A 257,709-nucleotide genomic window follows, 5' to 3' on the forward strand; every position below is an offset into this window, starting at 1 on the left:
CTCTCCAGAATAACAATGCTTATAAGTAAAGAAGACCTTCAGGGCATGTCCATACTAGATTATAAGGCCCATGGTCTGCATTATTCCCTGTAACACCCCTCTTTTACCCGTGAGAAAACCCAAGGCTGAGGATGGAGGTTTGTCTAGGAACTCTGAATAATAAATAACATTGTTATCTCTTGGTACCCCATTGTTCCTAACCCCCATACACTACTGGTATTCATTACCACTGAAAGCAGATTTCTCACTGTAATCAACTTATGCACTGCATTATTAGTATTCCAGTTGATTAAGGGTAGCTGATTTCATTTTTTGATTTCACTTGGGAAGAATGGAAATATACCTGGGCAGTAATGCTCCAGGGTTTCACAGAGAGTCCTTCTTACTTTTCACAAACATTACAAACTGATTTAAATGATAATAAAATTTTCTGTAGGCTCTACTTTGTTACAATATGCAGATAATTTGCTTCTCTGCTCCCCCCTTCTCAAACCTCTTCACAGGAAGATAGCATTCACCTCGTTAACTTTTGGCCTTAAAGGACATAAGTTCTCTAGAGAACAATTGCAGTTTACTTGCCTCAGGTTAGATACTGAAAGCATCAGATCTCAAAACAAGGACTACATTTGGATCCAGATGAAAATCATCACACCTGCTTAATACTGATGGGTTAACTTTCGACTCCCCATGACAATTTAGAAATAACTCCTCTAACCAATGCAGATTTTTCATGGTTTATTGGTAGTTCTAATTTAAAGAATAAAATAAATATTGTATTGGGCATACCATTATATCTACTTTTGAAGTGATTAAGATGGCACCTTTACAGTTTGGCTACTTCAGTCTAACAGGCTGAATTATACACACTTACTCAAGCTTCTTTTACTTTAGCCAAGGGCAAAAGTACAAACATTTATACCAATAGATGGTATGCCTTTGGGGTAGCCCATGACTAATAAAATATTATACAATGAGATGTCCTTGCCTTCAACAGAAACAATATTAAAAATGGTTCCTATGTCCAAACATTTATTTGATGCCATAGTTTTGTCACCTTCTTTAGCTATTAAGGTTCCTGGACATTCCAGACTCCACATCTTGGAGACCAAAGTAATCCACCTCACTGATACTCCCAACAAAAAATGTTGCTCTCAAGGATACCCATAGCCAGACCCCTGTCATTTTCCAAGGGGATGTTCTCCCAAATTATAAGTTTTAGAAAACTTGACTAGAGATACCCAGCAATTGGCCCCAGAAAGGGGAAAAATGGAAATCTAATAATTTCTGGCTCAATAAAAAGAGAACTCTGGTCTGAACCAAATAATAATCCAGCTTACCAGGCATTCTGAAATTCCCACTATTTGCAACTGTATATGCATTAAACCATTGATCTACTGACAAAATGATAGAATTTATGAACAAGTATTGGTGAGCAAAAGTTAATAAGCTTGCAAGAGGTGCCTACTTTGCTTGTCCCACCTGTCCAAACCACAATCTAGGGAAACCTGTTTGTACAAATGGACTTCACACAGCTTCTCCACCTCGTGGATGTTCTTATGTTTTAGTCATGGTTTGTATGTTTTCTCATTGGAACTAAACTTTTCTTGTAGATAAGCCAATGTCTCTTCTCTTAGAAATGATTATCCCTACCTGGGGAACCCATCTTGAACTTTATGGTGATTGGGGAACATATTTTACTGGTCAGGTGCTTCAACAATTCTGTGTTTTGCCTGTGTTACAATACTTTCATTGTGCATACAATCCTCAATCTTCAGAGTCAGTCACACTCACTAATGGCACTATTAAGACTTAATTGACCAAATTTGTAGAGACTCTCCAAAAACTGGTATAAAGCATAATTGCTGGTCCTTCTAAATCTTGGATCCACACCCTTAGGAATTCATACACTCATAAATCTTTTAAGAAACTCAGAAGATGTACCCTGCATTTGGCCCCTGCCTCCTCTGACCCACAGTTGATATGAAGAGATATACTTCAATACTATAAAGACTTAATTGTTTCTATTAAAAATAACCATGCTTTGGTATTGAAGTCTTTTCACAGTGCACTCCTGGGAGATGATGACTTTAGGCATCACATCTTGCAACCTGGAGAATTTTCTGTTGGAAAAGACACCTCCATAAAGACTCTTCAGCCTCACTGGAAAGGCTTTCATCAGGAACTGCTAACCAACCTATGTGCCACCAAACCCCAGAGAATAGATTCTTGGATTTATGTGACACATCTAAAAAAGAAAAGCCCCAAAACCCTGGCTGAACCTGCATACTGTTTAGTGAACTTAAAGTAAAAACTTTCAGGTTGATATCCAGCATCTATAAAGAACTCCTCAAACTCAACACACACAAAACAGACAATCATATCAAAAAATGGGCAGAAGATATGAAAAGACACTTCTCCAATGAAGACATACAAATGGCTATCAGACACATGAAAAAATGTTCATCATCACTAGCCATCAGGGAGATTCAAATTAAAATGACATTGAGATATCACCTTACACCAGTTAGAATGGCCAAAATTAGCAAGACAGGAAACAACATGTGTTGGAGAGGATGTGGAGAAAGGGGAACCCTCTTCCACTGTTGGTGGGAATGCAAGTTGGTGCAGCCTCTTTGGAGAACAGTGTGGAGACTCCCCAAGAAATTAAAAATAGAGCTTCCCTATGACCCTGCCATTGCACTCCTGGGTATCTACCCCAAAGATACAGATGTCGTGAAAAGAAGGGCCATCTGTACCCCAATGTTTATAGCAGCAATGGCCATGGTCGCCAAACTGTGGAAAGAACCAAGATGCCCTTCAGTGGACAAATGGATAAGGAAGATGTGGTCCATATACACTATGGAGTATTATTCCTCCATCAGAAAGGATGAATACCCAACTTTTGTAGCAACATGGATGGGACTCGAAGAGATTATGCTGAGTGAAATAAGTCAAGCAGAGAGAGTCAATTATCTTATGGTTTCACTTATTTGTGGAGCATAACAAATAGCATGGAGGACAAGGGGAGTTAGAGAGGAGAAGGGAGTTTGGGGAAATTGGAAGGGGAGGTGAACCATGAGAGACTATGGACTCTGAAAAACAATCTGAGGGGTTTGAAGTGGTCGGGGGGGGGTGGGAGGTTGGGGTACCAGGTGGTCGGTATTAGAGGGCATGGATTGCATGGAGCACTGGGTGTGGTGCAAAAATAATGAATACTGTTATGCTGAAAATAAATAAAAAATAAATTTAAAAAATCAGGAATTAAAACAGATGACATCTGATGAGGCAGCTTTCCCAAGATATCTGGACTAGGTTTGTATACATTTTTCTCATGGTCACATCTTCTAGCTCTTTTGTGGAGTTTCCCAAACTTTTACAAAAGGGGGAAACTTCTATGATTTTGGCCTTTTGGAAACAGCCTCATTATGATCCTGTGAAAAATAAATTTTTCACTTGTCTTCTCTGAAGAGTTAGAAGGTTCAGAATTCACAAAAGTCTTTCTTTCATCTAAACTGTTAACTAACTTTGGATTCTTATCCAAATTCATGGTCTCTGAATTTACAGCCTTACAGATTATATTATCAATAACACATATGCTTCTAAATAGTTCTTTTAAGATAAAAAAATACTGTTTTAAACTGTTTTTGAGGTTTTGCTGTTTTATAAAAAGTTCATCAGCTATTGCTTCATGTATATACCTGTACTGAATCTTCCCATACTCACTCAGTTAATTCTTTCAGTGTGTTCCTGCAGTATTCACAATTTTGCTTTCATTGTTGCTTTAAGCAGAGACTTCCAGACTCCAGGTTCACCTTTATAGGGAGAGACTTTCTCCCCGAAGTTGTAATAAGTGCCAATCAATATTTCAGTTGGCTACTTTCAGTCCTAGAATCCTGGTTTAGAACCATCATATATAACTTGGAATTATTATGTTACTTATGTTTTGTATAATTAAGTTTTGCACTTTGTTGACTATTAATCCTTTTTTTTGTACAAAAGATGTACCCAGTAAACTGATAATGGGTTAGTACATCAAGATCATCTCCAACACTTATGACTTTGAAAAGATGTAGACTTTAGGTGGGAAGTGCCTGAGAGTTTCTTCCTCCTAGTCTTCCTTGTTACTCAAATGTGGCTTTAAGTGGTTTCCAAATACCATGGACTTTTCCTCCAATGTAAGACATTACAGCCATAAAAGGTTCTTCCTGGCACTGTGGGAGAAAAAACTAAATATAAAGAACCTGACTATTGATCAGTGATCTTTTCAAAGAAAGATCTTGATCAAAAAGGGGAAAGGTGGGGGGGACAAGAAGGCGGGGGAGTAGAAGGAGGTGCCTTTTCAGCCTCTACCCCAAAGTGAGCAGATTACCTACCATAGAACTCCATTCACCCATGAAATCAGCCTGAATTATACACGTCTGGATCTCTACAGGGGCAGAAGACGCCAGTGGGCAGGTAAAGCGGGGTGGGAACGGCGGACTGATATCGGAAGATAAACAAAAGGGGGAGGGGGCCACCAGAGGCGACCTGTTGGAAAGTAATACCCCAATATGAGTGAGAGTGCCCTGAATCTGGGGATCAGCATTAACTTGGAGACTGGTTGAAAGCACTCCAAAAGAGCAAAGGATCGCGGGGGGAAATTGTGGGAATCGGGGCGGCAAGGGACAGGGGCTTAAGTCCCCGGGCCCAGGACAGCCTCCCCAGCCCTGAGGCAGAGAGAGTGCGGCAGAGAAACCAGGTCTTGGTCCCTAAGCCGCCAGTGCGCCTGAGAATGCATGGGTTCTAGTTCCTGTGAGGGGATGGGAGCGCGCGAGCCCTACTACAAAGCCTGAGATACGCGCACACGTCCCTCATGCTCCCCTGAGTTACAAAGGCCCGGCCTGCGCTCTTTGACCCACGCCATTGTTTCAAAGCCTAAGCCGCACGCTGCAAACTCTGCCCTGACAGAGGTGCGCGAAATCCCAGCCTGGGCTTTCTGACCTGCGCCCTGTTCTCAGTGCCTGAGACGTGCGCAAGACCCATAGCCGCCCCTGAAAGAGGGGCACGTAAGCCGGGCACTCTTAGATCCAGCAAGACCAGGCACTCCCAGCCCGGGCCAGCGGCAAAATCTCAGTGTGCGATTGCTGCTTGGAACCTCTCTGGTGGTCTGGAGCTCCCAAACAGCTGACGCTGCCTTGGCTTTGGGTACAAGCAAAAGATCCTGCACCCCCACGGTCTGCAACTTGGAACCTGCTCTGCCAGCGGCCAAGGGGGAACTTATTTCGGCTTTGCACCCAGACTGAGGCCTCTCTCTGAGAGGGAGATCAGGGTGCGGTTTGTTTTCCTCTAAAACTACAAAAACCATCAAAGGCGGTCAAGGTGAGAAAAAAAAAAGTGAACAAACATAAAAACCGCCAGAGAACAAACCCTGAAAAAAACCAGTTTCCTTAGAGCCCACCCCCTTGAGGGGGGCGGGAGAACTTAATTCGGGAAACATCATTGACTGACAACCCACGTGGCAGGCCCCTCCCCCAGAAAACAAACCAAGAAAGGAAAAAAAAAAAAGAGAGAGAGAGAGAGAGAAAGGACTACAAGAGAACAACCACTACTTCATAGGAAAACTTGTATTGTTCACTCGTTCCCACTATTCCGGTTCATTTTTTTTTTTATTTTTTAAATTTTTACACATAGGTAATTTTTTTAACCTATTTACCATCACAGCGAGCTGTACAGTACATCAAATTCCATAATACCTTTCTAACCTGAACTTTTTGATACATATACCTATGTTTTTCTTTTGCATTTTTATTTTTTGTATTCCTTTTTTTAAATTTTAGTCTAGTTTAGTTTATTCCTTTTTATTTTTATCCTCTAATATTCATATAGAGTTGAACTTCAAAGTAATACCCTTTCCCCAATCAATACTACCCCTATAGGTAGACCAATTTTTAATCCCCTTTATCTTAGGAAAGTTGAGTCCTTTAACAAAGATATCAAGATACATCCAGGAAGAATCAAAACAACCTTCCTCGCACACACTGAGAATTTATAAGAACTCTCCCATCTTCATCCACCAGTGTTTCTGTGTTTTTGTGTTTGTCCTGATAGCATATAAATTTTACACTTGGGGTTCTTTTTGACGAGGTTCTTTGCATATATATTTTTTTCTCTTGTCATATACTTGTATCAGTCTTTTTATCTCTTTTTGTTTGTCTACTTCATAAATCTTACCTTGGGGCCCATCTGGGCTGAACCTTCTCTTTCCTCTTCCCTTTCTTTCCTGTCTCTCTCTCTCTCTCTTTTTTCTTTTTCTTTTTCTTTTCTTTTGTCTCTCGTTTGGGTGAGGAATCCTGATTGCTCAGAAGTGTTCCAGGGTGCACCTTGACTGCACCACAGTTGATACACACAGCTACATCTGTTCAGTCATCTCCCACCAAAATGACTAGGAGAGGAATGCCCAACAGAAGAAAAACACAGAGGATGGACCTTCTGCAACAGAGCTAACAGCTATCAACATAGACAATATGTTGGAAAGAGAATTGAGGCTAACAATTATCCAGGCAATAGCTAGGTTGGAGAAAGCCATGGCTGACCAAACAGAATTGCTTAGGGCCAAACTGAAAGCGACCAGACAGGATGTTCACAATGTTAGGGCAGAGCTTAAAGCCACCAGGGAGGAGGTTCACAATGCTCTCAATGAGTTCCAATCTAATCTAAACTCTCTGAAAGCTAGGGTAACTGAGACAGCAGATAGAATTAGTGATCTGGAAGACAAACAGATAGAGAGAAAGGATCAGGAGGAAGCCTGGAACAAACAGCTTAGAAACCACGAAAACAGAATCAGGGAAATAAATGATGCCATGAAGCATTCCAACATCAGAATTATTGGAATCGCTGAAGGGAAGGAGAAAGAAAGAAGTCTAGAAGATATAGTGGAACAAGTCCTTCTTGAAAATTTTCCCAATCTCGCGAATGGAACCAGCGTTCATGTACTAGAGGCTGAACGGTCTCCACCCAAGATTATACATTCCAAAAAAACATCATGATACCTGATAGTCAAATTGAGGAATTATAATTGTAAGTATAATCTCTTGAAAGCCGCCAGGGCAAAGAGGCTCCTTACTTACAGAGGGAAGCCCATCAGAATAACGTCAGACCTGTCCACAGAGACCTGGCAAGCCAGAAGAGGCTGGAAAGATATATTCAGGGCACTAAATGAGAAGAACATGCAGCCAAGAATACTTTATCCAGCAAGACTGACATTCAAAATGGATGGAGAGATAAAGAGTTTCCAAGACTGGCAAGGCTTAAAAGACTATGCAACCACCAAGCCAACACTGCAGGAAATATTAAGGGGGGTTCTATAAAAGAGGAAAAATCCCAAGAATAGCATTGAACAGAAATATAGAGACAGTCTACAGAAAGAAAGACTTCAAAGGTAACTCGATGTCAATAAAAACGTATCTATCAATAATCACTCTCAATGTGAACGGCCTAAATGCGCCCATAAAATGGCACAGGGTTGCAGATTGGATAAAACGACAGGACCCATCCATATGTTGTCTACAGGAGACCCATTTTGAACCTAAAGATACACGCAGACTGAAAGTGAAGGGATGGAGAAGCATCTTTCATGCCAATGGGCCTCAAAAGAAGGCTGGGGTAGCGATTCTCATATCAGATAAATTAGATTTTAAACTAAAGACTGTAGTCAGAGATACAGAAGGACACTACATAATCCTTAAAGGGACTATCCACCAAGATGATCTAACAATTGTAAATATCTATGCTCCCAATATGGGAGCAGCCAATTACTTAAGAAAACTGTTAATCAAGATAAAGAGTCATATTGATATGAATATACTAATCGTAGGAGATCTTAACACGCCTCTCTCAGAAACAGACAGATCATCGAAGCAGAAAATCAGTAAAGAAACAAGAGCATTGAATGACACATTGGACCAGATGGACCTCATAAATATATACAGAACAGTCCACCCTAAAACAACAAAATGCTCATTCTTCTCAAGTGTACATGGAACCTTCTCCAGAATAGACCACATCCTGGGTCACAAATCAGGACTCAACCGATACCAAAAGACTGATATTATTCCCTGCATATTCTCAGATCACAATGCTTTGAAACTGGAGCTCAATCACAAGGAAAAGTTCAGAAGGAACTCAAACACCTGGAAGCTAAAGACCACCTTGCTTAAGAATGTTTGGATCAACCAGGAGATCAAAGAAGAACTGAAACAATTCACGGAAACCAATGAGAATGAAGACACTTTGGTCCAAAACCTATGGGATACAGCAAAGGCAGTTTTAAGGGGGAAATACATAGCCATCCAAGCCTCCGTCAAAAAAATTGAAAAATCCAGAATACACCAGCTGTCTCTACACCTTAAAGAACTGGAGAATCAACAAAAAAAATCAAACCAACTCCACACATAAGAAGGGAAATCATCAAGATTAGAGCTGAGATCAGTGAGGTAGAAACCAGAGATAGAGTAGAATGTATCAATGAAACTAGAAGCTGGTTTTTTGAAATAATCAATAATATCGATAAACCATTGGCCACACTAATCCAAAAGAAAAGAGAGAAAGCCCAAATTCATAAAATTATGAATGAAAAGGGGGAGATCACAACGAACACCAAGGAAGTAGAAACAATCATCAGAAGTTATTATCAACAGTTATATGCCAATAAGCTTAGCAACCTAGAAGAAATGGATGCATTCCTGGAAAACTATAAACTACCAAAATTGAACCAGGAAGAGATCAACAACCTGAACAGACCAATATCTAATAATGAGATTGAAGCAGTGATCAAAAACCTCCCAAAAAACAAGAGCCCAGGACCTGACGGATTCCCTGGGGAATTCTACCAAACTTTCAAAGAAGAAATAACACCTATTCTCCTGAAGCTGTTTCAAAAAATTGAAGCAGAAGGAAAACATCCAGACTCTTTCTATGAAGCCAGCATTACCCTGATCCCCAAACCAGGCAAGGACCCTACCAAAAAGGAGAATTTTAGACCAATATCACTGATGAATATGGATGCTAAGATTCTCAACAAGATCCTAGCCAACAGGATCCAACAGCACATTAAAAAGATTATCCACCATGACCAGGTGGATTCATCCCTGGGCTACAGGGATGGTTCAACATTCGCAAATCAATCAATGTGATACAACAAATTAATATGAGAAGAGAGAAGAACCACATGGTTCTCTCAATCAATGCAGAAAAAACATTTGACAAAATCCAGCATCCGTTCCTGATTAAAATGCTTCAAAGTATAGGGATAGAGGGAACATTCCTGAACCTCATCAAATCTATCTATGAAAGACCCACAGCAAATATCACCCTCAATGGGAAAAAGCTTGCAGCCTTCCCGTTGAGATCAGGAACAAGACACGGATGCCCACTTTCACCACTCTTGTTCAACATAGTATTAGAAGTCCTAGCAACAGCAATCAGACAACAAAGAGAAATAAAAGGTGTCCAAATTGGTAATGAAGAAGTCAAACTCTCTCTTCGCAGATGACATGATTCTTTATATAGAAAACCCAAAAGACTCCACCCCCAAACTACTAGAACTCATACAGCAATTCAGCAACGTGGCAGGATACAAAGTCAATGTGCAGAAATCAGTGGCTTTCTTATACACTAACAATGAAAATACAGAAAGGGAAAGTAGAGAATCGATTCCATTTACTATAGCACCAAGAACCATAAGATACCTGGGAATAAACCTAACCAAAGAGCTAAAGGAACTGTACTCGAGGAACTACAGAACACTCATGAAAGAAATTGAAGAAGACACAAATAGATGGAAGACCATTCCATGCTCTTGGATTGGAAGAATAAACATTGTTAAAATGTCTATACTGCCTAGAGTAATCTATACTTTTAATGCCATTCCGATCAAAATTCCACCAGTATTCTTCAAAGAGCTGGAGCAAATAATCCAAAAATTTGTATGGAATCAGAAAAGACCCTGAATCGCTAAGGAAATGTTGAAAAACAAAAATAAAGCTGGGGCATCACGTTACCTGATTTCAAGCTTTATTACAAAGCTGTGATCACCAAGACAGCATGGTACTGGCATAAAAACAGACATATAGACCAGTGGAACAGAGTAGAGAGCCCAGATATGGACCCTCAATTCTATGGTCAATTAATCTTCGACAAAACAGGAAAAAATATACAGTGGAAAAAAGACAGTCTCTTCAATAACTGGTGCTGGGAAAACTGGACAGCTATATGTAGAAGAATGAAACTCGACCATTCTCTTACACTGTACACAAAGATAAACTCAAAATGGATAAAAGACCTCAATGGTGAGACAGGAATCCATCAGAATCCTAGAGGAGAACATAGGCAGTAATCTCTTCAATATCAGCCACAGCAACTTCTTTCAAGATACGTCTCCAAAGGCAAAGGAAACAAAAGCAAATATAAACTTTTGGGACTTCATCAAAATCAAAAGTTTCTGCACAGCAAAGGAAACAGTCAAAAAAACAAAGAGGCAACCCACGGAATGGGAGAAGATATTTACAAATGACAGTTCAGACAAAAGGTTGATATCCAGGTCTATAAAGAACTCCTCAAACTCAACACACACAAAACAGACAATCATATCAAAAAATGGGCAGAAGATATAAATAGACACTTCTCCAATGAAGGCATACAAATGGCTATCAGACATATGAAAAAATGTTCATCATCATCACTAGCCCTCAGGGAGATTCAAATTAAAACCACATTGAGATATCACCTTACACCAGTTAGAATGGCCAAAATTAACAAAACAGGAAACAACATGTGTTGGAGAGGATGTGGAGAAAGGGGAACCCTCTTCCACTGTTGGTGGGAATGCAAATTGGTGCAGCTTCTTTGGAGAACAGTGTGGAGATTCCTCAAGAAATTAAAAATAGAACTTCTGTATGACCCTGCAATTGCACTCCTGGGTATCTACCTCAAAGATACAGATGTAGTGAAAAGATAGGCCATCTGTTTATAGCAGCAATGGCCACGGTCACCAAACTATGGAAAGAACCAAGATGCCCTTCAACGGACGAATGGTTAAGGAAGATGTGGTCCATATACACTATGGAATATTATGCCTCCATCAGAAAGGATGAATACCCAACTTTTGTAACAACATGGACGGGACTGGAAGAGATTATGCTGAGTGAAATAAGTCAAGCTGAGAGAGCCAATTATCATATGGTTTCACTTATTTGTGGAGCATAACAAATATTATGGAGGACAAGGTGTGTTAGAGAGGAGAAGGGAGTTGGGGTAAATTGGAAGGGGAGGTGAATCATAAGAGACTATGGACTCTGAAAAACAATCTGAGGGGTTTGAAGTGGTGGGGGTTTGGGAGGTTGGGGTACCAGGTGGTGGGTATTATAGAGGGCACAGATTGCATGGAGCACTGGGTGTGGTGAAAAAATAATGAATACCGTTTTTCTTAAAATAAATAAATTTAATTAAAAAAGGGGGGGAAAGGTGAAAATTAATAAAAGGAAATGGAATTGGGAGGTTCAACATGGGGAGCTATCACACTCTACCACTCATAGTCATTGCAGACTATAGGAATAGACCCTGAAAGAGACCTTGCCCCATGGACAGTACCTTACTACCCCAGCAGGAGGAAGGAAAGCCTCCTCCTCCCCCAGCAACATCTCAGCCACTATACCTGGAACTCCCAATTTTCTCCAATAAACTTTTTTTTTTACAAACAGCCTTCCCAACTTCTCACTTTCCTCTATAAAAGAGCATTCTTCTCCTTTGGTGGATTTTCCCAAGGTTTTGTCATAGCTTGCTTTCCTTAGATTGGAATTCTCTGCTATTTCTGAATAAATACATCTTTTACTGATAGAATAATGGACAGTTTTATTTTTTAAGGTTAACACAGCATATGTACAAAAGACATATTTTGTCATGAGCCTCAGGACAACACAGGCTATAGTCAATATTCTTAACCTTGTGCCCATTAACAGTAACTTTTCATTCCTCCAAAACACAGTCCTATCCCTAGGCAGCTTATTCTACCTTCTGTCTCTATAGATTTGCATGTTGTAAAGTGGAAGCACACAATATGGGATCCATATGTAACACATATGTAACATGGATTAGTACTTCATTCTTCATTTTTATTGCCATGATATTCCATGATATATCCAGGATATAAAATATTTTATTTGTCCATTCATCAGTTGTTGGGCATTTAGGTTGTTTACATATTTGGGCTATTATGAATGGGCTCCTATCTAGGAGTGGTGCTTTGAGGAACTATCAGACTGTTTTCCAAATAACTGCACCATTTTACATTCCTACTAGCACTGTAGGAAGGTTCAAATTTCTCCACATCCTTGCAAACAATCCTATTTTGTCTTATTAATTATACTCATCTGGTGAGTGTGAAGTGGTATCTCCCTCTAGTTTTGATTTGCATGTCCCTAATGGCAAATGATGTTGAGCAACTTTTCATGTGCTTATTGGATATTTGTACATCTTCTCTGGAAAATTTTATTCAGATCTTCCACCCATTTTTAATTGGGTTATTAGGATTTTTGTTATTGAGTTGTAATTTTATTTATATATTCTGGATACAGTTTCTTATCAGATATATTTTTGGAAAATATTTTCTCACACTCCAAGTGTCTTTTCACTTTTTAAAAAAATTTACTTTATTATTTATTTACTTATATGTTTATTTATTATTCTATTCAATTAACCAACATACAGTACATCATTAGTTTTTCATGTAGTGTTCAATGATCCATTACGTGTGTTTAACACCCAGTGCACATCACAACACATGCCATCTTCATATCCATCACCCAGTTACACATCCCCTCACCCCTCTCTCTTCCATAACCCTCAGTCTGTTTCCTGGAGTCATGAGTTTCATGTGGCTTGTCTCCCTCTCTGATTTCTTCCCATTCAGTTTTCCTGACCTTCCCCTGTGGTCCTCCATACTATTCCTTATGTTCCACATATGAGTGAAACCATATGATAAGTGTCTTTCTCTGCTTGACTTAATTCACTTAGCATAATCCCTTCTAGTTCCATCCATGTCAATGTAAATTTTAGATATTTATCCTTTCTGATGGCTAATATTCCATTGTACATATGTACCACATCTTCTTTATCCATTCATCTGTTGAAGGATGTCTCAGCTCCTTCCAGTTTGGCTATTGCAGGCATTGGTGCTATGAACATTGGGGTGCAGGTGCTGCTTCTTTTCACTACATCTGTATCTTTGGGGTAAATACCTAGTAGTTCAGTTCCTGAGTCATAGGATAGCTCTATTCTTAACTTCTTGAGGAACCTCCATACTGTTTTCCAGAGTGGTTGTACCAGCTTGCATGCCCACCAACAGTGTACGAGGGTTCCCCTTTTTCCACATCCTCATCAATATTTGCTGTTTCATGTCTTGTTAATTTTAGCTATTCTAACTGGTATAAGGCAGTATCTCATTGTGGTTTTTATATGTATTTCCCTGATGGCTAGTGATGTTGAACATTTTTTCATGTATCTGTTAACCATTTGTATGTCTTCTTTGGAGAAGTGTCTGTTTATGTCTTCAGGTCATTTCTTGACTGGATTATTTTTTTGGGGGGTGGTTGAGTTTGAGAATTTCTTTATAGATCTTGGATATAAGCTCTTTATTGGTTATATCATCTTCAGCTATCTTCTCCCATTCCACAGGTTGCCTTTTAATTTTGTAGACTGTTTCTTTTGCTGTGAAGAAGCTTTTTATCTTGAAGTCCCAGTAGTTCACTTTTGCTTTTGTTTCCCTTGTCATTGGAAAGGTATCTAACAAGAAGTTGCTGTGGCTGAGGTTGCTGCCTGTGTTCTCCTCTGGGATTTTGATAGATTCCTGTCTCACATTGAGGTCTGTCATCTATTTTGAGCTTATCTTTGTGTATGGTGTAAGAAAATGGTACACTTTCATTCTTCTACATGTGGCTATTCAAATTTCCCAGCACAATATATTGAAGAGACTGTCTTTTTCCATTGGATTTTCTTTCCAGCTTTGTTGAAGATTAGTTGCCCCTAGAGTTGAGGATCCATTTCTAGGTTCTCTATTCTGTTCTATTGATCTCTGTGTCCACAATTGTACCCATACCATAATGTCTTGATGATTATAGCTTTGTAATATACTTTGAATTCTGGCATTGTGATGTCACCAGGTTTGGTTTTTCAACCTTACTCTGGCTATTCAGTGTCTTTTCTGGTTCCATACAAATTTTGGGATTATTTGTTCCAGCTTTGTGGAAAATATCAATGATATTTTGATAGATATTGTCTTGAATGTGTAGATTGCTTCTGTAGCATAGAGATTTTAACAATATTTATTCTTCCAATCCGTGAGCATGGAATGTTTTTCCATTCCTTTGTGTCTTGCTCAATTCCTTTCATAAGTGTTCTATAGTTTTCAGAGTACACATCCTTTGTGTCCTTGGTTAGGTTTATTCCTAGGAATCTTATGGGTTTGGGTGCAACTGTAAATGGGATCAATGCCTTAATTTCTCTTTCTTCTTTCTCTTTGTTAGTGTATAGAAATGCAACTGATTTCTGTGCATTGATTTTATATCCTGCCATGATGCTGAATGTATCAGATCTAGCAATTAGAATATCATAGAATATCATAGAATATTGAATATAGAATAGCATAGAATATCATGACATCTATAAAGAATGAGAATTTGACTTCTTCTTTGCCATTTTGAATGACTTTATTTCTTTTTGTTGTCTGATTGCTGAGGCTAGGGCTTCTAATACTATGTTGAACAACAGTGGTGGCAATCGGCACTGCTGTTGTGTTCCTGACCTTAGGGGAAAAGCTCTCAGTTTTTCCCCATTAAGAATCATATTCACTGTGGATTTTTTATAGATGGCTTTTATGATATTGAGGTATTTCCCTACACTGTGGAGAGTTTTAATCAAGAAAGATGTTGTATTTTGTCAAATGCTTTTTCTACATCAGTTGAGAGGATCATATGGCTCTTGTCCTTTCTTTTATTAATGTACTGTATCACATTTAGTAATTTGCAAATGTTGACTCACCCTTGCAGCCCAGCAATAAATCCCACTTGGTCATGGTGAATAGTTTTTTTCAAGGTACCGTTGGATCCTTTGGCTAGTATCTTGGTGATAATTTTGGTATCCATGTTCAGCAGTGATACTGGTCTGTAATTCTCCTTTTTGATGGGGTCTTTGTCCAGTTTGGGGATCAAGGTAACACTGGCCTCACAGAGTAATTTTGAAAGTTTTCCTTCCATTTTGACTTTTTGAAATAGGTTCAGTAGAATAGGCATTATTTCTTCTTTAAACATTTCATAGAATTCCTCTTGGAAGCCATGTGGCCTGGCCTGAACTCTTGGGGGTTTTGAGGGGGAAGTTTTTGATTACTGTTTCAATTTCCTTGCTGGTTCTGTTCATATTTTCTATTTCTTCCTGTTTCAGTCTTGGTACTTTATAATTTACAGGAAATGCATCCATTTGTTCCAGATTGCCTAGTTTTTGGCATTTAGTTGCTTATAAAATGTTCTTTAAATTGTATTTCTTTGGCGGTGGTTGTGATCTCTTTCATTCATGCTTTTATTCTCTCTCTTTTCTTTTTGATAAGTCTGGCCAGGGGTTTATCAATCTTATTAATTCTTTCAAGGAAACTGATTCTTTTTTTTTTTTTTAAGGAAACTGATTCTAATTTCATTTATCTGTCCTACTGTTCTTCTCATTTCTATTTCATTGATTTATGCTCTAATCTTGGTTATTTCTCTTCTTTGTGGTTTAGACTCTACTTCCTGTTCCTTCTCCAGGTCCTTTAGGTATGAGGTTAGCTTGTGCATTTGGGATTTTTCTAATTATTTGAGAGGCTGGTATTGCAATATCCTTCCCTCTTAGGATCACCTTTGCTGTGTCCCAAAGGTTTTGAACAGTTGTGTTCTTATTTTAATTAGTTTCCATGAAGTTTTAAATTTTTGTTTTTAATCTTTAAAACTTAAACAAAGTTTTTAATCTGTGTTAATTTCCTGCTTAACTCATTCATTCTTTAATAGTATGCTCTTTAATTTCCAAGTGTTTGAGTACCTTCCAGATTTCCTCTTGTGATTGAGTTCAAGTTTCAAAGCATTGTGGTCTGAAAATATGCAGGGAATAATCCTAATCTTTTGGTGTTGGTTGAGACTTTATTTGTAATATATTGTGGTCTATTCTAGGGAAAGTTCCATGTGCACTCGAGAATGTGCATTCTGTTGCTTTAGAATAGAATGCTCTGTAAACATCTGTGAAGTCCATCTGGTCCAGTGTCTCATTCAATGCCCTCATTTCCTTGTTGATCTTCTGTTTAGATGATCTGTCCATTGCTGTTTGTGTGGTATTGAACTTCCCTAATATTACTGTATTATTATCAATGTGTTTAATATGATTATTAATTGGTTTATATAATTGGCTGTTCCCAAATTAGAAGCAGAAGTATTTATAATTGTTTGATCTTCTTGCTGGATAGACCCTTTAAGTATGACATTGTGTCCCTCTTCAACTCATACTATAGTCTTTGGTTTAAAATCTAGTTTGTCTGATATGAGGATTGCTACCTCAGCTTTCTTTTGAAGTCCATTAGCATGAAAAATGGTTTTCCACCCCATCAGTTTTAGTGTGGAGGTGTCTTTAAATCTAACATGAGTCTCTTGTACACAGCATAGAGGTGGGCCTTGCTTTTTTTTTTTTAATCAAATCTGATATTCTGTGTCTTTTTATCGGAGCATGTAGCCCATTTACATTCAGAGTAACTATAGAAAGAAATTAATTTAGTGCCATTATATTACCTGTAAAGTCTCATTCCTGTAGATTGTCTCTGTTCCTTTCTGGTTTATCTTACTCTTGGGCTTTCTCTTTGCTTACAGGATCCCCTTTAATATTTCTTGCAGGACTGGCTTGGCGGTCACATAGTCTTTTAGTTTCTGTCTGTCCTGGAAGCTCTTTATCTCTCTTTCTATTCTGAATAAGAGCTTTGCTGGTTAAAGTATTCTTGGCTGCATGTTTTTCTCATTTAGTACCCCGAATATATTATGCCAGCATTTTCTGGACTTCCAGGTTCTGTGGATAGGTCTGATGCCAGTCTAACATTCCTATCCCTGTAGGTTAGGAACTTACTGTTTGAAGCTGCTTTCAGAATTTTCTCTTTATCTCTGAAATTTGCAGGCTTCACTATTACATGTTTGGTTGTTGATCTATTTTTTATTGATTTGGGGAAGGGTCTTCTCTGTCTCTGGGCCATGAATGCCTATTTCCCGCCCCAGATTAAGGAAGATTTCAGCTACAATTTGCTCAAATATACCTTCTGGCCCTGTCTCTTTTTCTTCTCCTTTGACATCCCAACAATTCTGATATAATTCGTTTTACGGCATCACTGATTTCTTGAAGCCTCCCCTCATGGTCCACTACTTGTTTTTTCTCTCTTCTCCTCAGCCTCCTTACTTTCCTTTAACTTGTCTTCTATGTCACTGACTCTTTTCAGCCTCATTTACCCTAGCTGTTAGAGAATCCAATTTAGACTGCATCTCAGTTGGAGCATTTTTTATTTTGGCCTGATTAGACCACATTTTTGCATGAAGTGATTCTCTAATGTTTTTTATGCTTTTTTCAAGTCCAGCTAGTAACTTGATAATTGTTATCCTGAATTCTAGTTCTGACATTTTATATTCATATTGATTAGCTCTGTGGCAGAGTATTACCTCTGGTTCTTTCTTTTGTTGTGAATTTCTCCTTCTAGTCATTCTGCCCAGAGAAGAATGGATGAAGAAGTGAGCACTATCAAAAAAAATCAATTACAACCCAAGCAAAATATACACTAGACAAATCCAAAGAGGTCAGAAATCAGAAAAGAAAAAGAAAAAGGGGAAAAAATGTGGGGGGAGAGAATATAATCTTACAGGGTGGAAAAAACAGGATTATCAACTTGGTCCTGAATGTATTTTGGTCTGTGTTTTAGAAGACAATAAATCCCAAAAACAAAGAAAGCAAATCACACACACATACACACACACACACACACACACACACACACACAGCGAGAGAGAGAGAGAGAGAGAGAGAGAGAGAATTCAATATAGTGAAAGGAAGACAAAAGTGAAGAATATATCTATAAAATGTAAATTTAAAAAATAAAAGCTAAAAAAGGACTTAAAAACAAAGAGTTGATAAAATAAGAACCTAGTTGGAAAGGGAAAAAAGAAAAAAAGAAATGGGAAATTTTTAACTGAAGGATAAGGAAATCATGAGAAAAAAAAAAAAACCTTAAATTCTACATAATATTTTTCCCTAGCACTGGAGTTTTACAGTCCTGTATGGTCTGTAAACTTGCTATTTACCTGTTCTTCCAGTTGGTCTTCTGAGGGAGGGGCCTGCAGCACTGATTCTCAGGTGTCTTTGCCTGGGCAGAGTTGCACCACCCCTTGCCGGAGGACTGGGCTCAGTGTAAGCTGTTTTAAGTTGCTCGGTGTGTCTTCTGATCCCTGAAGGTTTTCTGCGCCTCTTTAGAGGATCAAAATAAAAATGGCCATGCCCAATCTCCAGGACCAGAGTAGAAAGATCTCACTCCCCTCTCTTTAGTAAATCATCAGGGATAAATGGTCTTCACTTCTGCATGTGCCAAACTCTGCAGACTCCTGTGGTGTGCACGCACCCCTATCCTCCCAGGGGAAGGATGTGCTTCTGCACTTTGTATGGTCCTGGCATGGAGAGCAGCTGCCCAATCATGGTGCACCAAATTCCTCCGCCCATTTATCTTCTGATATATCTCCTCAAAAACACTCCTCTGCATGTCCTACCTTGCAAAAAGTGGTCCCTTTTCTACTTGTAGAGTTCCAAATATTCTTTTCTTTCATCTCTAGTTGAATTCATGGGTGTTCAGATTTGATAACTATGTGGTTAAATCCAGTTGAAACAAGGTCCCCTACTCTTCCACCATTATACCTCCCCTCCCTGTTCATATTTTTAGTTTGTTTTTACCTGTAAAATTGGCAGTGATATCCTTTCATTCTTTTTTTCCCACCAATTTGAGTCTTCAGTATTTTGTTACTCGTCAACCTAGTTTAAAAAATTTAGTTTTGGGGGCGCCTGGGTGGCTCAGTGGGTTAAATCCTCTGCCTTCAGCTCAGGTCATGATCTCAGGGTCCTGGGATCAAGCCCCACATCAGGCTCTCTGCTCAGCAGGGAGCCTGCTTCCTCCCCTCTCTCTCTGCCTGCTTCTCTGCCTACTTTTGATCAGTCTGTCAAATAAATAAATAAAATCTTTTTAAAAAATTCAGTTTTTTTAATCTTTCCAAAGAACCAACTTGTGGCTTTGTTAATTTTTTTCTACTGATTTTGTATTCTCTATTTCACTGACTTATGCTCTAAATTTTCTTTCTGCTAGCTTTTGGTTCAGTTTGCACTTTTTTATTTCCCTAAGGCAGAAGTTTAGGTTAGCGATTTGAGATATTCCTTGCCTTGAAATATAAGCATTTATAGTTACAAAATTCCCTTGAATGACAGCTTTAACTGCATCCCATACATTTCTGTTTTTCCATCTTCATTCATCTCCATAGTTTCTTTCCCCTTGTGATTTCTTCTTTGATCCATATTTAAAGTGACTTAATTTCCTTCTGAAGTACTCATATTTTGTTCCCCTATTATTGACTTTTAATATTTTTATTATGGCCAGAGAACATGTTTTATATGATTTCAATCTTTTAAAATTTATCAACACACTTTTTTTTGGCCTAGCATTTAATCTATCCTGAAGAATGTTCCATGTGCACTTTGGCAAAAAGTGTATTCTGTTTAAGTCTTCTATTCCCTTGATCTTCTGGCTAGTTGTTCTAACCATTATTGAAAGAGGCCTTGAGATTTTCCACTATTGTTGTTAAATTGTCTATTTCTCCCTTCAATTCTGTCAGTTTTTGTTTCATGTATTTAGATAGGTTCTTAGGTGTATATATGTTTAAAATTGTCATATCTTCCTCATAGATTAAATTTCTAATCATTATGAAATATCCATTTTTATCTCTAGTGGCATTTATTTGTTTTAAAGTTTATTTTCTGTAATATTAGTACAAGTACTTCAACTCTCTTACAGTTCTTTCTTGGAGAATATACATATATGTACATATAGATATACATATACACACATATATATATTTCTCATTCTTTTTTAAAAATTTTTAAATTTTTTATTTATTTTCAGCAGAACAGTATTCATTGTTTTTGTACCACACCCAGTGCTCCATGCAATCCATGCCCTCTCTAATACCCACCACCTGGTTCCCCCAACCTTCCACCCCCCCACCACTTAAAACCCCTCAGATTGATTTTCAGAGTCCATAGTCTCTCATGGTTCACCTCCCCTTTATTTTTAAAAGATTTTTTTTATTTGACAGAGATCACAAGTAGGCAGAGAGGCAGGCATAGAGAGAGAGAAGAGGAAGCAGGCTCGCTGTGGAGAAGAGAGCATGATGCGGGGCTCAATCCCAGGACCCTGGGATCATGACCTGAGCTGAAGGCAGAGGCTTCACCCACTGAGTCACCCAGGTCCCTATTTCTCATTCATTAAAAAAAGATTTATTTATTTATTTGAGAAAGTGAGGAGAGGGGCAAAGGGAAATAATCTTTAAGCAGACTCCACGCTGAACATGGAGACCAATATGGGGCTCAATCTCACAACCCATGAGATCATGACCTAAGCTAAAACCAAGAGTTAGACGCTAACCAATTGAGCCACTCAGGCACCCTTCCCATCTTTTATTTTCAACCTATTTATATCTTTGAATATGAAGTGGTTCACCTATAGACACAATACCTGTTGGATCAAGTTGGATCTGAATTTTTAAAATATATTTTCATTAATTATTTTTATTAACATATAATGTATTATTTGCCCCAGGGGTACAGGTCTGTAAATCGTTAGGCTTACAAACTTCACAGCACTCACCATATAATATACCCTCCCCAATGTCCATAACCCAACCACCCTCTCCACACACCCACTCCCCCACAGCAACCCTCAGTTTTGTGAGATTAAGAGTCTCCTATAGTTTGTCTCCTTCCTGATTCCATCTTGTTTCATTTTTTTCCCCCACTCTGCCTCTCAAATTCCTCATATCAGGGAGATCATATAATTGTCTTTCTCTGATTGACTTATTTCGCTAAGCATAATACCCTCTATTTCCATCCACATTGTTGCAAATGGCAAGATTTCATTTCTTTTGATGGCTGCATAGTATTCCATTGTATATACCACATCTTCTTTATCCATTCATCTGTTGATGAACATCTAGGTTCTTTCCATAGTTTGGCTATTGTGGACACTGCTGCTATAAACTTTCAGGTGCATATGCCCCTTCGGATCACTACAATTGTATCTTTTGGGTAAATAACCAGCAGTGTGATTGCTGGGTCATAGGGTAGCTCTGTTTTCAACTTTTTGAGGAACCTCCATGCTGTTTTCCAGAGTGGCTGCACCAGCTTGCCTTCCCACCAACAGCGTAGGAGGGTTCCCCTATCTCTGCATCCTCTCTAACATCTGTCATTTCCTGACTTGTTAATTTCAGCCATTCTGGCTGGTGTGAGTTGGTATCTCATTGTGGTTTTGATTTGTATTTCCCTGATGCCAGGTGACATTGAGCAATTTTTATGTGTCTGTTGGCCATTTAGATGTCGTTGCAGAAATGTCTGTTCATATCTTCTGCTCCTTTCTTGATTGGACTATTTGTTCTTTGGGTGTTGAGTTTGTTAAGTTCTTTATAGATTTTGGATACTAGCCCTTTATCTGATATGTCGTTTGCAAATATCTTCTCCCATTCTGTCAGTTGTCTTTTGGTTTTGTTCACTGTTTCCTTTGATGTGCAAAAAAGCTTTTGATTGGATGAAGTCCCAAGAGTTCATTTTGCACTTGCTTCCCTTGCCTTTGGTGATGTTTCTAGGAAGAAGTTGCTGTGGCTGAGGTCGAAGAGGTTGCTGCCTGTGTTCTCCTCAAAAATTTTGATGGATGAGGTCTTTCATCCATTTTCAATCTCTTTTTACCTGGTGTAAGGATGTGGTCCAGTTTCATTCTTCTGCATGTGGCTGTCCAATTTTCCCACCATTTGTGGAGGAGACTGTCTTTTTTCCATTGGACAGTGTTTCCTGCTTTGTCAAAAATTATTTGACCATAGAGTTGAGGGTCTATTTCTGGGCTCTCTATTGTGTTCCACTGATCTATGTGTCTGTTTTTGTGCTAGGACCTTACAGTCTTGATGATTACAGCTTTGTAATAGAGCTTGAAGTCTGGAGTTGTGATGCTACCAACTTTGGCTTTCTTTTTCAACATTCTTCTAGCTATTTGGGGTCTTTTCCAGTTCCATACAAATTTTAGGATTATTTGTTCCATTTCTTTGAAGAAAATTGATGGTATTTGGATAGGGATTGCATTAAATGTGTAGATTGCTTTAGGTAGCATAGACATTTTCACAGTACTTGTTCTTGCAATCCATGACCATGGTATGTTTTTCCATTTCTTTGTGTCTTCCTCAGTTTCTTTCATGAGTACTTTATAGTTTTCTGAGTACAGATTCTTTGCCTCTTTGGTTAGGTTTATTCCTAGGTATCTTATAGTTTTGGGTGCAATTGTAAATGGGATTGACTCCTTAATTTCTCTTTCTTCTGTCTCTTTTCTGTCTTTTCTTGGTGTATTGAAATGCAACTAATTTTTGTGCACTGATTTTATATCCTGCCACTTTACTGGATTCCTGTTATGAGTTCTAGCACTCCAAATCTAGCAGATTTGGAGTGGAGTCTTTTCGGTTTTCCACATAAAGTATCGTAGAAGGAGATATAAAAAGCTTTCAGGACAAACAAAAATTAAAAGAACCAGCCCTACAGGAAATATTGAAAGGGGTCCTCTAAGCAAAGAGAGAGCCTAAATGTAGTAGACCAGAAAGAAACAGGGACAATATACAGTAACAGTCACCTTACAGGCAATACAGTGGCATTAAATTCATATCTTTCAATAGTTACCCTGAATGTAAATGGGTTCAATGCCCCGATCAAAAGACACAAGGTATAAGAATGGATTAAAAAAAAATCAATATGCTGTCTACAAGAAACTCATTTTAGACCCAAAGACACCTCCAGACTTAGTGAGGGGGTGGAAAACAATTTACCATGCTAATGGACATCAAAAGAAAGCTGTGGTGGCAATCCTTATAGCAGATAAATTTGATTTTAAGCCAAAATTATAATAAGAGATGAGGAAGGACACTATATCATACTTTAAAGGCCTGTCCAACAAGAAGATCTAACAATTTTAAATATCTATGCCCCACATGAAAAGAGCCAACTATATAAACCAACTAATAACAAAATCAAGGAAACACATTGACAATAACACAATAATAGCAGGGGACTTTAACACATCCCTCACTGAAACGGACAGATCATCCAAGCAAAAGATCAAGAAGGAAATAAAGGCCTTAAATAACACACTGGACCAGATGGACATCACAGATCTGTTCAGAACATTCCACTCCAAAACAACAAAATACACATTCTGCTCTAGTGCACATGGAACATTCTCCAGAATAGGTCACATCCTGGGTCACACATCAGGTCTCAATCAGTACCAAAAGATTGGGATCATTCCCTACATATTTTCAGACCACAATGCTCTGAAACTAGACCTCAATCACAAGTGGAAAGTTGGAAAGAACTCAAATACATGGAGGCTAAAGAGCATCCTACCAAGGAATGAATGGGTCAACAAGGAAATTAAAGAAGAATTGAAAAAATTCATGGAAACAAACGAAAATGAAAACACAATGGTTCAAAATCTGTGGGACACAGAAAAGTCACTCCTGAGGGGAAAGTATATAGTGATACCAGCCTTTCTCAAGAAACAAGAAAGGTCTCAAGTACAAAACCTAACCCTACAACTACAGGAGCTGGAGAGCAAAGAGCAAAGAAAGCCTAAACCCAGCAAGAGAAGAGAAATAATAAAGATCAGAGCAGAAATCAATGAAAAAGAAACCAAAAGAACAAGAAATCAATGAAATAGAAACCAAAAGATCAGAGCAGAAATCAATGAAAAAGAAACCAAAAGAAAAGATCAATGAAACGAGGATCTGGTTCTTTTAAAGAATAAGATTGATAAACCCCTGGCCAGACTTACAAAAAGAAAAGAAAAAGGACCCAAATAAATAAAAGGATAAGGAAACATTCATGGGACTACTTATGAAAGAACAAACTGGAAGAAGCAGCTGCTTAATGTCAGGAGCAGCTTGCACAACTGCTGGGATTTCAATAAACATTATCTTCCAGGGGAGAAACAAATTCTTCTAAAAGAAAGAAGAAACATGCAATTATACTGTCTTTTACTAATTATCTACATGAGTGACTTGGATGTATCTATACTGGTGCTCTGGGGTGTGTGTGTGTGTGTGTGTGGATTTGAATTACTATCTGGTGTCACCTGATCTTTGCCTGGATAATTTCCTTTGTATTTCTTGTAATACAGATTTATTAGCCATGTGTTTTCTTTTTACTTAAATGATAACATCTTTATTTCACCTTCAGTTTCGAGTGATAGTTTTGGATATAATATTCTTGAGTGACACTTATTTAAGATTTTTTTAATTTACTTTATTTTCAGACAGAGATCGTAAGTAGGCAGAGAGGCAGGGAGAGAGGAGGAAGCAGGCTCCCTGCTGAGCAGAGAGCCCGATGCAGGGCTCAATCCCAGGACCCTGGGATCATGACCTGAGCTGAAGGCAGAGGCTTTAACCCACTGAGCCACCCAGGCACCCTGAGTGATACTTATTTTTAAATATTTTTTAAAGGTTTCACTTATTTGTCAGAGAGTGCACAAACACAACGATGGGGAGTGGCAGGCAAGGAGCCCGTTGTGGGAGCCGATCCTAACACCCTGGGATCATGAACTGAGCCAAAGGAAGACGCTCAACCCACTGAACTACCCAGGTGTCCCTTGATTTTTAATTTCAGCAATTTGAATATGCAATCCCTCTGTCTTCTGGCTTCCACTGTTTATGAGAAACCTTACCTGTTAATCATATGGGAGTTTCCTGGTATGTGAGGAGTCATTTATCTCTTACAGCTTTTACAATTTTCGCCTTATCTTTAGCTTTGAACATCTGTGTTTTTCTTAATTGGCGTTAAGCTTTTTTGATGTGTAGTATTTCCTGTCAAATTTAGATGCTCCCGTTCATCTCTTTGAATATTTTTTCTGCTCCTTTCCTCTCCTTGGCTACTTACATTTTGAATATGTTGAATTTTTAATGGTGCCCCACATTTCTCTTGAAGACATTTTTCATTTTTTATCTCTGTTCTTCAGATTTAATAATCTCTACTGATACATCTTCAACTTAGTGGATTTTCTTTGGCCAGCTCAAATATACTATTGAGTTTCTCTAGTAGATTTCTCATTTCAGTTACTGTACTTCTCAACTTCAGAATTTCCATTTGGGTCTTTAAAAGTAATTTCTATTTCCTTATTAATAAATCTTTATATGCTATAGCTACCACCTGGGCCCCTTAAAGCAGTATTTACTGCCTGTTTTTCCTGTGTGTGCATGGCACATTCCTGTTTCTTTGCATTTCTTATAATCTTTTATTATAAAGCAGACTTTTTATTATAGTATCTTATAGCAACTCTGGATAATGATCCTCCTCCTATAAGGGATCAGCATTTACTTGGTTATTTCCCCCGCAGTATGCAGCCTGATATTATCTCTTTTAGTCTAGCCACCTAAGGGTTATCTCTGGGTGGGCATAATGCACTTATTGCTAAGATTTTTACATTTTACCATTGGATGTGAATGTAGTACTTGGAGGCTGTTGTCAGGCAGTTTTCTTTTGACCCACGTTCAGCCAGGGACTGGTAACTGGGAGGATCCTTCTCTTTTCTGGGAGGGCACAGTTTTAGACATATAACACAGTCTTCTAGACTGCCAAGGAGGAGTGTGATTTTGTTTTTAAGCCTGTGTTCCTACTAGTCACCTCTAGATGAGAACAACTTATTGTTCAGTGTTTGGTCAAGTTCCTTTTGCCAACGAAGTGTTTGCTCTGTATTTATGGGTCTACATATACTGGGAAATGCTTTTCGGTCTGTCCCATGTTCTGCTCTAATTGTCCTGATCAGGTGCAGCCTAGCACACGCAAATCTCTTCAATCCTGAGTTGACTTTGCTCCCAGGAAGGCTCTTTCTGGTTCCCTCCTCTTGGTTTCTCTTTACTAAAATTCTGGCTGCTCTGCTGCTTTGCTAGCACCAGCTCCTCCTAATTGCTCTCCACCAAGATCCCCATTGTTTTTGACAATGTCCTTAGGGATAGAGTTCTCCATGCTGTTTCAAATGAAGTCAGTCCCCCAGGCAGAGAGGTGGAATTCTTTGTTCTCATTGCATACCTTCGCACTAAGAAAGGACCTGTGCACCACTGAACCAAAGCTGGGGGTGTGGGGGCAAGGGGCGAAGAGTGAAAACACCACTCCCTAAGTGGACACTGGGCCAAGGTGTCAGTCCCTGGATTCTGAGTTATCCTCTCCTTGAGTGAAACATCCAAACTTTGAGTAAGCTAGTGTGGAAAAATCAGGGCCTCAGTATTCTCACCCTGCACACAGAATAGTTTGCTTCCACTCAAAGAATGGAGGCTGGGTGGTGAAGGTATCATCAGTCCTCTTGGCTGTGCCTGTGAGGAATAAATTTCTTCAACACAGAGTTGGGGGGTAAAAAATGCAGGCAGCTACCCCTTCCAGGGTGAAATCACAGCCCTGGAGTGGGAGCTGGGGGGAGGAGCCCTAGCTCCTCCCAGCATCTTTACCACACCTGCCTAAATAGAATACCCAAGGTCAAGCTTCTGTAACACAGACCTGGTATGGTAGAGGTTATGCAGGTGATTCTTCAGATGCCAGACTCTTGCTATTCTTACTGATATTTAATAGGTTTTCTTGAATCAATGTTTTTCCAATTGACATATGACCTTTGCATAATTTCTAGAGATTTTTAAATTATTTTTAAAAATAATTTCCAATAGTTAAGTTGTTTTGCTGCAGAGGTCTACTGAGCTGCTCATTTCAACATTCTGGAAATCTCAGCCTTCAATACATTTCTAAACTTAGCTTCTTAGTGGAAATGTCCAGCAAAAAGAGAAATGGAGTAGGTGTCAAGAGCCAGGGTTTTCATTCCAACTTGGTCTCTCGCAAAACCAGTGATTTCTCCTGAAATTCGGTTTCCGAATGAGGAAATTACATTAAAGGCCTCTATATTGCAACTCTAAATACCCTATGCTTTTATAAAGTAGAAATGAGAATAGAAGGTAATCAGTGAAAAATGCTCTGCAGCTGTGTGTGAACAAGAAATAAGAAAACAATCCACTGCCTTTTTAAGCCAAAACTGTTCCAACTTGTTTTTAATTAGAACAATTAATTCTAATTCTACTTAATCAAAATACTAGTTTTGCATGCTTTGCAGTAAAAAAAATTTCTCACCCCAAAGGTTTCCTTCCTAATCATTAGAACTGAAAAACTTGGGGCAACGGAAAGTTGCCTTTCACTGACTGGTCATCAAAAATATAACAGCTTAATGCTAAGTTAAAGCACTATAATTTACTACCATTTTACTTATATTATGAAATCTGCAAATAATTACTTTCTCTCTGTGACAATTCCAAGTTTTTACCTTCAGCATAAGGCTCTAAGGCCACACCCCAGGGTGTCTATTAATTATTCATACTTACTCTGAGTGTGTGAATGACAAAATATCAGTTCTCCCTATGCATTGCAGAAAAAAAGTTGCTTCAATGGGCCGCCCATTTCTAGTCACAAAGATATATTGTTTATTTAGTAATGATTATCTATACAAATTGCTATAACAATAAAACTAATAAAGAAACTCCATTGCTGAGCTGTTTTTGTCTTAACTAAATAGTTTTAACTAGTGTATTTGATTTAATATGTCCTTTACTATATAGTTTACATTCAAAATCTATATACTCAAAGCAGGGGGAAAAGGGACTTTTTATAATTTAAGAAAGCTGCCAATGCAAATATATTTAAAAGCTTTCAATTATTACTCTACAACAGAACATCCTATGATAAAGGTAGAAGGTATATATGAATTATAAATATGCACTGGCAAAAGCTGCTACTCACTGATACATCCAGCAGTTAGGAAGGATGACAGCAAGATGACAACATGGACAAAGTGACCCAGAAACAAAAATTCATATAATCTTTAAATACCTTATCCTTAAAGCAAAATTATCTATCTATCTATCTATCTATCTATCTATCTATCTATGTGGGGGGCACAGTGGGAGAGAGAGAATCTTAAGCAGTTCAATGCCCAACTCAGTGCCCAACGCAGGGCTTGATCCCATGACCCTGAGATCATGACCTGAAAGCAAGAGTTGAACGCTTAACAGACTGTGCCATGGAGGTGCCCCTTAAAACTTATTTTTATACTAACCGTTTGTACAAACTGATCTTCGTCAACATCTAAGGGAAAAGGCAAAATACTTATCATAAGGTATATAAAAGGTGCACATCCCTTCAGAGTTAAAGTAAATGTATACTTCGAGTTTGTCCACATGCCTAGGCCTCTTTTTGATTCTCATAGTTAACCCTCACATGTGAACTGCTGAAAAAAACTTCCAAATGAACCTATCCATTCACCAAGATATTTTTATGTTAAAAACCCTAAGGAAGGCATCAGTTTTTCTGATCCCAAATTACTTGTTTCAATTTTTGCAAATTGGGATTCCCTTTAGGAAGGAAATATGCAATTTTAAAAATACAGGGATATAAGAAATAAAACCCCATCATCTTACTCCATTTTTAGAGCCCATATTCTAAAACTGTAGCTTATTCATCCCAATCCATTAAAAAATTACGTTTCAATATTGATTTAAAAAATTTATACTTTATACACCTTTATGTGAATATGTAATATTGTAATATAAAATTATTGTTATAATAAATGCCACTTTTCTTGACATTTTCTTCTGAGTGAGTCATCCTAGGAAGCTTTCCTTTTGTTCATTATTTCACTGTATGGAACCATCTTAATATGATGAAGTTAAGAGAAAATATTTAAGACTTACTTAATGGCCCTAACAATAACTGTCTTTTAGGTTATTCAAGTTTTTAGTAGCTGAAAATACTGGCTAATGACCACGTGATCCAATGGTCTTGAGACCATCTCTAATCATATGAAAAGAAAATAGCTTTTTCAGAAAGAAAAGAAGCTATTTAAATTGGAAAAGAGAGGAGCTTCTAAGTGAACATATACCAACATTTTATTAACAAGTAAAACTTGATCATTTTGTTTGGGCTCTTCCTTGTTAAGTCACATTTAAAGGAACTCATTAAATTACTGAAGAAGGAAGGGAAGATCTTGTAATAAATTCTGACGTGTCACTGATTAAAGTCCCAATCATCTAGAGTATATATACTTAACTTTCTCCTATTTACCTCAAGGTCATTAATAATCTTTAAGTGGTTGTTGCTCTATATACAATTGTGAGCATGTGCACACACACATAACTGTGTATGCATACATTCCATTTAGTTTTTTCTTCATATAGCTTCAGACAGCAAAAGCACTCTAGTTAAGATGGAAATAGAAGGGTAATTAACTTTCTAAGCTTTTTAGATCATTCCCAGTACAACTGTCAAATTACATCAGGGTTTTAAGTGTTAAAGAGAAAGGCATAAATTTTGGTCCCAAACAAGAGCAATAACTCATTCTGATGAAAAAATAAAATTCCCACTGCTAGAGATGCTGGTTAATGATGAAGAACATTCTACATACATACATGAGAATTAAGGTTTTTCCTCCAAAAACTATACAGTGGCAGACTTTAAAAAATGAAGGTGTAGGTATCTATCTTTGAAGTATGTCAGCGGGGAGGGAAGAGGAGAAACAATGAACCTACACTGTCCTCTTTTAAAAAGAAAAAAAAAGTAATGGATATTTTTCATCTAAACTGTAAGCATAAAGGAGACTTAAAATAAAAAAACTATTAAAATTTGGAATCCAATGTAATTCATCTGATTATGGATATCAAATGGCTATCAGGCCCCCCAAAACGGAAATGGGGCAAAGTGAAATAGTAACAAAAAACATGCTTTAGGCATAACTAAGGCAGTAACAAGAAGGTAATTTGGAGCTAAATGCATATGTCACATTAAATATTGTGAAAGATGTAAAACTCAAATTTCTTTTCAAACAAATCTTATCTAAAAAGGATTATAGAAAATGGGAATGTATGATTTTTTTTTAATAAAACAATTCTGCTTCAGTGCAAATGTGTCAAAAAAAAATGTCTCATGCAACTTAGCAGGAACAGTTTCCACAGCCTTTCACACTGTTGACAATTTCTTCTTGTAGTTTCTTCCTTTCCTCCTCTTTGGACATATTTTCTTTCTTTGCATCCCATGTGGGGTTATTATGGTTCTGCACACGGCTACTTTGTGTATGCCACATTTCTGAATAGATACTGCCAGGGTTTGCAAGCAAACCATGGTGGGTACCACGTTCAGCTATCTTACCCTAAAAAGCAAAAGCAAGAGAAACATAGAAAAAGGTCATATAACTAGCATAGTAACTGAAAATACATAATAATTTCTAACTAAGGATTTTGAAGGATTTCCGTTCATTAAAATACCTCTCCCAATTCTTTATCCATAGCACAAGTAGGAAAAATTGAGGTAAGGATGCTTTCTTCACTATTAAGGTATTACTGTAGTGAACAAACAAAAATCTATGAAATCCCATATACTGTAAACCATTTAACTTAAAAGAAATGAAATTTTAATGTTTTATTTTTAATTTTGAAGGGCAGAAAAGGAAGGTGAAAAATTTTAAAGGTGATTATAATTGGTAAATATTTAATCAAAAGCACTGTAATTTGTAACAGGGACTTAAATACCCTGAAATCCTTATGTATACTTTAAAATAAAAGATTTCTCCATGAAAAGCTTATCTCTTCCAGTAGCTATTTTTGTTAACAATGGATATTAAACTTAACATTACAGATTTGGTATAGATTCCAAGCTCCTATCTACAATTAATTTGCCTCTGACAGCTACTGTTAAACATGGTGGGAGACAAAAGGAGTTTTGTCACTTTTACTGGTACTCCCAGTTATAGGACCTTTACAAATATACCCTTAAGCAAAACAACTAAAATTTGTTCCACATCTGAGTGGTTAATTTAAGACTCCTCTTTCATTCTAGCTAGGCAGTTTAAAAAAGAACTATTTTGCTCAGCTATTTAAATTCCTCTGGATTATGAAGAACATAGTTCTCAACCTAGGTATGTGTGGATCACTTCATTGGCACAAAACTCCCCTTGGATTACATGGTTTATATTTTTCTATTTACCATTGTCAAAAACAAAATCCTCAGTGAAAACTTCATCAAAAGTTTCTAGAAAAAATAAAATTATTTTTGTGGAAACACCAATGAAATAAATCACAAATAATTATCCTATAGTAAAAATGTATAAAATATATTTTAAATTACTTTATATTAAAGCACAAATGTATGTATCTTAAAAAGTAAGATTAAAAGCTTATAGCAAAAAAGTCTTTTGTCTCCTCCTTCATACCTATCTCCTTCCTATCCACAAATTCATAGCTATTTCTTCTGGTATTTAAAAATACATATATGAATATATACATGTATTATGAAATTCAGCACTCTTTTATTACCCCACCACTGTTTAATTTTTACACTCTTCTAATGAAATTGGTTATAGCACAAGTGTTGTTTAAGTTAATATTCAGTGTTTACCTTATTATGACCATGTAAAGCATTACCTGCTGAGTCAAGTAAGATACTAGAATTTTATATATTTTTTCTTGTAAAATTTTTGTTCTTCCTGGACTTAGTAACTGCCACATTTTTTTTGTTTTCTTAGTTTTCTATGTCACTATTGGTAATTCTCTCAAAACTTTCTTCCAGAATTATAAAGACTGTTTAAATACTATTTTTCTCATAATCAATTGTATTAGGGGATCTATTAGTTCAATCCCCCATGACGATCACCGCTTTGAGACAATCCTCTCACAACTTTTAAGGCTGTTTTATTTATCCTCAATTCTAAAATTTTATGGTATGTGTTCTGGTGTGTGTGTGTTTTCTTTTCCATTCATTGTGCTGGGTACTTGGCAGGCCCTTTTAATATGGAAACTCATGCTTCTCCCAGTTTAGCAACTGCCACATTTGCTTTTTCTCACTTCATCATCTAAATTTACACTATTTTTTGCTAATTCATTTGAGAATGAGTTACAAACATCATTACATTTCACTCCTAAATATTTCATTAGCATGTATCTCCTAAAAACAAGAATATTTTCCTCCCTGATATGAGGAAGTGGTGATGCAACATGGGGGCTTAAGTGGGTAGGAGAAGAATCAATGAAACAAGATGGGATTGGGAGGGAGACAAACCATAAGTGACTCTTAATCTCACAAAACAAACTGAGGGTTGCTGGGGGGAGGGGGTTTGGGAGAAGGGGGTGGGATTATGGACATTGGGGAGGGTATGTGCTTTGGTGAGTGCTGTGAAGTGTGTAAACCTGGTGATTCACAGACCTGTACCCCTGGGGATAAAAATATATGTTTATAAAAAATAAAAAATTAAAAAAAATAAGAATATTTTCATATTGACTAGAATATAAATATTTATAGAATAGAATACAAGTATTTATAGAAATTTATCTAACATATAGTCCATAGTCAAATTTCACCTGCTGTCCCAATAATATATCCTTTATTTACATATTTTTCCACCAGAATCCAATTAGGATCAATACATTGAATTTATAAGTTTTCGAGTATGTGGGGTGTGTATGACACTGACATTTCTAAAATACCCAGGTGTGTTTTTTAAAGAATGCCATTTAAGTTGTTTTTGTTTAGTGCTCCTGATTATTAGATCCAGGATAAACCTTTTTGGTGGAAATACAATACAGGTGATGATGTGCCCCCCTGTATCAGTTCAGGAAGTACAAAACGTCAATTTATTCCACAATTAACAATATTAAGTTTGATCCTTTGGTTAAGGGAGTGTACCAGATTTCTCAATTTTTTTAAATTCTTACTTAATTTTTATTAAGCACCAGCTTAATACTACAGAAAGTTCCAATCACCCTTCAACAACCCATTCTTCCCTCCCCCAACCAAATTCTTGATAAAGAGCTCTTTGAGTGAAGATATTTCTCTTTACTTCGCTCTCTTCTCTCTTCTGTATAAAACTTTATCAAATAAAAGCAAATAACTGTGTACATCTTGCTGTAAAATGCTGCTCATGGCTATGGAAAATGTCTGCCCAGGCTCTTTTCACTGTCCAGGTCCTGAAAGACTCTTGTTCATGAACTATCTCTTCTTCACAAAGCAAGTCCACCACTTGCTAGGTTTATCATTCTGAAGGTCAAAAACTTTCCCACAAAGTCTCAGTCCAGTCTCTTGTCTCAACCGCTGTAAGTAGGCCCTCATCACCTCATCTTCCTGTTTGCCGGTTTGGCATAAATTGCATGGAAATAAATAAATAAATAAAATAAATCATGGAAAACCAGGCTCTCCAGGAATGGGAAAATTAGTGATGCCCAGCGTATACATTTCTTTTTCACCTTGGCTTTTGGAACTGCACTTTTGGAGTTTCTTTAGGTACTCAGAAATGTAGAGAGTTATATATATCAAGGTTCTATCAGCTTCATTCTTAATCTCATCGTTTTTGAAGAAGACATTGGCCTTGAAGTAATAGATGGCTTCACCCACAATATCTGTATCTTTTGTCTCTCTAGAGGCAGGTCCTTTGAACTGACTTCTGATAGGCAACAGTGCCACGTTTCCAATGAGTTTGGTGTCCAGATCCATAAGAGATTAAGTGGTAAGCCGGCATCCTGGCAGCGCCCCGGTTTCAAGCAAGACGAGGAGAAATTTCTCTATTTTAAAGGTACTTTTTCTCTTTGAAATTAATCTATGGGTTACATTTTCAAACTGTATAAATAATCCATTCCCCAATATATTTTTTTCACCATAGGGTTTTAGCAATCAATGATGATGCTTAGCTGTAGTCATTATTACAATGGTAGCTGCAAAATGTGATTTTCTAAATTTATCATTCCTTCTACAAGTGATAGTTGGCATGCTTCTTAAAGAAGACCTTTCCCCATACTTCTGTATTGTTGTGAAATTATAGGTTAGTTGTTTTTACTGAACATGCGTTAATTCATAAGTATCATTTTTTTTTTTTTGATGTTCGAATTATCCCACATTGGGCCAGTGGGAGCCCACACAAAATGGTTTTTGTGTCTTTGTGATAGGTATTCATTAGTTTTCTCACTCCAGATACTGCAACAGTCATTTATTCAAAGAATTTTGGTTCCTTTTAGTGAGGAACAGTATTTAGTGCTCAAGATCTATGTGCTAGTTATACTTATTACCGCTGGGATTTCACTGCTTCTAGGTCTTTTCAGTGAAAAGTTAGGAACTTCTTTATCATCTTCTGATAATTCTGTTCCAGTATAACATCACAAGGTTGCCCCTCTTCTTCCCACATTCCATTTTTATCTTTCTTCTCCCAAGAGTACTGTTTTACAACAACATTAATATGTTTACTCATATGCGCACTCTTAAAATATACAAAAAAGAATTTTGAATAGGCTCCTTCCATACTACTAATTATAACAAAATTAGTTTCAAATTTTTATTTACTTTTGACCTTATATTCCACTAATGGTAATAATCAGAGTAATGTGTTCAACAGTCACTTGGATTGCTTTTCTTTTGCATGTTTGTTATCAATTTGTTATGCAGTTAGTTCCACTTCTATTTGTAATCACTTTTTGCTTTTCTCTGTCCTTGCTGAGGTTCAAAAATTTAAATATATAAAAACATTACCATGGTTCAAAAGTAAAAATAATACAAAAAAAGGAGCTAAGATGGTAGAGTAAGAGACCGCAGACTTGCTACATCCCTCAAACACAGCTGGATAAATATCAACTCATTCTGAATAGCCAAGAAATCAATTTGAGGACTGACAGAACAAACCGCACAATTAGAGGGAGAAGAGGCTACATTGTGGAAAATAAGAGATGCAGAGACCTGGTTTGGGAGAGAAATAGATAATTGGTGCTGCAGAGAGGAAGGAGCCCAGGTTGCAGAGGGAGGTGAGAGAGAAAGGAATGCAGAGGGGATCACACAATGAAAATACTTCCCAAACTCATTAACTGAGAAAATAAGGGGATGAGTTCTATGGGTTTTTTCCTGGCACAGCTGACAGAGAATCCTGAGGGTGCTGCAGTTCTCCTGAAGAAGGCAGGAAGGTAAACCGAGGTCGGAAGGCATGAACTGAGGATTTCCTGACATTCACTGGGAGAGGTGGATCCCCTTTCCTGGAGTGCTTTTGAGGGAGATGTCATTGCCTCTCTGGGGACAAAGGAGTCAGTGGGCAGCATTTCTGTCCCCCAACCCTAAGAATAGGTACAGAGACACCTGGTGAGGACAGCAAAGTCAGACAATGGCTGCTTAGTGAGCTCTGCTCCAAACTGCACACTTCTGGGCTCTGGTGAGATTGCCCTTCTGGGTCAAACCTACACCACCCTCAGACCAGAACAGGTCCCCAGTACATCAGGTCTCTCAAGATTAGAATTTTTAAACTCAGCCAGCCTGACTGGGGAAGAGCTAAAGTTCACACTGTTCTGCAACAGGAAGGCAAGCAACCCAGACACCGACATTGAGAAAACAATGATCTAATAAACACTTAGGGTGTATGAAGGGAGTTTATTCATTCCTCTGGGAGTGCTTCCCTGACATTAAGTGAGCACGAACTCCCCTCTCAAGGGAAAAAAGAACTGGCTGGTGCCACTTCCCTCCGCTAGCCTTCAGCATAAACTAACTTCAGTAAATAGAAGAGTATCAACACAGGCTGCTTAAATGCTTACATCAACCCTGCTCCTCTGCACTCTACTGGTATTGCTCATCTCAGGCAAGTGTGCCTGAGAACCAGTACAGCAGGCTCCTCCCCCAGGAGACCAGCACAAACCCCCACAGGCATCATGTCTACTGACCACAGACTTCTGCAAAGCTTCAGCTCTAGTGGAAATGGCACCAGGTCTTTTTAAACAAGCAGACAAGAACATAACTAGTTAAGACTTGCCATACTCTGGCCAAGGTCCAGACACTACTCACTGCAGGCAAGGAGAAACTCTGCAGAGCACTGATCTGAGGGGTACAGCAGCCATATCACAGCAGCAGAGTGCACATAGCAGACATCAGAGACACTTCCTGAAGTGACAGGCCCTAGACATTATATGACCTCTTCTTCATAACACCATTACATCTCAAGAGCAGGAAACACCACAACAGGCTTTCCTAACACAGAGAAGAATACAGATACCTAGACAAAATGCCAAGACAGGAATTCATCACAAAAGAAAGAACAAGGTCATGGCCAGGGATCTAAACAAAATACATATAAATAACAGGCCTAACTGAGAAATTAAAGCAACAGTCATTAAGGATATTATCTGGGCTTGAGAAAAGCATATACGACATCAGGAAGATCCATACCACAGAGATACAAGAGCTTAAAAACAATCGTGACAAAATGAAAAATGCAGTAACAGATTAAAAACTGACTGGGTGCAATGACCACATGGAAGAAGAAAAGAAATGAATAAGTGATAATGAAGATACAATTACAGAAAATAAGGAAGCTGATAAAAAGGGGGAACATCTAGGACCTCGCGAGCAGACGTATAAGAACTCAGTGACTCCTCGAAAAGTAATGACATTTGTATCACAGGAGTCCCAGAAGAAGAGGAAAAAGGGGAGAGAAGGTTAATTCGAGGAAACCAGAGCTGAAAAATTACCTAATCTGGGGAAAGAAACAGACTTCCAAGTCCAGAAGACACAGAGAACTCCCATCAAAATCAACAAAAAAGCATGCCAACATCAGAGCATACTGTAGTTAAAGTTAAAAAACAAAACAAACAGAGACACAGAAAAAATCCTAAAAGTAGCCAGACAAAAGGAATACGTCACTTAAGAGGGAAGACAAACTATATTAGCAGCAGACCTGTCCATAAAAACTTAGCGGCCCCGAAGAGAGAGGCATGATATATTCAATGTGCTGAATAGGAAAAATACCCAGGCAAGAATACTCTATCCAGCAAGGCTGCCATTCAGAATAGAAAGAGAGAGAGTTTCCCAGACAGTAAAGGATTTCGTGACCACTAAACCAGCCCTACAAGAAATATTAAAGGGGACTCTTTGAGTGGGAAAGACCAAAACTGACAAAGACTTGAAAGTAACAGAAAACTGTCAGGAACAATGACAAAACAAGTAATAAAATGGTACTAAATTCATATCTAACAATAATTACTGTAATGTAAATGGACTAAATGCTCCAATCAGAAGATGTATGGTGTCAGATGGGATTAAAACAAAACAAAACAAGACCCACCTATATGCTGCCTACAAGAGACTCATTTTAGACCTAAAGAGACCTGCAGATTCAAAGTGAGGGGATGGAGAAATATTTACCATGCAAACGGACATCAAAAAAAGCCAGAATAGCAATACTTATAACAGACAAACTAGACTTTGAAACAAAGACTGTAAGAAAAGATGGAGAAGGGCATTATATAATAAAAAGGGAGTCTACCCAATTAAGAAGATCTCCCCCACCTTGGGAGAATTCAAATAAATAAAAAATTTAATAAAAAAATAAAAGAACTCATTGATAATAATACAAAAAACAGTAGGGCACGCTTATATCAAGTGAAGATCATCTAAACAGAAAATCAGTAAGAAAACAATGGCTTTGGGGCGCCTGGGTGGCTCAGTGGGTTAAAGCCTCTGCCTTTGGCTCAGGTCATGATCCCAGGGTCCTGGGATCGAGCCCTGCATCGGGCTCTCTGCTCGGCAGGGGGCCTGCTTCCTCCTCTCTCTCTCTCTGCCTGCCTCTCTACCTACTTGTGATCTCTGTCAAATAAATAAACAAAATCTTAAAAAAAAAACTGGCTTTGAATGATATACTAGATTAGATGGATTTAAGAGAGATCCATATGGTTTCACTTACTTGTGGAACATAAGGAATAACATGGAGGACATCAGGCAAAGGAAAGGAAAAGTGAATTGGGGCAAATCAGAGGGAGATGAACCATGAGGAGCTGTGGACTCGGTGAAACAATCTGAGGCTTTTTGAGGGGAGTGGGGTGGGGGGAACCTGGTGGTGGGTATTAAGAAGGGCACATATTGCATGGAGCACTGGGTGTTGCACATAAACAATGAATCTTGGAACACTGCATCAAAAACTACTGATGTATTTTATGGTGACCAACATAACACAATAACATATATATATATATATATATATATATATATATATATATATATATGGATAGAGAGAGAGAGATTGATTCAGAAAAGAATTTCATCTTAAGCAGAATACATATTCTTTTCAAATACACATGGGACAGTCTCCAGAACAGATCACATACTAGTCAAAAATCAAGCCTCAACAAGTACAAAAAGAATGAAATCATACCATGCATACTTTCTGACCACAATGCTATGACCCTGAAATCAACCACAAGATAAAATTTGAGAAAAACCACAAATACATAGAAGGTAAATAAAATGCTACTAAATAATAAATCAATCAGAAAATAAATTAGGAAAAAACACAGAAACAAATGAAAATGAAAACATGACAGCCCTTAATATTTGGGATGTTTCAAAAACAGTCATAAGAGGGAGTATACAGAAATACAGGCCTAACTCAAATAGAAAAATCTCGAATACGCAACATAACCTTACACATAAAGGAGCTAGAAAAAGAACAACGATGAGCACTGGGTGTTATATGCAACTAATGAATCATTGAACATTACATCAAAAACTAATGATTTTGGCTAATTGAATTTAAATTAAAAAAATGAAACAAAGGAAAAAGAACAACAAATGAAGGCTAACACTAGCAGAAGTGAAATAAGATTAGACTAGAAATAAATAATATAGAAATCAAAAACACAGGAGAATAGAACAATGAAACCAGGAGCTGGTTCTCTGAAAAAATTAATAAAATTGATAACCCCCTGGCCAGACTTATAAAAAAGAAGGCGGCTCCAAAAAATTAAAATAGAGGAGAGCTCAAATAATAATACAAAAATAAAATATATGTCAACAAATTGAGTAATCTGGAAGAAATGGATAAATTGCTAGAAACATATAAACTACCAAAACTGAAACAGGAAGAAACAAAAACCTTGAACAGACATAACCAGTGAAGAAACTGAATCAGTAATAAAAAAATCTACCAACAAACAAAAGTCCAGGGCCATATGGCTTCACATGGGAATTCTATTAAATCTTTAAAGAAGAGTTAATACCTATTTTTCTTAATAGAAATGGAAGGAAAACTTCCAAACTCATTCAATGAGGCCCACATTATTCTGATTCCCAAAATCAAAGACTCCACTAAGAAAGAGAACTACAGGCGAATATCTCTGATGGACATGGATGCAAAAATTCTCAACAAAATACTATCAAATTGAATATAACAGTACAGAAAAAGAATCAATCACCACGATCAATTGGGATTTATTCCTGCGCTACAGGAGTGGTTCAATATTTTCAAATAAATCAATGCGATACACCACATTAATAAAAGAGGGTAAGAACCATATGATCCTCTCGATAGATGCAGAAAAAAAACATTTGAAAACATACAGCATCCATTCTTGATTAAAAACCCTCAAAAACCGAGGGACAGAGGGAACATACCTTGATACTATAAAGGCCATATATGAAAGACCACAGCTATTATCATCCTCAATGGGGAAAACTGAGTGCTTTTCATCTAGCATCAGGAAAAAGGGATGTTTACTCTCACCACTTTCATTTAACACAGTATTAGAAGTCCTCGCCTCAGCAAACAGATAACAAAAACAAAATGTATCCAAATCAGCAAAGAAGAAGTCAAACTTTCACTATTTGCAGATGACAGGATACTCTATATAGAAAATCCGAAAGAGGGGCGCCTGGGTGGCTCAGTGGGATAAAGCCTCTGCCTTGGGCTCGGGTCATGATCCCAGGGTCCTGGGATCGAGCCCCGCGTCGGGCTCTCTGCTTGGCGGGGAGCCTGCTTTCCCCTCTCTCTCTGCCTGCCTCTCTGCCTACTTGTGACCCCACCCCCCTCTGTCAAATAAATAAAAACTTATCTTAAAAAAAAAATCCGAAAGACTCCACCAAAAAATTGCTGGAACTCATACATGCATTCTGTCCAGTTGCAGGATACAGAATCAACATACAGAAATCTGTTGCATTTCTATAAACCTATAATGAAGCAGCAGAAAGAAAAACCAAGAAATCAATCCCATTTACAACTGTACAAAAACTGTAAGACACCTAGGAAGAAACCTAACCAAAGAGGTAAAAGATCTGTATTATGAAAACTTAGAAAACACTGATGAAAGAAACCGGAGATGACACAAAGAAAGGGGAAAACATTCCATGCACATGAATTGGAAGAATGACTATTCCTGTCATTCTTGTTGTTCAAATGACTATACTACTGAAAGCAATCTATACATTTAACGCAATCTTTATCAAAATACAAACAGCATTTTTCACAGAGCTAGAACAAGGAATCTTAAAATTTGTATGGGACAAAAGCTAGAGGCATCACAATTCTGGACTTCAAGTTATCTGTAGTAATCTGGATGGTATAGTACTGGTACAAAAACAGACACACAGATGAATGGAAGAGAACAGAGAACCCAGAAATGGACCCAAAAATACATGGTCAACTAATGTTCAACAGTACAGGAAAAAATATCCAAAGGAACAGACAGTCTCTTCAAGAGATGGTGTTGGAAAAACTGGACAGAAACATACAAAAGAATGAAACTGGACCACTTTCTTACATCATAAACAAAAATAAACTCAAAATGGATGAAATGCCTAACTGTGAGACAGGAAACCATCAAAATCCCAGAGAAGAAAACAGGCAATAGCCTCTATGACATCAGACATAGCAGCTTCTTACTTGGTATGTCTTCTTAAAGCAAGGCAAACAAAAGCAATAATGAACTTATCAGGACTTTTCCTGCCACTTTACTGAATTCCCATATGAGTTCTAGCAATTTGGGGGTGGAGTCTTTTGGGTTTTTCACATAAAGTATCAGGTCATCTGTGGAGAGTGAGAGTTTGACTTCTTTGCCAATTCAGATGCCTTTTATCTCTTTGTGTTGTCTGACTGCTGAGGCTAGGACTTCTAGTACTATGCTAACCAGCAGTGGTGATAGTGGATATCCCTGCTGTGTTCCTGACCTTAGGAGAAAAACTCTCAGCTTTTCCCCACTGAGAATGATATTTGCTGTGGATTTTTCATAGATGGCTTTTATGATACTGAGGTATGTTCTCTCTATCCCTACACTGTGGATAGTTTTAATCAAGAAAGGATGCTGTACTTTGTCAAATGCTTTTCAATATCTATTGAGAGTATCATAAAGTTCTTTTATTTATGTAGTATATCACACTGATTGATTTGTGGATGCGGAAGTACCCTTGAAGTCCAGAAACAAATCCCACTTCATCCTGGTGAATAATCCTTTTAATGTACTGTTAGATCTTACTGGCTATTATTCTGGTGAAAATTTTTGCATCCATGACCATCAGGGACATCGGTCTGTAATTCTCCTTTTTGGTGGAGTCTTTGTCTCGTTTTGGGATCAAGGTAATGCTGGCCTCATAAAATGAATTTGTAAAGTTTTCCTTCCATTTCTATTCTGTCAGTTTCAGGAGAATAGGTATTAATTCTTCTTTAAATGTTTGGTAGAATTCCCCTGGGAAGCCTTCTGGCACTGGGCTCTTGTTTGTTGGAAGATTTTTTTTTTTTTTTTTTGGTTGGGAGATTTTTGATTACTGCTTCAATTTCTTTCCTGGTTATGGGTCTATTCAGGTTTTCTATTTCTTCCTGGTTCAGTTTTAGTAGTTTATATGTCTCTAGGAACGCATCCATTTCTTCCAGATTGCCTAATTTGTTGGCATATTCAGTAAAGTGGCAGGATATAAAAGCAACGCACAGAAATCAGCTGCATTTCTATACACTAACAATGTGATTAAAGAAAAAGAAATTAAGGAATTGATGCTATTTATAGTTGCACCCAGAACCATAAGATACCTAGGAATAAATCTAATCAAAGAGGCAAAGGATCTGTACTCAGAAAACTACAGAGTACTCAAGAAAGAAATTGAGGAAAACATAAAGAAATGGAAAACCATTCATGCTCATGAATTGGAAGAACAAATATTGTTAAAATGTCTATACTACCTAGAGCAATACACAAATTCAATGCAATCCCTATTAAAATACCATCAACTTTTTTCACAGAACTAGAACTAATAATCCTAAAATCTGTATGAAACAGAAGACCCTGAAGCACCAAAGAAATATTGAAAAAGAAAACCAAAGCTGGTAGCATCACAATTCTGGAATTCAAGCTCTATTACAAAGCTGTAATCATCAAGACAGTATGGTACTAGCACAGAAACAGATGTATAGATCAATGGAACAGAACAAGAACTCAGAAATGGACCCTCAACTCTGTGGTCAACTTATCTTCAACAAAGCAGGAAAGAACATCCAACGGAAAAAAGGCAGTCTCTTCCACAAATGGTGTTGGGAAAACTGGACAGCCAGATGCAAAAGAATGAAACTGGACCCTTTCTTTACACCATACACAAACATTGACTCAAAATGGATGAAAGACCTAAACATGAGACAGGAATCCATCAAAATCCTAGAGAAGAACACAGGCAGCAACTTCTGTGATGTTGGTCACAGCAACTTCTTTCTAGACACACCTCCAAAAGCACAGGAAACAAAGGCAAAAATGAACTATTGGGATTTCATCAAGACAAAAAGTTTCTCCACAGCAAAGCAAACAGTTGACAAAACCAAAAGACAACGAAGAGAATGGGAGAAGATGTTCGCAAATGACATATCATATAAAGGGCTAGTATCCAAAATCTCTAAAGACTGTATGAAACTCAACACATAAAAAACAAATAATCCAGTCCAAAAATGGGCAGAAGACATGAATAGACATTTTTCCAAAGACACCCAAATGGCCAAAAGACCCATGAAAGAGTGCTCAACATCACTTGGCATCAGGGAAATACAAACCAAAACCATGAATACCACCTCACACCAGCCAGAATGGCTAAAATTAACAAGTCAGGAAATGACAGATATTGGGGAGGATGCAGAGAAAGGAGAACCCTCCTACACTGTTGGGAATGCAAGCTGGTGCAGCCACTTTGGAAAACGGTATGGAAGTTCCTCAAAAGTTGAAAGCAGAGCTACCCTACAACCCAGGAATTGCATGGCCAGGTATTTATCCAAAGGATACAAACACAGTGATTTGAAGGGGCATCAGCACCCCAATGTTTATAGCAGCAATGTCCACAATAGCCAAACTAGGGAAAGAGCCCAGATGTCCATCAATATATTAATGGATAAATATATCCACTGCGTGTACACACACACACACACACACACACACACACAGGAACATTACTCAGCCATCAAAAAAAATGAAGTCTTGCCATTTGCAATGACATAGTTGGAACTAGAAGGTATTATGCTAAGCAAAACAGGTCAATCAGAGAAAGACAATTATTGTATGATCTCACTGGTACGTGGACTTTAGAAAACAAAACAGAGGATCATAGGGGAAGAGAAGAAAAAATAAAACAAGATACAACCAAAGAGGGAGACAGACCATTAATCTTAGGAGACAAACTGAGATTTGCTGGAGGGGTGCGGGGGTAGGGGAATAACGTAACTGGGTAATGGACATTGGGGGGTATGTGTTGTAATAAGCACTGTGTATTTTAAGACTGATGAATCATAGACCTGTACCCCTGAAACAAATAATACATTATATGTTAAAAAATAAATAAATAAACTATCGGGACTTTTCAAGATAAAAAGTTTCTGCACAGTGAAGGAAAACAACTGGCAAGACTAAAAGGCAACCTCCAAAATGGGAGAAGGTATTTGCAGATGACATATCCGATAAAGGGTTAGTATCAAAAATCTATAAAGAATTTATTAAACTCAACACCCAGAAAACCAAATAATCCAGTTAAAAAATGGGCAGAAGACGTGAATAGACATTTTTCCAAAGAAGATACCCACACGGCTACCAGGAACATGAAAAGGTGCTCAACATCTCTCATCATCAGGGAAATACAAATCAAAACCATGACGATATACCATCTCACACATATTAGGATTGCTAAAATCAACACAAGAAACAATAGGCGTTGGAAAGGATGTGGAGAAAGGGGAACCCTCTTACACCATTGGTGGGAATGCAAACTGGTTCAGTCATTCTCAAAAACAGTAGGAAGGTTCCTCAAAAAGTTGAAAAGAGAACTACCTTACAATCCAGCAATTCTGGATTGTAAGTACTTGTAGGTACTTACTGAAAGGATACAAAAATACAGATTCAAAGGCATACATGCACCCTAATGTTTAAAGCTGTTTTATCACCAATAGCCAAACTAGGAAAAGAGCCCAAATGCCCACTGACTAATGAATGGATTATGAAGATGTAGTATACATATGTGCATATGCATGCACACATAAGCACACACACCGGAATATTACTCAGCCATCAAAAATAAATCCTTCCATTTGCAAGGATGTGGATGGAGCTAGAGAGTATTATGCTAAGTGAGATAAATCAAAGAAAGATAAATACCATATGATTTCACTCATATGTAGAATTTAAGACAGAAAATAGATGAACATGGGGGGAGAAGAGAAATCATAAAACAGACTCTTAACTACAGAGAACAAACTGAGAGATGCTGGAGGGGATGTGGGTGGGGAGATAGGTTAAATGGGTGATGAGTATTAAGGAGGGCACTTGTGATAAGCACTGGGTGCTGTGATGAATCACTAAATTCTACCCCTGAAACTAATATCACACTCGATGTTAACTGGAATTTAAAAACTTGAAAGACTGAAAAAATATATTAAAAAGTATAATCAGGAAAATCATGCTCCCTTTCCTATCCCTTTTACCTCTTTCTATCTCCACTCCATAAACAGTCAATTTCTTTAGTTTCTAGTTTATGCTTCCTGAGTTTGTTGTTGTTGCTTTCTCTTTTACTAAGAGTTCTTTTTATTTGGCATTGAAACCCAAAAAAGAAAGGGTTTAGTCTATTTTATGTTAATCAAACTATTAAACACTGTTCTGTATTGCCTTAGTATAGTAATAATTAATATCCACGATCATACCTCTGAGCCAAAGACTGTGAATCATCAAATATTAAATTCTTTCCAGCTCAACTTAGGCTATTTCTTTTTTTATAATTTTTTATTGAAATATAATTGACATAGAATGTTTTAATACTTCCAGGTGTATGACACAGTGATTAGACAACTGTATACATTATTCAGTGCTGGCCTCGGTAATGTAGTCACCATCTGTCACCATAAGGCATTATTATAATATTATTGACTATATTACTTACGCTGTACTTTCAATATCCACGACTTATTTAAAAGTGGAGGTTGGGGTACCAGGTGGTGGGTATTATAGAGGGCACGGATTGCATGGAGCACGGGGTGTGGTGCAGAAATAATGAATACTGTTATGCTGGAAATTAAAAAAAAAAAAAAAAGATAACTCCTTAAAAAAAAAAAAAAAAAAGGTGGAAGTCTGTACCTCTTAATTAAAGAACAAAATGTTATTTGCCAAAGGAAAGGTGAATGAGAGAATGGGCAAAGTAAAGTGGATTAAGAGGTACAAACTCTGAGGGTTTTTTTCCACAGAAATAAGTAAATATCACATATTCCTTCCCCCCCCCCATCCTCCTTGCAAATAGCAGCATACAACAGATTCTGAACTGTTCTTTCTTTCATTTAACAACACATCTAGAAATCATGCCATATAAAGCTCCCTTTACTTTTTTCTCTTAACAGCATCTGTCCTTATTTTAGAAATACTTTATTTTCCATGACCTGTGGCGATATTATTTAAGTTGCTTTATGCTCTTTTCATTGTCTATATTTTCTACAGAATTCCTTTTTTTCTGCTTGTTTAAGAGGTCTTCCTTTATTATCCATTGATACTTAATAATGGAGCATTAGAAAACTGACTAGAAACTATGTGCATGGGAATGGTATTTTCAACTGTGGGATTTCACTGAAGAATGATCATATGGATACATGGTCATCTTGCTGGGGTCTCCAAATACAAATAGCTTTTTTTCCCCCCCTGGGGCTACATGTGTCTTCTGCAGAGACTTCTTCAATTATCTCCTGATGAAGGAAGGAGTAGTGATATTAGAAATAAAGAAATGGTTATGGAGCCAGTGGCAGAAGAGGGTCTATGGTCTTTTTTTGGTGTGCTTTGATTTCCAGTTAACCTTCCCCATCTTTGTTCACGTGCTAGACAATTTTCTGTCTAGAGCCTCTATGACTCAATTTCCTGACAAGTCAACCTGCCGCCTCTTGCCAAGGCTGGGAAGCAGTAATTACCAGGCTGTGGGGTTAAGGAGGGGCCTTGAGAATTCTATTTCTTATGTAGATGTAACATTATACTACAAGGCACTGTTGACAGAATACATGAGGTTATATACATTTCACTAGAAAATAAAAGTCTCTGATTTTCATAATCAAGCAAATACAGAATGATCAAATTGTAAATACTAAGATATTTTAGATACATGTGCTATAATAATTAATATATTAATTATAGTTCCAATTATAATCCAAACTTCAACTGGCAATGTTGTAATATAACTGTAGATACTGTCAACCTCAAAGTATGAGACAAGAAAGCTCAAGCTTGTTCAAGTACCTTTACCACTTTATAAGAAAAGACTATCTGCATGCCTGCATACAATGGAAAGGTTAGTAAAAAAGCACCAACAGCAAATTTTATTTCAGATTCTTTCTTTTTAATTTCTTTCCTCCAAGTTTTTATTTAAATTCCAGTTAGTTAACAGATAGTATAATGTTAGTTTCGGGAGCAGAATTTAGTGACTCAACCCATACATACAACACCCAACTGCCCTCTTTTGAATATCAATTGGATAATAAAGTGTATTTACAACATTTCACATTTAAGGCATTCTGGTATATAAGCATACTGAAAAAATTAGTTTGTTTTCTACTGAATGTAAGCACTTGCAAAAAAAAAAAAAACAACAAAAAACCTAGGGTTACTCAAGTACACACGGGTAAGACTATGTAACGATATATATGTACATATCTAAAAATATATATATACATACACACCACAGAAAAATCAACAGCTTATATGAAATTTTAGTGGTGTGAAAAATTCTCTCGATAACTCAATATAGAAAGTACATGAGAATGCTTTTCCTCTCTCAACATCTAGTATTCAGGCTTTCAAAATGATAAAGAATTGAAGGTTTATTTATTAGAAGGGAAACATAATAATAGAAAAGGCTGAATGGAAGGTGAAAAACTGAACAGTGTGAGAAATAACCAAGTACTAGGATGTGGGAAAATACATTCTTATAAAGAGTAGAGAAAAGGAAAATTACCAATCACTAGTGGTATTCTAAGTTGATCAGAACATTTAGAAAGTAGTACGCTCTTAATAGTAAAGCCCTCAGAAGGGATAAAGCAGGCTATCCATTTTCTTACTTTCCCCAGGAGGAAAAAAATAAAAGTAATCATGTTTGCAAGTGACTATTTTATGGTAATTTTCTTTTAGACATCAAGGGTATGTGCAGATATTAGAAAAAATAAAAATACAAAATACAAAAATGATAATGAGCAATGATTCTGTGCAGAGCAAAACTGAACGCAAAAAAATAGTTTATATATATACTCCCTAAAATCTGATTCTATTATATGAGGCTTTAATGCTTTCCTGATACAAGTTTGCTTTTAATACTTCGATGAAAAGTGAGTTAATGGTTTATTTCTTCTTGGAAGAAAAATGCCTTTGTTTTCCTGTCAAAAGGAGTAAAAATGGGAGTCCTATCAGGATTCACTCTTATTTAAAGAACACAAATTCTGCATTTTTCTTTAGAAACAATATTTAAGTTATTTGTGTTTGTGACAATTTTCAATGTTCTTCATGTACTAAATGTTTTTTTAAATTGAACTGCAACTAAGATCTAATGTTCTATTAGTTTCAGGTTTAAAATATAATTATTCAATAATTCTATACATTTTTCAGTGCTCATCAAGTGTACTCTTATTCCCCTTAATCTATTTCACCCATACCCCCACACCACACCTCTGAAGACCACCAGTTTGTTTTCTATATTTAAAGGGTCTATTTTTTGTGTCCGTTTTTCTTTGTTCATTTGGATTGTTTCTTAAATTCCACACATGAGTGAAATAGTGTGTTATTCATCTTTCTCTGACTGATATCACTCATCACTATATCCTCAAGGTTCATGCATATTGCTACAAATGGCAAGATTTCATTTTTTTTTATAGCCAGGTAATAGTCTTCTTTATCCATTCTCTATGGATTGACAGGTGAGAAGTTTCCATATCTTGGCTATTGTAAATATTGCTGCAATAAACACAGGGGTGCATATATATTTTCAAGTTAGTAATCTCATTTTCTTTGGGTAAATACCCAGTATTGGAATTACCTATTTTCAATTTTTTTTAAGATTTTATTTATTTATTTGACAGAGATCACAAGTAGGCAGAGAGAGAAGGGGAAGCAGGCTCCCCGCCAAGCAGAGAGCCCGATGTGGGGCTTGATCCCAGGACCCTGGGATCATGACCTGAGCCGAAGGCAGAGGCTTTAACCCACTGAGCCACCCAGGCGCCCCTATTTTCAAATTTTTGAAGAACCTCCACATTGTTTTCCACAGTGGCTGCACCAATTTACATTCCCAGCAATGGTGCATGAGGGTTCCTCTTTCTCTGTATCATTGTCAATATTTCTTATTTCTTGTGTGTCTGATTTTAGCCATTCTGAAAGGTATAAAGTGATATCTCATTGTGTTTTAATTTGCATTTCCCTGATGCTTAGTTATGGTGAGCATCTTTTTATGTGTTTGTTGGCCATCCATACGGCTTCTCTGGAAAAATGTCTATTCAAGTCCTCTGCCCATTTTAAAAATCAGATTATTTGGGGTTTTTTGGGTGTTGAGTAGTATAAGTTCTTTATATCTTTTGGTTATTTAGCCCTTATCAAATATATCATTTTACAAATATCTTCTCCCATTCAGTAGGTTGCCTTGTAATTCTGTTGATGGTTTCTGTCATTATGAAAAAGTGTTTTAGTTTGGTGTACTCACAACAGTCTAATTTTGCCTTTGTCTCTCTTGCCTGAAAAGACTTAGCTAAAAAAAGTTTCTATAGCCAATGTCAAAAAAATTATTACCTATGTTTTCTTCTAGGAATTTTTACAGTTTCAGGTCTCACATTTAGGTCTTTAATCCATTCTGAGTTTATTTTTGTGTATAGAGTAAGAAAGTGGTCTGGTTTCATTCGTTTACATGTACCTGTTCAGTTTTCCCAGCACCATTTGTTGAAGAGACTCTTTCCTCCTTGTATATTCTTGCCTCCTCTGTCATAGATTAACTGGCCATATAAGCGTGGGTTCATTTTTAGACTCTCTATTCTCTTCCACTGACCTTTGTGTCTAGTTTTGTGCCAGACAACCACAACTTTGTAATATATCTTGAAATCAGGGATTTTAATATATCCTGCTTTGTTCTTTTTTGGATTGCTTTAGCTATTTGAGGTCTTTTGTGGTTCCATAAAATTATTTTTACAGTTCTAGGAACATGGTGTTGGTATTTTGATAGGGATTACACTGAAGCTCTATAGACTGCTTTGGGTAGTACAGACCCTTCACCAATCTTAATTCTTCTAACTCCTGAACAAGAAATATCTATTTGTGTCATCTTCGATTTCCTTCATCAATATTTTATAGTTTCCATAGTACAGAACTTTCATCTCCTTAAGTTTATCCCTAGGTATTTTTATTAAGATTAGGTTGTTTATTCCAGATTTTTATTCTTTCTTGAGACAGGCCTATACTGGTATAATCTTCCAGCTTGGAACACTTTTGCTGCATCTTAATGAATTAGAAACACTGTGTTTTCATTTTCATTTGTCTCCATGTATTATTTTTATTTTTTCTTTGATTCTTTGTTGAGCCATTGGTTGTTTAGTAGCATGCTGCTAAGCTTTCAAGTGTTTGTAGTTCTTTCCATTATTTTTCTCATTCACAACTGCTTTTTAGTTTTATATCTTTTTGTTTTGGAAAGATGCTTGCTGTGGTTTTATTTTCTTAAATTCAGAGACTCGTTTTGTGCCCTAATATGAGATCTATTCTGGAGAATGCTCTATGTGCACCTGAAAATAAGTGCATTCTGCTGTTTTTCGATAGAATGTTCAATATACAGGATGTTAATTTCATCTGGTCCAGTATGTCATTCAAAGTCACTCTTTCCTTTATTTTCTGTATAGATGATATACCCATTAATGTAAGAGAGGTGTTAAAGTCAGTTATTATTACTGTGTTAATTTCTTCTTTTATGTCTCTTAACACATGATTCATGTTTTGGAGTGCTCCTATGTTGGGTACACAAATATTTGCAATTATTTTATCTTCTTGCTGGATTTTTCCCTTTTATCATCATGTAGTGTCCTTATTTCTTGTTACAATCTTTGTTTTAAAGTGTGTTTTGTGCAATGAAAGTATTGCTCTCCTGGCTTTCTTTTCACTTCCATTCACATGGTAAATGTGTCCTTCCTTTCAATCTCCATGTGTCTTCAGGTCTTGAACTGAGTCTCATGTGGGTAGCACTTAGATGGAGCTTGCAATTTTTATCCATTCAGTCATCCTGTGTTTTTACTCCTCCCATGTGTTTTAACTGGAGCATTTAGTCCACTGACATTCAAAGTAATTAATGACAGGTATGTAATTATTGCCATTTTGTAACTTGTTTTATGGTTGTTTTTATAGTTCTTTTTTTCCTCCATCTTCCCTTTTCTCTTGTGATTTGATGGCTTTCTTCAGTGTTAATGCTTGGATTGCTTTCTCTTTGCTTTTTGTGTATCTACCACAGGTTTTTGATTTGTGATTACCATTAGGTTCACATGTAATATTTTATGCATATAGCAGTCTATGGAGGTTGATAGTTAAGTTTGAAGCCATTTTTAAAGTAGAAAAATTTTACTTCCCTGACATTTTATGTATGTGGTATTATACTTTATATCCTTTAATTTTGTGACTCTCCTGATTGCTTTTCTTAAAGATTTATTTATTTATTTATTTATTTGAGAGAGAAAGCATGAGAAGGGGGAGGGTCAGAGAGAGAAGCAGACTCCCCGCTGTGGGACTCGATCTGGGACTCCAGGATCATGACCTGAGCTGAAAGCAGTCACTTAACCAACTGAGCCACCCAGGCACCCTCTTGATTACTTTTACAGATATAATTTATTTTATTGTTTTTCTGCTTTAATCTCCATACTTGTTTTATAAGTGATTAATACACTACTTTAATTATATGTTTACATTTACCTGTGACATTTTTTCCTTTCATAATTTTCTTACTCTTAATTATGGCCTTTTCTTTCCAAAGGATTCCCTTTAATTTTTCTTGAAGGCTGTTTTCATGGTAATGAACTCCCTAAACTTTTATTTGCCTGGAAAACTCTCTCTCCTTGTATTCTGAAGATAGCCTTACTGGGTAGAATATTCTTGGTTCCAGGTTATTTTTCTGTCAGTAGTCTGAATATACCATGCCACCCCCTTCTGGCCTACATAAAGACTCTGCTGAAATATCATGTAAAAAGCCTTATGGGGTTTCCCTTGTATGTAACTATTTTCTCTTGCTGCTTTTAACATTCTCTCTTTATCACTACTTTTTGCCATTTTTGGTTATTATGTGTCTTGGTGTGAACCTCCTTGGGTTGATTTTGTTTTGGGTTCTGTGTGCCTCCAGAATCCAGATGTCGGTTTCCTTTAGTTTTCAGCTATTATTTCTTCAAACAAATTTTCTTCACCCTTCTCTCTCCTCCTCCTGGGATTGCTATAATGTGACTGTTATGATCCTTACTGATGTCCCTGAGTTCCCTTAATCTAGTCTCATTTTTTATTATTCTTTTTCTTTTTGTTGTTCAGCTTGATTTCATTACTCTGTCTTCTAGCTCACTGATCCATTCTTCTGTCTCCTCTAATCTGCCAGAGTCTCTCTAGTGTAGTTTTTTTTTTTTTAAGATTTTATTTCTTTATCCGACAGAGAGAGACAGAGAGCATGCAAGCAAGGACAGCAGCAGAGGGAGAGGGAGAAGCAGGCTCTCTGCTGATCAGGAAGCCTAATGCAGGGCTTGATCTCAGGATGCTGGGATCATGACCTGAGCTGAAGGCAGACACTTAACTGACTGAGACACCCAGATGTCCCCTATCCAGTGTATTTTTAATTCCAGTCATTAAGTTCATCTCTCCCTGGTTCTTTTTTATTTTTTCTATCTCTTTACTAAAGGTTCATTGAGATTCTCTACTTTTCTGTCTAGCCTAGTGAGTATCTTTAAGATCATTCATTTGAATTCTTTATCAGGCAATATTGTTCATCTCTGTTTTAATTAGTTCTCCTGATTTACTTTTGTCCCATTCTCTCTCATCTAGGACATATTTGTCTGTCTCCTCATTTTGTCTAACTCTTTGTGTTTGTTTCTATGTATGAGAAAAGTCCGCTAAGTCTCCTGATCTTGAAAGTAGTGGCCTTATAAAGAAGAGGTCTTGTGGTATTCTGTAGCATAATGTCCACTGTTCACCAGAACCAGGAGCTTCAGGGGTATCTCCTAGTGGGTTGTGTGTACCCTACTACTGTGGTAAGCTGTGCTTACCTTAAGTCATTAGATGCATTGTCCACTTTTCATGTTCTGGGTGTACCAGGCAGGGTTTGCTCTCTGTGCTGTTAGGGGAAGAGTCTGGGGCCACTGTGGGCTTATAATCTAGTAGTGTGAGCAGCCAGACCAGATGTGTGCTCTCAGCCCCTCTGAATGGGTTGCAGTCACACCAAATTGCAGGGTCCTTTCCCTCTGTTGCCCCCTGAGAGGCTTTCATTAGTGGGTGGTGCCTGTAGTCAAACCAGATGCCTGCCCCCAGTCCGTCTGTTATGGTGGCAGTAGCATCAACCTTCAGGGTGCTCTTCCTGCCTTTTCTTGAGAGGCTTTTGATGGTGGGTAGGGCCAACTGTCAGACCAGATGCCTGCCCAGTCTGTCTGCCATTGCTGCAGTTGCACTGCTGTATGTGGTTATCTTCTCTCCCCAGGACAGGAGGCTCTTTGGAGTGGTGCAGGTCCCTGCCAGGGTTGCTTGCAGTGTGTGTCTTGGCAGAAACTGCTTTGGAGGGATGGTTGCTAAGTGGGGTGCATCCCCCAGAATGCCGGATGTGGTGTTGGCAAGATAGGTGATAGAGTGTTCCTCCTGATTCCTGCAACTGTCTGGCTATCTAGGCTGGGGGTGGGGGAAGCAAAATGGTTGCCCACTAGCTCTTCCATTCTTAGGGAAATCTCTAATAATAATCTCTACCCTGGTGGGGTTTTTTTGGTTTTGCTGGCTCTTTAAGGCCCAAGCCTCAGTTTCCAATTGCCCTGTGGGCCTCCCACAGCTAAGTTAGCTGATTTTTAAAGCACCTGGCATTAAGTCTCACTGATTGTAAAAACTCATTAAGTTAAGCCCCATTTTAAAGCCTAATGTTTTGGGCACCTGTCTTTCCAATGTAGTTCCCCCACTGCCTAAGGTGCCTGGTGTGGGGTCTGCTCCTCTCCCTTTTCCATGATTGTGGTGTTCCTTCCATTTGTGGTTAGTCTCAATGGGATTCTGGTTCCAGACTGTGTCTGCCCCTCCTACGCTTTTCAGGTGGCCTCGTGTCTGCAATAAACTGCAAAGTCTGTTCTGCCAGGGCGTTTTCATGTTAGTTGCACTGCTGTGATTATCTAGATGTGTCTGTGGGATCAGGTGAGCTCAGGATCCTCTTGCTCCACCATCTTCCCCCAAATCCCCCCATACTAAACTTTAAAGTTAAATCTCTTACCTGATCCAAGACAATGATTTCATCTGCATCAACCACTGTTGACAATCTGTGTGCAATAAAAATAGAAGTTCTATGTTTGACTGCATCCTTCATGGCACTAAGAATAGTCTGTAAGTTTGACAAGAGTAGGAAAAAAAGATCTATTAGGTAAATGTACATTAAAATAACCATACATTTCTTAAAGGAACATATAAAATGCCAATGAATTTTTTATTATGTAAACTTTATATCACTACCAAATATTTGACCTATTCTAGTAATTACTAAAAGGAGAAAACTGATCAAAAAGGGAAGGCAAATATGCCACATTATCATGGAAAAAATTATCTTTTAGATAGGCAACATTTCTTTAAATTAGAAAGACCTGGAGAGGGTGGATATTTCTATACTTAAAAATGAACAAATAACAATGATGAATCCGATGATATTAGGAACATAGCTGGGTATGATGTTATCTGGCCAATGAGAATAAAAATAAAATGTGATAGGACTCAAGCGATAGGATGTAGAAAATTTCAGATCAGTAGAAAGGAGATTCAAAGGGTACAGGAACATTTGCTTTTAATTAGTTCAAACTCAGAGGACAGATGGGCAATAAAGACAACCATGTATGGTAACTTGAGCAAACTTCCTTTTCAAAAGTATTCTGATTTCTTTATCCATCATCAATTGATGGAGAGCTGGGCTACTTCCATATCTTGGCTATTGTAAATAATGCTGCTATAAACACAGGTTGCATGTATTACTTTGAATTCATGTTTCTGTATTTTTGGGGGGTAAATACCCAGTAGCACAATCACTACATAGTACACTAGTTCTATTTTTAACTTCCTGAAGAACCTCCATACTGTTCTCCGGAGTGGCTACACCAGTTTGCATTTCCATCAACAGGGCACCAATGTTCCTTTTAACATCCTTGCCAACACCTGTTGTTTCTTGTGTTTTTGATTTTAGCCATTCTGACAGGTAGGAGGTGAGATTTCATTGTAGTTCTGATTTGCATTTCCCCAATGATAAGTGATGCTGAGCATCTTTTCATGTGTCTGTCTGCCATTCGAATGTATTCTTTGGAGAAATGTCGGTTTATGTTCTCTGCCCATTTTAAAAATTTATTAGAAAGTGTTTATTTATACAATGGAAAATAACACAGTCATTAAAAAAAAGAATGGAATCTTGCCATTTGCAATGACATGCATGGAGGTAAAGAGTATAATGCTAAATGAAATATGTTAGATAAAAAACCAAAAGCCATATGATTTCGTTCATAAGAGTAATTTAAGAAACAAAACAAACAAGCAAAGGAAAAAAGAGAGAAAGAATGAGACTGAGACAAATCAAGAAATGACTCTTAAGTATAGAAAAGAAATGAGTGGTTACCAGAGGGGAGATGGGTAGGAGGATGGGTGAAATAGGTAATGGGAATTAAGGAGTACAGTTGTTGTGATAAGCAGTGAATAATGTAAACTGGTGAATCACTATATTGTACACCTGAAACTAATATAACACTCTATATTAACTATACTGGAACCAAAATAAAATTTAAAAAGAACAAACACCCTTATATCATAATGCACCGAAAAAAAAAGAAAAATAGCAAGAGGATAGAAATGGCTACACAGAGAGCAAAGCCATTAATTTAGACACACATTGTGATAAAGCTAAGAACGAAATGTCTGGCTCCCTTTCCCCTTGCCCTAGAAGAAAGGACAGCTTCCTCCCAATACCTCTGGCCTTTCCCAAACATAAGCATTCTATGCAGGGCACACTGAAATGGTGTAGGACTATCTTTGTCAAAATAATTCTGAAGAGCAAGTTTTTAGAATGCTTTTTTCCCCCCAAAATATCCAAGATTCAGAAAAATAGGCCAGCCCCTCTCCCCCATTATAAACAGAGGGAATGACTCTGAGACACACTGGCCCTGAATACCCAATTGAATAAAGAGCAAAAGGAAAGAAATGGGGAAAAAAAGTATTCTTAGGGAACTCTGGGAAACATTTTTTATTACAGTATAATTAACAATGTTATATTAATTTCAGGTGTACAATATAATGATTCAATAATTTTATACATTACTCAGTGCTCATCAGGATCAGTATACTCTTAATCATTTTATTTTACCTGTCCTCCCACCAACCTCACCTATGACAACTACAAATTTATTTTCTGTATTTAAGAATCTGTTTGGAAAAAAAAAAAAGAATCTGTTTGGAAAACACATTGTTGTTTACTGCTTTTAAAGTGTAAAGGAGCTGTATATATATATTCAGCTGTACTTGGAAACCTGGGTCTAAGTATAGCTAACACGATGGAAACAGCAATGTGGGGTTGGGCATATACCCAATGGCTCCCTGCAGATATTTCTAAACATTGTATTTATTAAAGGAATAAAATTATCAAGAGATGTGGCTACCCAGGAAGGGAAGAGCTTATATTTTACTAAGACAGATGGTAAATCAAATGTGGGGCCAATTCTAAGAAAAATTGTGATATTTGTGGGGACTCATCTTCCTCATTCTCAAGAACTTAAGCTCTGACATTCTACTAAGTGCTATGGACCTTTTAAAAAGGCCCATTAAAATTTACTAAATCTGCTGGTAACTCATTCCCTTGGGGGGTTGTCTACTAGCTCTTAATGGGTTATGCTCTGTGATATAATAAAGTTACCTGACTCAAATAATGACTGTTAGGACTTTTAATTTGTGGTAAACGTGGACACTACCATTGTAGGTATAAAGTTCTTGCAAGCAGATTCCTATTTGGAAGGGACAGAGGAGGAGGAGAGGAAGAGAGAATCTTAAGCAGGCTCCATGCCCATGGCAGAGCCAGATGCCGAACTCCACCTCATAACCCTGAGATCATGACCTGAGCTAAAATCAAGGATCGGACACTTAACCGACTGAGCCACCCAGGCGCCCCAAGATTCCCTTTAAATATAACGAATCCTTATGCTAAACAAGTCACTTAGATATTAAGCTATTTTAAACATATGGCAGATCAAATATGTCCTGAAACTTAATGACATATGCAAATATTATGCCATACATGCTGCAAAGCTGAAATTAAGCCTATCCTTCAACATTGGGTTTTTCCTATATATTTAAATAAAATGTAGATGAATGGAGGTAACTGACAGATAATCTGCCTATCTTCAGTTCTAGATTAAGGGGATCCATTCATGAAATTATCATTATTATTAAGACTATTGTATTTAATGCAAAGATGTTGTTATGAAGTCTAACGTAGTTGCTGAGTTGTACCATGACATCAAGTGTCACAACATCTCGGTGCTGCACAGTGTATTTTTGTGAAATGGATATAAATTTATACCAGCACCACAGGCTGCGTGTGCCTGACTTGTACTTCAGTGAGTTGCTCCATGGTAAGTGAAAGGTTTTCTGGTGTATGCTTGTGTCACAATCATTTACATGACCTATTTTCATGAGTGGTAAGTAGCAACAGCAGAAAGACTAAAACATTCTTCATCTGTCAGCAGATTAGGCAATTCTTACAAGCTTTGCAAGATGTAAGAATAATAGAATAGTCATAAGCTTCAAAAAGAAGACACTTTTGCAAATGGACTTAGCAATGTGATAACTGAATGCAACCTGACATTCTTATTATCAGCACTTGCCATATGGGGACAAAGGGCCAGATATTTTGCTCTATGGTACCTCCTACTGAAGTTCATTCAAAATATAAAAGAATATAGCCATTTTACTGAAACTTCCAAGCAGAAAAGTTAAGCATTGAGAATTGAAGAGCTCTGCATTTTCATCATCATTTACCTCTTCAGTAATTGAATCTAATGATGAAGTGGCTTCATCATAGAGAATGACTGGGGGGTCCTTCAAAATGGCTCTTGCAATTGCTACTCTTTGCTTTTCTCCTCCTGGTAAAGAAAAATTTAGTTTAAGAAAGTATAACATAAAGACATATTTCGTGTTTCTAGTATTTCCACCAAACATAACCACAAAGCAATGCCTTCAACATGTACCTCTACTCTGACCACTGTTAGTTTACTCAGTTAGAAGAGTCTAAGTTCATATATGATATCCTTTGACAAGCTATATACCCTGGAACATAAATGTAATTCTGGATCCTGACTTTGTGACAGGAGAAAAGAACAAGGAGGAGAGGTAATAGCTTTGATTCCACAATTACTCCTCTCACCAAAAATATGCTCACACCGAGAATATGTTCATTACATGTTATTTTATATTACTTCCCAATGGAGAGCAACCACAGAGAGAAAAATTTCAGTATCAGAGAATCAAAAAAGCCAAAAACAAATATAATATCTGAAACCTGGCAACTTGAAGACATGAAACTATGAATATTTACATTTACTTCTTAACAAAAATATACCATCTAGCCAGTATTCTTCTCAAGAGGCTCTTTTTTTTAGAATTAATTAATATCTTTTATCATGCTCAGTTAGCCACTAGTTTTGGATGTAGTGTCCAATGATCATTAGTTATGTATAATACCCATTACACGTCACAACACATGCCCTCCTTAATACCCTTCACCCTGTTACCCACTTCCCCAAACAACTCCCTTCTCAAGGATTCTTTTGACAGATATTATTTTCACAGTACTCTTCAAAGTTAAAGGTGTATACTAGATACCACTAATTTCACCTTAGTTATTTGCTATGGGTCTCTAGAATAGCAGAATTTTAAAACCGAAAGGAAAGAGAGGCCCAGAAAGGTTTAATGATTTGCCCACAATCACAGAGCAACTTCTAGTGGAATCTGGACTAGACCTGACTCTCAGTTCAGTGCTCTTCCTATCATAATATGCAAGCCTGTATTTGTTTCTAATAATTATTTTTCTTTAATTAATTAATTAATTAATTTGACAGAGAGAGAGAGAGATCACAAGTAGGCAGAGAGTGGGGGGTGGGGAGCAGGCTTTCTGAGCAGAGAGTCTGATGTGGGGCTCGATCCCAGGACCCTGAGATCATGACCTGAGCCGAAGGCAGAGGCTTAATCCACTGAGCCACCCAGGTGCCCCACCGTATTTGTTTCTAAAAACACTCCGGTGAAAATAAAGTAATCGTTCTTTCCTCACTGCGACTCTTACAGGTCTAAGGTCATCAATCATACATAAACTATAGCTGAAAGTATAGAGGATGGTGCTTTGCTGAATATGTCCCCTTTGGCTTCTATTTTTCCCCATTATCCATTAATTTATCAATGTCTGAAAAAAACTTGTATTTTTCAGTTTCAGTAACCTCTTAGGGAAACAAGCGCCACCTGTTTACTACATGGTACACCAAATATTTCAGTTTTATTTCTGCAATTATTATTTTCAACTTGTAAAAGAGGGCTCCTTATCTCTAATATTAATAAGTTTGTATTTATACTATCCACATTCTTCCCCATTTAATAAGATCAGAATTCTCCTACCAAAGCAGGCATCATGCCAGCACTACCTCCGTACCTACCTAGCAAATTAGTGGCAGAAACCTCCTAAAAGATGCAGATACTCAGAGGAAAGCCTAGTTTAGACATGACTCTCAAATTTCAAGTGGAAACCAACCCAGTTTCAATTCTAATCAATAGAATTTTGGCAACTGGAGAAGAAATATTTGTTTCCTACCATAAATACTAGCATAGGTGCTAAATAATACTCATTTAGAGAGGTCTAGCTGTAGGGCAATGGATATTAGGCAAAAATAAAATTTCCTTAGCCATTCCTACTCCCAAAGGCATGCAGAGAGGGGGAAAAAATGATTGGAAAATGGCATGTGGCACAGCTATCTGAGGCAGTCTTATTTTGAGAGGTCTAGTTTATACTATGTGAAAACTTGGAGGTCTTTAAAATTAGCCAACTGGACAAATCATCTGGAGGTGGTCTAGTTAGCTGGGAACTACTCCTGTTAAGAGGAATGGTGAAGTATAAACAGGGACTGGAATGATGCAAGAATCTTCTACTACCAGCTGATAATCAAAACACTACAGACCAACTTAACTTGAAATCAATCTTTGCTTAACATTTTCTAAACTTAGATCAAAACTTTCTAATGGAATGCAAATTCCCTGATGGCAAGTACATCTATGCATCATCTTATTAACTCTCAAAGCATTTAGCATGTTAGTTTGCACATAATATACACCTAATCAATGTTGTGAATAAATGAAGATGGTTTGTAATGAAAACGAATGGGGATTCATTAAATTCATGCAGAGTATTCTTTATTCTTTTTGTCTCCCCTCCATCCCTAATTTATATATTTCCCCCCTAAATTAAACTAGAATAAATGTAAAGGATACAGTGTGTTTATACTAGTTACATTAATACTTTCAGGCACAGATATCATACTTTTGGAATTCAAATAATTTTGGGTGAAAAGCTTTTTTATGGATCCTCCAAAAAATTCAGTCATTACAGGAAAATTATTAAACATAGTAATCTCATAATTAAACACTTAAATAGAAATGTACAAGCCCCCAAGTTTACTTGACCACTGAACCAACAAGGACATGAAAACGAAACTGGCTTTAATAAAAGTATAGCAGTTAAGTACATCAAGTATAAGGAAGTCTAAAGTATTGAAAACATCCCATAATGATCTAGGAAATTATGATGAGATACACTATTTATTATCAAATTACTTTTCCCTACTCCTACTACTTTCTCAGGTGAGCAATGATATTGGCTTTCCTTTAATATTAAAATTATGGATGATACATTAATGCTGACCTGAGGATGTATTAGCAATTTATTATTAAGCATTTACAGTTTGCAGCTGCAAGTGAAAAAAAAAAAGAGACCTGCATGATTGAGAACAGTTGTTTCCAACATGTTGAATTATTTACAGTGATGGCTGAGACTGGGACCTTGTTGAAAGTGAATAGATGAGCACTAGGTGTGTACTCTGTCATTCATTTTCAAGAAAATGGCTCTGACAAATTCAAGTCTGATGGGAGTACACAAGCAGGAGTAGATCTAAAATCTGGTTACCTGATAGTTTGAGTCCTCGTTCCCCTACTTGTGTGTCATATCCATGTGGCATTCGAAGAATTGCATCATGGAGTCCAGCTAATTTTGCCACCGCGTACACCTCCTCAGGTGAAGCATGGATGTTTCCATATAAAAGGTTGTAGTAAATGGTATTGTGGAAGAGGACAGCATCCTGAATCAGATTTATATATACGTACATATATATGTATATTCATTACAACAAATTCAAACAACTTAGTAAAGACACAAAGGCATAAAGAGTAAAACATGGTAACTCCTTTATCACCCCCCTCATTCCTGCAATCCCATTTCCTTTACGAGCTCTAATCACCATGAACAATTTGTTGAGTATCAGTCCAGACTTTTTTGATGAATTTATGTGCCACATACTTTTTTCTTCAACATAGTGAGATCATACCATACATACATGTTATTTTATAAATTGATTTTTTCACTTAACATATGCTGGAAACTGCTCACATCAGTAACAGAATCCTACCTCACTTTTTTTTTTTAAGATTTTTTTTGTTCATTTGAGAGAGAGAGAGAGAGAGAAAGAAAGAGAGAGAGCACAAGCAGGGGCAGAGGCAGAGGGAGAGAGAGAAGCAGAGAGCTGGGAGCCTGACATGGGGCTCGATCCCAGGACCTGGAGATCATAAGGCAGCAGCTTAGCCATCTGAGCCACCAGGTATCCCCTGTACCTCACTTTTTTAACAGTTGTATGATACTAACAATGTATTTATTTATTTCTCTACTGACAGACATTAATGTGGTTTCCTAATTTTTGCTACTACAAACAACGTTGGAATAAAATATTGTATATAGGACTTTTTACACTTGAGTATTTCTGTAAGAACGACCCCTAGAAACAGACTGATGAGTTAAAAAGTAAGCATACATCTGGCTCCCTGATCAGTAGGGAGTCTGCTTCTCCCTCTCCCCCTTCCCTCCTCTCCTTCTTGTGCTGTCACCTGTAAATTGAATGAAATCTTTTAAAAAAGGCTAAGCATACATTTATCCTTTGATAGTATTGCCCATCTTCCAAAATGGTCCAACAGTATACATACTCCAACCCATAGTGTATTAAGGGAATCGATCCCTATATATTCAACAACACTGCGTATTAATTAAGTTTCAGTTGTTGCTACTTTTGGGGGTAAAACGTGCTGTTTAAATTAGCACTTCCCTAATTACTAATGAGGTTGAATATATGTTTCTCAGAAGCTTTTAAACTGGGACACAGAAACAAGTTTTTTACTTGGACACAGAAAACAAAGGATTTATAAACTATAGATATCTTTTGGAGAAAGGTTACTACAAGCATTCAATTGATATTTCATTTTATTCTGATATAGCACACTAAAGCTAATGTACTTAAAGTGAACATCCACCTCCCACTTTCCTTTTAGTCTCCAAATGGTTGGAAGTCAACAGTAAGATGAAATAAAATGGCTCCATTAGTTCACATTAACCAAGATAATTAACTAAGATCTTCTTTAACAAAACAATCAGCCCCAGTTTGAGATATTACTTCAAATAGTATTTTAATCATTTTATACCAACTACTGATATAAAATGTTCTCATTTTGAAATGGTACTTAAACCCACTAAGTTTAAAGTTCTATAAAGAGAAAATACTTACCTTTAAATATTTTATATTCAAAAAAGAGCTAACAAATACTAACTGAAAACTTTGAAAATACAAAAAATATGGTAAAATAAAAATTTATTAAATAATCCATAATGCTACCATGTATCAATAACTACTATCACCATTTTGGTTTATTTTCTCCTTTCTTCTCTAGTTATATATATTCATTTAGTATTATAAAATTGGGATTTTGTATTTTGCTTGGTATCCTCTTTTTAAGAAACTTTGTATTTGAGTATTTTTTATGATAATATTATTTATAAGCAGCATATTTATAAATGGCTGTATGACATTTGATCCTATAGTGATAAATTTAAAAAATTTACTTATTGTTGGGTAGTCACACTGTGAATTTCAACTTCTGTTATTATAAATAATGATGTAATGAACATCTCTGCATATAAATATCTGTTCACTTCTCTGTTTATTTCCTTAAAACTTCCTAGAGGCAGAATTACTGGAATAAATGGCATCAGTATTTTTCTGGCTATTGATACAAATTGCCAAGTTGCTTGTCAGGAAAGCTGTATACTTCCACTGGCCAAACAACAGACTAGCCATTTTACACAGCCTTGCCCAAACTGGATGTTATGAATTCTAAAATCCTTGCTGGCAGGTGAAAAATGGTATTACACTGTTGATTTAATTTGGACTGGTAAGCCTTCCAGTGAGGATCAGCATCTTTTCTTTCATTTATTAACCATGTATATTTTTCCTTGTGAATAAAATGTTTTATTTTTCAAAAGGTCAAGGGCAACTGTTATATACCCTAAGAGAATGGCAGTAATCTATCTGGATGGATGAGGACACCGAGCCCTAAGCACACAGAGCCTAGAATTCACTTCACTTGATATACAGTTTAGGTCAATGTTTCTCAACACAGACTCTATGGATCACTTATTATCAGAATCATCTAGGACGCATATTCAAAAATGCAGGTTCCTGGGCCCCACACAGCCCTCCTAAGCCAGAACTAAGGTCCGTGAAAGAGGTGGAATTTCAATAATCTCCCTAGGCAAATCATGCACACTAATATTTGAGATTCTCAGTGAAAGAGGGAGGACAGTGCAGAGTGTCAATTCATTTGGGGACCTTTTAGAAGTTACATATCCCTGTCTGATCCCTTTCTTACAGTTGTCTCCACTTAATTCAGATTCTAGGCTGCAACTTGTTCCCAGGTCTCTCCATTCACTTTTAGCATAAGAAAAACTCACATTCTATAAGGCATCCCTGTTGTCTTCTCAGATTTTGCTCTAAATTTATTTTTCTCCTTAAAGTCGTTCAACAAATACTTATTAACTACTTACTACAGGTCAGACACAAACAGGACAAGTTGGTACAAAGACAAGGCATACAAACATGGAAGCAGATAGCCAAATTGCTTCACTATGTCAAAAACTGTTCAAAATCACAGTAATAGTTTTCATTTACTGAATAATTATGTGACGGACATTGTGCTTGGTGTTTTATAGTATATCATCTCTAATTCATAATAACTCTATCCTAAAAGACAAATGGTTATTATCCTTATTTTAAAGATAAGGAAACTGAGGACCAAGACCACAGAACTTACAAGGGTTAGAGCTGGGGTTAGAATCCAGATCTGTTTGTCTTTAGTCTGGGCTCTTTCCTTTTTATTATGCTATATTTCTAAGACTTAAAAAAATCTTTCCATCATGCAGATTTTCCATTCATATTTTTAAAATATTTTTGGTAACAGAATTTAAACTGTAGGCCCTACTGCTTCCTATTTAATTAGCATATATTGACCTTTTTTTTTTTCTTTTATTTGGGGGGGCGGAGAGAGAGAGAGCCAGCCCACAAGCAGAGTGGGGAGGGACAGATGGAGAGGGAAAGAGATAAGCCCAAGCAAGCTCTATGCCCAGCACAGAGGCCAACATGGGGCTCGATCTCATAATCCCTGAGATCATGACTTGAGCCAAAATCAAGAGTCAGATGCTTAACCAACTGAGTCATCCAGGCGCCCCTATATTGACTCTTTGAATTCAAATTATTCTAATAAAAGATCTACCAACCCAATAAATCTTTCCCCAAATAGGTTTTTTCTTTTTTTTTTTTTTTAAAATACCTGAGGCACCACTCCCACTGCCCTCCGAAGGCTTTCCAGGCTCACATCTTGTATATTTTGACCAGCAAGGTAAATGTTACCCTTTTGAGGCTCATAGAAGCGAAACAACAGCCGTACTATTGTGCTTTTTCTGAAATTGGAGACAAGGAAAGGCTATGTAATATTATTAACATTAGGGAACCCCTGTTCTAAACAACTGTAATTATTTTATTATGATAAAGTAAAAAAAACATTATATTGAGAATCATTAACCAATGATGTAGGATTTTATAAATAACTGAATTACCCACCCTGACCCACTACCTCCTACAATGGCCACTTTCTTTCCTGCAGGAACTTCAAAAGATATTCCACTAAGGACTTTCTGTCCCTCAATGTATTCAAAATGCACATTATCAAAGGCCACCGAAGCTGTCTGTGGTGTGATCTGAATGGGAGATGCCATTGCTTTGTCCTAGTAGGGAAGAGAAAAAAAAGCCACTTTAGACACCATGTAGAGTACAGCCATGAAGACAATTTTCTATTTCACAAAGAGAAGAATGGAAATAATGGGGGAAGAAAAGGTTTGTAATTAGAGCTAGACTACTTCCAAGCATGCTTTTAAAGATTTGTTTTTTCACTCTGCACTAAGTTCAGAAATTCTTAAATGCTTTGGTTTTTGAGCAATTTTGGAGAGCAGGTAGGAAGATGGTGGGCACGGGTGTAAGGAAGTTGAGGATGTGAGGAAAGGCAATCACACATTTTACATCATTTTTAGCAGAAGTAAATCAAGTGCAAGTACAAATAATTCAAGTTAACAAGGTTCACAGGTTCTAGGTATAACATTTGCTAACACTGTAAGGTTTCTAAACATCGAAGTAAAGCTCTAATAACCTCTTAATACACATGATAGCTCCAATTCCTACAAAAAAGGAATAGTTCACTAACATGGTGATGTAAATATTCCCTTAGAACAATTCTATTAATGGGATGATATTCACATGCTTTTAAAAAAGTACTGAATAGATTACTTACTTTAATTCGACTGTCTACCTTGAGTAGAGTAAACAAGGTGTTCATATCTATGAGTGCTTGTCTAGTTTCTCTATATACAGTCCCCAAAAAGTTAAGGGGTAATGAAAGTTGAAAAAGCAGTCCATTCACCATTACTAGATCTCCAACGGTAAGGGTACCTTAATATGTAGTTAGCAGAAGAAAAAAAAAAAAACGGTGTTTTAGAGGTTATAAACTTTTCCAGCTTAAGACAGAAAATTTACATTCTATTATTCTGGAATATACTTCAAAAATGCATATAACTAGCAACTTGTAAGGCCTACTCAAATTTCAAAACATTTTAATCCAAGATTCAGGAATATAGGGAACTTGATGTAAGTAGAATGGGAATTGCTTACCCATACACTATACATAATATTTTTTTAAAAAAGGAATGGTTTAAGGGAAGATAGAAATGGATGGCTAGAAATCTTTCCTTTCTTCCTAAGACACTAGCAAGTTACTTTGTAATGTGAAATAGAAATTTTTATAAAATATATATTAAAAAATTGGAGCAAATGAGTATATGACTGGGAATGATAAACCATGTATTAAAGACACACTGAATGAACAAATCCTGAGTGGGCAGGTTATAGAAAGGAGGCAGAGACATTATTTACTTTTGAAATGTTTTACAAATCAATCGGTCTAATTAAAATGTAACTAGTAATTGTAATTGTAATCCTTTGTACTAAACACTAAATTACACTGTTTTCGGGGTCCACAGAGAAACGGAAATTAGAAATATTAAATGCTTAAAAAAGAAGTTACTCCTGAAACAATCAGTATGTAGCCCCACAAAATGTATAAACAGTAGTCCTAATTAATGAGGGAGCTAGTGCTAAACTTACAGTGTCAAACAAAAGGAAGTTAAAAAACATTATCATACAATTAAGAAAACACATTCTGACACAAAAAGGAAAGCACTCCAAGGATGTTAAAGCACCTTATTGAACATGCTTTATAGTAAGACTAATATATACATTCCTTTCATTAATCTTTATTTATAAAGGTTAAGTAAAGTATCTTTAATGTGAACACTGCAGATCCATTACCTGCCACAATTCCCTGACTGGCGAGCACCATAATAGTTGTTAAACCAACACTGAAAATAGCACTTTGACCAAAGTTCAGCATAGCCAGAGTAGAGGTACTTTTCAATGAAGCAGTTTCATATGTCTTCAGAAATCTATCATATCTTTGTGCTTCATAGTTTTCATTATTAAAATACTACAAAACAAACAAAAATAGTAATTATATGCAAGTACAATTAGAACTTATTCTCTTAAAGGCAATCCATGGGGTGGGAGAAGATATTTGCAAGTGACACTACAGATAAAGGGCTGATATCCAAGATCTATAAAGAACTCCTTAAACTCAACACACATAAAACAGATAATCACATTAAAAAAATGGGCAGAAGACAAGAACAGACACTTCTCCAATGAAGACATACAAATGGCTAACAGACACAAGAAAAAATGTTCTTCATCATTAGCCATTGGGAGATTCAAATCAAAACCACGTTGAGATACCACCTTACACCAGTTAGAATGGCCAAAATCAACAAGATAGTAAACAACATGTGTTGGAGAGTATGTGGAGAAAGGGGAACCCCCTTAACACTGTTGGTGGGAATGCAAGTTGGTGCAGCTACTTGGGAAAAGAGTGTGGAGATTCCTTAAGAAATTAGAAATAGACCCTATGATAGACCAGGTCCCTATGACCCTGCAATTACACTACTGGGTATTTACCCCCAAAAATACAGATGTAGTGAAAAGAAGGGCCATCTGTACCCCAGTGTTCATAGCAGCAATGGCCACAGTCACCAAACTGTGGAGAGAGCCAAGATGCCCTTCAACAGAGAAATGGATAAAGATATGGTTCATATATATAATGGAATATTACGCCTCCATCAGAAAGGATGAATACCCAACTTTTGTATCAACATGGACGAAACTGGAGGAGATTATGCTGAGTGAAATAAGTCAAGCAGAGTGAGTCAATTATCATATGGTTTCACTTACTTGTGGAACATAAAGAATAAATGGAGGACATTAGGAGATGGAAAGGAAAAGTGAATTGGGGGAAATCGGAGGGGGAGACGAACCATGAGAGAATGTGGACTCTGACAAAGAAACTGAGGGTTTTGGAAGGGAAGTGGGTGGGGAGATGGGTGAGTCTGGTGGTGGGTATTAAGGAGGGCATGTATTACATGGAGCACTGGGTGTGGTGCATAAACAATGAATCTTGGAACATTGAAAAAATAAAAATAAAATAAAAATAAAAATAATAAATCTTTTTAAAAACTAAAAAAAAAAAAAAAAAAAATTTATTCTCTCAAGTGATTGGTATCCTTTTCATCTGACCTCATGTATGGATACAATTTTATACCGCACACTCCATTTTAAAAAATGACTTTCAATACACTGGACTATGGTACTCCTATAGTTCTCCACAATGAACTGTATTTGAAAAGTCCATGAAATTGATCTCATTCTGATGAATGTCTGGTTAATCTTCTTTGAAGATTTTATTCTTTTATTTGATAGAGAGAGAGAGAGAGAGATCACAAGTAGGCAGAGAGGCAGGCACAGAGAGAGGGAGAAACTGGCTCCCCGCTGAGCAGAGAGCCCAATGCGGGGCTTGATCCCAGGACCAAGATCATGACCTGAGCAGAAGGCAGAAGCTTAACCCACCCAGGTGCCCCAATGCCTGGTTAACTTAAATCCAGATCTAAAACAGCTGTCAATGGAGATGCCTGGCAGGCTCGGTGGAGTAGATGACTCTTGATCATGAGGTTTTGAGTTCAAGCCTCACAATGGTGTAGAGATTACTTTAAAAAAAAAAGATTTTTTTTTTAAAGCTGTTTTTTAAAGATTTTATTTATTTATTTGACACAGAGAGAGAAATCACAAGTAAGCAGAGAGGCAGGCAGAGAGAGAGGGGGAAGCAGGCTCCCTGCTGAGCAGAGAGCCCAATGTGGGGCTCGATCCTAGGGCCTTGGGACCATGACCTGAGCCAAAGGCAGAGGCTTAACCCACTGAGCCACCTAGGCATCCCTAAGAAAAAGCTGTTAATGGCATTTCCTTCACAAAGCCTTCCCCTGATCCCTTGAGACCAAAATGACAGTTCTCATTGCCCCTACTGCCATTACACATTCTTATATAGTTACCTGCATACTTACTTTAACTCTCCCAGTTAATGGAGTTAAATCTGGGAGGGCAAGGGTTAAGTATTAATCATTTTTTACCACCCTCCCCCATCACAAGACCAAGTGTAGGGCTTTGGACATAAAAAGCATTCAGTAATATTTGTTAAATGGAAAAATGAACATATAAATGAAAGAATAATGGAAAGCAGTATGTTAGGTTCTCTGAGGGATACAAAGTCAAGAACTTACATGTCTGTTTGACTAGCTTAGCGTTCATTCTGAATCAAGGTGCTACCTATACTTTTCTCACTTATAAATTAATTCAGAAGGTAAAATTCTGATGCTGCCAGACAAAAATGGAGGCAGAAAGAGAAGACAATTTCCAAATAAGGAAAAATAACAAAGTCCAATTACTCTGTCATAACTAGAGATCCTATCCTCATCTAAAACTCTAACTTAACAGCACCTATTCCATTAAATGGCAGAACAAATCTTTGTGCAATGTGGAAGGCAGAGGAAAGTATAATTAAACATATTACCTTCACAGTTTCATAATTCAGCAGCGAGTCTATGGCAGCGTTACCTGCATCATTATCCGCTTTGTTCATTTCTATTCTAAATCTAGTTCTGTAAGACAAAGATGTGCATAGGCATGAAATTTTTATTATAATAGCATAGCTAATTTCTGAACCTTGACTGGCTCCTGGGAAATACTTTACCTCCACCGTGTAACAGCAACTGTGAATGCTGTGTATGCACCAAGAGTCCCAAGGGTTACCAATGCAAACTGGGCACCACATCTATAATACTGGAGAAGCCAAAAGAAGAATTTACAGTCATTGTTCTTGCCAAATAGTTTATAATCTACAACAGCAAATATCAGTCAAAAGATTTTAATAAAAACATGCTGATGGGAAGTTGTATAAATAAATGTGTGAGGAATCAAATACCTTAGAAAAGCTACCCTAGGTAGCAAGGGAAGAAAGCTAAACACTTGCCACATTGATACTACAGTCAAATGCTGATGAAAAATAACCCAAAAAGCCTTAAGAGGAATAAAGAGTATATATACAGTTTAAATTATAAAATATGAAATTGCTTAGATTATAAATGGTGAACAATCTAGGTAATCTGAGCATACCAGTCCAAAGTCATACACAAATATCTCTGCCAAAACAGTTACAAGCACTAATTAAACAACTGATGGATGTGTTGAACTGACCAGCTCTTTACAATAACAACATGATAAAGATTTTGGATAGTCTCTTGAAGCTTGTGGCAAATAATTAAATTAACTGCATAACTCCTCTCATACCATGGAATTTTGCTTTCAAACCATGAACATTCAATAGCACACCACCTTCAAATACTAAATAGCCACTAATGAGAATGTAAGATAAAAGCTTATTATGAAAAATGTCTTACCAAAATACCACTGACAAGAGTCACCTCAAACATGATGGGAAGGAGATTAAATACTAAAGCACTCAGGACAAAACTGATACCCCTTGTCCCTCTGTCAATAGCCTTTGATAAAGCTCCTGTCTGTCTACTCAGGTGGAAAGCCAGATCCAGGTTGTGCAGATGAAGAAAGACATTTCTGGCTATTCTTCGGATTGAATTTTGGGCCACCTTGCCAAATACTGCATTTCGAACTTCATTAAAAAAGGCAGCTCCAGCTCTTGATACACCATCTAACAATACATTCAAAAGAAAAAAAAACTGGGTTATAAAAACGTTAGAATCATAGGTATAAAATGTTAAGTATATAGTAAGTAAGAAAGTGTTTATACAATAAATGAATACATCACAGAATACTTAAAGTAAAAGAAACCTAGAAAGAAAGCACCTAACCTAGTGACTACCAATCTTTCTACCACTATGGATCCCTTTCATTGTTATTTCCCTTTATAAATTCGAGATGTTGTAAGATTTTTTCCAACTAAACACTTTTAATAAAGAGAAGTCTATCTGGCCTTATTGTGGACAAATTCTAATCTACTTCAGTTCCCCCAAATAACAAATGATAAAATCGAGATCCTAAAAAATCAAGTGCCTCGACTAAAGCATGTCCCCATTCAAATCTCCTGAGTCTCCCAGTGTCCTTCCTAATGCATGAGGGAACAAAGCAACATGTTCTGTTCTTTACAAATGGTAAATTTGTGTCATGGTTATTGAATATAATTCAAAAAGACATTAATGTATGCATATCATTATTTAGCTATTTCCCATTAAATAATTAACAGCAAGAAAATGACTAGAAAGAATTACTGAAAAGGTTATCTGATAGACTATCAGAAGTGGTTGTTATGAATTCAATGTCTTATTTCATGTTATTTTTTTCTAGAACTTGAAAAATTTGGCTGTTAGAGAATTTTTAGAAAGTATACCATAAAAAGAATTTTTAAAAACCACATTTCAAATATCTCACATAAAATGATAAACGTCCAAAATGCTAAATGTGTTTGTGGTGAAAAGGTCATCTTCTCAAATATGATGAAACCCTCTTGAAGAAAGTCAACACCTGTAGACAGATCAAAGAATCACACATACAGCCAATCAGAACTGCCGTTGCCATGGTTGCAACTGTATTTGGTGCATCACTCAGGTTCAACATGTTTCCCGACATCTGGTTGAGGCTGTCTACAGCATATTTAAACATGAAGGGGACCACAATATTCATGGCCTAAAAATATAAAAGCAACAATTAACCATCATAAATAAATGTACTCTCTAAAAGTAAAAATATTTACCTTAAGTTAGTATTTATGGGAATGTTTAGATATTAATCATTTATTAGTAATGAAATGATTTTCCCAGTTTATAAAGATAAAATCTTTGGCAGTGGAGAGCTGTCATTTCAGAATTTCTACCTCACACTGAATGCCATGTTAATATTCATTTAAAAGCGACAAGCATTAGTCAAATGATCATGCCTCCATGAAATAATTCCTGATTATCTACTCAAAATGCTCTCTCCATTATCTGAAATTGCTACAGAGCTTATGACACTTAAGGCAAACTGTCTTAACATCATTTATGTAAATATTTTTCTTTCTTACTAGATCCTTGATGATCTGTATCATAATCCTACACTTGTTCTGTACTACTATGCTTTGTATTTAGTAGATATCCAATCAAATACATAAAATTATTTGTTCACCAAAATTACAGTAAAACTAAAATATTTAGTGAAAATGTATTTCAAAAGTAGATAAATTACAAGTATCTGTGGCTGACTGACTACTTGGGAAAAAACACAAAAATCGTAGATCTATTTGCCCCACAAAAAGATCCTTTGGTCAGAGAAGAGGTGAAGGAAATGAAGAAGTACAAACTTTTGGTTTTAAGATAAGTGAGTCATGGAGACAAAAAGTATGGCATAAGAAACAGAGTCAATAACACTGTAATAATGTTGTATGGTGACTACATTTTTGTGGTGAGCGCTGAGTAATGTACAGAATTGCTGGATCACTTTGCTGTATACCTGAAACTAATTTTGACATCATATGTCAACTATAACTCAGTAATAAAAATTTAAGAAGATTCCTTTGCTCCAATACTAAACAAAACTCACTATATACCAAAATAAGCTTTCAAAAACCAACCTATCTGTCTAAGAGAATACACCAGAAAATACGAAAATTATGGGTATACTGCTTTCATATATTCAAGGCACATTTCACATTTTCTGCAAGGTTATAGTATCAAAAACATCAACTATCACTTAAGAACAGAAAACTGATCAGAATGCCAAAGCTTTAAAAAAATTAAGTTCATGTATATCAATAACATATGAAAGTAATTCTTTTTTTTTAAATTTTTATTTATTTGAGAGAGAGAGATGGAGAAGCAGACTCCCTGCTGAGCAGGGCACCCAAAGTGATGCTCAATCCCAGGACCCTGAGATCATGACCTGAGTCAAAGGCAGCAGCTTAAAAGATTTAGCCACCCAGGCGCCCTGAAAGCAAGTCTGTAAGGCTTAACAAAAATAATGAAATCCCAGCTCTTGTTAATCCCATTATTATATCATTCATCTTTGTTAAACATAAAAAATATTGTCAACAAGCCTAAGTTTAGCTGACAGCTGACAGGAGCTATGTAAATCTTACCAATCAAGATTTCAAAGTAAAGTATACAAGTGTCCTAGCAACCAAGTAGGTTCAACAATACCATTAAAATATGCAGCAGATGTTGGACCACGTTTAAGAATGTAACACTTCGGGAAAAATTGCTTAACATTTTTTCTAACTTCTAAAATATAATCTAATAGAATAGCAAGTTTGAAGTATGATAAATTTCTCAATTTTGATTTCTATATAATCATATAACCTCAAGCTCTTGCTTCTGCTTGAAATGGTCTGCCTGCCTGATTTATCTTTCTTCCTTTCCATTTTTTAAAACCCACTCTGAATACCATTCCCATCATGATGCCTTCTCTGAAACCTGCAGCCCATTTGACACTTTTCATTTGCAAACTCCTTTTTTTTCACAGTTTATATACCTCAGTATTTGTCCTTTTTACTATATATTTATCATTTGCTTTCCAGGTGCAATGTTCATGCATATACTGGCTTCTCAACCTCAGTTTACAAAACTTTTGTGGCAAAACAAACATTTTGTGAACAGCTATCAGAGACACGTATGGTACTAGGTATCTTTCACAAAGGTGAGAACTGAATGACATAATTCCATTCAATGGACAGCCCTGTAATTGAGGAAACTTAGGTTCCATGAGGTTTAATGACCTGTCTGATATGCAGCAGAGCTAGGATTAAAATCCAAGACTAACCTGAAATTCAGAATTTTTTCTAGAATACCATTGCCATATTAGCAGTTCATAAAGCAAGGGATCATATTATTCTACTTCATTTGTACTCTAAAGTAGATGCTCTCAAATGTGTTATTGTAACCAGCATAAAGTATGGCATAAATAATTTTTAAAAACTTGAGCAGATTCCAGTGTTTCTGTATAATAAGACCACATCCCCTTACTTGCATTCTAATACAATTTCCTGAGCAGGAGAAAAAGTGATAGCTATAGCTAGCACACAATTCTCATAACTTACAGGCCATTGTATCTTTGTCGCAGCCAGAGTGAGTAGTGACTAAAAATAATGTATCATCAAGAAAGTTGTGTTATTTTACTTTCTTGGAAATGTGTTTGGGTCTGGTCAAATTTGGGACCATCCTTATAAATGTATAAAGAATGTAAATTATCATCTGTCCTGTATTTTAATTGACAGAAAAAAGGAAGTTAGCACATTTCTAAGAACATGTACTACCTCTAATATAACTACTGATTACTTCCAGTTTTCCCCCAAAAAAGTAATTTTAGAAAGAAATTTTAAAATACCAAAGAAATAGAAAGGAGTATATTATGTGTAGATGTTTTTATTAGTATACGTATGTTGGCTGCAGTGGCCTTGTGGTACTTTGAGCATAGGGGGTGGCAAATATTGGTTTTCCCTAATATTCTGTTTTCACAAGAACTACACTTAAGCCACCTCAGAGAAATGTGAATTAAAAAAAAAAAAACTTTTCTTCTGAAATAATTACAGACTCACAGGAAGTTGCAAAAGTAGTACAAAGAGACTCATAACCCTTCACTCAGTGTCTCCTAATGATGACATCTTATATAGCTGTAGTTGAATATCAAGACCAAAAATGTACACTGGCACATTACTATTAACCAGACTACAGAACTAATTTAATTTTTATCATACTTAAATATGTATTCATGTATGTGTGTGGTTTCTATGTGTTGTCTATATGGTCCTATGCCATTTTATCCCATCTTTAGATCCATGTAACCATCACCACAGTCAAGATACAGAACTACTCCATCACAACAAGAAATCTCTTATGCTACCTCTTTATAATCACTCCCATCCCACCTTGCCCCATATCTAAATCCCTGTCCTCTGGCAACCACTAATCTGTGCTTTAACTCTATAGTTTAGTCATTTTGAGAATTTTATATATATATATATATATTATAAAAACTTGAGAATTTTATATATATATATAGAATTATATATATATTATATATATATAAAAACTTGAGCAGATATATATATATTATATATAAATAATATATATTATATATATTATATATAAATAATATATATATATAATATATATATATTATATGGAATCATATAGTTCATAATCTTTTGAGACTGACCTTTTTCTTCACTCGGGATTCATCAAGGATGATGCATGTATCAACAGCTTATTTTTAAAGATTTATTTATTTGAGAGAGGGAAAAAGTATGCACATGTACGGAGGGGAGGGACAGAGGGAGAGAGAGAGTCTTTAGCAGACTCTGTGCCAAGCATGGAGCCCAACATGGGGCTCAATCTCATGACCCTCATATCATGACCTAAGCTGAAACCAAGAGTCTGATGTTTAACCAGCTGTATCACGCAGGTGCCCCTCAATAGCTCATTTTTTATAGCTAAGTACTATTCCACAGATGTACCAAGTTTATTCATCCCTAAATGACATTTTGGTTGTCTGTAGTTTTGGACTATAAATAAAAAGATGCTGTAGAAACTTTCATACAGGTGGTCGTAAGTTTTCATTTCTCTGGGATAAATGCCCATGGGTAATTTAAAAATCATATGGTAAGTCTATACTGAACTTTTTAGGAAACTGCCATACTCTTTCTGAGTGGCTATACCATTTTATATTCCCACCACCAGTAAAGTATGAGTGATCCAATTCCTCAGCATCCTCACCAACATTTGATATCATTACTATTTTTTTATTTTGAAGCCAATTTTTTAAGCAGGCTCCACAATGGGGAGCCTGAATCATGTCCCTGAGTCCAAGACCTGAGCTGAGATCTAGAGTCAGATGCTCAACAGACTAAGCCACCCGGCATCCTTTTATTTTGAAACTATTTTAGTAAGTGTATAGTGATATCTTGTAGTTTAAATTTAGGTTTCCCTAACAGCAATGATGTTTTCATATTTCATATTCTTTTCATATTCTGATTTTCCACCCATATATCCTCTTTAGTTAAATATCTGTTCATGTGTTTTGCAAATGTTGTAACTAGATTGGTTTTTTGCTTTTGTTTTTTTATATTGAGTTTAAGAGTTCTCTCTATATTTTCTAGATATAGAGACCTTCATTGGGTCTGTAATTCGCAAATATTTTCTAATGGTGTGTAGCTTGTCTTTTATCCTGTTGAGGAGCCTAAACTCCTACCCCACCTAGCAGCCATGAGGAGTCCCTTGCTTTAGGAGTCAATGGAGACCAAGGTGAGAACCTAGACTTTTAACCCCACCTGAAGTAATGAGGCAGCAGCCCATCCCCACTGGAACAGTATCATAGGAGGTCTGCTAAACAAAAGATTTTTTAAAAAGCCAGAGTCTCACACCATAATACTCAAGATATCCAAAGTTCCAATAAAAAGTCACTCAGTATACCAAGGACTACTAAGACATCAACTTGAAATAAAAGAATACACACAAATGTTAGAAATACCTGATGAGGTTTTCAGAACAAAAGTGCTTCAAGGAGCATTTATGAACATGTTTCAAACAACAAAAAATACAATGTCTCAGCAGATAAAGAGGACATAAAGAAGAACCAAACGAAAAATCCAGAACCAAAAAAATATAATGACTGATTAAAAAAAAATCTGAATGTATGGGCTCTATGAAGAATGGAGAGGACAAAGGAAAGAAATCAGTCAACTTGAAAACAGAACAATAAAATTTATTGAATATGAACAACAGAGAGAAAACACTAAAAAGGGGGGAGAGGGCACAAGACTCTGGGATCTATGGGACTATAAAATAAAGATCTATCACTCCTCTTTAGAGTCTCAGAAGATAAGAAGAGAAAATCTGAGGCTGGAAAGAGTATTTCAATAAATAATGACTAAAAATTCCCCAAATCTGGCAAAAGACATAAACTTACAGATTCAAGAAGATAAGTAACCCCCGATTAGGGAAAACCCAAAAAAAATCACATAAAGACACATTATAATTAGCATTCCAAAAGCTAAAGACAAATTTAAAAATCTTAAAAGCAGCCATATATAAACAATACATTATGTATAAGGGGAAAACAATTTGAAGAAACCAGATTTCCAGGGAGGCCAGCAGGAAGTGGCACAGTTTTCAAGTGGTAAAAGTAATGAACTGTCAATTTAGAATCCTGTAATCAGCAAAATTAGCCTTCAGAAATGAAAGGAATATCAAGACCCTTTCAGGTTAAGGAAAACTAAAACTTAGTCACTAGCAGACCTCCTCTAAAAGAACTTCTAAAGGAAACTCTTCATACACATGGGAAATGGTAGCAGATGGAAACGTGGAACGTCAGAAATGAAGGAAAAGCAACAGAAATAGTAAATATCTGTGCAAATATAGTAGCCTATTCTCTTAAGTTCTTTAAAATATGTTTGATGGACAAAAGCAAAAGTTAAATCATTGACTGATGGAGTTTTCACTGTATACAGATGTAATACACAAGATAACCTATAAATATAAATGGGAAGGTAAAGGGACTTAAAGAGTAGTAATACTTTTACATTTCACTTGACATGGTAAAATACTGATTCTAAGGAAGCTATGAGAAGTTCAGTATCAATATTGTAATTCCTAGAGCAACTACAAAAAAATTATAGGAGTACATAGATTAAAAGGCACAATAGATAAAGTAAAATGGGATAGTAAAACATGCTTAAATAACACAAAAGATGAAAGGAAAGATGAAATGGAGTAATGAAAGAGGAAACTGGCACAAAACAAATAATAAAATGGTAGGCCAAACTCCAAATTTCTCAATAATTATAAATATAATGATCAACAAATTATAACCAATATAAGCAAATAATTATTAATATATCAATATAGTAATGAACCAACATTTTAAAAAACTACAATACCCCAGTGCCTGGGTGGCTCAGTCAGTTAAGCATCTGCCCTCAGTTCAGGTCATGATCCTAGGAACCTGAGACTGAGTTCCACATCAGGCTCCCTGCTCAGCGGGGAGTCTGCTGCTTCCTCTCCCTCTGCCCCTCCCCCTGTTCGTACTCTCTCACTTTCAAATAAATAAATAAAATCTTTAAAAAAATTAAAATAACCCTCCACCAAAGAAATCTTGAAGTATAAACCTAACCCACGATTTCTCAACCTTCAGCACTACATTCTGTCTTAGATAATTCTTTCTTATGAGAAGAGACATTCTGTACATTTTAGGATGTTTAGCAGTGTCCTTAATGTCTACCTACTATACGCTAGTGGCACCCTCATCCCCAACTGTAACCATCAAAAATGTCTCCAGATAGTGCCAAATGTCCCCTGAAAGGCAAAGTCACCCCTGGTTGGAAACCAATGGTCTAATCAAACATGTTCAGTGTCTATATGATAAAGCTACAAGTGAAGATGAAATAAATAAGACCTAAGTAAGTGGAGAGATATTCTATGTTCACTGACTGGAACACTCAATGTAGCAGGGATGTCAATTCTCCCAGTTGCTCTAGAGATTTAATAAAAATCCATTTAAAAATCCTGTATGGCTTCTTTGTAGCTATAGACAAGATCATTCTAAAATTAATGGACAAAGAAACTAGAACAGTCAAAAAAATTTTAAAAAGAAGAACTTTGAAAGAATCAAATTATCTATCTCAATAAAGTCAAGGTGGTGTGGATGAATGGAGAGACAGATACATATAGATCAACAGACAAGAACGAAGTCCAGAAAAAGATACACACACACACACACACACACACACACACACACACACACACGTAGAGAGAATAATGGCTCCCTAAAATCTCCATGTACTAAGGTACTAATCTCCAGAACCTGTGAAGATGATACCTTACATAGCAAAACAAACTTTGCACATGATTAAACTAAAGAATATGAGCTGGGAAGAGTACTGTGAATTACCTGGGTGGGCCAAGTGTAATCAAAAGGGTTCTTATAAATCTTATAATAAGAGGGAGGTGGGAGGGGATCCAAAGTCAAGACAAAAGACATGACTATAGAGGCCATAAGTTAGAGTCAGAGAGAATGAAGATGTTGCAGGCTTTAAAATAGAGGGGGGGCAGCCACAAGTCAAGGCATGCCAATAGAAAAGGCAAGGAAATGGGTTTTCCCCCAAGAGCCTCTAGAGGGAACACAGCCCTGACAAATGCTTTTATTCTGACCCAGGAGACCGAATTTTGGACTTCTGAACTTTACAAAATAATATATATGTGTGGTTTTAAGCTATCAAGTGTGAGAAGTTTTTACAACAGCAATAGGATACAAAGGAAATTCAACTAGGAGAGTATAGTGTTTATGTTAGGAACAAATGGACAAAACAATGAACCTCCAACTACACTGGATACAGTAATTAACTCAAAATGGAGCATAAACATAAATGTAAAAGATGAATATATAACTTTTATAAGAAAACTCAGGAGAAAATCATAATGACCTTGAGTTAGGCCAAAAGTTCTTAGACATAATAACTAAAACATAATCCATAAAGGAAAAAAATAATAAACTGGAACCCATCAAAATTAAAAACTCTTGTTCTATATAAAACACTATTAAGGGAATTTTTTAAAAAGCTACAGATGGGAGAAAATTTTTGCAAATTACATATCTGAGAAAGGTCTCATATCCAGAATGTATAAATAACTCACTGAATAGTAAAAACAAAAGCCTAACTAAAAATGGACAAAACTTGAACAGACACTTCACCAAAGTGCATAGGTGGCTGGCAACTAAGCATATGCAAGGATATTCAATATAATTAGCCATTAGGAAAACGTATATTGAAACCACGAGACATCACTAAATGCTTGACAATATCATGTGTTGGCAAAGAAGTAAAGCAACTGGAACTCTCATCACTGCTGTTAGGAAGACAAAAATAACTATTCTGTAAAACAGTCCAGTGGTTTCTTATAGAGTTAAAAATACACCAACCATAACCTAGAAATTCCACTCTTAGATATTTATCCTAGAGAAATGAAAACTCAGGTTCATACAAACACCCATATGTAAGTGCTTACAGTCACTCTAGTTATAACTGCCAAAAGGTGGAAAGAAACCAAATGTCTACCAGTAGGTAAATAGAGTACATCCATACTACAGCACCTCAGCAATAAAAAGAAAAATGAACTATTAATAGACTTAATGAATTGGATGAATGACAAAGACATTATGTTGTGTGAGAGGAGCCAGCTCAAACAGTTATATACTGTATGATTCTATTTATATGGTATTCTCAAAATGACAAAATTATAATGATAGAAGGCAAATCAGTAGTATCCAGCAGTTAGGGGTCTGAAGAGGATATATCCACAAAGGGGTTACACAATAGTAGCACATTTTTGTATCCTGACTATGGCAGTAATTACATGAATATATTCATGAATTAAAAATCATAAAAGTACACTTTACTGCATGTATATTAAAAGCAAAATTTAAAAAATAAAGCCAGTGTCTCAGGCCACACCAGACTTGGCTCCCTAGAGGCCGGAGAGGTCTAAAAATAAGGCTAGATGTTGATGTATTTCAATCAAAAATGACTCAGTATGGAATTTAATCCCACTGTTGTTTTCTAAAAATTAAGAAACTGTCTTCACTGGATTATAATCATGGGACAGAAGTTATGTTTCATCTATAACTGCAATGTGCCCATTAATTTAAGTACAAGAGAAATAAAAGGACTTACTACACAATTTTTTTCTTTCCTAGATCAAAAGTTTAAATCACATATATAAATATTCTAAATTCTTGAATTTTTAGGACTGGTATATAACTAAGGAATTGAATCTGTTTAACTTTAACTTGGAAATGCACAGCTTGGGACATTAAATTAAATAATGGAATTAAGGAAAAAGTACAATCACCATCAAGGACAACCAAAAGTATGCTGTATCTATATGATGCCAAATTTACTGGTCCATATGATCAGTTTGCTGAGGATCTCAAATTCTAGATTTTAAAGTGACTTTTCCCTTCTTGGTCATGAAAGTATTGTCTAAGTCATCTGAAGAACGCAATTCTTCCAGACCCTTTTAATACCTAAATTTCTCAAAAATTAATCCCTTTCACAGCAGTCTCTGATAATTAAGGACTCTATAACTAGTGCTGCCAAGAAGGGCCCAATATACATGAAGAGGTAAAAGAGAATTTTGTTTGTTCATCTCTCGAGTCTCAAAAAGATCAGAAGAAGAGAAAGAACATAATGGACAAGAGCACTAAAGGGAGATATTATTAGCAAGGCAAAACAAGGAGAAAAGAAAAGTAGACAATATATTCATCTGTAAATACTATTCCTTCCAGAAAAGAGAGACAGAAGGAAAATTTTTGAACTCATTGTAGGAGGCCAACACTACACTAATACCAAAACCAGGCAGACATTATAAGAAAGGAAAACTCTAGACCACTATCTCTCATGATTACAGATAAAAAATTCTCACCAAAATATTACCAAGTCAAATCCAATATTATATAAAAATAAATATATAACATGACCAAGTGGAATTCACTCCAGGTATGCATAGCTAGTTCAATATTAGAAAATCAATTAATGTACTCCATCCCATCAACAGACTAAAGAAAAAATATCCCATGATATCAACAGAGGGAAAAAACCACTAGACAAAATCCAATACCTATTCATGATAAAAAAAAAAAAAACTCTCAGCAAACTGGGAACAAAATAGAAAGAAACTTCTTTATAGATCTTGGATATCAGCTCTTTGTCTGTAGTGTCAGACACATGAAAAAATGTTCACCACCACTAGCCATCAGGGAAATTCAAGTCAAAACCACATTGAGATACCACCTTATTCCAGTCAGAATGGCAAAAATTGAAAAGGCAAGAAACAAATGTTGGAGAGGATGTGGAGAAAGAGGAACCCTCTTACACTACTGGTGGGAATGCAAGGTGGTACAGCACTTTGGAAAACAGTGTGGAAATTCCTCAAAAAATTAAAAATAGAGCTACTCTATGACCTAGCAATTATACTACTGGGTATTTACCCCAAAAATGAAAAGATGTAGTGAAAAGAAGGGCCCTAAGCACCCCAATGTTCATAGCAGCAACATCCACAATAGCCAAACTGTGGAAAGAGCTGAGATGCCCTTCAACAGATGAATGGATAAAGATGTGGTCCATATATACAATGGAATATCACTCAGCCATCAGAGAGGATGCATCAGCTTTGCATCAACATGGATGGAACTGGAGAAGATTATGCTCAGTGAAATAAGTCAAGCAGGAAAGTCAATTATCCGGGGGGAATCAGATGGGTAGACAAACCATGAGAATATGGATTCCAAGAAACAAACAGGGTTTTAGAGGGGAGAGGGGGATGGGTTAGCCTAGTGATGGCTATTAAGGAGGGCATATATTGCATGGAGCAGTGGGTGTTATATGCAAACAATGAATCTTGGAACACTACATCAAAAACTACTGACTAACATAACAATTAAAAAAAAATAAAACAAGAAAGAAACTTCTTCAACGAGATTAAAGACACCTACAACAAAACCCTGTAGCTAACAACATACTAAATGATGAGAAACTAGATGCTTTACCCCTAAATCTGGGAACAAAGCAAAATGCCCTCTCTTATCGCTCTTGTTCAACATGGTATTGGAAGTCCTAGGTAATGCAATAAGAAAAGGAAAGAGAAGACACACATGTTAGGAAAGAAGAAATAAAACTATTTTTGCAGATAATATGATTAGCTATGTAGAAAATCCTGAAGAACTGACAACAACCAACAACAAAAAAAACCCCTCCTGAAACTAATAAGCAACTCTAGCAAGCTTGCCAGGATATGAGGTTAATATACAAAAGTCAACTGCTTTCCTATTTATCTCCAGTGAACAATACATGATTTGAAATAAAAAATTAAGACCACCTAAATTTGTACCCAAAATGATATTAATTAGGTATAAATCTAACAAAGAATGTTCAAGATCTATATGAGGAAAACTATAATACTCTGATGAAAGAAATCAAAAAGGAACTTAATGAACAGATTCCATGTTCGTGGATGGAATGACTCAATATTGTCAAGATGTCAGTTGTTCGTAAACTTGCTCTAAATATTCAATGTAGTCCCAATCAAAATCCCAGCTATTTGGTAGATATGGACAAACCAATTCTAAGCATTATAGAGAAAAACAAAAGACCCAGAATATCAAACACAATATTGGAAAACCACTATCAGAGGGCTGACACTACTTGACTGCAAGACTTACCATAAAGCTGCAATAGTCAAGACAGTGTGGTGCTGGCAAAAGAATAAATAGACCAACAGAACAGAACAGAGTCCAGAAATAGAAAAATATACACGAATATATTCAACTGATGTTTAACAAAGGAGTAGAGGCAACCAAGTAGGGGTTAAACACTCTTTTCAAAAAGTGGTGCTAGAAGCTAGTACAACCACTCTGGAAAACAGCATGGAGGTTCCTCAAAATGTTGAAAATAGAACTGCCCTATGACCCAGCAATTGCACTACTGGGTATTTACCCTAAAGATACAAACGTAGTGATCTGAAGGGGCACGTGCACCCGAATGTTTATAGCAGCAATGTCCACAATAGCCAAACTATGGAAAGAACCTAGATGTCCATCAACGGATGAATGGATAAAGAAGAGGTGGTGTGTGTGTGTGTGTATATACACACAATGGAATACTATACAGCCATCAAAAGAAACGAAATCTTGCTATTTGCGGCAACGTGGATGGAACTAGAGGGTATTATGCTTAGCGAAGTGAGTCAGTCAGAGAAAGACAACTATCATACGATCTCCCTGATATGAGGAAGTGGAGAAGCAACATGGGGGGTTTGGGGGGTAGGAAAATGAAAACAAAGATGGGATCAGGAGGGAGACAAACCATAAGAAACTCTCAATCTCACAAAACAAACTGAGGGTTGCTGGGGGGAGGGGGGGTCGGAAGAGGGTGGTGGGGTTATGAACATTGGGGAGAGTATGTGCTAGGGTGAGTGCTGTGAAGTGTGTAAATCTGGTGATTCACAGACCTGTACCCCGGGGCTAAAAATACATTATATGTCTATTAAATAAATAAATAAACAAATAAATACGGCCAGCTTTGGTGGGCATTTTTTTTTAAGTCTTCCTGGGTTTTTTTTTTTTCTCTTCACATTGTTGCTTACCACTTATGCTATCAGTGTGCCTAAATGTGTCTTTATTCTCTTCTCAATTTACTGGGAGCTGAAAACCAAGCTTATGAGAAATATGCATTAAGAAAGAGCCAACAGGGTTCTGAGGAGATTGTTTTATAAAGTTCTTAATGCTTTGTTACAACTAATGATCCTGTATCTTACACTGGTTTCAGGAGTGAATTCCATTAAGCTGAGGCTCTTAAATCTGATCCACAGATAAACTGGGCATTACCATATAATTTCTGACTGCATAAAAGAGTTATGTAAATAAGGGTCCTTAAAGTTAATAATGCTCCCTCCAAAGTAGCTTTTATCAGCTCAAGTTTCATTATTAGAAAATGCCATACAATTTCTTAGTTACACAACAAACAATGCATAATTTCTCCTATTCTTACCTTTGCACCACCCAAAAATCCCAAGGAAATGCCAACTCTAGCTCGTAGATCTGGCCTGTCTTTGGGCCACACATAAGAAACCATTGCTTTCATGATTTTCCGAGTATCAACATCTTTTAACTGTTGAAAGAGAGAAAACAAAGCAGTAAGTAACATGTCATTTCAAATATAACTGTATTTTAATAATGTAGAATTATGTACATATTTGAGAAAAATCTGCAAACATTATAAACTTTTTTTAAGTATAATTAATATACAGTTAATGCAATCCCTATCAAAATACCAATAATGTTTTTCACAGAACTAGAACAAATAATCCTAAAATACATATAGAATCACAAAGGACCCTGAATAGCCAAAGCAATCATGAAAAGGAAGAAGAACCCTATGATCCAGTAATCACACTACTGGGTATTTACGCAAAGAATACAAAAACACTCATTCAAAGGGATATATGCACCCCTATGTTTATAGAAGCAGTCTTTATAATAGCCAAATTATGGAAACAGCCCAACTGTCTACTGATTAATAAATGGATAAAGAAGTAGTAACATATATATATATATATGTGTGTATACACACACACACACAATGGAATATTACTCGGCCATAAAGAGAATGAAATCTTGCCATCTGAAATAACACTGATGGAGCTAGAGGGTGTAATGAAAGTGAAGTATGTCAGTCAGAGAGAGACTAATACCACATGATTTTACTCATGTGGAATTTAAGAAACAAAACAAATGTGAGTAAAAAAAGTAAAAAAAGAGAGAGAGAGAGAAACAGACTCTTTTAATTAGAAAAAAACAAACTAATGGTTACCAGTGGGGAAGGGAGTAGGGAGATGGATGAAAGATGTGATGGGTATCGGGGAAAGCACCCGTCATGATGAGCACTGCGTGATACGTGCAATTGCTGAATCACTATATTATACACTTGGAACTAATATTACACTGCATGATAATTAACTGGAATTAAAATAAAAACTAAAAAAAAAAAAGACCAAAACGGGAGGTTATCATAATCCCAGATTTCAAGATACACTACAAAGCTGTAGTAATTAAAATAGTATGGTACTGGCACAAAAACAGACACATAAATCAATGGAAGAAAACAGAGGTCCAGAAATAAACCCATACTTCTATGGTGGATTAATCTAAGACAAAGAAGGCAAGAATATACAATGGGGGAAAAAGATAGTCTCTTCAACACATGGTGCTGGGAAAATTGGGACAGTTACATACAAAAGAATGAAACTGAATTGCTTATACCATACACAAAAATAAATTCAAAATAGATAAAAGACCTAAATGTGAGACAGGAAACCATAAAGTTCCTACAAGAAAACATCAGCTGTAATTTCTTTGACATTAGCCACAGAAACGTTTTCCTAGATGTCTCTTCTGGCAAGGTAACAAAAGCAAAATTACTGCACAAAAATAAAAAGCTTTTGCACAGTGAAGGAAACCATCAAAAAACCAAAATGATATGGGAAGAGATATTTGCAATCATTTTTATTCTGAATCTAAGGTCCGTATCTTTCAAGCTCAAACTATCCTGGAGAAAAAGAAACTATATAAAATGCTTTTTAAAATTGACTTATATCCCTTAATTTTTTACTTCCAGCTACAGCCATTCTCATATTGTCAAAGAATTATTCAGTAAGAGCAAGAGGACATATACTATACATTTATTTCCCATCTATTAAGCTATCAGTACATTACACAAAATGTAATCAACATTTCAATATTTCCATCTTTGTGGTCAAAATCCTTATATACTTTTGGTCTCTTTATCAATATGTTTATTTAAAATACTTTGGAGCCCTCAATCAAAACTCACAATAAAGTAGAGTTCTAATGCAATGTTTAGGAAAGTAGGAGTCTTGGTATTAATTATAAAGCACAGAGGTTGGATTATTAAAAATTTCAACAAACACACAATTTGCCAGTCACGTTTAATCTGACCTAAATCATCTTACATTTTTCTTTCTCTCAAGTTTTGGAGGCAACATGCCCATGAAATCTTTTTGTTTTAGTTTCAGCTTTTAGAGGCAAAATATTAAGAATCAAAACCACACTTGGTAAAGTCAAAATAAAATTAGTACATACACATTCCAAAACTACCAATAATCTCCATTCAAAAAACTGAATTATCTACATACTTTCTGGAATAGGTATTTAAAAAAAAAAACCAAAAAGTTAATCCTCATTGATGGTGAAGTTGCACTGAAATGGGCATTCTAACACAGTTAATGGGAAAGTAAACAAACAATCTATCTAGAAAGCATTTTGGTATCTACCATCAACTTTTAAAATAATTTGCCCTTTGTGTCAAGAATTCCATTTCTGGAAACTTATACTTTAAAAAATACTTAAGAATATGAGCCAAACTGAATCAATTTTACCTCATAAAAATTTCTTGAATCTATTTTCACTATCAACCTAATCAAAGCTATCGTTACCTCTCACCTAAAATACTTGCAACACCCTCCTAAATGATTTCTCTGTATCCACTCTGCTCCCTGTTCAATTAGTAAACCCTGCAATCAGATATTACTCATAGTTTAAAACCTTCCATTGAATCCTACCACTCTTAAAATGAAGGTCAAAGTCCGTAACACTACTTGTGAGGCTCTGCTTGGCTTGATCCCTGACTACATCTCTAGTGATGTTTTACACCACTTTTCAGTGTCCATGCCATACTAGCTTTCTTTTCTTTTAGTGCCTCAAATATGCTATAAACCCTCCTGCCATAGGGCATTTACATTATACCATTCATTCTGTCTGGAATAATCTCTTTCTGTACAACACCAACTCACTCTCCAACCTCTTCCAAATAGTTAACTGTCAGCTCAGGCAGCATTTCTTCAATGAAGTCTTCCCTAACCCCAGTCAGGATCCTTGGCTGTATTCTTTCATAGGAGAGTATTCCTCCTTTCAAAGCATCCAATTCGATTATAAACTACATATGCAGAAATGTGATTATTTGATTAATATCTGCTCTCCTGTTAGAATTCCGTGAGTGGTAACTTCATTGTACCATTTAACCCAATATCAATACAGTGGCTAACACACAGTAGGTACTCTCAACAAGCATCCACTGAATAAAGGAATAAAAAATTTAGTTATAGGATCTTTATTCACATGCTGTATCAACAGGAAAAATTTGGAAACAGCCTAAATGATCAATAATGGAGAAATGTAAAAACAACTTACAGTGAATGTATACAACAAAGTATAGCCATTCAGAAATATATGTAGTGACACAGAAACATCTAAAGTGAAAAAAGCAGAGTACAAAACTTAATTTTCATGTTAAAAAAAGTGATGTGTGTATGAGTTTACACATGCAAACAAATGGTGTTAAAATAAGTAGCTGTGAATAGATGGAATCATTGATAATTTTTTACATTCTTTTTGCTTGCTTGTATTTTCTGTAGTTCATATATAAGAAAAAATCTAGTTCACCTTGAGAGAGGAAAGTTACACAATTTCATGCAGATTTATACAGCAAGGAATGGAGGAAACTGTCAAGATATAAGAAACCCAGGACAACACATTATGTTATACAGGGTAGATTTATATTATGGTTATTGCCCCCAAAGCTCAGCAAACTATTTTTCTAGCCTAAGTCTCAGTTTACTGAGTAAAGAGCAATAAAATAAATAAAACTGTTCATATTGTACTAAATACAGGACTACATTCTGGCTGCTTTAAAGATATAAGGTGGCAAAAACATGAAATGCCAAAAGTACAGTTGTTAATGTTTTATTTCATACACACAAATACTCATATATGCTCTCATAACCAGTAAGGTATTTCTAAAAATGGGAATAAGGCTATAATTTTAAAATTCACTTTTTCCAATCAAACTATTACTAAATAAATATAACTTAATGCATTACAACACAAATTGAAGCATTTCAACCATTTTCCCATTTCACAAGTTTTATCTGTCTTGTTTTTCTTGATGGAATAATGACAAAAAGGCCCTGTTTCTACATATCTTTCTAAACATTCTCTCCTATCAAAACCTTCTACAATAAACCCCAAATTTTTTCAATAAGGATACAGAAGTTATGGCTAAGAGCAAGAAAATTATTCTAGTTGGCTTAATAGTGCATAAAATGTCACCATTTCATTTAACAAAATGGGTTCTGAAGTTGTGTAATCATGCATTATGAATCCATTCAGCTATAAAGTATATGACTTCAGTTTTACATTAGCTACACTAAAAAGTTTGAAAAGTATCTTTTTTTAAGTTGAGCCCAAATCAAAAAGGCATATTATTAGAGGCTGAGGCCCACTTTTATAGAATTTCAAACCAACTCATTCTTGCTGCACAAGACTAAAATAATACTGGAGGTCTCAATACAGATCCTGAAAACACACAACACCTTTAAAATCACCAGAATCATCATACTGTGGATACCCACAACTCATACACTGGACAGACAATGGTAATCCCGAAAGACAAAAGGGTTATCTAAAGCCATGAGCTTGAGACCAAAATCAAAATCACCTTCATTTCAACCGACTTTTCATTTCAGATTTGCAGCATAGATACCCCTTTAAGATCACATTCTTAAAGAAAGGGTGGAAAATACAAGAAATGGTTAAGGAGGATGATAAGAAACTGGCTTTTCTGAAAACATACTGTGTAAGGAGTACTATAGGGAAAAAAAACACAATGATTTAAGGAAAGGAAGTTCCTTCTCAGGCGTCAAAATCCCTGAAGCGATCATATCATAATTTTTGATATCATTAATTTTTATTTAAGCCTCACCTACATGTAAAAAGGAAACATGAAATTCCTTCACTTATGAACTATGGGGGCGCCTGGGTGGCTTAGTGGTTTAAGCCTCTGCCTTCGGCTCAGGGCATGATCTCAGGGTCCTGGGATTGAGCCCTGCATCCGGCTCTCTGCTCCATAGGGAGCCTGCTTCTCCGTCTCTCTCTGCCTGCCTCTCTGCCTACTTGTGATCTCTCTCTGTCAAATAAATAAATAAAATCTTTTAAAAAAATGAACTATGATGATGTATCATGATAACAAAATTTGAATGTTACAGAAATATCATTAAAGGGCTTATAAAAGTAGAAGTGAATCTATCTTCCTCTTTGCTAACAATAAATACAATAAGACCTTCTTGCTATAGCTAAATAACTTCAAATTTAAAATGTGAACTGATATTTTAAGCCCTATTAAAACTAGTACTATGTTAGTATGAGGAATAAACATTTTTACAAAAGTCTCAAATATATACTGGAATTAGCTTGCCATAATAAAGGAAATCAATTGGATTCAGAAAGAAAACACAAAGGTAATGCAGGAATGAATTCAAATAGGCTCCCTATACTTCTGTATGGTAACAAATTGTTATCTTTTGATAATATCAGAGAGCAGTCAAAGAGAGATGAAAGTGAAAATAAGGTGGGCCGACAGAAAAAAAGCAGGTGCCACAAAAAGAAACCTGATATCAGAAATAATGCTCAATAAATATTTATTAAATTAATAAATTAATTTATCTATTCTTAAACACAGGAGGACGAATTATTACTTATATTCAGGAGATATGCTTATTACTTGATTTATTAAGTCATCATAACTTCTGACAGGTTTTAAATTATTTGCTTATTTGGTAACAATATGTAGTTTCATAAGCCTTATGAGGTCGGGCAGGTAAAAGAAATAATGAAGGAATATCTACTTATATACAGGGAGCTGAAACAGCACAATCACAGCACGGTGGGCCAAAAACAAATGCATAAATAAAACGGGAAGCCTCTGACCCAACTGGGTATAAGTGGAAAGCCACAAACTGCACTGTTTATATGCAGTAGTACTGAACGCAACAGTATGACCCGAGAGAGAGATGTAGTCTCCACAGCCATAAGTACTGTAAGTGAATACCTATAACTAGTAACTATGTGGATAGTGCACAAAAAGGACAAAAAAAAAATCAAAGCACCTCTGGAGCAGCTCACTTGGTGGAATTTTAAGATATTGAAGAAAACTGCATATTAATAAGCTAAATACGTGTTTTGTTTCTCAGGTCAGTAATTTTGTATCTTTCAGCAGAAAAGGTTGTCAAGCAAGAACAATTTTTTTCCACCAAGAGTCCACTGCTTCCAAGGGTGTACAGCTCACTGGGTTCTGATAAGAAAATAAAAGAGTATGAAAAAAGACAACGATCATTTGATAAAGGTAACAATCACTTTTTCTTTAACTGATATGGAATATATCTAAGAATTCTAGTTTAAAAGACATTCCTGCAGGATACCTGGGTGGCTCAGTCGGTTAAGTGTCTGCCTTTGGCTCAAGGTCGTGATCCCAGGGTTCTAGGATCAAGCCCTACATCGGACTCCCTGCTCAGTGGGAAGTCTTCTTCTTCCTCTGCCTGCCGCTCTCTCTTGCTTGTGTTCTCTCTCTCTGCCAAATAAATTTTTTTAAAAAAATCTTTTAAAAAAAGATATTCCTGAATTGAGGGGCACCTGCCTGGCTCAGTCAGTAGAGCATGTGACTCTTGATCTTGGGGTCACAAGTTTGAGCCCCATAGTGGGTGCAGAGATTACTTAAAAAAAAAAAAAGACACTCTTGAATTCTAATAGCAAGAAATTTTCTAATCTTAGATCAAGGGACTAGTTAATAAAAACTACTTTGGGGGCACAATCTGTGGTGAGGAAAAACAAAATATATACTAAAAACTTCGGGTTCAATTTGTTTTGTATAAATATGCACTACAGACTGAATGTTTTCTCCCCAAAGAACCAATTTAGCAGCAGATAATTTGTAAGTAACCCAAGTGGACAGTGCGAACTGTCCAGAGAAGAGAATTGTTGTTTCACTCCAGGCTAAAGATAGCTAAGTACAATTAAAGGAATAAATTCAACCACTACTTCAATATTGTTAGAAATAACAGTGGTTTGATAAAAACTAGGTCAAAAGACAAGCAAGTTGAACAGATGTCTAATGGAAAAATCAAGAGTAACTGAAAATTTTTCCAATATTATTGGGGATATAAGTATATAGTAGATTTATGGATGGGAGATGAAAGATATATTGTCAGGAAAAACTTTACTATTATTGTTACTTTCTCTATACCTTAAGGTTTCTTTTCTACACTCTGTTGGTCTGATACCACAAATGAAGAGTTTATCTATCTGTGAAAAGGCCCTAAAACTAGCTTATGGTACATATGAGATGCATCAGTACCCCTAAGTCAATTTAATAGCATAATAAAAAATATTACAAGCTGACTGATATTCACAATGGCCAGTTAGTCCCCTATCCCAAAGAGAAATCAACTGGAAAAATCAAATAAAGATCATAAGGCTGCATGATGATGAATAAAATCAGAGCTAGAAAACAGCCTTGGGATGCCTGGTGGCTCAGTTGGTTAAGCGGCTGCCTTCGGCTCAGGTCATGATCCCAGCGTCCTGGGATGGAGTCCCACATCGGGCTCCTTGCTCAGCAGGAAGCCTACTTCTCCCTCTGCCTCTGCCTGCCACTCTGCCTGCCTGTGCTTACTCTCTCTGAAAAAAAAAAAGAAGAAAAACACACACACAAAAAAACAAAAACAGCCTTTCCAAGTCATCCAGGTATTCCTGTCCATTTGTCTAAGTGTCCACTCATCTTAACAAGCCTGGAAATTCATTATTCCATTATCTTCCTAAACCTCCAATTTTTAAAAATTCCACATTGCTGTTCTACTACTTTTGATTATATCAAGATTTGTACCAAAGCTCTCTGACTGCTTGTAAGTGCTAATCTTTCTTTTAATACTACTAGCTTCTGACTATATCCAATAAGGATCTGTTGCTAAAATTTAAAAAAGTATGTCAAGCAAAGTCTGGAAAGTCATCCTTATTTTAAGTTCTTCATTACTCATTTTATAATGAGCACAGAATGAACTAAATTTACTAATATATGATTTTTCAAAAACAGGACAGTAAAAAAGTTTAAACAGCAGTAGAGCACCAAAATTCTTCAAAAATCTGAAGATTCTATTATAAAACAAATAATTTCTTAGTATATGCGTGCCAAAGCGAGCACTAAAACAAGTAATTTCTTAATTCGTCTCTTTTAAACAAGAGCTTCCAAATACTGAAACTGTCACTCTTTTTTCACAATCCCTTTCACTACAGACACTGGGTAAAAAGGTGATTTAAATACCTTCTGAGCAGCATTATTAATTTTTATTAGTAGTGTTAAGAATACAAAAGTGGTGCAGCCCACTGTGGAAAACAGTATGGAGGTTCCTCAAAAAGTTAAAAATAGAACTACTTTGCCATCTGGCAATCTCACAACTGGCTATTTACACAAGCAATATAAGCACACTAACTCAAAAGGATATATGCACCCATGCTTACAACAGTATTATTTAGAATAGCCGAGATATAGAAGTAGCCCAAGTGTCCATCAAGTGACAAATAAAGAAGATGTGATATGTATGTATGTATGTGTGTATACACACACACACACACACACACACACACACACACACACACAAAATGTGGAATATTATTAAGCCATAAAAATGAAATCTTGCCCTTTGCAATGACATGGACAGAGCTGGAGAGTATAATCCTAAGTGAAATAAATCAGAGAAAGACAAATACCCACATGATTCCAGTCATATTAAATTTAAGAAATAAAACAAGAAAAGGGAAAAAAATAGGAGGGAGAGAGAGAAAGTAAGAAATAGACTCTTAATTATAAAGAACTGATGGTTACCAGAGGGTAGATGGTTGGGGAAATGGGTTGAATAGGTGATGGGGATTAAAGAATGCACTTGTTGTGATGAGCACAGGGTGATATATGTGAAGCACTGAATCACTATATTGTACACTTGAAACACTGTGTTAACTCACTGATTTTTAAAATAAAATTTTTAAAAAATAATATGGATAATTAAATAAATGGTTGAGGTAAATGGAGGATTTATCAGGAAGCCACCGGGCATTCTAGGATCTTTCTAAACTTATTGTAGAGAAGGGGAAATGTTAACCTCAAAACACACATACACACAAATTGCTTTAAAGTGCTAAATTGAATTTACCTATTTATTTATATGATTGGATTATATAAAAAATAACCTCAACCAATGCTATTTTAAATAAAGAACTAAAATGTTTAGGTTGATAACTTTTTTTTGTTTTTAGAAAATCATGTAATTTTTTTGTTTGTTTTAAGCCCAAGAGAATGTCATCCATATAACCATGGTCAATCATAAGGTTCTATATTAGAAAACCTATAGTTATATGAGTCAATCAAAATATTCCAGAACATAATAATCTTGAATGTGTGTGTGTTCTATGCAAGCATAATCATGTATAAGAATTTCCATTTACTTGTTATTCACTCTTACCCCTTCTTTTGGGTCTGTGTGGAGTCCTCCTCCTGCATGACCATGCCAACATGTCCTCTTTTCTATCAGTGGCCAAGCCTGGAGACCCTAGTTGAAGATGATACCAAGTTGTCCATCAGCTATTACAGAATTTCGGATCTTTAAAACTCTGACTTAGCTTTATCTAATGTCCCATACAAATTCATAGGCATAACCTCTAGCTTAGCATAACAAAGCAAAACACCTTCACAATTAGCTTACGGATACACTTACACAAAGAATGTTGAAATATAACTAATACTCATACAGAAGTTACTTTCTCTAAATAGCTTTTGAAATATTTGAAAACTTACTACACTTCTACTTGATTTATACCAGCCTTCTTACTGTCATTTGCTATTATAGTACTATGTAATCCATTATTCTATCACTAGCAAGCAAAATGTGTCATACAATTAACTAATTATATTCTACTTGCTTTATATATGTATACATTTTTTTGCTTTATTATTCATTTTACATAGCTGATTCTTTTCCTTATTCTTGCTTCTGTGTGTTTCTGTACAAGTATTTTTAATACTTCCTGTCTGTCTGTCATAGGCTACAGTAATATGCATACATGTTTTGTCTTTCTTATTACATGGTAAATTTTTTGAAATTAAAGACAGTCTCTTTTATTCTTGTATTTCCCATTGCCTATACCAGTGTCTTGCACATGAGCAGAGTAGATTTCAGTGCTTAATGAATTAGCTCATAGAACAGAGCTATCTATAAATCTCCCAACTAGCCTTGAAAATATACAAACATCTTGCCTACTTTTAAGAAAGGTCTTAAGGGGGCGCCTGGGTTGTTCAGTGGGTAAAAGCCTCTGCCTTCGGCTCGGGTCATGGTCTCAGGGTCCTGGGATCGAGCCCCCGCATGGGGCTCTCTGCTCAGCGGGGAGCCTGCTTCCTCCCTTCTCTCTTCCTGCCTGCCTCTCTGCCTACTGTGATCTGCCAAATAAATAAATAAAATCTTAAAAAAAAAAGAAAGGTCTTAAGACTGATTCTTAGACTAGATAAACATAAAAGTTTTACTGGAGAAAATAAAATAGTCATTTGAGAAAATAAAATAGTTAATATTTTAATAATAAAAGTAAAGATTAGGCTCAAAATTGAAGCCTGCTAATATTTAAAGGTTTTCCTCAATAAAACATACTTAATGAAAAAATGCATATAGTAATTCTTCTTCAGCAGCCATAATAATAGTTAATGAATTAATGAAAGGCAAGCTCTTTACAAACACAAATGTGTATCGATGCCAAATCATAAAAGCATGAGCTTTGGGCCAAGCCATGAAAATGGAATCACAAAAGGCAAAAGTGTATTCTTATTCACGCCGGTTGAGAACAAAAAAATAATTGCCATAAATGGGTTACTGATTCTTGGATCAACAATCTTAAAGCATTTTTAAAGGGAAAACATCAAAATATGAGTTTTAGTCTGACAATATCTTCTTGCAACATTTTTTTCAGAAAGACTAAGCAACAAATTATATCAAGGGGTATGATGAATACCACACAAGATAATGAGGTCTTTGACAAAGCAAAAGATTAAAATGTAATTCACTTTTACAGCCTCTGCATAAATTAGAACAATGTCTTATACCTTGTAATGGCAAATAACTGCTAATCAAGAAGAAATAATAAAGGAAGTACTCAGGGTTTAGGCTATCTTCTAATTTTCTAGCTCTTTTCTATCTTGGAGAATTGCCTGTATAATTTTAGAGAACTAAGAAATTTTTAAGTTGTCTTTTACTTACATTAACAATGAAAAATAAACCTTATCAACAAATAAACTAAGTATGAGGCTCTAATAAGCTTAGAGTCCCTTGTTACTCTCTGCCATCCAAACATTTTCAAAGGTAAAGGAACTTCACTTACTTGAAAAGCTTACAGCAAATATTCCATATATCACATACAAATTACTGGGGAAAATTTAAGTGTCAATAAACTGCCATTACATTTATAAAAGCATTCTAAAAATGTTACTGTAGCTGGCACTGATCTCAAGAGAGTCTGACAGAGTTCTCCAGTAGAAAAACAATCAAGATATCTATCCCTGCTTCTACTAACAAGAACACAATTTCTCATTCATCTTTCAGTATTTAGAAAAAATAAAAAGTATTTAGAAAAAAATGAGAAAGACAAAATATGTAGTATAAATTTTAAAGTGCTCAAAGGGCTTGCAAATTTTTTGAGTTATATGTGGAAGTATCCGCTCAATCTTACCCTGGTAACATCTAGTATCTGTCTTGAGTTGCCTTTTCCCAGTCTCTGCCATATAGTATATCTTAATGACTCTGGGATCTGTGGAGGAGAAAAAAAGGAGGAAAATTTTTCAGAATAAACAATTAATATTAAAAGATTTCCCCTAAAAAAAAAAGACTTCCTATATTCTCCTGTATACAACTGTTAGGTCAATCTGGTCAATGAAGGCGACTATTTCCTTCTTGACCTTCTGACTGGTTGATCTATTGACTGATGTAAGTGGGGTGTTGATGTTCTTTACTATTACTGTATTACTACCAATTTCTTCCTTTATGTCTTTTAATAGTTGCTTTATACATTTAGATGCTTCCATGATGGGTGCATAGATATTTATAATTGTTATATTCTCAACTTGGATTGTTCCCTTTAGCAGTTCATAGTGTTCTACTTTGTATCTTGTTACAGTCTTTGTTTTAAAGAGTACTTTGTCCATTATAAGTATGGCTACCCAAGCTTTCCTTTCACCTCATTTGCATGATAAATGTTTTTCCATACCTTCACTATTAATCCACATATGTCTTTATGTCTGAAAGGAGTCTCTTACAGGAAGCATACAGATGAGTCTTGCAATTTTGTCAATTCAGTCAGCCTATGTCTTTTAATTGAAGCATTCACTCCATTTATACTTAAATAAATTGACAGGTATGTACTTAATTGCCATTTTGTTATTTGTTTTATGGTTGTCTTGTAGGTCTTTTCTTGCTCTCTTCCCTTGTGGTTTGATGGTGTTCTTTAGTGTTATGCTTGGATTCTTTTCTTTTTATTTTTTGTGTATCTACTACAGGTTTGGGAATTGTGGTTACCATTTAGCTCATATATAACATCTAAAGTGTGTAGCACCCCCTTCTCCCAAACCCCCTCCCCCCAGCAACCCTGCTTTGGTGAGTGCTGTGAAGTGTGTAAACCTGGTGATTCACAGACCTGTACCCCTGGGGATAAAAATATATGTTTATAAAAAATAAAAAATTAATTAAAGTGTGTAGCAGTCTATATTCAGTTTGTAGTCACTTAAAATCAAACCCATTCTAAAAGTACTCAACTTTTTACCACCTCCACATTTTATGTGTATGATATCATACTTTACATCCTTTTGTCAATCCTTTAATTTTTGAATATATAACTGACTTGAATATTCTTATATTTAACCTCCATACTGGTTCTATAAGTTATTAATCTACTATTTTTATTTTATGTTTGCATTTACTTATAAAATTTTTTGCTTTCATAATGTTCTTACTCCTGACTGTGGCCTTTTCTTTCCAATTAAAGAGTTCACACTACTTTTCCTTAAAGGTCAGTGTAAAGGTTTATGAATTCCTTCAATTTTTGTTTATCTGAGAAACACTTTATCTCTTCTTCTATCCTGAGTAATAACCTTGCTGGGTAAAGTATTCTTGGCTGCAGATTTTTTCCTTTCAGCACTTTAAATACACCATGCCACTTTCTTATTAACTGCAATATTTCCAAAGAGAAATCAGCTGATAGCCTTATGGAATATCCCACATGATATACGTAATATATACACAAAATTCCATCCAAAAATAGCACAATACACATCCGTCTTAAATGTTCATGGAATATTTTCAGGACAGACCACACCTAGGCCACAAAACAACTCTTGACAAATTCTAAAAGACTGAAGTCATTATCATGCATGTTTTCTGACCATAATGGTATGAACGAGGAGGAATTAGTTAGAAGAACAATTTGAAAAGAATACAAACACATGGAGGCTAAATAACATGGTACTAAACAAGGAATGGGTCAACCAAGAAATCAAAGAGAAAAAAAAAACACATGGAGATAAAGAAAAATAAATACACAAGAGTATAAAATCTTTGAGAGGAAAAAAGCTGTGCTAAGAGGAAAGCTTATAGCAATAGAGCCCTACTTCAAGAACCAAGAAAAATCTAAAAAAATCAACCTAAAGGAGTTATAAAAAGAAGACTACGCAAAGCCCAAAGCAAAATAGACTATAAAAAAATAAAATAGAACAGATCAATGAAACCAGGAACTGCTTCTATAAGATAAAAAAAAAATGATGAACCCTAGGACAGACTCATCAAGAAAAAAGAGAAATGACTCAAATAAACAAAATCAGAACTTAAGGAGAAATAACTGACACCATAGAAATACAGGATCACAAGAGAATAGTATGAAAACCTTGGGAAACAAGAACAGATAAAGTCCTAGAAACATATAACCTTCAAACACTGAATCAGAAAGAAAGAGAGGGAGGAGCAAGATGGTGGAGGAGCAGGAGACCTAAATATCATCGGGTCCTAGGAGTTCAGCTAGTTATGAAACCATTCTGAACACCTACAAACTCAACATGAAATCAAAGAGAAGAAGAGCAGCAATTCTAGAAACAGAAAAGCAACCAGTTTCTGGAAGGTAGGACATGTGGAAAAGTGAATGTGAGGTGATGTACGGGAAGACAAACCACAGTACAGAGAGGCCGGCTCCCGGCAAGCAGTAGATCAACAAAGCACAAAACTGGAACTTATAGATGTCTGCTCCACAAAGGGACATTGCTCCAGAGGCTAAGCAAGGAGGTGTAGCTCTCACAGGAACAGTGTGGTCTCGGGACCCACAGGGTCAGAAAAACACCAGGGGTGTGTGTCTGAGGCAGAGCTCCCAGGTATCAGAGTGGAAAAGCCAGCTGTAGAAACGGAGTCAAGAAGTGGGCTCTTAGCTTGGGGTTAATGTAAACCGTGATCTGAGGCACAGTTGAAACACTGCTCTTCATGCAAGGACACCACAAGTGGCAGATATTGGGAGAAACACTTCTTCCTCCTCCAGAAGGAGTGACATAGGAATGCACTGCAGGAATCGGCTGGGTTTGGAGACTCCAAACAAGGCCGTGCTCCAGAGATAGAAATGCTTGGTCACAGGCTGGATGAGCACAGAGTGCAATGGGAGACCAGGGAGATAGGAGTGATTGACTGCTTTTCTAGGAGTTGCTTTGGGATGGAATATTCTGAATGTATCTCGGATGTCCTTATGGTCTAGTGTGTCATTTTTTAAAAAAAGATTTTATTAATTTATTTGACAGACAGAGATCACAAGTAAGCAGAGAAGCAGGCAGAGAGAGAGGAGGAAGCAGGCCCCCTGCTGAGCAGAGAGCCTGATGTGCGGCTCAATCCCAGGACCTGGGATCATGACCCAAGCCAAAGGCAGAGGCTTTAACCCACTGAGCCACCCAGGCACCCCCGCAGAAGCTTTTCTTAAAAGAAATGTCATAAGGGTAAGTAAGGGGTAGAAGTGGGTGTCTGTGCCTCCTGGATATTGATGTTTCTTATTGTCGCCAAATGAGGGAAATTCTCTGCTATAATTTGCTTGAATATGCCTTCTCCCCACCTTTCTTCTTCTTCTAGGATCCAAATTATTCTAATATCATTTCATCTTATGATATCACTTATCTCTCAAATTCTTCCTTTGTGATCCAGTAATTGCTTATCTCTCTTTTTCTCAGGTTCTTTATTTTCCGTCATTTGGTCTTATATACCACTAATTTTCTCTTTTGCCTCATTTTTCCTAGCAGTAAGAACCTCCAATTTTGATTGCACCTCATTAATGGGTTCTTATTTCAACTTGGTTAGATTTTAGTTTTTTTATTTCTCCAGAAAGGGATTCTTCAGTATCTTCTATGTTTTTTCAGAGCCCTTATAGCACCCTGAAAATTATCATTCTGAACTTCTGTTCTGACATCTTATTAACGTATGTGTTCATTAGGTTCCTACCAGTCACGACTGCCTCTTGATTATATTATCTTTATCTATATCTGTACCTATATTTACATTAGACTTGAAAAGAATAGAACCATCCACTTGATTTTATGTGTATTTTGGTCTCTTAGAGGGATCTGCCTCCAAACAATTTTGAAGAAGGAAAAACTTCCACATATACAAATAAAAGGGTAAACAAAATGAAGGGATGGAATAGGACTGTAAAGATGAAAATTAAGAAAGGTTCTAAAAAAGGAATTGACACAGTAAGAAGTTGGTTGAAAAAAGATCAAAAAATGGGGAAAGAATGTGATCAGGCTGGAGAATAGAACAAAGCCATGCCCTTGATTTAGGGTATATTTTGATCTGTTAGAAGAAAATGTATCCCAAAATTTTAAAGAAAGTAAAACCTATACATATGTAAGGTTAAGTACATTGAAGGGGTGGAATATGAGTATAACAATGAAGATTTAAAAAGATTATTTAAAAGGCATTGATGAAATTGTTTAAAAAGTTACAATGGGAAAGAGGAAAGGTTTTAAAAATAGGATAAGAGGAGGAGTCAAGATGGAGGAGAAGTAGCAGGCTGAGACTAAATCAGGTAGCAGGAGATCAGCTAGATAGATTATCTAAAGATAGCAAACACCTACAAATCAAACGGGAGATTGAAGAGAAGAACAGCAAATCTAGAAACAGAAAATAAACTACTTTCTGAAAGGTAAGACTGGCAGAGAACTGACTCCAAAGTGACAAGAAGATAGACTGCGGGGAGAGGAGCCGACTCCCAGCAAGCGGCGGAGCAACACAGCAAGGGAGCACTAAATCGGGACTTTTAAAAGTCTGTTCCACTGAGGGACATCACTCCAGAGGCTAAACCGGGGTGAATCCCACGTGGGGTCAGTGTGGCCTCAGGTCCTGCAGGTTCACAGAAGGATCGGGGGTGTCTGAGTGTCACAGAGCTTGCAGGTATTAGAACAGGGAAACCGGAAACAGAGACAGAGCCGAGGAGTGAGCTCTCAGCGCAGCCGGAGGCCAGGAAGACGGGATTAATTGGGTGCTATTCTCTGAGGGCACACCGAGGAGTGGAGCCCCGAGCTCTTGGCTACTCCGGGCTGGAGACTGGGAGGACGCCATTTTCATTCCTCTCCACCAGAACACTACGGAAAGCATTAATGGAACAAAAGCTCCAGAAAGCAAATCCTCAGCCAGGACCCTGGTAAGGGCGGTGCAATTCTGCCTGGGGCAAAGACAATTGAGAATCACTACAACAGGCCCCTCCCCCAGAAAATCAATAAGAAATCCAACCAGGACCAAGTTCCGCTACCAAGGAGTGCAGGTTCAATACCAAGGAGAGCAGTGGAATTCCAGAGGAGGAGAAAGCAAAATACGGAACTCATGGCTTTCTCTCCATGATTTTTTAGTCTTGCAGTTAGTTTAACTTTTTTTTCAATTTTTTTTCTTCTTCTACTAAGTTTTTTTTTTAACTTTTACCCTTTTCTAATTCAATGTTTCTTAACTAGTTTATCTAATATATATATTTATATTTCTTTTTTATATTTTTCTTTATCCCTTTTTTTAATTATTTATTTTTATTTTTATTTTTTTCTGAACCTCTTTTATCTCCTTTCTCCCCCCCACACTTTGGGATCTCTTCTGATTTGGTTAAAATGTATTTTCCTGGGGTCTTTGCACCCTTTTAGTATTTTCCTTGCTCCTTCAAATACTCGTATCAGGACAAAATGAAAAGGCAGAAAAATTCACCCCCCCCCAAAAAAAAAGAACAAGAGGAAGTAATGAAGGCTAGGGACTTAATCAATAAAGATGTTGGTAACATGTCATATTTGGAGTTCAGAATGACAATTCTCAAGGTTCTAGCTGGGCTCGAAAAAGGCATGGAAGATATTAGGGAAACCCTCTCGGGAGATATAAAAGCCCCTTCTGGAGAAATAAAAAAACTTAAATCTAACCAAGTTGAAATCAAAAAAGCTATTAATGAGGTGAAAGCAAAAATGGAGGCTCTCACTGCTAGGATAAATGAGGCAGAAGAAAGAATTAGCGATATAGAAGACCAAATGACAGAGAATAAAGAAGCTAAGCAAAAGAAGGATAAACAGCAACTGGACCACAAGGGAAGAATTCGAGAGACAAGTGACAACATAAGACGAAACAATATTAGAATAACTGGGATTCCAGAAGAAGAAAGGGGGGGTGCAGAAGGCTTATTGGAGAGAATTTCCCTAATATGGCAAAGGGAACACTCATCAAAATCCAGGAGGTGCAGAGTACCCCGCTCAACATCAACAAGAATAGGTCCACACGCCGTCACCTAATAATAAAATTTACAAGTCTTAGTGACAAAGAGAAAATCCTGAAAGACGCCCACGAAAAGAAGTCTGTAACATACAATGGTAAAAATATTAGATTGGCAGCAGATTTATCCACAGAGACCGGGCAGGCCAGAAAGAGCTGGCATGATATATTCAGAGCACTAAACGAGAAAAGCATGCAGCCAAGAATACTATATCCAGCTAGGCTATCATTGAAAATAGAAGGAGAGATGAAAAAAAATTCCAGGACAAAGAAAAGCTGAAAGAATTTGGAAACACCAAACCAGCTCTACAGGAAATATTGAAAGGGGTCCTCTGAGCAAAGAGACAGCCTAAAAGTAGTATATCAGAAAGGAACAGAGACAATATACAGTAATAGTCACCTTACAGTCAATACAATGGCACGAAATTCATATCTCTCAATAGTTACCCTGAATGTTAATGGGATAAATGGCCCAATCAAAAGACACAGGACATCAGAATGGATTAAAAAAAAATCTGTATGTTGCCTAAAAGAAACTCAATTTAGACCTGAAGACACCTCCAGATTTAAAGTGAGGGGGTGGAAAACAATTTACCATGCTAATGGACATCAGAAGAAAGCTGGGGTGGCAATCCTTATATTAGATCAATTAGATTTTAAGCCAAAGACTATAATAAGAGATGAGGAAGGACACTATATCATAATCAAAGGATCTGTCCAACAAGATCTAAAAATTTTAAATATCTATGTCTCTAACGTGGGAGCAGCCAACTATATAAACCAATTAAAAACAATATCAAAGAAACACATCAACAATAATACAATAATACTAAGGAACATTAACACTCCCCTCACTGAAATGGACAGATCATCTAAGCAAAAGATCAACAAGGAAATAAAGGCCTTAAATGACACACTGGACCAGATGGACATCACAGATCTATTCAGAACATTTCATCTCAAAGCAACAGAATATACATTCTTCTCTAGTGCACATGGAACATTCTCCAGAATAGATCACATCCTCGGTCCTAAATCAGGCCTCAACCGGTATCAAAAGATTGGGATCATTCCCTGCATATTTTCAGACCACAATGCTCTGAAGCTAGAACTCAATCACAAGAGGAAATTTGGAAAGAACCCAAATACATGGAGACTAAACAGCATCCTTCTAAAGAATGAATGGGTCAACCGGGAAATTAAAGAGGAATTGAAAAAAATCATGGAAACAAATGATAATGAAAACACAACAGATCAAAATCTGTGGTACACAGCAAAGGCAGTTCTGAGAAGAATATATATAGCAGTACAAGCCTTTCTCAAGAAATAAGAAAGGTCTCAAGTACACAACCGAACCCTACACCTAAAGGAGCTCGAGAAAGAACAAGAAAGAAACCCTAAACCCAGCAGGAAAAGAGAAATCATAAAGATCAGAGCAGAAATCAATGAAATAGAAACCAAAAAAACAATAGAACATATCAACGAAACAAGGAGCTGGTTCTTTGAAAGAATTAATAAGATTGATAAACCCCTAGCCAGACTTAACAAAAAGAAAAGAGAAAGGACACAAATAAATAAAATCATGAATGAAAGGGGAGAGATCACAAACAACACCAAAGAAATACAAACAATTATAAGAATATACTATGAGCAACTCTACGCCAACAAATTCGACAATCTGGAAGAAATGGATACCTTTCAAGAGACATATAAACTACCACAACTGAACCAGGAAGAAATAGAAAATCAGAACAGACCCATAACCAGTAAGGAGATTGAAACAGTCATCAAAAATCTCCAAACAAAAGCCCAGGGCCAAACAGCTTCCCAGGGGAATTCTACCAAACATTTAAAGAAGAACTAACTCCTTTTCTCCTGAAACTGTTCCAAAAAATAGAAATGGAAGGAAAACTTCCAAACTCATTTTATGAAGCCAGCATCACCTTGATCCCAAAACCAGACAAGGATCCCATCAAAAAAGAGAACTACAGACCAATATCCTTGATGAACACGGATACAAAAAACCTCACCAAAATACTAGCGAATAGGATTTAACAGTACATTAAAAGGATCATTCACCACGACCAAGGGGGATTTATTCCAGGGCTGCGAGGTTTCTTCGACATCTGCAAATCAACAAATGTGACACAACACATTAATGAAAGAAAGAACAAGAACCATATGATACTCTCAATAGATGCTGAAAAAGCACTTGACAAAGTACAGCATCCCTTCCTGATAAAAACTCCTCAAAAGTTTAGGAAGAGAGGGCACATACCTCAATATTATCAAAGCCATCTACAAAAAACCCACCACAAATATCATTCTCAATGGAGAAAAACTGAAAGCTTTTCCGTTAAGGTCAGGAACACGGCAGGGATGTCCATGATCACCACTGCTATTCAACATCATACTAGAAGTCCTAGCCTCAGCAATTAGACAACAAAAGGAAATTAAAGTCATCCAAATCGGCAAAGAAGAATTCAAACTATCACTCTTCGCAGATGATATGATCCTATATGTGGAAAACCCAAAAGACTCCACTCCAAAACTGCTAGAACTTGTACAGGAATTTAGTAAAGTGTCAGGATATAAAATCAATGCACAGAAATCAGTTGCATTTCTCTACACCAACAACAAGACAGAAGAAAGAGAAATTAAGAAGTCAATCCTATTTACAATTGCACCCAAAACTATAAGATACCTAGGAATAAATGTAACCAAAGAGGCAAAGAATCTATACTCAGAAAACTATAAAGTACTCATGAAAGAAATTGAGGAAGACACAAAGAAAAGGAAAAATGTTCCATTCTCCTAAATTGGAAGAACAAATATTGTGAAAATGTCACAAAGCAGTCTACACATTTAATGCAATTGCTACCTAAAGCAATCTACACATTTAATGCAATTCCTATCAAAATACCATCCATTTTTTCCAAAGAAATGGAACAAATAATTCTAAAATTTATATGGAACCAGAAAAGACCTTGAATAGCCAAAGGAATATTGAAAAAGAAAGCCAAAGTTGGTGGCATCACAATTCCGGACTTCAAGCTCTATTACAAAGTTGTCATCATCAAGATAGCGTGGTACTGGCAAAAAAACAGACACATAGATCAATGGAACAGAACAGAGAGCCCAGCAATGGTCCCTCAACTCCATGGTCAAATAATCTTCAAAAAAGCCAGAAAGAATGCCCAATGGAAAAAGGACAGTGTCTTCAATAAATGCTGTTGGGAAAATTGGACAGCCATATGCAGAAAAATGAAATTGGACCATTTCCTTACACCACACATTAAAATAGACTCAAAATGGATGAAGGCCCTCAATGTGAGAAAGGAATCCATCAAAATCCTTGAGAACACAGAAAGCAACCTCTCTGACCTCAGCCACAGCAACATCTTCCTAGGAACATCGCCAAAGGCAAGGGAAGCAAGGGAAAAATGAACTAATGGGATTTCATCAAGATCAAAAGCTTTTGCACAGCAAAGGAAACAGTTAACAAAACCAAAAGACAACTGACAGAATGGGAGAAGATATTTTCAAACGACATATCAGGTAAAGGGCTAGTGTCCAAAATCTATAATGAACTCAGCAAACTCAATACCCAAAGAACAAATAATCCAATCAAGAAATGGGCAGAGGACATGAACAGACATTTCTGCAAAGAAGACATCCAGATGGCCAACAGACACATGAAAAAGTGCTCCACATCACTCGGCATCAGGGAAATACAAATCAAAACCACAATGAGATATCACCTCACACCAGTCAGAATGACTAAAATGAACAAATCCGGAAATGACAGATGCTGGCAAGGATGCGGAGAAAGGGGAACCCTCCTACACTACTGGTCGGAAAGCACGTTGGTGTAACCACTCTGGAAAACAGCATGGAGGTTCCTCAAAATGTTGAAAATAGAACTACCCTATGACCCAGCAATTGTACTACTGCGTATTTGCCCTAAAGATAGAAACGTAGTGCACCCGAATGTTTATAGCAGCAATATCCACAATAGCCAAACTATGGAAAAAACCCAGATGTCCATCAACAGATGAATGGATAAAGAAGACATGGTATATATACACAATGGAATTTTATGCAGCCATCAAAAGAAATGAAATCTTGCCATTTGTGATGACATGGATGGAACGAGAGGGTATCATGCTTAGTGAAATACATCGAAGAAAGACAACTATCCTATGATCTCCCTGATATGAGGAAGTGGAGATGCAACATTGGGGGTTAAGGGGTTAGGAGAATAATAAATGAAACAAGATGGGATTGAGAGGGAGACAAACCATAAGTGACTCTTAATCTTAATTAATTACTTTTAATCTTAATTAAGACTCTCCATTTTAATTAATCATAATTAATTAAGACTCTTAATTAATTAAGAGTCATTTATGGTTTGACTCAATCTCACAAAACAAACTTAGGGTTGCTGGGGGAGGAGGGTCGGGAGGGGGGGCTATGACATTGGGGAGGGTATGTGCTATGGTGACTGCTGTGAAGTGTGTAAACTTGGTGATTCACAGACCTGTACCCCTGGGGATAAAAATATATGTTTATAAAAAATAAAAAATTTTAAAAAAATGAAAAGACCAAATCAAAGAAAAGATTTATAGGAAAAAAGAAATCAAAGAAAAGAACAGATTTCTAACTAAAAACTAAACCAACCCCCCCCATGAAAAAAATAGAGTAAGAAAAACTAAATTTAAAAAATTTAAATTTGAAAGACTAAAGAATCATCACTAAAGCTTCCAGGACAAACAAAAATTGAAAGAATTTGCAAACAACAAACCAGCCCTACAGGACATATTTAAAGGAGTTCTCTAAGCAAAGAGAGAGCCTAAAAGTAACAGGCCAGAAAGGAACAGAGACAATATGCTGTAATAGTTACCTTATAGGCAATACAATGGCACTAAATTCCTATCTCTCAATAGTTACCCTGAATGTAAATAGGCTAAATGCCCCAACCAAAAGACACAGAGTATCAGAGTGGATAAAGAAACAAGCCCCATCGATACGCTCTCTGCAAGAAACTCATTGTAGACCCAAAGACACCTCCATATTTAAAGTGGGGGTGTGGAAAACAATTTACCATGCTAATGGACATCAAAAGAAAGCTGTGGTGGCAAACTTTGTATCAGATAAACTAGATGTTAAGCCAAAGACTACAGTAAGAGATGAGGAAGGGCACTATATCATACTTAAAGGCTCTGTCCAACAAGAAGAGCTAACAATTTTAAATGTCTATGCCCCTAACATGGGAGCAGCCAACTATATAAACCAATTAGTAACAAAATCAAAGAAACACATTGACAATAATACAATAATAGGGGACTTTAACACCCCCTGACTGAAATGGAGAGAATATCTAAGTGAAACATCAACAAGGAAATAAAGGCTTTATATCACACACTAGACCATATGGACATCACAGATAAATTTAGAACATTCCAACCCAAAGCAAAAGAATACAAATTCTTCTCTAATGCACATGGAATGTTCTCCAAAATAATTCTGGGTCAACAATCAGTAAACTGGTATGAAAAGACTGAGATCATTCCCTGCATATTTTCAGACCACAATGCTTTGAAACTCTAACTCAACAACAAGAGGAAGGTTGGAAAGAACTCAAATACATGGAGGCTGAAGAGCCTCCTAAGAATGAATGGATCAACCAAGAAATTAAAGAAGAATTTTAAAAAATTCATGGGAACAAATGAAAATGAAAGCACAACTGTTCAAAAATCACTGAGATGCAGCAAAGGCGGACCTAAGGGGAAAGTATACAGCAATACAAGCCTTTCTCAAGAAACTAGAAAGGTCTCAAGTATACAACCTGACCCTACACCTAAAGGAGCTGGAGAAAGAACAGCAGAGAAATCCTAACCCTGCAGAAGAGAAATAATAAAGATCAGAGCAGAAGTCAATGTGATAGAAACCAAAAGAATGGTAGAACAGATCAATGAAAGTAGGAGCTGGTTCTCTGAAAGAGTAAGATGGATAAACCCCTGGCCAGACTAAAGAAAAAGAAAAGAGAAAGGACCCAAATTAATAAAGTCATGAGTGAAAGAAGAGAGATCATGACCAATACCAAAGAAATACAACTGTAAGAACATATTATGAGCAACTATACACCAGCAAATTTAACAATCTGGAAGAAATGTATGAATTCCTTGAGACATACAAACTATCAAAACTGAACCAGAAAGAAATAGAAAACCTGAACAGACTCATAACCAGTGAGATAAAAGCAGTAATCAAAAATCTTCTAAAAAAAGAAGAGCCCAGGGTCAGACGGCTCTCCAGGGGAATTTAAACAAACATTTAAAGAAGAATTAATACCTATTCTCCTCAAACTGTTCCAAAAAATAAAATGGAAGGAAAACCTTCCAATCTCATTTTATGAGGCCAGCATTACCTTGGCCCCAAAACCAGACAAAGACCCCATCAAAAAGGAGAATTACAGACGAATATCCCTGATGAACATGGTAAAATTCTCACCAAAATACTAGGCAATAGGATCCAATCGTACATTAAAAGGATTATTCACCATGACCAAGTGGGATTTATTCCGGGGCTGCAAGGTTGGGTCAACATCCACAAACCAATCAATATGATATAATACATTAATAAAAGAAAGAACAATAGATGCTAAAAAAGCATTTGACAAAGTAGAGCATCCTTTCTTGTTCAAAACTGTTCACAGTGTAGGTACAGAGGGTACATACTTCAATATCATTAAAGCCATCTATGAAAAACCCACAGCCAATATCATTCTTAATGGGGAAAAACAGAGCTTTCCCTCTAAGGTCAGCAATACAGCAGGGATGTCCACTATCACCACTGCTATTCAACATAGTACTAGAAATCCTAGCCTCAGCAATGAAACAAGAAAAAGAAATAAAAGGCACCCGAATTGGCAAAGAAGAAGTCAAACTCTCACTCTTTGTAGATGACATGATACTTTATGTGGAAAACCCAAAAGACTCCATTCTAAAACTGCCAGAACTCATACAGGAATTCAGTAAAGTGTCAGGATATAAAATTAATGCACAGAAATTAGCTGCATTTCTATACACCAACAGCAAGACAGAATAAAGGCAAATTAAGGAATTGATCCCATTTACAACTACACCCCAAACCATAAGATATCTACAAATAAAGCTAACCGAAGAGGGAAAGAATCTATACTAAGAAAACTATGAAGTACTCATGAAAAAAATTGAGGAAGACACACTGAAATGGAAAAACGTTCCATGTTCATGGATTGGAACAACAAATACTGTGAAAATGCCTATGCTACCTAAAGCAATCTACACACAATGCAATCCCTATCAAAACACCATCATTTTTTTCAAAGAAATGGAACAATCCTAAATTTAAATGGAACCAGAAAAGACTCCAAAAAGCCAGAGGAATGTTGGAAATAACAACAACAACAAAAAAAAAACCCCAAAGTTGGAAGCATCGCACTTCCTGACTTTAAGCTCTATTACAAAGCTGCAATCATCAAGACAGTATGGTACTGGCACAATAAAAGACACATAGATCAATGGAACAGAATACAGAGCCCAGCAATGGACCCTCAACTCCATGGTCAAATAATCTTCGACAAAGTAGGAAAGAATGTCCAGTGGAAAAAAGAGTGTCTTCAACAAATGGTGTTGGGAAAATTGGACAGCCACATGTAGAAGAATGAAACTGGACCATTTCCTTACACAATACACAAAATTAGACTCAAAATGGATGAAAGACCTCAACATGAGACAGGAATCTATCAAAATCCTAGAGGAGAACACAGGCAGCAAACTCTTCAACCTCTGCCGCAGCAACTTCTCCCTAAGACATCACCAAAGGCCAGGGAAGCAAGGGCAAAAATGAACTCCTGGGACTTCATCAAGATCAAAAGATTTTACACAGCAAAGAAAACAGTCAACAAAACCAAAAGACAACTGACAGAATGGAAGAAGATATTTGCAAATGAATTATCAGATCAAGGGCTAATATTCAAAATCTTTAAAGAACTTATCAAGCTCAACACCCAAAGGACAAATAATCCAATCAAGAAATGGGAAGAAGACAAGAATAGACATTTCTCCAAAGAAAACACAAATGGCAAATAGACACACATGAAAATGCTCCACCTAACCTGGCAACAGGGAAATACAAATCAAAACTACAGCAAGATACCACCTTGCACCAGTCAGAATGGCCAAAATTAACCAGTCTAGAAATGACAGATGTTGGCAAGGATGCAGAGAAAGGAGAACCCTCCTACACTGTTGGTGGGAATGCAAGCTGGTTTAGGAGCTCTGCAAAATAGTATGGAGGTTCCTCAAAAAGTTAAAAATAGAGCTACCCTATGACCCAGCAATCACACTACTGGGTATTCACCCTAAAGATATAAATGTAGTGATCCGAAGGAGTACATGCACCCAAATGTTTATAGCAGCAATGTCCACCATAGTCAAACTATGGAAAAAACCTAGATGTCCATCAACAGATGAATGGATAAAGATGTGGTGTATACATATACAATGGAGTACTATGCAACCATCAAAACCCCCCAAATCTTACCATTTGCAATGATGTGGATGGAACTGGAGGGTATTATGCTAAGCAAAACAGGTCAATCAGAGAAAGACAATTACCATATGGTCTCTCTGATATGAGGAACTTGAGAGGTAGGGTGAGGAGTCGGGGGTAGGGAGGGAAAAAATGAAACAAGATGGGACTAGGGAGGGAGAAAAACCGTAAGATACTCTTCCTCTCAGGAAACAAACTGAGGGTTCCTGGGGGGTGAGGAGGGTGGGATAGGATGGCTGGGTGATGGACACTGGAGAGGGTATGTGCTATGGTGAGTGCTATGAATTGTGTAAGACTGATGAGGGTATGTGCTATTGTGAGTGCTATGAATTGTGTAAGACTGATGATTCACAGACCTGTACCCCTGAAGGAAATAATACATGTTATGTTAATAAATATATGTATATTATTCTCCATTAGATGGTTTTCCCAGCTGGTACCAAATGTAAAAAAAATTCTTAGCACAGCAATTCAAGCCTTCTAATAATAGGTGGCATACTGGATTTGTCTCAAGGGTCATATATTGCCGATTCTTGCTCTAGATGACTTCTAAAATCCCAGCAGCCTCCAAAGATTCTGTGAATGTCATAGCAAAGCAAATGAAAACACATCCACCAAAAAAACACCACCATCACCATCACAGAAAACCAACTCATGAACAAACAATATCCACAAAATTCCCCTCTTCCTCAACCAAATTTTCACATCTCTTGGGGCTTAACACTAGCAGCAAGACCTATTTAGCACATAGCATAAAAACTCTCCAGAGTTTTTAGGTTTTTTTAGGCAACTTTTGTGAAGTAAGTTTAAACACTGTTCTGTTCATATAACAACCATATTTGACATTTCTGTCATCATGAAACGTGGTCACTGCTTCATACATTTCAGCTAAGTGGTGTGAGATTCCATGCTGTTAATAAAGTAAAAAGGAAAAATAAATTTGCCAAATTCAAGGCAATAAGCATCAATGACAGAATTCTAAAGCAAGGAAAAAACCTTAGAACCAATTCCTTTAAAATCATGAAATTAGGGGACACCTAAAGAGAACTTTACTGTTAGGGTAATTGACTAAGGATACATTTTAGACATGTTTAGTAATTATTTCATCGAGTTGGCTTATTAGAACCCAAGAACTTAAGGAAATTGGGATGAATCTCTTAGTCTTTTAACATTCCTAGCCTTACTATACTCATGCACAAAATGGAGATGTTACCACATATTCTACACTATAGCTGGAATGATGAGATAATGTGAAAGAAATCGAGAAAGTGGAATTAGACCTATTTTTTTCCTACTTTACAGTTATAACTTTCAGTCTTTATGTTCACTAATATGGACTTCAGAGAGAACTCTCAAGCACATTTCTTAACTTTAAGTTCCATAGCTGGACAATCTGAATCAATAGCAGACCTGCCACTTTATTTAGTTATTTTTTTCTATAAATGCTCATTTCTGTTTAATGCTTCATATGGTTGTATCAGATTGCTGCTGGTAAGTCAGTTACCTGGAAAATTATACTAAACTCATACAAGATAGGCTATTCATTTACTTGGTTACTCTGCAAGACTCACTATGCATATCATATCCAAAATACCTTGGTTTTCTTAATAAGCATCCCAACAGTTATCTAGTAATAGGCAGTCTTTTGGTATGAAGTACGTGGCATAAGCTTTGCTTATAAAGTACAGAGTAAGAGAATATTGATATAAACACAAACTCGACTCCAGGACCCATAAATGATCCTTAATGAGTTTCTGTTAAGCACTAGATGGAAAAGGCATTTTAAATAAAGCATTTGGTTTTGTAAATTTTATATTCCTTTCAGCTTATCCATATCAAGTCTCTTTCCAGCATGCTGAAAGCTAATTTCTAGTACAGGGGTAGATAAACATGGACCTTGGGGACTGACAGCAATCTGTCACTGCCGTCAACATGGGTATCTCCTTTCTACTCCTTTTTTTGTTTCTCTCTTTTTATGTGTTGGTAGATTTCTCTTTTCTCTTCTATCTGCCTATGTTTTGATTGTTAGTTTAGTATTGGTAATAGCACTCAAACCTGAGAAGGTTGCTAATATCTATCCCATTACCTCCTCATGGTCTAATTAAACAGAAACGTGATGTAAAACACAACTATGTATTTCTGGTAACACAATTACTGCCCCCAAAAATTAATTAGCTTCTCAAATAAGAAAAAAAATAACCTTTACAAAGGATATTGTACCCCCTCTCAAATATACATACAAAAAAAGTCTTAATTTTGGTTTCTCTCGTTTATCTCATTTGTCTATTTGAACCCTGAAACAACCTGTTAGAGTTTTTTCCTAAAAACATCCACTCCTCTTTTCAACTGCACTTTGAAAATTCCATAAGGTAACTATAATTCACACAAGGACTAGAACACTTATTTTCACATAACGCCAGGAAGAAAACTGGCAGCTCTCTTAGAAGCATTAGTTGTACTTTCTTCTAAATGCCTTAAAAAGAAGCACCAAAAAGCCTTAAAGTCATTCTACATTGTTTCAACAGTAAACAAACCTTGCTCTAAACTGCCATATCAACCTTCTTAAATTGTATTCACTGCTGAATACCAAAAGGCTATTATCTTACATATAGTATGCAACAAAAACTTTAAATGCATGATTCTGATACTTTAAGAGTTTATAATCTAAAGCTAACAGATGCAGGCATATCACAGAAATACAAATGCAATGATAAGATATATCTTGATCACCTTCCCAATATCACCCACCCAAAAAAACACCTCAATTTCAGTTCATCCTTGGAGCTGCTCAGCCCACAACAGAACAGATTCACTGAAGGCCAGGGCAGTTAGTATTTTATCTACTTTTCATATTTTCATTCTGCTCTTGGTTTGCCAAAGTATTTTTTGTATTACAAACAATGTGGATTAGAAACAGCTATAATCATTTTTAGTAAGAACCATTCACTAAGCAGTCACTATTTGGCTGGTTTTCTATCCACTGCTACACTATCTCATATCATTCTCACTACAATGCTATAAAGTATCTACTATTATTATTCCCATTTTATAGACTAGATACTGAGGCTCAGTGAGGCTGCTCTGCCCAAATTCACATAGCCAGTAAGTAGTGGACTAGAGATATACATCCTTAACATTATCAATACTAACAATATCTATGATGTACTGGACCTAATAAGTTTACTGTTATCTTCCTGATTCATAACCTTAAAATGTCTAGGTTAGTTTTTCTATTGTTAATAAAACACATGTGATGTTTTCGGTAAAAGCATCAGTGCAGGGAGCCTGGGTGGCTCAGTCTGTTAAGCGCCTGCCTTCGACTCGGGTCATGATCCCAGGGTTCTGGGATCAAGTCCTCCTAAGAGTCTGCTTCTTCCTCTCCCTCTGACCCTCCCCCCTTTTCATGCATGCTCTCTCTCACACACACACATAAATAAATTTTTAAAAATCAAAAAAGATTATCTATTCAACTGTGATATTAAAAATAAAGAGTGATATCACCAAAGTTCCAGAGTATGGAAATTCAAAAATACATACCTCCACTGAAGCAATGATTAAGCTGTCAAAAATTGATAGAAACAACTTTTTTAGAACTCTGGAATCTAATTCAAAAACTTATAAAAACCAGTGTATAATGAAGAAGTCACTAAATTTCAGTAGAAAGTGTTGGTATTTGTGCAGACTCACCCACCATCCCCAGGTCCCCAGATCAGAGGCAGCCATGGGGATGGATAGCACCTCCCATTTTTGGTATGGCTTTCTAGTACCAGAAGGGAAAAATATGGGCTTTGTGCTCAAAGAAATATGGCTGTGTATTTTGACTTGTCTGGCAGCTTCCCGAATACTTGGCTTAGGGGCTTAACCTATTCCATTCCCATCACAACTCTCTTCAGACTGGAGCACCCTTCAGTGTCATTGCTTGCTATAAGCATATAAAGGCATATACTAGTTGCAGATGCCTGGTTCAACGTGTAAAAGCAGCAACAAGGAGACAAAATAAAAGAAAAGAGAATAGCAATATTAGATTTTAAAAGTAAGGAAAGTTAAATAAAGAAATACAAAGTCTAAGTATTAAAAACTATTTAATATGATACCAAGAAAAAATTAAAATGTAAAGAAACTGGAGGTTCCTCAAAAACATAAAAACAGAATTACCATATGATCCATTATTTCATATTTACCCAAAGGAAATAAAAATATTAATTCAAAAAGATATATGCATCCCTATATTTACTGAAGCATCATTTACAATAGCCAAGTTATGGAAGCAGCCCACATGCCCACCAAAAGATGAATAGACAAAGAAATACTGGTATAGATACACAATGGAATATTAATCAGCCATTAAAAAAGAATATCTTATCATTTGCAACAACACGGATGGACCTAGAGGGTATAATGCTAAATAAACTAAGTCAGAGAAAAACAAATACCATGTTATTTCACTCATATGTGGAATTTAAGAAAAAAAACAAACAAAGAAAAAAGAGACAAGCAAAAAATCCCAGACTCTTAAACACAGAGAACAAACTGGTTGCCAGAGGGGAGGTGGGTGGAGGGAATGGGTGAAATAGGTGAACAGGATTAAGAAAATACTTATCATGATGAATACTGAGTCATGTATATGAATTGTTGAATCATACATACTGTACACCTGAAACTAAGATAACATTGCACGTTAATTATAATTTATTTAAAAACAAGATATAAAAAATTAAATACAAAAAGATTAAGTTTGCCAAAATTAAAGATGGAAGATTTCATATTGGAAGAGCATATAGAGTGCCAAGTGGAGGAATTACCAAAAAAAAACTTATCATCTAGACATATTTACAACAAAACTTAGGAATATCAAAGTAAAATAATATATTCTAAAAAAATCTACAAAGACTTTTCAACAAGTTATACTGAATGCAAAAACAGTAGAGGATTTTCAGAGCATTAAAAAAAACGTCAAACCTAGAGTTTTAGATACAACCAAATTGTCTTTCAAATCTGATACAGATTTACATGGGTCTTTTCAGTTTGTAAAAAGTCATCAAGCTCTATACTCATGATGTTTATGTTTTTCTGCTCATATATTACACTTGAATAGTTAAAGAAGTGACATCACAAGATGTCAGAAAAGAAAATCCTAGCTCTGCCAGAGAAACACTGATTTGATGAGGATACATGGACCAAAATACCTTAACAAGAATTTCACATTCCAAGTTGCAGATCCGAGACAAGGACAAAGTTGAGAACAGCTGCACTGAAGAACTTAAGAATAGCAAATTCACATTATCCACAATGAACCCCTCCCCTAAACCAGCAGAGCTCAATGCTGAGACAGATCACCCCAGTTGGCAACTTTTTCCTTGAGGGGAAGAGTAGTGAAATATGTATTCAACATCTCAGAATTATACAGTTTTGTTCCAGGTACTGGTTTCTGTATCAGCTTACTTGCATGAAAACCAGAATAGTTTGGATTTCTCCGGGCAGATAAAAACAAAGGAAAATGGCTGGTGTATTACTACAGTTGGCACAGCTTTGAACACTGGGAGGAGGCACAGAACTTGAGGCTTCCCTCCTGACAGTGAGGGAGAAACATGCATTCAGCATTCTAGCTTTTGAGAGTGCTGCCCCCCAGCTATGGTTTCTGTCTCACCTCACTGGAAGCCCTGACAGAACCAACACAGTCTGGATGCCTGGGGGCTGCTGAGAAAAAGAGAGTGGTGAGCAGTGAGCAGTATACTCAGCATGATCATGAGAAGATGCACAACTCAAGGCTTCTACTTTGGGAAGGAGGGAAGGAGTGGAGCAGGCATCTAACAATCTGACTCATTAGCAGGTTATCCAAGGATCTGGTTTCTGTCTTGCCTGACTTAGGAGTACTGGTTAGACATGGCATATTACAGATGCATGGGGAAGCTGAGAACAACAAAACACCTTGGTGATGTGTTACTGTTTCAGAGAACCAGCAGTGTAGGAGACCCCCAAGAGAACAAGAAATTACAAGCTTCAAAAATAAAGAAACTAACAAATCCCTCTAATTAAAAATCTACATACACAAGTCGGGAGAAGATATATCCAGAGGCCCTCAGAATGTCTAGCTGGGATGACTGGTGAAGGTCTTTTCTGCCAGTAAGTACTTAAAGACTAGGAAACGTGGTTGTTTCTTCCAATGTGAAGATGCCATTGCAAAGCTAAAAAGAACATTAAAAAAAAAGAGAGAGAGAGAAATAGCCCTCATCAAAGGAATAAAATAAAGATCCAGAAACTGACACTAATGAAATGAAGGTATATGAGTGACCTGGCAAAAAGTTCAAAATCAACGTCAGAAAGTTGCTCAATGAACTTTGTAAAATAGTGCATGAGCAAAATAAGAGTATCAAGAAAAAGAAAACATAAAAAAGAAAAATTTGGACCTAAATAGTACAAAACTTGAACTGAAAAATTCAATACCTGGGTTCAAGAACAGACTTGGTCAAGCAGAATAAAGAATCAGCCAATTTGAAGAAAAGTCATTAGAAATTATCCACCTAGAGCAGTAAAAAGAATGAAAAGGAGTGAAGAAAGCCTAAGGGACTTAACACGTACCATAATACAAATCACCTTTCATATTATGGGAGTATCAGAACAGGAAAAGAGAGAGCAAGGTGCAAAAAGATTATCTCAATAGGTAATGTCTGAAAACTCCCCCAAACTGGAGAGGGAAACTGATAATGAGAGTTGATAAACCCAAAGGGACCAAAAGACAACCCCCAAAAATCCACAAGACAAATTAAAATCAAATTGTAAAAACTCAAGGACAAGGAATTTTGCAAGCAGAAAGAAAAAGTGATTCATCTCAGAAAAGAGAGCCTCAATTAAAGCTAAGAGCAGACTTCTCATCAGAACCTTCACAGACCAGAAGAGAATAGGATGACATATTCAAAGGGACAAAAAAAACCCCTGCTAACCAAGAATACTATATCCAGCAAAAACGACCTTCAAAAAGTAGATAAAGACTTTCAGATAAGCAAAAGCTGACAGGGTTTATCAAACACCAGAACTGCCTTATAAGAGAGGGTAAAGGGGGAGTTCCTCAAATTGAAAAGAAAGGACTCTAAACAGTAACACAAAAGCATATGAAAGCATGAAGCTAGCTGGTAAAAGGAGATATACAAAGAATGCGAACTATAATAACCCAAAAGTGGTACAAAATATCTTTTTTCTATTATAGGGTTAAAAGATAAAATCATAAACAGTAACTACAACTAGAAATACTTAAGTGACATACATTATAAAAAGGTGTAATTCTGATATCAATAATATCAAGTGTATGCAGGAGATTAAAACTATAGCATTTTTCGTAAGTGATCAAAAATTAAGTTGTTAGCATATAATATATTATGAACATAAGATGTTTTAGGAAAGCCCCACAATAACCACAAAAAGATACCTGCAAGAGATATACAAAAGAAAATTAAAAGGAATCAAAGAATGTCACTAAAAAAATCTATGAATTAACACGAAAGAAGAAATGAAAGGCAGGACAAATGAAGTACAAGACAACACAATTAACAAATATGGCAATACTTAAATAAAAATATAAATCAAAACTTCAGTGAGATATTACTTTATAACTGTTAGGATGGTCATTATGAAAAAAAACAAATGCTGGTGAAGAGGTGGAAAGTTTGGAACCCTGTGCACTGTTGGTAGAAATGTGAAATGGTACAGCTGCTATGGAAAACAGTAAAGACATTCCTGATAAAGCTGCCAATCCCAGACCTGGGTATTTACCCAAAACAAAGTGAATCAAAATCTTCAAGAAATGTTTGTGCTCTCATACTGACTTAAGCATTGCTCACAAGAGCCAAAGTGTGGAAGCAATCACTGATGGATATCAGTGGATGAGTAAAGAAAATGTGATGTATACTCACAATGGAATGTTTTTCAACCTTAAAAAGGATATCCTGTCATAGGTAGCAACCTGGATTACCCTGAAGGAGAACATGCTAAGTAAAATAAGCCACTTACAGAGGGACAAATACTACATGATTCCACTGAGGTAACTAAAGCAGTCAAACTCAGAAGCAGAAAGTGGAATGGTGGGTGCCAGGAGCTGGTGGGGTGGAAGAAATAAGTTGTTTTTCAATAAATGTAAAGGTTCAGTTATAGAAGGTCAAAAAGTCCTAGAGATTTCCCTTTGCTTACAGTTTATAATATTGTACTGTACACTAAAAATTTAAGAGGATAATATGTTATTTGTGTTTTTTTTAACCACAATAAAAAATTATTAAACATGAAAAAAAAATTATTAAACATGATACGGAGATGGCAGAGCAGTGGAAGCAAAATATTTTCATATTCTTGAATTCTCACATTACAGACAAAATACACAAAACCAACAACAGAACTTATATACAGTATTTGTAACAAAATTTGGACATAAGAAATTCCACTGAACCTCAAAATACAAGTACAGGAGAGAGACCACCAGAGCCACATGATCTGCATGGTTTATCAGCAATTCTGTGGTAATAAGCAGAGGCCATATGCAAACCTGAAACCAGCAGAATACCCATATAGTATTCACTGGAAAACCTAGTGGCCACATTAGGAACTGGAAGGCCTTTTGTCCATGCCAGTAGCAGAATGGCAGGTGTCAAGGATAATAAATTCTGAAACAGCTGGAGCAGTCTTAACCCCATTGAGTCCTCAAAACTGACTAACAAAGGCTCCCTTTCAAGACACAATGAGGAAAAATTGTTGGAATTAGAATTAAAATTGGGCATGATATAAGGACAACAGAAATGAAGGATAAGAAGGCCCAGAGGAAAGAAAGGGGAAGAGAGAGGATATCACTGAAAACAACACAAAAGGGAGCTCTGTGAAGTTAGAAAAGCTAGCTGAACCAAGCCTCCTTTGAAAAACTTGGGCAAAATAATTTACATAAAAATGAGCAACAGAAAACTATCAAGACCAAACCCCATTCAAACTTGGTATTAAAAAATAACAGAGGTGCCTGGGTGGCTCAGTGGATTAAAGCCTCTGCCTTCTGCTCAGGTCTTATCCCAGGGTCGCACTGGGCTCTCTGATCAGCGGGGAGCCTGCTTCCTCCTCTCTCTGTCTCTGCCTTACTCTTCCTACTTGTCTGTCAAATAAATAAACAAAATCTTTTAAAAAAATAACAAACAGAATGATACCACAGACAAGGAAAGCGCAACATATCCTTATAAAACAAGATCGTTAAGTATAAAATATCTTTAAATAAGCTACAGATTTTAAGAGAAAGACTATAAATAAAAGAACATAAAGCAAAATTGGGTACATTGAGAAACAATGAGAGAATTCCAACAATAATTAGAAACAAAAGTAAAAAAGCACATTTTAGAAATAAAGCCCAAATCGGAAGGAATACAAAAGCAAATACACAAGGGTAAATAAACTCAACATTGTCTTAACAAAGCAGAATATGTTTAAAAAATATATAAGACAAATAAGGATTCAAGAAAAAGTGATGTAATCGGAGAAAGGAAAAGATGATCCCCATATGAATAATAGATGTCCCTGAAGAATAAAATTAAAGTGCATTTCTTAAATCAAAACTTACTATGAAACTATGGTCATTTAAAGATGGTACTGGCATAGACACAGAAATACAGATAAATGGAACAATACTGAGAGTATTGAAATTAACCAATACATTTACTGTCAACTGATTTTTGAGAAGGGTGTCAAGAAAAAAAATGGGAGAAATACTACTGATTTCAAGATAATGTTTCATTATTTTGTCAAATGTTTCTGGCTAGGACTTCTAGTACTATGTTGAACTTAAAAATGATAAGAGTGGGAGCCCTGTCTTGCTACAGATCTTAGAGGAAAACCTTTTAGCTGTTCACTATCGAATATGATGTTAACTGTGGGGTTGTCATAGATGGCTTTTATTATGTTGAGATATTTTCCTTTTACACCTAATTTTTTGAAAGCTTTTTTAATCATGAAAGGATGTCAAATTTTGACAAATGTTTTTTCTGCATCTATCAATATGACTGTATGATTTTATCCTTCATTCTGTTGATGTGTATATCAATTTATTAAATTGCAGCCAAAGAGCCAAGGTCTGGAGCAAAAGCACATGCAGAATGGTCAGAGTTCTGAGGTACAGGACATGGCTTATATGGTCAGGAGGCTGGCAGTGCAACAGCTGCTCCTTCATGGTTGGAAGGATATCAGTATCTCTCTCTGGGTGAAAGGGTCCATGGTGTGACAGCTGTTGGTGACCTCAGTGGTAAGAACTGCCAGTGTCTTCAGCAGAGGTCACTGAGGTCTATACAGAAAAAAATTCTGAGAACATCAGCTGTGAAAGTTACAAAGGGAGGCTGAGGCTGTTGCAGAAGCTGTTGAGGTCCTCAGGAGAGCAGGCCACTGGGGCTCAGTACCACATGGCTGATACTGAGGTCTCCTAACCTTTCTTTGTTCCCAGCTTTTCTAGACGTCTCAGCTATGATGCCCATCTCCCCAGCAATCCTTCCTGCACTGTTGTTCTCCATTTATTTCTTGTTTCTTTGCGTTCCCATAGTTTTTCATTAGACTCTGGAGCTCCCTGCTCCAGGGCTATTTTTATCATATTCAACTGTCAAATTGTTACTTTTGCTGTGGGTCAGAAAGCTAATATCACCTACTCTACAATTTTGTGGACATCTCCCCAAACATAAACATTTGTTACGGTTTTTGATCCACATGGCAAACTGCCCTCCAGAAATGCTGTGCCACCGTACATTGCCAGTAGCACTAAGAATAATTTCACTATAGGAATGCTGCATCTGTTTTTACTATTCTCAACTGAACCGAATGTAAAAGATTCAACTGTTGTTTAGAACTCATATTCTTTTGTGGGCTGCTTTTGCTTCCTGTCCTTTTATATTTAATTTGACTATCTTTTCATACACTTATTGATTACTCATCTATTTCTTTTTCTACGAATGGTCTTTTTACCTCTTTGCCTAGCTTTTTATTTATTATTTTTTAAATTTCTTTTCAGTGTAAGAGAATTCATTGTTTATACACTACATCCAGTGCTCCACGCAATATGTGCCCTCCAAAATACCCACCACCAGGATCACCCAACCTTCCATCCCCTGCCCTTCCAAAAACCTCAGATTGTTTTTCAGAGTCCATAGTCTCTCATGGTTAATCTCCCCCTCCAATTTCCAACTCCCTTCTCCTTTCCATCTCCCCCTGTCCTCAGTGTTATTCCTTATGCTCTGCAAATAAGTGAAACCATATGATAATTGACTCTCTCTGCTTGATTTATTACACTCAGCCCAGTCCCATCCATGTTGCTACAAGAAGTTGGGTATTCATCCTTTCACATAGAGGCATAATACTCCATAGTGTATATGGACCACATCTTCCTTATCCATTCATCTGTTGAAGGGCATCTTGGTTCTTTCCACAGTTTGGCGACTGTGGCCATTGCTGCTATGAACACTGGGGTACAGATGGTCCTTCTTTTCACTACATCTGTATCTTTGGGGTAAATACCCAGTAGTGCAATTGCGGGGTCATAGGGAAGCTCTGCCCATTTTTAGACATGATAATATATTTTATGTATGTTGAGTTTGAGAAATTCTTTATAGATCCTGGATATCAGCCTTTTGTCTGTACTGTCATTTGCAAATATCTTCTCCCATTCCGTGGGTTGCCTCTTTGTTTTGTTGACTGTTCCCTTTGCTGTGCAGAAGCTTTTGATCTTGATGAAGTCCCAAAAATTCATTTTTGCTTTTGTTTCCTTTGCCACGGGAGACATATCTTGAAAGAACTTGCTGTGGCTGATATCGAAGAGGTTACTGCCTATGTTCTCCTCTAAGTTTCTGATGGAATCCTGCCTCACATTGAGGTCTTTTTTTTTTTTTTAAGATTTTATTTACTTATTTGACAGACAGAGATCACAAGTAGGCAGAGAGGCAGGCAGAGAGAGAGGGAGGGAAGCAGGCTCCCTGCTGAGCAGAGAGCCTGATGCGGGGCTCGATCCCAGGACCCTGGGACCATGACCTGAGCCGAAGGCAGAGGCTTTAACCCACTGAGCCACCCAGGTGCCCCACATTGAGGTCTTTTATGCATTTTGAGTTTATCTTTGTATATGCTGTAAGAGAATGGTCAAGTTTCATTCTTCTACATATAGCTGTCTGATTTTCCCAGTACCATTTACTGAAGAGACTGTCTTTTTCCACTGTATATTCTTTACTGCTTTGTTTTTATGCCAGTACCATGCTGTCTTGGTGATCACAGTGTTAGGTCCATAATCAAAGGAGCGAGACTGATACAAAGCGAAAGTCAAGCAGAGCTTTATTTCGCGACAAGCGTCAAGAATCAAACCAACCGTTTGGGGCCGATTCTTACAGAGAGGGTACCCCTCCCTGCCTTACAGACTAACTTTTATAGAACAAGGGCCATTTGATTGAGCCTGGCCACACACAGGTGGCCAATGAGATTGTAACACACAGAGAAAGCTGCACAGTCATGCTGAGTCACACACGGATGGCCAATTGAATTACAATTCACGCCATAGCAGCTACTTGAACTAGCCTATCACCTTGGTCAAAGTGGCGCCCAAAAGGCGGGGCCCACACTCCTTGGTAGTTAGGGAGACAGTATGCACGCCCCACTGATTGGATGTCTCCACCTGACCCGCCCTTGTATTTGGGCTTTGTTACCTGGGATTGGTTTCCCAGACTTGCTTTTAAGTAAGTCCCCTGTAGGGTGGTCAGGGTCAGTTTAAGTTTTACTGCATAAACAACAAAATCACTGTTTAACCAGATGGAATCACTCCTGCAAAATAGGCCCTTACAACAGCTTTGTGGTAAAGCTTATACTCCGGCAACATGATGCTGCCAGTTTTGTTTTTCTTTTTCAACATTTCCTTAGCAATTCGGGGTCTCTTCTGATTCCATACAAATGTTAGGATTGTTTGCTCCAGCTCTTTGAAAAATGCCCGTGTAATTTTGATCAGGATGGCATTGAAAGTACAGATTGCTCTAGACAGTATAGACATTTTAACAATATTTATTCTTCTGATCCATGAGCATGGAATGGTCTTCCATCTTTTTGTGTCTTCCTCAATTTCTTTCATGAGTGTTCTGTAGTTCCTTGAGTACAGATCCTTTACCTCTTTGGTTAGGTTTATTCCCAAGTATCTTATGGTTCTTAGTGCTATAGTAAATGGAATCGATTCTCTAACTTTCCTTTCTGTATTTTGTTAGTGTATAAGAAAGCAACTGGTTTCTGCATATTGACTTTGTAGCCTGCCACATTACTGAATTGCTGTATGAGTTCTAGTAGTTTGGGGGTGGAGTCTTTTGGGTTTTCCATATAAACTATCCTGTCATCTGCGAAGAGAGACAGTTTGACTTCTTCATTGTCAATTTGAATACCTTTTAATTCCTCTGTTGTCTGACTGCTGTTGCTAGAACTTCTAATACTATGTTGAACAAGAGTGAGGAGAGTGGGCATCCTTGTCATGTTCCTGATCTCAATGGGAAGGCTGCAAGCTTTTTCCCATTGAGGATGATATTTGCTATGGGTTTTTCATAGATAGACTTTATGAAGTTCAGGAATGTTCCCTCTATCCCTATACTTTGAAGCATTTTAATCAGGAACAGATGCTGGATTTTGTCAAATGCTTTTTCTACATCAATTGAGAGGACCATGTGGTTCTTCTCTCTTCTCTTATTGATTTGTTCTATCACATTGATTGATTTCCAACTGTTGAACCATCCTTGAAATCCAGGGATGAATCCCACCTGGTCATGGTGGATAATCTTGTTAATGTGCTGTTGGATCCTGTTTGCTAGGATCTTGTTGAGAATCTTAGCAGCCATATTCATTAGGGATATTGGTCTGAAATTCTCCTTTTTGGTGGGGTCTTTGCCTGGTTTGGGGATCAGGGTAAGGCTGGCTTCATAAAAAGAGTCTGGATGTTTGCCTTCTGCTTCAATTTTCTGAAACAGCTTCAGGAGAGCAGGTGTTATTTCTTCCTTGAAAGTTTGGTAGAATTCCCCAGGGAATCCATCAGGTCCTGGGCTCTTGTTTTTTGGGAGGCTTTTGATCATGTTACTTTTGATCACGTTCAATCTCATTACTAGATATTGGTTGTTGATTTCTTCCTGGGTCAATTTTGGGAGTTTATAGCTTTCCAGGAATGCATCCATTTCATCTAGGTTGCTTAACTTATTGGCATATAACTGTTGATAATAACTTCTTACGTTTGCTTCTATTTCCTTGGTGTTAGTTGTGATCTCTACCTTTTCATTCATAATTTTATTAATTTGGGCCTTCTCTCTTTTCCTTTGGATTAGTTCAGCCAGTGGTTTATCGATCTTATTGATTCTTTCAAAAAACCAGCTTTTGGTTTCATTGATGCATTCTACTGTATCTCTAATTTCTATCTCACTGATCTCTGCTCTATTCTTGATTATTTCCCTTATGTGTGGAGTTGGTTTGATTAGTTGTTGATTCTCCAGTTCTTTAAGGTGTAGAGACAGCTGGTGTGTTCTGCATTTTTCAATTTTTTTGAGGGAGGCTTGGATGGCTATGTATTTCCCCCTTAGGACTGCCTTTGCTGTATCCCATAGGTTTTGGACCTCTTTGCCTACCTTTTAATTACATTTTTGTATTTTAAAAAACTTATTTGTATGAGTTCATTATATGTATCACCTCTAACACTGGCTTCTTATGTTACAAAAATTGGTTTGTTATATCATCTTTGACAAAGAATATGTATATTCACAGCATCACATTTGTACATTTTATTTGTTTATGCCATTCTCTCATACTTTAGAAATGCCATTCTTAGCCTGAGAGTAGATAAATGGCCATGTTATATATTTTCATTGATTTAAGGTATAACTTATAATATTTAATCATTAATACATTTCCAGTTTATTTTGCCTATGGTATTAGGTAAAAAGCTAAGTCTTTTTTCTCCTACTAATTTGAAATTGAAAGAACTTGCAAATACTAAGTATATATGTAGGTCTGTTTCAAATTTGATATCTGGTCTCACTAATCTTCCTGTCTACTCATACACTAATATCACTGTTTAACTTATATAGTGTAGTATCTGGCAGAATAAGTTCCTCCCCCAAAAATACCTGCAGTACTTTTATTCACCAAAATCTTCATGGCTTTTCTCATCAGTTTATGGTTCCAGAAAAGCTTTTGTGGAGGCCTTCTCAAAAAATCCTGTAGAAATTTTGACTGGAATATACCTATAGCTATTTATTAATTTAAGGAGAATCAACATTCATATAATACTGAGTATTCTAGCATTTTCTCTAATTATACAAATTTTCTTAGTAAATACTAAAGTCAACAGCATCATATTTCTGGATTGTAACTCCACGTTTTACTTCAAGCATGACATAAGAGATAAACATAAAAATATTTATAAATCCATGATAAGGGTCATACAATGTGTAAAGATGTCCAGAGACCTGACCGTGCTGTCTCCTTGATATAGAACTTCCAGGCTTCATACCTTTCTGGGATGTTGGCAGAGTAGGCAGATCCTGAGCTCACCTTATCCCACAGTGACACTAAGATAGCAGGCATGTCAGTTCACCTAACTCTGAAAATGACCTGAAGCCTGGCTGGGGGCAGGCATATGGTGTGCTTCTTCTATGATCTTCAGTAATGATTATGAGCTTTGGTCATAAGCGTCTTAAATAGTCTACCTTAAGTTTATTCTGAATGTGTATCTGTATATTGTTGACTATGAGAATCCCAACATATTTCCTATAAACTAAGGGCATCTTCACAATGCATGAAAGAATTTAGAACTGTTTTATTAGTATGTACAATCATAGACATCTAGATTAAAAGCTTATGTGTAGAAATTTGTCCTGATATTATATATCAGAATTACTTGAGTTTTTAAAGAATGTAATATTCCCCCTACTCCTACTGCCTGCCAACACAGCTTCTTGAAATACCTGACTACCTTTTAAGTACCTAAGAATAAGTTGTTATGATGAGTAACATTATTGGCATCCTAAATATGACCCAGAATTAGGTTGCAACCCATCCCTCCAGGTGTACCTTACAGAAGCTTCTCACATGCTCCCATACTTATCACCACAGAGCTTTTAGACATGTGTTTCCCTCAGCCTAGAACTCTCTTCCTTTTCTTTCTTTGCTTACTTATATCCTATTCATTCTTCAGAACCCAGCTTAGGCATGACTATCTCAGGAAAGCCTTCCTTAACTTCTCTGATTAGGTCAAAGTATACATAACAAAGAATATCATGGCGGCACACATCTCTGAGTATAGCACTTGTTACATTTCCAAATTCGCATTTAAATTTTCTGTCATTATTTAATGTTTGTATTTGCATCATTTCCATTTTGTTCACAAATATAAGGCCCATGTCTATTTCCTGCTGTGACCCTCAATCTACCACACTTCCTGGCATTCAATATAGTCTTTCTATGTGTAATTTCCAAATAAAGTTAAGAGAACAAATCGTGAATTTGAGGTAATTCAATTTGTGTTACTAGCAACTCTCATTCAAAATTGGCTTAACTTTTCAGTTGGTTTTGAAAGTCCTGATGATATAGAAGTGCAAGGGAAAAAAGAGAAAGACAGCTTCATCAATACCCAGATTTCTCTATGAATTTTCCTCTATCAATAGTTCTATCAAAATCCCAGGAAGTACTGAGCAAGGATTAATTATACAAAATAAAAGTAATCTGAAATGAACTGAATTTAAAAAAAAATGTAGCAGGACAAACACTGTACCAGAAGTTAGGAGATCTTGGCTCTGTGATTCATTCAGCATCTCTTTGCTACTGGGCATATCATGCTTCAGTTTCTCATTTGTAAGATTAGGAAAATAGAGTATATCACCCCAGAATCTATTTAAATGCTAACATCCGATGACACTATGACTCATATGTAATTGCTTTGTGTACTTAAAAAGCAACTGCCTTTGCTGGCAATTAAAACATTAGTTAAGTACAAATTCAAATGTCACCCAAAAGTAAATAAAGCTTACATAAATGAAAATTTGATAGAATATAATATCTGTCCTTCCCATATGACTATTACTGAAATCTGTCCATTATTCACAATTTTATTTTATAAAGTAAAACTCTTAAATGAAGTTCTTATGTAGTTTCAGAACTAAATAAATCAAAAATTATAAGTAAACTTACTAAAAGACAGCTAAATAATGTAATTCTTCATGTTCTCCGCCAATTTAATAAAATTAAATATATAATAAAGATAGTGTGTCCTATGACTTATCACTTTAAAATCACACTAGCCCTAAAACAATGTTCTCACTTGCTATTCAGTGTTCTATCATATGTGCCAACCTACTTTCTGGTGTACAACAATGACTCCTGCAAGTCTGTATGTTATGCTGCGCTCACCACAAGTGTAGCTATCATCACTCATCATACGATGCTATTCCAATACCATTAATTATATTCCTTATGCCCTACCCCATGACTTATTTTTTGTCAAGATATAAATGTATAATTGAAGCATAATTAGCATACAATGTTATATCAGCCTTAGGTGCACAATATAAAAATTGAACAATCTGGGACACTTGGGTGGCTCGGTCAGTTAAGCAGCTGCCTTTGGCTCAGGTCATGATCCCTGGGTCCTGGAACTGAGTCCTGCATTGGACTTCTTGCCCAGCAGGGAATCTGCTTCTCCCTCTGCCTGTCTCTCTCCCCTTGCTTGTGCTCTCTCTCTCTCTCTGACAAATTAACAAAATCTTAAAAGAATGAAACTGTTCTATGCATTACTTACTGCTCCTCAAGATACCTACAGTCTTAATCCCATTTACATATTTAACCTATGTCCCAAACCACCTCCCCTCTGGCAACCACCAATTTGTTCTACGAATGTAAGAGTCATACTCCGTTGTTGTTGCTGTTTGCTTCCTTTTGATTCTTTGTTCATTTGTTTTGCTTCTTAAATGCCACATATGAGTGAAATCACATATTTGTCCTTCTCTGACATATTGCATGGAACACTGGGTGTTCCATGCAATATGTGCCCTCCATAATAATCACCACCAGGCTCACCCAACCTCCCACCCCCTGCCCCTCCAAAACCTTCAGATTATTTTTCAGAATCCACAGTCTCTCATGGTTCATCTCCCCCTCCAATTTCCCCCAACTCCCTTCTCCTCTCCAGCTCCCCATGTCCTCCGTGTTATTCCTTATGCTCCACAAGTGAAACCATGTGATATTTGATTCTCTCTGCTTGACTTATTTCAATCATCATAATCTCTTCTAGTCCCGTCCATGTTGCTACAAAAGTTGGGTATTCATCTTTCTGATGGAGGCATAATACTCCATAGTGTATATGGACCACATCTTCCTTATGCATTTGTCCACTGAAGGGCATCTTGGTTCTTTCCACAGTTTGGCAACTGTAGCCACTGCTGCTATGAACATTGGGGTACAGACGGCCCTTCTTTTCACTACATCTGTATCTTTGCGGTAAATACCCAGTACTGCAATTGTGGGGTTATAGGGAAGCTCTATTTCTAATTTCTTAAGGAATCTCTACAATGTTTTCCAAAGTGGCTGTACCAACGTGCATTCCCACCAACAGTGGTTCCCCTTTCTCCACATCCTCTCCAACACACACCCTCTCCAACACACATTGTTTACTGTCTTGTTAATTTTGGCCATTCTAACTGGTGTAAGGTGGTATTTCAATGTAGTTTTGATCTGAATCTCCCTGATGACTAGTGATGATGAACATTTTTTCATGTGTCTGATAGCCATTTGTATGTCTTCGTTGGAGAAGTGTCTGTTCATGGCTTCTGCCCATTTTTTGACATGATAATCTGTTCTCTGTGTGTTGAGTTTGAGGAGTTCTTTATAGATCCTGGATATCAGCCTTTTGTCTGTACTGTCATTTGCGAATATCTTCTCCCATTCTGTGGGTTGCCTCTTTGTTTTGTTGACTGTTTCCTCTGCTGTGCAGAAGCTTTTGATCTAGATGAAGTCTCAAGAATTCATTTTTGCTTTTGTTTCCTTTGCCTTTGGAGACATATCTTGAAAGAAGTTGCTGTGACCGATGTTGAAGAGGTTACTATGATTCTGATGGATTCCTGTCTCACATTGAGGTCTAGAAGCAGCATTTTCTTTATATTATTGAAGTTAAACCAGAATCAATTCAAAATTGATTGTTATAAATTTCAGTAAGTTGGAATCCCTATAGTAAACACTAATTTTTAAATACACACACACAAACAATGAAATGAGAAGTGAATCACTATGAGATGCCAAAATAATCAATTAAACCTCAGAAAGGCAAGATATGAGGGACAAAAATGGTACAGAACACAGTGAAATTAAACAGAATAAAAGCAGAATGGGGCTCAGGATGGTGGAGTATAGGAGGACACTATGCTTGACTCGTGCCTTAAACACAATCAGATAAATATCAAATCATTCTGAACACACAAGAAATCAATCTGAGAACTGAGAGAAAAAACTGTACAAATAAGAGATTGAGAACAGGGCACATCCTGGAAGGTAGGAGTGTGGAGACATGATTTGGGGGAATAGATGATTGTTAAGTGCTGGAGAGGGGAAGGAGCCCTGATCACAGAAGAGAGATAGAGAGCAGCACACATGGGATCACACAAGGAAGACACTTCCCCAAAACTACTGACTGGGAAAAGGAGAGGGGCTAATTATTGTGAGTTTTTGCAAACAGTGGAACTAAAAAACTGGAGTTTTAGAAGTCCACACCACAGTCAGTGTAGAGCCTAGCAGATACAGCAGTGCTTCTGTGGAGAAGGAGAACAGAGGCCCAGGAGTGCATGGCACAATCTGAGGAACCCCTGGGACACACTAGGAGAAACAGTTAACCTTTGCTGGAATGCATCTGGGGAGGTGGCATTACAAGTCAGGGGACAAAGAACCAGTGAGCCACTGAGCTATCTGATTCCTTAGCATGGGAGCAGAAACACCTGGTGAGGGCAACTAACGTGGACGATGCCTTTTTCCACCATTCTACTATATATAAACTCCAAGCTCCTATGCATTGGTGTACCTATCCTTCTGAGACAAGCCAGCACCAGTCCTACTGCTGTAACACCCACCCACAGAGGACCAGCATGGGTCCAAGCTGGGCCAGTTTCCTAAAGTTTGGAGTTTTGAAACTCAGCTGGCATTACTAAAATAAAACACAAGTACATTTCACTGCTGGGCAGGCAGATGTCTCGGGCACAAACAGACTGAAGGTAGGGATCTGAGGGATGCCTGCAACTCACAAGGGGAGATTGTTCACTCTTCTGTGAGGCCTTCTCAGACAGCAGCAGTGAGAACTCCACTCTCTTAGCAGGAGGACGAGGACTGGCACCATTTTTCTCCTCCAAATTTCAGCTCAGACTGACTTCACTAAGCAGAACAGCACCAACAGTGAAGGCCCTAGTAACTTACACCAAGGCTCACCATCCTGTGCTCTGCAGGTGCTTCTGTACTAAGGCAAGTGTGCCTAAGAACCAGAGCAGGGTCCCTTCCCTGCAGAAGACCAGCACAAACCCCCCATATGCACCAAGTCTGACACTAGAATGCAGCAAAGCTTCAGCTCTAATGGAAACAGGAAATGGCCTCCTTTAACAAGCAGACCAGAGCACACCTAGTTAAAATTCACCATACTCTTGAAAAGGTCCAAACACTTCCCCGCAGGCAAGGAGAAACGCTGCAGAACAATGACCTGAAAGAAAAAGCAGCCAAAACACAGAAGCAAACTGCACAAGGCATACACCAGAATCACTCCCTGAAGACCCAAGCCCTGGGTATTATAAGATCTCTTCTTACTAGAATCATTACTCTCAGGGGCAGGAAACAGCAGGATTTCCTAACACACAGAAGACAGAGACTAAGACAAAATGCGAAGACAGAGGGATTCAAGCCAAAAGAAAGAACAAGAAAAGGACATAACCAGGGATCTAATCGCAACAAAAATAAGTAACATGCCTGATCCAAAATTTAAAGCAACAAACATAGGGATACTAACTGGGCTTGAGGAAAGAATAGAAGTCCCACACAGTAGGGATAAAAAGACCGAAAAACCACTCAGATCAAAATTAAAAAATGCTATAACTGAGACATGAAACTGACTGGTTATAATAACCAAAAGGATGGGAGAAGCAGAGAAATAAATAACTGATATAAAAGACAAAATTATGGAAAATAATGAAATCATAGAGATACAAATTAATATTGGATCATGACTATAGATTTAAGGAACTCAGTGAGTCCATTAAGCATAATAATATGCGTATCATAGTCCCAGAAGAAGAAGAGAGGTAAAAAAGAGCAGAAGGTTTATTTGACCAATTATAGCTTAAAACATTCCTAATTTGGGGAAGGAAACAGACATCGAAATCCCAGAGGCACAGACTCCAGTCAAAATCAATCAAAGCAGGCCAACACTGACATATTGTAGTGAAATATGCAAAATGCAGAGATAAGAGAAAAAAAATCCTTAAAGTAGCAAGGAAAGAGAAATCCTTAACTTACAAGGTAAGACAAATAAGGTTAGCAACATACCTATCCACAAAAATTTGGCAGGCCAGAAGTGAGTGGCATGATATATTCAAGGCGCTGAGTGGGAAAAATCTTCAGTCAGGAATACTTTATCCAGCAAGGCTATCATATAGAATAGAAGAAGAAATAAGAGTTTCCCAAACAAAATCTACAAGATTTTGCAACCACTAAGCCAGTCATACAGGATATATTAAATGGGACACTTTATGTGGGAAAAAACACCAAAAGCAAGAAAAACTAGAATGAAACAGAGAAAATCTCCAGAAACAATGACAAAACTAGTAAAAAAAAAAAGGAAATAAATTCATATCTAAAAATAATTACTCAATATAAATAGACTAAATGTACCAGTCAAAAGACAGAGTATAAGAATGGATTAAAAGGCAAGACTCATCTATATGCTGCATACAAGAGACTCATTTTAGACCTAAAATCACTTGCAGATTAGAAGTGATAGAATGGAAAAACATTTATCATTCTAAAGGACATCAAAAGAACCAGAGTAGGAATACCTATATCAGACAAACAAAATTTTAAACCAAAGACTAACAAGAAATGAGGGAGGGCACTATTTCATAATAAAGGGGTCTATCCAACAAGACTTATGTCCCCAAAATGGAAAAATGTATATATCACTTAATAAAAATAACATAAAGGAACTGATTAATAATAATACAATAATTGTAGGAGACTTTAACACTTTAATTACATCAAAAAGACAAATCATCTACACAGAAAATCAAGAAGGGAACAATGGCATTGAATGACACAATGGACCAGATGGACTTAACAGATATGTTCAGAGTATTTAATCCTAAAACAGAAGAATACACTTTCTTTTCAAGAGCACATAGCACTTTTCCAGAATAAATCATATAATGGGTCATACATCCGGCTTCAACAAGTAAAAACAGACTCAAACCATACCATGCATACTTTCTGACCATAATACTATGAAACTTGAAGTCAACCACAAGAAAAAAATTGGAAAGACCACAAATACATGGAGGTTAAGCAACATGGTACTAAACAATGAATGGGTCAATATGGAAATCAAGGGAAAAGAAGAAGTATACAAACAATTTAAAATGAAAACACAGGGGCGCCTGGGTGGCTCAGTGGGTTAAGCCGCTGCCTTCGGCTCGGGTCATGATCTCAGGGTCCTGGGATCGAGCCCCGCATCGGGCTCTCTGCTCAGCGGGGAGCCTGCTTCCCTCTCTCTCTGTCTCTGCCTGCCTCTCCATCTACTTGTGATTTCTCTCTGTCAAATAAATAAATAAATAAAATCTTTTAAAAAAATAAATAAAAATAAAATGAAAACACAATGATCCAAAACCAGCCCTAAGAGATATATATAAATATTTAACACAATACAGATCTACCTTAAGAAATAAGAAAAATCTGGGGTGCCTGGGTGGCTCAGTGGGTTAAAGCCTCTGCCTTCGGCTCAGATCATGATCCCAGGGTCCTGGGATCAAGCCCCACATCGGGCTCTCTGATCTGCGGGGAGCCTGCTTCCTCCTCTCTCTCCCTCTCTCTCTCTCTCTGCCTGCCTCTCTGCCTACTTGTGATTTCTCTCTCTGTCAAATAAATAAAATCTTTTAAAAAAAAAAATAAATAATAAAAAGAAAAATCTCAATTAAAAACCTAACCTTATATCTAAAGGACCTAGAAAAAGAACAATAAATGAAGCCTAAAGCCTGCAGAACAAAGGAAATAATAAAGATTTGAGCAGGAATAATTAATAAAGAAATGAAAAAAAAAAAAAACAAGAGAACAGATCACTGGAACGAGGAGATGGTTCCTTGAAAAAATTATTAAAATGGATAAACTCTAGCCAGGCTTATGAAAAAGAAGAGAAAGGACCCAAATAAATAAAATTATAAATGAGAGAGGAGAGATCACAACAACACAAAAATACAAATACAAAAGTATATTATGAGAAATTATGTGCCAACAAATTGGGCAATCTGGAAAAAAATGGATAAACTCCTAGAATCATATAAACTACAAAAACTGAAACATGAAGAAACCATATGATCCCCTCAACAGATGCAGGAAAGAATTAACAGCTGACTATCCATTCTTGATAAAAACCCTCAACAAAGAAGGTATAGATGGAACATACTTCAACATCATAAAAGCCATATATGCAAGACCCACAGCTAGTATCATCCTCAGTGGGGAATAACAGAGCTTTTCCTCTGTGGTCAGGAACAAGATAGGGATGTCCATTCTCACCACTCTTATTTAACACAGTACTGGAAATCCTAGCCTCAGCAATCAGACAACAAGAAGAAATTTAAAAAAGCATGCAAATCTGCAAGGAAGATGTAAAACTTTCGCTATTCACAGATGACATGAAACTCAATGTAGAAAAGCAAAAAGACTCCACCAAAATGAAGCAGCAGAAAGAGAAATCAAAGAATTGATGTGATGTACGATAGCACCCAAAACCATAAGATACCTAGGACAAACCTAACCAAAGAGGCAAAAGATCTATTCACTGAAAACTACAGAATACTTATAAAAGAATTAAAGACACAAAGAAATAGAGAGCTAGTCCATGCTCAGGGGTTGGAAGAATAAATACAAGTAAAGTGTGTTTGGTACCCAAAGCATAGTACACACTTAATGCCATCCCTATCAAATTACCAACAGCAATTTTTAGAGGTGGAACAAACAATCCTAAAATTTGTATGGAACGACAAAAGATGCTGAATTGCCAAAGTAACCTTGAAAAGAAAAGAAAAAAAAAAAAGCAAAGCTGGAGGCATCACAATTCCAGACATTGAGCTATATTATAAAGCTGCAGTTATCAAGAAAATGTGGTACAGGCACAAAAAAAAAAGAAGAAGACACACAAAGCAACAGAACAGAAAAGAAAATCCAGAAATGGACCCAAAATTATATGGCCCAGTAGTCTTTAACAAAGCAGGAAAGAATATCCAATGAAAAAAAAGATAGTCTCTTCAACAAATGGCATTGAGAAAACTGGACAGCAATTGCAGAAGAATGAAAAACTGAACCACTTTACTTCCATACACAAAAATAAATTCAAAATGGAATAAAGACCTAAATGTGAGAGCGGAAACCGTCAAAATCCTAGAGAACACAGGCAGCAAACTTTTGACCTCAACTATAGAAACTTCTTACTAGACATGCCTCTGGAGGCAAAGGAAACAAAAGAAAAATTGAACTACTGGTGTTTCTTCAAGGTACAAAACTTCTGCACACTGAAATAAACGATCAACAAAACTAAAAGCCAACCTATGGAAGAGGAGAAGATATTTGCAAATGATATACTTGATAAAGGGTTCGTATCCAAAATATATAAAGACATTATAAAACTCGGGGCGCCTGGGTGGCTCAGTGGGTTAAAGCCTCTGCCTTTGGCTCCGGTCATGATCCCAGAGTCCTGGGATCGAGCCCCACATCGGGCTTTCTGCTCAGCGGGGAGCCTGCTTCCTCCTCTCTCTCTCTGCCTGCCTCTCTGCCTACTTGTGATATCTGTCAAATAAATAAATAAAATCTTTAAAAAAAAGAAATTATAAAACTCAATACCCAAAAAACAAGAAATACAGTTAAGAAATGGACAGAAGACATGAATAGAAGTATTTCCAAAGAAAACATCCAGATGGCTAACAGACATATGAAAAGATGTTCAACATCACTCATCATGAGGGAAATACAAATCAAAATTACGATATACCACCTCACACCAGTCAGAATGGCTAAAATTAACAATACAGGAAACAACAGATGTTGGCAAGGATTCAGAGAAAAAGAAATGAATACTCTCCAACTGTTGGTGAGAATGAAAACTGGTACAGATACTCTGAAAAACAGTATAGAGATTCCTCAAAAAGTTAAAATTAGAGCTACCATACACACTAGCAATTGTACTAAGAGGTACAATGAAGATCTTATACGTTGGTAAATGGGTGAATCCAAATCAACCAGACAGAAAATCAATAAGGAAACAAAAGATTTAAACAACACTATAGAGCAATAATATGGAACACTCCACCCAACAAAAGTGGAATACATAGTCTTTCGAAGTGTACATGGAACATTACCCAGGATAGACCACATGTGTGATCACAAAGCACAACAAACTTAAAAAGACTTAACTTTTATGAAATGCTTTTTTACCATCAAAATGGAATGAAAGTAGCAATCAACAGAAGAAAAATGAAAATCCACAAATATGAGGAAATTAAACCATATATACTATATACTGTTAACCAATGGCTCAAAGAAGAAATTAGAAGGGAAATTAGAGCATATCTTGAGAGAAATAAAACAAAAGCACAACATATGAAAGGTAAAGAAATGCAACAAAATCAGGACTAAAAAAATTGTAGCTATAAGCGCTAATATTAAAAAAGAAGAAAGGACTCAAATCATCCACCTAACTTTATATCCCAAAGAACTGTAAAGAGAATAACTGCCACCAAGATTAATAAAAGTATGGAATAAATACTGGAGCAGAGATTTAAAAACTAAGAAGAGTAAAGCAACAGAGAAAAAGAAATTGAGCTGGAGTCTAAAAAACATTAACAAAACTGAAAAACCCTTAGGTAGACTGGTAGGAAAAAATGACTCAATTAATATCAGGAATGAACAAGAGTACATTACAACTGATGGCACAGAAATAAAAAGGATTACAAGAGAATATTATTTAAAACAATATGCCAACAAATCCAATAACCTACAAGAATGGATAAATTCTTACAAACATACAAACCTACCAAGACTGAATGATTAAAAAAAATAAAAAATATTAATAGACCTGTAACTAAGTAGACTGAATAAGTAAAAAATCTCTCTCCAAAAAAGGGAAGAAAAGCGCAGGATGAGATGGCTTCATGTGAGCATTGTACCAAGTATTTTAAAAGTTTATCAATCCTCCTTAAACTCTTCAAAATGCCAAAGAGAAGAAAATATTTTGAAATTTATACCCTGTAAACAAAAGCAGACAAAGACACTAAAAAAAAGAGGAAATTATAGAGGAATATCCCCTAAGAAATATGAATACAAATATGTTAAACAACATATCAAGAAATCTAATTCAATAGCACATTAACATGAGTATTCACCATGACCAAGTACTCACTCTTGACATACAAGGATAGTTCAACATCTAAAAATTAATGTAATATACACCACATTAATGGAATAAGGATAAAAACCACATTATCGGGGTGCCTGGGTGGCTCAGTGGGTTAAGCCTCTGCCTTCTGCTCAGGTCATGGTCTCGTCTCAGGGTCCTGGGATCAAGTCCCGCATTGGGCTCTCTGCTCAAAGGAGAGCCTGCTTCCCCCTCTCTACCTGTCTCTCTGCCTACTAGTGCTCTCTCTCTGTGTCAAACAAATAAATATTTTTTTAAAAACCCACATTATCATATTATTTGAGACAGAAAAAGCATAATATTCAACAACCTTTCATGATGAAACACTGGAAACTAGGAAAAGAGGGAAACGACCTCAACATAATAAAGTTCATAAAGAGAAAAAAAAAACAGCTAACATCATACATAACAGGGAAAGCCTGAATTTTTTAAGATCCAGAGCAAGACAAGGCATTCACTTTCACCATTTTTAGTCAATAGGGTAGTGGACATCCTAGCTTCAGTAATTAGAGCAAAATAAGGGGTGGGGGAGAAAAGAAGGAAGGGCATCCAAAATAGGTAAGAAGTAAAATTATCTCTATTCACCTATGACATAATGTCATGTAAGAAAACCCTACAGATTCCTGAAAAAAAAGAAAAAACTATTAACACTAAAAAAAAATTCAGCTAAGTTACACAATGCAAAATCAAAATGAAAAACAGATATGTCTCTATAAACTAAATATGAAGATTATAACAATAATCCCTATATAATAGTATCATAAGTAGTATAGAAATTAGAAATAAACCTAATTAAGAGGTCAAATGACTTCTACTCGAAAAATTATAAAATACTGCCAATAGAAAAAAGACACAAATAAATGATAAGATACCCTATAATCATGGATTGGAAGATTCAGTACTTTTAAAACACTCACATATTACCCATAGCAATTTATACAATCAATGTGATTCTAATCAAAATCTCAGTGTCATTTTTTTTGCAGAAATATAAAATAAGTCCAAAAATTCATATGGAAACTCAAGAGTCCCTGAAAAGCCACAACAATCTAGAGGGGAAAAAGTTGGAGTCCTCACAATTATGGACTTCAAAACACATCACAATGCAACAGTAAATAAAACAGCTGGGAATGGCATAACAACAAACATATAAATCAAGAAAAGAGAATAGAGAGTCCAGAAATATTATCTTGCCCATACGTTAAAATGGTCTTCTATAAGTGCAAAGACCACACAACTACAGAGTGCAGTCTCTTAAATAATAAGGGTACATAATAATAATAACAAAATATATAATAATGATAACAAACTACTAAAGTTGGACTCTTACGTAATACCATACACAAAAATCAACTCAAAATAAAATACCTAAATATAAAATATCTCATATCTTCCCTATAATTTATAAGACTTCAACAGGAAAACATAGTGACTTTGGATCTGAAAGTTTTCTTGGATGTGACATCAAAAGCACAGGCAAGAAGAGTAAAAATACACAAATGAGAGTACATCAAACTCTAAAACTTCTGCACATCAAAGAAAACAATCAACATAGAGAAAATGCAACCTATGGAATGGGAGAAATTACTTGCAAATCATATAACTCAAAAGGGGCTGGTATCTAAAATGTGTATCTGGAACGCATGGAATTAAGTACCAAAATAACAAATGCTGCAATTTCAAAACAGGCAGAGGAACTAAACAGACATTTCTCCAGAGAAGTGGATAATAGGTGCATGAAAATGTACTCAATATCATTAATCATAACAGAAATGCAAATCAAAATCACAATGAGAAATCACCCCACATACAGTGGAATGGCTAAAATCAAGATAGAGATTACGAAGATGGCGGAAAAGTAGCAAGCTGAGACTAGATCAGCTAGCAGGAGATCAGCTAGATAGCTTATCTAAAGATTGCAAACACCTGCAAATCCATCAGCAGATCGAAGAGAAGAACAACAGCAATTCTGGAAACAGAAAAACAACCACTATCTGAAAGGTAGGACCAGCGGAGAAGTGAATCCAAAGCAACGAGAAGATAGACCCGGGGGGAGGGGCCGGCTCCAGGCAAGGGGCGGAGCAACGGAGCACAAAATCGGGACTTTTAAAAGTCTGTTCCGCTGAGGGACATCGCTGCAGAGGCTAAACTGGGGCGAAGCCCACACAAGGTCAGCGTGGCCTCAGGTCCCGCAGGGTCACAGAAGGATCGGGGGTGTCTGAGTGTCGCAGAGCTTGCAGGTATTGGAACAGGAAGACCGGCTACAGAGACAGAGCCGACAGAAAGATCATAGCGCGGGGTGGCCTTGAATCGGTAGCAGGCTCGGTGAGCTCGGAGCACAGCCGGAGGTCAAGCAGACGGGAGTAACTGGGCGTTGTTCTCTGAGGACACACTGAGGAATGGGGCCCCGGGCTCTCGGCTCCTACCGGCCGGAGACTAGGAGGCCGCCATTTGTATTCCAGTCCTCTGGAATTCTACCTAAAGTGCTCAGGGAACAAAAGCTTCTGAAGGCAAACCCGAGCGGATTACTCAGCACGGCCCCTGGTAAGGGCGGTGCAATTCCGCCTGGGGCAAAGACACTTGAGAATGACTACACCAGGCCCTTCCCCCAGAAGATCAACAAGAAATCCAGCAAGACCAAGTTCACCTACCAAGGAGTGCGGTTTTAAAGCAAGGAGAGCAGCAAAATTCCAGAGGAGGAGAAAGCAAAGCACGGAACTCATGGCTTTCTCCCTACGATTTTTTTAGTCTTGCAGTTAATTTAATTTTTTTTTCATTTTTTTTTCTCTTGTGCTGCTAAAATATTTTTTAACTTTTACCCTTTTCTTTTTTAACGTTTTTTAACTAGTTTATCTAATATATATACTTTTTCTTTTTTATATTTTTCTTTATACATTTTTTAAAATTCTTTTATTTATTTTTCTTTTTTTCTTTCTTCCTTTTTGAACCTCTTTATATCCGCTTTCTCCCCCATCATGATTTGGGATCTCTTCTGATTTGGTTAAAGCTTATTTTCCTGGGGTTGTTGCCACCCTTTTAGTATTTTACTTGCTCCTTCATATACTCTTATCTGGACAAAATGACAAGGCGGAAAAATTCACCACAAAAAAAAAGAAGAAAAGGCAGTACCGAAGGCTAGGGACCTAATCAATACAGACATTGGTAATATGTCAGATCTAGAGTTCAGAATGACAATTCTCAAGGTTCTAGCCGGGCTCGAAAAAGGCATGGAAGATATTAGAGAAACCCTCTCGGGAGATATAAAAGCCCTTTCTGGAGAAATAAAAGAACTAAAATCTAACCAAGTTGAGATAAAAAAAAGCTATTAATGAGGTGCAGTCAAATATGGAGGCTCTCACTGCTAGGATAAATGAGGCAAAAGAAAGAATTTGTGATATAGAAGACCAAATGACAGAGAATAAAGAAGCTGAGCAAAAGAGGGACAAACAGCTATTGGACCACGAGGGGAGAATTCGAGAGATAAGTGACACCATAAGACGAAACAACATTAGAATAATTGGGATTCCAGAAGAGGAAGAAAGAGAGAGAGGAGCAGAAGGTATACTGGAGAGAATTATTGGGGAGAATTTCCCCAATATGGCAAAGGGAACGAGCATCAAAATTCAGGAGGTTTAGAGAACGCCCCTCAAAATCAATAAGAATAGGCCCACATCCCGTCACCTAATAGTAAAATTTACAAGTCTTAATGACAAAGAGAAAATCCTGAAAGCAGCCCGGGAAAAGAAGTCTGTAACATACAATGGTAAAAATATTAGATTGGCAGCTGACTTATCCACAGAGACCTGGCAGGCCAGAAAGAGCTGGCATGATATTTTCAGAGCACTAAACGAGAAAAACATGCAGCCAAGAATACTATATCCAGATAGGCTATCATTGAAAATCGAAGGAGAGATTAAAAGCTTCCAGGACAAACAAACACTGAAAGAATTTGCAAACACCAAACCAGCTCTACAGGAAATCTTGAAAGGGGTCCTCTAAGCAAAGAGAGAGCCTACAAGTGGTAGATGATAAGGAACAGAGACAATATACAGTAACAGGCACCTTACAGGCAATACAATGGCACGAAATTCATATGTCTCAATGGTTACCCTGAATGTTAATGGGCTAAATGCCACAATCAAAAGACACAAGGTATCAGAATGGATAAAAAAAAACCCATCTATATGTTGCCTCCAAGAAACTCATTTTAAGCCCGAAGACACATCCAGAGTTAAAGTGAGGGGGTGGAAAAGAATTTACCATGCTACTAGACATCAGAAGAAAGCAGGAGTGGCAATGCTTATATCAGATCAATTAGATTTTAAGCCAAAGACTATAATAAGAGATGAGGAAGGATACTATATCATACTCAAAGGGTCTGTCCAACAAGAAGATCTAACAATTTTAAATATCTATGCCCCCAACGTGGGAGCAGCCAGCTATATAAACCAATTAATAACAAAATCAAAGAAACACATCAACAGTCATACAATAATAGTAGGGGACTTTAACACTCCCCTCACTGAAATGGACAGATCATCCAAGCAAAAGATCAACAAGGAAATAAAGGCCTTAAACGACACACTGGACCAGATGGACATCACAGATATATTCAGAACATTTCATCCCAAAGCAACAGAATACACATTCTTCTCTAGTGCACATGGAACATTCTCCAGAATAGATCACATCCTCGGTCCTAAATCAAGACTCAACCAGTATCAAAAGATTGGGATCATTCCCTGCATATTTTCAGACCACAATGCTCTGAAGATAGAACTCAACCACAAGAGGAAATTTGGAAAGAACCCAAATACATGGAGACAAAACAGCATCCTTCTAAAGAATGAGTGGGTCAACCCGGAAATTAAAGAAGAACTGAAAAAAATCATGGAAACAAATGACAATGAAAATACAACGGTTCAAAATCTGTGGGTCACAACAAAGGCAGTCCTGAGAGGAAAATATATAGCAGTACAAGCCTTTCTCAAAAAACAAGGTCTCAGGTACACAACCTAACCCTACACCTAAAGGAGCTGGAGAAAGAACAAGAAAGAAACCCTAAGCCTAGCAGGAGAAGAGAAATCATAAAGATCAGAGCAGAAATCAATGAAATAGAAACCAAAAGAACAATAGAGCAAATCAACAAAACTAGGAGCTGGTTCTTTCAAAGAATTAATAAAATTGATAAAACCCTAGCCAGACTTATCAAAAAGAAAAGAGAAAGGACCCAAATAAATAAAATCATGAATGAAAAGGAGAGATCACAACTAACACCAAAGAAATACAAACTATTATAAGAACATACTATGAGCATCTCTACGCCAACAAATTTGACAGTCTGGAAGAAATGGATGCATTCCCAGAAACATATAAACTACCACAACTGAACCAGGAAGAAATAGAAAGCCTGAACAGACCCATAACCAGTAAGGAGATTGAAACAGTCATTAAAAATCTCCAAACAAACAAAAGCCCAGGGCCAGACGGCTTCCCGGGGGAATTCTACCCAACATTTAAAGAAGAACTAATTCCTATTCTCCTGAAACTGTTCCAAAAAATAGAAATGGAAGGAAAACTTCCAAACTCATTTTATGAGGCCAGCATCACCTTGATCCCAAAACCAGACAAGGATCCCATCAAAAAAGAGAGCTATAGACCAATATCCTTGATGAACACAGATACAAAAATTTTCACCAAAATACTAGCCAATAGGGTTCAACAGTACATTAAAAGGATTATTCACCATAACCAAGTGGGATTTATTCCAGGGCTGCAAGGTTAGTTCAACATCCGCAAATCAGTCGATGTGATACAACACATCAATAAAAGAAAGAACAAAAACCATATGATACTCTCAATAGATGCTAAAAAGCATTTGACAAAGTACAGCATCCCTTCCTGATCAAAACTCTTCAAAGTGTAGGGATAGAGGGCACATACCTCCATATCATCAAAGCCATCTATTAAAAACCCACCACAAATATCATTCTCAATGGAGAAAAACTGAAAGCTTTTCCGCTAAGGTCAGGAACACGGCAGGGATGTCCATGATCACCACTGCTATTCAACATAATACTAGAAGTCCTAGCCTCAGCAATCAGACAACAAAAGGAAATTAAAGGCATCCAAATCAGCAAAGAAGAAGTCAAACTATCACTTTCCGCAGATGATATGATCCTATATGTGGAAAATTCAAAAGACTTCACTCCAAAACTGCTAGAACTTCCACAGGAATTCAGTAAAGTGTCAGGATATAAAATCAATGCACATAAATCAGCTGCATTTCTCTACACCAACAGCAAGACAGAAGAAAGAGAAATTAAGGAGTCAATCCCATTTACAATTGCACCCCAAACCACAAGATACCTAGGAATAAACCTAACCAAAGAGGCACAGAATCTATACTCAGAAAACTGTAAAGTACTCATGAAAGAAATTGAGGAAGACACAATGAAATGGAAAAATATTCCATGCTCCTGGATTGGAAGAATAAATATTGTGAAAATGTCTATGCTACCTAAAGCAATCTACACATTTAATGCAATTCCTATCAAAGTACCATCCATCTTTTTCAAAGAAATGTAACAAATAATTCTAAAATTTATATGGAACCAGAAAAGACCTCGAATAGCCAAAGGGATATTGAAAAAGAAAGCCAAAGTTGGTGGCTTCACAATTCCGGAGTTCAAGCTCTATTAAGAAGCTGTCATCATCAAGACAGCATGGTACTGGCACAAAAACAGACACATAGATCAATGGAACAGAATAGAGAGCCCAGAAATAGACCCTCAACTCTATGGTCAACTAATCTTCGACAAAGCAGGAAAGAATGTCCAATGTAAAAAAGACAGCCTCTTCAATAAATGGTGTTGGGAAAATTGGGACAGCCACATGCAGAAAAATGACATCGGACCATTTCCTAACACCACACACAAAAATAGACTCAAAATGGATGAAGGACCTCAATGTGAGAAAGCAATCCATCAAAATCCTTGAGAACACAGGTAACAACCTCTTCGACCTCAGCCGCAGCAACATGTTCCTAGGAACATCACCAAAGGCAAGGAAAGCAAGGGCAAAAATGAACTATTGGGATTTCATCAAGATCAAAAGCTTTTGCACAGCAAAGGAAACAGTGAACAAAATCAAAAGACAACTGACAGAATGGGAGAAGATATTTGCAAACGACAGATCAGATAAAGGACTAGTGTCCAGAATCTATAAAGAACTTAGCAAACTCAATACCCAAAGAACAAATAATCCAATCAAGAAATGGGCAGAGGACATGAACAGACATTTCTGCAAAGAAGACATCCAGATGGCCAACAGACACAAGAAAAAGTGCTCCATATCACTCGGCATCAGGGAAATACAAATCAAAACCACAATGAGATATCACCTCACACCAGTCAGAATGGCTAAAATCAACAAGTCAGGAAATGACAGATGCTGGCGAGGATGCGGAGAAAGGGGAACCCTCCCACACTGTTGGTGGGAATGCAAGCTGGTGCAACCACTCTGGAAAATAGCACGGAGGTTCCTCAAAATGTTGAAAACAGAACTGCCCTATGACCCAGCAATTGCACTACTGGGTATTTACCCTAAAGATACAAACGTGGTGATCTGAAGGGGCACGTGCACCCGAATGTTTATAGCAGCAATGTCCACAATAGCCAAACTATGGAAAGAACCTAGATGTCCAGCAACAGATGAATGGATCAAGAAGATGTGGTATATATACACAATGGAATACTATGCAGCCATCAAAAGAAATGAAATCTTGCCATTTGCGACAACGTGGATGGAACTAGAGCGTATCATTCTTAGAGAAATAAGTCAAGCAGAGAAAGACAACTATCATATGATCTCTCTGATATGGGAAGTGGTGATGCAACATGGGGGCTTAAGTGGGTAGGAGAAGAATCAATGAAACAAGATGGGATTGGGAGGGAGACAAACCATAAGTGACTCTTAATCTTACAAAACAAACTGAGGGTTGCTGGGGGGAGGGGCGCTGGGAGAAGTGGGGTGGGGTTATGGACATTGCGGTAGGTATGTGCTTTGGTGAGTGCTGTGAAGTGTGTAAACCTGGCGATTCACAGAGCTGTACCCCTGGGGATAAAAATATATGTTTATAAAAAATAAAAATTTTAAAAAATAATAATAAAAAATATAAAATCAAGAATAGAAGAAATAAGTGCTGATGAGAATGTGGAGAAAACTAAACTCTCTGCTGATGGAAATGTGAGTTGGTACAGCCACTGTGGAATACAATATGGAGGTTTGTCAAAAAATTGACTATATATACCATTTGACCCAATAATTCTACTACTGGGCATTTACACAGTGCAAATGAAACCATTAATCTGAAAAGATTAATACACTCCTATGGTAATAGCAGCTTTATTTATATTAGCCAAGATACCGAAGCAACCTAAGTGTCCATCAATAGATAACTGAATAAGAAGATGTGGTATAGCCACAGCAACTTCTTTCAAGTTATGTCTCCAAAGGCAAAGGAAACAAAAGCAAAAATAAACTTTTGGGACTTCATCAAAACTTCTGCACAGCAAAGGAAACAGTCAAACAAAGAGGCAACCCACGGAATGGGAGAAGATATTTGCAAATGACAGTACAGACAAAAGGTTGAAATCCAGGATCTATAATGAACTCTTCAAACTCAACACACATGAAACAGGGAAACATATCAAAAAATGGGCAGAAGATATGAAAAGACACTTCTCCAATGAAGACATACAAATGGCTATCAGACACATGAAAAAATGTTCATCATCACTAGCCCTCAGGGAGATTCAAATTAAAACCACATTGAGATATCACCTTACACCAGTTAGAATGGCCAAAATTAACAAGACAGGAAACAACATGTGTTGGAGAGGATGTAAAGAAAGGGGAACCCTCTTCCACTGTTGGTGGGAATCCAAGTTGGTGCAGCGTCTTTGGAGAACAGTGTGGAGATTCCTCAAGAAATTAAAAATAGAACTTCCTATGACCCTGCAATTGAACTCTTGGGTATTTACCCCCAAAATACAGATGTCGTGAAAAGAAGGGCCATCTGTACCCCAATGTTTATAGCAGCAATGGCCACGGTCGCCAAACTATGGAAAGAACCAAGATGCCCTTCAACAGACGAATGGATAAGGAAGATGTGGTCCATATACACTATGGAGTATTATGCCTCCATCAGAAAGGATGAATACCCAACTTTTGTAGCAACATGGACCAGACTGGAAGAGATCATGCTGAGTGAAATAAGTGAAGCAGAGAGAGTCAACTATCATATGGTTTCACTGATTTGTGCAGCATAAGAAATATCATGGAGCACAAGTGGTATTAGAGAGGAGAAGGGAGTCGGGGTAAATTGGAAGGGGAGGTGAATCATGAGAGACTATGGACTCTGAAAAACAATCTGAGGGGTTTGAAGTGGTGGGGGGGTGGGAGGTTGGGGTACCAGGTGGTGGGTATTATAGTGGGCACGGATTGCATGGTGCACTGGGTGTGGTGAAAAAATAATGAATACTGTTCTTCTGAAAATAAATAAATTAATTTATGAAAAAATACAAAAAAAAAATAAAACAAATAAACCAAAAAAAATGGGGCAAAGAGCAGAATTAGAGGAATGGAAACTCTTTGCATTCATTTAGAAAACTTTAGCTGCGGGGCACCTGGGTGGCTCCGTGGGTTAAAGCCTCTGCCTTCAGCTCAGGTCATGATCCCAGGGTCCTGGGATCGAGCCCCACGTCAGGCTCTCTGCTCCGCAGGAAACCTGCTTTCTCCCCTCTCTCTGCCTGCCTCTCTGCCTACTTGTGATTTCTCTCTCTGTGTCAAATAAATAAAATATAAAAAAAAAAAGAAAGCAAACTTTAGCTCCAAGTTGAAACCCAATAGTCTATGTTACCAGGATTTTTGTACTTTGGTTTGTTGTTCTTATGCTATTTTATCTAGGGCCTTAGGGGATGTCTGTTATAACCAACAATTATTGTACTTGTCCACGGATTTCTTTTGTACTTGTCCATGGACTTCTCTGGACCAGAGGCTGCTGGTCCAACCAGCGTTTTTTTGATGTTCATTTATTCTGTTTTTCCAGTTTATTTGGGTCTTCAGGAAGGAGTTTAATTTCCATTAATGCCCAAGGCTTTGGACACTGCTTATGTGACTTTTGCCACAAATGCATCTCCGTTGTCGGCTCTGAATTATTTATTAGTGGCAGTCCAAACCTAGGAATGATCTTGAAGAAAGTGTTTTCCTAACTTAATGCCTTCTTTGAACAGCATGGAAGAGCTTCAACCTAGTCTGTAGAGTTCTCTATAAATACCTGTTGTATTTATAAAAATAAAATAAAATAAAAAATTACCTGTAAAAAAAAATGATGTGGTATACATACATACATACACACACACACACACACACACACACACACACACACACACCATATTATTACAGGGCCATAATAAAGGATGACATTGTGCAACATGAGACAACATGGATGGGCCCAGAAGGTACTATGCTAAGCAAGTCGGACTGAGAAAGATAAATATCATATGATTTCACTCATAAGTGGGATCAAAAAAAGGAACAACAAACAAATAAGCAAACAAAACCAGAATCAGACCCATAAATACAGTGAATAAACTGATGGTTTCCAGAGGGGATGGAGGTAAAGAGAAGTGGGAGACATAGACTGCCAGTTATGTATTGCATAAATCATGAAAATAAAAGACACAGCATAAGGAATATACTCAATGATATTGTAATACCAATGTACTGTGACAAATGGCAACTATACTTGTGATGAACAGAGCATAATGTATAAACTTGCTGATTTCTATGTTGTACACCTAAAACTAACATAACACTGCCAATTACAAAGAAGGAAAGAAAAAAAGAGGAAGGAAGGAAGGAAGGAAAGGAAGCGAAAAGAAGGAGGGTGGGGAAGGAAGGAAGGTAGGTAGGAAGGAAGGAGGGAAAGAAAGAGGGAAAGAAAAAATAAAAAGCATTCTGAGATGGGGCACCTGGAGGGCTCAGTCAGTTAAGCATCCAACTCTTGGTTTTGGCTGAGGTCATCATCTCATAGGTCAAGAGATGGAGCCCCTTATCCGGCTCTGTACCCAGCAAGAGTCTGCTTGAAGATTCTCTCCCTCTGTCCCTCCCCCCACTCATGTGTGCAGTTGTCCCCCCAATACATAAATAAACCTTTAAAAGAAAGTACCTTGAAACAAATAGGAAAACACAACGCAACAAAAGCAGTAGTTAGATGCAACTTTATAGTGTTTACCTAACATTAAAAAAGAGAGAAGATCTCTGCAACAGAGTGCATTTTTGTGCCCCCTACCCAAATGCATGTTAAAACCGACTCCAAAGGGGCGCCTGGGTGGCTCAGTGGGTTGAGCCTCTGCCTTTGGCTCGGGTCATGATCCCGGGGTCTTGGGATCGAGCCCGGCATCAGGCTCTCTGTTCAGCGGGAGCCTGCTTCTTCCTCTGTCTCTCTGCCTGCCTCTCTGCCTACTTGTGATCTCTCTCTGTCAGATAAATAAATAAAATCTTTAAAAAAAAAACCCTACTCCAAGGGCACCTGGGTGGTTCACTTGGTTAAGCGTCTGCCTTTGGCTCAGCTCATGATCCCAGCATCCTGGGATCAAGCTCTCTGCTCAAGGGGAGGCTGCTTCTCCCTCTTGCTCTGTCTGCTGTGCTGTTTGTGTTCTCTATCAAATGAATAAATAAAATCTTAAAAAAAAAAAAAACTAATCCACAATACAATGATATTTGCAGGTAGGGCCTTTAAAAGATGACTAGGTCGGGGCGCCTGGGTGGCTCAGTGGGTTAAGCCGCTGCCTTCGGCTCGGGTCATGATCTCAGGGTCCTGGGATCGAGTCCCACATCGGGCTCTCCGCTCTGCGGGGAGCCTGCTTCCTCCTCTCTCTCTCTCTGCCTGCCTGTCTGCCTACTTGTGATCTCTGTCTGTCAAATAAATAAAATCTTTAAAAAAAAATAAAAATAAAAGATGACTAGGTCATGAAAGTACAGCCTCATTAATGGCATTAGTTCCCATATATGAAGGAGATATGAGAGCAATCATTAGGCTATTCCACCATATAAGGAAGAGCACAGCCATCTATGAACCAGAAGGTGAGCCAGAAGGTGAGACACTGAATCTCCTAACACCTTGATCTTGGACCTTCCAGGCTTCAGAACTATGAAAAATAAAGTCTGGTGTTTATAAGCCACCAATGTATGATATTTTATTAGAGCAGCCTGAACTGAGTCTCAAACAAACAACCTTACTTTACACCTCAAGGTAGATAAAGAAGAACAAACCAATCTGAAGACAGTGGAAGAAAAGACATCATAAAGACTAGAACATAAGTGAAACAAATAGAGCATTGTGAAGCAGTAGGAAAAAAAACCCCAACAAACAGAGTTAATTTTTTGAAAACAAAATTAAAAAACCCTTGGCTAGAATAAGGGGGAAAAAAGACTCAAATAAATAAGAAAAACAGGAGCGCCTGGGTGGCTCAGTTGGTTGAGCGTCTATCTTCAACTCAGGTTATGATCCCAGGGTCCTGGAATCAAGCCCCGTATCTGGCTCCTTGCTCGATGGGGAGCCTGCTTCTCCTCCCCCTCTGCCTGCCACTTTGCCTATTTGTATTCTCTCTATACATCCGTTAAATAAATAAATAAAATCTTTCTTAAAAAGAGAAAAATAGACAATACTACATTTCCTTCACAAATAAAAAGGAACATAAAAGAGACTATTGTGAACTGTCAGAAAACAAAAGCCTAGAAAAAACGGCTAAATTCCTAGAAACATACAAAATACCAATACCAAGTTAAAAAGAAATGACAAATAAGAGATAGAATTTGATTACTGAATCAAAAACTTCCCACAATGAAAAGCCCAAGACAAGACGGCTACAACAATAAACTTTACAAGCATGCAAAGAATTCATACTAATCCTTAAACTCATCCAAAAACTAGCTAAAGGAGTATTTCCAAACCTATTCTATGAGGCCAGCATCATACTGATACCAAAACCAAAGATACTACAGGAAAAGAAAACTACAGGCCAATATTCCTGGTGAATACAGATGTAAAATTCCTCAATAAAATACTAGTAAACCAAATTCAACAGCACAGTAAAAAGATTATACACCTCGACCAAGTGGGATTTATCCCTGTGACACAAGCATGGTTTAGTATAAGTAAATCAATCAATGTGATAATGTGATACACCACATTAACCAAATGAAGGGAAAAGAATGATCATCTTAGTAGAAGCAGAAAAAAAATTTAACAAAGTTCAGCAACTACTCACAATTAAACTTCTCAACAAAATAAACATAGGAGAAACTTAACTCAACAGCCATATATGAAAAGCTCACAGCTAACATCACACCCAATGGAGAAAAACTGAAAGCTTTCCCTTTAAGATTCAATACAAGGCAAGGATGCCCACTCTGGCCACTTCTTCTCAACACAGTACTAGAAGTCCTAGCAAGAGCAATTAAACAAGAAAAAGAAATAATATTAGGCAACCAAATCAGAAAGGAAAAAATAAAATCATCTTTGTTTACAGATGACAGGATCAGATATGTAGAAAACCCTAAAAGGTCAACAAAAATACTGTTAGAAAAAACAAACTGAGTAAAGTTGCAGGATGCAAAGTCAATACACAAAAATCAGTCATGCTTCCATAAATAAAAATCAAACTATCCAAGTAGTTGATTAAGAAAACAATCTCATTCACAATTGGAACAAAAAAAATTAAAATAGAAATAAACTGATCCAAATATGTAAAAATTTACATACTGAAAACTTTAAAATATTGATGAAAAAATCAAAGAAGACATGAATGGAAAGACATCATGTTCATGGTTCAGAAAAACCAATACTATTAAAATGCCCATACCACCCCAAATCTTCTATAGAGTCAGTGCAATTCCTATTAAAATTCCAATGGCATTTTTCACAGAATAAAATCCTGGAGTTCATAAGGAACCACAAAAGGCCCTGAAGAGTCAAGGCAATCTTTAGCAAGAAGAACAAGGCTGGAAGTATCATATTTCCTGATTTCAAAATATGTTACAAAGCTTCAATAACCAAAATAGTATGGTCCTATCATAAAAATAAACATATAGACCAATGGAACATAAGATGGCCCAGAAATAAAGCTATGTATCTATAGTCATATGATCTTTGACAATAGTGTCAAAACCATTCATACAATGGGGAAAGGGCAGTCTCTTCAACAAATTATGATGGCAAAAGTAAATGTCCACATTTAAGAAATGAAGCTGGACCCTTACCTAATACCAAATACAAAAATAAACTTAAATGGACCAAAGACCTAAATATAACAACCAAAATTATAAAGCTCTTAGGAGAAATTATAATGGGAGGCTTTATCACATTGCATTAAGCAATGATTTCCTAAATGTGACACCAAACACACAGGCAACAAAAGAAAAAGAGACAAACTACGCATTTCATCGCAATTCAAAATTTGCATATAAAAGGATACTGTCAATAGAGTAACAGGCAATCCATGGAAGGGGAGAAAATATTTACACATCATGTATCTGATAAGCATTTATATCACTATAAACTCCTATAGCAGGCAACAACAAAGAAAAGCTCAAAAATTGAGTGAAAAGATTTCAATATACATTTCCGCAAAGAAGACATAAAAACGGGCAATAACCTTAAGAGATGCTCAACATTATGAATTATGTATGAATCATGCAAGGACTGCATATCAAAATCACAATGAGATACCACTTCACACTCTTTAGGATGGCTATGATTAAAACAACACACACACACACACACACACACACAAAAACCCACAAACAGAAAATAACCAGTGTTGTCAGGAATAATAAGAAACTGACTCTTGTGCTCTGCTGGTGAGGATGTAAATGGTGTAGTCATTGTGAAAAACACAACAGCGGTTCCTCAAAATATTAAAAACAGGATTACCATATGATCTAGATGTACCACTTTGGGGGTATATAATCAAAATAATTCAAAGCAGGAACTCATCGACACTTGTACATCCACATTCACATTATTTCACATCATCCACAAAATGCAGTAAATGCATAAAATGGAATACTATACAGCCTTAAAAAAGAAACAAATTCAGACACATGCTACATGGATGAACCCTGATAACATTATTCTAAGTAAAAATACTATCACAAAAAAGACAATATAAATATTTTATGATTCCACTTATATGAAGTACCTAGAATAATCAAATTTATAGAGACAGAAAGTCAAATAGTATCTGCCAGAGACAAGAAAAAGAAGGGAAGAGAATTAAGTAGTATTTAATGGGTCCAGAGTATCAGTTGGGAAAGATAAAAAGTTATGGAGATAGATGATAGTGATCACTGCACAATAATATGAATATACTTAATGCTACAGAGCTGTACACCTCAAAATGGTGGGAGTGGAAAATGTTATATACATTTAACTATAAAAAAAAATGACCCAAATTTTAAAACGAAACCAACATATCAGAACATATGGGATGCAATGAAAGCAGTGTTCAGAGGGAAAATTATAGCACTAAAAGCCTACATGAAAAACAAAGACATATTTACAATAAATAACCTAACTTTACACCTTAAGCTGGAAAGGAAGAGTAAACTAAATTCAAACACAGTAGAAGAAAGGGAACAATAAAGATATAATAGAAGATAAAGAAGGAAAAAAGAACAAGACAGCAATGAAAGTAAAACTTCATCCAGAGTAAGGTGACTTATAAGTCTGACTCCTCACTTGAACACAGCTAGATAAATATTAAATCATTCTAAATACCCAAGAAATCAATCAGAAGTCTTAATGAATAATGCTGCACTTCTATAAACCAGAAAAACCACCTGTTGAAAGTGGCACTGTGGAAAGTTGATACGTAGGAGAAGAGTGGTGGGTACTCCCCAGGTGAGTGATCACTGACCGAAGACGGAGTAGCAAGAGAGGAGAGAGAGACAAAGTATGGGAGAAAAAAATGAAAACTCATGCAGACGACTATACAAGAAAACTACTGCTCAAATCAACTGACAGAAGAAAAGGAGAAAGTTACAATACTGCTAGTTTTCTATAAATAGCAAAGTGCATATTCTGAAGTTTCAGAAGTTTGTGACATACCCAGGTTCACACCTGCGAACCTACGTGATGCTCCAATGGGGGAGCGGAGCTAAGCCCCAGCAGCGAGCAGCCTCCAGATCCCCAGGGTCAGATGGGGAAGAAGTGGTTCCTCTGCTTGAAATGCATTTGGGAGAAGTGTTATGGCATCTCTGAGGGCAAAAGACCCTGTGGGGACATTCAGCTTTCCTGCCCACCAGTACAGGAACAAAGACTCCAGCTGAGGACTACAAACCCAGGCACGGGGTGTGTTACAATTTCCATAAACACCAAAGGGCTGCATGGTCTCCCAAATATCTTCCGGGACAAGCCAGCACCAGGAACACCTTGAGGGCATTTGGGAGTGCCGATATGACCTCTCTGTAGGCAAAGGCAAAGGACCCTGTGGGTGACACTGAGCTGCCCTGCCCACCAATATAGGGAAAAAGACCTGGCTGGGGTCTACAAAACCTGCAGCTGGTTGTATGTTACAATTCACCATGAATCTGAACTGCAGCATCATCCATCCACTGTCTTTTGCTACAAGCCAGCACTGGCCACAACGCAGGGAAACCCTCCCGGAGAGGATCAGTGCAGATCTGCACCTCAGGGGTCACTAAGTGGGTTTTGAAACACAGTTCCGCCTGACTAAAAACAAAAGAAAACAAAAACACAGGAAGGCTATGCCATTCGTCAGGCAGACAGCTCCAAAACAGACAGGATGTAGGCACGGATCTGACAGAATCCAGGAATGCAGGAGAGGTCACTGTTTACATGTCTCTGAGGGCTCATTAAAGAGGTGTGCTGCCGATTTTCCCACTTCAGAGACAAGATAACACTGTTAAACCTTTCTCTCCCTGTAACAACCTGAATGAGCTAAATATTGCCAAGCAAGTAACAGGCCACTATACCTAGCATGCCCTGTCCCCCTGCCATGCAGGCACAACTCTACTAAAGGAATCCATCCGACCTGAGAATCAGACCAACAGGTCCCTCCCCTAAAAAAAAAACCAGCACAATCCCCTTATCCACACCATGTCTGCTGATTACACAGTGCTACAAAGCTTCAGCTCTACGAGAAACAAGATTTAATTTCTTCTGGGTATTTTGTTGTTGTTTGATATTTGTTTCCTTTTCTATTTTTTTTGTTTTTGTCTGCTTTTTTTTTGTTTCCTTTTTTGAACACAAACAACTTTTTTTTATTATTTGAATTTTTTGCTTTTCTTTGTTTCTTTTTCTTTTCTTTCTTTCTACCTTTTTTGTAACAAGCTTTCCATAACAAGCAGACCAAAACACCTAGGATCTAGTTTCCTTTAATGAATTCTATTTTATCTTATTTTCTTTTTAAAAAAATTACTATTCTTACTTTTTTTTTGTTTTATTTTTAAATTTTTTTCAATTTATTTATTTTCAGAAAACAGTATTCATTATTTTTTCACCACACCCAGTGCTCCATGAAATCCGTGCCCTCTATAATACCCACCACCTGGTACCCCAACCTCCCACACCCCCGCCACTTCAAACCTCTCAGATTGTTTTTCAGAGTCCATAGTCTCTCATGATTCACCTCCCCTTACAATTTACCCCAACTCCCTTCTCCTCTCTAACACCCCTTGTCCTCCATGATATTTGTTATGCTCCACAAATAAGTGAAACCATATGATAATTGACTCTCTCTGCTTGACTTATTTCACTCAGCATAATCTATTCCAGTCCCGTCCATGTTGCTACAAAAGTTGCTTTTTTTTAATTTCTTTTCTCCAAAATGACAAGACAAAGGAATTCACCCCAAAAGAAATAGGAAGACATGATGGCCAGAGATTTAATCAATGCAGATACAAGTAAGATATCTGAAACAGAATTTAAAGTAATTATATGGATACTATGTGGCCTTTGGAAAAGCACAGAAGACACTAGAGACTCCCTTGCTGCAGAGATAAAAGAACTAAAATCTAATCAGGCCGAAATTAAAATTGCTATAACTGAGATGCAAGCCCAAATGGAGGCCACAAAAATGAAAATGGATGAAGCAGAGAAACAAATCAGTGATACAGAAGATAAAATTATGGAAAATAATGAAGCTGAAAAGAAGAGAGAAACAATGGTAATGGATCACAAAGGGAGACTTAGGGACTTCAATCATTGAAATTATCTTTTTTTAAGGTTTTATTTATTATTTGACAGAGAAACACAGCAAGAGAGGGAACAAAAGCAGGGGGAATGGGAGAGGAAGAAGCAGGCCTCCTGATGAGTGGAGAGTCCAATGTGGGGCTCGATCCCAGGACTCTGGGATCATGACCTGAGCCGAAGGCAACTGCTTAACGACTGAGCCACCCAGGCGCCCCTTCAACAACTGATTAAAACAGAATAATGTCTGCATCATAGGAGTCCCAGAAGATGAAGAGAGAGGAAAAGGGGCAGGTTTATTTGAACAAAGTGTACCTGAAAATTCCCCTAATCTGGGGAAGGATACTGCCATTAAAATCCATGAAGCACAGAGAACTCCCATTAAATTAAAGAAAAATCAATGATCACCAAGGCATATCATAGTAAAATTCACAAAATACACAGACAAGTAAAGGATCCTGAAAGCACTAAGGGAAAAAAAAAACCCTTAACCTAAAAGGGAAGACAGATCAACAGCAGATCTCTCCACAGAAACTTGGTAAGCCAGAAGAGAATGGAAGGATACATTCAAATTGCTGAATTGCAAAAATACACAACAAAGAATTCCTTATCCAGCAAGGCTGTCATTTAGAATAGGGGAGATAAAGTGTTTCCCAGACAAACAAAAACTAAAGTTTGTGACCACTAAACCATCCCTGCAAGAAATATTGAGGGGTATTCTGTGAGCGGGGAAAAAGAACGAAAGCAAGAAAGATTAGAAAGGACCAGAGAACATCATCAGAAATACCCACTCTACAGATAACACAATGACAATCATTGAAATTCTTATCTTTCAATAATCACTCTGAATGTAAACAGGCTAAATGCTCCAATCAAAAGACATAGGGTATCAGAATATATAGGAAAAAAAGATCTACATGCTTTCTTTACAAGAGACATGTTTTAGACCTAAAGCATATGAAAGTTGAAAGTGAGTGAATGGAGAACTATCTATCATGCAAATGGACATCAAAAGAAAGCTGGAGTAGCCATCCATGTATCAGCTAAACCAGACTTTAAAACAAAGACAGCAACAAGAAATGAAGAAGGGTATAATATATAATTAAGAAGTCTATACATCAAGATGAACTAACAACTCCAAATATTTATACACCTTGGTAGTACCCAAATATATAAATCCATAAATAATAAAGAAACTCATTGATAATAATACAATAATAGTAGGGAACTTTAACACCCCACTTAGAACAATAGACACATCATATAAACAGAAAATCAACAAGGAAACAATGGCATTAAATGACACACTAGACCAGATGGACTTAACAGATAAATTCAGAACATTACATTTCATTGTAAAGCAACACAGTACACATTCTTTTTGAATGTACATGGAGCATTCTCCAGAACAGATTGCATACTGGGTCACAAATCAGCTCTCAACACATACAAAAAGACAGATCTCATACCATGCATATCTTTAGACCACAACATTGAAACCTGAAGTCAAACAGAAGAAAAAATTTGGAAAGACCTCAAATACATGGAACCTCAACAAGTAGATGGATATGCGGAACATACCTCAAGATCATAAAGGCCATGTATGGAAGACTCACAGCTCATATCCTCATTGGGGAAAAACTGAGAGGCTTTACCCTATAGTCAGGAACAAGACAGGGATGTCCCCTCTCACCATTACTATTTAACACACTACTAGCAGCCTTAGGATCAGCAATCAGACAACACAAAAAAATAAAAAGGCATCCAAAATGGCAAGGAAATAGTCAAACTTTCACTATTTGCAGATAACATGACACTATGTAGAAAACCGAAAAGACTCCAACAAATTGCCACAACTAATACATGAATCGGGCAAAGTTCCAGGATATAAAAGCAATGTGCAGAAATCTGTTGCACTTCTCTATACCAATAATAAAGCAGCAGAAAGAGAAATCAAGAACTGATCCCATTTACAACTGTACCAAAAATAGTAAGATACCTAGCAATAAACCTAACTAAAAAAAGTAAAAGATATTTACTCTGAACAGTATAAAACACTTATAAAAGAAATTGAAGAGCACACAAAGGAAAAATGGAAAAACATCCCAAGCTCATGGACTGGAAGAACATATATTGTTAAAGTATCTATATTACCAATGTAATCCACACATGTAATCCAATGCCTATCAAAATACCACCAGCATTTTTCACAGAGCTAGAACAAACAATTCTAAAATTTGTATGGAACCACAAAAGACCCCAAATAGCCAAAGCAATGCTGAAAAGAAAAAAAAAAAACCTGAGGCATCACGATTCTGGATTTCAAGCTATATTACAAAGACATAGTCATCAAGACAGTATGGTAATGGCATAAAAGTAGACACATACATCAATGGAACAGAACAGAGAACTGAGAATTGGAACCACTACCATATGGTCAACTAATTTTTGATAAAGCAGGAAAGTATATCCAATGGAAAAAAGACAGTCTCTTCAACAAATGGTGTTAAGAAAACTGAACAACATGCAGAAGAATGAAACTGGACCACTCTGTTACACCATACACAAAAGTAAATTAAAAATGGATGAAAGACCTAAATGTAAGACAAGGAACCACCAAAATCCTAAGGAAGAGAGGCAGCAACCTCTTTGACCTCAGCTGTAGCAACTTCTTATTAGACATTTTGGCGAAGGCAAGGGAAACAAAATAAATGAACTATTAGGGGACTTCATCAAGATAAAAAGCTTCTGCATAGCAAAGAAAGCAATCAACAAAACTAAAAGGCAGCTTATGGAGGGAGAGAATATATTTTCAAATGAAAAATCTGATAAAAGGTTAGTACCCCAAATCTATAAAGAACTTATCAAACTCAAGACCCAAAAAACAAATCCAGTTAAGAAATGGGCAGAAAATGTGAACAGACACTTTTCCAAAGAAGATATCCAGATGGCAAAACAGACACATGAAAAGATGCTCAAAATCACTCATCACCAGGGAAATACAAATCAAAACTACAATGAGGTATTACCTTATCAGATGCCTAAAATTAATAAAAGAAACAGCAGGTGTTGGCAAGGATGCAGAGAAAGGGGAACTCTCTCCCACTGTTGATAAGAATGCAAAGCGGCCACTCTGGAAAACAGTATGGAGGTTCCTCAAAAAGTTAAATATAGAACTACCATATGGTCTGCAACTGCGCTACTAGGTATTTACCCAAATGATACAAAAATACAGATTCAGGGACGCCTGGGTGGCTCAGTTGGTTAAGCAGCTGCCTTCGGCTCAGGTCATGATCCCAGCATCCTGGGATCGAGTCCCACGTCGGGCTCCTTGCTCAGCAGGGAGCCTGCTTCTCCCTCTGCCTCTGCCTGCCATTCTGTCTGCCTGTGCTTGCCCTCTCTCCTTCTGACAAATAAATAAAATCTTTTAAAAAAATACTGATTCAAAGGTATACATGCACCCCGATGTTTATATATTAGCATTATCAAGAAAAGCCAAACTATGGAGAGAACCCCAATGTTCATTAACTGATGAATGGATAAAGAAGTTGTAGTACATATATAAATAATGGAATATGACTCAGACATAAAAAAAAAGAAATCTTGCTGTCAACTATACAGATGGAGCTATAATGTATTATGCTAAATGAAATAAGTAAGTCCAAGAAAGACAAATACCATGTGAAATTTAATAAAGAAAACAGATGAACATATGGGAAAGGGGTAAGAGTGAAAGGGAAATAAATCATAAGAGAGTCTTTTTTTTTTTTTTACTTATTTGAGGTTTTTATTTTATTTAAATTCAGCTAATTAACATAATGTATTATTTGCTTCAGGGGCACAGGTCTGTGTCATTAATCTTATATAATACCCAGTGTTCATTACAACACATACCCTCCCCAATGACCATAACAGACTCTTAACGATAGAGAACAAATTGAGGGCTGATGGAGGGAGGCTGGAGGGGGGATAGGACAGATGGATGAAGGGTATTAAGTAGGGCACTTGAGTGCTGAATGTAGGTGATGAATCTCTGAATTCTACTCCAGAAATCAATATTGCACTGTATGTTAACTAAGTAAAAATTTTTAAAAGTTCATTCTCTTGAAAGTATCAACAAAAGAAACAAACTTTTAGTTAGAATGACAATGAAAAAAAGAAAAAGATGCACACAATTAAAATAAAAAATGAAAGAAGAAACATTATTATCGATCTTACAGAAATAACAAGGATAAAAAACCATATGTTAACAAATAAGATAAACTAAATAATAAGAACAAATTCCTATTATAATATATATTACTAAAGTCAAGTTACTTCAAGAAATAGAAAATCTGTGAACAGACCCCTAACAAATAAAGACACTAAATCAGTAATGAAAGAATCCCAATAAAAAAGTCTAAGATCATATGGCTTCACTGTGACTTCTACAAGTATTTAAAGAAAAAAATAACTTAAATCTTGAGTGAATACTTCCTATCCAATTCCATGAAGCTAGCATTACCTGGATACCAAAGCCAGAAAAAGACATTAGAAAAAACTACACACCAAAATTCCTTATTATAGATGTAAAAGCCTTAACAAACAACTAACAAACTGAATTAAGAAACATTTTAAAAGTATTATACATCATGACCAGGTGGGATTCATCCCAGAAAAACCACAGTGGTGCAATATAATTGCACCAATTATAAAACCAATACAACCAATACAACAACTCATACTATCAGCTGATTAGGAATTTGGGAAGAAGGCAGAGTAGAAGACCCTGAGGTCACTCTGTCCCACAGTTTCAAGTATATATCATTTACATCCAAGGAAATAAACCATAAAGTGATTCAAAGACTGGCAGAACAAACTCCGCAACTACACACAGAAAAGATGCTGCATGTGAAACATTATGAAGGTCAGAAGAACAGAGGGAGGGAGCCGTGCACACAGAGAGGGCAGAGAAATGGGACTATGCACCAGCAAACTCACACTGGGAAGACTAACCTCCACAGTATTTGGCTTTAAAACCAGAGGGGCTGGGAGGTTGGGGTACCAGGTGGTAGGTATTATAGAGGGCACGGACTGCATGGAGCACTGGGTGTGGTGAAAAAATAATGAATACTGTTTTTCTGAAAATAAATAAATCAATTTAATTAAAAAAAAAAAAAACCAGAGGGGCTGAATTCTGTGAGTTTGTAAAACCAAATGATCTCGGCCCCTGGAACTTTAGAGGTCAGCTAACTCAACACTCCAAACCAGAAGGGCAAAGGATAGCTGGGTCACTGTCCTAAAAGAGACAGCAGCCTGGGGGCACCTGGCTGGCTCAGCAGGTTAAGCGGCTGCCTTTGGCTCAGGTCATGATCTCAGGGTCCTGGGATCGGGTCCCACATCGGGCTCTCTGCTCAGCAGGGAGCCTGCTTCCCCCTCTCTCTGCCTGCCTATCTGACTACTGGTGATCTCTCTCTGTCAAATAAATAAATAAAATCTTAAAAAAAAAGACAGCAGCCTGGGAGGAGAGATAATATAAAAAGACCAATTTCCACAGTGCTGCAGGCAAACAGGAGACAGATCTGTGGAAACTCATTTCAGTGTGCATTGGGCATTAGCCCCCAAAATGAGGAGGTTGGCATGTGCCGTTTTCCTCCACTGCCCCCCAGCATTAATATAGACACCTGAAGGAGAGACAAGAGCTTCACAGACTCTTGCTACCTAACCTGCTAGCAGTGGGTCCCACCCACAAGTTCTTCTGACTACTGACCCACTCCAAGCCTGCTAACCTCAAGCGTAGGCTCAGAGCAAATTTTGTTAAAGCCCAGCCACCAGGTGCACAGCACTTGTTGAGTGCTGTACCCATTCACCTCACCATGCCCAACCGTGTGCCCCTAGGAACCATCATGCCCCACACCCAGCCTCATGTCCCCAGTTGCCCAAATACCATAGCATTTCAGGGAATCTGGGAAATGACTAGTGGACCAGAGCAAATTTGATAACACTGTGGCCCCAATCCCAAGTTTCCTGGCAGGCATGCATCCTAAAAGTAGGGCTGTTTGGGTCCCACTAACACCACAGAGAGGAAGCCGAGAACACAACAGGCAGAGAGTCAGTGCACATAAAAAATAAAAATGATGCAGGTACAACACCAGGATATAAACCACACGCAAAGGATACCCTCCCCAAGTACCAGGTTCTGCAAGTGACACCAAGACCTCTTCCTCATATAATCACTACTTTTAATAGCAGAAGACAAGCTGAGTTTTTTACTACATAGCAACAGATGCAGAGAGGCAAACAAAATGTTGAGACAGTGAAATTTATCCCAAATAAAACAACAGGGCAATGGACAGTCAGAGAACTAAGCAAAACAGATACAAGTAACATGCCTGATAGAGAATTTAAAGCAATGATCAGGATACTCACTAGACTTGAGAAGAGAAGAGAAGACATGAATGAGACACAGATAAGAAATAACAGAGGACAGATAAAGGGCACGATAAATGAAATGAGAAACACACTTGATGTAATTAACAGCAAGATGGAAGCAGAGAAACAAATTAGTGACTTAGAAGATAAACTAAAAGAAAGCAATCAAAAAGAACAAAAAAGAAAGAAAAAATCAGACAAAACAAAACCAGAATGTGAATTTCTGACTCCATCAAACATAATAACATTCATATTATAGAACTCCCAGAACAGAAAAAAGAGGGAAAATGTATTCAAAGAAATAATAGCTGAAAACTTCCCTAATATGGGAAATGAAACAGATATCCAGATACAAAAGGATGAGAAACCCCAACAAAATCAACAAAAGGAGACCCAAACCAAGAGATATTGTAATTAAGTTGGCAAAACAGAATGATTAAAACCAAAATCTTCAAAGCTGCAAGGAAAAGATGTCAGTAACTCACAAGGGAAAAGCAAGAGACTACTAGCAGTATATTTTTGAATAGAAACACTGCAAGTCAGAAAAGAGTGTCATGATATATTCAAGTGCTGAATGGGAAAAATCAGCCAAGAATACTCTATCCAGCAAGGATATCATTCAGAATAGAAGGGGAGATCAAGTTTCCCAGACCAACACTAAAGCAGTTTGTGATCACTAAACCAGCTATGCAAGAAATACTAAAAAGGACTCTTTGAGTGGAAAGGAAACACCAAAAGTGATAGTACAAAGGAAGTAAAAACAAAAGCAGTAAAAATAAATATGCAAGGAACTCACAATAAAGGATATAAAATATAATACATACCAAAAATGTGGGGACAAGAGGAAAAAAGAATAGTTCAAACATAAGCAACCATTAACTTAATATAGAACTCTGAAATGCAAAAAAGGTTATATACAAACCTAATGGTATCCATATATCAAAACCCACTAATAAATATGCAAAGAATAAAGAGAAAGAAATCAAATAAATCACTAAAGGAAATCAGCAAAAAATGAAAAACAAGAAAAGATGAGAAGAATATTTTCAGAAACAATGATGAAAATAGTAATAAAATGGCAATAAGTAAGTATCTACCAATGATTACTTTGAATGTAAATGGACTGAATGATCAAATCAAAAGACACAGGGTGGAAGAATGGATTAAAAAACAGGACCCATCTATATGCCTACTAAAGATACCAATTTTAGACCTACAGCCATTTGCAGATTGAAACTGAAAGGACAGAGAAACATCTATTATGAAAATGGATAGAAAAAAACGCTGGAGTAGTCTGACAAAACAGACACATTATTTCACTCATTCATTCACTTACTCATTCATTCATTCATTCATTCATTCATTCATTTTTACTGCATAGCAACTTAAAATTTTTATTAGGCTTCCCAGAATAGTTTTTTCCCCCAAGTTTTTAAGTTCCAGATAGTTAATATATAGTGTAACATCAGTTTCAGGTGTAGAATTTAGTGATTTATCACTTACATACAACACCCAGTGCTTATCACAACTACGCTCCTTAATACCCATCACCCATTTAACCTATGCCCCTGCCTTCCTCCCCTACAGCAACCTTCAGTTTGTTCTCTATAGTTAAGAGTCTGTTTTATGGTTTGACTCTCTCTTTTTTTCACTTATGTTCATCTGATTTTTCTTCCAGAAATTCCACATATGAGTGAAATCATATACTATTTGTCTTTCTCTGAGATGTTTTGCTTAAGATAATACTCTCTAGCTCCACCCACCTGCTGAAAATGATAAGATTTTATTCTTTTTTATGGCTGAGTAATAGTCCAGTGTGTGTGTGTGTGTGTGTGTGTGTGTGTGTGTGTGTACATACCACGTCTTTATCTATTCATCAGTTGATGGACATTTGGGCTCTAAAACAAAGGTTGTAACAAGAACCAAAGCAAGAAAGGCATCACTTGATAATAAAGGGAACAATCCAACAAGAAAGTATAACAACTGTAGACATTTATGTACCCAACACAGGAGCACCCAAATCCATAAAAACAGTTAATAACAAACATAAAAGATCTAACTGATAGTAACAGTAGAGAAATTTAACACCCCACTTACATCAATGAACAGACAATATGAAAAGAACACCTTTCCTTTTAAAGATTTATCATTTATCTGGGAGAAAGAGAGTGAGAAAGAGTGGAAGAAGGGGTAGAGGGATAAAATATCCAAGCAGACTCTCACTGAGCATGGAACCTGATGCAGGGCTCAATCTTGTGACTCATAAAATCATGACCTGAGCCAATACCAAGAGTCAGATGCCCAACCGAGTCACCCAGGCACCCCTGAATAGAACATCAACAAGGAAACAATGGCTTGGAATAACACACTGGAAAAGATGGACTTAGCAGATACATTCACAACATTCCAACCTAAGACAGCAAAACAAACATTCTGTTCAGGTGCACAGGGAACATTCTCTAGAACAGATCACATGGTAGCCCACAGAACAAATCTCAAGAATTCAGAAGATCAAAATCATACTGCACATGTTTTCTGACCACAACTATGAAATCTGAAATCAACCACAATAAAAAATCTAGAAAGACCAAATACATGGAGGTTAAATAACATGCTACTAAACAGTGATGGGTCAACCAGGAAATCAATGAAGAAAGTTAAAAATACATGGTAACAAATGAAAAGGAAAACACAACAATACAAAACCTCTGGAATGTAGCAAAAGCAGTTCTAAGAGGAAAGTTTATTCCAGTACAATTCTACTAAAAGAAACAAGAAAATTTTCAAATAAACAGCCTAAACTTGCACCTAAAGGAGCTAGAAAAAGAACAACCAAAACCTAAAAACAGCAGAAGGGTGGAAATAATAAATAAAAGAGAGCAAAAATAAATGATAACGAAACTAAAAAACAAACCCACAATAGGACAGATAAATAAAACCAGGAGCTGTTTCTTTGAAAAAGAAGAAAAAAAAAAAGATAAACCTCTAGACAAACTTGAAGAAAAAAGAGAAAGGACTCAAATAAAATCACAGATGAGAGAGGATAAGTAACAACCAATACTACAGTAATAAAATCATAAGAGAATATTATGAATAAGTATATGCCAACAAACTAGGTAACCTAAAAGAAATAAATTGCAATAACATATAAACTACTGAAAGTGAAACAAAAGACAGAAGAAAATTTGAACACACCAAAAACCAGCACAGAAGTTGAGTTAGTAATCAAAAAACAAAAGTCCAGGGCCAAACAGTTTCACAGGCAAATTCCACCAAACATTTAAAAAAGAATACCTATTCTTCACAAACTATTCCAAAAAAATTAAAAAGGAAGAAAAACTTCCAAATTCATTCTATGAATGATATAAGCATTGTGCTTATATCAAAACTAGGTAAGACTCCACTAAAAAAGAAAACTTGAGGCCAATATCCCTGATAAACACATGCAAAAAATTCTCCATAAGATACCAGCAAACCCAGTACATTAAAAAATTCATTCACCAAGGTCAAATGGGATTTACTCCTGGGATGTGAGTGGAGGGGGTTCAACATTCACAAATCATCAGTGTGAGACATTATATCAATAAGGTAAAGGATAAAGACCATATGATCAATCAACTGATGCAGAAAAAGCATTTGACAAAAGTACAACATCCATTCATAATAAGAACCGTCAACACAGCAGGATGAGATAGAACATACCTCCACATAACAAAGGTCACGTATGAAGTACCCACAGCCAACATTATTCTCAATGGGGAAAAATTGAGAGCTTTTCCTCAGGTTAGGAACAAGACAAGGATGTCCATTCTCACTACTCTTATTCAACACGTTACTGGAAGTCTGAGCCACAGCAATCAGACAACAAAATAAAAGGAATCCAAACTGTTAAGGAAGAAGTAAAACTTTCAGTATTTGCAGATGACTAAATACCATTTATACAAAATCCTAGAGACTCCACCAAAAAACTGCTACAACTGATAATATGAATTCAGTAAAGTCACAGGATACAAAATCAATCTACAGAAATCTGTTGTATTTCTATACATCCATAATGAAAGGGCATACACAGAAATTGAGGAATCAATCCCATTTACAACTGCCACAAAAATAATAAGATACCTAGTAATAAATCTAACCAAGGAGGTGAAAGACCTGTACTGTGAAAACTATATAAAGACCTGTACTGTGAAAACTGTAGAACACTTATGAAAAAACCCAAGACCACACAAAGAAATGGAAAAAATGAAAAGATCACTCATCATCAAGAAAATCCAAATCAAAAAATGCAAAATTGAAATCCAAAGAAATGGAAGATGAAAAAATCACTCATCATCAAGAAAATCCAAATCAAAACCAAAAGGAGATTATCACCACACACCTTTCAGAATGGCTAAAATCAACAACACAAGAAACAAAAGGCAATGGTGAGGATGTGGAGAAAATGGAATACTTATTCACTACTGGTGGGAATGCAAACTGGTACAACCACTGTGGAAAACAATATGGAGGTTTTTCATAAAGTTAAAAACACAACTATGTTATGATCCAGCAATCACACTGCTGGGTATTTACCTAAAGAACACAAGAACACTAATTCAAGGGGATACATGTACCTCTATGTTTATAGAAGCATTATTTACAACAGCCAAGATATGGAAGCAGTGGTATACACATGTAACAGACTATTACTCAGCCATAAAAAAATGAAATCTTGCCATCTGCAATGACACAGATGGAGCTAGAGTGTATATTGCTAAGCAAAATAAGTCAGAAAAAAACAAATACCATATGATTTCACTCATATGTCAAATTTAAAAAACAAAACAAGCCAAGGGGGAAGAAATGAGACAAAGCAAGAGAACAGTCTGATGGTTAGCAGAGGGGAGAGGTGTTGGGGGATGGGTTAAATACATGATGGGGATTAAGGATTGCAACTGTTTTGATGAGCACCAGGTGTTGTATGGAAGTGCTGAATGACCATAATGTACATAATGTTTAAAAAAATTTAATATAATAGTGTAGGTAAACTAACTGAAATTAAAATAAAAACTTAAAAAATTAAGTGTAAAAAATGTAAAAATTTAAAAATAAAGACTGCTGATTTTCAGCTCTCAACCCCAACGGTTACAATAGGTATAAGAATTAAAATGTATACTGAGGGCGCCTGGGTGGCTCAGTGGGTTAAGCCACTGCCTTCGGCTCAGGTCATGATCTCAGGTCCTGGGATCGAGTCCCACATCGGGCTCTCTGCTCGGCAGGGAGCCTGCTTCCTCCTCTCTCTCTGCCTGCCTCTCTGCCTACTTGTGATCTCTCTCTGTCAAATAAATAAATAAAATCTTTAAAAAATATATATTAAAAAAAAAGAATTAAAATGTATACTGAGAGTTTAAAAAGCCACCCAGGTGATTCTAATGTATAGCAAAGTTTTGGAATCCTTGCTTCATGCAATGCATGAAGAATCATCAGATGCAATATCTGAATATTCCCCAATACCCTTTGATTTACTGACACATTCCTTTATTCACTGTACATTTGCATGAATAAACACCATACCATTAAACCCTCTAAACATTCCATCCAAACTAAATGTCTCTCTACTTCCAATTTTGTCCACCTCCAATCCACCCTCCAAACTACAGCTTTTCCAAAGAAAACATGTCATTTAATATTTTTGCCTAAAATATCCCTTTTTCCTCATTCATCCATCAAGTGAATATCTACCTACAAGTCCTTCAGTACTCATCTATAAATCCTGTGGAAAGTCTTCCCTCACCTCTCCAGACTGAAGATGGTTCTCCACCTCTGGGCTCCCATATAATCCTGCAATTACCCCTATGAAAACATTTACCATATCTTATTTGAATAGTTGGCTACCTGTTTTCTACTCTAAACTGTGATTTCCTGGAGAGCAAAGACTTATGCCTCACTCATGGTTGTAGCTCCAGTGTGTTTGTTAAAGGACTGTCTGAAGATGATGGTTGTAAGGGCCTACTTAATCAGAGGGAGCCATTTTGTTGTCTATGCAGTAAACTTAGATTGACCCTGCCCCTCCCAGAGGAACTTACTAGCAAAGCCCAGATACAGGGTAGGACAGGCCAGGTAGGGACAGCCAATCAGTGGGGTGTGCATACTGTCTCCCTAGCTACCAGTCCCAGGTAGCAAAGCCCAGATACAAGGGCAGGTCAGGCCAGGTAGAGACATCCAATCAGTGGGGCACACATATATCTACCAGGGTGAACTGTAATTCAACTGGCCGCCTGTGTGTGACCTAACATGACTATGCAGTTTTCTCTGTGGACTGTAATCTCATTGGCCACCTGTGTGTAGCCAGGCTCAACCACATGGCCTTTACTCTATAAAAGTTATTCTGTGAGGCAGGGAGGGGTCACCTCTTTGTAAGAGATGGCCCTGACCCATCAGTTTGATTGTTGATGCTTGGCACGAAATAAAGCTTTGCTTGACCTTCGCTTTGTATCAGTCTCGCTCCTTTGATCACGGACCCTAACAATGGTAGCATATTCTTTTCTGTAAATGTAGAGCTGTGTTAAGTGGTCCTAAAATCTACAAACATTAGTGTGGTATAATTTTGCTACTTTTGCATGTACTACAATACTCTAAGCTAATGATATATAAGAATTCATATAAGGGTGCCTTGGTGGCTCAGCTGGTTAAATGTCTGCCTTCATCTCAGGTCATGATCCCAGAATCCTGGGATTGAGCCCTGCATTGGGCTCCCTGCTCAGCAGGCAGTCTGATACTCCCTCTGCCCTTCCCCGCATTTATGCTCCCATGCATGCTCTCTCTCTCAAAAATAAATAAAATCTTTAAAAAAAAATTCATTTAAAAGATAGTTTTATCTAGTTTTATCTAAGGATTTATTCTAGATAAATCCCAAATAAGAGGAAAAATGCATCCATTTGAGTTGTGAAAATAGAGCTGATAAGATGAAAGGGAAAGAGATGAATGAAAAGCCTTGGGTTGTAGTGTCAATTCTGTCACTAATTAGGTAGGATGTCACTGGACTGCTTGAGAGGAATTCGAAATAGAAGTGATAGTAGCTTACCCACATGAGTTCTATAGGCAGTCCCAACAAAACTAATTACAAGAGATAGTGTTTTCTACAGAAGCATTAACTAAAATTGTAACGGCAAAATTTAAGCCCTTTATACTTCACAAGCCCAAAGATCCTGAGACTGAGAAAAGTAGCTAAGACAAAATGTTACTCCTCTTCCTCAAAACCTTTCATCATATTTAAAAATATTTCAAAATCATGTCATGATATAAGAATGATTGGTGGAAAATCCTGATAATGCTTTCTCATGACAGGCAGTACAGGCACTTACAACTTCTCTCCTATACTTCAATATCCTCCCAAATTATGTCCATATCACCAATTACAACTTATTTTCCAACTATCCTTCAAACTGCAGCCAGAATAATATTCCTAAAACAAATCTGATAATACAATCACCTACATAAAGTTATTTTCTGGTCAGCCGTGTCCAACAGAACTTTCTATGATAACAGAAATGTTCTATATCTGTGTGGTCAAATACAATAACCACTCAGTCACATGTGGCTTTTGAGCACTTAAAATATGTCTAGTGTGACTAAGTTACTAAGTTTATTTAATTTTTAACTAATTTTAATTGAAATTTAAGTACCTACATGGGGCTAATGTCTACTGTACCAGGCAGCATACCACTAAGCAACAGGAAGCCTTTATTTTTGGGGTCTTCATGAAAAATAACACATAAAATAGGAAAAAGAACTGAAATGTTAAAGAATTTTGTGACCTATAAAAACACTATGTCATATCAGAGCAAAACCTGCAAAATACATAGAATTTTGAAAGTGGCTACTAGGGACAAAAGGTTCTTAACCCAAAATGCTAGACACATAAGATTAGTAGCAAACCTATAGACAGAAAGTTATCAGGGCAGAAAGCAGTAGCACGAGCATGTTGAGCATGTTCAACATGCTCAAAGGGGGAAAAAAATGCAGCCAAGAATACTATAGTCAGAAATGGTGTCATTCAGAAGAGCAAAGAGAGAGTTTCCAAGACAAGCAAAACCTAAATGAGTTCATGAACACTAAACCAGTCCTGCAAGAAATACTAAAGGGGTAATCCAATCAAGAAATGGGCAGAGGATATGAACAGACATTTCTGCAAAGAAGACATCCACATGGCCAACAGACACATGAAAAAATGTTCCACGTCTCTCGGCATCAGGGAAATACAAATCAAAACCACAATAAGATTCCACCTCACACTAGTCAGAATGGCTAAAATAAACAATGACAGATGCTGGCGAGGATGCAGAGAAAAGGGAACCCTCTTACACTGCTGGTGGGAATGCAAGCTGGTGCAACCACTCTGGAAAACAGTGTGGAGGTTCCTCAAAAACCTGAAAATAGAGCTACCCTATGATCCAGCGATTGCACTGCTGGGTATATATCCTAAAGATACAAACGTGGTGCTCCAAAGGGGCACGTGCACCCGAATATTTATGGCAGCAATGTCCACAATAGCCAAACTATGGAAAGAACCTAGAAGTCCATCAACAGATGAATGAATAAAGAAGAGGTGGTATATATATATACAATGGAATATTATGCAGCCATCAAAAGAAATGAAATCTTGCCATTTGTGACAACGTGGATGGAACTAGAGGGTATTATGCTTAGCAAAGTGAGTAAGTCGGAGAAAGACAACTATCCTATGATCTCCCTGATATGAGGAAGTGGAGAGGCAACATGGGGGATTTGGGGGGTAGGAAAAGAATAAATGAAAGAAGATGGGATCGGGAGGGAGACAAACCATGAAAGATTCAATCTCAAAAAACAGACTGAGGGTTTCTGGGGGGAGTGGAGTCGGGATAAGGTGGTGGGGATATGGACATTGGGGAGGGTATGTGCTATGATGAGTACTGTGAAATGTGTAAACCTGGCAAGTCACAGACCTGTACCCCTGGAGATAAAAACACATTATATGTTTATTTAAAAATTTAAAAACAAAAATTAAAAATAGAAATACTAAAGGGGATCCTTTGAACAGCAAAGAGAGACCAAAAGCAATAAAGACTAGTAAGGAACAGAGAAACAGGAACAGTGATTTTACAGCTAATACAATGGCCAATAATTCATATCTACCAATAATTACTCTGAATATAAGTGGACTCAATGACACAATGCAAAGACACAGGGTATTAGAAATGCTAATGAAAATGCTAATGCTTAGGAAACACTCATTTTGAACCTAAAGACACCTCCAGAAACAAAGTGAGGGGGTGGAGAGCCATTTATCATGTTAATGGACATCAAAAGAAAGCTGGAGTAGCCATCCTTGTTATCAGAAAAAATAATTTTTAAACCAAACACAGTAATAAGAGAAGAAGGACACTATTATCATAATAAAAGGGTCTTCCAATAGGAAGACCTAAGAACTGTAAATATTTATGCCTCAACCTGGGAGCACCCAAATATATAAATTAAATTACTAAAAAACTTAAAGAAACTCATTGATAATAATACAATAGTAAGGGACTTTTAACACCCCATTCACAGCAATGGGCAGATCAACTAAGCCGAAGATCAACAAGCAAACAATGGCTTTAAATGACACACTGGACCAGATGGACTTAACAGATACTTTTAGAGCATTTCATACTAAAGCAGGAGAATACACATTCTTTTTGAATAAACATGGAACATTATCCAGAAAGCATCACATACTGAGTCACAAACCAGTCTCAACAGATACAAAAAGACTGTGATCACCATGCATATTTACAGACCACAAGACTATGAAGCTTGACGTCAACCACAAGAAAAAAATTTTGAAAGAATGCAAATACATGGAGGTTAAAGAACATCCTACTAAAGAATGAATAGGTCAACCAGGAAATGAGAGAAGAAATTAAAAATACAAGGAAACAAATGAAAATGTAAACACAGCAGTCCAAAAGCTTTGGGATGTAGCAAATGTGGTCATAAGGATGAGGTATATAGCTATACAGAAATTCCTCGAGAAAGAAAAGTCTCAAATGCATAAGCTAACCTTACACCTAAAAGAGCTTGAAAAAGAACAGCAAATAAAAGCTAAGTCCAGCAGAGGGTTGGAAAAAATAAAAATCAAAGCAGAAAAAAAATGATACAGAAATTTTTTTTAAAAACTATATCAACAAAACTAGTAGCTGGTTCTTTGAAATAATTAGTAAGATTGATAAACCCCTAGCCAGCCTTATCAAAAGGGAAAAAAAGGACCCAAATACATAAAGTCATGAAAGAAAGAAAAGAGATTACAATCAACACTGAAGAAATACAAACAATTAAAAGAGAATATTATGAGCAATTATATGCCAACAACTTAGGCAATCTGGAAGAAACAGCTAAATTCCTAGAAAGAAATAAACTACCAAAACTGAAACAGGATGAAATAGAAAATCTGAACAGACCTATAACCAGCAAAGAAATTGAATCAGTCATAAAAAATCTCCCAACAAACAAGAGTCCAGGGCCAGATGGCTTCCCAGGGGAATTTTACCAAACATTTAAAGAAAAATTCACAACTATTCTTCTGAAGCTATTTCAAAAAATAGAAATTGAAGCAAAACTTACAAACACATTCCACAGGCTAACATTGCCTTGATCCCAAAATCAGGTAAAGACTCCACCAAAAAAGAAAAGTATAGACCAATATCCCTGATGAACATGGATATAAAAATTCTCACCAAAATACTAACTAGCTAATAGGATCTAACAGTACATTAAAAGGATTATTCTTCACAATCAAGTGGGACTTATTCCTGGGCTTCAGGGGTGGTTCAACATCCACAAATCAATTAATGTGATACATCACATTAATAAAATAAAGAACAGGAACCATACAATCCTCTAATCGATTCAGAAAAAGCATATGACAAAATACAGCCTCCTTTCTTGATAAAAACCCTCGACCAGGTAGGGATAGAAGGAACACACCCCAACATCATAAAGGCCATATATGAAAGACCCAGAGCTAAAATCATCCTCAAGGGGGTAAAAACCGAGAGCTTTTCTCCTAAGGTCAGGACAAGACAGGGATGTCCACTCTCACCACTGCTGTTCCACATATTTGGAAGTCCTAGCCTCAGCAATCAGACAACACAAAGAAATAAAAGGCATCCAAATCTGCAAAGAAGAAGTCAAACTTTCACTTTTTTTGTTATTTTCTTTATTATTTGCCAGAGAGAGACAGCCAGAGAGGTAACACAAGCAGGGAGGAGTGGGAGAGGGAGAACCAGGCTCCCTGCTGAGCAGGAAGCCCAGTGTGGGACTTGATCCCTGGACCCTGGGATCACAATCCAAGCTGAAGGCAGACGCCTAACAACTGAGCCACTCGGCTGCCCCCAAACTTTCACTTTTTTTTTTTTTTTAAGATTTTATTTATTTATTTGAGAGAGAGAGATCACAAGTAGATAGAGAGGCAGGCAGAGAGAGAGCAGAAAGCAGTTTCCATACTGGGCAGAGAGCCCGATACGGGGCTCGATCCCAGTACCCTGAGATCATGACCTGAGTCAAAGGTAGTGGCTTAACCCACTGAGCCACCAGGCACCCCTCAAACTTTCACTCTTAACAGATGACTTGATACTCTGTGCAGAAAACCTGAGAGATGCCACCAAAATAAAAAAACAAAACAAAACAAAACAAAAAAACTGCTGGTGCTGATACCTGAATTCAGCAAAGTCACAGGATATAAAATCAACATACAGAAATCTGTTGCATTTCTCTACACCAATAATGAAGCAGTAGAAAGAGGAATCAAGTAATCAATCCCATTTACAACTGCACCAAAAACTGTAAACTACTTAGGAATAAACCTTACCAAAGAGATAAGAAAACTGAAAACTACAGACCACTTACAAAAGAAATAGAGGAAGACACAAAAAAACAGAGAAATATTCCATGTGCATGGACTGGAATAACAAATATTCTTAAAATGTCTATACTATCCAAAGCAATCTACAAATAAAATGCAATCCTGATCAAATTACACCAGTATTTTTCACAGAGCAAGAACAAACAATTCTAAAATTTGTATGGAACCAAGAAAGACCTAAATAGCCAAAGTAATGTTGGAAAAAAAAAAAAAAAACAAAGCTGGAGGTATCACAATTCTAGTCTTCAAGCTTGCATTACAAAGCTGTAATCATCAAGACAGTATGATATTGTCACAAAAATAGACACACCAGTGACTGGAACAGAACAGAGAACCCATAAATGGACCCATTACTATATGATCAACTCATCTTCAACAAAGCAGGAAAGAATATCCAATGGAAAAAAGATGGGTCTCTTCAACAAATCATACTGGGAAAATTGGACAGCAACATGCAGAAGAATGAAACTGGATCACTTTCTTACACCATACACAGAAATAGACTCGAATGGATGAAAGACCTAAATGTGAGACAGGAATCCATTAAAATCCTAGAGAAGAACATAGGCAGCAACCTCTTTGATCTTGGTGGTAGCAACTTCTTACTTAATAGAAATGCCTCCAAATGCAAGGGACACAAAAGCAAAAATGAACTATTGGGACTACATGACAATGAAAAGCTTCTGCACAGTAAAGGAAACAACCAACAAAACTAAAAAACAACTGACAGAATGGGTAAAGGTATTTGCAAATGACATATTAGATAAAGGGCTAAAATCCAAAATCTATAAAGAACTTATTATAACTCAACACCCCAAAAAAACAAATAATCCAGTCAAGAAATGGGCAGAAGACATGAATAGACATTTCTCCAAAACAGACACACAAAAAAATGCTCAACATCACTCATCATCAGGGAAATATAAATCAAAAACCACAATGAAGTACCACCTCGCACCAGTCAGAATGGCTAAAGTCAACAACCTAGGAAATGACAGATTTTGTGAGGATGCAAAGAAAAGGGAACCCTCTTACACTGTTGGTGGGAATGCAAACTGATGAAGCCATTCTGGAAAACAGTACAGTGGTTCCTCAAAAAGTTAAAAAGAGAAATACCCTATGATCCAGCAATTGTACTACTGGGTATTTATCCAAAGGCTATAAAAATACTGACTTGAAGGGGCACATGCTCCCCAATGCTTATAGGAGCCCTATCAACTATAGCCAAAGTATGGAAAGAGTCCAAATGCTCATCAGCTTATGAATGGATAAAGAAGATGTGGTATATACACACAATGGAATATTACTGAGCTATCAAAAACAATGAAGTCTTGCCATTTGCAATGACAAAGAATGGAACTAAAGTGTATTATGCTAAGCGAAATAAGTCACTGAGAGAAAGACAAATACTGTTATGATTTCACTCATGTGGAATTTAAGAAACAAAACAGAAGAACATAGGGGAAAGAAAGGAAAAATAAGATAAAAACAGAGAAGGAAGGAAACTATAAGAGACTCTTAACTACATAGAACAAACTGGGGGTTGCTGGAGGGGAGGTAGTGGGGGGGATCAGGTCAAAGGGCATTAAGAAAGGCACTTGTGATGGATGAGCTCCAGGTATTTTATGTACACAATGAATCACTGGCCTCTCCTCCTGAAAGTAATATTACATTATGTATTGAGTAATTTGAATTTAAATAAAATGTTGAAAGAAAAAAATAAAACAAGAAAGTCAGATCATCAATTGAAAAGTTTACATGTAAGATTTTTTCATTTTAACAACAAGCACATCAGGATGTCTGGGTGGCTCAGATGGTTAAGTATCCAACTTGATTTCAGCTCAGGTCATTATCTCAGGGCCATGAGCTCAAGCCCTATATCAGGGCTCCCTCTCCCTTTAACCCTCCCCATCGGGTCATGTGCATGCGTGTGCACTCTCTCTCTTGCACTCTGTAATAAATGAGTAAATAAATACAAGCATAACAAACAATGCTAAAGTAGCTATAATATCAAGTGAAAGGTCCTTTTTACTGTCTTTTAGCTTCCCTACCCATCCGCTCTTCAGAGCTTTGTTTAAGTTTATCCTTCCACTTTTCTATGTATTTGTGAGCATGTGGACGGACACAAAGACACACACACACACACACACACACACACACACACACAGAGTTATGGACTGAACTTTTTCTCTCCCAAAATTTCTTGTTTAAATCCTAACTCCAAAAAACCTCAAATGTGACTATATTTGATGATCAGGCCTTTAAAGAGGTAATTAATGTTAAATGAGGTCATTAGAGTAGGCCCTAATCTCCCTGGTGTATTTAGTAGAAATTAAAACACAGACAAGCACAGAGGAAAGACTGTGTCAAAGCAGAGAAGCCAATCATCTGCAAGTCAAAGAGAGAGATCAAAGAAGAAATCAACCCTACCAACACCCTGATCTCATAATTCTAACCTCCAGAACTGTGAGAAAATTTGTTGTTTAAGTCACCCATGCTGTGGTACTTTGTTATGGAATCCCTAGAAAACTAACATTATGTACACACACAGAGCTGTTAAATCAACATAGTTAAGAGTAGATGAAGTTCATACGTGGCGAATATTCACACAGTGAAAAACATGACTATATTACAATGTCATAATACAAATTACTCAAGATCAATAAAAATAATTTGATAAATAAACCAAAACAGAAACCTTAACTTCACTTTCTTATTATGCTTTGAAAAGCAGGATAGCAGTTTAAAAACCTACTTTCCTAAAATGTCAATATCTAAGAAAATACCCCTATAGGATACAGTTTCTCCACTCTAACATCTCTTTGCCTTCTGGATGTGGAAAAGAAAATTTAATTGGAAAACTACCAAATGAGCCAAAATATAACCTGCAGTTAAAATTTCTAGAAAGGGTGGGGCGCCTGGGTGGCTCAGTGGGTTAAAGCCTCTGCCTTCAACTCAGGTCATTATCCCAGGGTCCTCGGATCGCACTAGGCTCTCTGCGCAGCAGGGAACCTGCTTCCCCCTCTCTCTCTACCTGCTTCTCTGCCTACTTGTGATCTCTGTCTGTCAAATAAATAAATAAAATCTTTTTAAAAAATTTAAAATTTCTAGAAAGAGTAAAATTTTTTATCTTATTCTTTTTTAAAAAAATTTTATTTACTTATTTGACAGAGAGCGAGCAAGCATGAGCAGGCGGAGTAGCAGGCAGAGGGAGAGGGAGAAGCAGGCTCCCTGCTGCATAAGGAGCCTGACACAGGACTCGATCCCAGGACCCTGGGATCATGATCTGAGCTAAAGGCAGAGGCTTTAACCCACTGAGCCACCCAGGCACCCTACCTTATTCTTTAAAGAACTTCACCTTGTAAGTCACTCTTTTTAAAGACTTATTTATTCATTTTAGAGAGAGAAAGAGAGAGCACGTGTGAAGTGGGGGGGAGGGAGAGACAGAACCTCAAGCAGATTCTGTGCTAAGTGTGGAGGGTGACACAGGGCTCAATCTCACAACCCTGAGATCACGACCTGAGTTGAAACAGGGAGTTGGATGTTCAACTGACTGAGCACCTCAGGTGTCCCTTAAGTTATTTTTTTCTTAGCAAAAGATGCCTACTAATAAAGAAACCCAAAATTTTGCAATAAAAAAACATGTGTGCTTTGGTTATCAAACTAAAAACTGATATTCAGTGCTACCCTACCACAGTACCACCTAATGACAGAAATGCAATGGACGAACTTAAGAGGTTATCCTTAAGGGTGCCTGGGTTGCTCAGTAGGTTAAGCGTCCAACTCTTGATTTCGACTTAGGTCATGATCTCAGAGTCATGAGATCAAGTCCTGCATGGGGCTTCGCACTGAGCGTGGAGCCTGCTTGGGATTCTTTCTCTCTATCTTCTTCTACCCATGACTTTAGTGCATTCTCTCTCTCTCCCTCAAAAAGAGATTATCCTCAAACTTAGTAACTCCATAGTCTGATTATGATTTTGCTGAAATAAACATTTTATGTAGAAAGTGAGGCTTTGATTCCAAATGTGTAGCACCAAAACAAATATTTATTTTTATGTTAAATTTAGTTGTTATTTTGGTTATAGGGTTTAATCATTCATTTCACAAATATTTTCTGATTGCCTACTACATGAAAAAGACCATTCATGGCTCTGTAGAAGATAACAGAGATGATTGGAATGTATCTGCCTTTTAAGCATCTAAAATCTTATCTCTTTAACAGGACACATATGATAACTACTTGTAGAAGAAGATGTTACAGGAGTTCAAAAGAGGAAGAAATCAATGTCTTTCAAGCTTATAAAGAATGGTTCTTGGGGCAGCTGGGTGGCCAAGTCGGTTTAGTGTCTGACTCTTGGTTATGGCTCAGGTCGTCCTATCAGGGTCATGAGATCGAGCCCCGAGTCAGACTCTGCACTCAGTGTGGAGTCTACTTAAGATTCTTTCTCCCTCTCTTGCCCCCAAATAAATTTTAAAAATCTTTAAAAAAAGAACAAATGGTTCTATAGAATAAACTGGCCCTTGAGCTAAGTTCTGAAACACTGGGAGGAGTTAGAGAGAGGGCATTTCAAACAGAGAGTATGGCATAAATGAAGGAAAACAGAAAAACACAAGGTCCAAGGAACAGGGAGCAATCCAGAGTAACTGGAAAAGCAGGGTATTTATAGGAAAATATTTAACAATGTGTCTAGCAAGCTAGTTATGTGGGGGATCCTTAAGGGCTTTGAAGACTAGGCTAAGATACAGAGAACACTGGAGTCCATAAGTAAAGAAGTGACACTTAACTAGAGTTGTTCTTTAGGAAAAACAATCTTGAGGTGTTGTATGGGATGGATTGGAAGGGTAGTAAATAACTGTAAGCAATGAGGAAGTCATGCATAAAGTTACAAGGGCCTAAAGCTATAACATAAGTTGAGAGAATGAAAAGGACAGGACAGGTCGCAGTTATTGCAATGAAATGTACACCCACCTCACAGAGTTACCGTGAAGATAAAATGACATAATAATATAAGACTTGAAAAGTATATTTACTCACTAGTACTAAAATCTACAAGGGTGTCTTGAGAGCATAAATGAGGACTTTAGGTAGACAAATTCTGGAAAAAGAAGAAAACCAAAAGAACAAAAATGTCTCCTTTTGCACACAACTAAATATACCTACTAAAATATTAAATAATTAAAAGACCTAATTTTCATAAACACTGAGAACAAAGAAAAATAATGCTTATAAATAAAAAGAAACAATTTAAAATTATCTCAGCACTGTAAAAATTACAACCATATAACAACTACAACTCAAGGGGGAAATGGAAAATTACTTAAGAGGCAAGTTGTGGGTTATTTTTCTCATGCTTTTATTAGATGCAGTTTTGTACAATTAAAAAGGGAAATTTATGGGGCGCCTGGGTGGCTCAGTGGGTTAAAGCCTCTGCCTTCGGCTCAGGTCATGATCCCAGGGTCCTGGGATCGAGCCCCGCATCGGGCTCTCTGCTCCGCAGGGAGCCTGCTTCCTCCCCTCTCTCTCTGCCTGCCTCTCTGCCTGCTTGTGATCTCTGTCTGTCAAATAAATAAATAAAATCTTTTAAAAAAAAGGGAAATTTATAAATAAAATAAAGAGGGAAAACTATAAGGTTCATATACAGAACAGGCAATTTCGCTTCTATTTTAAACTCTACTTTATAACATGGGAAGGAACATACTCCTATTTGAAAAACCGGAAACTTTCAGATAAACACTGAGTATCAGTGTATTACTATATTTTCCATTTAATCAAAATTTTAATACAAGCAAAGTAAGTTTCCCTTCCACTTCTACCCCCACTGCCCAATGACAAGTGCCCTTTACTCCACCACTGGATACTCAGGAACTCCATTAGAGAACCCCAGCCTGAAATACTATATTTATCAGGGATTCTCGGACCGCCAAGCAGAATGAAGTATGTGTGTATGCCCATTTTCCTAGGGAGAAGGTTCATGGCTTTTACCAGATTCTTGAAGGGCCTAGTATTCTAAAAGAAAATTTAGAAATAATCTTCACTTTTCTTCCCCCTCCTTTTAGTCTTAATAGCCAATTCAAATAACTATGTCAATGACTTAAAGAATGTTAGTTATTTGACTATTTTCAAATAAGGGATCCTCTGAATTATTCTTCTCTTTTTTTCAAAAGATTTTATTTATTTATTTGACAGAGATCACAAGTAGGCAGAAAGGCAAGTATAGAGGGGGAAGCAGGCTTTCCACTGAGCAGAGAGCCCAATGCAGGACTCGATCTCAGGACCCTGAGATAATGACCTAAGCCGAAGGCAGAGGCTCAACCCACTGAGCCACCCAGGCACCCCCCCCCCCGAATTCCTCTTCTCAATTCCCAGTGCCACTTCAGACTAAGACCTTTATACTTCCATTCTTTATCATTTACAGTCCAGGTATGCTTCATCTTTATTTACAACTTTTACAGCACTGCTGCCATTCTCCACTACCTCCTTAGAACCTGTTTCTATCTTCACAGATAATTTTAGAACCTAGCTCACTCTTCCCCTCTAATTCTATCTCCCCAACACTAGCAAATACTGAATTCATCACCAATCTCATTTTTTCTACTCCTGTTCTTAGATCAACAAGTACTATAAGAGGCAGAACCATATAAATCTGCTCCCTTGAAAACATACATGAATTTAAATGTAGCCTATGTTGCTCCTGTAATAGTAATAAACTAGGCTCGTAACATAGAGGTTCTACTTATACAAAGGATTACTCCCAGAAGATTAGAGTCAGGAAACTAAAGAACTGACAAACTTTAGAGATCAAGTAGCTGAATCTTATTTTAGAGAAACCAAGTCCAAAGGAACAAGTGATCTGTCCAAGATAATCAAGAGTAGAAATAGAGCTCAGGTAGGCAGGTGTCCTGATGACAATGTTCATTCCACTATATCATGCTATGTCCTTCGTATATCAGTTGTTCATCCTCTTTAATACTTATAAATCAAAATCCTTCAAATTATCTGTATTTTCTCCAGTAAGATTTACTTACTACTATACTACTACCTCCAGACCTCTTAACAGTATACAACATCATTCCTTCCTGGCTTATTGGGGGAGGATGATATAGAGGAAAATAACTGAAAGCCTTACTGAAATCAAGACAGACTATGCTTCTAAGTACCTTATCATTCTCTCATATGAAGAACTGAACTGGTTTGGTAGGTCTTTCTTTTCTCAAAACTAGGCCATTGTTTCTTAATAACTTATATTCTTCTAATGACTGCAAATTATTGTTTAATGATTTGTTCTAGTTCTCCTAACACCAAAGTTAAGACTAGAATCCAACTCTTCTGTTTACCAATGTTCTTTCTGCCAAATCACCCCTATTAAAGTCAGTTTTGATCCTGAATGATATAAATTTAAGTCAGTTCTATCTTCAAGAAGATATCTAAATTATAATTAATGGTTATTCATTCTGCCCCTTAGGTTAAAGTCTTCCTTGCTCTTCCAATAAAAAGATTAATTTAAGAAATTCTTTTTTATATGCACATTAAATCCCTCTTCTTACAACTGAAGTCTATGTCTCTTTTTATAAACTAATATTCCAGGTAAGTTCAGGTATCACTGAACTACTAGAAGGAAAACCTTTAATTTAAGAAAAATGCCCTTCAGGTACTTTAAATGTCACTGAATCACCTCTCGCCCTCTTTTAAGTTCCATGCAAAATCCCCTTAAAAGTACCCTTAATTTTCTCCTCTTAAGTTCTGTTCTTGATTTTCTGGTTACATTTTATGTCTTCTCAGTAATCACTGTCATTTCTTGATATGCATCTTTTTTTTTTAAGATTTTTTATTTATTTATTTGACAGAGAGATATCACAAGTAGGCAGAGAGGCAGGCAGAGAGAGAGAGAGGAGGAAGCAGGCTCCCTGCTGAGCAGAGAGCCCGATGCAGGACTCGATCCCAGGACCCTGAGATCATGACCTGAGCCGAAGGCAGCGGCTTAACCCACTGAGCCACCCAGGCGCCCCTCTTGATATGCATCTTATAATATAAAACCTGTATCTTAAAACCAGGATCTCTAAAAAGCAAAGTAGGAGGATTGTTTCACTACTGGTGTTATAATCTACTTCAATTAATAGGAAGGCCAGAAGTAAAGTCTCTTAGCAGCAGCCAGTGAGCAGTGGGACTGCAAGAAGGGGAAATTTACTACCGGGAAATATTAAAGCTCTCATCCTTTGTCCATGATGAAAACAAATGAAATGTGAACCGACAAATGAAAAAAAAAAAAACAGTACCTATCCAAAAGAACTACTAAATAGAATACACAAGGTAACTACACTAAAGTAAAAGGTATGCCAGATAGTCCTCAATGGGAATATCTTCTAAAAACCAAACAGAAAGGACAGACCATTCTGCTGCATGGAGTATAAACCAAAGAACACAAGCCAGTCAAAATCAAATGAAGAGAGTTTCACTTCTAGCATACAAAATAAGATCTCCTTAGACCCATTTCTCAGCAAAACTGCCAAGTTACAAAAGGACCACCATTTACCACCCCTAGAAATGGTCCTGGCGCATGCAGCAAAATGAAATAACATGAGCTCCAAGTCAGAAGACTATCTTCCTGGGAATGACAGGACATCAGCATTTCTCTCATCTTTCCCCCAGTGACCTACTGCTGAAACTAGCTTCTGGGCTAATGTGGTCAAGAAGGAGGGGCTCCCTTCTTCCACATATCCCCACAGAAGGGACAAAGCTTCACCTTGAGTGTGGTGCCACTGAAAATACTTGATTGTTGAAGGCCCAATCGCCCTAACCCTGACTTCTAAGGGGCTGGTTCCATATCAGGAGAAGCATGCCAAAAAGAACTCCTCTTACTCCCCACTAGCACTCAACTCCTAAGGTGGGGGTATCACTCAGAGACAGGCCACCAGCTTCAGACCTGTGGCTGGCAGATTTCTGCTTGGCAGGAGAAGACCCTAAAACATACAGCTCCTCATCTCTTCCCACAGGAACTGACTTAATGTGGAGAAGTCCATGCCTCAGTTTGCTCTTAAAAACAGTGGAGGTTTCTTTTAAAAGGCCAAGTGGGAAAAAACTGATGGAATCATCAGCCACAGAAGCTAAACTGTGGGTCAGCTGGTTTGCCCGAGAACCAGAAAAGCAAGAAGGCAGGTAGCTTGGAGGAGCCCGCCTGGGATCAGATAAAGTCTCAAACGTTGTCCTCAGGAACTATCACTTCAAAGCAACACCAATTTGATTGATTTAGTCTGTGGAACAATTTTTGCCCCAGGGCACTTTTGAAAACAGCAGTACAATCTGCCAGCAACTAATGGAACATAACTGGGAAAGAGACAGAAATCCCCAGCAAAACCACTGTCATCCCAAGGTAACTATGGACATACTCAAGGTTACACCCCTTAAGGAGCAACATTAGAGGCAAAGTAGGCAGCAAGGAGGAGAGTGAAGAAAGACATCACTAAAATAGTCCAGCTAGTCCTTAACAAAATATAAAATCAAGTAAATAACAATAACAAGCTCTGGGAAGGAGGGGACCAGTACCCCGAGTTACTACATTATCTAAAATGTCCAGTTTCCAAAAAAATTGCAAGACATGCAAAGAAACAAGGAAGTATAACCTATACCCTGGGAAAAAGCAGGCAAGAGAAACTGCCTGTGGTTTTGACCAAATGTCAGACTGCAAAGAAAAAGCCTTCAAAGTAATCATTATAAATATGTCCAAAGACTCAAGGAAACCATGTTAAAGAAATAAAAGGTGTGATGACAATGTAACATTACATAGAGAATATCAATAAACAAATAGGAATTATTTTAACGAAACTAAATGGAAATTCTAGAGTTGAAAGTTATAGTAACTAAAATGAACTATTCACTAGAGGGGACTGACAGCAGATGTGAATTGGCAGAAGAAATAATTAGTAAACTTGAAGACAGAACAATAGGGATTATCCAATATGAAGAACAAAGATAAAAAAAAGACTGAAGAAAAATGAACACAGCTTCAGAGAAATGAGGGCCATTATTAAGCAAACGAACATATGGATAATGACTGTTTCAGAAGAAAAGGAGAACGATAAAGGGAAAGAAAAACTACTTGATGAAATAATGGCTGAAAATTTCCAAAGCTTATTAAAAAGAACTTACATATTAAAATGCAATTTACACATCCAGAAAGTGCAACAAACTCCAAGGAAGAAACATACAAAGAGATCCACAGACACATTATAGTAAAAACATTAAAAGCCAAAACAAGGGGAACATCTTGAAAGTAGCAAGAGGAAAAAAAAGACTCCTTCCCAACAAGAGGACCCCAATAAGATTAACAGCTGATTTCTTAGCAAAACAATGTGTAGTCCGGAAGGCAGTTGGATAATATTCAAAGCACTCAAAAAAAAATTGTCAAGCAAGAATCCTATATCCAGAAAATATACTGTTCAAAAATGAAGACAAAACAAAAACATTCACAGATAAACGAAAACTGGGAAAATGTGTTTACACACGCCTTACAAGAAATACTAAAGGAAGTTCTTTAGGCTGAAAACAAGTGACCTCAGACTATAGCCCAAATATGCATGCACACATGTACGTAGACACACACACACACACACACTCCAAAACAAAGAGCACCAGAATGTATAAATGCACAGTTTTTTTAGCTTCTTCTTTGAACCAATTTAAAAAGCAACTGTATAAAATAATATGGATAAAATTAATTGTTCAGCCTATGACATATAGAGATGCAATATACTTGCCAATAATATCACACAGGAGATAGGTGGGAGCACAGCTATAGTGGGATAAGAAAATGACTCAAGATGGTAAATCAAACACAAGAGAAGAAACGAAGAGAACTAGAAATGATAAATACAAAGGCTAGTGTAACAACATAAATATTTACTTGCCTTCCTTTCTTCTTTCAGCTTCTTTTAAAGTCATAAATTATATATCCATATTGTTAGGACTGTAACATTTATAAGTGTAATATATATTAAAACAAAGTGGGGAAATGCAACTAGAACTATACAAGAGCGATGTTTCTATATCTCACTAGGATTACATTATAAAATTCTTAGAAGAAAACATAGTAAATCTTCATGACCTCAGATTTGGCAATGGATTCTTAGCTATAACACAAAAAAGTATGACCAACAAAAGAAAAAAATAGATAAATTTGACTTTATCAAAATGAAAAGCTTTTGCGCTTCAAAGGACATCGAGGAAGTCAAAAGATAACTCACATAATGGGAGAAAATATTTGCAAATCACATGTACGATAAAGAACCTGAATCTGTAATATATAAAGAACTCTGACATCTCAATAATAAAAAGACCCAATTAAAAAATGGGCAAAAGACCTGAAGAGACTTTCCTCAAAAAGAGATTTAAATGGCCAATAAGCACATGGATAGATGTTCAGTGTCTTTTGTCAACAGAGAAACACAAATCAAAACCAAAAATTAGAGATCACTTCACACTCTACTGAATTGCACACTTTAAATGGGTGAATTATACAGTATGTGAATTAATCTCAAAAAAGATGTTTTAAAAGAACAAAAGAAGAAAACTATATGATCAGTGTCAGGATCAAGAATTAAGAACTTTTTAAACTTAGATAAAAAGTGCTGTGGACTAACTGTATGATACCACAGTTTCTACCACATAAATATTGATGAAAAAATTGTATCACTCAAAATTCATGTCTTTTTAATATTAACTAATGTAGTAAAGAGGCAACTGCATAATAAATCATTACAATTTAAATCTTATCATACTAACCATTTTAATTAAAAAAACTTTTATGTTTAAGGTTATTTCCCTCTATTAACAGTGCTCCAGTAGAAGTATACTTATAGGGCACATGAGTGGTTCAGTCTATTAAGCATCTTCCTTCAGCTCAGGTCATGATCCTGGAGTCTCTGTGATGGGCTCCCAGCTCAGCGGGACCCTCCTCCCTCACTCTCTCTCTCAAATAAATAGAATCTTTAAAAAGTATATCTTTACAATTCAACATTTATTGTATGCTTAATGTCTGCCAGAATCTTATTTACCTTCATATAAATAACCTGACACACAGAAGGCCATAAATGAATGAGTGGCCTTAAAGACTGTCATTTACACAGACCTGTACCCCTGGGGATAAAAATATATGTTTATAAAAAATAAAAAATTATTAAAAAAAAGACTGTCATTTATCTATACTAGGATTTAGTTACCTCATCTGTAAAATCCAAAGGCTAGATATGATCTTCTCTAAAGTAACACTGAACAGAACTTTCTGCAATGATGGAAATGTCCCATACGTATGTGCCATTTTAGCCCTTGAAATGCAGCTAATGCAACCAAGGAATTACATTTTTAATTTAATTTAAATTTAAACAGCCACACGAAACTAGTGACTACCATACTGCACAGCTTAGTTCTAGAGTATCATCCCTGTATGAAAAACACATTTTACAATACATCCCAGTAATCACATACATGTAGGAGTGTATATATACACATATAAACAACAGTTACCTAAAGCATTACTTCCCCTAATATGTATAAAGCACTGATATTTTCTTTCTTATTCCACTGAATTTCATATTTTAAAAGTGCTTATCCAAACTATTAACATGATTTCATTAACACTGCACTAAGGTTCTTTTCAGCTCTAAAATATTATGCTATTTACTAATGACTATCCTAAAAATATATATTAATATTTATTTTGTAATCTTTCCTTAAAGATCTATTTCTTTATTTGAGCGGGGGAAGGGCAGAGGCAGAGGCAGATAGAAACCCAAGCAGATGCTAAACAGAGTCCAAAGCAGGGCTCAGTCTCTGGACCCAGTGATCATGACCTGAGCAAAAACCAAAAGTCAAATGCTCAACTGACTACACTACCAGAAGCCTCTATTTTGTAATCTTAATCACAGATCACTATATGAAGATGCCTTAGGCTATATCAGGTTCTGCTAAAAGCCTTATAACCATTCCTTCATCTTCCCATTAAATCTTTTTTTTAAATTATGGCAAGAGTTCCATGCCTTTAAGAAGTAGAAAACAAAAGTAACATCTTTCCCTTTTCACTTTGGAAATGGTAACCAAAAGGAATGGTAAAATGTACAAAGACAATAAGGAAGAAAGTTGTGGGGACAGTGTTCATGAAAACAGAGAAGGCTAATTTTTTATTTCCATTTCTTCTTCTGAAAATACAGTAACTTCTCCAGCCCCCTCACCCTCCCGGCCTGACAAAGTCCTACAAATTTTAGCTTAACTTCATCAGACTTTTTAGAGGACTACAGAACAAGAATGGTTCCCAAGAAATCATGTGTTCCAAAGTTTCAACTATAAAGTGTTTTTAAAACTTTATTAAAATGATCTGGATTGCTCCCCTAGCCTAAGGTGCCACTTTTATCCTAAACTCCTCAGTAACCTAAAACTATATGTAGTTCTACAAAAAAGTCCATGTTCTCTCTTCCCTGTGGGCCTCTGCACACACTATTCCCTCTTTAGCTAATCTCTCTTAATTTTTAAGGTCTTGGCTTAGTTTAGATATCAGTTATTCAAGGCATTTTTCCCACCTCAAAATTAGACTTGATGCCTTTCCCATACACTCTTCCAGTACTCTCTACCCTCCCCATCATTGCACTACTGAATTACATTTGCCTGTTTATTTACCTTTTTCCCTTACTAGATTTTAAACTCTTTAAGAGCTGGCCTGTATTTTATTCTGTTCACTGCTGTAAAGGTGTTCAGTAATTACTGGACGAAAAAATAGATACAATTTCTCCAGCACTCCACATGCCTAGTGTCATTCGATAGTCTCCCTGCTTAAAATGTTCTCCCCATTTCTATCACCAGCATGAGATCCTCTCTGTGATCTGGTCCTTAATTACCATCATTTCCTCTATATGTTTATTGTTCTTATTGTTTATACTGTTCATTTGATATTTAACCTACACTGTTTTTTAGTTATCCTTATAATGCATAGACTCCCTCTCCCTAACTAAATTGATCAATCTTGTAGGCATTAATTTATGTTTCTCTTGGTACCTCCATTATTGAGCGTAGCCCTATGTACACAGTAGATATTAAATATGTTCACGCAGAATCAAAATTTATGAGGGTGCTTCTCATACAAAACTGAAAATACTTCAGTGATACTGATGAACAAGTATCACTGAATGGGAATTAAACTTTTTGCCAATATATAGTAAATGAATGATACACTAAAGTACAAATAATTTATTTGAAACTGCTGAGTGAGGGATAACAACAGACAGATATTAAGAGGCACTATCACAAAAACTACATTAAAGATAACCAGCTTTATGGTTTCCAAAGTGACCTGTATGAACAGAACACTCTTCTCAGATCAAAGGACAATCGTGTTTACATATGAATTTAAGGCGGTCAATGTTTTGGAGAGAAAGATAGTTACAGTTTCGGCCTATCAGGAACCACTGTCAGCGGAGAGTTAACTGCTGCCAAATCAATTTGCCTCTTGTTTACACGTAGCTTTGCTGTCATCTTACAGTGTTCCCCTAACTGCTACTTTCAACCAAATGAGTAAAATCTGAACCATGGGCATACTGGTCACAAATTCCATTACTAACTCTGGAAAGCAGCTCAGTTTTCCTTACATTTGGAAGGATAAGCAATCTGGGAATCCTGTCTACCACATCTCTTAAACTCAGAAGAAAAAAAAATGTAAATCCTGCGAGAGTCACTAGCGCTTAGGTGCCCTCTGACCAAAACCTTCCGTTCCATTCCCGTGGGCTATGCCAAAAAGGTTTTCTTCACCCTTTCCTCAAATTACTAACCCCAACTTCCTTCACTTCCGAGTTAGCACTGACAACCTTTCCTCTTGGAGTTCTCTCTGACCCAAGGACACGAGGGCAAACTTTTCCCTGTAGGTCCCTTTGTCCTTCACCCTACTCTACCATGTGATGGCATCTCACCTGGGAAATTCGAGCGGTTCCCGAAACGCCAAGCTGCCGTGATCTCCAGTGAGAACCTGCGCCACGGACAGAGACTAGATGTCGGATCAGAAACACGGCATGCCGGCGTTTTTCGAAAGCAGCCCCGGCGGCTGCCCAGCGTGAAGATTGTATCGCGCGCAGCGCCATCTTGAGCGAGGAAAGAGGAACCGAGGGCAAAGGATTGTGGGACGCTGGCGGACCCAACTCAGCAACCTTAATCTCTCACCTCCCTCTCTTTTTCTCAGGGCCCCAGACCGGAAATAACTTAGCAGAGAGTCAGACGCTTGGGCCCCACCCCTTTTATCTTCCAGGGAGCTTCTTTGAGGGTTTTACGCAATCGGTAATGTAAGAGTTACGTTGTCTTTCTCTGTTTTCCTAGATTTGCCACATAAAATACAGGATGCGCACTTAAATTTGCACTTGAAATAAACGAGTCATTTTTTAGTATAATTATGTCCCAAATACTGCTAAATCTGCCAACCCTATCTTGTCCAAGCATTCCACTTTTCTCTTACGGCTTCCAACTCCGTGCAACGCTTTCACTCCATCCTCCCTTTGCATATTCTTCACTCTCCTTAGCACTAACTCTTAGGGTAGATTGAACTATAGATATTAATTTACCCAGGGTGGAGACTTAATGAACCGTGAGATACACTGGGTTTCAGGCTGATGGTTGAGTTTCAGGCTGATAGTTCACTTTTGCGCAAACCTTGGGGGCAGTTTTCCTTTGGTCTGTTGGTCTTTACACACACACGCACAAACACACACATATCTTTGCTAATTTGCCTCACTTTCTAGCTCTTCCATTTGATTTCTGCAGCATCCCGAATTATTGCAAAGCAGCTAGATTGGCTGACAGATAGTAAAATGAAGATGTATGTAGAGAAGCCCATAGTTTTTATTGATGACAGTAGTGATGTAGGAAAAGACATTGGAGTTTGATGCCAACGGCCAAAAAGTAATTCTAGAGACATCGTTGGTACAAGGTGATTTTATCAAAGCACAGGGACAGGACCCAGGTTTTTATTCTTTTCTCGCTGATGTGAGAAACAAAGGCAGAAGAAAATTATTAAATTTCCTTACTATCAACAACCCATTGACAAATCCTTGAAACAGGCAGAGTGAAATTCCTCTAGAAACTCAGTGGCATCCCTGTTAATACTTTGCTAGGGCAAGAGGCATCTGAACTGCCCATCCCCAAGATCCTGTAAGTCTGCTTTAACATATAAAAATTCCTTTGGAAACTTCCTTTATCTCTACCCCCACCACCCCCAAATATATGTTGGCAATCATGCTTCAAGCATATAACCCACCGATACACATCTGTAGAGTCTGGTGACTGAGTTTTTACTAAACAGTAATAAAAGACCTTTCCAACAATAGCTAGCCCCCTCTAGATCCTGGAAACCTTGTTTCCAAAATACCTGGGAGGCTTACACTATCCCTAACTCCCTTCCAACTTGAAAGTATATAATGGGCCAGTCCTCATTACCCCAGTACAGCTCTTACTGCCCATGGGTCCTGTCCCTGTGCTTTAATAAAATCACCTTGTACCAACAATGTCTCTAGAATTACTTTTTGGCCGTTGGCATCAAACCCTGATGTCTTTTCCTACATCACTACTGTCATTGAGCAAAATATTTAAATGCTTCCAGTTTTCTGGAAGACTGCATCTCTCAGCATTGTTTAAAACCCTATAGGCTGTGATGCAGTTGCAATTTTATATTCACCGCCGCGTATTCAAACTTTTTACACAAGACAGGCAAATAATTGTGTTGCCACTGAATCTTTCTATCCAGGTAAAGCATTGTCCAATAATGCTCTAATTTTTAAATACATATATATATATATATATATACACTAATCTATGTACCATTATATTTTGTGAGAGATTGTTGCATATAAGGTGGCAAAATAATATTTTGAATTTTTATACTTGCAGAAACACTCACACATTATTTTGCTCATTCTTAACAATAATTTGGGGGGGTATTCCTCATTCCTAGTAGATAAAAAAGACCAGGGCCATGTAGTATTAGAGTCAGAATTAGAACAGAGGTATCCTGTCTCCTATTCCACTGTTCTTTACACTAAAGATGTTTTCTATACTCAAAGACAAGATTATTGAAAGTCTGTAGGGGCCATATAGAATTGTAAGATTTTAAATGAGTTAAGACCTCAGAATTCTGAAACACCTAACCCTATAGAGGATTTCTCAGGATTCTTGAGAAGTTTCGTTAGAATTATCTAAAGGCATTATTGGCATGGATCAACTCTTTGAATGGAGTCAACATATTTTTACTGAAATAGTATTGACTATAAGTCAACTATTCTGATTAGGAAATGTGAATCACACCGAAATATCCAAGTAGTTACTCTGTGATGAGCTAAAGTAGGTCAAACATGAGCCAAATGAGTCAAAGAAAATTTCCAGTGCACCCAGAAATAGAACATGAAGCATAGTGAGAGTAGTGTGCTGTTAGAGAACTGCAGCAACAGACAGGCCAAGTTGGACTATAGCATCTTGACATGTGTCTAAAATAATAAAAGAAACATAGGAGCACAAAATAAAAGCCACTATAAATAGCTGTTGCAGACTCAGATCACATGACAGCACTTTAATTATGCAATAATTGTACTCATATGTGTATAGCATTTTGCAAATTACAAAGTGCTTTTTAATACCTTATCGTATTTAATTCCCACATCAACACTGGAGAATATGCATTATTCATTAATATTTACATATTTAGGTGTGCCTGGGTGACTCAGTCCATTAGGCATCTGCCTTCAGCTCAGATCCTGATCCCAGGATCCTGGGATCAAGCCCCACATCGGGCTTCCTGGTCAGCAGGGAGTCTGCATCTCCTCTCCCACACCCCTCCCCGCTTGTGCTCCCTCTCTCTGTCAAATAAATAAATAAAGTCTTTAAAAATATATTCACATATTTATGATGAAACATACATATTTATGTGGCTTGACAGAGGTCCCAGAGCTAATGGGATGAAAACCAAACCTAGTTTTTATAACTCCAAATATGTGATATTTTCACTTAATTACACGTGAATTGTGGAACAAACACTTAAGTCCTTCAAGAAGGCCACAGTGGGGGGCACCTGGGTGGCTCAGAGGGTTAAAGACTCTGCCTTCAGCTTAGGTCATGATCCCAGGGTCCTGGGATCGAACCCCGCATCGGGCTCTCTCCTTGGCGGGAAGCCTGCTTCCTCCTCTCTCTCTTTGCCTACCTCTCTGCCTACTTGTGATCTCTCTCTGTCGAATAAATAAATAAAATCTTTAAAAAAAGAAAAAGAAGAAGGGCACAGTGGCCTTTTCAGTTTCTGGAAAATGCCAGAAGTTATTTCCACCTGACTGCTTTTGTACTTACTTTTTGCACTACTTAGAACATCCTTCCTAGAGACTTTTTAATGACTCAAATATCACTGTTCAGAGAAGCTGTTCAAGAGTACCTTCATTAAAGAAACTATTTCCTGTCCCTGCCACTCTCTATCACATTGCCTTGTTTAATTTCCCTTAAAATCTTGCTACTCAAAGAGTGGTCCATGGACCACCGGCCTTGACATCACTTGGGAGCTTATAAGATATGCAGAAACTCAGGACCTAATGATTCCAGACCCAAGGATTTGGTACCTGAATTTTAATAAAATTCCTTAGGTTATTCATATGCACATCAAAATTTGAGAAGTACTTATAGAGCACATATAACTTTCTGAAACTAACTTCTTTATTTTTTGTTTAATTTTATCATTAATAAATATTTCCTCATAACTAAAAATTATGAAGGAAAAGATAATGGATACCCATATACCTACAACCCAGCTTAGTCATAGCTTAACATTTTATTGTATTTGCTTTAGATCTTAAAAATACTTCAGCAAAGGCCCCTGTATTACCCCTCTCTAATCCTATATTCTGTCCTTGTAGGTGTATTTCTGTTAATTTTTTATGTTATTTTGGTGGAGTTTGAAAAGAGGAGGGAATAAATAAACTTAATTAAACCACTGCAATAATCTGAATGTCCTATATATTTTATGAGGCTAGTACAAGCTCCATACCAAACATGGACAAGAATTATACAAGAAAATTATATGTCAATCTTACTTATGGACATAAATGAAAAACTAGAAAAATAAAATAGTGAACTCAATCCAACACTGATGTATAAAAAATACATCGGGGCGCCTGGGTCATGCAGTCAGCTGGGCATCCAACTCTTGGTTTCAGCTCAGGTCATGATCTCAGGGTCATGGGATCAAGCCACATATCAAGCTCCACACTGAGTGCAGAGTCCACTTGAGACTCTCTCACTCTACCTCCTGCTCCCTCTGCCCCTCCCAATTATTCTCTCTCTCTCTCTCTCTAAAATAAATAAATTAAAAAAATACATCAAAGGGTGCCTAGGTGGCTCAGTCGGTTAAGTATCTGCCTCTCAGGTCATGATCCCAGGATCCTAGGATCAAGCCCCTCATCTGGCTTCCAGCTCAGTGGGAATCTGCTTCTCTCTCTCCCTGCATCCCTACCCTGCTCATGCTCATTCTCACTCTCTCTTTCTCACTCTCAAATAAATAAAATCTTTAAAAAAATGCATCAAGACCAAGTAGGTTTTATCCCAGAAATGCAAAGATGGCTGAATATATGTATATATACTAATATGTATTCTTTAGCTGCTGGGAGTAGTTTACCTATATGTCCCTTACATTAAAGTTGTTTATATAATAGACAAATTTTAAAGAGAAAATATCATATAGAAGAAACATGTTATAAAGCTGTGATCACCAAGACAGCTTGGTACTGGCACAAAAATAGACACATAGATCAATGGAACAGAATAGAGAGCCCAGATATGGACCCTCAACTCCACAGTCAACTAATTTTTGACAAAGCAGGAAAAAATATCCAATGGAAAAAAAGACAATCTCTTCAATAAATGGTGCTGGGAAAATTAGACAGCTATATATAGAAGAATGAAACTCGACCATTCTATTACACCACACACAAAGAAAAACTCAAAATGGATGAATGACCTCAATGTGAGATAGGAATCCATCAAAATCCTAGAGAAGAACAAGGCAGTAATTTCTTCAACATCAGCCACAGCAACTTCTTTCAAGACATGTCTCCAAAGAAAAGGGAAACAAAAGGAAAATGAACTGTTGGGACTTAATCAAGATAAAAAGCTTCTGCACAGCAAAGGAAACAGTCAACAAAACAAAGAGGCAACCCAAGGAATGGGAGAAGATATTTGCAAATGGCACTACAGATAAAGGGCTGGTATCTACGATCTATAAAGAATTTCTCAAACTCAATACCCAAAAAATAATCAAGTCAAAAAGTGGGCAGAAGACATGAAAAGACACTTCCCCAATGAAGAAATACAAATGGCTAACAGACACATGAAAAAATGTTCATCATCATTAGCCATCAGGGAAATTCAAATCAAAACCACATTGAGATACCACCTTACACCAGTTAGAATGGCAAAAATTGACAAGGCAACAAACAACAAATGTTGGAGAGAATGTGGAGAAAGGAGAACATTCTTACACCATTGGAGGGAATGCAAGTTGGTACAGCCACTTTGGAAAACAATATGGATGATCCTCAAAAAGTTAAAAATAGAGCTAACCTATGACCCAGCAATTGCACTCCTGGGTATTTACCCCCAAAGATACAGATGTAGTGAAAAGAAGGGCCATCTGTACCCCAATGTTTATAGCAGCAATGGCCACAGTCGCCAAACTGTGGAAAGAACCAAGATGCCCTTCAACGGATGAATGGATAAGGAAAATGTTCCTTATACACTATGGAGTATTATGCCTCCAGCAGAAAGGACAAATACCCAACTTTTGTAGCAACATGGACGAGACTGGAAGAGATTATGCTGAGTGAAATCAGTCAAGCAGAGAGAGTCAATTATCATATGGTTTCACTTATTTGTGGAGCATAACAAATAGCATGGAGGACAAGGGGTGTTAGAGAGGAGAAGGGAGTTGGGGGAAATTGGAAGGGGAGGTGGACCATGAGAGACTATGGACTCTGAAAAACAATCTGAGGGTTTTGAAGGGGCGGGTGGGGTGGGAGGTCGGGGTACCAGGTGGTGGGTATTATAGAGGGCACAGATTGCATGGAGCACTGGGTGTGGTGCAAAAATAATGAATACTGTTATGCTGAAAATAAAAAATAAATTAAAAAAAAGGAAGATGTGGTCCATACATACAATGGAATATTACTCAGCCATCAGAAAGGACGAATACCCACCATTTGCATTGACCTGGATGGAACTGGAGGGGATTAGGCCAAGTGAAGTAAGACAAGCTGAGAAAGACAATTATCAGATGGTTTCACTTATATGTGGAACATAAGGAATAGTATGGAGGAGATTAGGAGAAGAAAGGGAAAAACAAAGAGGGGGGAATCAGAGGGGGAGATGAACCATGAGAGACCATGGACTATAGGAAACAAACTGAGGGTTTCAGAGGGGAAGAGGGTGGGGGGATGGGTTAGCCCAGTGATGGGTATTAAGGAGGGCATGCACGTATTGCACAGAGCACTAGGTGTTATACACAAACAATGAATTATGGAACACTACATCGAAAACTAATGATGTACTGAATGATGATTAGGGTAACATAATAAAATTTAAAAATTTTAAAAAACTACACAATTTTACAACATAAAAAATATGTAATTCAGAAAATGTATTCAACAAAATTCGACACTCATTCAAGATTTTAGTTTATACTATTTATTCTTACTATTGTTTAAGTGTCTAAACATTTTTTCTCAACATTGCACTAACACTATTTTATTATTAATTCCATTATTTTTATTATATTACATTTAGTATCAGTTCTAAATTTTATTACAATTATTATACCTTATTATTATATATTAGCTACATTGCTCAAATGTTTATTTTTATAAATTCCAGAGTTTGACATCTAGCATACATACTGTCAGGCATTTTCTCCTCTAGTATGAAAATTTGCAGTTATCTTTTTTCCCCTGTCTAAAAAATTCTAATTATTCATTAGAAATATTGCCCACTTTGTAAAATTTTTAAATTATTTAATGTACCTTTTCAAAAGTATTATTCCTTACTAGGCATCAGATTTAATCGATTAAAATATTTCATATTTGTTAAAACTTTCTTTGAGATTAATTTAATTTAGTTTCATGTGTAAAGCTTAGGTTCAGTATATTGCAATATACTTTAATCAGGTCAAACTTGTTTATTGTGTTATTAAAATTTTTGAATCCTTAATAAATTTCATCTGCTTTACTGAACAATAATCACAGAAGGCCAGTTGACATTTTTCACTATGATCAAACAATTTCTTAGTTTATTTCATGATTCTGTCAAATTTGCTCCTTTGGGTATTTCAAATACCCATACCCCAAACCCAAAGGGACCATAACCTTCACCCTCAGATGTTTTTTCTTCAGCTTCTCCATGGAACATAAATAGTTATAGAATCAGCTCTCAAAGTTCAGTATATGTACGCTACCTTTCTGTCTCTTCCTCAACAGGCCAATGAGGATTATTGCTTCATACCAAATAGTCTACTTTTAAAGAACTCCCCAAACCCAGTTGGTTTTCTTTATAACTCTCATATTTATTAGCTTCAAATTTAATTTTATTATTTTTTAAATATTTATTTGATAAAGAGAGAGAACACATGAGTGGGGAAAGGGGGAGAAGGAGAAGTAGAGAGAAACCCAAGCAGACTCCACACAGAGCCCAACGCAAGAGTTGATCTCATGACACTGAGATCATGACCTGAGCTGAAATCAGGAGTCGGATGCTTAACCAACTGAGCCACCCAGGGCAACCCTCAAATTCAATTTTAATTAAAGCCTCTTAATATGTTTCTTGAGTTCACTCTGCCCCACACAGGATATCATATATTTCAGTGACTTTCCTTTAGAATTTAAGGAAAAATGGCAGAAACTGGTCTTAGATCTCCCACAATGTCTGACAACCCTTTTTTCCTTCTAGATCCACCATAGGCCACTAGTTATGGAGTCACTATTTTGTCTCTTCACTTTCTTGATCACCACTCATGTGTTTCTATCTCATTAAACACGTCTTATAACCCAGTTCCTAGTTAATTCTAGGGCAATTTTAATTAATTGCTTTAAAGTTACATATTTATATAAGCTTTTCCTTGTGTCCTAAGTATTAGAGGCTCTATTTTTTAAGATTTTGTTTTAACTCCAGTATAATGAATATACAGTGTTACATTAGCTTCAGGTATACAATATAGTGATTCAACAATTCTATACATTACTCAGTGCTCATCATAATAAGTGTACTCTTTAATCCCCATTACCTATTTCACCCACGCCCCCACCTACCTCTCCTCAAGTAACCATCTGTTCTGTATAGTTAAAGAGTGTTTCTCGATTGGTCTCTCTCATTTTTTTCCCTTTGCTCATTTGTTTCTTAAATTCCATATGAATGACATCATATGGTATTTGGCTTTTATGACTGACTTCCTTCACTCAGTTTTATACACTCTAGCTCTAACCATCTTGTTGCAAATGACAAGATTTCATTCTTTTTGTGGCTGAATGACATGACATTCCATGTCATTCCCTCCCGCTGAACAGGGAGCCTGCATTCTCCCACTCCCTCTGCAGTTAACCCTACTTTTTCTCCCTTGCTCGTTTTCTTGCTCATTCTCTCAAATAAATAAATAAAATCTTAAATAAATAGTAAGTAAATAAAAATCTTGAAAAAGAAACTCTCAGTTAACTAGGAATAGAAAGGATCTTCTCTAAACTGATAAAAACAATTTACCACCATACAAAAATCTATTTCAAACATTTACTTAATGTGGACACATTTGTAGTGTTCTCCTTAAAGATGGGAATATGTCAAAGATGCCCACTTACACAACTACTATTTGACTTTGTATTGGGTGGTAATGGTCAATGCAAGAAGATATACAAGGATTGAAAGAGAGAAAATAGTAGTAAATTATAGATTATATCATTTTCCAGAGAAGAAGATCCTTATATAAGCTAATTAAAACAAGAGATTTATATAAGGCTGTTAAGTAGGAAGTCAACAAAAATAATTAGTATCCTGTAGAGAAGATAAAAATTTTTAAATTGTCAGATTTTCTAAATCTGTACTGCTTATTCATGTGCCTTGTTACATCTGTGTTAAAATGTCCCATTAAGGAAGTCAATCTCTTTTTATAATTTGCTCAACTATTGCTTTATAATCAAACTGAGATTATGAGATGCATACAAGTTCATAATTGTTACACTTTATTGGTGGCTGATAAAAAATTAAGTCATTTCCTTTTTATTTATATTAATGATCTTCACCATGAATTCTCTTTTGTTTGATATTAATATTGCCATATCTTTGCCTAGTGTATCTTTTTTTTTTACCCTATTATTGTTAGCTTTTTGTATGATTCTGTTTTGGTTTGTCTTCTGTAAGCAACATATACCTAGATTTTGTTTTTATATCCAATCTGAGAGTCTCCTTTAATAAACATTTATGGTTAATTTACATTTATATATTAATTATAACTAATTTGGGATTCTTTCTATTATATTATTTTGTATTTTATTTTGCTATCGTTTTTGTTTACTACTTTTTCCCTTCTTTTCTTCCTTCAGATAAACTGATTGAGCTTTTCCCCCTACCAGTTTGGAAGTTATGGTTTATATTTGTTCAGAGATTACACAATTTTTAAAAAAGATTTTATTTATTTGATAGAGAGATCATAAGTAGGCAGAGAGAGCAGGGAAGCAGGCTCCCTGCTGAGCAGAGAGCCTGATGCAGGGCTCAATCCCAGGACCCTGAGATCATGACCTGAGCCGAAGGCAGACGCTTAACCCACTGAGGCCCCCAGGCACTCAACATCACACAATTTTAAAGATATATGTTACTATACATTTTTCTAACAGTATAAAGTTAACATGTCTAGCCTTCTTCCCAAAATGACAAGAATGTTAGAGTTCTCACCTTTCCCTTTCTATCTTCCATGTTGTAGTAGTTTAGAATTGAATTCTATAAACTTGTTCAAACTAATTATTGTCATGATATTTTTCACAGTCAGTATGTACTTGAATTTTTCAACATTATTTACTGATTTCTTTGCTCAACAGTGCTTAATTACATCACACTCTTTAACTGGTTTCAATTCAGGCTTGTTAGAATGCATCCTTTGTGGTCCCTTTACTGAAGTTCAATGTGTAGTAAACTTTGAGACTTGGGATGCCTGAAAATATTTTTATTTCATTCTAATTTCTGTATAATACTGCAAGTGATTGTCAGGTTCTAAGTCGATATATTATTCAATTAGATTTCCTTTGGGACAAAATTTTCCTGTTTTTACATATTCTGGGTTGTTTTATTTGGTTTTGGTTATGGTAGTGAGATTCCTTCTTTGTCATTTTTTGTTATGATCTCTTTTTTAGAGAGAGTTGTCTTCCCCATGAGTTCTGCATATATGCTAGGTTGTAGAGGTATCACTGTGGAACAGTTCGTGTTTGCTTCTGTAGCATCCCTGTAGAATTTTCCAGTTTGGGACGAGTCTTTGTTTTTTAGCTTTTGTTTTCCAGTGCATTTCTTTCATGGAGACCCCACAGCTGAGGATGGGTTTCCTGTTTATAAGTACACATTTGTAGGCCACCAGTCAGAGTTCTTGGAGTATTTCTTATTTCAGGAAGCCCAATTCCAGCTTACTACAAAAACTGGGTATGTAACTTACCACCCATTTCAGCAGGGTATTAAAACTTTATCCAAATGGAGATGGAGGAAGGGCTTGACTACAACTACTACATGCATGTATTAAAACTTGAAGAACTATACACCAAAATGATGGTTTTACTTTATATCTTAATTTTAAAAAGAAAAGAAAAAGGGGTACCTGGGTGGCACAGACATTTAAACCTCCAACTCTTGATTTCAAATCAGGTCATGATCTCAGGGTTGTGGGATCAAGCCCTGTGCTGGGCTCCATGCTCAGCAGTGAGCCTTCTTGTCCTTCTCCCTACTTCTCTGGCATTGCCCTTGCTTGCTCACTTGCTCTCTTGCTCTCTCTCTTTCTCAGATAAACAAATAAAATCTTTAAAAAATATACCCCAGATTTTGTCTTACATCTATATCTGATTCTTCTATGGGTCATGTGGCTTCAATGCTATTTACTTTTCTGGCTTTGAGTTTCCTCTTTGTTTAAGACCCTAGAGAGTTTCTTTGTTGGACTTCAAACTTGAGTACGCAATCTCAAAACTAGGTGGGGAGGGTGTTGTAATTTGTTGTTGTTGTAATTTTTATCCCACTTGTCTATGTATTTGGAGTATGTTTGTATGTATGATGATTTTTTCAAGTAAAAATTGCTGGATTATAGGTTAGTGCTATATTTAACTTTTGGAGGAACCTCCATAATATTCTCCACAGTGACAGTGCCAGTTTGCATTCTCACCAATATAATTAAAAATATTAAACTCAACACACAAAAAGCAAATAACCCAGTTACAAAATGTGCAGAAGACATGAATAGACATTTTTCCAAAGAAGACATCCAGATGGCTAACAGATACATGAAAAGATGCTCCTGCATTTGCATTCTAATAAAAAATGATCAATAATATGTTTTACAGTTTTATAGTTTCTTTATATATATGTATACACACACTCAAACATATCCACATTTATCACTATTAGGATTTCAAAAGAACACAGTATAAAATAAGTAGTTGAAATAATAAAGTTACACTTATCACTTTCCCCCCCCTTCTTTTGAGGGGAATATTTATAGAGCATTTTTTTCTAAGCACTGAACTGGGTGCTTTAACTCATATCATCTAATTCTGTACTCTTTAAAGCCCATACAGAGCAGATTCTAATATAACACTTACTTTTCAAATGAGGGAAAGGAAGCTTAGGTATTGCTCAAGGATACACAGCTTGGAAGTGGTAGAGCTTGTATCCAAATCCAGAGCGTCTGATTCAAAAGTTCATGCTCCTTATTACTATATAATGTAGTGTTTTAATTATAGTTTTCTGATAGTTTAAATTTTTTAACTCATGTAAAGGATTATTTTCCCCCAAATTTTTATTTAAATTCAGTTAGTTAACATACAATGTAGTATTAGTATCAGGTGTAGAATTTAGTGATTCATCACTTACATATGACACCCAGTGCTCATCACCACTGCTCTCTTCCATACCCATCACCTATTGAACCCATCCCTATGCTCATATCCCTCCAAGAAACACAGATTTCTAAGACTTCAGTCTGTTTTGTGCTTTGCTCCTATCTTTTTCCTTATGTTCATTTGTTATATTTCTAAAATTGCACACATGGGTGAAATTATATGGTGTTTGTCTTACTCTGATTTCACTTAGCATTTTACTCTCTAGCTTCATCCATGTTTCAAGTGGCAAGATTTCATTCTTTCGATGGCTCAGTTATATTCCATTGTGTATATAAACTACATCTTCTTCATCCATTCATCAGTCAATGGATATTGGGGCTCATTCCATACTTTGGCTATAGTTGATACTGTTGCCATAAGCATCAGGATGCCTGTTTCTCTTCACGTCAGTATTTTTGTATCCTTTGTGTAAACACCTAGGAATGCAATTGCTGGATCACAGGGTAGTTCTATATTTAACCTTTTGAAGAATCTCCATAATGTTCTCCATAGTGGCTGTACCAGTTTGCTTTCTCACCAACTGTATAAAAGAGATCCCCATTCTCCACATCCTTGCCAACACCTGTTATGCCCTGTGTTGTTAAATTAAGCCATTCTAATTGGTGTGAAGTAATATCTCATTTAGTTTTGATTTCTATTTCCCTGATGATGAGTGATGTTGAGCATCTTCTCATGTGTCTGTTAGCCATCTGGTTGTCTTTTTTGGAAAAATGTCTATTTATGTCTTCTCCCCATTTTGCAACTGGATTATTTGTTTCCTTAGTGTTGAGTTTTATAGTATCTTTATATATTTTGGATACTAACCTTTTATCAGCTATATCATTTGCAAATATCTTTTCACATTCAAAATGTTGTCATTTAGTTTTGTTGATTGTTTCCTTCTCTATGCAGAAAAGATTTTTATTTTTATAAAGTCCCAATAGTTTATTTTTGCTTTTGTTTCCCTTGCCTCAGAAGACATAACTACTAAGAAGTTGCTATAGTCAATGTCAAAGAGGTTACTACCTGTGTTCTCCTCTAGGATTTTGATGGTTTCCTGTCTCAAATTTAGGTATTTCATCCCTTTTGATTTATTTTTGTGTATGGTATAAGAAAGTGATCCAGTTTCATTCTTTTGCTATTGCTCTCCAGTTTTTCCAACACTATTAGTTGAAGAGACTGTCTTTAACCATTGGATATTGTTGCTGGTTTGGTGAAAATTCGTTGACCATATAATTATGGGTCCATTTCTGGGTTTTCTATTCTGTTCTATTTGCCCATGTGTTTGTTTTTGTGCCATTCTAATTGTCTTGATGACTACAGCTCTGTAATATAACTTGAAGTCTGGAATTGTGATGCCTCTAGCTCTGCTTTTCTTTTTCAAGATTGCTTTGGCTATTAGGGGTCTTTTGTAGTTCCATACAAATTTTAGAACTGTTTGTTCTAGCTCTGTGAAAAATGCTGGTGGTACTTTGAAAGGGATTGCATTGAATGCGTAGATGACTTTCGGTAGTATAGACATTTTAACACTATTTGTTTTTCCAATCCATGAGCATGTAATGTTTTTCCCTTCTTTTGTGTCATCTTCAATTTACTTCATCAGTGTTTTCTAGTTTTCAGAATACAGATCTTTTATCTCTTTGGTTAGGTTTATTTCCAGGTATCTTACGGGTTTTGCTGCAATTGTAAATAGGATCAATTCCTTGATTTCTCTTTCTGCTGATTCATTACTGGTGTAGAGAAATGCAACAGATTTCTCTACATTGATTTTGTATTCTGTGACTACTGAACTCATATATCAGTTCTAGTAATTTTTGGGTGGAGTCTTTCAGGTTTTCTACATAAAGTATGATGTCATCTGCAAATAGTGAGAGCTTGACATCTTCTTTCCAGATCTGGATGTTTTTTATTTCCTTCTGTTGTCCAATGGCTGAGACTAGGACTTTGAGCACTATGTTAAATAAAAGTGGTGAAAGTGGACATCTCTCTCTTATTCCTGACTATAGAGGAGAAGCTCTCAGTTGTTTCCCCATTGAGTATGGTATTAGCTGTGGGTCTTTTGTATTTGGCCTTCATGATATTGAGATATGTTCCCATAACCCTACTTTGTAGAGTGCTTTTGTCACGAAATAGTGTTGTACGTTGTCAAATGCTTTTTCTGCATCTATTGGAAGAATAATGTGGTTCTTTTCTTTTATTAATACATGTTAACCAAACCTGCAGCCCAGGAATAAATTCCACTTGATCTTCGTGAATGATTCTTTTAACGTATTGTTGGACTTGATTCGCTAGTATTTTTTTTTAAAGATTTTATTTATTTGACAGAGATCACAAGTAGGCAGAGAGGCAGGCAGAGAGAGAGAGAAGGAAGCAGGCTCCCCACTGAGTGGGGAGCCCAATGCGGGGCTCAATCCCAGGACCCTGAGATCACGACCTGAGCCGAAGGCAGAGGCTTTAACCCACTGCTCGAATCACTAGTATTTTATTGAGAATTTTTGCAACCATGTTCTTCAGGGATATTGGCCTATAGTTTGTTGTTGTTGTTGTTTTAGTGGAGTCATTGTCTGGTTTTGGAATCAGGGTAATGTGGGTCTCATTGAATGAGTCTGGAAGTTTCCTTTCCTTTTCTATTTCTTGGAATAGTTTAAGAATAGGTATTAACTATTCTGTAAATGTATGGTAGAATTCCCCTGGGAAGCCATCTGGCCATGGACTTTTATGGAGATTTCTTTTGATTCCTGATTCATTTGTTTTTGCAGATTATGGGTTGGTACAAGTTTTCTATTCCTTTCTGTTGCAGTTTTGATAGTTTATATTTTCTAGGAATTTATCCATTTCTCCCAGATTGCCCAGTTTGTTGGCATATAATTTTTCATAATATTCTCTTGTACTTGTTTATTTTTCTGTGGTGTGGTTGTGAGCTCCTTCATTTCTGATTTTATTTATTTGGGTCATTTTTCTTTTTGACAAATCTTGCTAGAGGTTTACCAACATTATTAATGTTTTAAAGAACTACCACCTGGTCTTTGATTTGTTATGTTGGGTTTTGTTCTTTCTTTCTTTCTTTCTTTCTCTTTCTTTCTTTCTTTCTTTCTTTCTTTCTTTCTTTCTTTCTTTTTTCTTTCTGTATCATTTATTTCTGCTCTAATCTTTATTATTTTCCCTTCCTTTGCTGGATTTAGGTTTCATTTATTGTTATTTTGCTTACTCCTTTTGGAGTAAGGTTAGATTTTTTATTTGAGACTTTTCTTGCTTCTTGAGGTAGGCCTGTTTTGCTATATACTTTCCTCCTGGGACCGCTTTTACTGTATCCCAAAAGTTTTGGGTCATTGTGTTTTCATTTTCATCTGTCCCCATGTATTTTTTTAATTTCCTCTTTGATTTCCTGGTTGACCCACTCATTGTGTTTAACCTCCATGTATTTGTAGTCTTTCCAGATTTTTTCTTGTGGTCGACTTCAAGTTTTGTGCCATTGTAGCTGGAAAAGATGCATGGTATAATCTCAGTCTTGTTGTACTTGTTAAGGCATGATTTGTCACCTAGTATGGGACCTATTCTGGAGAATGTCCCATGTGCACTTGAGAGAAACGTGTATTCTGCTCCTTTAGGATGAAATATTCTGAATGTATCTGTTAAGTCCATCTGGTCCAGTTGTCATGCAAAGCCATTGCTTCCTTGTTGATTTTCTGCTTAGATTATCTGTCCATTGCTGTAAGTGGGGTGTTAAAGTCCCTTATTATTATTGTATTATTATCAATAATATGTTTGTTAGTATGTGTTCCTTTATGTTTGTTGTTAAGTGTTACTAAGGATGCTCCCCTTTGGGGTGCATAAACATTAACAATTATTAAATCTTCTTATTGGATGGACCCCTTTACTATGATAGAGTGCCTTTCTTCATCTCTTGTTACAGTCTTTGGATTAAAATCTAGTTTGTGTGATAAAACTATTGCTACTCTGGCTTTCTTTTGACTTCCATACGCATGGTAAACTTTTCTCCATCCCCTCACTTTTCATCTGCAGATGTCATTAGGTCTAAAATGAGTCTCTTGTAGGCAGCAGATAGATGGATCTCGTTTTTATTCATTCTGACACCTTATGTCTTTTGATTGAAGCATTCAGTCCATTTGCATTCAGAGTAATCCCTGTTACAGATGAATTTAGTGCCATTTTATTACTTGTTTTGTCATTGTTTCTGGAGATTTTCTGTGTTCCTTTCTAGTCTTCGTCACTTTTCGTCTTTCTCCTCCCTTTAATATTTCTTGCAGTGTTTGTAACCTTGGTTATCCTTTTACTTTGAATCTTTCTTTTAGGAAAAGCCTGGATCCTCTTATAAAGGGTTTTCTTGGTTATGTGAGGCTCACTCTGAATAATCTCCCTTTTGATTAATTTAAAGTCAATTTATTAAGGACCTTAATACATTTGCAGTTTCCCTCACCTTTGTCATAAAACCTACCTAAATCAAGAGAGTGATATACCATTATATTCACAAATTCTGCTCACACTCAAAGGGAAGTGATTATATAGGGCATGTAAAGTATGGGGTAGTAATCTTGAGAATCATCTTAGAAACTTGCCTCTGATAAAAAAAATATAGATTGAAGACCAAATTGTGAATGAAGACATGTGTCACACAAAATCATGTACATGAATGTCCATAGCAGCATTTACAGCATTTATTAGATTTTAATCTATTTCTAATAGCCAAAGTAGCCAAAATAGTCCATGAGTGTCATATGTCCATGAACTGATGATAGGATAAACAAAATATTCATATCCATACAATAGAATATTATTTGTCTATAAAAAGATATGAAGTGGGCGCCTGGGTGGCTCAGTGGGTTAAGCCGCTGCCTTCGGCTCAGGTCATGATCTCAGGGTCCTGGGATCGAGTCCCGCATCGGGTTCTCTGCTCCGCGGGGAGCCTGCTTCCTCCCCTCTCTCTCTGCCTGCCTCTCTGCCTACTTGTGATCTCTCTGTGTCAAATGAATAAATAAAATCTTTAAAAAAAAAAGATATGAAGTATTGATACATAACACAATATGGTTGGGCCTTGAAAACGTTATGCTAAGTGAAAAAAATCCCAAAGAACATACGTTATATGGTTCTATTTATGTCAAAGGCCCAGAATAAGGACATTTAGAAAGATGGAATGCAGATTTTGCATAGAACTGGGAAGTTTAGGGGTAAATGGTGGAGTGGATGCTAATGGGAATAGGGTTTCCTTACTGGGGTGATAAACTATTCTAAAATTGATTATGGCTGCACAACTCTATAAATAAACTAAAATGCATAAACAGTGAATCTGGGAACACTGGGAAAATAAAAATAAATAAAAAGTAAACACGTGTTGAATAAAAAAAATAAGCAAAAACAAAATAGTATTGAATTGTATACCTTAAATAGGTTAATTTTATGATCTGTGAATTGTATCTCCATAAAGCCATTAAAAGATCAAACTGTTCCATGAAGGCCCTGCTGACACAGGTGTCTTTTATCACACTGATTCACATTTTGCTTGCAACCTACTTTCCCCTCCCTGTTTCCACACTGGGGAAAAAGTCATTCCTCTTTTGTCCTTCCAGTACCACTGTGACTGTAGGGCTGGTCTAAGACTATGAACAACCTGTGGAACAGGGGTGTTGACAGATCTTACCTGCACTGACCTGGCCCATGGGGAGCCCAGGATCATCTGGTGAGGGAGCAGCACAACCAGGGGAGGTGCATGTGTAATACTCAGTCTCTGGATTTAATAGGGAGAGCTCTGCTAAAATGTAATAAAATATGGGAGGCAGCACAATAGGTTTTAGGTTTTTGGCATTTCAACCTGTGGAGAATTTCTATCTGAAATGTGCTGCTCTGAGCCATCCACCCCTACCTACTGGCTCCCCAGATATCTTTTAAAAAGCTGTTCTGCAGAATCAGGGTAAACCATTGTTATTGTCATAATCTAGAGTTCCTTGTATCTCTGTGATTTGTTGATGCTGACACCATATATCCTCTACAATCAAGAGTGTGCCAAAAGGAACTAAGTTAATCTTTCACACCTTAAAACAAACAAAAATGGGTTAGTGGTCCCTGTGTTTCCTCACATTGTCAAAAATATCATTTGGCAATAGCAACACTTAGCTTTCTCCTCCCAAAAGGCAGCCCTAATTATGAACCTCACTTTCTTGTTTCTTTAAGAAGGCTGAGGATGAACTATATTAGACCTCTAGTATTAAGCTGAACAGCTAATTATGTTTCTAAAAACTCTTTCTATCCAGAATTTAAAACACACTCATTGAAGAATAAGGCATAGTAATAGGTGTTGATAATTCTCAAAAGATAGAGTTAGGCTTTCAATAGTCTGTGGCATTTTTAAAGTCTGGGTTTGTTGATTTTCAAGTACTAACTACATGGTAGGTTTCTATATGACACAAATACAACAAATCGACAGCTCTTCACAGTCAGCACTGTTCACTGGGACACTCCTGAGGTTTTGGTCCTGTCCAGTAGACATCCTGTTCATTGTACTTCTGTGTGCCTGATCCTTTGATGTCTGTGTGTTGGGAATGCATCAAAAGATGATATATATCTGGTATCATCCAATAAAATAAACTGCCAGCAAATTTTCTAACTTGTATTTTAACTGTTGAAAAAGAGATTAAAAACTTTTGCTTAGGTCATGTCCAAAGGATGGACTGTATTCCTTTTTTTTTTTTTTAATTTATTTATTTATTTTCAGAAAAACAGTATTCATTATTTTTTTCACCACACCCAGTGCTCCATGCAACCCGTGCCCTCTATAATACCCACCACCTGGTACCCCAACCTCCCACCCCCCCGCCCCTTCAAACCCCTCAGATTGTTTTTCAGAGTCCACAGTCTCTCATGATTCACCTCCCCTTCCAATTTACCCCAACTCCCTTCTCCTCTCTAACATCCCTTGTCCTCCATGATATTTGTTATGCTCCACAAATAAGTGAAACCATACAATAATTGACTCTCTCTGCTTCACTTATTTCACTCAGCATGATCTCTTCCAGTCCGGTCCATGTTGCTACAAAAGTTGAGTATTCATCCTTTCTGCTGGAGGCATAATACTCCATAGTGTATATGGACCACATCTTCCTTATCCATTCGTCCGTTGAAAGGCATCTTGGTTCTTTCCATAGTTTGGCGACCGTGGCCATTGCTGCTATAAACATTGGGGTACAGATGGCCCTTCTTATCACGATATCTGTATCTTTGGGGTAAATACCCAGGAGTACAATTGCAGGGTCATAGGGAAGTTCTATTTTTAATTTCTTGAGGAATCTCCACACTGTTCTCTAAAGAGGCTGCACCAACTTGCATTCCCACCAACAGTGGAAGAGGGGTCCCCTTTCTCCACATCCTCTCCAACACATGTTGTTTCCTGTCTTGTTAATTTTGGCCATTCTAACTGGTGTAATGTGATATCTCAATGTGGTTTTAACTTCTCCAATGAAGACATACAAATCGCTATCAGACACATGGACTGTATTTCTTATGTTTAGAAATCATTCTTTACATTTAAATTTTTAACAGAAAAAAACAACCCTGAAAAAACCCTGAGATATTGATAAAGTTCTCTGTTTAAGTGTGTTCTCTTCTCTCCAAGCTGCCATTAAGACAAATCAAAAGCTGTGGGGGAAAAAATGTGCTCAAGAATGTGTGTAGACTAAGTGATTTATTTTCAGGTCAAAGTCTCTGTTTCATGAAGCTACCAAACTTTAAAAAGAATGTCACCTTTTTTTGTTTTCTTTTGTTATGGAATCCAAAGATTGTAAAAAGAAAAAAAATTTTGTTGCGTTTTTTATGCTGGCACGAAGTTTTTGTACCTTTTTTTTCATATATCTGCATATAAAAAATTCTGTTCATTGTTTACTATGAAATTAATATGACATTTTGAGGTAAACAAAAGAATTTGTATTGCTTGATAAACTATTAGCTTGTAAATTTAAAAAGTTTCTTTTCCTCAATTAACTTGAAGTAATGGACCAATAAACCTGTGATAGATGCTTTCTTCAGAAAAAAAAAATCAAACTGTAGTATTTGGTAACTTCTTTGAAATTCAGTATCTCATTCTCAGTTTCCTCACCTTTAAGTGCATATAATGCCTACTTCACAAGCTTGCTGTGAGAATCAAATGAAATAATTAGGAGGAATTGTTTTGTAAGCTGCAAAATAGTATCCACATTTTAACCATTATTATGTAGTCTATAACTTTGCTATTAAGTCAAGATCAACTTAATAATTTTTTTCATTCTTTTTATAATAGTACTCTTGGGGCACCCAGGTGGCTCAGTCAGTTAAGCTTCTGACTCTTGCAACTCTTTTTTTTTTTTAAAGATTTTATTTATTTATTTGACAGAGAGAGACCACAAATAGGCAGAGAGGCAGGCAGAGAGGGAGGGAAGCAGGCTCCCCGCTGAGCAGAGAGCCTGATGCGGGGCTTGATCCCAGGTCCCTGAGATCATGACCTGAGCCAAAGGCAGAGGCCTAACCCACTGAGCCACCCAGGCGCCCTAAGCTTCTGACTCTTGGTTTTTACTTGGGTCATCATCTCATGGTCATAGTATTGAGCCCTGCGTTGGGCTCTGCACTGGGATCAGAGTCTGTTTGGAATTCTCTTTCTTCTGCTTCCTCTCACCCTGCTTGTCCTCTCTTTCTCTTTCTCTCTGTCAAATAAGTAAATAAAATATTTGAAAAAATAGTACTATCTTTATTCTGATAGCTGGATATCAATTCTATATTTCCAAACCTAAATTCTCTAATACATTTCTTTTCACTCTCAACAGAAATGGAGAACAGTTTCTCAATCCTATCTTTCTTTTCATCTATTTCAAGACTTTTATATAAAATTCTTCAAACTTCTCACCCAAAAAGGTAATTCGGTTTCAATTTCTATAATATTCTCTCATAAATTAAATATTATTGCCCCTCATCTGATCCTTTTATATGTAGGAGATAAACATGGGCTCCAGGCTTAAAAGTAAGATATGCCTTGAGGTTTATTTACAACAAGCAATGTTTATAAGCAAAGGTCAAGGATGATACAAGATCAGAAACTGGAAGAGACATTTTATTTGATTGAAACGAAAAAGAATCTGCAGAGATTATACTTCTCCAAGGTTTGAAGTAGCAAATGAAATCACAAAGGTAAAGGTTCACAGACATGTCAATGACATGTTAAAAGGCTTGGAATATAATACTAAAGTGAAAGGCTGAATTAAAAAATAATAGATACAGTATATTTATGTGGAGAAAAATTTTGAAAAATGGAAACAGCTGATTGGTCCATTTTTTATTAGTCTATTATTAAAAGTGTAATAGTTCTCTAAGATTGTTTTCTGTTTTTTAAGTAATAAATATAGTACATATAAAAATGAGAAAATACATGTCATGGCAAGCTCATGAAATAAATCATTCTATAGTGTGATTCTAGAGACAGATTATTAATAAGGTTACGATTTAAAAAAGCAAACCTATGGAATGGGAGAAGATACTTGCAAATGGCACATATAATAAAGGATTAACATCCAAAATATGTAAAGAAATTATAAAACTCAACCAAAAAATGAATAATCCAATTAAAAAATGGACAGAAGATATGAACAGACATTTCTCCAAAGAAGATATACAGATGGCCAACATGCAAATGAAAAGATGCTCATCATCACTTACCATCAGGAAAATGCAAATCAAAACAATAATAAGATATCATCTCACACCTGTCAGAATGGCTAAAATCAACAACGCAAGAAAAAACAGGTGTTGGCAAGGTTGTGGAGAAAAAGGATCCCTTTTGCACTGTTGGTGAAAATGCAAACTCATGCAGCCACTGTGGAAAACAGTATAGAGGTTCCTCAAAAAGTTAAATGATCCAGCAATCACATTATTAGGTATTTACCCAAGGAATACAAAAATGCTAATTCAAAGCAGCCCACACATCCATCAATTGGTGAATGGATGAAAAAGTGGTACAATAAAAATGTACATATATAATATTTGTATATTATATATAATATATATTTATAACATACATTATAATATAGAATTTATATATTATATATAATATATCATAAATATATATAATATTATATATAATATATATCGTAAATTATATATAATATATATCACAAATGTATATTGTGTATAATATATTATGAATATGAAATTATATAATTATATCTATATTATATATTATAAATTTAAAATAATAAATTTATATTATAAATATAAAAATATAAATGTAAATTTATATAATTATATATGTATTATATATTATATATCATAAATATATAATTATATAATTATTATATATTATAAAATTATATGAATATATGCATTATATATAAAATTATATAATTATATATATAATGTTTCTTTTCAGTCTCTATTCATATATTTTCACATATAATTATGTACAATTATATAATTTTATATATAATACATAATCATATAATCATAATATATAATATATAAATATAATATATAATATATATTATATATATACATATATGTATATATAAATATTATATATGCGTATATAAATATATACATATGCATAAATATGTGTAAATATGTGTATATGTATATGTATAAATAATATGGAATTATGAAATATATATATAATATTCTATCATACATATGATAGAATATTATTCAGCCATAAAAAAGAATGAAATCTTGACTTTTGCAATGGCATGGAGCTGAAGATTATAATGTTAAGCAAAATTAATCAGTCAGAGGAAGATGAATACCATATAATTTCATTCTTATGTGGAATTTAAAAAACAAATGTACAAAGGGAAAAAAAGAGGCAAAGCAAAAAAATAGACTCTTAACTAGGAAAACAACTTATGGTTACTAGAAGGGGGATGGGTGAGGGGATGGGTTAAGTAGGAGATATGTCTTTAAAAGGGGGGGGCACCTGCATGGTTCACTTAGTTGGGCATCTGCTTGTGGTTCAGGTCATGACCCCAGGGTCCTGGGATTGAGTCCCATGTTAGGCACCCTACTCAGTGGAGAGCCTGCTTCTCCCTTTCCCTCTGCCTGCTGTGCATGTCCTCTCTCTCTGTCAAATAAATAAATTAAATAAATAAATGAAATCTTTAAAACAATAAATAGGTGATAGTGATTAAGGAGTGCACTTGAAGTGATGAACACAGAGTGATGTATGGAATTGTAGAATCACTGTATTGTATACCTGAAGCTAATATAACACTGTATGTTAACTAACTGGAATTTAAATAAAACTTTAAAGAAATAAAATGAAATGGAAAACTGAATTTTAATAGAGGGGAAAAGTAGTACACAAACTTCAAATACAGCTATGTACATGTGTTTTTATAAATATATGAATAGAGACTGAAAAGAAGCATTGAGAAATAAAAATAGCTTTGTTATATTGATGGTGATATGGAATTTTTTCTTTTGAAAAATTGTATAGTGTATTTCTTTAATTCTTTTTTTCTTTCTGTTTTTCCTCTTTAGGGGTAAGTAATGCTTGTGGCAAAAGTTTAGAGAGCAAAGAACTGTGGAAAGGAAAAAGTAAAAATTCCCAAATTTGGTCTTTTGTCATATTAATTTACATATATTTCTGCATATAATAGAAGAATAACAGATCCTAATTTTGGACAATTAGGGAATTCCTGAAGATTGCACTCTTGGTTTTCTTCTTTTTCTCATTTTATCCTTTTTGTGGCTGATGTCATAAAATGACTTCAGCTGTCATGTTTCAGTGATTATCAGATCTTGACTTCCAGGGTATTTTTCTCTTCTCTTAGCTGATATATCTATCAGCTAATCAAATAATTTTCACCTGCATATACCATAGGTACCTCAAATTAAAAATTTGTATTATCTTCCCACCTCTCAAACCTGCTTCTCCTCATTTCCTACTTTATTTACTTATCATCTCTTTATTTCCTACTCTAAATAACCATCACTCTAGTCATACAAATGAAATTCCTTGGTTCCTTCATCTTCCTCACCAGCAACACTAAAGTAATTTGCTTATTCCATCTATTCCACTTCTGGAGTGTCTTTTTTTTTTTTAAGACTTTTATTAGTTTTAGAGAAAGAGAGCTAGAGAGAGAAAGAGAGAAAGAGAAAGCTAGAGTGGCTGGGTTAGGGGCAGAGGGAGAGAATTTCAAGCCGACTCCCCACTGAGTGCAGAGCTCCCTGTGGGGCTCAATCTCACAACCCATGAGATCATGACCTGGGCTGAAATCATGAGTTAGCAACATAACCAACTGAGCCACCCAGGTACCCCCAGAGTATCTTTTTGATCTAGCTTATTTCTTCCATCTCCTTTGCCATCATCCTAGTGAAGATCATTACCATCTCTCATATGAACTACTGTAATAGCCTCTCCAGTTTATAGGATTACCTTTTGCTATAAGCTCTACATTGCTGTCAGAATTACTCTTTTTAAACAGTTTGAGTCACATCATTCTTTTCTCAAAAATATGCCTCCATATTTAAGTCCAAACACTCAAAATGACTTTTCAAGTTTTACACAATCTGGCCTTCTGATTCATCTTCCATAAGATTCCTCTACTCATCCTCCAATTCTGTAATTCTTGTTGGGAAATAAGTCAGTACTTTTCACACGTTCTGGCCTTTGTTCTCGCTTTTGCACTTGTATTCTACTCATTAAATTCCTAATCTTCAGAGTTTAACTCAAATATAATGATTTTTATGACGCTTATCCTGTGTGCCTCACTAGAAAGTAACTGTTTTTCCTTTTCTATTGGCACAGAACACTACCTAGGATTTTTTTTAAATAGCACTATTTCAAATTTACTTGCATCATACAAATTTGTGTTCATGGCAGTGAACTTTACCAGGCTGTAAGTTTCTTTAAGACAGAAACAATGTCTTTATTGATTGTTGTATCCAATGAAGTATCACAGTGCCTGGAATATTGAAGAGACTGTTTTGAATTGAATTAAATTGAATTTGGTGCCTTGAAACTGACCCGAGTTTGTACTTCCTTGCCTTTTCTCACAACTACAGGCCTCAGGATATGGTTTTTTTATGATGAAACCTGTATATCAAAGAGCTCTTCTTAACCAGAATGTGTTCTATTTCCCTCTGACCCAGAAACAAGTTAAGAGACCAAGTCCCAGGCACAAATCTCTAAGTGTTCCTTTTTCTTTCCCCTAATAAACCTAGACTGGGCACAGGGAGGCCAGTGGAAAGAGCAGCAATCCTATCAGTGTAGTGAGAAAGACATGATTCATTTATTATCTAGCTGAAGTTTGGAAAGGAATTGAGAAAACCATCTGTCAAAATCTTACCATCAGCAGTACATTGCCATGGGCATCCAGCCTGCTGTTAGAGCCTAAGTATAGGTTCGTTTACTCTTCTCACAAAGATTCTTAGATTATAGAAACAGCAATCAGACAACAAACAGAAGTTACAAACAGAAGTAAAAGGTATTCAAATGGACAATGAGGAAGTCAAACTCTCTCTCTTTCCAGATGACATGGTACTTTATATGGAAAACACAAAAGACTCCACCCTCAACTACTAGAACTCATATAGCATTCAGTAATGTGGCAGGATACAAAATCAATATACAGAAATAAGTTGCTTTCTTATACACTAACAATGAAAATACAGAAAGGAAAGTTAGAGAATCGATTCCATTTACTATAGCACCAAGAACCATATGATACCTGGGAATAAACCTAACCAAAGAGGTAAAGGATCTATACTCAAGGAACTACAGAACACTCATGAAAGAAACTGAAGAAGACACAAAAAGATGGATGACCATGCCATGCTCATGTATCAGAAGAATAAACATTGTTAAAATGCCTACACTGCCTAGAGCAATCTATATTTTCAAGGCCATTCTGATCAAAATTCCACCAGCAATTTTCAAAGAGCTGGAGCAAACAATCCTAAAATTTGTATGGAATCAGAAGAGACCCTGAATTGCTAAGGAAATGTTGAAAAAGAAAAACAAAACTGGCAGCATCATGTTGCCGGATTATAAGCTTTACCACAAAGCTGTTTTAAGGGCCTATTTTGCAGGAGCGATTCCATCTGGTTAAACAGTGATTTTGTTGTTTATGCAGTAAAACTTAAACTGACCCTGACCACCCCGCAGGGAACTTACTTAAAAGCAAGTCCGGGAAACCAGTCCCAGGTAACAAAGCCCAAATACAAGGGCGGGTCAGGTGGAGACATCCAATCAGTGAGGCGTGCATACTGTCTCCCTAACTACCAAGGAGTGTGGGCCCCGCCTTTTGGGCGCCACTTTGACCAAGGTGATAGGCTACTTCAAGAAGCTTCTATGGGGTGAATTGTAATTCAATTGGCCATCCGTGTGTGACCTAGCATGACTGTGCAGCTTTCTCTGTGTGTTACAATCTCATTGGCCACCTGTGTGTGGCCAGGCTCAACCAAATGGCCTTTGTTCTATAAAAGTTAGTCTGTAAGGCAGGGAGGGGTACCCTCTCTGTAAGAATCAGCCCCAAACGGTTGGTTTGATTCTTGACACTTGCTGGGAAATAAAGCTCTGCTTGACTTTCACTTTGTATCAGTCTCGCTCCTTTGATTATGGACCTAACACTGTGATCACCAAGACAGCATGGTACTGGCATAAAAACAAAGCAGGAAAGAATATACAGTGGAAAAAGACAGTCTCTTCAGTAAGTGGTACTGGGAAAATCAGACAGCTATATGTAGAAGAATGAAACTTGACCATTCTCTTACACCATATACAAAGATAAACTCGAAATGCATGAAAGACCTCAATGTGAGGCAGGAATCCATCAGAAACTTAGAGGAGAACATAGGCAGTAACCTCTTCGATATCAGCCACAGCAAGTTCTTCCAAGATATGTCTCCAAATGCAAAGGAAACAAAAGCAAAAATGAATTTTTGGGACTTCATCAGGATCAAAAGCTACTGCACAGCAAAGGGAACAGTCAACAAAACAAAGAGGCAACCCACGGAATGGGAGAAGATATTTGCAAATGACAGTACAGACAAAAGGCTGATATCCAGGATCTATAAAGAATTTCTCAAACTCAACATACATAAAATAGATTATCATTTCTAAAAATGGGCAGAGCTTCCCTTTGACCCCACAATTGCACTACTGGGTATTTACCCCAAAGATACAGATGTAGTGAAAAGAAGGGCCATCTGTACCCCAATGTTCACAGCAACAATGGCCACATTCTCCAAACTATGGAAAGAGCCAAGATGTCCTTCAACAGACAAATGGATAAAGAAGATATGGTCCATATAGACAATGGAATATTACACCTCCAGCAGAAAGGATGAATACCCAACTTTTGTGTCAACATGGATGGGACAGGAAGAGATTATGCTGAGTGAAATAAGTCAAGCAGAGAGAGTCAATTATCATATGGTTTCACTTATTTGTGGAGCATAAGGAATAACATGGAGGACATGGGGAGTTGAAGAGGAGAAGTGAGTTGGGGAAAACTGGAGGGGAGATGAACCATGAGAGACTGTGGATTCTGAAAATCAGTCTGAGGGTTTTGGAGGAGCGGAGGGTGGGAGGTTGGGGGAGCCGGGTGGTGGGTATTAAGGAGGGCATGTATTGCATGAAGCACTGGGTGTGGTGCATAAACAATGAATTCTGGAACACTGAAAAGAAATTAAAAAAAAAATAAAGGCTATAAAAGTAATAAATACTTTTCTGGTACTAAAAAAAAAAAAGTAAGAAAACAGGGGTGCCTGGGTGGCTCAGTGGGTTAAAACCTCTGCCTTCGGCTCAGGTCATGATCCCTGGGTCCTGGGATCGAGCCCAGAATTGGGCTCTCTGTTCAGCAAAGAGCCTGCTTCCTCCTCTCTCTCTCTCTCTGCCTGCCTCTCTGCCTACTTGTGATCTCTATCTGTCAAATAAATAAATAAAATCGAAAAAAAAGAAAATACTTTAAAAAAAGATTCTTAGGTTAACTTATGGACCGTATAAAAAGAATCAGAAGAACCATCACAAACTGTGTGATTAACATTGAGTCAAGTGTCAGGAGACTGCTTCTAACTTGCTATGAAATGTTGTATAAATGGCTTTCTATCTCTGTGCTCAGTTCCTCTAATCATTTCTTTAAAATCTTTTTTCTTTTTAATCTGTAGTCTAATCTGTAATATTTTATTTTATTTTATTTTATTTTATTTTAAAGATTTTATTTATTTGTTTGACAGAGAGAAATCACAAGTAGATGGAGAGGCAGGCAGAGAGAGAGAGAGAGAGGGAAGCAGGCTCCCTGCCAAGCAGAGAGCCTGATGCGGGACTCGATCCCAGGACCCTGAGATCATGACCTGAGCCGAAGGCAGCGGCTTAACCCACTGAGCCACCCAGGCGCCCCTAATCTGTAATATCTTAAATGTTTAAAACAGTTTTAATTAAAGATAACAATTTCATAAAAGGAAAAAATCAACAATGTTATGACAGGAGTATTTGGTTTTAATAGAGAAGTAAAAAATAGATCCATTATCAAAGCTCATTTAATTTTTAAAGATCAATAATACCAAAAGCATAAAGTGGGGTGTAAGAAATATATAAATATAATTAAATGATATATTTAATTTATATATAATTATATATAAATTATATATTATATATTTATATGTAATATGTTTAATATATAATATATATTTAAGAATATATTTAATTATAATATAATTAAATACTATAAATATGTTTTTTTAAATTAATTTATTTATTTTCAGAGAAACAGTATTCATTATTTTTTCACCACACCCAGTGCTCCATTCAATCTGTGCCCTCTATAAAACCCACCACCTGGTAATCCAACCTCCCACCCTCCGGCCACTTCAAAGCCCTCAGTTGTTTTTCAGAGTCCATAGTCTCTCATGATTCACCTCCCCTTCCAATTTACCCCAACTCCCTTCTCCTCTCTAAGACCAGTTCTCCTCCATTATATTTGTTATGCTCCACAAATAAGTGAAATGATATGATAATTGGAGATTATATCCAATAATATGATAATATGATCTATGATATGATAATTGACTCTCTCTGCTTGACTTATTTCACTCAGCATAATCTCTTGCAGTCCAGTCCATGTTGCTACAAAAGTTGGGTATTCATCTTTTCTGATGGAGGCATCATACTCCATAGTGTATATGGACCACATCTTCCTTATCCATTCGTCCGTTGAAGGGCATCTTGGTTCTTTCCATAGTTTGGCGACCGTGGCCATTGCTGCTATAAACATTGGGGTACAGATGGCCCTTCTTTTCACGACATCTGTATCTTTGGGGTAAATACCCAGGAGTGCAATGGCAGGGTCATAGGGAAGTTCTATTTTTAATTTCTTGAGGAATCTCCACACTGTTCTCCAAAGAGGCTGCACCAACTTGCATTTCCACCAACAGTGGAAGAGGGTTCCCCTTTCTCTCCACATCCTCTCCAACACATGTTGTTTCCTGTTTTGTTAATTTTGGCCATTCTAACTGATGTAAGGTGATATCTCAATGTGGTTTTAATTTGAATCTCCCTGAGGGCTAGTGATGACGAACATTTTTTCATGTGTCTGATAGCCATTTGTATGTCTTCATTGGAGAAGTGTCTGTTCATATCTTCTGCCCATTTTTTGATATGTTTGCTTGTTTCGTGTGTGTTGAGTTTGAGGAGTTCATTATAGATCCTGGATATCAACCTTTTGTCTGTACTGTTATTTGCAAATATCTTCTCCCATTCCGTGGGTTGCCTCTTTGTTTTTTTGACTGTTTCCTTTGCTGTGCAGAAGCTTTTGATTTTGATGAAGTCCCAAAAGTTTATTTTCACTTTTGTTTCCTTTGCCTTTGGAGACATATCTTAAAAGAAGTTGCTGTGGATGATATTGAAGAGATTACTGCCTATGTTCTCCTCTAGGATTCTGATGGATTCCTGTCTCACGTTGAGGTCTTTTATCCATTTTGAGTTTATCATTTTGTACGGTGTAAGAGAATGGTCGAGTTTCATTCTTACTTATAGCTGTCCAGTTTTCCCAACACCATTTATTGAAGAGACTGTCTTCTTTCCACTGCATATTTTTTCCTGTTTTGTCGAAGATTATTTGACCATATTGTTGAGGGTCCATATCTGGGCTCTCTACTCTGTTCCACTGGTCTATGTGTCTGTTTTTATGCCAGTACCATGCTGTCTTGGTGATCACAGCTTTGTAATAAAGCTTGAAATCAGGTAACATGATGCCCCCAGCTTTATTTTTGTTTTTGAACATTTCCTTAGCAATTCAGGGTCTCTTCTGATTCCATACAAATTTTTGGATTATTTGCTCCTCCTCTTTGAAGAATACCGGGGGAGTTTTGATCGGAATGGCATTAAAAGTATAGACTGCTCTAGGCAGTATAGACATTTTAACAATGTTTATTCTTCCGATCCAAGAGCATGGAATGGTCTTCCATCTTTTTGTGTCTTCTTCAATTTCTTTCATGAGTGTTCTGTAGTTCCTCAAGTACAGATCCTTTACCTCTTTGGTTAGGTTTATTCCCAGGTATCTTACTGTTCTTGGTGCTATAGTAAATGGAATCGATTCGCTAATTTCCCTTTCTGTATTTTCATTTTTAGTGTATAAGATAGCCACTGATTTCTGCACATTGACTTTGTATCCTGCCACATTGCTGAATTGCTGTAGGAGTTCTAGTAGTTTGGGGGTGGAGTCTTTTGGGTTTTCCATATAAAGAACCATGTCATCTGTGAAGAGAGAGAGTTTGACTTCTTCATTACCAATTTGGATACCTTTTATTTCTCTTTGTTGTTGGATTGCTGTTGCTAGGACTTCTAATACTATGTTGAACAAGAGTGGTGAGAGTGGGCATCCGTGTCTTGTTCCTGATCTCAACGGGAAGGCTGCAAGCTTTTTCCCATTGAGGATGATATTTGCTGTGGGTCTTTCATAGATAGATTTAATGAAGTTCAGGAATGTTCCCTCCATCCCTATACTTTGAAGTGTTTTAATCAGGAACGGATGCTGGATTTTGTCAAATGCTTTTTCTGCATCAATTGAGAGGACCTTGTGATTCTTCTCTCTTCTCATATTAATTTGTTGTATCACATTGATTGATTTGTGAATGTTGAACCATCCTTGTAGCCTAGGGATGAATCCCACCTGATCATGGTGGATAATCTTTTTAATGTGCTGTTGGATCCTCTTGGCTAGGATCTTGTTGAGAATCTTAGCATCCATATTCATCAGTGATATTGGTCTGAAATTCTCCTTTTTGGTAGGATCTTTGCCTGGTTTGGGGATCAGGGTAATGCTGGCTTCATAGAAAGAGTCTGGAAGTTTTCCTTCAGCTTCAATTTTTTGAAACAGCTTCAGGAGAATAGGTGTTATTTCTTCTTTGAAAGTTTGATAGAATTCCCCAGGGAATCCGTCAGGTCCTGGGCTCTTGTTTTTTGGGAGGTTTTTGATCACTGCTTCAATCTCGTTATTAGATATCAGTCTATTCAGGTTGTCGGTTTTATCCTAGTTCAATTTTGGGAGTTTATATTTTTCCAGGAATGCATCCATTTCATCTAGATTGCTAAGCTTATTGGCATATAACTGTTGATAATAACTTCTGATGATTTTTTCTCCTTCCTTGGTGTTCGTTGTGATCTCTCCCTTTTCATTCAAAATTATATGAATTTGGGCTTTCTCTCTTTTCTTTTGGATTAGTGTTGCCAATGGTTTTTCGATATTATTGATTCTTTCAAAAAACCAGCTTCTAGTTTCATTGATACGTTCTACTGTATCTCTGGTTTCTACCTCATTGATCTCAGCTTTAATCTTGATGATTTCCATTATTATGTTTGGAGTTGGTTTGATTTGTTGTTGATCCTCCAGTTCCTTAAGGTTTAGAGACAGGTGGTGTATTCTGAATTTTTCTAGTTTTTTTGAGGGAGGCTTGGATGGCTATGTATTTCCCCCTTAAAACTGCCTTTGCTGTATCCCATAGGTTTTGGACAGAAGTGTCTTCATTCTCATTTTTTTTCCATGAATTCTTTCAGTTCCTCTTTGATCTCCTGGTTGATCCAAGCATTCTTAAGCAAGGTAGTCTTTAGCTTCCAGGTGTTTGAGTTCCTTCTGAACTTTTCCTTGTGACTGAGCTCCAGGTTCAAAGCATTGTGATCTGAGAATATGCAGGGAATAATCTCAGTCTTTTGGTATAGGTTGAGTCCTGATTTGTGACCCAGTATGTTGTCTATTCTGGAGAAGGTTCCGTGTGCACTTGAGAAGAATGACTATTCTGCTGTCTTAGCGTGGAATGTTCTGTATATATCTATGAGGTCCATCTGGTCCAATGTGTCATTCAATGCTCTTGTTTCTTTACTGATTTTCTGCTTCGATGATCTGTCTGTTTCTGAGAGAGGCGTGTTAAGATCTCCTATGATTAGTGTATTCATATCAATATGACTCTTTATCTTGATTAACAGTTTTCTTAAGTAATTGGCTGCTCCCATATTGGGAGCCTGGATATTTACAATTGTTAGATCATCTTGGTGGATAGTCCCTTTAAGGATTATGTAGTGTCCTTCTGTATCTCTGACTACAGTCTTTAGTTTAAAGTCTAATTTATCTGATATGAGAATCGCTACCCCAGCCTTTCTTTTGAGGCCCATTGGCATGAAAGATGCTTCTCCATCCCTTCACTTTCAGTCTGCGTGTATCTTTAGGTTCAAAATGGGTCTCTTGTAGGCAACATACGGATGAGTCCTGTCGTTTTATCCAATCTGCAACCCTGTGCCACTTTATGGGCGCATTTAGGCCATTCACATTGAGAGTGATTATTGATAGATATGTTTTTATTGACATCGAGTTACCTTTGAAGTCTTTCTTTCTGTAGACTGTCTCTATATTTCTGTTCAATGCTATTCTTGGGATTTTTCCTCTTTTATAGAACCCCCCTTAATATTTCCTGCAGTGTCGGCTTGGTGGTTGCATAGTCTTTTAAGCCTTGCCGGTCTTGAATAGTCTTTATCTCTCCATCCATTTTGAATGTCAGTCTTGCTGGATAAAGTATTCTTGGCTGCATGTTCTTCTCATTTAGTGGCCTGAAGATATCTTGCCAGCCTCTTCTGACTTGTCAGGTCTCTGTGGACAGGTCTGACGTTATTCTGATGGGCTTCCCTCTGTAAGTAAGGAGCCTCTTTGCCCTGGCGGCTTTCAAGAGATTACACCTACAATTATAATTCCTCAATTTGACTATCAGGTGTCGTGATGTTTTTTTGGAATGTATAATCTTGGGTGGAGACCATTCGGCCTCTAGTCCATGAACGCTGGTTCCATTCGTGAGATTGGGAAAATTTTCATGAAGGACTTGTTCCACTATATCTTCTAGACTTCCTTCTTTCTCCTCCCCTTCAGGGATTCCAATAATTCTGACGTTGGAACGCTTCATGGCATCATTTATTTCCCTGATTCTGTGTTCGTGGTTTCTAGGCTGTTTGTTCCATCCTTCCTGCTGATGCTTTCTCTCTATCTGTTTGTCTTCCAGATCACTAATTCTATCTTCTGTCTCAGTTACCCTAGCTTTGAGAGAGTTTAGATTAGATTGGAACTCATTGAGAGCATTGTGAACCTCCTCCCTGGTAGCTTTAAGCTCCGCCCTAACATTGTGAACATCCTTCTGGTTGCTTTCAGGTCAGCCCTAATCAATTCTGTTTGGTCATCCGTGGCTTTCTCCAACCTAGCTATTGCCTGGATAATTGTTAGCCTGAATTCTCTTTCTGACATATTGTCTATGTTGATAGCCGTTAGCTCTGTTGCAGAAGGTCCATCCTCTGTATTGTTCTTCTGTTGGGCATTCCTCCTCCTAGTCATTTTGGTGGGAGATGACGAACAGATGTAGCTGGATGTATCATCTGTGGTGCAGTCAAGGTGCACCCTGGAACACTTCTGAGCAATCAGGATTCCCCACCCAAACGAGAGACAAAAGAAAAGGAAAAGAAAACGAAAAAGAAAAGAGAGAGAGAGAGACAGGAAAGAAAGGGAAGATGAAAGAGAAGGTTCAGCCCAGATGGTCCTCAAGGTAAGATTTATGAGTAGACAAATAAAAAGAGAGAAGAAGACTGATACAAGTGTATTGCAAGAGAAAAAAAAATATATATATATGCAAATAAAGGAATAACCTCATCAAAAAGAACCCCAAGTGTAAGATATATATGCTATCACAAAAACACAGAAACACTAGTGGAAGAAGAAGATGGGAGAGTTCTTATAAATTCTGTGTGTGCGAGGATGTTTGTGTTGATTCTTCATGGATGTATCTTGATATATTTGTTAAAGGACTCAACTTTCCTAAGATAAAGGGGATTACAAATTGGTTTATCTATAGGGGTATTATTGATTGGGGAAAGGGCAATACTTTGAAGCTTAACTCTATATGAATATTAAAGGATAAAATAAAAAAGGAATAAACTAGGCTAAACTAAACTTAAATAAAAAAGAGGACTTCAAAAAATAAAAATGCAAAAGAAAAGCATAGGTGTATGTATCAAAAGTTCAGGTTAGAAGGGTATTATGGAATTTGATGTACTGTACAGCTCGCTGTGATGGTAAATACGTTAAAAGAATTATCTATGTGTAAAAAAAATAAATAAATAAACCAGAATAGTGGGAGTCAGTGAACAGTAAAAGTTTTCCTATGAAGTAGTGGTTGTTCTCTTGTAGTCCTTTATTTTTTTCCTCTTTTTTTTTTCTTTTGGTTTGTTTTCTGGGGGAGTGGCCTGCCACGTGGGTTGCCAGTCAATGAAGTTTCCTGAGTTGAGTCCTACAGCCCCCGCTAGGGGGTGGGCTCTGAAGAAACTGTTTTTTTTCAGGTTTTGGTTCTCTGGCGGTTTCTATGTTTGTTCACTTTTTTTTCTCTCACCTTTACCGCCTTTGATGGTTTTTGTAGTTTTGGATGAAAACAAATCGCACCCTGATCTCCCTCTCAGAGAGACGCCTCACTCTGGGTGTAGAGCCTAAATAAGTTCCCCCTTGGCCACTGGCAGAGCAGGTTGAAAGTTGCAGACCCTGGGGACGCAGGATCTATTGCTTGTACCCAAAGCCAAGGCAGTGGAGTCTCTGGGAGCTCCCGACCGCCAGAGAGGTTCCAAGCAGCAATTGCACCCTGAGAGTTTGCCGCTGGCCTGGGCTGGGAGTGCCTGGTCTTGCTGGGTGTAAGAGAGCCCGGCTTGCGCGGGCCTCTTTCAGGGGCGGCTATTGGTCGCGCGCGCGACTCAGGCACTGAAAACGGGGCACAGATCCAAGTGCACCAGGCTGGGCTTTTGCACACCTCTGTCAGGGGAGAGTTTGCGACGCACGGCTTAGGCTTTGAAACAAAGGCGTGGGTCAAAGAGCCGGGATTTTGTAATTCTGTCAGGGGAGTATGAGTAACTTGCGTGTGAATCTCAGGCTTTGTAGTAGGGCTCGTGCGTTCTGCTGACCGGCGTGGCTCCCATCCCCACACAGGAGCCAGAACCCACGCATTCCCTGGTGTGCTGGCAGCTTCGGGACCAAGAGCTGGTTGCTCAGCCACACTCTCTCTGCCTCAGCGCCGGGGAGGCTGTCCTGGGACCAGAGACTTAAGCCCCTGTCCCTAGCCGCCCCGATTTCCACAATTTACCCCCTCGATCCTTTGCTCTTTTGGAGTGCTTTCAACCAGTCTCCATGTTAATGCTATTCCCCAAATGCAGGGCACTCTTGCTTGTATTTGGGTATTACTTTCCAACTGGTCGCCTCTGGTGGCTCCTTCCCCCTTTTGTTTATCTTCCGATATCAGTCCGCCGTTCCCAGTCCGCTTTACCTGCCCACTGGCGTCTTCTGCCCCTGTAGAGATCCAGACCTGTATGATTCTGATCTCAGGCTGATTTCATGCGTGAATGGAGTTTTTTGGTAGGTAATCAGCTCACTTTGGGGTACCAGCTGAAAAGGCGCCTCCTCCTACTCCCACGCCATCTTGTCCCCCCTTCTATAAATATGATTTAATTAAAGCCTTTTATACTTATTCTCTCCCATTGTAGTAAACATGGATTTTAAAAAGAGTAAGAATTGAGAAAAACAAGCACATAGAGCACACAGGGTTAGAGGACACAACATGCAAAATCTGCAAAAGGAATAAGTTAGACTTGGTCATATATAAAATCCTCTTATGCTGTGACATTGTGTAGGCTGTAACAATGGTAATAAACCCACCAAAATAGTAGGTGCTCAACAAATTGTTATTGAACACATTGAGTAAAAATCATTAAGTGCTTGAGTTTGTGGAATATATTGTAGATATTGAAGAACTTCATATAGAGGCCAGTTTGGAGAGAAAGAGAAAAAGGGGAAGATAGGCCAACCAAGAACATCATTTCTGTGTTTAACTCTTAGTTTGGGGTTAAATTTTTCTATTCCAATATAGATAACATACAGTGTTGTCTTAGTTTTGGGTGTACAATACAGGGACTCAACAATTCTATACATTACTCACTGCTCATCATGATAAACCCCATCACCTATTTCACCCATCTTCTCATCCACCTCCCCTCTGGTAACTATCAGATTGTTCTCTGTAGGTGAGTCTGTCCTTTATTTTCTCTTTCTTTCATGTTTATTTTTCTGTTTCTTAAATTCCACATATGAGTGAAATCATATGGTATTTGTCTTTCTCTGACTGACTTATTTCACTTAACATTTTACTCTCTAAATCTATCCCTGCTATTGCAAATGGCAAGATTTTATTCTTTTTATGGCTGAGTAATATTCCTGTGTGTGTGTGTGTGTGTGTGTGTGTGTGTATACAACAACTTCTTTATCCATTTATCTATGGATGGACACATGGGGTGCTTTCACAATTTGGCTATTGTAAATGATGTTGCAATCAACATAGGGGTGCATATAACTTTTCAAATTACTGTTTTCATTTTCCTTGGGTGAATACTCAGTGGTGGAATTAATAAATCATACAGTTTATAAATCATACTAATTTAATTTTTGGAGGAACCTCTATATTGTTTTCCACACTGGCTGTACCAATTTGCATTCCCACCAAGAATGCTCAAGGGTTCCTTTGTTTCCACATCCATATCAACACTTGTTATTTTCTTGTCCTTTTTATTTTAGCCATACCTATACTTATAAAGTGGATATCTCCAAGGATACAGAAAAGGCATTTGACAAAATACAACATCTATTCATGATAAACCTCTCAACAAAGTAGGTTTAAAGGGAACATACCACAACATGATAAAAGCCATATATGATAAACTAACAGCTAATATTATACTCAATGGTGAAAAACTGAGAGCTTTTCCCCTAAGATCAGGAGTGAAATAAGAAGGTCCACTCACACCATTTTCATTCAACATGATATTGCAAAACAAATCCAAGCAAATCCAAGCAAAACATTCTGACAAAAAAGGAAATAAAAGGCATCCAGATTGGTAAGGAAGAAGTAAAACTGTCCTATCTACAGATAATGTGATACTGTATATAGAAAACCTGAAAGACTCCATCCTAAAATTACTAGAACTGATAAATGGATACAGTAAAGTCACAGAATACAAAATTAATGTACAAAAATCTATTGCATTGCTATACACTAATAATTAAGTAGCAGAAAGAGAAATTAAGAAAGTAACCCCATTTACAACTGCACCAAAGAGAATAAAATATCTAGGAATAAACTTAACCATGGAGGTGAAACACTGGTTCTCTGAAAACCATAAAATACTGATTGAAAAAAATTGAAGATGACACAAACAAATGGAAAGTTATTCCATGCTAATAAATTGGAAGATTTAATATTGTTAAACTGTCCACGCTATCTAAAGCAATATACAGATTTAATGAAATTCCTATCAAAAATACCAAAAACATTTTTTCACAGAACTAGGACAAATAATCCTAAAATTCATATTTTAGTAGAAGACCCTGAATAGCCAAAGCAATCTTGAGAAAGAAAAACAAAGCTGGAGATATCACAATCCCAGATTATCAAGATATACCACAAAGCTGCAGTAATCAAAACAGTATGGTACTGGCACAAATACAGACTCATAGATCAACACATTTAATGCAATCTCTATCAAAATACCACGAGCATTTTTCACAAAGCTAGAACAATTCCAAGATTTGTATAAAACCACAAAAACCCTAAATAGACAAAGAAATTCTAAAAAAAAAAAAAATGGAGGCATCATGACTGCATATTTCAAGCTATAGCACAGCTGTAGTCATCAAGATAGTATGGTATGGGCAGAAAAATATACACACAAATCAATGAAACAGAATAGACAATGCAGAATTGGAACCACAACCACTGCCCCCGCCCCCCGACCTTTCACTGTTCTGGAAAGTTAAAATAAAGGAAAATAAAAATTTAAAAAAAAAAAAAAAAAAAAGGGAAAAAAAAAAAAAGAATTGGAACCACAACTATCTGGTCAGCTAATACTTGACAAAGCAGGAAAGACTATCCAATGGAAAAAAGACAATCTCTTCAAATCATGGTGTTGGGAAAACTGGACAGCCACATGTAGAATGAAATTGGACCATTTTCTTGTACCATACACAAAAACAAATTAAAAATGGATGAAAGACCAAAATGTGAGACATGAAACCATCAAATTCCTAGAGGAGAACACAGGCAGAAACCTTTTACCTCGGCCATAACAACTTCTTACTAGACATGGCACCACAGGCAAGGGAAACAAAAGCAAAAATGAACTGTTGGGGCTACATCAAGAAAAAATCTTCCACACAGAAAAGGAAGCAATCAACAAAACTAAAAGGCAGCCTATGGAGGGAGAGAACGTATTTGCAAATGACATATCTGATAAAAGGTTAGTAACCAAAATCTGTAAAGAACTTACAAAACTCCACAATCAAAACACAAATAATGCAGTTAAAAAATGGGCAGAAGTCATGCATAGATATTTTTCCAAAGAAGATATCCAGATAGCTAATAAGACACATGAAAAGATGTTTAACGTCACTCATCATCAGGGAAATACAAATGAAATCTACAATAAGATACCACCTCATACCTGTCAGAATGGCTAAAAAAAATAACGGAAAAAAACGGGTGTCGGTGAGGATGCAGAGAAATGGGAAAGCTCTTGTACTGTTGGCAAGAATGCAAAGTGGTGCAGCCACTCTGGAGAACAGTATGGAGGTTCCTCAAAAATTTAAAAATAGAACTACCCTAGAATGCAGCAATTGCACTCCCAGGTATTTACCCAAAGGACACAAAAATACAGATTCAAATGGATACATACATTCCAATGTTTATAGCAGCATTATCAACAATAGCCAAACTATGGAGAGAGTCCCAATGTTCATGGAGTGGTGAATGGATAAAGAAGTTGTGGTATATACATACAATGGAATATTACTCAGCCACCAGAAAAATGAAATCTTGCCTTTTGGAATGATGTGGATGGGGCTACAGTGTATTATGCTAAATGAAATAAGTTAGTCAGAGAAAGACAAGTACCATATGATCTCGCTCATGTGGAATTTAAGAAACAAAACAGATGAACCTATGAAAATGAGGGAAAGAAAAAAAGGAGAGAGAGAAACAAGGAATAAGACACTTTTGATGATATAGAACAAATTGAGGGTTGATGGAGAGAGGTGGGTGGGGGATGGGCTAGATGGGTGGTAGGTATTAAGGACGGCATTTATGATGGGCACTGAGTGTTGTCTGTAAGTCACAAATCACTGAATTCTGCTCCAGAAACCAATATTGCACTGTATGTTAACTACACATAAATAAACTCACACTTATATGTCTGCAAATATTTGTCAAGGATGCAAAGAATACACCATGGGGTGGTCTCTTTGACAAATGCTGTTGGGAAAACTAGATATCTACGTGTAGCAGAGTGAAATTGGGCACTTATCTTACATCACGCATAAAAGTCAGCTCAAAGGGGCACCAGGATGGCTCAGTGGGTTAAGTCTCTGCCTTCAGCTTAGGTCATGATCCCATGGTCCTGGAATCCAGCCCTGCATTGGGCTCTCTGCTCAGCAGGGAGCCTGCTTCCTCTCCTCTCTCTCTCTCTCTCTGCCTGCCACTCTGCCTACTTGTGATCTCTGTCTGTCAAGTAAATAAATAAAATCTTAAAAAAAAAAAGTCAGCTCAAAATGGATTAAAAGCTTAAATGTAAGACCCGAAACTGTAAAACTCTCGGAAGGAAAAATAGAGGAAAATCTTCATGACATTGGTTTTGGCAGTTATTTCATGGATATGACACCAAAAGCACAGGCAACAAAAGCAAAAAATATTTCAGGCTACATCAAATTAAAAAGCTTCTGCACAACAAAGGAAACAATCAGCAGAATGAAGGCAATCTATGGAATGGAAGAAAACATTTATGAACCATATAGCTGATAAGGACTCAATCTCCAAAATATGTAAGGAATTACTACAACTCAGTAACAACAACAAAAACTGTAACACAATTTAAAAATGGGCAATGAACTTAAATAGATATTTCTCCAAAAAAGACTACAAATAGAACGGCCAAAATCAGTAAGACAGTAAACAACAAATGTTGGAGAGTATGTGGAGAAAAGGGAACCTTCTTACACTGTTGGTGGCAATGCCAGTTGGTGCAGCCATTTTGGAAAACAGTGTGGAGATTCCTTAAGAAATTAAAAATAGAGCTACCTTATGACCCTGCAATTGCACTACTGGATATTTATCCCAAAGATACAGATGCAGTGAAAAGAAGGGCCATCTGTACCCCAATGTTCATAGCAGCAATGGCCACAGTCGCCAAACTGTGGAAAGAACCAAGAGGCCCTTCAACAGATGAATGGATAAAGAAGATATGGCCCATATATACAATGGAGTATTATGCCTCTGTCAGAAAGGATGAATACCCAACTTTTGTATTACATGGACGGGACTGGAAGAGATTATGCTGAGTGTAATAAGTCAAGCAGAGAGAGTCAATTGTCATATAGTTTCACTTACTTGTGGAGCATAAGGAATAGCATGGAAGACACTGGGAGATGGAGAGGAGAAGTGAGTTGGGGAAAACTGGAGGAGGAGATGAACCATGAGAGATTGTGGACTCTCAGAGACAAACTGAAGTTTTTTGAGGGAGGGGGTGGTGGGTTGGGTGAGCCTGGTGGTGGGTATTGTGGAGGGCACGTATTGCATGGAGCACTGGGTGTGGTGCACAAACAATGACTTTTGGAACACTGAAAAAAATAAAATTAAATTGAAAAAAAGCAGATTTGGGGTTGTCACTGTAAGAAGTTATGACTAATCATGTCTGAAACAGGATCTGGTTCTGCTATAGAAAACTCTAGGGTCACATTTCATAAAATTCAACTTCAGAGAAATTAATCCAAATGCAACATGAAGGATGTTTTGGAAGAGGATAAATTAGACACAGGAAGGCGACTTAGAAGCTTGCTACTCAAGGCAGAGTTGGCCAGCCAGCTCTATTGAGAGGACATGGGCACTTCTCAGAAATGCAGAACTCTGGGCCAACTGCAAAACCTATCCAATCAGAATCTGCATTTTTTCAGCTTCATTGAGGTATAACTGATCAATAAAAATTGTTTGTACTTAAAAGAAAAGACTATAAATGGCCAGCAGGTGCATGAAAAAGTAATCATTGGCACTAATCATCAGGAAATGCAAATCAAAACCACGAGCAGTAATCTCTCACTTGCCAGTATGGCTATTATAAACAAAAAGAAAAAAAAGTGTTGATGAGGATGTGGAGAAAGTGGAACTCTTGCACACTGTTGGTGGGAATGAATAATGGTATAGCCACTATTGAAGACAGTATGGATGTTCCTGAATAAATTCAAAATAGAACTACTATATAATTCAGCTACCCCACCCTGGGTATATATCTAAAATAATTAAAATCAGGATCCCAAATTGATAACAACATTCCCATGTTCATTGTAGTATTAGTTATAGTAGCCAAGATATGGAAACAACCTGTGTCTATTGATGGATGAAATGAATGGATAAAGAAAGTGTGATTACATACACACACACACACACACACACACACACACACACACACTGAAGTGTTATTCAGCTTTTAAAAAAAGAAGGAAATTCTGCAATATGTGAAAATATGGATACAACTTGAGGGCATTATGCTAAATGAAATAAGCCAGACACAAAAAGACAAATACTGTGTAATTCCACTTGTATGAGGTAGTCAAATTCATAAAATAAAAAAATGGGGATGGTAGTTACTGTGGACTGAGATTCAAGGGGAAATTGGAAAATATTAATCAACAGGCATCAATTTTGAGCTAAGTAAGATGACTATGCATCAGAGATCTGTTGTATAACACTGTGCCCATAGTCAATAATAACGTATTATACACTTAAATTTTTTAAAAGGATAGATTTTATGTTAAGTGTTCGAGTCAAAATAAAATTTTTAAAAAGAACAGGGGTATTATGGTTCCTGATTTCTGGCTGCTAGTCAGTCTCTCTCACTTCTTCCTCCCTGCAGATCTTTTTCTTTAAATTACTTATTTATTTGAGAAAGAGAGAGAGAGAGAGAACAAGCTGGGGGGAAGAGCAGAGAGAGAAGGAGAAGCAGACTCCCTGCTGAGCAGGGAGCTAATGTGGGGCTCAATCCCAGGATCTGGGGTCATGACCTGAGCAGAAGGCAGATTCAACTGATTGAGCCACCCAGGGAACCCCCTACCTGCAGATCTTAAGTAATGAACCAAAGCCATATTTCAGAACCAAAGAGAAAGAGTTCAATTCTGCCCAACCCTGCTAAAGAGTTAGTGGTGCAAAGAGTTAGACAAGGAATGAATGAAAGAAACCGTTTGGAGGTGATAATATGGGCGAGTGGGAGAGTACCAAATCTAAAGGAAGGAAAATGTAATAAATAATACTGTGGTGTTCCACCCCTACCCCCCATGAAGAACCAAACTACTCATTCCTGCAGCTGCATAGAATGTTGCCTGTTCAGCCTCACAACTTATTGCCTCTCCAGTAAATGTCCTGTGCAAAGGGATCTGCCCAACTCAATACCACACATCCCACTTCTCCTCTCCAGGAAAGCCTGCATCTACTGATAACTCCCTGTGAGGGTACAAAGATTCAGCCCTCTTGCTTTACTTTGAAACATCTCTGAAAGACCTCCCAACCTCAGACTTCCTCAAGAAGTTGGCTGAGTCTTCTATTGTAATTTCTTCCTCTACAATCCTACTTCCTTTATTCCTTCTCAAATGTTATTCTCAAGTGCACTCCCTGTTAAACTTATTGTACACAAATATTGACTTTGGAGCTTGTTTACAAAGGCATCTAACCTATGACAGAAAGAAATATAACTCCAAATAACCCCACTATCAAAGTGTCCATGTGAACTTGATACTTCAAACTGTCAAAAATAAAAAAAAAATTAAAAGGAAAGAAGCAATGTCGTAGCTGATTAAACTCCTACCTTGCAAATTGCAATATCAAATCTGGTTATCAGTGAATTAGACTGACAATATTAATTAAATGTGTTCTGACTCTGATTAATTAAAAGGAAGTTAGAAGTCTATAAATTAATATGCACCTGCTTGCAAAAGTCCTGACATATCCATTAATTATTGCTGAGATAAAACACCCTGGTAGCATGTATGCATTGCATTCAGCTTCTGTTACCATGCTTCTGTTGACTGTTAAAGTTCTATGCAACTGGAGCATCCCATAAGAAGGAATTTAACAGGGCTTCCCTCTTCCGTTCTCGGATCTGGCGGCACTCCCTCGTGCTGAGCTGCTACGAAGCCCCTGCCGGCGAGCTCGTAGGAGCTTGGAACCGTTGTCACCCCTCCGACTCTCACCAGGGGGAAAAATGGTTGAAGCAGATCGCCCAGGAAAGCTTTTCATTGGTGGCCTCAATACAGAAACAAATGAAAAAGCCCTTGAAGCAGTATTTGGCAAATATGGACGAATAGTGGAAGTTCTATTGATGAAAGATCGTGAAACCAACAAATCAAGAGGATTTGCTTTTGTCACCTTTGAGAGCCCAGCAGATGCTAAGGATGCAGCCAGAGACATGAATGGAAAGTCCTTAGATGGAAAAGCCATCAAAGTAGAACAAGCCACTAAACCATCATTTGAAAGTGGTAGACGTGGACCACCGCCACCTCCAAGAAGCAGAGGTCCTCCAAGAGTTCTTAGAGGCGGAAGAGGAGGAAGTGGAGGAACCAGGGGACCTCCCTCACGTGGAGGGCACATGGATGATGGTGGCTATTCCATGAATTTTAACATGAGTTCTTCCAGGGGACCACTTCCAGTAAAAAGAGGACCACCACCACGAAGTGCAGTTACTCAAGCACCACGAAGTGGTGGTCCTCCTCCTAAAAGATCTCCCCCTTCAGGGCCAGTTCGCAGCAGCAGTGGAATGGGAGGAAGAGCTCCTGCGTCACGTGGAAGAGATAGTTATGGAGGCCCACCTCGAAGGGAACCCCTGCCCTCTCGTAGAGATGTTTATTTGTCCCCGAGAGATGATGGATACTCCACTAAAGACGGCTATTCAAGCAGAGATTACCCAAGTTCTCGTGATACAAGAGATTATGCACCACCGCCGAGAGATTATATTTACCGTGTTATGGTCATTCCACTTCACGTGATGACTACCCGTCAAGAGGCTATAGTGATAGAGATGGCTATGGTCGTGATCGTGACTATTCAGATCATCCAAGTGGAGGCTCCTACAGAGATTCATATGAGAGTTATGGTAACTCACGTAGTGCTCCACCTACACGAGGGCCCCCGCCATCTTATGGTGGAAGCAGTCGCTATGATGATTACAGCAGCTCACATGACGGATATGGTGGAAGTTGAGACAGTTACTCAAGCAGCTGAAGTGATCTCTACTCAAGTGGTCGTGATCGGGTTGGCAGACAAGAAAGAGGGCTTCCCCCTTCTATGGAAAGGGGGTACCCTCCTCCACGTGATTCCTACAGCAGTTCAAGCCGCGGAGCACCAAGAGGTGGTGGCCAAGGAAGCCGATCTGATAGAGGGGGATGCAGAAGCAGATATTAAAAACAAACAAAACTTTGGACCAAAATCCCTGTTCAAAGAAACAAACAAAAAAGTGGAACCTTTTCTGTCATAACTACCCAAGGACTACTAAAAGGAAAAATTGTGTTACCTTTTTTAAAATTTCCTGTTTAAGTTCCCCTTCCATAATTTTTATGTTCTTGTGAGGGAAAAAAATTAAAACCTGTTTAATCTTATTTGACTTTATGACATTGCTTTCAATAAGCAAATGTTAAATGTGTTAAGACTTGACTTGTGTACTAGTGTTGTAATTTTTCAAGTTAAAAGTGTCCCTAAAGGCCACTTCCTATATCTGATTTTTCCCAGTAAGTGAGGCAAAGCAATTCTAAGACCTTCCACAAACATCTAGCCATCTAAAATGGAGAGGTGAATCCTTCTGCCTATACAAACAAGCTAGCTGTTAGAGGGTGGTCGGGGTATGCTACTCGTAGGATTTCAGAGGGTCTTCAAACTGAAATCTCAATGTTCTCAGTATGAAAAACCTGAGATCAGATGCTTATGGAAGGAAAGTTCTATTCACCCAGTAAACCCAAAAAAACAAATGGATAATGCTGGCCATATTTTGCCTTTCTGACATTTCCTTGGGAATCTACAAGAACCTCCCCTTTCCCCTCCCCCCAATAAGACCACTTAAGTGTGTGTTAAGCAACTACAGAATACTAAATAAAAAGTTTGGCCAAAAAAAAAAAAAAAAAAAAGGAATTTAACACCTACTGCTTAAAAGAACATCAGACAAGGAGGCAAGAGGAAAGGATTTTAGTTTCTCTTATTTTTTATTTATAGGAAGTTGGGCAAGTTTCTTCCCCTTTCTGGGGCCCAGATTCTTCATTTATTAAATATGGAAATAGGGCTTCAGAGTCCCTTGAAAATCTCATTATATTAATAAGGTATTTTCACAATGGCGTATCTGTGGAAGATCCTTGAGTGGGATACTGAAGTTCTGAGCAAAGTAATGACTGGGGCTGAACTATGGCTCTGACTCCAGGACTACAATAGTTATATTTCAAACACCACCCTCAACACTCTCATCATTTTCCCCTTAACTATACACATAGAAACAGACACTGTGTGTCTGTGTGTTCAAAGTCATGTGACTACAATAGTTAGCAGAATATGGAAAGGATGGTAAATCCACCAGTGTGTCTAGGTCTTGTGAGAGGGTACTGGGCCCATGGCCATTGAGAAGCAATGCCATGGTCCAAGTCATGATTTACAGATCAAATACCTTATGACTTGACTGGGTTATGGGTGGAAGAGAAGTAGTACTGGGCACTGAGGCACATCTGAGCTCACATACATGTCTTCCCTAGTTAGTTTGGGCTGCTATAACAAGATCCACAGACTGGGTGGTTTAAAGACCATAAATTTATTTCCTGCAGTTCTAGAGGCTGAAAGTCCAATATCAAAGTGCTGGCATGGGTGGGTTCTGGTGAGAGCCGTCTTCTTGGTTTGAAGATGTCTGCCTTCTTACTGTGTCCTCACATGGCAGGGATAGGAGATATCATCTCTCTCATGTTTCTTCATGTAAGGGCACTAATCCCATTTATAAGGGCTCCATTCTCATGACAATTATCTCCCAAAGGCCCCACCTCCTAATACCACCACATTGGGGATTAGGACTTTAACATATGAATTATGGGAAAATCCAAGCATTCAACACACAGCAATACCCAAAGATGGTTTGTGATCAATTTGTGAGGCAAATAAGGTCTCATGACTTCACTTCTTATATCTCATTTTCCCATCCAAGAAAGTTCCCTTATACTCCCTCTCTCCATTGAAATCTATTCATTCATTCATAAATATTCTAAATATTTATTTAGAATAAATTTTGTGTCAGACACTATTCTTATGTGTTGGGTGGTAAACAAAAATATTCCTGTTTTCATGAGCGTTACAACCTATTAGCAGAGAGACAGACAATATATAAAATAAATAATTGAAATATACATTATGTTGGATGGTGGCAAGCAGGGAAGGGGGACAAGGAGTAATGACAGCAATTTTTAAAAGATGTTTATTTATTTGTCAGAGAAAGAGAAAGAGAGTGAGTACAAGCAGGAGGAGCGGCAGGCAGAGAGAGAAGCAGGCTCCCCGCTGAGCAAGGAGCCAGATGTGGGACTCAATCCCAGAACCCTGAGATCATGACCTGAGTTGAAGGCAGATGCTTAAGTGACTGAGCCATCCAGGTGTCCCATGAAAGCCCTCCTGAGTTTTAAGAACAAAGACTTGAAGGTGAAAAGGAAGGAATCTATGTAAGTAACTAAGAGAAGTGTTCCTGGCAGAGGGAATAACAAGTGCAAAGATTCCGAGGTGCAAGTGAAGTCGGTGTGTTAAAGAGGAGAGTAAGTATAGAGCAGAGTGAGGGGCAGCAGTAATCTCAGATGAGGTCAGAGTAAACTGAGAATGGGATATGCAGATCTTACGGAGCCTTTTTGGCCATTGTAAGAGCATAAACTTTTTCTCTGAGTTGAGAAGATATCAGATGGTTTTAAGCAGAGACGTGATGTGATGATTTAAGTTTTAACAGGATCACTCTGGCATGTTAGGAGATAAAAAGGAGAAGAACCATATGAAGTCTAGATTAAATGAGACCAATTAGGAAGGTACTGCAACAATCCAGGGAAGAGATAAATAGTAGCTTGGACCTGGCTGGAGGGTTTGAGAAGAGGGCAAATCATGAAATATGTTATGAATAAAGCCTATGCAGATGATATGATACTTATGTGGAAAACCCAAAAGACTCTACCCCCAAACTGCTAGAACTCATAAAGGAATTCAGTAAAGTGAAAGGATATAAAAGCAATGCACAGAAATCAGTTGCATTTCTATATACCAACAACAAGACAGAAGAAAGAGAAATTAAGGAGTTGATCCCATTTACAATTGCACCCAAAGCCATAAGATACTTAGGAACAAATCTAACCAAACAGGCAAAGAATCTGCACTCAGAAAACTGTAAAATACTTATGAAAGAAATTGAGGAAGACACAGTGAAATGTAAAAATGTTCCATGCTCATGGATTGGCAGAACAAATATTGTGAAAATGTCTATGCTGCCTAAAGCAATCTACACATTTAATACAATCCCTATCAAAATGGCAACTTTTTCCACAGAAATGGAACAAATAATCCTAAAATTTGTATGGAACCAGAAAAGGCCCCAAAATTCCAGAGGAATGTTAAAAAAGAAAACCAAAGCTGGTGGCATCACAATTTTGGACTTCAAGCTGTATTACAAAGCTGCACTCATCAAGACAGTATGGTACTGGCACAATAACAGACATATAGATCAATGGAACAGAATACAGAGCCCAGCAGTGGACCCTCAACTCCATGGTCAAATAATCGTCAACAAAGTAGGAAAGAATGTCCAGTGGAAAAAAGACAGTGTCTTCAACAAATGGTGTTGGGAAAATTGGACAGCCACATGTAGAAGAATGAAACTGGACCACTTCCTTACACAACACACAAAAATAGACTCAAAATGGATGAAAGACCTCAATGTGAGACAGGAATCCATCAAAATCCTAGAGGAGAACACAGACAGCTACCTCTTCAACCTCCGCGGAAGCAACTTCTTCCTAAGACATCACCAAAGGCAAGGGAAGCAAGGGCAAAAATGAACTCTTGGGACTTCATCAAGATCAAAAGATTTTGCACAGGAAAGGAAACAGTCAACAAAGCCAAAAGACAACTGACAGAATGGGAGAAGATATTTGCAAATGACATACCAGATAAAGGGCCAGTATCCAAAATCTATAAAGAACTTATCAAACTGAACACCCAAAGGGCAAATAATCCAATCAAGAAATGGGCAGAAGACATGAACAGACATTTCTCCAAAGAACACATATAAAATGGCCAACAGACACATGAAAAGTACTCCACATCACTTGGCATCAGGGAAATACAAATTAAAACCACAGTGAGATACCACCTCACACCAGTCAGAATGGCTAAAATCAACAGTGCAGCAAATGACAGATATTGGTGAGGAGGCAGAGAAAGGGGAAACTTCCTCCACTGTTGTTGGGAATGCAAGCTGGCACAGCCACTCTGGAAAACAGTTTAGAAGTCCCTAAAAAAATTGAAAGTAAAGCTACCCTATGACCCAGAAATTGCACTACTCGGTTTTTACCTCAAAGATACTAACATAATGATCCGAAGGGGCACATGCACCCCAATGTTTATAGCAGCAATGTCTACAATAGCCACACTATGGAAAGAGCGCAGAAGTCCATTGACAGATGAATGGATAAAGAGGCCACTCACACACACACACACACACACACACACACACACAGTGGAATATTACACAGCTATCAAAAAATGAAATCTTGCCATTTGCAATGAAATGAATGGAACTAGAGGGTATTATCTTAAGTGAAATAAGTCAATCAGAGAAAGAAAATTATCATATGATCTCACTGATAGGTGAAATTTAAGAGAAAAAAAAACCCAGAGAATCATAGGGGAAGAGAGGGGAAAAATGAAAGAAGATAAAACCATAGAGGGTGACAAACCATAAGATACTCTTAATCTCAGGATACTAAGCATTGCTGGAGTGGAGGAGGGTGGGAGGGATGGGGTGGCTTGGTGATGGATATTGGGGAGGGTATGTGCTATGGTGAGGGCTGTAATTTGTATAAGACTGATGAATCACAGACCTGTACCCCTGAAAAAAATAAATACATTATATGTTAATAAAAATAAAAAGGAATAAAGCCTATGATATTAGCCAGTAGATTGGATGTGGATTGAGAAAAAAAGAAGTCAAGAATGACTCCAAGAGGGGCACCTGGGTGGTTCAGTGGGTTAAGCCTCTGCCTTTGGCTCAGGTCATGATCCCAGGGTCCTGAGATCAAGCCCCACTTCAGGCTTTCTGCTCAGCAAGGAACCTGCTGCCCCCTCCCCTGCCACCTGCCTCTTTGCCTACTTGTGATCTCTGCCAAATAAATAAATAAATAAAAATCTTTAAGAAAAAAAAAAAAAAAGAATGACTCCAAGATTTCTGACTAGAGCAAAAGGGAGATTAGAATTTGTATTTATTAAGACAGTGAAGGCTGTGAAAAAGCAGGTTTTAGGATGAGACACACATCAATAGTTCAATTTTGGACATGTTAAGTTTGAGATGCCTATTAGATATCCAAGTGGAGATATTAGCTAGGAAGTTGGATATATGAAACAAATTTAGAGGAAAAGGCTATTGCAGGAGATGTAAATTTGAGAGTCATCAATGTATAGTTGATATTTAAAGCCACGAGACTGCGTGAAATCAAGGGAGTGGATATAGACAGAAAAAGAAAGGAAGAGGTTTAGTCAAAACTCTGAAAAATTTACTTGTGGCATGACAGTGTGAGCTGCTCTGCTAACCTGCTCTCCAGTAAAAATTATTTTTAAAAAAATGTTTAAGCCTCTGGAAATGTTCCTAAGAGCAAACAGCAAATAAATGTCTAACCAAGAAAATCTTCAAAATTAAGAAACAAAGGCAAGAGTTTGTGGTGTGAATCAGGACGGCTTTTTCTCTCTCCACTTCCCAGCTCAGCAAACTGGGCACTTCACTCCACACTGCTGCAGCTGAGAATACATGACTCCCTCTCACCCCAGTTCCTAACTGGAAGGCATTTTCCTCAGAAGTACGATTTCCCATCCTTCCCCCACCTACCAATTGTTAGGGCCAAGTCTTAGACAACCGTAGTCAAGAGGTAGGGAGTCCCTTCTGTATAATATTCATCATTAAATAGAAGCTCTACCTTGGGCATGGGTATGGCACAGAGTTCTGGAGCTCTGACAGCTCTTCCTCTGACATCAAGAGAGGTACGCTAACTACTGTCAGACACCCCTCCACTGAGCATCAGCTCCTCGAGTGAGTGTGTCACTCAGAGAATCTCCACATTGTCCTCACTACTGGCTTCACAGCCCCAGCTCAGAGATTTTGTCTTGGGCAGAGAGGAGCAGAAGCAGGCTGTAAAACAGTTCTCAGTCTCTTCCCAAAGGAATTGACTTCATTTGCAACAGAGCATACAGATGTTTAAACCTAAGAATGCTCTCCAAAAAAGCAGAGATTGTAGTAAGGGGGTTTGGGAGGAAATGTGTGGATCTGATGAATATACAGTATAGAATATAGGCTGGCAAGTATGCTGGAGAGAAGTGGGGAATAAAACAGCTTGTAGGAGCTCTTCTGGGTTTAAGAAAAAAAAATCAAACCCTGACCTCAGAAACTGTTCCTTTAAAAAAGCCACAATTTGATTAAATTAGTTTGTGGTAGAATTGATGCCACAGGCATTGTTGTAAACAATAGAAGCATAACAGCTGGATGTGGTCAGGGAATAAGTGGCAGAGAACTCTACTGAACTACTGTTATCCTAAGATGACTGTGATGTACCCAAAGCTGTGTTCTCTTAAGGAGCACAATCAGAGACTTAACACTGTGGAGTCTGGAGGAGGAATCATACTTCAATAAAAACAACTCAGCCAGTCTCTAAACAAGGAAATAAGGAAATAACAGTAATAAGTCAGGGAAGGGGTAACAGTACCCAGAGTTGGTACAATATATTATCTAAAATGTCCATTTTCTAACAAAAAAAGTCATAAGGCATGCACTAAAAAAAGAAAGGAAAAAAAAACTCAGGAAAATATGACCTAAACATTAGAGGGGAAAAAGGGCAACAAAAGCTGCCTGTGACAGTGACCAGATATTAGATTAAACAGATAAGAGCTAGAAATAGCCATTATAAACATATGCGCAGAACCGAACTAATTATTTTTTATTTGCTCAACACAAATTTATTGCAAGCTATTACATCCTCATTAAGTTTCAGGGTCTGTGCTAGGTAGCAGATATGTAAAGATGAGTAAGGTTGCCTGATCTGAACTAAAATTTGATTAAATAAAGAAGAATATGGTGATTGTGTTCCATCAAACAGAGAATGTCAGTAAAGAGAAAATTTCTGGGACACCTGGGTGGCTCAGTCAGCTAAGTGTCTGCCTCTGGTTCAGGTCTTTTAAAAAAGAAAATTTCTTTAAAGAACCAAATAAAAATTCTGAGGTTGAAAGTGCAATAACTGAAAATTTATAATTATTATAAAGGTTCAACAGTACATTCAGACTAGAAGAAAAAAGGAATTAATGAACTTGAAGAGATGTTGATAGAGACTGTGCATGCTGAACAACAGAAAGAGAAAAAAAGAAGAAAAAGGAACAGAACCTCAGAGTAGCATGGGACACCATTAAGGAGAGGAGAGACAAAAGGAAAAATATTTAAAGAATGGCTGAAAATTCAAATTTACTAAAAAGAAAAAAAAACAATAATCCACACATCCAGAAAACTCAACAAATTCTAAGTAGGAGAATTTGAACAAAACCCACAAACAGATATATCATAGTAAAAATGCTAAAAATTAAAGACAAAGAGAAAATCTTGAAATCAGCAAGAGGAAAACCACCTGTCACTTAAAGGAAAACTCCAATAAGATTAACAGCTAACTTCTCAGCAGAAATAATGAAGACCTGAGTCTTCATATTTATTTGTTATATTTTTTATGCTTTGGAATAAGTTATTTCATAAACTTAGGGCTGCAACAAAGAACTGTTGAATATAAGACTAATGTAAGAACGTAAGAACATAAGATTATCTTCCTTATATAACAAAGACTCTTGCATATGTAGACACATTTTCTGTTTCTGCACTTGACCTAATACAATACTGAAGTCATACCTCTGCACTTCTTATATTTCACCATCAGGAAACAAATCTACATTCTATGTCTATGCCATGGAACCCTGGCTTCAGCTTTTCCAATATAATTAATATGGAATCCATTTAGAGGCAAATGAAATGGACTCTTTGATAGAGGAATCAACTAGAATGCAGAAAGGCCTTTCAAAAACTCTTTGGTTAAACTTCAACCTCTTATGCCATAATATCTAGGGCTTTATTGAGAACTCTATTTTGTAATAAGACTCCTTTTTTTTGTGGTGCTCAATACCTTAACCATAAGTTTATAAGACACCACTAATAGCTTTCAAAAATGTCTCTCAAACTCTCCACTGGCTTTGGAATCAGGTCCTTATAGGCCAAGGTCACCATCTACTAATTCTATTTTGAAAATCTCTATTTCTTCCCCTCTAGGTGAAATTTAACCTCAGTAGATTGTTCTCAGATGGTCAGACAGAATACATTAAAATTTATATCTAAACTAGTCCCTAAGTATTACTCAAAAACCTTCAAAAATGAATATCTGTTCCAATGTATTGTTTTATATTAAAAACAAATCTTTCCTCTGCAATGCAGAAGATACCATTCCATGCAATATCACTTTTATCCTGAATATTTCCTGGCCCCTAAGACTCATGCCACAACCTCCATGTAGACTTCAGGGAATTATCCTGCCAAGCTCAGCATCTGTGGTAATCATTACCACTGTAGTCACCCATATCTCTGATTAAAGAAAGAAGTTATTCGTGGTTTGGATCATTTGGAATTCCTACGTCAACATAGTTATCTCAAGGACCTGTATGGAACAGTTACAGAACTAAAATGAAGCCCTGGGAACTGAATGCCCATAACTATGTACACCAGTTCAGAGTTACTGTTTTTCTACAAATAACCCACCACTGATTTTTCAACTAAACTTTCTGAGAGTTCCCCAGAGCAACAAAGTAAAGAAATAAATATTTCTTATCTGATCCCTACAACTGATAAATTAGAGACACTGGTATTTTTCACCAACCAATATGATTCATAGTCAATGTGATTACAGAGTATAACATACTCCACTGCCAGGGGAACATCCATAGTGAGAGTTAATATCAATGACTAGAGTAAGACCCCTTTCAAATAAGGCAGATTAAAGCCCATGGTTTCTTAAAAATGAACTAGTTAATTGATTAATTAATTCAATTTCCTACATACTATGTTCCAGGCATTATATCAAGTACTATGGATACAGAATAGATAAGATAAAGGGAGAGATGAACCATGAAAGACTATGGACTCTGAAAAACAAACTGAGGGTTTTGAAGAGGAGGATGGTGGGAGGTTGGGTGAGCCTGGTGGTGGGTATTAAGGAGGGCACATATTGAATGGAGCACTAGGTGTGGTGCATAAACAATGAATCTTGCAACAATGAAAACATAAAATTAAATTAAATTTTAAAAGGACAGTGAAAAAAAAAAAAAGAATCTCAGTTCATAAAGAGGTCAAGGTTTAATGAGAGGAGGAAGATAGCTACAATGCAACATGCTTTAGCAGAGATTTGAACAAGGAAGGGGGCCTCTAACTGTGCCTAAACCTTCACCAAGGATTTGACATTTGAACTAGGCTTTAAAGGAGGAGTGTATGCCCGGTGGAAAAGGGATGAAAAAGATGGCTGAAGGAGGGACAAACATTAAGGGAAGCTGAAAAATGCATGTGCAAATGCATGAAGGCCTGAAATGAATGATGAGATTAGGGGATGTTGAACAGATTACTATGTCTGAAATGTGTAATGTTTTGGGGTGAGTTACAAGATATGAGTATGTCCACATACATTGGAATTCAGTTATAAAAGATTTTTTGGCTCTCAGGCAAGCTTATCTTGCCTGACCACTGCTCCCCTTCTGCTCCAATTCATGACTGTTTTGCCCATTTGTTCACCTATCTACCGCTCTGTTTCTTAGATCAAATTAACTCTACAAATTTGCTTCAGTGAGTTTCTCTCTCCATGCCTGCTTCACCCAGCTTTGCCCTCTGGTTTTTCATCAGTTAAATGCTTATCTCTGGGTTTATAAATTCTAAATGTAGTGTATTAATACCGTGGCAAGCTGAGTCCCCAACTCCTATTTCCATAGAGACAGACACTGTAACAACTACACTATAAACCTCTTATCTAGGCAACTCTTCTACAAATGCCTACTACCCATGCAAGCCTAGAATTTCCTCTTAGTGTATTTACATTAATTTCTGTTACTTTGGTAAGAGTACAATTATAAACACATGCTTTCTTTGATTGGTTCTCTATTCTAAACTGAATGCAATCCAAATTGTACCAGCTGACATTCTAAGCACATTAAACCTCCCCAAAGCTATCTTTCTAGTTTATATTTTAGAACTCCTTACTAGAACTTCATGCTTCTGTAAGACCTACTTACTATTCCCCCACATAAATATGAATTTTCCCATTTATGTATTGAGTTTATAACATTCCTTCTTCCTATCACAATTTCTGCCCCTCCATCTACCTGAATCCTGCCCATCCTTCCAGGTGCAATGAAATTTCTGGTTCCTAATCTATTTTGGTACAATCTCATCTTCTTCAAAGTTCATACAAACCCTTGATAATACCTTACTTGTGACATTAGTCAAAAACTACCCAGTACCTATTTGAAAATATATATTTGTCCCCTACTAAATTGCAAATTCTGTAATGGATGGGATACTGTTCTATTCAGGTTTCCATCCTATAATAAAAAACTAATATCATTAATCTCTTATTTGGGTCTCTGTTAGACTTATGCTTAATATTTAATTTGTTAATGAAGCTATTATAAATAATATGGTGTTTTAAATTTCAGGTTACAATTGTTCATTGCAAGTATGTGGAAATATTATTGATTTTTGTACATTGACCATATGTTTTGCAACTTTGCTATGCTACTTACTAGTTCTAGGAGGTTTTTTTCCCCAGTAGATTCTTTGAGATTTTCTAAAAAGAAAAGCATGTCATATGCCAATAAGTGCAGTTGTATTTCCTCCTTTGAAATTTGTATGTTTTAAATTCCTTTATTTTAGCCTTAATGCACAGAGTAGGAATTCCATTCCTGCACTGGATGGAAGAGATGAGAGAAAACACACTTGTTTTCTATTTAATATTGGGAGAAAATAATCAGTTTTTCACCACTAAATATAATGTTAGATGTAGGCTTTTTACAGATTCCCTTAATTGGGTTGAGGAGGTTACCTTCTATTCCTAGAGTGGGGAATTTTTATCTTAAATGAGTGTTGGATTTGGCCAAATGTTTTTTCTACATTAAATTATAATGTTACATAATTCTTCTGTAAGATCTTAATATGATGAATTACATTGATTGATTTTGAAATATTGAAGCAGCCTTGAATTCCTAGAAAAAGACCTTCCTTAGTCATGCTGTATTATTTATTTTATATACAGCTGGATTTGATTTGTTAACCTTTTGCTAAAGATCTTTTTGCATCAAAAAAAAAAGATCTTCCAGTTAGAATGGCCAAAATTAACAAAACAGGAAACAACATGTGTTGGAGAGGATGTGGAGAAAGGGGAACCCTCTTCCACTGTTGGTGGGAATGCAAGTTGGTGCAGCTTCTTTGGAGAACAGTGTGGACATTCCTCAAGAAATTAAAAATAGAACTTCCCTATGACCCTGCCATTGCACTCCTGGGTATTTACCCCAAAGATACAGATGTCATGAAAAGAAGGGCCATCTTTACCCCAATGTTTATAGCAGCAATGGCCACGGTCGCCAAACTATGGAAAGAACCAAGATGCCCTTCAACGGAGGAATGGATAAGGAAGATGTGGTCCATATACACTATGGAGTATTATGCCTCCAGCAGAAAGGATGAATACCCAACTTTTGTAGCAACATGGACGGGACTGGAAGAGATTATGCTGAGTGAAATAAGTGAAGCAGAGAGAGTCAATTATCATATGGTTTCACTTATTTGTGGAGCATAACAAATATCATGGAGGACAAGGGGTGTTAGAGAGGAGAAGGGAGTTGGGGTAAATTGGAAGGGGAGGTGAATCATGAGAGACTATGGACTCTGAAAAACAATCTGAGGGGTTTGAAGTGGCGGGGGGGTGGGAGGTTGGGGTACCAGGTGGTGGGTATTATAGAGGGCACGGATTGCATGGAGCACTGGGTGTGGTGAAAAAATAATGAATACTGTTTTTCTGAAAAATAATAAATTGAAAAAATTTAAAAAATATATCTTTTTGCATCTATATTCATGAGGGACATCAGTCTTTAAGGTTTGGTGTTTTTGTTTGTTTTCACTGTGTCTGGTTTTGGTATCAGGGTAATGCTGGCATCATAAAATTGGTTAGGAAATGTTTTCCAAACCAATTTTTCTGTAAAAAATGCCATTTTTCTGTAAAAATGCCTTGCAGATTCAACCAAATTGTTATATAAGATAATAGGGTACTCCTTTTTATTGCTAAATAGTATTCCAATGAATGGGTATACCACCGTTTGTTTATTCATTAACCAATTTAAAGATATTTTTGGTCCAGTCTTGGGGGCAATTATAAGTAGAGCTATAATAGGTATATGGGTAGAAATTTTTATGGAAACACAGGCATGCATTTCTTTAGGGCATATGTGTACATAGCAATAGTTTGTATATATGTTAACAAACCTGCCTTTTCAAACTGATTTTTTCAGAATTGCTGCATAATTTTACATTCTGAAGCAGTAATATATGAAAGATCCAGTTGTTCTGCATTCTGGCCAGCAAGTGGTATAGTCAGTATATTTGTATTTATATATTTGTATATGATTTTAATAATTGTATTAGAATATATCATTATGGCATTAATTTGCATTTCCCTCATAACTAATGATGTTGAATCTGTTATATGATTATTTGCAATCAATACATCTTTTTCTGTGAAGTGTCTAAAGTCTTGTACCACTCTTAGTTGGGCTGTTTATTTTCTTGTCATTGAGTTTTGAGAATTCCTTTTTAAAATACAGCTTGTATTTGGAGAGAGAGAAGATCACACAAGAACATCTTCCCAAAGCCATTGACTGGGAAAAGTGAAAGGTCTGGTTGTCATGAGTTTTTACAAACAGCAGAGCTCAAAGACTAGAGTTTTACAAGTCTACAGCATGGTTGGTATAGAGCCTAGAGGGCACTACAGTATTCCTGGAGAGGGTATCCCAGGATAGCTGGGGGATAGGGGAGAGGGCAGAGGGTGTGGTGTGATATTTGCTTATGACATATTGTTGGGGGAGACTGTTCTCTTTTTGGAGTACATCTGAGTGTAGTGGCATTGCCCCTCCAGGGAGGAAAGTGCTGGAGGGTGCCATATCCCTCCCCACACATCAGCATAGGTGAAGAGACACCTGCTGAGGCTGGCTAAAATGAATACTGGCTCTTTAGTATGCTTTGCTTCAAATCCCATGGTCCTGCAATCTAGTAAGACTGCCCTCTGGGTCAAACCTGTATCAGTTCCAGTATGGCAAAACCCTACCCAGACCAGCATAGGTGCCTGACTTACTAGGTCCCTAAAGTTGTGAGTTTTAAAACAGCTTGCTGGGTGAGATAAAGCCCAAAGTGCACTGCACTGCTTCAGACAGGCAACTCTCAGGAGCAGGAAACATACAGGTTTTCCTAACACAGAGAAGACAGAGACTTAAACCAAATGTCAAGATGGAGGAATTGATCAGAAAGAACAAAAAATGGTCAGGGCCAAGGATCTAATGGAAACAGATATAGGTAATACGCTTGAGCCATAACTTAAAAAGCAACAATCTTAAGGATACTAGTTGTGCTTGAGAAAAAGATTGAAGACATCAGGGATACCCTTACTACAGAGATGAAAAAGCTTATAACCAATCAGGCCAAAAATGAAAAAAAATACAATGAGTAAGATAAAAACTGAATGTAATGACCTCAAAGATGGAAGAAACAGGGGAATTAATAAGTGATACAGAAGATGCAATTATGGAAAATGATGAAACTGAAAGGAGGAGGGGAAGAAAAATGTTGAATCTGGAAAGTAGGCTTAGGGAACAGAGTGACTCATGAAATACAGTAAGATTCTTATCATAGGAATCCCATAAGGAGAAGAAGAAGAGAGAAAAGGGAGAAAAGCTTTATTTGAGGAAATTATAACTGAGAAATTCCCCAATCTGGGGAAGGAAACAGACTTCCAAATCCAGGAGGCACAGAGAAATCCCATCAAAATCAACAAAAGCAGGCCAACACCCAAGAGGTATTGCAGTTAAATTTGCAATATGTAGAGATAAAGAAAAAAAAATCCTAAAAGCAGCAAGACAAACAAAGTCCCTAACTTACAAGGGAAGACGAACATGATTAGCAGCAGATCTCTCCACAAAAACCTGGAAGGCCAGAAGAGAGTGGCATGATATATTCAATGTACTGAATGGGAAAAATATGCAGTCAAGAATACTCTATCCAACAAGGCTGTCATTCAGAATAGAAGGAGAGATAAAGAGTTTTCCAGACAAACGCTAAAGGAGTTTGTGACCACTCAACTAGCCCTGAAAGAAATATCAAAGGGAACTTTTTGAGTGGGAAAGACCAAAAGACTAGACTAGACTAGACTAGAAAGGAACTAGACTAGAGACTAAGTCTAGTCTAGAAAGGACTAGAAAAGGAACTAGACTAGAAAGACTAGAAAGGAACTAGAAAGGAACTAGACTAGAAGACTAGAATGGACTAAAGACTAGAAGGAACACAAAGACTAGAAAGGAACACAGAAAATCTCCAGAAACAATGACAAAACAAGTAATAAAATGGCACTAAATTCATCTGTAACAGAGATTACTCTGAATGCAAATGGACTGAATGCTTCAATCAAAAGACATAAGGTGTCAGAATGGATAAAAATGAGATCCATCTATCTGCTGCCTACAAGGACTCATTTTAGACCTTATGACACCTGCAGATTAAAAGTGAGGGGATGGAGAAAAGTTTACCATGCGTATGGAAGTCAAAAGAAAGCCAGAGTAGCAATACTTCTATCACACAAACTAGATTTTAATCCAAAGACTGTAACAAGAGATGAAGAAGGGCACTCTATCATAGTAAAGGGGTACATCCAATAAGAAGATATAATAATTGTTAATGTTTATGCACCCCAAAGGGGAGCATCCTTAATAACACTTAATAACAAACATAAAGGAACACATACTAACAAACATATTACTGATAATAATACAATAAGGGACTTTAACACCCCACTTACAGCAATGGACAGATCACCTAAGCAGAAAATCAACAAGGAAACAATGGCTTTGCACGACAACTGGACCAGATGGACTTTACAGATATATTCAGAATATTTCATCCTAAAGGAGCAGAATACACGTTCCTCTCAAGTGCACATGGGACATTCTCCAGAATAGGTCCCATACAAGGTCACAAATCAGGCATCAACAAATATAAAAAGATTGAGTTCATACCATGCATCTTTTCCAACCACAAATCTAGGAAGCTTGAAGTCAACCACAAGAAAAAATGTAGAAAGACCACAAATTCAGGCCTACCTCAAGAAGCAAGAAAAATCTCAAAGAGGAAATGTAAACTTAAGCCTAAAGGAGATAGACAAAGAACAACAAATGAAGTCCAAAGCCATCAGAAGAAGGGAAATAAGAAAGATTGGACTAGAAATAAATGATATAAACAAAAAAAAACCCCAATATAACAGATCAATGAAATCATGAGCTGGTTCTTAAAAAAATTAATAGCATTGATAAATTCCTGGCCAGACTTATCAAAAAGAAAAGAGAAATGACCTAAATAATCATCAAATCACAAATGAGAGAGGAAAAAATCATAAGCAACAATATGGAAATACAAACAATATAAGAGAATATTATGAAAATTCGTATGTGAACAAATAGGGGAATCTAAAAGAAATGAAATAATTCCTAGAAACATATAAACTACCAAAACTGAAACAAGAAGAAATAGAAAACTTGAACAGACCCATAAGCACCAAAGAAATTGAATCAGTAATCAAATGTCTCCTAACAAACCAAAGTCCAGGGCAAGATGGCTTCCCAGGGGAATTCTACCAAGCATTTAAAGAAGAGATAATACCTGTTCTTCTTAAACTATTCAAAAAAAATAGAAATGGAAGGAAAACTTCCAAACTCATTCTACAAGGCCAGCATTACCCTGATTCCAAAACCAGACAAGACTTCACTAAGAAAGAGAACTACACACCAATATCCCTGATGAACGTGGATACAAAATTCTCAATAAAATACTAGCAAATTGAATGCAACAGTCCATTAATAGAATCTTTCACCATGATCAGGAGGGATTTATTCCTGAATTGCAAGGATGATTCAATATTCACAGATCAATGAATGTGATACACCACATTAATAAAAGAAAGGATAAGAACCATATGATCCTTTCAATCAATTTGGAAATAATATTTGATAAAGTACAACATCCATTTATGATAAAAACCCTCCACCATTTAGGAATAGAAGAATCATAAAGGTCACATACAAAAAACCCACAGCTAATATCATCCTCAATGGGGAAAAACTGAGAGTTTTTCCTCTATAGTCAGGAACAAGACAGGGATAATCACTCTGACATTTGTTATTTTAACATAGTACTGGAAATCCTAGCCTCAGCAAACAGACAACAAAATGAAATAGAAGGCATCCAAATTGGCAAGAAAGAAGTGAAATTTTCACTGTTTGCAGATAACATGATACTCTATGTAGAAAACCCAAGAGACTCCACCAAAAAATTGCTAGAACTGATACACAAATTCAGTCAAGTCATAGGATACAAAATCAACATGCAGAAATCTGTTGTATTTCTATATACCAATAAAGAAGCAGCAGAAAAAGAAATCAAGGAATCCATCCCATTTACAACTGAAGCAAAAACCATAAGATATCTAGGAATAAACTTAACCAAAGAGGCAAAAGATCTATACTCTTGAAACTAGAAAACACTGATGAAATAAACTGAAGATGACACAAAGTAATGGAAAGACATTCCATGTTCATGGGTTGGAAAAAATAAACATTGTTAAAATGTCTATACTACTTACTAAAGGTATTCAATGCAATTGCTATCAAAATACCAACAGCATTTTTCATAGAGCTAGCACAAACAATCTTATAATTTGTATGGAACCACGAAAGACCCTAAATAGCCAAAGCAATTTTGAAGAAGAAAAGCAAACCTGGAGCCATCATGATTCCAGACTTAAAGTTTTATTACAAAGCTGTAATGATCCAAACAGTATGATACTGTCACAGTAATAGATATATAGGTCAACAGAAGAGAATATAAAACCCAGCAATGGATCCACAACTATATTGTCAACTAATCTTCAACAAAGCAGGAAAGAATATTCAGGGGTAAAAGACTATCTCTTCACATAATGGTTTTGGGAAAACTGGGGAACAACATGCAACATGGTCTGAAACCAGACCACTTTCTCACACCATACACAAAAATCAATTCAAAATGGATGAAAGATATAAATGTGAGATGGAAATAATCAAAATATAGAGGAGAACACAGGTAGTAACCACTTTGACATCAGCTGTTGCACCTTCTCATTACCAACATTCCTGAGGCAAGGGAAATAAAAACAGAAATAAAGTATTGGGACTTCATCAAGATAAAAAACTTTTGCACAGTGAAGGAAACAATCAACAAAACTAAAAGACAACCAGTGGAATGGGAGAAGATATTTGTAATGACATATCTGATAAAGGGTTAGCATCCAAAATATATAAAGAACTTATAAAACTCAACACCCCAAACCCAAATAATCCAGTTTTTAAAAAATGGGTAGAAGACATGAATAGACATTTTTCTGAAGATGACATCCAGATAGCCAATGGACACATGAAAAGATGCACAACATCACTCATCACCAGGGAAATACAAATCAGGACTACAATGAGGTATCACCTCACACCTGTCAGAACGGCTAAAACTGACAAGTCAGGAAACAACAGACGTTGGCAAGGATGCAGAGAAAGGGGAACCCTCTTACACTGTTGTAAGAATGTAGACTGGTGCAGTCACTCTGGAAAACAGCATGGGGGTTCCTCAAAAAGTTATATATGTAGCCTCCCTAAGATCCAGCAGTTGCACCCCTATGTATTTTACCCAAAGGACACAGAAGTACTGATTTGAAGGGATACATGCACCCTTATGTTTATAGCAGCATCATCAACAATAGGGAAATTATGGAAGGAGTCCCAGTGTCCATGGCCTAATGAACGGATAAAGAAGGAGTGGTATATATATTCAATGGACTATTACTCAGCCACAAAAAAGAATGAAATCTTGTCATTTGTAACAACGTGGATAGAGCTAGAGAATATTCTGCTAAGCAGAATCAGTCAGTCAAAGTAAGACCAATAACAGGATTTCACTCATATGTGGAAGTTAAGAAACAAAACAGATACACATGGGGGGAAATAGAGAGAGGAACGCATTAGCTCTAGGAAACAAACTGAATGCTGCCAGAGGGGAAATGGGTGGGGGGATGTGTTAAATGTGATGGCTATTCAGGAGGGCACTTGTGATGAGCAATGGGTGTTGTATGTAAATGATGCATCACTGAATCTGACACTCGAAACTAGTATTACACTGTATGTTAATAACTGGAATTTAAATACAAACTTGGAAGGAAAAAAATGAAAGAGAGATAAAGACCATATAAACAAAATCTAAGGGACTTAATCACCACTTGACCTGCTTTTTAAGAAATGCTGAAGGGAGTTCTTCAAGTTGAAACAAAGGGACACTAAGCAGCTACTCAACACTAGTAAAAAAATATGGAACTCATTGGTAAAGGTAAATATATATACAAATGAAAGAACACTGCATTAGTATAATGGTGGTGAGTACATAAATTTAAATTCAAATATAAAAGTTAAAAGAAAATTATTATAGAAGTGCCGGGCTGGCTCAGTCAGTAGAGCATGTGACTCTTGATATCAGGATCATGAGTTCAACCCCACACTGGGCATAGATCTTACTTAAAAAAAGAAAATTATTATAAATAACTATAAGTAAAACATGTTTAATGATATGTAATAGGAATAAATGTAAGTTGTGACAATAACTTATTAAAGTGGGACAGGAGAAGTTAAAGTGTAGAATTTTTATATGTGATTAAAATTAAAGTTGTTATCAATTTAAACTATACTGTTAGAAAATGTGTTATATAAGTTCCAAGGTAACTAGAAAAAAATACCTTTAGAATTTACACAAAAGAAAAATAGAAACATTTCAAAGTATACAATATAAAAAATCAACAAAACACAAAAAAAGACACCTCAGGAGGTGCCTAGATTGCTCAGTCGGTGAAGCATCTGCCTTTGGTTCAGATCATGATCCCAGGGAACTGGGATGGAGCCTCACTTCAGGCTTCCTGCTCAGGCAGGAGTCTGCTTCTCCTCCCCTGCAGACCCCCACCACTTGCTCATGTTCCCTCTCCTCTCTCTCTCAAAAAAAAAAAAACTTAAAAAAACAAGACACCTCAGTTATTAATACATCATATTAACAAGTTCTATTTTATACCTCTTATACAAGGTATTTTCTTTCTTAGAACAGGGAATAATTCTTTATAAAAGATATGCCTGCCCTCCCCCATACACCTTACCAGAAATTGTTTAAGCTCCACAGGAGGGTCTTTGTACTTACAAGTAAACTAACTGCAAAAGGCTGTAAATATGTACTTTCTTATTATTCCAAATTAGAGTACTAAGTACTCTTTTTAAAATTATTTTATTAACATATAATGTGTTATTTGCCCCAGGGGTACAGGTCTGTGAATCATCAGGTAAATATGTATTTTAAAAGTGATTCAAAAATTTTGAAAGGAGGAGGAGTAAATGACATAAAAAGATATCCAAATAGAGATTTTGAGACTATTGGAAGCCATAGAACCAAGGCATACATCTAAAAGTTGTAGCTATTTGGAGAGAAACAAACCACAGTATTTGTTCAGAACACTGGCTAATCTTTTAATTAAAAATTTTGTTCATAAGACATTTAAAATAACAATGCAGGGGCAGCTGGATGGCTCAGTTAGTTAAGCAGTTGCCTTTGGCTCAGGTCATGATCTCAGTGTCCGGGGATCAAACCCTGTATAGGGCTCCCGGCTCAGCCGGGAGTCTGCTTCTCCCTCTCCCCTCTGCCTGCCATTCTGCCTACCTGTGCTCTCTCTATCTCTCTGTCAAATAAATAAAATCTTTTTAAAAAAGGAAAATAATGCAATAGTTTAAGCATGACCAAAGTCAATTGAATTAAAGAATTCTTGGAGCTTAGGGCACAAAGGGATTGTCAAAGAGTTCATCTGAGAACTATGTATTAACATAATTATATCAGGATCCCCCAGCTCAGTCATATAGTACAGTTTTTGGTTCATAGGTTTAATCTGGTATTTCAGGTGAGATACAAACATAAATCTTGGTCTATAGTAGAGGAAGATAACTTGGACAAATTTGAGGACCTGGGTTATAGGAACAGTCAAATTGACTTTTCGTTCAAATCTCTGCTCCTGGGGCACCCAGGTGGCTCAGTCATTTGAGTGTCTGCCTTTGGCTCAGGATCCTGGGCTCGAGTACTGCATCAGGCTCCTTGCTCAGCAGAGAGCCTGCGTCTCCCTCTGCCTGCCGCTCCCCTGGCTTGTGTGTACTCTCTCTCTCTCTTTCTCTGACAAATAAATAAAATCTTAAAAAAAAAATCTCTGCTCCTGCACTTTCTACCTGTGTGACAGAGTCGTTAATCTCAATACATTTGTTTTGTTATCAGTAAATATCAGATAACAAATAGATAACAAATACAGCCTTCCATCTAAGGTTATTGAAAGATTTAAATGAGGTTAACTAAAACATACTGCATAGAAAATAGAGATTATATTAATATGAATTCTCTTTTGCCTTCTCCCAACTCTACTACTCATGATGTAACTCTAAATGAGTTTCCTAAGTCTTAATTTTCTCATCTGTAAAACAGAAATTGTAATACTGAGCCTCACTACTCCACAATGTTGAATGAGATAACTTCTATATAAAGTGCTTTCTAAAAGTACTATGTAGATGTACGTAAAGGATTTCTATTGACACAAGCAATTGGTTTGTTGCTTCCCATAATTTTTCGGGATATATCAAATTTGGAGCTCACAACCTTAAATGAAGTTTACAGTCATCTCAAATACTACAGGAGAATTTTCCAGCTTTTGCTTTATTTGGCTTCATGCCTTCATAAAAAAAGTGAGCAAGAGAGCTAAATTCAAATTTGTCAATTCTGTTATTAGCATTTTTGGTTTAGGTTTCCATGCTGCTTAATTTTGTCCTTTGGTTTTCAAAGATCCATACTATCCCTGACCTCTACCACCATGGAGAATTTTAAGATCGTCACTCATTTTTCTTTGTATCTGTTCCAGCACATAGCAACATTCCTGGCAAATAGTTAAGGGCTCAGCTAGTATTTGTTAACCGAATGATTTCATGGTTTTATCAGTATGTGTGAAGAAGGTTGCATCTGAAGTCAAAAGACTGGGGTTTCTGTCTTGGTCTGCTACTTTTGGGATTGTGACTTTGGACAAGTCACTTGAAGATAAAGAATCACACAGATAAGATCTCTAAATGGGGCTTGGTAAACCTCCAGCTTTTTTTTTTTTAAATTAAGTGAGAGAGTGTATAGAAGTGTTTTGTAAATTACAAAGTACCAAACTTTAGGTGTCATTATCTACTCATTAGTGAATTGTGCTTTAATAGCTTCTTAAATAACTACATACATAGATTTTCTAATGATTACTGGTTAACATAGGTAAGTGTATGTATGGATATTTCCTATAAGAGTGAAAACAGAAGACACACTAGCAGTTGTACAGTCTTAACTCATATTCTGTGGCCTTGAGAACAAGCCATTTGCCTGATAAGAAACTAGACAAAAATGACTACAGTACAGTTTTAGTCCTGGAATATCTCACGATACCATTTTAGATTCATTAGTTCATTTAAATTACTGATAGCGAAACAATACTATACTGCAGTGTTTTCCTTTAGAGCATCCATTGGCAAAGTAGCCAGATTTGTCTTTTTTTTTAAAGATTTTATTTATTTATTTGACAGACAGAGATCACAAGTAGGCAGAGAAGCAGGCAGAGAGAGAGAGGAGGAAGCAGGCTCCCTGCTGAACAGAGACCTGGATGCAGGGCTTGATCCCAGGACCCTGGGATCATGACCCGAGCCAAGGGCAGAGGCTTTAATCCACTGAGCCACCCAGGTGCCCCGCCAGATTTGTCTTTAAACCCAGAGGCCCTTTGAACTATATGCAGTACTAGGTGGACAAATACATAAGCTTTCAAAAGTGACTGGATTACAGTTTTAGGCTGCAATGCCTTTCATCCATTCAAATTTAAACTCTCTATAATTACAGCTAATAGTGTACTGACCTAGAGAGTCAGGAACAAAGCAGAGAAAATAGGAGTGAAACAAAGGGATAAAAATACCATTAATATGAATACCAAAACAATAAACAAAAAATTGGAAACAGAGTGCCAGATCAAGGCTCAAGTCCCACCAAAGAAAGGCCTGGATAGTCTTGTTTTATGTTACTAATGTTACTCTGATCTCTCGTAAGTGGCTTATGTGACTCTGTGGAAAAGGGAATTTTAAGAATTGGTTTTTTGGGAGGCAAAATAGAATTACAGAATGTCAAAATTGGAAGAACATTTAGGAGTCAAATAGTTAATGCATCTCATTTATAGATGGGGAGAGGCAAGTCCAGAAAGGGAAAGGGACTTGTTAAATGTCGCTCAATAGTTTTCTTTAGCAGAATTAGCAGGTGTCTGACTTTCACATTATAGCTCTTTAAAAAGGAAGCCTGTAAATTATTTTCTTACAGCGTGCTTTTTTTATAAAAGATTTTATTTATTTAACAGACAGAGATCACAAGTAGGCAGAGAGGCAGGCAGAGAGAGAGGAGAAAGCAGGCTCCCCGCTGAGCAAAAAGCCCGATGTGGGGCTCGATCCTAGGATGCTGGGATCAAAACCTGAGCCGAAAGCAGAGGCTTTAACCCACTGAGCCACCCAGGAGCCTCCAGCGTGCTCTTTTTAAAAAAAGATCATAATTGCTGGGTTGCTTGTTAAAAACAAGGATTCTTTGATCCTTTCTCAGATCTACTGGATCAGAATCTCAAAGGCAGGCCATGAGAACCTGTATTTTTAACAAGCTCTCCAGTTGTTCTAATACACACTGGTGTTGAGAAGTAGTGCTGCCTGGACCTTCTTTCCCAAAAGATTCAAAAAAGTGTCTTTCCACGTACTTACAATAAACAAAATGGTCGTGGATCTGATATGCTGTCGGAATCCCCATAGTAACAGTTCAATGTAGGTCCCAAGGAATAAAGATAAGGAAAATTCTAGTGGTCAAGCACACTTGGGAAGCTGCAGTTTGTAGAACAGTCTAGTAGAAGGAGGGCTCTTCGGCAGCTTTTCGCTTTTTACTTTTCCTTTTGGTTACACAGACAAGCTAAGTGAAGATGCCGTTTTTTGAAGTATAATCTCTCGGCCAACACACAAAGTCTAAAACCAGTGGGACTTCTG

The 257,709-nt window shown here is 37.0% G+C and overlaps 1 protein-coding gene, 1 long non-coding RNA gene and 2 pseudogenes across 9 annotated transcripts; 1 reads left to right on the forward strand and 3 right to left on the reverse strand.

Annotated features, from left to right (window-relative positions):
* Positions 1-29,309: 29,309 nt before the first annotated feature.
* ABCB7 (ATP binding cassette subfamily B member 7) lies at positions 29,310-189,371 on the reverse strand. Of its 4 annotated transcripts, none has more exons than XM_032329590.1 (16): positions 189,145-189,368; positions 96,215-96,292; positions 93,967-94,053; positions 84,597-84,716; positions 71,581-71,713; positions 70,453-70,721; positions 69,747-69,835; positions 69,567-69,654; positions 66,929-67,103; positions 65,856-66,013; positions 65,132-65,295; positions 64,842-64,971; positions 61,102-61,273; positions 57,918-58,021; positions 54,133-54,240; positions 29,310-30,583 (listed from the first exon to the last, which is right to left on the reverse strand). In XM_032329590.1, the coding sequence occupies exons 1-16, from the start codon at positions 189,310-189,312 to the stop codon at positions 30,368-30,370; spliced, it is 2,259 nt and encodes a 752-aa protein (XP_032185481.1). In that variant the 5' UTR covers positions 189,313-189,368; the 3' UTR covers positions 29,310-30,367. The 4 variants fall into 4 exon arrangements, with proteins under 4 accessions (XP_032185481.1, XP_032185482.1, XP_032185483.1 ...); XM_032329592.1 differs by lacking the exon at positions 29,310-30,583 and adding an exon at positions 34,001-34,218 and having other exon boundaries at positions 189,145-189,371; XM_032329593.1 differs by lacking the exon at positions 29,310-30,583 and adding an exon at positions 47,944-48,061 and having other exon boundaries at positions 189,145-189,370.
* Positions 32,754-33,940, reverse strand: LOC116582167 (annotated as a pseudogene).
* On the reverse strand, positions 119,038-139,556 carry LOC116582170. 5 transcript variants are annotated; one of them, XR_004282407.1, is made up of 4 exons: positions 139,428-139,556; positions 129,014-129,016; positions 128,475-128,482; positions 119,038-119,048 (listed from the first exon to the last, which is right to left on the reverse strand). It is a non-coding gene; the product is annotated as an uncharacterized LOC116582170 (long non-coding RNA). The 5 variants fall into 5 exon arrangements; XR_004282406.1 differs by lacking the exons at positions 119,038-119,048; positions 128,475-128,482; positions 129,014-129,016 and adding exons at positions 120,138-120,152; positions 122,316-122,325; XR_004282409.1 differs by lacking the exons at positions 119,038-119,048; positions 128,475-128,482 and adding an exon at positions 121,227-121,238.
* A 43,675-nt stretch (positions 189,372-233,046) lies between the features above and the next one.
* Positions 233,047-234,363, forward strand: LOC116583187 (annotated as a pseudogene).
* Positions 234,364-257,709: the final 23,346 nt, after the last annotated feature.

Source organism: Mustela erminea, chromosome X (genome assembly GCF_009829155.1).
Source record: "Mustela erminea isolate mMusErm1 chromosome X, mMusErm1.Pri, whole genome shotgun sequence".
Taxonomy (NCBI): Eukaryota; Metazoa; Chordata; class Mammalia; order Carnivora; family Mustelidae; genus Mustela; species Mustela erminea.

What these genes read in the sequence shown, in the direction of transcription:
- ABCB7 (XM_032329590.1), bottom strand. Translation starts at nt 189,312, where the DNA reads ATGGCGCTGCGCGCGATACAATCTTCACGCTGGGCAGCCGCCGGGGCT. An exon ending in GTAGGAGGTAGTGGGTCAGG is followed by an intron (nt 64,972 to 65,131) that starts GTGGGTAATTCA and finishes CTCCAATTTCAG; the next exon opens with AAAAAGCACAATAGTACGGC. An exon ending in AAATCATTGTCTTGGATCAG is followed by an intron (nt 30,584 to 54,132) that starts GTAAGAGATTTA and finishes TTTGCTTTTTAG; the next exon opens with GGTAAGATAGCTGAACGTGG.